At 36.5% G+C, this 288358-nt stretch overlaps 2 protein-coding genes across 12 annotated transcripts; one reads left to right on the forward strand and one right to left on the reverse strand.

The window, feature by feature from the left end:
* Window positions 1-19113: 19113 nt before the first annotated feature.
* Ccdc68 (coiled-coil domain containing 68) lies at window positions 19114-78410 on the forward strand. 8 transcript variants are annotated; one of them, XM_074069786.1, is made up of 12 exons: window positions 19114-19134; window positions 39037-39132; window positions 42070-42194; window positions 43324-43410; window positions 45542-45682; window positions 46593-46718; window positions 47970-48098; window positions 53431-53513; window positions 62133-62238; window positions 63415-63498; window positions 70028-70104; window positions 73769-78410. In XM_074069786.1, exons 3-12 carry the CDS (start codon window positions 42078-42080, stop codon window positions 73833-73835), a joined length of 1017 nt encoding a protein of 338 aa, XP_073925887.1. In that variant the 5' UTR covers window positions 19114-19134; window positions 39037-39132; window positions 42070-42077; the 3' UTR covers window positions 73836-78410. The 8 variants fall into 8 exon arrangements, 7 of the variants coding, with proteins under 7 accessions (XP_073925887.1, XP_073925888.1, XP_073925884.1 ...); XR_012447025.1 differs by lacking the exons at window positions 19114-19134; window positions 73769-78410 and adding exons at window positions 26535-26669; window positions 69042-69141 and having other exon boundaries at window positions 42066-42194; window positions 70028-70042; XM_074069787.1 differs by lacking the exons at window positions 19114-19134; window positions 70028-70104 and adding exons at window positions 26535-26669; window positions 69903-69979 and having other exon boundaries at window positions 42066-42194.
* Window positions 78411-82882: 4472 nt separating this feature from the next.
* Window positions 82883-234912, reverse strand: Rab27b (RAB27B, member RAS oncogene family). 4 transcript variants are annotated; one of them, XM_074069791.1, is made up of 7 exons: window positions 234810-234912; window positions 234605-234679; window positions 99408-99579; window positions 97809-97894; window positions 93611-93714; window positions 90367-90490; window positions 82883-89003 (listed from the first exon to the last, which is right to left on the reverse strand). In XM_074069791.1, the coding sequence occupies exons 3-7, from the start codon at window positions 99558-99560 to the stop codon at window positions 88814-88816; spliced, it is 657 nt and encodes a 218-aa protein (XP_073925892.1). In that variant the 5' UTR covers window positions 99561-99579; window positions 234605-234679; window positions 234810-234912; the 3' UTR covers window positions 82883-88813. The 4 variants fall into 4 exon arrangements, with proteins under 4 accessions (XP_073925892.1, XP_073925891.1, XP_073925893.1 ...); XM_074069790.1 differs by lacking the exons at window positions 234605-234679; window positions 234810-234912 and adding an exon at window positions 152174-152600; XM_074069792.1 differs by lacking the exons at window positions 234605-234679; window positions 234810-234912 and adding an exon at window positions 106419-106581.
* Window positions 234913-288358: the final 53446 nt, after the last annotated feature.

Consider the following 288358-nt stretch of genomic DNA (forward strand, 5'->3'; position numbering starts at 1 on the left):
AAATTAATGCAGAGAGAGAGCTTTGGTATCAATAAAGCTGCATTTTAAGATGAAAATCCAAAGGACTGTAGGTATATAGGCCAAATAGAAAGCAAGTTGCCTACTTGTTAACATTAATTAAAATGAACAATCAGTGTAATTAAGATATTCAAGAACATTTTTTGTCAATTTAGTATTGTTAGTTTTGCTACTTCCTTCTACTTTGAAGTACTCTCACATAATACATATCCAACACACACGCCAAAGGCATTCACACTGGCAAAAATACACTTCTACTCCAAAGTAAGTCAATTCTCCCTTTTGCTACAGAGTTTAATCATGAGATTTAGTGACAGAAATTTTTCATATCTTGTCATATCTAACTTCTAGAATCACGTACATATGGCGAATTTTGGTGCAGAACTGTGACCAGATTTTTTGAAAGCACCAATCAAAACATTTTGATCTTTCACTTAATATAAGCAATAAGGCCCCTCACTTTACCTTTTTTTGTAACTTCTTTAAAAATGTAATTTAGGGGGAGGGAGTCTTTCACCATATCAAACAACATCTTGAATCGCTCTTTCTTTTTTCCTGTCTCCTTGAAGATCCTTCCACTTGAAATTCAGCTTAAATTCTGAGTCTAACTAAATTTCCATTTAGTTGTTAAGCCCATAAGGGGATACAATAGCTGCTACACATTCTGGCAGACTCAAAAAAAAAAAATCTATGAATTTTTACTTTTAATACTGTTTTCCTTGTCTCTAATTTCCTGTGTAAGAAAACATTCTCTTGAACAATTACCCCCGTAATGGCCTTGCCAGGAACAATTTCAACTTTAGCTGTCTTAGAGGGTTCAGTACCAGTCTGCAAATTCTTTTACCCTATAAGTTTTATTTTGCTGCACAAGAAACCCGTTTTTTTTTTTTCATTGTTATACCAAATGTTTTCACATGTTGGTCAATACATATATAGAATGTATATGAGTTTGCATTATGTATCAGTATAATATTCAGACTATTTCCAACTTACAAATAAGCTAAATTCTAAAAATCCTTTAAACAGTTAGTTATTTGAAGCATATTATATGTTTCCCCAGAGAAATAGTAGTAGCAGTAAAGGATAGATTCCAAGAAAAAAAACAACTATATATATATATATATATATATATATATATATATATATATATATATAAACCCTAATCCATCAGTATAAAGCATGTTAAGAATATTTTAATGGCACACAGCTCCCAGTGCTACGGAGAAATTCATGCTGAATTCTAGTAAGAGACTATGAGCTTATCAGCAGCCATTCGGTGGCTTTTCTGCAAGGGGCATAAGGAATAGCAGTGGGATCAGGGGGAAAGGAAGGGTATGGGCACAAATAATTCCTATTGCCAGTATTGTCTTAACACTCTACAACTTCTAAAGGAAACACATTTCTCCACATCAATCATACTTCAGTGATTTAAATTGGAGAGCCAAAAGGATAAATTTATCCAGAAGAAATGAGAGCTGTAATCATCGAGTATTTTATATATCAAATTTTAAATTCTCTTTTTTTTCCTCCACTGAGAAACAGGCAGACTTAAAAAAAAAAACTTACAAAAATGAAATTAAATTCAACATAACACAAGAACTCAGAGCTATACTTGTAATTTTTGTTGTATTTGTGAGAATTTCCTAAGCAGGAATGACTGACTACAGGCTGGCAACAAGGTGGCCAGCAAAAGTATCATTGAGGGACAAGATAATAGCCTCATGGTGTATAAGCAGCCATCTCCCTTCTCATTCCAGGGTCAGGCCCAGTCACCAATTGCCTCACTGCTACCTACTGAGCCTGAATGAGGCTTCAGAACCATTTCCTACAATGGTGCTCATTCTTTTTCTAAAAAATGTTTATCAAAAATCATTGTAATCTACATCATTATCATATTAAATAAGAAAAACTATAGGAGAGCATCAAGAGATGCAGAAAAACAAAACAATCAATAGGCAAAATTTATTCATAATGAGAACACTCAGCAATTTAGGAAAGAAAACTTCCTTAATCTAATAATGAGCTCTAGGTCTTTAAAAGAACATGGCTGTGAGTGCATACAAAGTCAGGAATAGAGTCACAAATTCCCATCAGTCTATTGAAAATGACTTCATGATTCCCAAGACATTGGATAGTGACAAACTTCCTCAAACTGATAAAGGCTGTCTACAGGAAAGCTATTACTAACTTTGTATTAATGTTGCAAAACTAAATATTTTCTCCCTATGACCAAGAAAAAGACAAGGATGTCCACTTGAATTCAATATTATAGTGAACATTCTAGCCAACACAAAAGGAAAGAAAAGGAAATAAAATATATGTTGATTTGAAAGAAAAAAACAAAACTGTCTTTATTTAGAGACAACATGAACATTCGTGTGGAAAATCCTGTGAAATTTACCAAGCAAAAGACACTAGAAGTAGTGTCTTTCATGAACTTTTTAAGGTGGCAAGGTAAGAAGTCAATGCAAAAGTTGGCTACATTTTGATATACTAGCAATGAACAATCAGAACCTGAAATTAAAACAGTACCATTATTATGAGAAATGAAATAAGTTTTTCATTGGTAGGGAGACTCAGGATTTTAAGATGTCAATCTGTTCCAATTTTCTTTATAGTTTTATTTCCATCTCAACCAAAATCCCAACAGGCTTTGTAGCAAGGAACTGACAATTTTATTTTGAAATCCATATAGAAATATAAAAGACCTTGATTTCATAAAATGATTTTAATAAAGAAGAACAAATTTTGAGGATGCCACCCAATTTTAAGACATATTACAAAGGGTCAGTAATCAAAAACAGTGGTATTGGTATAAATGTAGAAAAATTTATCTATTTGATTAAAATAGAGAATATAGATATTGACCTACATGTCTATTAGTAAATAATTTTCAGCAGAGTCAAAACCAATTTGTTGGTGATAATCTGTTCAGTAAATAATGCTAGAAAATTTGCACATGCAACACCATATCTATATCATCTCCAAAAAATTAACTCTAAATATAAAACCTAAAACCATAAAACTTCTAAAAAAGGGAAAAAATATGAGAAAATGTTTGTGACCTTGGGATATGCAAAAATGTTGGAGATAAGAGACCAAAAACATAATCCATAAAAGAAGATTGGATTTCATCAAACTTAAAAACTTCTGAACTTAAAAGAACACTCTTAAAAGAATGAAAACCAAGCTAAAGACTGTGAGAAAATGTTTATATTTGGTAAAGGACTTGTATTCAGTATATGAAAAGAATTTTCAAAACTTAATTATAAGAAAACAAAAAATTTGATTAAAAAATGGCAAAAGATTTGAATAGATATTTCACTGAAAAAGATAGTTGAATGACAAACTCACAAAAAGATGTTTAACATCATTAGTGAAATGCAAATCAGATCTACAATGTGATCCCTGCTACACACCTCACAAAATGGTTAAAATGTGGATAAGGATGGGGAACCACTGGAGTAAACACTGCTGGCTGGATCACAAACTGGTTCAGCCACTCTGCAAGTACTGTGTGGCAGCTTCTTTGCAAGTTGAAACAAACACCTATGGCATGATTCAGCCAATCCACTCTTAAGTAGTTACTTAAGAGAAATCAGAATGAATACCTGTACAAAGATATACATATGAATGTATCTCATTGAAGTTGTAATTGCCATAAACAAGTACTAGAAATACCCCAAACATCCATCAACAGGGGAATGGATAAACATACTGCAGTGTAGACATACGATGAAATACCAATATCTAGTAACAAAAAATAATGGATTACGGATGAAAATGAATCATTTTCATTGTGCTGAGTGAAATAAGATTCCATCTGTATAAAATTTTAATACGTGAAATATTCTACAGTAACAGCAAGCAGACCTATGAATGTCCTGGGATCATGTGGGCAGGAATGGTAGAAAGAGATTGCAAACAAGTATAAGAACAGTGGTGTTTTGCAGGCATATTCATATGTCAAAATTGACAATCAAATTGCATGCATTAAATATTTCCAGTTTATTGAATGTTAGTTGTACTTCCATAAAACTGTTTAAATACTAAAAAATAAAAAATAAAATAATACACATTACAGACTTTGTTCAAAAGAGTAGCTCAAGTGGTAGAACACTTGCCTAGCAACTGTGAGGCCCTGAGTTCAAACTTCAGTACTCCAAAATAAAGAGAAAAAGAAAACAGACTTTCTTCAGTCCTCTGGAGAGGAGGGCAATCAAACAACCAGTTAAATTCCATGCAAGGAAGGATAATTAGTGTTCTAGAAAGGTTTTTCACAGACAGATTAAAGGACTTTTTAAAAATCTTGTCTATTAATTCAGCTACTTTTGTAAAACTATATAGCTCACTTGTCTTAAATTAAAAAAAAAAATCAATTGGTTACTTGATAACCATAAAGGAGGAAAAAGATGCCATGATCTAGCTAGGCTTACCCCAACACACGCATGCACGCGGTTCTGTTATCAGGGATGATGAGCATGAAGGTCCAGGCCTTTCTGGGTCAAGAAAGGATGTGCTGGTATTGGTAAGGCCCCCTGGAACATTCACAGCTCCCGGGTAGGGAGAAAATATCTCTCATGTTGGGCCTCTAGAGAGAAAGCACAGCATTCTCACCTCCAGACCCAGACTCGACCTCTTCCAAGACTCCCACCTCTCTCTGGTCTTTCAAACCCAGATCATATCCTAATTTCTCCCTCTTACTCACAGCCAGACATTATCTCATCAGCTGTTGAGGAGTATCAATTCTTCCTTGCTTCTTCCTGCATTAAGAGAAAGGATTTAATCAGTGTGCAGAGTCCCACTATTACTACATTCCAGCCTTGCTGACTAGCACAGAGTGATAGCTGATCCACATTCTCAAAACCATCTAGACTCAAACTATAGGCTGTGCCTCTTCACCAGTCTTTCCTACAGTGATAAACCTTAAACAATATACTATAAAAAAAAAAAGTCCGTGGAAAAGCTGCACCACTTTCCTTTCCCAACTCCTTAATGGGAGAAGAAAACAAACAGAATTTTAAGGAGCTTTCTAAACCCAAAGTGGCTATAAAAACTTGGACATGTCACAACTTGTCAGTCTTTGGCTTCCCTAGCTGTAGAAATGAAAAGATTATACAGAATGATCTCAAAGGTCTCATTCAATTCTATGCAGAGGCATATGCTCCCAGGCCTTAGTGGGTTTACAATCTGGTAGAAGTAAAAGATCAACCATCCTGAGAAAACAGCAAGAATTACTAGGAAAAATACAATTAGGTGTTCAGTTATGTGGTACAGATTCTGAATGTCCTAAGAGTTCAGCACACAGTAGTTTCTGAGGTTGGAGAAACATGTCAAGGCTTTCTGGAGAAGTGGTGTTTCAGTTTGGTCTTAAACATGATTTATCAGCACTATAATTCCAAAATCCATTGGGGCAGTGGCTAATTTTCAGGGCAAGAACTGTGTCTTCTTTATTGTTGTATTTTTCTCCCTGGAGCTTCTCGTCTACACCATTGGATTTAACTCCAATTCCATTCTATCTTATCCTACTTACTGCGGGCTCATGCGTGCTAGTTCCAACTTCATTGGAAGTTCTTTGGGAATCAAACCTCTAATTTGTCTGTGTCCAGACTCATTGATTCTGTGGTTCAGTATAGGACTCAGTCATACTTCTTTATGACCCAGCCCTCTCCAAATTCCCTTCATGGAATGGTATTAAATTTATAGCATGTAATAAAAGCAGGTTATAAAGGAAAGGAAGATATTTAAAGAGAAATCTGGGAAGACTGGAGTAGCGGGGTGGTGATGGTGGGTACTTGGGTAGTACATCCATACCACAAAGGGACATGCATGTAGGTTTTGGGCTGACTGGAAGAGGATGGGTTTCAGTGGTTTAAGGTGGCTTTATTTTATCTTGCCTATGTTCAGCCAAATGTTCTACTGCCTTCTTCGTTGTCTTTTAAAATCCTTCTTCAAGGAGGGTGAATATGGTGCAAGTACTGTGTACACATGTATATAAATGGAAAAATGGTATCTGTTGAAACTATTCCAAGAATGGGGGAGGGAGGGAGGAGGATGGTGGAGGAGGTGAATTCAAGTATGATATATTTGATATATTGTAAGAGTTTTCATAAATGCCCCAATGTACCCCCCTCCCAGCACAACAATAAAAAATGGAAATAAAGTAAAATAAAACCCTTCTTCAACTTTGCAATTTGGGAACCTCCTGATCAGGTCCTCAGCAATTTATAGCTCAGTGATAACTGTACCTGTATCCTGTCTCCAGCCTGCAGCATGAAGCTGGGAATCCAGTGCTGTTTTATACAGTATTCATTTCTTCATCTACTTATTTAGCACTTAAATTTCTTTTTTACTTAAGTAACTAAAATGTTATTGAATCTTACCCAAAGACAAACTAAACATAAGGCCCCAAATGTGTGAACAAACCCAGTCAAGATCAGTTGAGCTCAGCCCATGTTGACTGACTTCTGAAAACATATGACCCAAGAAATGCTTATTGTTTTGTACCACCAAGGAATGGTACCCAGCATTATTGGATGATAAAGAATATAAAGGGCTTTGCTGCAGCTGTGAAAATGGGAACAGCTTCCATCTGTAACACTTGTGGTCTACAAGGACATACCAGTGCCGGGGGATTTGTCAGACTTTGTACGCCTCAGAGTTCTTGTTTCCCTTTCCCTGTTATTTGGAAGCACAACTGGCCTCTTATGGACTGATGAAGTTCAAGAGATTCTTAAGCAAATGGGGGATACAAAAATCCTCAGATGAAGACACTGCACTTCCTATGAAAAGGGAAGGGAGTATCTTTACAAGACTCAAACGACTAATTGGAAACAAAATAACAGGGGTGTGAGTGGAGACAAACCCCTGAAAGCCTTCAACACTACTGTGAGAACTTTGCTTTAGGCTTGGGGAGAAAATGGGAGCCCTTGAAGGGTTGTGAGCAAGAATGTGTTCATAATTTGACCTGCAGTCTGTTGTGTGAAGAAGGGGTACAATGGGGAACAGTCAGGAGACAACTATAGAAACACAGGCCACAGTGGTGGATCAGCTACCGTGCTGTGAAAAAGGGGTTGATTTTTGGTATGTGTGGAAAGAAGGATCAAAAGGTTTTGCTTTTGAGTGGGATTGGGACGTAAGAAAAAGAGAAGTTAAAGTTGATTACAAGCCTTCTGAGAACTTGAAGAACAGAGCTCAGAAAACTGGTAGGTTTAGAAGAAAGACTGGGAGTTCTGTTTTGGACAGGGTAAGGTTGAGATGTCTGCTAGACATTCCAGTAGAAATATCTTATAGTAAATAATACTAAAATCTAGATCTAAATAATACTAAAATCTAAATCTAATAATACTAGAATCATTCTAGTTCAGTGGTAAAACTAGATTCCTTTTCAAAGCAGACAACCATATCCAGAAGTGCATCAATTTCTGGTTTTCTAGAAAGGTAATTATGACTAATGTCTATTTGCTTTCATTTGGTGAAAGAGGGAATGAATATGGTCAAAGTTCATTATATTATGTATGGAGGTGTTATGATGTACATCTTACTATGTGAAATTCAATATATGACAATAAAAATAAATAAATGCAAATAAGGGAAATATCACATCTTCCCTTCATTGACATATACTTTTGTATACATAGTGTAATGACTCCTCATTTGGATAGATCTAGTTATCATTTCTAAATGATGCATTTTGTTTGGTTATGTCAATTACCTTTAAGATCAGGAAGGTTCTCAAAGCACTCCTTACCTCATTTCAAGTGCTAAGTTGAGGGGACAAACATACCATCAAATTGTATATTTAGGTGCATTGCATATTAGGGTTTGAATTTTATATAATCTTGTTTATCTTTATACAGAATATCAGATTTTTTTAATCATCAGGTAGGATTTCAACTTTAGACATATCTAAATTTATTTTAATTACCCAAATAATATCTATGGAATAAACACCATGAACCTGGCACTGTGCTAATCTCAAAAGGCCTGGGACACTTTTTTAAATGCTCTTTTGTATTTCATAGAAGCCTGTCTGGAGGCAGTAGTTAGGGATGCAGAAGGGGATAAGGAGAGAGTCTATTGACTGAAATATTCATTATTATATAGCCATAAATACTGCAGATATAACTGTCAATACCATGCTTCCTGTCAAGTACAATCTCTCTCTTTCATTCCAAGTACAAATTCCATCTCCAATTCTGTGGGCACTTGCCTTGATTCATGACTTCTCAGAGTCAACTTTCCTTTCTGCTACCCTATCAAGAAATGCTGGGTCTTCTCCAGACAACAGGTGGAAATGCATGATCAAATATCCATAGCTCCTCTGTTTCCCTCCCAGATAACAATATTTTAGTCTTTAAATGGTGATCACTAAAGTTTGAATTCTGGCAATGGGTGATGCCTCCTCAGGCAGGTGTGTGTGTGTGTGTGTGTGTGTGTGTGTGTGTGTGTGTGTGTGTGTGTGTGTAGGGAGTGGGCTTCCCAAAGCTACAGTGGCTTTCTTCTTCATTCCAGCAGAGGGGCCACAATCCTGTCACTTGCTTTCTTGGACTCCTAGGACCACTTGCAATATTGTAAACATTCAATAAAGAGCATGAAATCATGCCATCCCAACACTACTTTTTGATAAAATCAGGTCCAGTGCCAATGGTTTGCTCATGGCAAAATGAGGGATGAGGACCTGAAATCTGAAGACAGGCAGCTCACATTCAAACCCTAACCCACAGCTTGGAGGCTGGAGGCCTGTGGGTGAGTGGCTTAATTGTCCTATGCCCTTGTTTCTTTATCCATGAGAAGGGAAGGTGCGAATAATAGTCAGAGGGTTGCCACAAGGAACATATAAGAGATTAATTCAGGTAAAGCATTTAGCCCAGAGCTTGGTACAATAAACACTAGGAGTTTTATCTTCTGATTTTGAGCCTTGGTTTTACAACTCAAATTTTGACAATTCTAGAGCCTAGGTTGATCATATGAAACAAGAGAGCTGTACAGGCCTACACCTGAGGGTCTGTCAGTCCCTATGGTTTATGAACTAAGTACGTAAACCATCAGAAAACTGAATGTGTGGACATTTTATGAAGTGTCCACCAGGTGGCATCATACTGTCGTATTTACTGTCGTCAATCTCCAAATTTGTAACCAGCATCCCAGATCACGTTCTTCTCCTCTGATACAAAACAAAATGGGTTGGTTACAGTAATTATTTGAAAAAAATCTCCAATTTGTCGGTCCTTATTCAAAAAATAATGTACTTGTTATTCACATGTCGGAATTACTTTAGAACTATTTAAAATATGGTTGCTAAAAGCTGGAAACTGAGGACTTTGCAAGGACAAAGTCTATCATTGTTCATTAAACAAATATTTAGTGAATTCCTGGTATAGGCCTTAGGAATTCAGTAGTGATACAAACAGACAGTCTGCTCACAACTACTCATAGACTCCAATAGGAAAACAGACTGTAGCAGTTATAACACATGTAGTAATGACAGAAAGCAGGCTTGTGGAAATTTGCAATAAAAGAGGAGTTTGCCCAGATTACATACTGGAATTTAAGTTTATTTAATCAATAACACATAGTTGTAAAACAGAACATACAAACAAAAAATCCCATATGATTTAGCATAACTAATTAATTATCTTTCAAATAATCAACAAACATCACACTGCCAATTTGTTGATATCTTGCAATCCTTCAAGCCAGCACAGACTCTGCAAAGGAAATTCATTATCTGATCTCCATTTAGCTGACTCACTGAACATAGCTTCCAGCATCCATTCCACTGACAGCACGTGTGAGCTGCTGCGCCCTGCTTCGGGATGCTGGCAACTAGCAAGAGAACTCTCTAGAAGCCCTGGCCCTTCTGCTCACATTAGAGGGTTCCGTGCTTATTAGCTATCAATCACATTTTGCCTCAAACTCATTTATGCCAGGTCTACTCTATGTTTTAGTTTTGTAATTTACTTAAATATTATGTAAACGAATGAAGTATGGCAAAAAGAGTAATTAGTTGCTTTTATGAAAAATAAGTTGAGTACCTTGAAATACTCAAAGAGAAATTACTAAAAACTTCTGCTCTCTACCAAATACCACATGTTTTCACTCATATGGGGTTGCTTAATTAATCTCATAGATGAAGAGAGTAGAATAGTGATTACTAGAGTCCAGAAAGGGTGGGGAGAGGGGGAATAAAGGGTACTAAGATGCAGTAGATAGGAGAAATAAGTTCTGGTGTTATATTGTATAGTAAAGGGAGTCTAGATTACAATAATTTATTATATATTTTATAAAGAAGTAGAAGAGAGGATTTTGTTAGTTCAGAGAAATAATAACTGTTTAAGGGGATGGAAATGCTAATTACCCTGATTTGACCATTAAATGTTGTATACATGTATTAAATTATTAAATGTGTGCAATTGTTATGTGCTAATTGAAATATATTTAAAAGTATGTAAGAAGAAAAGAATAGGTTAAAAAGTGAATTAAAAACATTAATAAAAATCAAGGAGGTCCTGTATTTATGTTGCTTTACAAATGTGTTTGAATCTTCATTCTATAAAAGAACTAAAACTGGTCATTCTAGGCTGTGCCCTCTTGGGTGTGCTTATTTAGAATCAAGATGCTAGAAGCTGAATATGATTCAGGAGTGCTTAGTTACTTACCCAAAGATTTGGGTCCTCCTCAAAATACTAAAGGATAAATGCACGGTTATGCCTTTAGTTAATGTAGCATATTTAAGTTGTTTATATGGCTAACTTTTTGGATTCCTCTGCAATTTCTTTTAACAAAATAAAATTTTAAAAGTAGTCAAATACTTTCTGTTTTCATTTCTTTACCTTTATTTTTCCTCCAGCAATCTCAAACGCTTCCTGTTCTTTCATTTTCTTACCTTCTTCTTCATTGCCTGTTGAGTACAAGTTCAGACACAATCTTCCAGCTAACCTACTGCCCCCAGTCTGCCCTGTTTATGTCTGCTAGATTAATCTTCCTAATGTACAGTTCTGTTTAGGCTGTCTAAGTCTGTCTGAAAGGTCTATGGGGTCTGGACAAGTGGTCTTGGTGAAGAGGGGTTCTCAAGAGAAAAGGATGGGATTCGGGATGCATAGAAAGGTTCCAGAGGCAAGTTGAATGAGCCATGTAGACCAGATCAAATACTGTTGAGGGGGAGCTGAGAAAACTGTACCATATGTGAAGAGTAAAGGGTGGGATCAATGGGGGAAAACATGATGGAGAGTGGGACTGGAAGATGGAAATACACTATTGGATGTAGTTTGAGTATCAAGGTGGTTCTGAATAGCAAGAAGGAGAGTTAGAACTGGCTTCTCTGAGCTACCCATGTTTGGTTTGGGATTGAGGCTGAGTTTAAGAGTTGATAAGCCTTCCTCATTTACAAGTATTTTTGGGGATACCTTGGTAAACTACATGTCCCTACTGCATGCACTTTCATTGGAACTGTTGACCAATGTTCCTTACATTGGTCAAGTGATGAACAACTGACACACAGAGGCCAATAATATGCTCTGTCTTGGACATCTGAATCATGGATGGAGAGAACAGAAAGAGCTGATTGTCTCTAATGTCAGTGTCTTGGAATGACTTCAAGTCCTGCTCATTGATCTCTAGTTCAGTGGAACCATCTGGGTTACTCTTCTTCCTGAGACCTGGCTGTTCAGCTTTCTTCTGATTCGCTGAACCCCTTCCTATTAACTAATTCAGTTAATTCTTTTTGGGGAAGAGTTTCTGTTGCTTGCTGTGAAGGAGCACTGACTGACTCTCCAATTTACAGAAATGTGTACTGGACTATACCTCCCATAGTCTGCACCTGAAATTTCAGGTCTTCCAAAATATAATGGCAATCTACTGAAGTTTTATTTCTGTTTCTCTATGTACATCTGCTGTCCAGCCAATAATTTTCTTGACATTACCCATCTGCGGTAAATATATACTATAAGTAAGGCCTGACTGTGAACCATAGCTCCTGGTATCCACCCTGTGTGTCATCTTTCACTCTGGCCTTGGCCAGGTGATTTACTTTGGCCAATGAAATTTTAGTAAAGATGAGAAAAGCAGAGACTTGAAAAGGGTGTATAATTGCAGTTAGAAATAAGTTCAATAGATCTATAGCCCAGCATGGTGGCTACAGTTAGTAATAATGAACGGTAGACCACTGGTATCTGAGGGCATATGTTTCCAAAGAGACTACTGTTGAGGAAGAGCCATCAATGCTCAGACTGCACAGACCTCAGTACTGTTTTTTGGCTGCTTGATTCATTTTTCCCATAGTATCACCCAACTTCAACTAAAGATATGAGAGATAGATACTGGAATACCACAGACAAAGAAAGATGGCTGACTCCATGTGGCTGACATGGCACCGGTGATGCAAGGGCTCCTTCTTCCAAGCAGGCCCTGGGGCTGGGAGGACCCCTGCACTTCTGTGCATGCTCACAGGCAGGGCATCCAATCAGGGACAGGAAAAGAGCACAAGGACAGAGGGTGACCCAAGCCCAGGCAAATTGAAATGGAGAGTATATTCCTTATCACCTGGGGGAGGAGAGAAAGTCTTTAAAGAGGGAAATCCCTGTGGAGGTCAGTGCACTGTGATTACGGGTTCTCCTGATGTTTGGAAGAAATACTCACTTTCACTATCTGTTTCCTCAATAAAAACCTTTCACTTTCTGTTCCGCAATAAAATTTTGCTAAACTCTCACTTTTCCTGCTTCTTAATTCTTTATCTGGCAGAGGAAAAGAACCTGCACCTCTAAGCAGTAACAGATATGCTATTGCCTTTCAACAAATCTCAAATTTTCACTTTATGGCTTAAATAAGCACATTATGCACCCTTTTGGCTTGGGAAGACTACCGTAATTTTTACCTTTCTTTTGGGCACTGTTTGCTTTTGGGAGGCAGTTTTTCACAAAACTAAGCACAGGGAAACACTCAGCAGACCACACAACAATTTAATAACAACTGATGATAATGGGCGATTGATTGAGAACTTCTCCCCATCAACTGAGCTGCAAAATGCAGGAATTAAAGTTTTTTGTTTTTGAATTTTTTTAATTTTGTTAATAATTAGTTTTTTTTCTTACCACACTTGGTCAAAACCACATGAATAAGATGGTATTTACTGTATTGTATTCTTGGAAATTGCCAAGAGAGTAGATTTTAAGTGTCCTCACCACAAAAAAGAAGTATGTAAAGCAATAACATGTTAATCGACGCAATTGAGTAATTATACAATGTATCCAAAATATGTTATGCATAATAGATACATATGACTTTAATTTTTCAATTAAAAAATAAGACAAAACAAAAAATACACACAAAAAAGTTCTTACTCATTGAGGCTGTGCTTTTGGAACATGGCTGCCATCATGTGCCTTTTTGAGGTGAGTGAGGTTCGGCTGTCTCTGCCCCCAGCAGACCTGACCCTCCATTTGAAGCCTCATGTGTGGTCAGCCAATCCACAGACTCAAATCATGAGATTGATAAATCATCTTTATTCTAAGTTACTGAATGTTGGAGTAGTTTGTTACACAGCAATAGATAACTGTGACATGTTTTCATCTCAGTCAGAGGCATAAGTTTGTAATACACTTTTTAAACATCTTGCGAAGTATTTGCAGGCAGTAAATTGGGCAACCGTTGCAATGCCACAAAATGTGGATCTGGGAGCCATCCTTCCAGCCTATGATTGCAGTTTCCTTGCAGTTCTTCCAGATTCTAAGTCTCCTTGATGCATCTTTAGCCTGTGCCTGCTGTCTGGTCACAAAGTTAATGTCACTTGTCTTAATTTTCTGTTATGCTTCCATTTGCATTTCTAGGTACGAAGTTCTGTCTTTGTTGCAAAACATTGCTGCCAGGTTTTTAAAAAATATAACACTTGTAAAAGTACCTTTTCCATGAGGCCAACTGTTGATATGAAATTCAAATGTAATTGAACATTCTAGATTTTATCTGATAACTTTCATGTTTAGGGTAGTGAGAGGTTGTCAAACCTTGGAGTACATCAGAGTGTAAGCTGGAGGAGTGTTATTGTAGGCCCCAACCCTCAGAGTTTCTGATTCAGCAGAGCTGGGGTGAAGCACAAGAATTTACATTTCTAACAAGTTTTCCGGGTGCCACTCTTGGTCTGGAACCACATTTGAGAACCATTGTTTTATCATCAGATTTATCTGAACAGTTGCTTTTAATTTCAGTAATTAGAAGAGAATAGACACCATGACTACTTTTGTCAGCAATACTAAACATGGAAAAACTTTGCCATGGAAATGAGGATTATCTAGACTGTTGGTAAGGAAGAAAATTAGCTTCCTACTGGGCACACTAGCTTCAGTTATCTATAGGGCCTGTATGTGAATCCCTCTTTCTAGGGGCAGTTCAAGCTTGATCTATCTCTATGTAATACAATGGATCTACATAATGTGAGCCACATATACAATTTTAAAATTTTTCAGTAGGAACTTAATTAAAGAAAAAGATGAAATTATATTTTATTTAAGTCAATATACCCAAGATATCATCAGTTTTTCTGTAATAATTATAAAATTATTGATGAGATTGCTTATATTCTTTTTCTCATACTAAGTCTTTGAAACCGGATACCTATTTTACTCTTGCATCATATTTTAATTTAGACTAACTACTTTCCAAATGCTTAATAGCCACATGTAATTTCTGGCTGTCTTATTGGGTAGTGCTGCTTGAAACCACTGTCTGACCTTCAATTTGAAGGCACAGCCTCATGTGGTAGAAGCCCCTTGGTCCTCTTTGACCACAGACTTGGACTTGTCCCAAGGTTAGTTGTACCCTGTTATTTTTTCCTTTTCCCATATTTCTAGCCCCATCCTTCCCCCTTCTTACTCCTGTATCATTGCTCCATGGGAAACCACAAGAAACCTCATGCCAGCAAAAACAGCCACTTAAAGAGACCTTGCTTGTTCAGTGTAGTGTTAAGTGGCCGAGGTGGGCAAGTCCATAAATCCTAGCCTTGGACAGGTTTATCCAGAAGCTCCTTTGAGGTATTGTTCAATTTGAGTCTGAAATCTTTAGTGCCAAAGAGACTGTTTCTCTAGGATGGTTTTCTTTTCTTTTTTGGTGGTACTAGGACTTGAATTCAGGGCCTAGTGTTTGCAAGCAGGTGGTCTACTACTTGAGTCACTCTGCCAGCCCATAGGATACTTTTCTTGAATCCCAAGTTTTTGTTTTAGAGGAAATCAGCTCTGTAACACAAGTAAAAGAGAAGAAAAATTATCAAAAAATAAATTGCCCAAAGTCTTCAATTCTTGGGTAAAAAATTAAACATGATGCTGTAATTGAAGCCATCATTCATATTCTATCACAAGTTTGTGGCAAAGTCTTCCCAATTCTGAAACATTGTAAAGGTAGCAAATTGTTCTATAATTTCATGTTTGATAGTAGAAATGATATTCTTTATCAAACACATTACTCTGTAAGACAGAAAGGAAATATGCACAAATCGTCTACATTTTAGCTCTATTTTCATAGATTAAGAAGGTTCACTGAAGTTTCACAGGACCAGCAAGATCTTGGGGCTTGGCTGAGAAGCAAAGAGACATATTCAGGACTCTAAAACTGTGAGCACTGTTGTGATCAGGAATTATGTTTGAGGTCCTGAGACATGGGTTAAATTTAACCTAGATCATTAACCAGATGAAATTTAGGCTAGGATTTTAGCTGTAAACAATCTGACAGGGTGATTGGCAGCCTCTCATTATAGAGGCGTAGTGATTAATTAACACAGAGCTTAATTAATTTTGTAAGGCAAGGAACAGTATTTCTTTGCAATGAAATTCAATATTTGAATACTTGGAGCCCTTGGTTGGATGGAGTTGATTTCACCCAGCTACGTAGCTCACTTTAAATTCTCAGTTCTTGGGAAATGTTATATGCTTCCATCAGTAAGGCAGTTGGGAATATTTATGACATTGTACTTCAAGTTATTTTTGGAAGAACGTTAAATATAAATGAATATATTCCTTTATTCTTGCTTCAGTTTCAAAGGCATGTTTATAATATTGTGTGGGTCAGGATGTTAAATGACATCATTATAGGAAAAGATGTATATAGAGACTGCAGAAGTACAACTCCTTCCCTGCTTTTCATAGGACTTCTATCACTGTAGTCCTCAATGCCATTGTCAACTGGAGAATTATTTCCTTAAATATTTGAGTGAGTCTTAGGGACTCTGCACAAAGTTCATTCCCTTGGCATTTGACTTAGCAGTAATCTCCACATTGCAAATGAAACAAGAATGCTAGGTTTTCTTCTGCCTTGAAAAGCAACTGACATTGGGGATCCAAGGAGAGTTCAGCGGTTGGAAATAGGGCTGGGACTCTCTCTGACCTGCTAAGGAGATTGAGACAAAGACTTAGCCACATGGCCCTCACTTGAACCATGTACATCCTAAGTTCACAACAACAAATGAAAATGCTGGCTTCCTGAGGAAGACAGCTATGAATGTGACAAGACCATCTGCACATCCTAGAGACAGAGAGAGATGGGGCAAGGTTGGGGGGGGAGTGTCTCATGAGAGTAGTATCCTAAGACTGGAAGTCCAGGGAGGATATGGGCAGGGAAGATATTCCTTTCTCTCTCTTTCCCTTCTGGTGAACTAAGAGGTAGAACAGATATTAAGAGGCTCTAGAAATGAAGAGATCAGAAAGCAGAAAAGAATTGTGCCCTGCTAAAAAAAGATCAGGAAGGATCTTGGGAAATAAGAAATAGCTTCCCAAACTAATTGAGCCTGTTGCTGTGTCTAACACTCATGGCATTCTAACTTTCCTCTATTAGAATTCTATTTTACTTAAGCTTTTGAACAACTCTCTCCAAAGTAATTTAGTAGTTATTTAGTTTTTAAGTAAATACTATGACTTTACTTTTGAAAGTAAAAACCACTCTTTTTCAAGTCTCTTTAAGGTTGTAGGAAGGGAGTAGTGTCTCTTTAATATTCAAGAATCAAGGTATCACAAAGTCTAAAGACCAAGGAGAATCAGTGATGGAGGAAGGAGAAAGGTGAGGTATAGAGAGAAACTGTCAGGGTCAGATGTGGACACTGGTGCCCTGATGTCTACCTCTGCCACCAAAGCCACTTGAAATTCTACTCCTCAGGTATCTATGACAGCTTGATACCATAATACACATCATGTACACACAAAGGGGACATTTACTTGCTAGTAAAGTGTGACCTTTGATCACTATCTGTTTATAGGAAAAGGATGCAAACTAGGTTTCTTTCCAGATTTTAATCTGACCTGTCCTAAAATTATCCCTTTTTAGTTTTAAAAAATTGTTATTTCATAGTTCATCATCCAGAGAATATATATTTACAAGCTTTAAATGGTTGTCTATTATTTATATTAACTACTTATGTTGTTGGGCTTCTGATTGAATCCTTCTCTATTCCTGGCATCATGATATTTACAAAGAAATAGCTTTATAAATTTAGATTTTGGCTGTTTTTCTCAGACTTTGCCATGTCCTCCTTTAAATACTTCCTATATATACTCATTTTCTAAGTTATTTTATCCATTCTATATTTTTATACTCCCCAAAATTCACATACACATAATTTTTGAGCTCTAGACTCATACATTCAACTATTTCTCTCCAATTGGATAGCTAATAGACTTTACATGTAAAAGTTTCAAAATAAAGCACTCAATTTTCCTTTAAATTCTGCTCTTCCTTCTTTTATTCTAATCTTACAAATTAGTAACTCAACATCAGTGAACATGAAGTGGGGTAGGCAGAAAATAAGTAGTAAGTAACAGAAACTAAGGAAATTGCCTAGTGTATTGGAGGGTAAAAGTGCTTTGATCCAGAGTACAGTGGAGAGGACTGCAGCTTGAAATAAGGTGACCAGGAAGATGTCACTAAGAAGGTGACTTTGAATTGGTGAGAGTTTGGCCTGCAGATAGCTGAAGGAAGACAATCCCAGGCAGAGGAAACAACCAATGTGAAGGGTGGGAGACAGGATAATGTCTGACAACCTCAGTGAATAGCCAGAGGGTTAGATTGGTGGAGGGAGTGGGTGAGAAGAAGCATGGGAGGTGAGATCAGAGAGGTAGCAGGAGCAAGACTTTGTACACCATTGCAAGATCTTTGGCTTTTATTGGAGAGAAATGGGAAACCAGTGCAGAAAGATATTCGTGCTCTTCAGTATCCATTGAGCTCTGATCCATAACAGGTTTTAAGGAGGCAAGAATATAAATAACAGTATTAGGGGATCATTTTTGTTTTTAGGGCAAGAAATAATGATTTATTCCAGGAGAATAGTAGAAGCATGGTTGTGTGTTCAGAGTACAGCCTGTAGTATTTTCTAGTAGATTGGATATAGGATAAGAAATATATGGAAAATACAACAGCACAAAAGAATTTAAGAATGATGTCATCAAGATTTGGGGCCCAAACATCTGGAATTATAAAGCTGCCATCTACCAAGCATTGTCAGTGGATCAGGTTTATGTGGTGATCTTTTCTAATTTGTTGCTTTTATTCAGAAACTGAATTGACAATATTTTTGTATTATCCATGAGTCCAGCAATATAGATGAATTTACTTCTTAATTCTAATAGTTTACAGATTGATGGTGGACAATCCACATACATAATTTTGTTATTTGTGCAGTTTTGGATGTGTAGCGTAGAGATACCTGTTAGATATTCAACTGGTGATACTGAGCAGGCAATTAGAAACATGAGTCCTAATTCAGAGAAGAGACTGAGGGTGGGAGATTCTATTTCAGCATCATTAGAACATGGCTGGCATTAATCATGGAAGTGAGCTTAGACAGCAGAGAAAGTAGAACAAGTACTGAGTGGCTGGGACATTTCAAAATTAAAACTTTGGATTTAGAAGTTTTGCTATATAGTAGTACAAAGAAATGGAGAGAGGAGAAAGTGGAATCAAAAGGTTGTCTTTGTTTTTATTAAACACTTTAATTGACATAACAAACATGCAGAATGTGCAAGAATCCTAAGTAAACTGGGAAGTGTTTTCACAAAGTGAACACTACCCACATTAGGAAATAGAACAGTACCAGCACCCTTTGAGGATCTGCTGGTGCTCCATCCCAGCACAGTGCACTCCACAGTAAGTAATTTGTTGATCTGTGATTTCACATATTTGTGCTCCAGTGTTTGAACTTTACGTAAGTGAAATAATTTAGTGTGTATACTTTTCTTGTCTAGTTTCTTCCTCTAACATTATTTTGTGAGATTCATTCATGCTATTGCATGCAGAAGAGCTCACTTGCTCTCATTTCTGTACAGCATTTAATTGTATATTGCATCACTCTATGACTAAATTTTTATTCTCTTCATAATGTAATTTAATGAACAGAACTCATTAGATTTAATGTAGCAAGATTTATTAATCTTGTCCTTGATACTGTGTGATTTTGATATCCTGCTTAAGAAAGTGTCATATGCCAAAGTTATAAAGATATTCTCCTGTGTTTCCTTTGAGCAGCTTTGTTGCTTTCTCTTTCAAATGTAGATCTACAATCCACCTGGAATTATCTTATGTGGATGATGTGAGATAAAGTGCAAAGTTAAATTTCTGTCCTATTCAAATATTGGTAGTGTCATGGAAAAGAATGTCATTTCCAAATATGATGTAATTATGTTCATCTTATAAATTATGTGACTGGGTGTAGGCAGATAACATCTCTGGACTTTTTCTTTTATTGTTTGTATTATTGTTTACCTTGGAGCTACTTACAAAACTTATTACTGTAACTTTTTATTAAGTTTTGGGATCTAATTGTGTAAGTCTTCCAACTTGGTTTATTTTTGCTCATTTGTGTTGATGATTTTTGGAAGCTTGAATTTTCATATAAATTTTATAAATAACTTATCAACTTAAATTTGAAAGTATAATTTTGATTGTGATTTCTTTAAATATAGAGAGCTCAATAAGAACAACTGATACTTTTTTTTTTTATTCATATGTGCATACAAGGCTTGGGTCATTTCTCCCCCCTGCCCCTACCCCCTCCCTTACCACCTATTCCGCCCCCTCCCTCTCCCCCCCACCCCCTCAATACCCAGCAGAAACTATTTTGCCCTTATTTCTAATTTTGTTGTAGAGAGAGTATAAGCCATAATAGGAAGGAACAAGGGTTTTTGCTGGTTGAGATAAGGATAGCTATACAGGGAGTTGACTCACATTAATTTCCTGTGCATGTGTGTTACCTTCTAGGTTAATTCTTTTTGATCTCACCTTTTCTCTAGTTCCTGGTCTCCTTTTCCTATTGGCCTCAGTTGCTAGAACAACTGATATTTTGACTGTACGTCTTCTGTGTCATAAATTCATCCTCCAATCTATGAATATAGCAATCCTTTCATTTTCTTTAGTTTGGCACAGTCTAGAGATCTTACATTATTTTGTTTTTATTTATTCCAAGCATTTTATGTTTGCTAGTGCTACTGTAAATGGTATCATTCTATAAATCATCATTTTTAATTTGTTGCTTTTATATGGACACCGAATTGATAATTTTTTTTGTATTATTCATGAATCTGGCAATTTGGATGAACTTACTTCTTAATTCTAATAGTTTATAGATTTATGTGGACATTCTGTGGATATAATTATGCTATCTGTGAATAATGAAACAGAATTTTTCCTTTTCCATCTTTGTATATTTTATTTTCCTTTCTTGACTTATTTCACTTACTTCTTGACTTATTTATTGAAGAAAGAATCTTCAACATGACATTTCCTAAGAACTGTGATGGAGTCATGATTAACTCATGTAACTCACATCGGAGGCCTTCAATGTTTCACCATTTACTGTGATGTTTTCTATATAGTTTTGTGGATATTATTTGTCAAATTCAGAAGGTTCCCTTCTTTTTTTTTTTCCTCTTTTCTAATTTGCTAAAAGATTTGCTCATTTTTTGAAATAAAAAGTCATTTTAACAAATGCTTTGATTCCAGTTTTGAAATGATCAATTTTGTTCTTTAGTTTCTTAATATGGGGAATTGAGTTATTGATTTTTTATAATTGTACCAATCTCTCAACCCTGAAACAAATCTAACTTGATTGGATATACTCTTCTTCTTGTACTTTGATGGATCCAGTTTAACAATGTTCTGCTTGAGGACATTGCATACATAATCATGGAAGGTGTTGCTCTGCCATTTTTCTTTCCTATTGTGTTCTAGTTATATTGTTCACGGTCCAGCTATGAGTGCCAGGTCAGCTCCTGACAATGGTAAGGCTGGCTGATAGTACTGTGCTGTCTCCGGGTGGTCAGGGCTACTTTTCTCTTTCATAGTCTCTCTTTTGGTCTGCTAAAGACAATATCAGGTCACAGGACATTAATCTAAGATATATAGCACTCTTCCATTGTTATGACTTTGTTGGTCAGGAGGTTGTCCTGAAGATGTTATCTGTAATTGGGAGAAGGTTGGTGTTTCCTACTCATTTTGTTGTGGACTGAGTTATTCAAATTTCTGATGTAACAGTGGCTGCTGAATATTATTTAAGAATCTGGGAAAGATATGTGCCCTAACTTCAATCCAGGTGATTGCCAAAACAAAGTGGCTGTTCATTCTTGTATGAGACTTTGTAGCAGAGGCCTGTGCTGTCATCAAAGGACATGAAAAGATGTCTCCAAATTCAACTGGTCTTTTCTAAAGAACTGAGTGATTCTCTCCTTTAGCCTGGTCCTAGACTATTCAGCTTGACCTCTGGAGTTTATATGGGCACAGCATTTATGTAGGCAAAGCGTAAGCTCTTCATTGGCAATGAATGTAAATTTAAACTGGCTTAATGGGCATCTTGGTGCACACCTATAATCCAAGCCATGTGGGAGGCAGAAGTAGAAGGATTGAGATCTGAGGCCAGCCCCAGGCCAAAGTGAGACCCTATCTGAAAAACAACCAAAGCAAGAAGGGTTAGGGTTATGGCTCAAGTGGTAGAGCATCTGCCTAGCAAGCGCAAGGCCCTGAGTTCAAAGTCCAGTTTCTTCAAAATTAACAATCCCCTCCCCCACCAAACTTGGCTTAAAGCCGCAGTCTTACTTTCTTAAGAAGTGATAACAGAGGGACACAGATTCTGTTAGGAACAACAAGAGCAAGACATTGACCCCTTAAATAGGCAGACTTATTAAATAGAATTATATAGTTTCTGCAAAACAGACTGGAGTGTCTCTTACAAAATGACTGTTGAAGTGAGAATAGCCCCAGGACATTCCTTTATTTCTAAACTAAAAGTCACGCCAACCTCAAATCATACCTACTATTAGTATAAATACTTGCTGTTTTATCTTCTGTCAATTAGCATGTCTAGGCAAGGCAATTAATTTGAACTATTAGAACTAATTTAATTTCTGGGAGAAGCTATTATTTAAAGGATAAAGGCATATCTGTGATAACATCACCTGCTTGGCAATTTACAATTTTTTTTTGAGTATGAACACTCATTGAACAAAATTTGATCAAGGTTATGCAGAGGAGTTTTGAGTGTAGGGCATGGGTAGTTCCCTTCAGGAGGTAAAGCAATCAGATTCTACATTTGGTAAAGGAAGGAGTAGCTGGGTGTGGAGTCTGCCACCTGCCTCCACCCAAACCTAAGTTGAATTCTTCAGTATCACTCCTTGTTTATCTTCTTTATGCTGGAATCATTAGTCATGGTGCCCTCCAGTCTGAGTTTCCATTACAAAAGCCTGTTATGGCATTGCCCTGATTGACGGAAGTGCCCTAGGCAGACTTGTTCTTCATTAAGGTTGATCACTGAATAGTTTTTAAGTCCTAGAAGATGGAGAGAGTGACATATCCATCCCAATGACAGCCAACTTATAACATGATCAGTGACTGTTAAGCGGATTTGGAGCAAAGAACCCATTCTAAAGAGGAAATAGTGGATTTCTTCAGAGCCTCACGCTCAAGATCAGAATTGAGAAGAACAAAAATAATCCACTAGAGAGTAGCCAAAGCATATTGCAGCCTTTCATGAAAACAAGAACCTATTACACAGAAACTGAAGCCAGAGAGGTAATGACCCTTGCTAAGGTCAGTCAGCTAACCTGAATGCTGCCTTGCACTATGCTTCACTGCCACTGGAGATTTCCAGAGCAAGAGGTAAGGAAGCCATGTGGTAGTGGGGAGATGTCATCCTCAGAGAGCAGAAGAGAGAAAGGACACACTGACACTGTGTGGTCCTCCAGACTTCTCAGTCTTACTCCATACTCTTGCTCAAATCCCAAGGCTCTCCTATCCTGGCCTGGTGTCCTGGGGTTCCAGCCATTGCAGAATTCCTGCTTTCAGATCCCAGTAACCTTTCCATTTTCCTATTGCCCCTGCACTAACCTAAGGATATTTGTTTTCTTTTCAAGTTCTGCTTTGATAACAAATGCTCACCAAACTGTAAAGAAATACAATATTTCAGCCAGGTACCAGTGCCTCAAGCTTGTAATCCTTGCTACTTGGGAGGCTGAGATTGGGAGGATCATGTTTCTGGGCCAGCCTGGGAGAAAATAGTTCACAAGATCCCATTTCCAAAATAACCAGAGGAAAATGGACTGGAGATATAGCTCAAGTGATAGAGTGCCTGCTTTGCAAGTGCAAAGCCCTGAGTTCAAACCCCGGTTTCACCAAAAATTAAAAAAAAAAGATAATTTTTTTAAAAAATGGGAGCCTAGGTATCAAGCCACAATTACTCCCTCAAAATACTGCAGTTGCAGAAAGGCTAAGAAGCCAAATTCCCATAGCCCATTGGAGGATAACAAAAAATGAAAAGAATCCAAGAAGCTAAAATTTTAACTATGGTGATGTGAACAGTTTCAAAAGGGACCTAAATGAAAGTTTAATTTATTGAGCTTTAGAATCTATGAGACTTCCTCATATTTCACCAGAGGAAATGAAAAAATGAGTTTCTGGAGCTAGTATTAAAACTGCCCATACCAACTGAAAGTGCAGAGAAGATAAAGGAAGAGAATGTGAACAAACGGTAGCAAAGGTAAGAAATTTAGGTTCATCTATAACCAAAAGACTTTCAACACTTTCCTATAACTTTATTCTGTGTTTTCCATCCTTCCTCCAAAGTTAGAAATACCTGGATAAAGTATGTAACATTGACATCCCAGGTTTCATGCCTTTTTCCACCTTTATCCATGCTTCCTTCCTTTGACAAGAGGGGTACACATTGCAGAGAAAAGCAGCATGACATGACAACTCCAGCTACTTTCAGCTGATGATATAAATTTCTCCATACCAGTGATTTATTATGGATGACAGCTTTTGTGATTGGTCTGTGCTACTGCTCAACCAACAAGTACATATTTTGAATATCACCCTTGGCTAAGTCGTGGTTTCTGTATCTATTATGTGAATAGACAGACTTGTATATACATGCAGATGCTCATACTGTTCCTAATATCTTGCTGTTTTATTAATGAATAACATAACAATAACATAACAACAATCAGAGTTTCAGTTCCTACCATGGTTCTTTCCTTCCTTTATTAGCAGAGATGGACAAGAACAGAACTTTTGTCTGTTATTCAAGGTTTATTCCCACTTCTCTGCTTTTTCTACATTAGTAGGTCCAGTTGGACTATTTTTCTTGGTAGTTCCTCAGTCTGCCTGGTAGATTGTGTACCTAAGAAAGTACTCAAAATCTCATCTTTACCTCTGACCTTTTCTATTTCTTTTGGGATACTTTAGATTGGTATTAAATTATTCTCACAGTTCTGGAGGCTATCAAGGTCAAAGTGTCTTGAAGGCATTCTTCCTGGTTTGCAAATGGCTGCTTTCTTGCTGTTGCTCAAATGATAGAGGTGTTCTTTCTGTCTTGCTTCTTTTTGTAAGGACACTAAACCCATTCTTGAAGGTTTAATGACTTACTTACCTCCTGAAGTTCACATTTTCAAATACTGTCACATTGGTGATTAGGGTGTCAAGGTAGAAATTTGGAGGGAGGGGGTAAACAAACATTCCATAGCAGATCTGGTAGCACTTAAACACAAAATATATTTCTTTAACTTTTATTTTTTTGATAACTGCAAAATAAAAAAAAACAGCTGAAAACTAAAAAGACATTCAGTTCTGCGGCTTTAGTCATTGTTCCATCCATTCCATGTCTGTGTGGACATAACTTGGGCTAATGGGAAAGTAGCTTTCCTGCTCCAAGAAGGATTTTAGGCAGAAATAGAGGTGCAAAGGTCTCAGGAAGCAGGGCATCACCAAATTCTGAACAAGACTAAAGCTCAAAGGGAGGAAATGTAGTGTTTAAGGAACCAACTTGCAAATACAAACATGAGTAAATGAAAGCAAAACAAAGAATGATCCTTACGGCTGGATTTCTTTGCTAGTAATAAACATCCACCACTATTCTGGGAACATAATTTGTCTATAAATATACACTTCCTATTTAATAGAACCATAAGGACTAGTTAACAAAAAAATTACCTAAGAACCATCAACTTTCACTTCTCCAACTGGGTTGTAATCCACAAGCTAATGTTGGTTGAAGAATGGACATTTCCCTCTGGCTGATGGGAACCAACAATTGTAAGGTTCCCAGGAACATTCTGAAATACCCTTGGATTTTGAGGGATTTGGGCTGCAATTTCCCATATCTGTGAGATGTGAGAGGATTAGTGGAAATAGTTTCTTGGTAATTAAAAAAAAATCCCAAGTCCTAAGAGTTTATGAACTCTTACAGGAACATAGAAACCAGCCTGAAATTGTTTCCAGTGAAATGATTCGACCAACAAAATTGAATGGTATAGTATTGAATTATGTAGAGAATTTAATTTGTAGTACGGAAATCTGGCAAAATCAGCTATAACCAAGGGATCAACGTCAACATCGCCAAGGATGTCATGTTGCTCTGAGCACCCGCAGAGGATGAGATGAGTAGCAGTTTCTGTGGCTCTCTCTCCTGCCTCCCCCACCCCATAAGCACTCGAGAAGAACACCAGACAAGGCCAAATGAGGATTATCCACAGAATTTTGCTAGAATACTTAGCTGTAACTCTCCAAATTTGTTGAAGTCAAGAAAGGACTATAAAAAACTGTCACAGACCAAAGGAGATAATGCTGTGAAGTGTCCTCAGTGGGATCCTGCAATTAAAACATATTAGCTGAAAAATAGGTGAAATCTGTATAAAGTCTGGAGTTTAGTTAGGAGTAATAGACAATGTTAATTTCATAGTTTGGACTAGCTTACCTATGTAAGGCTATGTAAGGTGTGGACGGAAGAGAGCTGGGGGAACATAGACAACTCTTACTATTTTCTACAACTTTTTAATTTTTTTGGTCTCAAATTATTGCAAAATAAAGTTTTATTAAAAACAAGAAAAGGAAAACAGAAGCTTATGAATTTAGGGTGCAAACAGAGCCTCTTCGAAACGCATCAGTAAAAATCCCTCCTTAATCCGTAGCTCTACAGAGAAGCGTCAGGGCGGCGTCTGGTCCTAGCGCAGAGGGCGCGGGCGTCCCGGGCGCGGCTGGTGCGCAGGCTCCCGGGAGCCGCGGGGCCCTGGACTCTGCCCTGGCCGCGCCCCGCTGGGCGGAGCCCAATCGGCGGACCGCGAAGCCCCGGGACTGGACCCTGGCCTCGCCGCCCAGCGCCCTGAGGAGATCAGGCCGGGACCCCGCGAGAGCCCTGTAAGGTAGGCGACCTGCGGACCCCGCCTCTGCTGCGCGCGCCAGGTGTGTGTGTGTGTGTTCCGATGTCCCTGGAGCGGGTGTCCCCAGCGGAATTCAGTGTCCCAAGGACATTTCCAGAAAGGGGTCTTTGGTGAAGAAGGTTGGCTCCCTTGTTACGCTGTTCTGGGCTCGGATTCTCTGGGCCAGAAGTTTCTTTTCCTCCAGGGAGAGTTGCCTTTCCCCAACAAAGGAACCAAGTCCTCCTCATCCCGGCGCACACCTGACTCCTGATTACTTATGTAGGCTGTGGTTATACAAGCCCTTCGTCAGAGGTCGCGCAGTTTCTGTCTGCTAATTTCAGGGGCGGTGGAAAAAGGCCTCTGGAGAACGCTGTCACCTGTTCACTCCGGAGTGGCAGTCACTGCGTCCGCACTTTTTAACAGTAAAGAAGAGTGGAGGTGTCGCCTTGCCCTTCATTCAGTCGCGCTGACGTCTGTAGCTGCAGGTGCAGCGCAAGGACCGCTTAGCAGTTTCCTGCTATTCTGTTGGCATCGTGGGAATTTAGAACTGAAAGTTACAGAGCCCTAGGCAGCTTTGCAAAAGAGCAGTATTCCTTTAGGAAGTTCAGCGCAAGTTTTTAGGCTGGATGATCCCATAGTTGTGAATTTTCATCCTTTTTCAGAAGGGAAGAAGAATAAAAATAACTTAATACAAATATCAGAACATGCAGTCAGCCCTGAATATAACTGAAGTCCTGTCTGTTCACCATTATGTCATGTTGTTCTATTTGAAGATTCAACCTCTCTTTTCCTTTTTCTGGTGTGTAAAGACCAGATGAAGTGTCAAAATACAAAAGGGAATTACTTTGCATTTGCAACAGGGAAAAGATCTGTCCTTCAAAGCGAGAGGCTAGGGGGAGAGGGAGGGGGCGGGGGAAAGGGAGAGAGCGGGGGGAAGGGGGGGAGAAATGACCCCCCCCAAAAAAAAAGATCTGTCCTTCTGAGTTTACAGAATGTAATACAATATTCGGCCCTACTGGAAGACTGGTTTTCCAGAAATTTGAGCTGGACTGGTATCAGGTGCTTCAGCACACACAATTGGTGCTGTTGTTAGGCTGTTGCTGGGCTGCCCTACTGCCGCCCACCCCCTTTCACTGAATGAAGGTCCCAGACGTAGAGGAATTTGTGCCTCAGGTAGGGAAAATTCCTTATGGCTTTCTCAAGTACTTACAGAAAGAATGAAAAAAGGTTAGATACTTCCTGGCAAAGTTCATAGCATTCTTATTTTTTGTTATTTACAAAATGAATGGATCCTCTGTCCTAACTAAGAAGGAACTTTTGAAGTAAATACAGATGTTATTTATAGGCATGTTATTTGTTAGTTTAGTTATTTAGAATGTGTTCAACATTACACTTGAATTGCAATCCAAATTTTGGCTAAAGCTTAGAAAACGTCAGCTAGATTTGGCTAAAGCTGAAAAACAAGGTGCATATTTACTTGGGATAATGCTGAATAAAGAAAGAACTGAAGATTGAAGAGAATTGGAAAGTCTTCTAAAGTTATAGTTTCAAATCTTTTGAGCTGAGACACTTCCATCTAAATTATATGACCATTTCTTGATTAAATATTTTTAGTACACATTTAATAGCAGGTTTAAATGGGTTTACATTTTAGTAAGCACAAAAACAGCTATTGACACAGGTTTGGAAAACACGTGTGTGGGGGGTATGGCTGTATATATTTGATTTTAGAAAATGTTTGGTGCATCTCTGGCTTTGTGGGTTTATTCAGCCATTATTTGGGCCAGTATTTATGGAGTACCTATTGTATAGCGCACTGTGCTCTCTGTTGGAAACGCAGGAGGACATATTCTGGTCTTGTTAGAGCATCCCAATACCACAGATTAGAACTGTATCCGGGACCCCCCTTTAATTTTGTGAGTGATACAAAAGTAAGTGATACTCCCTTACACAGATTTAAATAGTCACATCTAAAAATTGTAAAGGAATTTCCATGTTATTCTGGTCAGTGGTTTTCTTTTTTGTATAGGTTGAGGAAAAATTTAGAAATCATGTATTCTAGGTTTAATATTATTAAATAGTGAAATAACTAGCTAAATATCAATTGCATGCAAATTAAATGAGAATGAAACAGTTATGGATGACAGTAATTTGGGGGAGGAAAAAAAGGATGAACAAAAGGCTTAAAATTGAGAAAGTTCTATCCTTTAAATTATAAAATGACAACTTTATTCAAGCTATTTTTACCTTTACTCTGTTTTATTTTTTTCAAAACAGCTTCCTGCAGGTGTAATTTACATACCATTAAATACATCCAAGTGTATAATTCAATGACTTTTAGCAAATTTACAGAATTGTACAACCTTCACTGCATTTACTTTTATTATTTTTTTTGATGATTGAATAAGAGAGTTTATTACTTCATTTTTTTTTTAAATTTTTTCTATTGTTGTACTAGGGGTACATTGTGACATTTGCAAATGTTCTTACAATATATCATAGCTGAATTCACTCCTCCATCATTCTCCTTTATCCCTCATCTGCCCCATTCCTGGAATAGTTTCAACAGGTCTCATTTTTCCATTTTCATATATGAGTACATATTTCCACCATATTCACCCTCCTACCCCCTTTCCTTATATCCTACCCCTCCTACTGGTACCAACACCCTCAGACAGGACCTGTTTTGCCTTCCTGTTTTGCTTTAAAATTTTTTTTTAAACAAAGGACATTTTGTTTGTTTAAGATTATCTATACAGGGGGTTTCATTGTAAGGTTTCCATGTATATATGTATTATAACCTAAATTGGTTCATATCCTCTATTTTTCTCCTTTCTACCTTAGTCCCCTTCTTATGGTGATTTCAATAGGTTTAAACATTCTGTATTCATTCTTGTGTAGAGAGTACATCCACCATGTTCACCATAACTTCCTTCTTTTACCCTTGTTCTCCTGTTAGTGTCTTCCTCTTAGTGTGACCTGTTTATCATAATATTGCTTATATTTGTATTAAGTGTATAATTCACATATGAGAGAAAACATATGGCCTTTGGCTTTCTGAACCTGGCTAACTTCACTTAAAATGATGTTCTCCAGTTCTATCCATTTACCTGCAAATGACAAAATTTCATTCTTTATGGCTGAATAAAATTCCATTGTATATAAATAACATATTTTCTTAATCCATTCATCAGTAGTGGGGCATCTTGGCTATTTCCATAGCTTAACTATTATGGATATGATTCCAGCTTTAGGTCATGTGAGCACTCCCCCAAGTCTCTGCTGTCTGTTTGCAGTCAGTCACCATTCCACCTAAGCCCTAGGCAATTACCAATCTACTTTCTCTCCCCCTGGATTTGCCTTTCTGGATTATTCCCTAAAAAAGTAGAATCATACAATATGTCTGGCCTTTAGCATCTGGCTTCTTTCACATAGAATAAAGATTTTGAGATTCATTCAGGTTGCAGCATGAATCCATAGGTGGTTCCTTTTTATTGATAATCAGTATTCATTCTACTTGGTGGCTACACCACACTTTGCTCCCCAGTTGATGGATTTTTCTGCAATGCACTTAGTTATATATGTTGGTCTGGCTTCCCTGATAGGAAAATTTGAAATAACAAGTCAAGTTTACTTGATTGTTTGGTTCTCCTCTTTGACAATTTTTAATATTAATGTCAAGAGTTGAATATTCAACTCTTATTAAGCCATGAAGTTTTGTATTTGGAACCAAATAAGAACTTCCTAGTTACATGATGTTGACCTTTGGTGTACCCCTATTAGGAATCAGGAAACTTGAACAGTAATACCTAGCCAGAATTATTTTCCTATGCACCCCCATTTATCCTGCCTTGTGCATGATGGCAGGTGCATTTGTGGGGCGGGTCAAGCTGGACAATTAATGCTTGAGAGAATTCTCTATTTGAGGAGAGACCCTTTTATTCTTATCTGGCAGATTCTCTGGCTCTAAAAAGAAGACAGTATCTCTACCAATGCCTTTCAGTTTCTACTCAAATTTAAGTTCCTATTGGAGAAAAGAGAACATTGAAATAGCTTGAAGTCTACTTTATTGATAACTTAGAATGCAAAAGATGTTTTTAAACATCTAAAATTTGAAAACAAGATAGCCTAAGTCAAATAATACAGTTTTCCCAAAGCTGAATGTGTTCATTTGCGCCTCAGCTTTTCTGCGTGAAATGTCAAAACAGCTTCTTAAAAACTCCTAGGTGAGAGCACTGCTGTTTAGATGACCTGTGATTAGATGAAGCAATCAGTCTCAGAGGGTAACATCTGTTTTTCTCCTTACTAAGGATTTAAAAAATTATTAAAAACATGCATTTTTCTAATCTTACAGTGATATTCCAAATGTTTCCTTAGGGGTGCAGTCTATATTCGGGAATCCACCTTCATCCTTCTGACATTTATATACTTCAGGAAGGGGGTGAAAACATTTACCATGCTGTGTGGGTCCACCAACAGGAAGAAAGCTTGATTAGGCACTGAGCCATGGGCACCTTCTAATTATTTTGATGAACTGCATCTATGTTGTCATGATCTGGTATGAAGAAATTGCTATTACCCAGAACAAGCAGCTTCTGCCTTTCATCCAGTATCTTCCTATAAGCACCTGGATTTTGGTAGAATGCTCCTCTTGGAGAAGTCTGACATGTTCATGGCACATAAAGGTGAGCACAGGTGGTGACAAAAAGGAGAGTCCCAACTGCTTTAGGTCCTGATACACTTTATAGTTTTTGACCCAATAGTCTACCTGCAAATGAGCGAAATATGAAGACTTCTAGACAGCTATTAGGAAAGGTATGGGGAAATGAGAGAAAAAGTTCAAGGTTCATAAGTGAGATTTAAATATTGTTGCAGATATTATATGTATTATGTTTCCTCTGACCTTTTCACCTTAGTAAATAGTGTTCATGATTAACTGTTTTAGAATATTTAAAAGACCTTCCTTGATTCTGTCATCACTCTGAATGTCTTTATTAACTATTCTTGTAGCACTGGCTTTTCTACTTAACCAATCTACCTATGAATAGCCACTTGCCTGCTCTTAACAGTTCTGATTCCATTGCTAATATTTACATGCTTTCCATTTACACTTTTTTGTGGTCAGTGATTTGGATGGAGGAAAATTAATCCAGTTAATTGTGGGTTCCAGTTAGTTCTCATAAAATAACTAAGGGTCCTGGGATCTCAAAATCTCATTTGTACTTTATTTTTTGCATACTATAATAATAAATTATTATAATAATAATCTGTGAATATTTATGTTTGAAATAAAAGTACTATATACCAATTTGCTCTGTGTGTGTTACTGGGGTTTGAATTCAAGCTTCGTGCTTGTGAGGCAGGCACTGTACCACTTGAGCCGTGACTTCAGCTTGTTTTGCTCTAATTATTTTGAAGACAGGGTATTGCTTTTTTCCCAGAGTGGCCTGGACTCTGCGACTCCTATTTTAAGCTTTCTACTGTCAATGGGATAACAGGTGCGCACCACCACACCCAGCTTTTTCCCACTGAGATGGGGGTCTCACAAACGTTTTTTGACCAGGCTGGCCAAGTAGCTAGGATTAAAACCTAGTAACCTCCCAAGTAGCTAGGATTAAAGGAGTGAGTCACCAGACATCTGCCCAATTCACTTTTTTTTTTTAAACTGTAGAGTATTGTATATTTTGGCAAATGCTTGTAGTGAGAGAACCACCATCAACCATCAAAATATGGACTAGTTAAGCTGCCTCACCCCAGACAGGCCCAAGTCTCTTTTGTAGTCAGCCTTTCCCCCACTTCCAGTCCCAGACAACCATGGCTCTGTCTCCAGTCATAAAAATGGAATCACACAGATGTATCTCTTTGAATTTGGGCTATATTCAGTCAGCATGATATATTTGAGATTTAACCATGTGGTTGTATGTTTTAGTAGTTCATTTCTGTTTTAGTCAGCTTTTTATCACTATCACAAATATTTGAGATTGTTTGACTCACAGGTTTGGAGCTTTCAGTTCATGATCAAATGGCCTGTTGTTTTTGAGTCTGTGGCAACACATCATGGTGAAAATGTATGGCAGAGCAAAAACTACTTACCTCATGGGCAGGGAGTGAAAGAGAGGGACAGGAAGCAGGTGGGAGTCCCACGATTCCCTTCAAGAGCACACTCCAATAATCTGAAGACTTCCTACTAGGCCTCACCTTTTAAATGTTCCTCTATTTCCTAATAATGTTTTACTAAAGACCAAGTCTTTACCACATGGACCTTTCAGGACTTTGCATATCCAAACCATAGCAATTTCTTTTTATTGCTGAGTAGCATTTGCCTGTTGTTCACCATTTGACTTGTTGCCAGCATTTGGCAATTATGAATATTCGTATTCAGTTTTCATAGAATTTAAATTTCATTTAACTTGGGTAAATACCTAGGAGTGGTATTTCTGGGTTGTACAGTTTGAGTTAACTATATAGAAAACTGTCAAACTGTTGTCAAAAGTAGCAAATTTTGTATTCCTCTCAGCAATAGAATGAGTTCCAGTTGTTCTGTGTCCTCACATCCCACCTCCCCATGGCTAACTTTTAAAATGAAATGAATTATGTTGTGTCTGAAATACTCTGGATGAGTAGAAAGCTATAGATACTTTATTAATTCTTGAGCTATTTGCTCTTAAAATATTTTATAAAACCACAAGAGAGCTCTTCCAAAAAGACACTGTGTAAATGTTACAAGCAACTGTGTTATATGTCATTGACATCTGCTGCTTCTGTATTTTCTTCATTGACAAATCATAACTGACTTTTGGGTTGATTTTTTAGTTGAGAACTTTAAAGCAAGAAAAATAATTGGCTGAATGAGTGAGAGAGGAATATTGAGGGAAAAACTGAGTTGTAGATATTGCAACTTTCAAACTATGGCCTATAAGTGGATGTCCACAAGTGGTGAATGTAAATATAACTTTTGGATGTTTAATGTATATTTTGTCAGATACTCCATGAGTACTTTTAATGAATTGTCTCATTTAATCCTCACATAACTCTATGAGGAAGGACACATTTTCTTCTGAGTTTTTCAGATGAGGGCTAAGGCCTCAGGCTTGTAAATCATTTCCTAAGACTTCTCAATCAGTAATGAAGTAGAACAGAGTCTTATAGAGAGCACTGACTGAATCCAAATCCCTCATTCTTAAGTCATGAAGCCATATTGTCTCTGTTCATGGAATAGTGTTTTGAGGCAACAACATCTGGTAGGACTCCTAGAGGAACATCTGGGATCTCACATCAGGAGACCCTTGATTATTACTTAGTGATTTACTTTGGAATACCTGATTTCTAAACTACCCTGGGCTCAAAATGTGAGGCTTAGAAATTCTTTTGGATTGCAGCAGGAGGCCAACTGGTAAGCTGGAAAGAACCTGCAGACTCATGGGAAAAGCAAGCAGTCTCTTGGGAAATAGCCAACTGAGTCATGAATTGAAATCCCATGACCATAATTAATTGGCTGTCTTTGCTTAATGTTTTTGAGTGCCCAATTTTCGCATCTGTAAAAAGGGGATTATAACACTGGCCTCTCAGGTCATATATGGGGATCAGCATAGACACCGAACTCTAACTGACTTATGGGCGTTCAACAGATCCTGACCCCTCCTTCCCTCTGCTTCCTAATTGGTAAGGATTCTTGTGATTTGTACTCCTTTGCAGTCGTGTTGCTAAACAGGACATTGGCAGAAATCTTCAGTCAAATTAGACTGTACAGACTATTTCATCTCAAAGACATCGGGATTTGTGGTCAATCTAGCTGGATACAGGTGATAAGGCCAATTTAGAACCTTGAAACACATCATTTTCTGTGCCCTAGTTGTGTGTGTGTGTGTGTGTGTGTGTGTAGTACTGAAGATAATAATTATACCACAGTGTTGTAATGGTTAATTTTGACAGTATATGGAAAGTAATTTTTTTGAAAATGATGAAGTGTTATCATAGTATCATTTATATTATTTGTACATTGCATTTGCACCAATATTTCATTTTCATTTTTCCCCCCAATAAGCACCTTTTATATAATACCTAAAATTTTTATATAAGACTAGTTATAATATAAGTTTATGTGTACATAAAAAGGAGTAATACATAATTGGATAAAATTAATCCTACTTAAGAATATCTTAGACAAACTTGAAGCTAGAAGTTGAGTTCTGTGTCTTTGGTGTGCCGTGCATTGCTTTAAGGTAAACTGCAGTCACCTGAGATTTAGCCAGCTGACACTGGATGTCACCATTGTACTATGCAATGTAGCTGCAGAAGAGGTGTGTTACTTAATATTCAGATGTAGCCATTCTCTTCCAAGGCTTGGAGATGTGTTAGCTTTCCCCTTTCTTTACCTAATTATCCTGTGATACTTTTTTTTTATAACTTACTTTTATAGTTTCTGATACCTAAGCTCTTTATATAATAGTGGTCAAGAACAAAGAAACTATATTGTTAGCTTGGGGCTGAGAAACTAAAATCTGAAAACTCAGGAACTATGCCCAAACCAGGAGCAATTCTTTGCTCCTGGTTGCAAAGAATTAACTAGAAGGATGTGGAGTTGCTCCTGAAATGGGTGGAAAAGTTGGAAAACTAGGTATGAGGAGTGTGTTAATACTTCAGCAAGATCAGCCTGCAGGAAAAGCAGATTAAGGTCCTTTTGGCATTGCCACGGGCTGGCCATTGGCCTTCCTGCTACTGAATGTGTGTCACTTTCTGTGAATGCTAACTGTGTTTTCACTGCCTCCAGCTTTACTAAGCCTGACAGCTAGTCTCCATGGACATTTCCATGGGGCGTACTCAGCTGGCTGCACCTAGGTGTTGTAGTGTGTGTGTGCCTCAGTTCCAGGGAATGAGGAGGAATGAGTGAGAGTTCTTTCCTGCATGACTCATGCAGATGGTCATTCCTCAGATCCAGGAAGGAGAGCCAGGCACTGGATAGGTAAACATGCCAAACCATAGTGTTCTTTAGCCAGCTGTGGCTGTCTCTGAAGCATCCCCCAGGCTGTATGACCGACTTTCTGAACTGAGCATGCAGCATCTATCTGACAGCTCCACAGATTTTGCTAGACACTGCCTAAAGTTCAACCCTTAGGGGGCCATTCCAGCCAGGCCTAGATCTGTTTTAATGTAGTGAATTAGAAGTCTCTATAGGTTTCAGACTACTTTTAGGAAAAAAAAAAAAGAAAGTGCCCTGCTACATTAAAAGAAAAAGAAAAGGCAATGGTAGGCTACGCAGAGTCTCATGGCATTCTTAAGCACTACTTGGAGTAAATTCCAGTGTCTGTTTTGTTTTCCCTTTTGCCTGGAGCCCCCTTCTTCAGATAGTGACTGGCCTGCATCTCCCTTCATTCCAGCCTTTTCTTCCAGTGCTACCTCCCAGCTGGCCTCCCTCGCCACTCCTCCCAAATAGCACCACCTCCCATTACCCTGATGTGCTTTGTTCTTACCTCTGCTACCACCTCCCATATTTACTTAAACATTTCATATCTGTCTTCCCTGCTGTACTGAAAGTCCCATGGAAACACTGTCTTTAGAGGCTCACCCTGTAGCCACAGCTCCTAACACAGTTTTGTTCAGTAAACATTTACTATAGGAAAGGATGAACAAGGGTTAAGTAAAGAAGGGAAACGCCTTTGTTATAGTTTCTAGACTATCAACAGTCCTTTCTTAGTTTCAGAGGGCTGCTCTAACCAAGTACCACAATCCCACTGGCTTAAAATAGACATTTATTATCTACTGGTTTTGGAGGTTGGAATTTTGAGGTCAAGGCCTCTGAAAGTTTGGTTCCCTTGAGGGAAAGAAGCTGTTTTATGCTTGTCCCATTGGTCCTGATGGTCTGCTGGCAATCTTTGGCAATCCTTGGCTTGGAGAAGCATCACCTCTGACTTCCTCTTCACATAGTGTTCTCTCGGTGAACTCATCTCTCTCCAGACTTCCCCTTGTTAGGAAGATATCAGTCATCTTGGAGAAAGGTCCACATTCCTACAGGATGCCTTCATATTTACCTTGCTAATTGCATCCACAATGATCCTGTTTCCAAATACAGTTACATTCTGAGATATTGGGGGTTAGACTTCAACCTGTGAATTTGGAGTGGGGCACAAGACAACCTCTAACTAAGCCTTACACATGTTTAATGTGCAATACTTCAGCTATTCTCTTGTCATTAAACACTTTAGTGGGGTTTAGTTGCATTATCCTGGGTGTCTAGTGATGTGTTGGTTTATCACATAGATTGCTTTGTAGATTGTGAGCTATTCATCAGCTGTGAGCATCATCGGTTGGGAATGTTTCAGTAATAAAGAATCACTACCCTGGATAGTCTTAAAAGCCCCAAAGAAAATTTGCCTTTATAGCCCAGCTCAGACTGCAGACTATTTAAAAAATATTACCTGGTACTTCCCTAAAACCACTCAGATTGCTTGTCAACCTTAATTATGGATGATGGACTCATATTTTATTTACTCACTTGATAATCATCTATTATATATTATATGTGCCAAATGCTTGACAAATATTAACTCACTAACAACCCCATGTTGATGACTATTGTTAATAATTAATCTTATCTAATTTTTTCCTTAATGTAACTGAGGCCCAGAGAGGTTAAGGAACTTACCCAACGTAGCAATTACTGGGTGGTAGAACAAAGCCATGAAACTAAGCAAGTTCTCTAAATCCTTTAGCTGTAAAAAGATCCAGTGTGTGACAGAACAAAGCAGAGCTGCTTTGGCTGAAGTTAAGGGGACAGAGCCCTGCTTGAAAAACCCCAGCCTAGGAAATACCTTCTCTTGGCACGGTACCACCTATAAGCTGTCTTCAATCCATTCTAGCATAAAACAAATAAAGTCTGTCCTCACTTTAATTAACTGATTGTGTTTTATTTTGAAAATTTTGTCTGCCTAATCTACCTCTGGCTGAAATAAAATGCTAACGTGGATTTTCCCCAGGATGGTAACGCCATATGGCAATTTGGACTTTGCAGGATTATGTTCCCCTTGGGTTTCTTCCTACAAATCAGGAACTGTGGGCACAAAAGTTTTCTGAACCAAAGAGAGAAATTGAGTTTCACAGGGATACAGCTGGATGTTATACTTTGCAACCAGATAGTCCTGACCTACCTCTTCCGTTGTGGGCTGCTTGATTTTTATGGTTATTAAGAATATAAAATAAGAGGAGCAATAATACTGATATTTATGGTGCTTCTGCAGCCAGGCATTTTCACAACTCTAGTGTTTTCACCCTTGTCTCAACAAATATGTAAGTCAAGGCTTAGATTCTGTGTAACTTATTTATCTGGAGAGGGGAAAGGGCCAGGTTTTTGAGAAAAAAATTGAGAATCCCTTATCAGAGATTAAAGATCAGAACTTTTTATATTAAGAATAAAAAATACACATGCACAAAAAAACAGAGAGGAAGGTCTATTTTAGAATGTCTGACATGAGGCTCAATGTTATTGTTTGTGAATGTGAGAGTAGAGTGGGTCTTTTCTGAAGATTCATTCATTTCTGTCACAAATGCCTCTTCTCATTTGCAAATGTACACAATGCATAACATGCAAAAAAAAAAAAAACCCAAACAAACGAGGAAATCCTTTATATGGGATTGTAGATAAAACAGGATTGAACTGGAGAAAAAACTCAACCCAAGCCAGATCGATTGCTTTACTTGCCTCTAATTTCAGACTACCTCTCCTCCCACTTCCTGCCATTCCCCAACCCAGGTGTGCTTTCCTGGAAAGCACCAGATAGTAAAAATTTCAGACTTTGCTTGCCATATTCTCTTTGTATTACAGCTCGACTGTGTGGTGTAGAGCCAAAGAAGCAGAGAGCATATGCAAACCAATGACCATGGTTGTGCTACAGTAAAACTTAATAGATGGACTCTAAATTTGAACTTTATATCTGCTTTTCACTTGTCATGGTTTGTTATTATTTTGATTTTCCTGAAACATTCAAAAATGTAAGAAGGGGTGTTTCTTTTGCTTTGAACATTTAAATGTTTTGGTCCAAGTTCTCAATCCTGGCAGAGATTTCAGAAAACTGAGGGAGAGCAGTATTTCCACTTTCGTTCTACACAAGCAGATTTTGAGAGTCATTGCTGCCAAGTCAATGTTAGCTGAAACAAATAGAAGCCGTAACTTCTGTGGGAGAGGATTTATAATAGAATGGAAAATTCTTGGCATGCTCTGTCAATTTCATTGAAGATTAAAAGATAAGTGCAGGACTTTGTGGAAACCCTGGAGGCTGATTTCAAAGTGATGCCGGCCAATGTAAAAATTCGCTGTGCCTTAAGCTGCATATGTCATTGCTAGATTTTAAATGTTGTTGTTGTTGGTTCTCTCTAGGAAAATTGGCCTTAGTGGGATGGAAATGCTGTTGAACTTGGTGTTAAAAGGATGAAGGTTTGAGTCTGGGCTCTGTTAATTTTACTCTGATCTTGGGTAAGTTAACATCACTATGGTAGTCTTAGCTTCCTTTTCAGTAAAATGGCTTTAATAATCTTTGTTTACATGTTTTTTAAATTATGGTTTATTTATCTATTATAAAAATTTCAAATAGAACAAAATGAACAGTATGTGCTTCCTGTCCAGCTTCAACAATTACCTATATTTTGCTAAACTTTTTATCTTTATCTCAACTCTAGTTTTTCCACCTTAGTATTTTGAAGTAACTCCAAATGTTATTAATAGATAAGATTTTCTAAAAGAATGTCATAATTCTATTATTGCAGAGAAATTACAAGGATGCTTTTTTTTTTTTTTTTTTTGGTGGTGGTGATACTGGGTTTGAACTTATTGGGTAAGCATGCCTACCACCACTTGATCCACATCTGTAGCCCACAAGAATTCTTTACTATCAACTTTTCCCAGCAGTCTAATAAAAGTCTTTTTATAACTGTTTTGTTTAAGGCAAGATCCAAACAAGATTTATATCTTGCATTTAGTCTTGTGTCGCTTAAGACTCTGAGTTCATGGCAGTTTTTAGTTACATTAAGATTGATTAATGAGGTCTTAGGTTAGTGCATCACTTATTAAACTTTCACATTTTTAGCTTTGGTTGATTATTGTTGCTTGGATCCATTACTTCATAAGGGATTGCAAATGGTAGATTTTCTAAGTGGATCAATCCTTTTGAATCATTAGCTGGAATTCTATAGAAAACTTTCCCTTATCAACTGTTTGGTTACTATGAAATACAGTTCATAAGTAAAGACAAGACTGAGTGAGGTTAGCCTGACCCAAAAGACCAAAAATCGTATGTTCTCCCTCATATGCAGACATTAGATCAAGGGCAAACACAACAAGGGGATTGGACTTTGACCACAAGATAAAAGCGAGAGCACACAAGGGAGGGGTGAGGATAGGTAAGACACCTAAAAAATTAGCTAGCATTTGTTGCTCTTAACGCAGAGAAACTAAAGCAGATACCTTAAAAGCAACTGAGGCCAATAGGAAAAGGGGACCAGGAACTAGAGAAAAGGTTAGAACAAAAAGAATTAACCTAGAAGGTAACACACACACACACAGGAAATTAATGTGAGTCAACTCCCTGTATAGCTATTCTTATCTCAACCAGCAAAAACCCTTGTTCCTTCCTATTATTGCTTATACTCTCTCTACAACAAAATTAGAGATTAGGGCAAAATAGTTTCGGCTGGGGTATTGAGGGGGTGGGGGGGAGAGGGAGGGGGCGGAGTGGGTGGTAAGTTCGGGGGTAGGGGCAGGGGGGAGAAATGACCCAAGCCTTGTATGCACATATGAATAAAAAAAAAGACAAATGCTCATTGTTTCTTTTCATTCTTTCTATATCTTCTTGTCTTCTTCCCTCCTTTCCTTCTCTTTTTGCTACTTTTTATTATAATTGCGGTCTGTCTCCTTTGAGTTGTTGCCTGATAATTTCTATAGGTGAATGATGAGGGCTGTTGGTGGTGGTGGGTTTTTACCTGTCATCATAAATTCAGGGATTTAAAATTTTTGATAGTTTTCAATCCATCATGGTCATTCCTGTTCAGGATGGCTTTCGTGTCTAATTTAAGTAGTATTTGATCAGTGTTTTTGATTGCTGGTGTGATTCAAGAGCTCACATGTACTTTGTAGATTTCTTACCTGTGACCAGAATCAATGAAAAAGTCCTAGTTTCTTTTTAGCAGCATATGATATAAAAAGAGAGCAGTCTAATCACAAGAAGTGCCAATTGGTACTATTTCTATATTTCTAGACTTTCAGTGGATAGAGGCAATATAGGTTATACATAGTATATAATGTATATAATATGTACATATAAGAAACCATTATTGTACACTCATAAATCCCAATCAGAGTGTATGTTTTTTACCCAACAGTTTGGTTTTATATTTTTTATTTTTTCCCTTGTGCTAAAAATGAATCTTAATAATGTTAAATCAATTATTTATTGGCTTTATTCTACAGTATACACCTAAGTATACACAAACACAAAGATGCATACACACAAATAGTTTCAAAACAACATCAATGTTTCCATTAACAATATTATTAGATAATATATTTTAAGATTGTTTTGCCATTCATTTTGTTTTCAGAATAAATATAGCCTAATATATAAGTAGTCACTGGTATACATTTTAAATCACTTGAAAAAAAATGTGATTATGCTACCAACTTGATATGCCCCTAAATTGATTTATTTTTGTTTGCTTCACTTTTTATTTTGTATGATTTATTTTAATTTTAAATTTTGTTTTATAACCATCTAGAATATTTAAATAACTCTGAGTCAGAACTGTAACAGATGGATTTTCCTCTGTTCATATTCCAACCTTTCTTATAGAAAATATAATATGTTTTGGATGAGGCCATTTAATTGCACAATACATCCTAAAGATGACTCCATAGCAGCAGTTTAATCAATCAGCCCTTTTTGTGTGGGCATTTGAGTTTTCCCCCCACCTTATGCTATTACAAATAGTTCTTTCTTAAAAAGCCTTTATAGACTGTAATTAAAATCACATACAGCAGTGTCATCACTGTATTTTTAGTTCCACAGACATTTATTGAGCTCTTACAATGTGCTAGAACATCCAGATGAATAAGACATGGACCCTACACTTAATGTTTTCAGTCGAAGATGATGCTGAATAAAAGAAAATATTCACATTTTTTCCCTCTGGGGTTATTCAGTTTTCAAATTTTTAATTATGATAGTTTCAGATAATATTGCTTTCATATTAAATTGATTTATTTATTAATTTAATAAATATTATTATTATTTATTTATTTACCAATGACTTATAATTTTTTGTCCTATATTTGATTACAGTGATAACTCCTTTAAGTTTATGAACTATATAATCAAACAAGTATGTTTTGCTTAGCTGATTTATTTTTTCTAAAAGCCAGAATTCACAATGGCAACAGTAACAGTGACCACGGAGTTTCCCCCAATGGGTAAGACAGAAGATAATTCTGCCTTGTATGAGTCTACATCCGCTCACATTATTGAAGAAACTGAATATGTAAGAAAGGTATGTGGGTACTGGAAGTCATTTCCATCGTATGATTTTTTTGAAGATAAATTCTGATATGGATTGGTGAGCTTTGTTTATCTCTCCATGGAATGTATGGAAAGGAACAAATCTAGTTTGGTAAATGACAGCCATAAATTTAAACACCTGGTCAGGATATGAACCTGATCTTACAATTGAAGTAAAATGATTTTAGTATAACTGAATAATGGGACGGGAGGGTTCAGAACACCTATAAATACTTAATTTGTCCCACCCTATTCGTGGCTGGATTTCCCACTGTTTTATAACCTATCCTAGTGGTTTCATGAGTGCTGATACTATGTTCCCAAGTAGATGTTTATGCTTCCTGATAAGTAGTCTCCCTCCTTACCTCATTCCTTTTCACAGTTCAGGGTAACTATTGCCAATGAATACATGTTGGTGTGTTACTTCATTAAAAATGTGAAATCTTTGGAGAACCCAGGATGGTAAGGGCTTATAAAAGGAGACATTGATATAAACTGTTTCTTAGAACAGATGGACAAATTCTGATTTCTATAGCTCATAACTTGTTCAGATCATCTAATTAAATTATCATTGAGTGTCTTGAAATTCCATGGATCATGACGACATGGGGCTTATATTTCATGCATAAATTTGTATGATCTCCTCTTAGTGATTATTCTGTAGTAATTACTTAATAGTAATTATTTTGTAGTAATTACTAGATAGCAATTATTTTGTAGTAATTACTAGATAGCAATTATTTTGTAGTGATTACCAAATAGTAATTGTTTTATAGTAATTACTAAATAGTAAATTAGCACTAAATTGCAATACAGAAATGAACTAAATGCATAGTATTAAATACTAATTACTAAATAATAATTATTTTGTAGTATAATATTTATTTAGGTTCTCATATTTTAAGTTTGTCTAAAAGAGATTCAAAGACTAAATGTTTACTTTCAGCAACCTAAACAGTGTCACCTGAAACACAATCAGGTTGGTGGCATCAAGATTAAATCTGACATTAGTATGTATGCACTACTTTCTAGACATAGCATATACCCTGTAGTTGGTAGAGAGAGAAAAAGCCATTTTTACATTAAATGACTTACCAAAAATAAAATATTTCCCCCTCTAGATTCGAACTACTCTGGAAAAGATCCGAAAACAAATGTTTAAGAATGAAATAGGACACAATAGTAGAAATCACAAACTGGAGGCGAAGGTAATGAATTCAGGAGAACTTACTTCTTATATTCCTTCAGAAAGATAGAGTAAAGCTCTATAGACTTTATTTAAGTAACTGTTCAGGTAGTAATTATTCTTTGAAGCTTTGAATGATGGGTGTCTTTTTGAAGATGTTAATTGCCCTGTGTGTGAAATGTTTAACCACAGATGTCATTAATAGGATCAGATTGAAATGGTCAGACCTTGCCTGAATATTTCTAAACAGGGCTTAATTTTCAAGGTACATAGGAAGATGTCAGACCAGCTAGGAGACATGGCAGCAACACTCCCTAATGACAGAAAAAGCTCTAAACTTGTCGCTTACCTAGGCCACACCATTGGACACATAGTTAAAGCTGTTTGACCTGAACAGGATGAGGATTTTGTTAGGCAGTCAATAATCTTAAATACAAGCCATCAAACTACTTTTAATATCAGCTTTATATACCTACAGTTGAGAAAACTGCACTTGTCTTGTCTGGATTGTTACAGGTTAAATCTCATCTGAGCCAAGAGCACCTTATCAATGTAACTGTATAGTATGCCTCAGAGAACACTAGAACACTGTGCAAAACACATGCAGAAGCATAGTCCCCTTTTGCATTCTTAGCTTCCAATCTAACACAGCTTGCCTCAATTATTTCTGAAAGTAAGTGCTCTGAAACTGGGAAGAAATAAGATTATGTTGGGGAGTGACATAAAAGATAAAAAACTCAGTTTGGGCCAAGCTGAGTTCTCTTAGATCTCCAGGGAATAGATGACTAGACACCTGATCCTGGAGTTGAGAGAGGATGGTTAAATGTGCAGCCTCAGGGCTCCCACCCAGAGTTCCTGATTCAGAATCTTCATCTTTAACCAGATCCATCACTAAGTGATTCTTATGCAGATTAAAGTTTGAGAAGCGCTGATCTATGACTTTTGTAGCCAGCAAACATTGCCAATTATGTACCTTCCACAGGTATCATTCTGCCAAATATTCTTTAGCAAACTAAAACAGAAAATAATTCCCTATGCATATACGGGAAGAATATAAACAAGTGTGTGCACCATGAAATCAAAACTGTGGCAGTGATGTTGAGGGAGGGTATTACCATTCTGTATTATATTCTTTATTTTTATTTCTGTAAATGCAGCAAGTATGTTGTAGTGGAAAGAAAATAGGCCTGTTTTTAAGCAGATTTGTACTCTAATTTTGGTTGTAGCCATAATTATAGGTATAACCATGCACAGGTTAAACTCTTATCTTTGATTTCATCACATGTATAATGGACATAGTGTCTTGTAGTGTTCTGAGTACTCAAAGGAATGTATATAAAGTATTGAAAAGATTACCTGGCATATTATAGGTGCTTAAAAGTAGAAGTTGTTATCATAATTGTTACATATATGTCATATAATAGTTTTTCCATCTGACTTGAGCTAAGTTGAAAGAATAGGTAAAGCACAGGATGGACGATCGAGAGGCTGTTCCATGAACCCTTGCACTTACTTGCTGTATAAACTCGGGTCTGATCCTCAGTTTCTGTACCTGTAAAATTGACAGGTTAAGTTGAATGTTTTCTAACTTCCTTTCTACCTTCATATGTCCATGATTCCAGGTATACTTTTAGTGAGCATGAGTTTACACAGAGTTACAATGCCAGTAACCCTGTTCTGATGTCTCTGGTTAAATCTTTAATAGGAAGTGATTGGAATGAAGCATCATTGAATATTATGCATTATAGCTATTAGGTCTCATTGTATTACCCTGTAATGCAATGTAGTAAAAATGAATTTATGTCTATGACTTTAGATAAAAAAAATATCTGATCTCATGGCTATTATGTCTCTTAAGATAAAGTTAGCAGTATATTTAAAACTGTAGGAGACATAAAAGATAGTAGTTCTATCTCTTTAAATATAAGACATAGTTCTACCTCTTTTAATATAAGAATCTGTTCAGATTTGATCAAATGCAGAGTCCAACTGCTTCATCTAGAATTCTCATTGATATTTGAGATTCAGAAGATATTGTTGTGCTAATCTGAATCCTCTTGGATATATGTAATACTGAGAGATATTTATTGTTGTCAAATTGCGTAGGGGAAAAGTGTAGTTAGTGCTATGATTTTCATGTTTGTCCATTTCAGCACTGTGGAAACATTCAAAATGGCTCTGATTCTGAAATGGACCCCTCTTGTTGCAGTTTGGAAGTACTCATGGAAAAAATGAGAGGAAAAGACCTGCAGCTATTACAGATGAACAAAGAGAATGAAGTATTGAAAATCAAGGTATGACTAGTAAGAGAGAGTTCAGATTTCATATTTTAACTACTGGAGCTAACTGATAGATTGTCAGCATTCATGTATCTACACCAGCAGAGACACCCACATACATCCACAGGTCCACACTTATGTCACAAATTCACAGAAGCATTTTTATACTTCACAAATTAAGTCTCACTGTTCTACTTTGGAGACTACTTTTATTACTGAATAAATCTTTACCAAAAGTTCAATGGCTATAAAGTTTCAGTTATGCAAGATGAGTAAGCTCAGAGGCCTGCTGTTCCATACCATGCTTCTATTTGACAGGGCTGTACTGTACACCTACAAATTTGTTTGTAAGAGGGAAGATCTTGTGCTGTGTGTTTTACAACAATAAATTTTAAAAAGCATTTGCATATTTAAAAATATTAATTATAGTCTTCCTAGTCAAATATCTCATAGTTTGTTTAATTAACTTCTTGTTGAGTGTTTTGTATTTTCCTTTTGAGGGAATTATTTTATATGCAGCTGTGCTATGAATCTCTTGGTAGGTAAATCTTTGAAGTCATCCTTGATTATTTCCTTAGGTTAAGTCCTTGAATGATTCATGACACTTGACCTTTACTACCGTACTACTCCAAACTTGTTCGTTTCCATTCAGGGTGATACTCCTGTTGGTATTCTTATGGACATCAATGATAAAAGGTTTGCACATACATGTATAAGCTGATGGGTGAGGTGGAGTTCTTTGAAGGGTGTATTGAGGCTTGGCCATGGCAAATACATCTGTATTCATGGCCCCACTCAATAGAGGGCTTCTCATTTTACATTTTCAGAGTTACAGACTGTGTTGTTAATTGGCTATCCAATTGTTCTGCCTTGAACTCTTCGTATTGGAAATGTCAGACATGCAGAGTAACTTTTTTCTCCTTAGCTGGAAGCCTCCAGAGAAGCAGGAGCAGCAGCTCTGAGAAATGTGGCCCAGAAATTATTTGAGAACTATCAAATGCAATCTGAAGATGTGAGAAAAAAGCATGAGGACAGTAAACTTTTACTCCAGGTATCAACTGGCAGCTTGTCTACTGGAGGACTGGCCCCACCTGAGCTAGTCTGGTCCCTCTTTCTGAAGGATTTAGATGTGAAACAAGCAATGGCCAAGTGGATTTGAAGTTTAGGGAGAAGGCAGGGCACCACTATTTTGTGCTGATTCCCCTCAACCCACTTGACTGGCACCAAATGTCACTGTGCTGCTGCAATGTCATTCTTGCCTCGAGCCCTGAGCAGCATAGGGTGTGGGAGGCAGGGCCTTCCTGTTTGGAGTTTGGAGTTGGCTGTACTGAGACTGGTTAGAGGCTCTACTCCTGACTCTGCCTTTGAAAAACAAGATACCCAGTTAGTGCTGATTCTCTGGACCTGGGTCTCTGGACAGATGGGTTCAAAATTATTTGGGTCTGAGAATACATTATTCTGATTAAAAAAAACAACAAAATTTCTGTATACACACATATTTTAAAATATATACTTGCAAACTCATACTTTTTTTTTCTATACTGTTAAATCTGAAGTATTGTATGCTAGTATCAATCAACAAAACTGTCTGAAAAATGTATTCTAGTGAGTGTAGGGAACTGGCTGGCATTTGTGCCTGGAGGTACACTGAACAAGTAATCGACCCTGCTAAAATGGGGCTCAGTCCCAGCCCAAGTAGCCTGGCAGGTAGGCCCACTTGGTGTTTTTAAGGATAGGCACTTTACTTTTTACCAGGAAATCTCAGGTTCTGTTAAATATAGACACAGATATTTGTGTACATATCAGATGGTCGTCAGCTGAAACACTCCCAACTGTGGCCTTTGGACACTTCTTTCCTGTGGCCTTTCAACTCCTACTATCTGCCTCATGAGTAAATCTTTAAGCACATGGGGATAATTATTTTGCTTTTATATCACCTTCTGATCAAAAAGAACACATTATAATTGTACAGATGAGATTTTTTTTTTGGTTCTAGATAATTTTAGTTGAGCAAAAGTCAAATATTTTGCTCTCCTTACATTAGTACCTCTCTTTTCATACCAGTTCAGAAGCTATGGTAATAAATGTAAACATTCTAGGAATAATATTTATACACTATTAATTCTCTGTTAATTTAGTGACTTTATCAGGTTTATTTTGAAGAAAACACTAAAGTCAAAAGAGTAATTTTAAACAACCATAAACCATTCATTCTTTTCATTAATTAGAAAATTCTATAGAGAAATAATCTGTGTATAGACTGATAAAAACAAAAGTCCAGCAACTGTTTTTCTGACCAAAGGTTAACAAGCTTGATAAAGAAGAAAAATTGAAACAGCATGTTGAAAATCTAAATCAAGTTGCTGAAAAACTTGAAGAAAAGCACAGACAAATCACAGAATTGGAGAACTTTGTCCAAAGGATGGAAAAGGTAAACCCCTCAAGAATTAAAGAGATTTCTTCCTGACAGGATAAGGTCAAAATGAAAGAAAACAACAGTCAAATAAATAGGATGTTAAGTCAAATAAGATAACATGAAGTGAAAGTGCTCTTTTACAAAACTTGGTCTTAGGAAGTACTCCATCATGCTAGTTTCTTCCCTTAAACATTTAATATGACCTGTACTACAGTTATTGATTTACCTCTACAAATACTGTGGTCATATCGTCATGTGTTACTTTCTCTTTGTGGTAAATGTGTGCCTTAGTTGAGACTGTCAAGAGGCATAATGGAAAAGATTACAAAGCCCATGTGTTTGGAGAAATAGTAGAGGAGACTCTAGTAATCTAGTAATGTAGTAGAGTTAGTGCCAACTGCATTTTGGCCACCCAAGACTACTTGGGGTTTATAAAAATGGATGGCAATGTGAGATAGTTCACATTGAGAAAAGCCATTCTAGATGCAACTGGAGGACATAATGTTAAGTGAAGTAAGCCAGGCTCAGAAAGACAAAAGCCACATGTTTTCTCTCATATGTGGGAGATAGACACAATAGAAATACAGGTTACACTAAGAGGAGGTCACTAACAGGAGAAGGAGGGTAAAAGAAGGAAGTTAAGAAGGTGAATATGGGTGATGCACTTTCTATTCAAGAATGAGTATAGAATATTTAAACTTGTTGAAATCTCCATAAGAAGGTAGAAAGGTGAAAATGAATTATAATACACATAAATTATAATACATGGAATCATCACAAGAAAACTCCCTGTAGAGCTATCTTAAACAAACAAAAATGCCTTTTTTCAAAAATGGAGAACAGGCAGGTAAAAAGGTCCTCTTTGGGGGTTGGTACCAGTGGGAGGGGGAGGATATACAGAAAGGGTGGAGAAGCCTGAATGTAGTAGAAATTATTATGTGTTCACGTATGAAAATGAAAAAATGAGACATGTTGAATCTATTTCAGGAAAGGAGAATAGTGTAGGGCGTGAATCCAACTATGATATATTGTAAGAGCTTCTGTAAACGTCACAATGTGCCCAAAGCACAATAATATAATAAAAAAAAGAAAAAGAAAAAAGGAAAGCCACTCTGTATGTGGAATTTTTGAAAGATATATTTATGGTATATTTATAGAAGAGTAATAATAGAAGAAAAATTATAAAAAACCTCATGCAGTACTCTTTTAAATTGCTGGCACTCCAAATACACACAAATGGTGAACACATAAATTTAATATGCCCACCTTTGAATTTAGAATTCAGACAAAGTTAGGAATATTATGCCTTTGTAGCAAGACAAATAGAAAATGGATGTCTTTGAAACTGAGTTGAAAGTAGATAAGAATATACACTTTGGCTTCTGGTAAATTTTACCTGATACATTTTTATATTTATTGTATTAATTTTCCAATTTGCCCCTGCTCTTCTCAGGCTTAATTTGTTCTTTAAGTCTACTTTGTGTTCATGCCATTTGAGAAATGTCACTTCAAAAGTATCACATTTTAATAGCATCAGGTTTAATAACAAAGGACCTTTAATTAGTTTAAAGATATTTCCAGAATATAAATGTGTTTGTGTGTGTATGTATGTGTGTGTGTGTGTGTGTGTAGCAGAGGATTAGACCCAGGGACTTTTCACATACTAGTCAAGCACTGTTCCACTGAGTTATATCCCCAGTCAAAATCCTAAAGTTTTATAACTAAATTCAATTCAATTTGTAATCTTAATGAAGATTCTATGAGAAATTTAAAAAAATTAAAGCCCCAACTTGACAGGATCTAATAGTGATAACATGCAACCCCAACTCTGATGTGCCATGGGTCACTGAGTGTTACTCTTTAGCAGAATCACTGGACTAGAATGTCCTTAAGCAGTTGGCTCATCCAGGCATGCCAGGTTGTAATTACGCTGTTTTAGGTAAACTTAAGTATTTGGTAGGGTGCTTGCTAGTGTTCATCCTATAATAGTTTAAGTAACCAAGACAGCATGAAGTATGTTGGCACTTAGGAAAGGTAGACAAATTCCATAACGCAAACACTTTGTCTAACCTAACAACTTGCTTAACTATTTTGTAATTTAAACTTAGACTTACAATCACCCTATCTCAAAACTAGAAACAATGGGTCAGGTTAGTGCCAGTTATTGCCCTGAACATTAATTTTAAAAAATGGGGGAAAATAATTTTTATCTACTAGCAATGCCAGAAAATTCTCTACAAGATGTGAGTTCCTCTGAAAGCTCTGTGGTGTATTTATTCCACTGTTCATTTGATATATTTGAGCACCTGCTATGTACTGCCCGGCACCGGGGACTGGAGATGTATTTGTAAATGAACTGGACATAGTCACCATTTGTGGAGATTATAATGTGCATAATTGAACAGTGTGGGGCTTAAACACCTTCCCAGATCTCTTGTTTTTAATTCTCATAGGAGATCCTTTGGGGAGGCTGAAAGCCCTGCTAAAGGTAAGGGAATGTACCCTAGAATAGGGTTTAGGGCTCAGATACTGGCAAGACATTTTTGGGAAGTGATAGCCTAGCTCCTGCCTTGATATTGACCCATAACTGGGCTGTCTCCAGGAACTCTGTGACACAGTAAGTGCCATTGCTCAGCAAGGCTGTGTGGTAACCTTCAAGAAGGCTCTAGTTCAGTGACTTCTAGGGTAGAGCTTATTAGGATGTCTCTGGACAATGGAAGTGAATTGACCTGGGGTGGAGGGGCAATCTGCCATTTTTTAAAAACACATTAATGTTTAAACATATTAGTATTTTTAAAATTAAAAATAGTTCATATTTGGAAAACAAGTAAAACCACAAAAGGTAAGGCTTCGCAATAGTCTTTGAAAAAGTTTCTCAGGTGGAGAGTACAGATCAGAACAGGGGTGCTGAATATTCTGTATTAACAGCAAAAAGACACAAGTTCAAAAATGAAGCAAAACTGAAAAATGTGCATCCTCAGAAAGGTTGATAAATATTGCCCTGGTGGTGGGTGCCCCCTGGAGAAGGGCTCATTTGCTACTCACTTGAACAAGGCCCTGCTCCAGTAAATAGCCATTAGTGGTATGAGGTCTGGTAATGAACACATTACTTAAAACCTCCACCATCTGTCCCACGTTAATCAGGAATGCAGTGAGAATGAATTCCGTACACACAGCGATAAGCTAGCAAAAAAGCCCAATAAGAGCATTTTAATATGGCATATGTTCTTTTTGCTAGCAGTGCAATTCTGTTGCATCATATTTATTTTCTAATCTCATTGATTTAGCTCCATTAGCATTTTAGAGTTCAAAGGCACTTTGGAGACAGACACCATCCCATAATCTTCCAGTTTCTAGTTTACAGCACTTTTCATTACTCCCCTTTCTTTTCTAAGGCTGGATAAAATGATATTCTGGGTTCCGAAGTCATTTGGATGTTAACATTTAGTAATGATTGAAATAGATGTCTCAGTGAGATCCTGAGCTCCACAGTGGTGTGGCATTGGAAACAGTGGGCTGCTGGCTGCTTAGGGCTGTGTGTGTTCAGAAGACTCTGCCTGAAAAGTGTCTTCTTTACCAAGTGTGAATTCTGTGCTGTCAAAGAGGAGCTGTAAGAGCCCACGCCAGATGCTGGAGGCCTGCCAGAGTAGAACATTTTCTTGTTTAGTTGTCTGTTCTCTTTGAACCCTGGCTATGCTATCCCATTAATCAAGAGTACATCAATTACAAAGAATGTTTGTTAAACACCATTTCTCCCACCATACAAATTCAAAATATATTATTTGTGATGTGTTTGTTTGATAATCCAAACATCATCATAAACCTGAAAGGTATATCCGTGACCCTTCAGAAATAATTTTCTCACTGTAACCTTTCAGAAATAAATTTCCCAGAGATAGTTTTCTCCAATTATCTCAACATTTAAACATAGGTAATACCTTCATTTTATGGATGTTCATAAAACTAAAAATAGGACTCATAAAAATATAGAATGACTATGCATCACATTCTTTATTCAGTTCACTAACTAATGGGTGAACCAGTAAGATGGCAAAACTGGTTTAAATAAAATATTGTGAAAACTGGCTACTTAGAGTCATTTTGGGGGAAAGGAGAATAGAAAAGGATTACTGTGTCAAATAAAAAAGAAGTGTTAATATTCTTTAAGGCAATTAAACCATAACCTTTGGGATTATCTTTTCTACCAGACAGAAATCTACAAATTAACATATGACTTCAGAGAGTCAGGTTTCTAATCAAGTAATAATAAAGTCAGACACAGGAGAATTTTCTGAAAGAACTAAATAATTATTGGGACAGATTCTTAAACAGTTACCCAATGTGATGATAAAACCACATGTTTTCTATTGCATTCATTTCCAAGTTTTGGTTAAATTTTCTTAATGATAAAGCTCAAAGATGTTAAAACCTTGGCCAAAATTTCAAAACCAGATTTGTCAAAAATATTTCTCATGTTTCTGCTACATGGCACTGTGTAATATCCACAATAATATTGCAAAAGGGTATGATTTAAAACAGCAGTGTAGATATCAGTCACTTCTATCTACATTGCCAATACCAATTTCTGCCTTTTTACAGTCTCTTGTGGTTCTTCTCCCTAGCTTCTCACTGAACCAGCCAACCCAAACTCCAAAATTCCTTTTCTCAGCGTGTTGCCTTTGAATACACAATAAATGTAATTATCCCAGCTTGGTTTTCCATGGACTTGTCTGTTTTCCTTTGGGATGAAGAGTTTGGTTTAATAATTAAATTATGCCATTTTAAAAGATATTCTTTATCAGTGTCATAGTTCCTCTGGGATCCTAATTAGGGAGTAATTTTTAGCGTTTATGACCTTTATCCCTCATTAAAAATACATTTACTACTCCACCACTTTCTGACAGATGCCAGAACAGGTAGAAGTACTGAGTGATATCCCTGGATACCAGCAATTCTCCTACTGTATAAGAGGCAGGTGCAGTCATGGGAGAGTCTGAGCGGGGGTGGATGGAGGAAGTGGACGGAGAGGTTGAGCCACACTGTGGCGTCATTTCAGCCGTGGGCTAAAGGAAGAGCAAGCTGTGCGTGTAGGTGATGTATGAAAGATCTACTCTTGACCCACCATTTTGTTATTTGTAAAGCACAGAAGACAGGGTCTGACCAGGCTTCCTTGGGATGTATTGTAACAGCTAGCATAAAATGAGCTCTTAGCTCAATCTGTATTTCTAATATTGCAGGAGTCATCTTTTGTGAACAGTTTTGCAAGAATGCCTTACCAAACACATGTGTACACAGACATACACACATGAAAACACAAAAACAAAAATTGTATCTTATTTTCTCCTAGGAAAAGAAAGCATTACTAGAAAGAAAATTGTCTTTGGAAAGCAAGCTGCTGCAACTCAAATCCAACGCTTCATATACTAAAAGGTTTGCAAACTTATTTCCTAAGTCAAAGCAGTTCCTGTTGTCTTTCCTTTCCTCTGGCACCAGTGTTCAGATGTGCTTTCCACTCCCCAGGGAAGTAGGACAACTATTAAGTGTAGGAGGGAGGAGGAGAATTTTTAAGATTAATAGCTCCCCTTTCACATGTACTGAGGAAGCAGGGCTTAGAGTTCACTGGGGATCCCAGTGATCCAGTGGGAGCATTAATTCTTCTGAACAGTGAGTAAACCTGACACTTCCCCATTTATCTTTGTTGCTACAGATAGTGGGGATGCCTTCATCCCCCACGCTTCTGTGTTGGTTAGTAGGTCTCTTTTACCACCTGCATTAAACTGGTGAGCCCACAAGTGAAATTCTGAGTCTGTGGGTCTCTTCAACTCTGTGAAGGAAATACTATGAAAAAATCTTTAATTGTTTGCACTCACTCATACTCATAATTATCAATCAGTCACATTACTTAGTATGCAAGGGTGGGGGTGGCTTTATGGTTATCACAACCCCTGTCCTACTCAACTGCCATTAGGAAATCCTCTGGACTATTAGGTTATAACTCATATCACAGACATTTTCTGAGATTTTTCTCTCTTTTTTTCTTTCACAGTCATCATGGTATGTTCTGATGTAAAGATATTGCATTCAATGTCAACTCTGTTTTAACATCTTAGTTCATCCATCTAGAACTTTCACTCCCTAGGTTATATACTAGGGTATGAGACTCACTCATAAGAGCCTCATGAGGGGCAAGTTCATATTGTCATTTATGCAATAATATATGTGCTGGGGACCAGTGGCTCACACTTGTAATCCTAGATACTCAGGAGGTAGAGATCAGAAGGATTTCAGTTTGAAGCCAGCTTGGGCAAATAGTTTGTGAGACCCTATCTTGAAAAAACCCATCACAAAAACGGGCTGGTAGAGTAGCTTAAGGTGAAGGCCTTGAGTTCAAACCTCAGTACAGTAAATATATATATATATATATATATATATAGTATTTATATATATATATGCAAATATCCTTCTTTCTTGATCATGTGACCTCTCTGTTTCCCTGTCCTTTCATCTCACCTCTCTGCCTCTTTGTATCTCTCCTTATATGTTGTGCTTTCTGTCTGATTCACAATCATGCATTTTTGACCACATATGCCAAAAACCAGAAATGGGCTGAGCTTGACAGTTGGACACACATATTTGAAACATGCTGGCATACTAATAAGTTATTAATTTTTTTATTTCCTTCTCTGTGAACAAGCATAGAACCCGACAAGGTGGATTCTATGACAGTTGTGTGGCACTGTGTGCTTCTTGGTAAAGAATGAAAGGACTGCCAAGGGCATCCTTAAATTATGGAATTTCAGATATTTGTTATTTATTCTAAGTGCATTATTGGCTTCTCTCTCTCTCTCTCTCTTTTAATATAGAGAGCATTTCCATGTAGTAGAACTACAGGCTTATACAATGTGTCTTCCATTAAGGGTCCAGACAGTCTGAGTTTGATGTTTTTGTTTGATTGTTTTACTGATAATAGGATTTTTGTGAGTCTTTGAGCCAACAGTGTAATCATTTAAAATGACCAAGCTAATCTATTCTTTCAGTTCTGTTTGTTATATGTGAGCAGTTGTCATAAGGAATTCTCAAAAAGCTCTTAAGGAGGTTTTAGAAATTTCTTGAGGCATATGGGTGGTTTGTGTTTGAACATACAAGCTTATACAATTTTCATAGATTGTAAGCATCACAAATATTTATCTTACTTATTTCCTTTTCTGAGCTGTATGTAGGGATATTCATTTTACTAGGTGACAACAAAGTGAAATTAGTATGAATCAGACTCTTTAGTTTAGAGCAACAGAGGTTTGGTTAAACTACTACAGATAATGGGATTTCTCTTAGGCTGAGATTGGAGAGCTACAGCCAAAAAAAGAGGTGGAAAGTTGAAAGATTTGTTTTCTTTTAAACAGGGTAAATTCTGTATTTCTATTACCATTGCTTCTATCTAATATGTATAGTGCTTTGCAGCTTACAGAGTAATCCTGTGTACCTTATTAAACTTAATCCCTCCCTTGACCTTCCAAAAAGGGAACTGAGCTTGTAACTGGTTAAGTGACTTGTCGAGATACTTGGCCTTTCAGAAGTTGTAGGGTTGGGAGTTTGGATCGAGTATTCTCATATTTAGCAAGGCCTTTTCATCCTGCTATGGAGGCTTTTTGCCTCCTGTGGTTCATTTCTGGAGACCTCTGAAGTCCACTTGTCCCTCTGCTTTGCTACCTCACGTACTACACAGGCTCTTTTTATCTTTGGGGAAAGCACATTGGAACTGGTAAAATTAAGCAGTGTTGACTCCTCCATTTAATTAAGGGTTGCTCAGCATAACAAGGTCCTCTGGGGAGGAATGACTGTCTCAGAGCTGAGGTTGGAGGTCAAAGCTACTCACGTTATTCATTTCTCTTTGGTCGTCTAGAGACTCTCTCAAGCCATCCCTTTTGTCCCACCACTGGAAATAACAACGAAAGGATTTTGATAAGCAATAAAAAAATCATTCTTGAGTTTTGTTGCAATGTGAACAGAGCCTATATCTGTGCTAATTTTTCACTTTGATCTGGCTAGGAGATGGTAAAAACCTGACCTCTTCTATTCTCATGGTTGTGATTCTCAGTTACCCACTTTTTCTTTTGGGATCCACACTCAGTGATGTCTACAGCCATGGAGGTCTAAAGAAGCATTAGATCCTTGAGAGGCAATCTTTGAGTCCCTGTAACTAGAGTAGAAGTCTTTCATAGCTTCCGTGAAGTTCTAGGATGCTACCAATCTCACCATCTTCTCTCTCAAGTGGGAATTCTAACTAGGGTTATACATATTTCCAATACCTGGGTAATGTATGGTGTACCCAGAAGTAGACTATTTGGAGCATGCAACATAGTTTCAGTTGCCCCTTTTACTTTCCTTTTATCACAGTATTTATTCTTTTATTTCTTTTGGAATTTTTCCTTCCCGTGACATCAGAATGCATTAATCCCCGGTAATAAGTGTAATTTTTACCTGAAAGGTTATTTCTTGGGATTGATTTATAATCATGGCAAGGCTTATATTATTTATAAATTTATAACTGTTTATTTATGTACCCTGGGTTCTAAGAAAATTAAAAATTGTTCATAAAAACTATATTAAATATATCACAATTACTTAAATTGGAAATAAAATAGAGGGTGACGTCAAGAAAGTACAAGAATTTCATGTGGTCAATCTATAAAATAAAGCATATATATTAAATAGACTTACAGTAGAACACTGGCTCAATTTAAAATTTTCTAGCAGCCAACACAAAAAGGAAATTATGATTAGTTTTATGATTTATAATATTCATATGACTAAAACTAACCAGTTCTTAGGAGGAGTTCAATTTATTCTAATATATCCCTACAGCCAGAAATTGTTCAGAGAAGGTTCATGAAGAATAACCTAAATAATGTCTTCATTTAAATCATAATAAACACGGAAATGATGTCTCAAAACATCTTCTTAAGAAGGATAGCATTATGCCAACCAGCAATTCAGTCAAAACCATTATAACAGTGAGGAGCAGAGGGCAATGTGGCAACATCCAATGAAGGTGGCATCTAATTGTATAAGTTAACTCAAAGGGCCCTGTGAGGAATAGATGAAAAAACAGCCCTCCATGAACTCAGGTTCCCCCCACCAAGCTTTGACAGACATTGGACAGTACGGAAGTTGAGGATGGATCTCCTGTCAAGTACTTACTCTAAGATCATTTAGTATTGCTAGATAAGGGTAAAGGCATTTGTTCTCTTATTTCTGCAAGTTAAAGATAGGATTCACTTCCTTTCTTAAATGCTGCAGAATATAATAGGAAGAGAATGGTCCTCTCTTAACTATCCCTCAGTGATGAGTTGAGGGAGAATCCTCAATATCCTGCCTAAAAGGCAAAGGCTGAATTTCTGCTCTCTTTGTGTAGGGACTCCTTTTTTCTCCTCTTTTTGTTGTCTGCTCCTGTTGACATTCTGACTGCCAGCTTTTTTATCTTCAAGTCTGGGTGGGATATGAGGCAAAAGGAAAATGCAGAGAGCTTGCCACTATTTTTCCTTGAATCTTTGAGTGCCAAGCCAGTCTGCATTCTTCCCTTCACTGTTGAGAGTCTTCATATGCTTGCTATATACAATACCCAGGATGTTTATTTGTGTCTTCAGGGAAGAGTAGGGAAAACTATGTCTTCTACTTCTTCTCCAAAGCCTAAACTTTTTGGTTCTCTTAATGTCAACTTTTATTTTTATTCTATTGCACTGTAGAGGGAAAGCATTGATCAAAAATTGTATTGAGATGCTGAGAGACAGAGCATGAATCCTAGATACAGGCGTTTGTTAGAAATATTTTGCCTCGATTTCTGGGATTGCCTTTTCTTATGTTTTCTTCATGTATTGCTTGCAAGCCTCTTTTGTAAGACTGAATGATTTAGTGGAAAAATAAGTAATAAAGCTTAAAGGATAAGGAGTGTTCGACTTGTAAGGATTACCTGCAATGTCCTTTAGTCACTCTTCTAGTGTATGAATGGAGACAAGGTAAGCCTCAAAGTCCTGAGTTCTCAAGAGAACTTCTTGAAATACTTTTCTTCATCCTTAGATTGCTTTCACATTTTTATTTATTTACTATGAACTTTATTATAATACCTTTGAGAAACTCGTGGGAAAATGTTCTGAGCTTGGTATTTTTGGTAACATAATATCCACCTCTTTCCAACCCATCTTTTTTCCTGCCTTTGACTCTAGTGTTTTTGGGTCATGGGACACAATGAGGACTATTTTGAATAGTCATTAACATCACAATATTTTTTAATTGTAGGCATATTCAAAGTGAATTTGCTTCTGTAAAGTATCTAGAGCTCTTTTACATTACTTCTTAGGGACGTCCTGAGTCTGACCACTAAGTGGGCCATTGCTGCTCTTTCTTTCTTTTTCCTTCCTCACTAGAGTAATTTTGAATTTTAGTACCAGCTATGAACCAGCTTCCTACTATCCCTCTGTGCCATTTTGATCCCTCATGTCCTTAACTTGACTTTTCCTAGTTCTTGAAGATTTTACATCTGAGATTTCTGGTCTTCCCTATCCTCTGAATGTCCTCAGCAACTTCACTCTTCGAGGGTGAGCATCACCCACAGATTTCTCAGAAACTCCCCTCATGTGCTCCCAGTCTTCCCCAACACCTAAGGATTCTTAAGGTTCCTCTGGGCTGTGAGCCCCTCTCACTGTCACATTGGAATGTGTGCAGACCTCCAAAGTCTGCTGTTTAAGACAGGCTCTGAGTTTCCTACCTCAGAGACATGAATCTCAGCCTCTGGGGTCCTATAATCTCAAACTCCTGTGCCCTTGGTAAGGAAGCCACTGACACTCAAACCCAGAGACAATTGAAATCTGATGTTAATACATACTGGTCTTGTAGAGGCCAATCCTGAACTTGCACTGTAGAAATGCTGAGTTACCAATCATATGGGAATAAAGCATTTTTCTCCGAATCCGGCATCCAGCTTATTTCTTTTCAAACACTTCTTCCCAAATTCAAACAATGAATTGCACATTGACATGATTCCATTTTGCCATTGTCTTTCTCTAAGATAAAGAGTGGGATAAATTTTCTGTTGGGGTCAGGGTCCTTTAAAATGATCATATTATAAAAAACATGGAAAATTGAGGCACTATTAAACTGGAAGTCTTTCTTCAGTCTAAGTTGACAATCTGTATTTTTTTCCATACCTTTTCTTAATATGATAGTTGCTTAGCAATCTGGTAGTTACATAACATGCTAGTTGAGTTGGGGACAGTGGGGTTTAGCTGTGAAATTTAGTTTGATAGGCATGATAATCAGGCCTGTTTTTAGGACATGAATACTTGGTACATATACTTGTTTCTTCATTGTTTTGTACCTTCTTTTCCTTTACCCTTACCCCTATAAAATACCTCATTTGATTTTTCTCCCTTTTCTAAGGCCCTAGGCATGCTGTCTATCTTTCTGGAGAATCTTTCTACCTCTTTTTGTCTCCCCATAGTTTTCTAAAACTGTATTGAAGCAGTTGAAATATGTTAATGGTATGTTATGGCCTCTATTACCCTTAGTCTATTTTTTCTCTGACAATTTTTAACATCGTGTGGTTTTGGATCATTATTGCTTTTCTATTACAAAAATATGAGCCTGTTGTATAAAAATATAAAAACAGCAATGTTCAAAGATAAAATGGAATTCTCCCAAATTCACACAAAGATAACTACCTTTAACTGGTTAGTCTATATTCCCTCCAGGTCTTTTCTGTTTAAAAAATATTGGAAAACACACACATGCATGTGAAGCATGACACACATATGGAAACATGTGCAGAACATTGACACTACATAGGGTTTAGTGGAGTCTTTGAAAGCAAATACTGGTGTAACTAAAACAGAGGTCAAAAGCCAGCACATGACCGCTTCCTAAATCAGCCCTGCTTCCTGCTTCCTGTATTGCCATGTCTCTTTCAAACACAGCTCTTTTTCTCCAAAAGTAACCACTATCCAGACCTTTATTGTAACATTTCTCTGTTTTTCTTTATATGTACTCCTTAAAATAATAGTTGATTTTACCTAGCTTTCATTTTTAACTTTTTATATAAATATATATTATCTATATAATAAAAGTGACATAGACATTGTATACTTTGTTTTTGCAGTCTTCTATTGATCAGCCTTAGAACATTCCCCCCTACCTTTTTTTGTGGCACTGGAGTTTGAACTCAGGGCCTCACTCTCGCTAGGCAGGTACTCTACTGCTGGAGTCACTCCGCCAGCCTGCTTTTGTGTTGGATATTTTTGTGATAGGGTATGAGGAATTTTTGCCCAGGCTGGCATGAAACTACTATCCTCCTGATCTCTGTTTCCCAAATAGCTAGGATTATAGATATGAGCCACCAACTCCTGGTTCATTCCCATTTTTAATGCTATGAACAGTAATGAACCTCATTTTGTGTAAGTTTTGTGGCATATGTTGGATACTGTAGGGTACTAAATTATTTAATTCCAAAGGATAAATAGATAGTAATGAGTATCATTTTATGTTATTTTTACTTGTACAAGAATAATTATAGTTTTATGGAAGTTAATTTTTTTTTTCTACAGTCAAACATTTTTAAAGCTCTCTCATGTAAAACAAAATTAGGAGAAAGTTAAAAATATGTCCAGGACTGGGGCATTGTTGAAGGGGTAGAGTGCTTTCGTAGCAAGTGTGAGGTCCTGAGTTCAAACCCCAGGACCACACACACTAAAATGAATGTCTCAAAGTTTGTAAGTTGCCTGAAAATCACATTTGTGTCTTTCAGAGACTATATTACATTCTAAAAGTTACCACAACAGTCTTAGTGGTTCAATGCTGTACTATTCAAAGCATAATCCATGAACCAAAAACGTCATGGTAACACCCAGAGCTTTCTTTATTTTACATGCAGAGTCTCTGCCCTTCACCAGTCTACTAGAACAGAATCAAGATTTAACAGGATCCCCGATGCATATCAAATTTGAGAAGCAATGTCGTAGTATATGAAATGAAACAAATGGAGACTACTAACTTTTTTTTTCAAATGAGAACATGTTCTATAGTGTCACTAATTTCCATAATCTTTATAATATGTGTGGAGGCTATTCAATACATAATTGTAATGAAATTGGATGAAGGCTTCTAATTATAAAAACTTGGTAGACTAAAATAATATTGATATGCTACTTTGTAAAAGGTTATTACTTTCCAAAAGCATATTCACTTTGTTTCCTCAGGTCTACAGATTAATTTTGTAAAGTAGCAAAGGCAGAAATTATTATATCTGTTATTCTGAAGCTTAGAAAGATTGAATGACTTCTTAAGATCACAAGCTTAGGGGTCTTGCCACAATGAATATGGCTTCATAACTAATATTGGCAAAAAGATAAGTAGCCAAAAACTATATGATCAATTCTAGTCACCCAAATGGAGCTTTGGGAAAACATGAACAACCTACATATAAACTTGACTCATCTTTTTCCACAGTGGTTTATGTGACTCAGAATTACTAGCTTAAATTTAATTTCCTTCTTTTTTTCCTCTTTCTCTACTTATAATTAGTAGAATTATCAACTGTTGGAAGCTTTAAAAAGCTTATACTAAGCGTGTATCATTGGAAATTGTTTTCTGATTACATGTAAAACGTCTATTTTTGCTCCCATGCTCTGACCCTCTACTCTATGTGATTAGCTGTGACTTTTGATGGGTGACAGGTCTATGTTGCTCATAGGTCAGACACTTTAGATATACAAATGCTTCCCCTGGCTCAATACAACTTGACTCAGTCCCTGCAGGAGGAAGTCACAGATGACCAGAAAGCAACTTTTCACATGAATTGACATTCTCACGCAAATTCATGTCTGTGCAGATCACAGGCTGTCTGTCATCCGGGTGTCTTGTGCGGTATGTGGGGCTTTGAGGTCTTACTGTAAATGCCGTAGAGTGGTGTGTGTGTGAGGAAGGGCTGGCAGCACAGGCAGGAAAAGGAGCTGCAGAGTGTGTTAGTAACCTGTCTCTCTTTTTCTTCCTTTGCATTCCCAGTTGCCAGGATCTTCAAATGGAGATTTCCATCCTTCAGGAGCAGATTTCTCACTTGCAGTTTGTGATTCATTCCCAACATCAGCAGCTGCGTAGCATCATCCAGGAGGTCAGACTAACCAAGTGCATTTCTCGGGTAGATGGTATGTTTATGGTATGAACACCAAGTACAAGTGGCTTGTCTCTACTTTAGAAGCAAAGAGTCTTTCCTTCCCACGGACATAGACTTTTGCTTCTCATGCAATGTGACTCACTTTTCAGTGTCTTCTCTGGACTATAATGCAAACACCTGTCAGGTTCTCAATGAGATATTTTAGAAAATTGTATTTAACTGGTTTTTAGATGTGTCATTGATTTTTATGTAAGTGTTCTGAGTTAGATACTGTTTGCTGATATTTAGATTTTGTAGATCAGGAGATTCAGACCTTTCCTATGGCAGAAGTTAATCTGTTTCTATATCCTCATAACTAGTAAGCCATTTTCTAGGTACATCCCAGCGGTGAAAAGGAAGAGGTAATGGGGGTAGTAGCCAGCTAGATTGTGGACTATTTGAGATTATAAAATCTTCCTCAAGATATGTGCTTAAAACTAGATCTCCAAATCAGTGTTTTTACTACCTAATATTTGTTTCCAAAATCTTCCACGTTATTCTAGAGCCTTCCTGATGTAAAAGTAGCATTTGTACTCTATTGACCATGACCTCATCAAAGGTCCAGAAAGCTTAGTAGTGGGATTTGAGAGCCAGAAGGGACCCGGGGCTCATCACACAGCTTTTTACACATGAGAAAAGTGAGACTCAGAGTGGTTCTGTCAGAGCTGGTTGTGATAGAGTTGGCTTTAGAACTCATGGGTGCCCTCTCTTTGGGCACCCTTCAGCACCTCATCATCCCACCTCCCAGTTTCATGTGGCATCTTGGTAGCACAGGCTGCTGCTGATAAGGACCCCACTTCAGGGAGTCTCTGCATGCAGGGCAAAGCTTTGGCTATGTCCTCCAGCAGGTATCTCTGCAGGACAGACACACAGAAGGCCATGTGCTCCTGCTGAATTGGTGTAAACAGGTTCTTCAAAGATTAAAAAGTATAACAGCACTGTCTGAGTGCTTTCCTCCCCAGGTGCCAATTTGGCCTGCAATTTTCTGAAGCCTGCTGAGTTGGCTAATGCTGTGAGAATTCATGTTTTTATTAGATGGACACCATTTCACCTCAAAAAGCTGTACGATTTTTGACTAAATTAACCATTCCCTGTGGTTTGGGAAGAGTTTCCAATTGTGTTTCTAATTCTTAGATGGAAGGATTAAAAAATAACTTAAAGGAACAAGATAAAAGAATTGAAAATCTGAAAGAAAAAGTCAACATACTTGAAACCCAGGTAAGAAGGGGAAATCTATGGTACATTTCTGTGTGTTGGCGGGGAGGCAGAGGGGTATATCAGTGAGCCTGTATATGAACATGTATGTATGATTGTGTGCATGTGTGACACCATATCTAAGTGTGTCTGTGTGATTGTATGACTGTATCTGAGTGTAAGTATATGTGTATCTGTGCATATACAGGTGTTCTTGTGAACATGTGTATGTAAGAAATTGTAGCTTTGAGGGAAGTACTTCCAATAATTGTTAAATTCATATTAAATCACTATTATTTAACATCTTTTATTGTATTGTTAAATTATTAATATTAACATTACATATTAAATGAATGTTAAATAGTTGTCAAAAGTTTATCTACATTTTCCAAAATACTATATTGGTGAGACAGATAAGGACCTCTTTCAATACAGACTTGAATTAGAAGTTTGGTCAAGGCCACTCTTATGTAAGTTCCACTCAAGCCAGATGGTCAGGCTTCTGGTCTCCTATCTTAGTTCTCTTTTCACCTCTTTCTTTATCCACATCCATCCTGGCTCCAAGTTTTGCCTCAGGACTCGCCTATTTCCAAAAGCCTGTTATAATTATCTTGCTTTTCAGTGTTTTATAATTTAGCATAATACTTTCTAATTTCCTGTGATAAAAATGGTAAGACACATTTTTCTTCTGACTTACTCATGTGCCCCTTTTTCTCATAATCCCCTTTCTGGCTTTCAGTGACAGTCATCTCCTGTCTCATAGCAAGTGTAGTGCAGCCCCAGCCAAGGTTGAAGTTCCTCAGAGCACCCACAGGTGTCCCCACCCCAACTTTGCTTCTTGCTTTGTCACCCTTTTGTGTCAAATGACTCATCTCCAATTGCCTGGACCCTGTTGCCTTTCCTACTTTATTCCTCAGTATTTTCACTTCCTCCTTAGTGTTCATCTACCAGTGTTGTCCTGTCCCATGGAAGACAGAAGTGTTCAACTTCCATTGGAAACCTGCTCATTTTTTGGAACTTTTCTCCTTCGCAGAGCAGACCACAGAGGAGCATCACAATCTGTCCCTCAGCACACAGTCACACCATGCCTTCCACTACCATGTTCTTTCTGCTTTCCCAATCAGAGGATAAAAACTCATAATAACAAAACAATTGTGAACACTTTTACATACTAAGTTTTGAAACTGTTTCCCATTTGTCCTTTCCTGGGGACAACTACTCCCTTTCCTTCAGGAAGAAAGAGTTCTCTAAACCTTCTGCCTCCTCTAGGTTCCAGATCCTTAGGGCATGTGGAACTGTTTGATTGATTAAGAAGTGTTCATGGCTCCGTACAGACAAAAATGTAGGGATTATGGAATTATTGGCTTAAAATCCATGGGCAATCAGCAAGATTGTATATATTCATATTTCTACTGGAAATTATGTGCCTGTTTCATATCTGTGTGTATGTTAAAGTTATAGAACATATACTTGGTATATTATGCCCACTGTATTATAATGTTAAGGTCTTATTCATTTTGTTCACTGTTCATATCATTAATCAAGCAATTAGTTATACAAGGGCTTACTTAGTGACTACTATGATAGAAGCACTGAATTTGGAAAAATAACACTGAAACAACATAGACATGATCCCTACTTTCTAGAATTTTCTGGTTAGTAAATGAATTTGAAACACTCGTGTATTTTAGACTAAATTCTTACATTGGAAATTGTTCTTACAGCATTTCAGCCTATTTGGCTTGAATTACCGTGCATCTATAATACATTTTAATTGGAGGGGTTTTTTTTGAGTTGGTGTCTTTCTATGATAGTCCACTTCATTAATGCCAGCTCTCACCATGTCAATGATACTACTGCCCCTAGTTCAACTTTATTTATTTTTTTGGTTGTATCAGTGTATATCATCCCCAAAGCAGATTTTATTGTCCTAAGGAAAATGACAACTTATCCTAGATACTATACATTAATCCAATTGGCTTTTTAGCTTTAATTGTGAGGCCAGGACAATATGCCTGTTTCTATCCTACTCTCTCTTTGTATTACACCTTCAGCAAATGATTTTTGACTTGCCACTCAATGGTGACAGCAACAGACCTGGGTTGCCCTCATGGAAACTTTTTGGTTCACTATAGACTCTCCATGTAGTGTGATAGCACCTATCTATGGTGTCTTGGATTCTCTGAATGTAGCTCAATCCTGCCCAGTGTTTTCTAGTATTCTCTTTTATAAATAAAACTTCAAATAATAGCAGTATCTGATTAGTGTCTTTAGTTCTAAGAATTCATTTTCTTCTGCAGAGAAGCATTTTCCTTCTCAGTGGTGAATGTTACACAGTCCCTTTGAACTTTAAAATGTTCAATCCACATTAACTGACTTATTCAGCAACTATTTTTGTGTATTTGTAATATGCCCAGAAATGTTTTAAGTGTTGGGTTTGATTGTCTCCTCTGACCACATCTTGCTTACATTTTAATTGAGGATACAGGTGATAGACAAATAAGAAAGTAGATATGCAGCTTCATTAGGGAGTGCAAAGTACCTCAAGGACAAATACAACAGTATAAAGGGTTGGGGAATAATGACGACCTCTGAAGCATCTCTAAGGAAGTGATATTTGACCAGGTAGTTAAGCATAGTGAGTGAGCCATGGTGAGTCAATCCCAGTCTATCCCTAGTACGTGCTTTAGTGTAAAGACCTTAAGGTGAGATGGTATAGGCAGGGGTGTACTAGCTTGTACTGAAAGTGTAAGACCACCACCCATTTTGGAATTCATCAGATAACAGGATAGACTGGTTCAGCTGTGGTCCCCAGAGCTTGAAAAACTACTCTGTGACATCCAGCTTTCTAGTCCATGCAGAGAGCATCGTTTTCTCATCTGTACTAAAACCATTTATCTGTTTCCCAGGCATCCTACATCATTTTGTTTAATCCTCACATCCTTAAATATAACAAGAAAATTTCTGCTTAACTTTACCTATATTATTTACTTTCTTTCTACTTTTCCATATCTTTCACCATCTTAATTTATAGCTTTGACATTCATCTGATAGTTCATGCCTTTCTAAACTTTTCCCTAATAATGTACTCATATGAAAATGCATCTTCAGAAAGAACTCCATTTTCTAAACATTAAAGCCTACATTATATAATCACCATCACCCTTAAAATTTAATTTAATTCTTAGAATGTGCTGATGAAAGATTAAATGTGCAAAAATTATGTTCTTTTGGAATAGCGTGCCAATAAACTATTTTAGGATAGAATCATAATGATGGAAGATGTGGTTTGGCTAGTTCTGTTTTGCAAACCAATGATGTAATTGGCATGCATATGGCTATTCTACTTAGAGAAAAAATTGTAGAATAGGCTATGAATCAAGGCCTTAATCTAATGGGTGAAACAAATCATGGAAGTTGAAATAAAGACAGCCAAGCATAATAACTCTCATGCTTTTGTATTGTTTGGAACTCAACTACTTGAGAAAGTAGGAGTTTATTTTGGAAAATACTCAAATAGCTTCTACATAATTCTCCAGTTACAGAATATTTTTCTTCCAATCATGGTTGTCATCATGCCTTTGTATTTTCAATTGTTTCATTAATTGTAAAGTACTGAATAGAGGGGAATTTTTCTCAGCCACATATTTGGCCTCTGATATGTGCCTGCACTTGTTCAGAGTATATATTAGATTTGTTTCCATTATAGGAGAAACATATTTATCAGCAATTCATCCAATCTGCAGTACATTTTCTGGTTGCCACTTATATGATGAGCTATTGAATTATCACAGTGAAATGATTTATGTGTCTGCTGATGTTGGCTCCATCTTTTGGTTCTTTCTCAATGTAGATTCCAGGAGCCAAGGTGGGGAAAAAATCCATATATTGACACTATTCTTCCTTCACTGGTTCTCATCTTAGCTGCATATTAAAATCACCTGTGGAGTGTAAAATCTTCCTGAACCCATATTACAACCAAGTGAAACAGAATCTCAGGATGAGACTCAGGCATCTGTTGATAATCAGCATTCTGAGCAATGCCAATACATGCCAAATCTGAAAATCACTCTCTGGTCCACCGGTTCTCAAACTCGAGCAGCCTTCAGAAGCACCTGCTGAGCTGTATAATCACATCAGCAGGCTCCAGCTTGCCGACTCAGTGGGTCTGCTTGGGATGGTGGTTTTGCATGTGTAACTAGTTCCCAGGTGATGCTGGTGCTGCTGATTCCAGGATCACATCTTTGTCTTTTTTCTCTCATTTTCCACCTCACCCATTTCACACCATCTTTAAGGTCCAGGTTTAATCTCTGTGTGTATGAAAAGTCCTAAATTATTCTAGTCATGCTGATTTCTATTGACACCTTTTCTATAATCATTAATTAGCTACCATTTGAACAATTCACATCTGTTGAATTGTTGTTATTTTATTTACTTTTTGCTATTCACATCTTTTTGGTATTCCCTCAATGACAATGCATCTCTGATATACTGGAAGAGAAGATCCCATGCCTTCTTGTGCTGCTTCTCATCTTCTCTGGTCTGGGCTCAGTGCTATACATGTGGCAGGGACTGAATAACTGGGCTGCATGTGTGTGAAGCTGGATGGTTGAAACTGATTGTTGATTAATTTCCTGACAGTTTGCTTTTTTTTTTTTTTCTGTTTCGTATTTATGCTACCTTGAATTCTTTCAGAAATTCTTGATTCTCTGCTCTACTGGGGTCACTGTTTTCATATTTATACTATAAGGAGGCTAGGTAATGCCTGTGGTCATGTAGGAAACTAATCTCCTGGAGGGAAAAGAGTGTGGACTTTGGAGTCAGACAGCCTTCACAGAGCTTGAACCTAGGTCCCTGCTGCACACACTACCTGTGGTTTACCAGGTAAACCACATAAACATATAATATATAAGTATAATATGTATCTATCAATGTATAATATCTGTATAATAATAATAATATGCACATTATGCAGAGCTGAGTCATATCAAAGGAAATAATACATGCCAGGCATGGTTGTATACACCTGTAATCCCAATACTTGGAAGACGAGGCAAGAGGAACCCAAGTTCAAGACCATTCTGGGCTACATAGTGAGATGCTGTCTCAAAAAAATAAAAAGAACAAAAACAGTAAATAATGTACATAATAAATATAAAAAAACTGTATCAATGTTAACATTTGCTAGGCAATTATACTTATTAATTCTCTTCCTTCTGTCAAAATTCTAATGTCTATTTCCTAAAACTATGCATTTGGAGTGTCTTACTCTAAATCAAAAGATGGAATCCTAGAAAATGCTTTTAAAACTTCAATTGGGTAACTGTTTAAGTCTTTAATCTCCTAGCAGGGAATGAAGCTGATGTATTGCTATTCTTTTAAAGTTACAATCTCACCTGCCACCATTCCACCTAGCTGCTTGTGGGTCTCAGACACTTCTATACAAGTGTGTCCTTTAAAGCTGTCTAAATTAGAATGAAACAACTCTGGCCTGTCGAAGCTCAACCAGGGTCAGGAGCTCAACCAGGGTCAAAATCTTTTCCTGTTTTTGTTCTCACTATCCATAGCTGTGAAATGAAATTTCTGGGCTTGGCTGTATTGTAGAGAAAACACTGGCTCTGAACTGGGGAGATACAACTTGACACTATGCTCTCCATGAACAAGATGGTGGGTACTTAAAGTCTTTGGATTTCAAGTTTTAGTTGTAAAAATGGTAGTTAGACTAGAAACTGTCACCAACTGCTTTTAATTCTTAAAATCTGTACTAATCACCCAGCTGAGTATTTTGCACAGTTTATCTCATGTCAAACCTGTGAAGAAGGTGTTATCATTGTGTTCGTTATACAGATAAGCAAATTAGGCCCAAAGAGGTTAAGAAATCTAAACGAAGTCATGTAACTAGTTAGTGGCTGTGCTAAGATTTGTACCTAAGAATTTATTCTCATCTGCTTTTATCCATCATTCCATTTTCTCCTACAATTATAGATTGCTTCTAGATTAAAAATACTATGATCATATGGTACTTGTTTCTTCCAACAATTTCTACAAGAAGGATCTGTTTCATTTTTCTCTAGTCACAGATGAAGAATATAAAGCTTTAAGAAGATTGAGGCTAGAGATACCATGAACTATAAAGAAGAAATGGTGCCTATTTTTGTGAAATAAAACCAAGAGAATATATAAGAAAGATAATTGTGTAATTTGTGTAATCAATAATGTGGGTTTCTCTGATAAGATTCTTTCATAAAGTTATCTTCATTTATCTATATAAATTTTCTGTGAAATCAAACATAGATAGCTCAGCTGTTGAATTTCAGAGGTTGCATTTTAATTCCTTGGTATATTATGCTTTTTTTCAAGGTGTATTTGTATCTTTAGAGATAATATTTAATGACTTTTAACTGACTTTATTTTCTGTGGTCTAATAGAATGACTCAACAAATTTACCATATTGGAGTGAGGCAGAAGTTAGCTTGAGCAGAAGCATCAAGGATATAGTTAATAGGTGGGTTAGATAATTGATCTCTGCATTGTTGATTTTTTTAAATTTTAGAATAAAGAACTAAAAACCAAGGTGGCCCTTTGGTCTGAAACTCCTAGGACAAAAGTATCTAAGGCTGTGTCTACAAGGTAAGGTCTTTTTACACCCCCCACCCCCACTTCCAGTCCCACCTTCACGACTTCTGGTGAACATGGTGGCAATTCAATCCACTTGAGGAAAATTCTGATCAATTAATGTGTAATTTTTTATTTTTTGTCTTCCAGTTACAGTTCAGAACTGTGTCAATCTTCTTCACATTGAATCCTTAAGCCATAAGATATAAATGCTTACTGAATAAAATGAATGAATAAATTTAGATAACTTCCCTCCTTCTTTCCCCTAAAACAACTTCAACATTACTCCAAATCACTACATTGTTATTTCTCTCTTGCTTTATTTTTATGCCATTATTGAATATGTTAATCATGAATTGTTAGTACTTATGGAAATTCCATATCATCTCTCAAATCTAAAAGATTGTAAATTTCATGAGGGTAGGACAAGTTCCTTGTATTTCTATTTTCTTCATTGATAAGAAAAAGTATCTTCAACAACTACCTAATAATGATTAATTTCAAGCAGTGATTATGACTCACAAAAGCAATCAAAATGATGGTTAAAACCATCTAAGCCATTTTTAGTAATATTTGTTGTTGGCCTAATCTGAATCTGAATCTGTGCTCAAATCTCATTTCCATAAACGATAGGAAATTACAGCCTAAAAGAAAACATAGCCTGTAATTACATGTATCATTTGAAAAGTGATTAAAAACTTCCTGTTCTAGCAGCTTTTGAGTTTCCCTGTCTGGTCCCTGTAGGGGAGAATTTCATTTTCTGAAACTCTTCTGCACAGTTCCTGAGGTAGGAAATCAGACTCACTGTGATTAGTATCTGTCTAGAAATTCAGGCAGATTCAGATCTTTCTAAAACTCCCTGCAACAATGTTTCACTTTGCTAATGATGTATATAATTACAGACTAGGGATGAAACCATTTTGAATTAAGTTCTCTAAATGTTTGGGCCTCCAGGTGCTGAGTTTTCAACTTTTTGGCCACTAGGAACACAACTCTTAAAAAAGAAAAGAAATATCTAAGGAGGAAGTGAGATGCCCACATTTCAGAAGCAGAGAGAAGTAGTAATTCAGTTGGGGAAGAGGTAAAGGCTTTGGAATAGGAGGGCAAGCATGATTTTCCAGGCGAAGGGAGGGATGGCAATGTTTTGCTACCTTCCTTGTAGACACTGTTTCCCAGGGCATGGTGAAGTGTACTGGCTAGACTCAGTGACTTTGACCCAGAAGGGAATGGAGTCAGAGTGGAGCAGAGAAGCAACTGGTTGCCTCTCTATTGTAACCACTCCAGTGTTGGATGTTGGGACTCTGGTCCATACAGCAGAGAGGATGTGTTAAGATTTCTTTGACCTGTTTTTTTTTTTTTTTTTTTTAGCTATGCTTAATCAACATTTATCTACCTACTGTTTTAAAGACTTTTCTTGTCCCTATGACTTGGGTAAAGTCAAGTGAGGGAAATTTCCTATTGAAATGGTGAGAATGGACCGAATATCCTTTTTTGTCTGATTTTTGATAGAATTTGCAGTGTTAAAGACATAAAAATAGGTCTCTCATTTGAAAAATGAATCAAAAAGCAGCCCACTGGCTGCTTTAAGAGTATAATTTGTAACAGGGTTTGGTAAGCCTGGATTCACCAGTATGCAATGGAACTTTAACTGTAGGGAGAGACTGGAGTATAAAAGTAGTGATTAAACCAGACATGATGATGCATGTCTATAAACCAAGATACTCACAAGGCAGATGCAAGAGGATTTCAAGTTGAGGCCAGCCCAGGCAAAGTTAGTGAGACCCTCTCAAAAACAAAATTCTGATTGGAGGTGTAGCTCAAGTGGTAGAGTGCCTGCTTTGCAAGCTGGGAGCCCTAAAACCCTAGTCACACCCAAACAAACAAACAAAACCTGATCAAAAACAAATACAAACAAAAGGGTCAGGTGTGTGGCTTGGGACTGGTACAGAATTTGACTAGCGTGTGCAAGGCCCTGGGTTCAATTTCCAGTAACACACACACACAAACACACAACACATACAAACGCACACAACACACAAACACAAACACATCATACACACACACACCATACACACACTCACACACACCACACACACACCATACACACAGACACACATATAAACACACATCATACACACACACACCATACACACACTCACACACACCACACACACACCATATACACAGACACTCACACATATAAACACACATCACAACACACACACACTCACTCACACACCACACACACACCATACACACTCACACACACTTGACATTCAGACACACACACAACACTCTCACAAACTCAGACACAAATATATACTCACACCACACACACACACTCACACACACACCATACACACATAACACACAGTCACACACATACACAAACACACACACCATACACAACACACACTCACATACACCATACGCAACACACACACTCACACACACAAACACACTCAAACACACACACAACACACAGATACACAAACACACACACCACATACACACACTCACAGATTCACACACAACACACACATACACTCCCCATGCACACACAACCCCCACCCAAACACACACACTCACACACACACAACACTCACACTCACACACTATACACAACACACACTATACACATCACACACTCACTCACACACACCATACACAACACATGTGCACACACCATACACAACACATGCACACACACACCATACAGAACACACTCACACACACCATGCACAATACACACACACTCCCACACAACACACATACACACACACACCCCATACACACACACAACACACACCATGAACAACACATACTTGCATGCACACTCACACATACACAAAAACTCTCACACACACACACCATACACACAACACACACCATACACACAACACACACTCACACTCCCAACACACACCATACACACAACACACACTCATACTCACAACACACACCATACACACACATGCACCACACACACAAAACACACACCACACACACACAAACACACACACATACACAAACACACAGACACAAACACAAACAGAGCAATTAAGAAAAAAAATCATATACACTTAAAATCTCTTGGCAAATCTATCAAAACTATCCCCAGAGTATAGCTACATGCTGTATCTTGTTAAATACAAATAAGAAAGGGTTTTTTTCTTAAGCATTAAAACATACAGATTTTTATTGCATTGAATACCAGCAGAGGTGATTTGCTTGAGATTAAGAGCCCATGTTTTTATATGTACATATTTGATGTATAGGTGAGGGTATGTATACATGTATAGTTTAAATGCTAAAATCAGTGGAAGTAAAAGTTCAGGCTGTGAGAAACCCACACAACTAAGACATCCTGAGGGAGCAGGTGCTTCGTGCTTTCTCATTTCCTACTCACCTTGGTATGTATCTCCTCTGAATAGAAAGGCAGCAATGGGCTCTGACTTTCTGGCTTCTCACTCTTATCCTTTTAAACCTAGCTGAATTTGCACATTAAATGCTTTCACATGTGATCAGAATAGATCCATGAATGGTCATCTCTTAGATGAAAGCAGTTGGTACAGACTTGGCCATACAGTGGTAGTCGAGCTGGTAGAGGTGGAGGTAGAGCCATTGTGTCTCCACAGTTGAACATGCTCCGTTTTGATGACTGTGTTCTTTCCTACAGTGAATTGAAGGCCGAAGCTACTTCTCCTTACCTGATGTTGATTCAGCTACGGAAACGAACTGGCTAAAGATCTGATGGAGAAATACTACACGTATCTTATTTATTCTAGGAAACAGTCTAAACTTTGTGTTTAAAATTACAAAAATGACAGTATTTAAGTGGAATTTATTATACATCAATAAATATTTTAGCAGTAAGACAACATTCCAGAAAATCAAGCAAAAATATGTTTTAGGGAAGGAAAACTTTCTTCAAACATACTAAATAGGCAAAGAAACCAGATGCTTTCCTAAGATGGAAGGTAAATTCCACTTTAAATTTAAAAAAAAGAAAATCTGTATCTCATTTTCAGGTTTTTTGATCAAAGAATTCTTTCAACATTATCAGTGTTGACTTTTTGACACTGGTTTTTATGTGTATAAATAAAATGAAGAATACATGTATTATGAATAAATGACATAGTTTAAAGTTGACTTTTAGATAATAAGAAATGTCTTACCATGATGTAATTTCATCTTCTGATGTGTTGTTATTGGGAAAATTGTTCTCTACTGAATTATGGGCAAGGGAAGCAGCAGGTTCTGTTAAGTTCATTCTGCAACCCATTGGCCCTCCCTATTTGAGAATAATAACTGCCTAGCCAGGCCCTAGAAAGTCACTGTTTTTCTGGGATAAAAATGGAGGCAAACAATAGACACAAACACACAGGGAGGCAAATGGTACCCTCTGCCTTTGTGACTAATTTTCTTGATATTCAGTAATATTATCTAAATAAAATAATTAGGGGGAAGTATAGAACATAATTCTGTTAGCACATACCTCCATAAAAAAGCATACTGTGTTGGCTAAACAAGATGACTAGCTACCTGGGAGGTAGAGAGATTGTGGTTCCCAGACAGCCCTAGCAAAATGTTCATGAGACCCCCATCACAACCAACAGCTGAGTGCTGTTATGTGCCTGTCATTCCATCTATGCAAGAAAGCATAAGTAGGAGGATGACAGTTCAGGCTAGCCTGGGCATAAAGTGAGACCCCATCTCAAAAATGAGCAACACACACACAAACACACGGAGTTGGTGGACTGGCTCAAGTGGTAGAGTGCCTGCTTAGCAAACATGAGGCCCTGGATCAACCCATCAGTGCTGCTAAAAAAATGTATATAGTGTGATTCAAAGAATGGTGGCTGCTGTTTGCAGCCAGGAAGAATCTGAAATCAAGAGTTGGAAAGATATGTCCAGTGTTTTGTGAAAGTGTGCTTAGACTTTGATGCATGTCTTCACTACAGGTGGAGTTTATGATTGCTGTGAGTAAAACCAAGCCCTGATTTATAGAAATGCATATATACTGACAGGAAAACAGAACACACTTCAATTAAATGAATAAGGAGAGATCTTATTCTCCTTAGGCCTTTGCTCATCCTCTCTGGTGTATAACTAAGCATTTTCTCAGGAAAGGTGCTTCCAGCCTTTCAATGTGGCATACAAAATATCAGTATTATCTATTTAAGTATTTAAGGGTATGTACAAGTAAGGTAAGGTAGTGTATTCATACACCCGTACAAGGACTGTAATCCTGAAATGTTGCATGATTTTCCGTTTGAGTTTCATGCTTCATGGTATCTTCACCAGCATTTTACTGCTTGCTAGCTTTTGAGGTATAGCTATCTAACAATTCTTATGGCGTAGTCACCCTAAATGGAACAATTCTAAGCACTTTACTGTATTAATTCCTTTCATGTTCCCCTAAAACTTCAGAAATAGGTCATGTTGCCATTCCTGTTTTATAGAAGAAGAGATTCTGATGGCTAAATAATTTGCCCAACTACTCAGTGTGGTAAGGCTTTGAACCTTTTGACTTGGCTATCAGTATTCATTTCACTTGTACACTTAGTGTTTTGGGGTATTTCCCAGCAATAGAAATTACTGTCTTTCTACTTTAGCAATTATACAGCTTCCTTCATGGCTCTTTGCATTATCTTGTGGATGATAGTCAAAAACAACACTTATTATAAAACAGGTATTTCCTGAAATGAATTTGTTTTTTCACCTGTTGGTCTGCCACCATGGAGACTCTAAAGACAAAATTCTCTGTTAAGAATCTGCTTATTTTACAATTGTTACTCATGACCTTATACCACATAGAGAACTTTCTTTATAACATATTTTGGGGCACATTCATGGTATCATGAATTTTGCTTCAAGCATTTATAGTATAGTAAGAATCCATCTACCTCTTGGAGATTATCTAGGTCCTCTTATACCTAGGATATCAAACTGGATTGTAATGAATTTGAAATTTTGGAATGGTATTACTAAATTGGCCTGATACTCTTGATAATTTGATTTAGGATAATTTATTCTAAGGTCAAAAGTACAAAAACACTGCTGAGATTTTATTGTTTTCAATACAGAAGCAGAATTGGGCCTAATATAAATGAGAACTGTTCATGAGACCTCCAGGTTTACTCTGGAATGGGCTTTGGACTTCCTGAAAATAACTATGAACAATGTCTGATCCTAAAACTATCCAACTCCTCAAATACAAATATATGTTTATCATCAGCCATAATCATTCATGCGTGTTATATGATTTCCTACATCTTTATTGCTTTAGCATTTACCATTTGAAATGTTTGTGTAAGTAAACATTTCTGAATGATTAAATGAAAGTTTATAATAGGAATGAAATTTATTAGTCTAAAAGTAGTACTGCGGTCAGCAGACAGTAAGCCTATCTTATATGTGGATTTATTACAAGTGGTTTGCCCAAGCACAGTCAAAACTAATAAACAAAATCAAATGCAAAATGAAAATTTGAAATTCCAGCACACACGTCATGCAGCTCTGTTGATGCATAAAAGCTCTCAGTAGTCCCACACTGTCAGTTATGTTTAAATTATTGTGTGATCTGCGAAGTGTTTCCTTGCCCTTAATTTTGTGAAAGTCTGCCTCCCAAAAAGCAAGGGAAAAGTTATGGTAATCCTCCCAGGCCAAAAAGGGCACATAATGTACTTAATTCAAGTGATAGAGTGAAAATTTTAGATTTGTTGGAAGGTGGCGTGTCTTTGGCAGAAATTGGATGGCATTATGGGGAAAATGAATCAAGCATCTTCCGTACAGCACTAAACTTTATGCATCCTGAGCCTTTATGGTTTTTCCTAGTAGCAGCTTCCTTGGATACGAATGGTCTTTTGTATATGAAATCAGGGAACGAAAAGGAACTTAGTTCTACTTTGATATATTGTTACAAAGTATCAAGTAATGTTTATACAGAAATATTGATATAGTCTATCTTTTGAATAATTGATTATATGTTTTATGATAAAGAAAACTGATGCTATATTGTGATTTTTGCTTATTTCTTTTTACATTGAAATTATTATGGATAAATGAATTATTGTTCATGACATATAATTCATAATATATGGATTGTTTTTGTCAATGAACAAATATTTAAATAGCCTCCTGAATTTCTTTTGCTAATTTTCCCTGGTTCTAAGTTATTAGCAAAAGAAATCAAGTCCTTATTCTAAATTAAAAAATAGTTCTAAAATGGGAAGGAATATGTGCTCACACACACACACACACACACACACACACACACTTTTCAAATTCTCTCATATTTTACCTATTGAAATCTTCCCTCTGACAGACTCCTCATCAATATCCAAGCAGTTGCCTATCCACCTATAACTGAAAAGTAACTGAATATCATACCCATTATAATTCCCTTCCTCCCCTCCTCCTTTCATCCCTATCTTCCTTTCTCCCTCCCTCCTTCCCTCCTTTGTTCCTCCTTCCTTCTTTCCTGCCCTCCGGTTCCCCTTATTTTTGTATAAAACAATAAAATTTACATAGTCATATTCAACTGCTGAGGGTACATCATGCATTTACAAAAGTTCTTACAATATATCAAGTACATCATACTTGAATTCACCCCCTCCATCATTCTTCTTTATCCCCCTCTCTCCATTCCTAGAATAGTTTCAGTGTGTCTCTTTTGTCCATTTATATACATGTGTACACAGTATTTGCACCATATTCACACCCAACACCCTTTATATTCACCCTCCTACACCTTTTCCCCACATCCTCCCCCCTCCCAGTGGTACCAAACCCCCAGACAGGACCTGTCTTGCCTTCCTGTTCTTTGATTTTGTTTTAAAAATGACATTTTTGTTTTCAACTGCTTATTATTAAGGTGTATACTTACGATGGAATTTAAGACTCACTACCTCCAAGTATGGTACTTTGGCATTTGAAAAATAGCAGAAACAGGAATGTCCTGCTTACCCTTCTCTGAAACAGGTCATAAAACATAGCAAGGATTTTTTCTGGCCTTTCCCTATAATACCTTCATTTTAGAGGTTCCCTCCCTATAAACAGAGGAAAGTAATGCCCTTATTTCTGAAGATACAGGGACAGAGGGAAAAATCTGGATAAACAGGCTTTGCTCAGTTCTTCCCACTTACTACTATTAGCTCATACTGTCTTTGTCTAATTGTATATCTTCACTGCTATCTACTTGTTCATTCTACCTAGCAAAAAGTTATAAAGCTTTATGCATTTCTTCAGGGTGTCATTTCCTTATGAAGGTGCTTATGTTATGTAAAACTTAAATAAATTTGTATCCTTTTTCCTTATTAGTTTGCCTTGTATTATATGAGCCTTAGCAATCAACCTATACTTATTGAAGTTGTGGCAGAATCGTGGAAACTGGGGAGTATCCTAGGCATGTAAGTTGGTTTTTCATTAGAAAATCAATCAGTATGATACACCACATACACACATTAAGGGAGAAAGATTTCGTGATTATTTTCATCAATGAAGAATAGTATTTAGGGAAGTTCACACATTCATGATAGAACTCTAGGCAAAGTGGCAGTCATAAGAGACTTCACTGGTCTGATAAACAGCGTTTATAATTAATAAGGACAGACTAGTGTTTTTCAGTTAATATAATTAATAAGAACAGACTAGTGTTTTTCCCACTAATACTGGGAAAAGGCAAAGATGACTTGCTTTCACCAGTGGTCCTAGCCATTGGAATATGACAAGAAAAGGAAACAGAAATAGCTTCTTTTTTTGCATTTCATACAATCAACATAGAGAACGTTAATGAATCAAAACTACTAGATGTTGTATATCTTGAAATTTTCTGAGAGTAGTTCTTAAGTATTCAACACACAAATAACTGTGAGGTGACATAGTTTAATGAGCTTGATTATGATAATCAATTTACAGTTGATGTATATCAAAATGTTATGATATATACCTTAAGTATATATAATTTTTATTTTAAAATTATACCTAAATAAAGCTGGAAAACAGGAAAAAAACTACTAGAGTAAATGAAGTTAACAAGATCACAATTAAGGTTAATAAGCAAAAATCACTATACCAACAGTTGGTGAAAAGATAGACAAATATGTCAAGAGATGGGAAAGAGAATCCATTAAAGACACATATATGTAATTGATTGATTCTTAGCAAAAGTGTTTAGGATATCCAGTGGGGGAAGGAAAGTCTTCTCAATGATATTGGAAGAAAATACTAGAATTATCTGTATGGAGGGAGAAAACATTTCTCCTTTCCTCAGAACATATGCAATGATTAAACACAAATGAAAAAATGCTTAATTATAAAACAAAGTATAGCTTCTAGGAGAAAACCTAGGAGATTATCTTTGCAATATTAAGGTAGGCAACATTGTAAAATATGGAAGAGCATGAGTTATAAAACAATTTTTAAAAATGGGCCTGATTAAAATTCAAATCTTTTCCACAGTTACTCCTGCCAGCCCAGAGGCAGGCATTTACCTCCTGATGACACCTGCAACCCTCCTCCTCCTCAGCCTTCCCTCTGCCCTCCCTCTGACTCCCACAAACGCCTCACCAAGCCATCCCCCTACCCCTGGCTCTCACTCAGCTCCAGCCCAAGCCCACACCCTGCCCCAGAACTAGCACTCCTTCTCAGAAAAATTTAAAACTTGGTTTTTTGCTCTTTGAAAGGCAAAGTTATACAAAAAAAAATCAAGTTGCAGAATTAGAGAAACTATTCACAACATGTATAGAATTTGTTTCTAGGATATATAAAGAATTCTAAAATATGATGAGATGAATAATCCAATAAAATAAACAAAGTGATTGAACAGTTACTTTACAAGATAAAGCATACTTAAAGCAAAAGAACACAGAAAAAGGTGCTTAAAATGTTAGGGAAATGCAAATTAAAACCACTAAGAGATACCACCAAACACCCATTAGAACAGCTAAAATTAAATAGGTTGGCTGTTACTGAGTATTATTGTAGACTGCTAGTAGGAACAAAACAGTATAGAACCACTTTGGAAGACAGACTATTTTTTAAAACATTTGAATATATATTCACTATATGATCTGGCCATTCAACTCCGTGGTTTATACAAATGAGAAACAAAAGTTTTTTTGACAGAAGACAGAAATATTTGTTCATTGATTTTCATAGCATCTTTATTTGCTAGCACCAAAAAACTAAAAATAAAACAAAACAAATGTCCATTAATAGATGAATAAAGAAGATGCAGGCATGTCCATGCATTGGAATATAACTCAACAATAAGAAGAACCAAACTACCAGGAAACGAATACATAAAACTGATAAATCTCAAATCATTATGCCAAGTAAAAGAATCTAGACTTAAAAAGAGAACATATCATGTGATTCCATGGTGACAAATCAGTACCTGCCTAGGGACAGGAACAGAGGAAGGGAGAGACTGAAAGGGGAAACAGCAAAACACCAGGAGGTCACAAGTATTATGCCTGATGGTGATGTGGTTGGTCACGGGCCCTTTCCATAGCAAAAGCTGTTAAATTGTGCAACTTAAATCTGTGTAATGTATTTTACGTAATATTTACTTCAATAAAGTAGTAAAAAGGAAAAGAAAAAAGAAAGACTAGCACTAGGCTATCATATAATCTACCCACTCAGTTTCTTAGTGCCTCTTAGTCACCAGGTCCAGTTTTAGATAGATGCCAGGGTTACAGCAGGGGATGGGTAGAGGAGGGTAGAGAAGAGAGGAAGAGGCAGAGAAGAAAGAAAAAATGTCTTTACCTTTATAAAAATACATTTTAGTAGAGCTGGAGGTGCGGCTTGCTGGTTAGAGTACTTATCTAACTTACATGAGGCACTGGATTCGATCCCTAGCACCAAAAACAAAACAAAACAAAAACATGCATTCTGATGATGTGGGGCAGATGCCACAGTCAGAGACTTCTAAAGGACTGAAAAAATAAAATAAAATAAAATATAGCTGGCTATACGGAAAAGAAGTTGCCAGGGATGAGAGTAGGTGGCTGCCATTATAAATGGGAGATAACTCAACCAATGGTAACTATAGATTGGTAATTTAAATAGGATAGTAATTTTATGTAAGACGTGTCTCTCTTCAAAAGTAGCATTTAAGGCAAAAAAGGAAGGAGAGGAGGGAAGTTACCCGAAGGAAAGAGGCACTGTTTCTGGGCAGAAGAGCAGGTCAGGCATGCAAACTGAGGGAGGGTCAGAATAAATGTGTCCCCCAGAGTGCCCAAGGCCTCGAGGGATCAAAGATTAAGCTCCAGTATCATCAAAATCCTCTTCCACACAATATGTTCTTTCATGGTTCCTTAGTATAAATCATTACTGTTATTTGATATGCAAGTTTTCTTTCAAGGTCTTTGAATTCTGGGCAGTGGACTGCTCAGGGTGTTTAGGAAGCTGTTTGCCATCTCCTTTGTAAGTTTCCCTAGGAGGCTGAAAGCCAGTGTTCTCTGGAAAGGAAGGGCAGGGAAAATTTCCCTTGGATGGGAAGTTCCCCTAACTGGTCGTGTTTTGACCTACCTGGCTGGACAGTGGGCCCATAATGAACAGTTCTTGGAAGTCAGGAGAGAGAAAGAACTGGAGCTCCTGCATGGGAGCAGGGCAATATGCATCCATACCCAATGTGTTAACTTGCAAGACTCCCAGTAGCTCCTCCTGGGTCATGTTCTCACCAGATGAGTTAGTTCCTGGTAGAGTTTCTCTGGGAAATCAAACTCACTGCTTCTTCCACTGTAAACTTGTAGCTGCCACTGCTTTTTTTTTTTTTTTTCTAGCCATTTGGTAAAGAAGTCTCATCTATCAGAGATTTATGCAATTGGATTGGATTACTACCACAAAACCCTCCTAGGACCTATAAAGCTTCAGTCAAATCATAGTAGTGTGTTGGCTTCCTAAACTATAATGCAAGCCACTTAAATGAGTTTCTAGAAGAACAGCCATGCTCATTTTAGAAGTGATAGCGAGAAACGGGAATAATTTAACAAAACTTATATACTGAAATCCTATAGTTACAGAAAAATAGAAATCCTGTAATTATAGACAGTGAAATTCAGGATTCTATTTTTTTTCTCATTGTGGGTATTCTCTGACTTTACAAAATAATATAAAACCATTAGGGAGAGAGAGCCCCTAGTGATTTATCTTGAATTATTTAGGATGGATCCAGTGGCAAAAGAATCTGCCTTTGTAGACCAGCGTTATGGCTGTTGGGGAGTAAAAGGAATGGTGCCAAGGATTTATGTGCTTGCACTGGGAGAATTGTTTACCTTTAAATTAAAAACTCATTATTATTTTGGCAAAACCCATCTAAGTAACACATGGAGGAAGATCCACTCTGGGAACAAGGCAACCCTTGCAAATGAGCATTTTAAAGGAAGCTATATGGCTTTGGTTTTGAACTGGCCTCAAACACCAGGCATTTACCAGTCTGCGACCAAGGAAGATCCCACCACCTGCACAGCATTTTGTTGAGGAGAAGAAATGTGTTGTAATAAAATGTGATAGTGCTGTGTAACACAGAATATTTTGACACGTTAATTGCTAATTTTAATAAAGACATCATTCAAATTTATTAAAGAACTTCACTTGTGAAGTTCAGTCTTTAAATAATTAATGAGAAAGTTTAGAGAGAAAGGCCAGGTTCACATCACTTACTTCCTGTGAATGGATTTCACTTGCAATGTGATACAAGTTTCATGCTGAAACCGACTTAACGTTCATCACCAAGCACACATCCAACTTCAGCACAGACATAAAGTTGCTTTGAGTACACAGAGTAATTGATAAAAATGCATTTTTATTTGAAAAGTATGCAGAAATGATCACTGATGACAGTTCTCAACCATACTATTCAAACCCAGACACCACAAATCATTGGATGCTATGATTTCTGAAGTCACTAGAACTTTGGTACAACAAAATAATGACCTAAGTGTTTGTCAGGAACCACAGCCTATTCAGGGAATTATAGAATAAAAACTCCACGTTTGAAGTTTTAACTTATATTCCAAGCATTAGACAAAACATAGTTCTGTGTAGAAGATAGACAAAACGAACATGCTTAGCTTAAAAATGAGGTGATGTTACTAAAGGTAAACTGTTGGAATACAGTGAAGCACTTCAGTGTTTATCATTGGAACATTGTCTACTTTTAACACATTAACTAAAGCAGGATAATTTATTTTTCTTTATTTCAAATACAATCAGAATCTTTTACAAGGCTTTGGTTACAAAAACCCTATTTGTACACAGAGGAATTTGACCACGCTGTAATATACTATCTAGAATATAATTGGTTTCTTTGAAAGAAATACAAGATGACATACAGACTGAAATAGAGTTTATAATTTTTAATAGTGAGATAAACATTTTCAATCAAATACAGTGATCTTAAATTGACTGACTGCCCACTTGTACTTTTAAATACCGCTACTAAAATTACTGTGTTGTTCTTGTTATACTTCCTGTTAAAACAAGTGGTTCAAATTATGATTGTGTTTTTTTTTATTCATTCTTAGTTTGTGATAATAATACCTGTTCATGATAGGGAATGTACCTTGCAAGTCACTTTTGTGATGTATTCCCTCCTTGAGTCTCACACAAACCCTACGAGACACTCCAGATTCATAAGCCATATAAGGAGAAGCCACTAAGATATCTAATGACATACCTGCAGTTCCCAGATTGTTTTTGTGGACACTTTTCCTTTCTATAACCCTAAGTTTTCTCTCAAAGGAGCATTTGGGGACAAAAATCACCTGGCAAAATAAAGATAAGTACATATGATGTTTTATTTATTTCATTTATGATCTTCTCTTCATATGTGAAGTTAGAAAATATCTCAACCATAGATGATTGTTACAAAGAACTCAGCAGAAAAGCATCTTTAGACTGCTACTCTTTAAAAAATTAGTCAAGTTAAATTTATGAGAATACTGGAGTCAAAATATAGGAAATAAATGTTTCTAAGTATCCCAAATTTTCATGACAATAATGAAATATTTGGTATTTAAATATTTTTATTAGCTTAGTTGTAAGGGAATAAACTCTAGTTGGTAGACAAAATAATAAAAAATTATTTTTCATGGATGTAGTTATAAAAACTTTAAGTCTTTTTTTCCTACCTAAAAATCAACTGATGGCCTTATCTATGTTCTGTTGCATTGTTTAGTCAACTTTTAATTCTTCTCTTTATAGTTCTTGTTCAACATTATTATTGTGGTTTGAAGGCAGTAATTTTATAAAATCTATATATCCAACAACAATTAGTTGTATACCATGAAAAAAAGCAGCTTCATGAATTTATAAAGTGTTGAGAGAATACTTATTTCAGATGAGCTATATCCCTTTTCATGTGTAATAGTTCAATACTCTCCCCAGAAATAAGCTGATATCAACTTGGTGAAAGATTAAGAGGAAAATAAAGCTCATGGTGAATTCTTAGGTAACCTTTTCAAATATAGACAGCATCTTTAAAAATGATAAACTTTTTCTAAAATAGACAAACACACTAGACTTCTTTAAATGTTATAAAGCTTGGTCATAGACAGTACAAGACAACTCTATCATTTTAGCTAATATCAGCTCTCAAATCATGTTTTTAAAGAATTATTACATATCTTTACATACCAGAGGCTTAGAACACTATTTCTTTATAGTTCAATTTTAAGAATGTAACTCTATAATCTTTTATGGATGACAAGTTTTGTTCAAATAATTGGTGTAATACACAATAAGGAAAGCACGTGCATCCTTCAAGTGAACATAGATGCCACAGAACCCTGAATGATATTCTTTTATGCACAAGAGCTTCCAAGTTACCTACTGTGCCTAGTTATACATGGCATTCAGCCATGGTACTGCTTCCGGCTCCTGCACTCACACCATTGGTGAGAAAAATACATGGACCTCATCAAATTTGTTGATGAATTCTGTAAGGTGATTGCTATTAAATTATTTTTAATATACTCATGTTTTTTCCTATGGTCAAACTTGTCTTATAAGGGGGACAAAAAAGTGCCAATTAAAGCCTTTGCCCAGTTCATCCTATTTGTACAGGTTGGCAAATAATAACTTAAAGTAAAACTATGACAGAGATGGGACTAGCCCATCTTGTTAAAAAGAACAGATAAAATACTTTAGAAAATGCTGGCTTTGACTTTTTTGCAGTATAATAGCTGATGCTATGGAAATGATAGCAAATTGATTAGATGAGTGGTAACTGACAAGAATTTTAAAACTTATGGAGAGACACACAAATTCAACTCCCAACACCCAGCCATTTCTCAGCTAATCACTGAGACCAAGACATCATGAAACCTTGACTATGTTTTGATATTTTTCAAACAACCATTTTTGTCTTATAAAAAGATAGCCTTATACCTAATTAATGGTTTTCTCTGTCTCTCTCTCTCTCTCTCTCTCTCTCACACACACACACACACACACACACACACACACACACACACACACACACTTAAGTCTACTCTATAAGAAGTATGCTAAGAGACCAGGAAAAGGTGCTAATAATCTCCAAATCCCAGTAAAATTCTCTCATCCTTTCTGAAGGTATCAGAAGACCTTTGGCTGTGTTAGTGTACCTATGAGGACTTCTTAAATGTAATATTAGAGGAAGTGAGCTTTGTGGCTAGAGACAAATTTGGTCATAGGGGTGTCTGAGGCACTGAGTTAGGGCAATGTAAACATCAAGCCTGTGTAAACACTTCACAAATGGGTCCTACATCAGAAAGGAGTTTAATTTGCATGTGAAATAGTTCTCCAAAATGCAATATGGTTTACTGAAACACTTGGGAGACAATCAGTACTAGGGCATGTCTTGAATGAACATACATGCTGTGGTGACATAAAAGGAATAAGAAATTCTTGAAAGGAGTCTGAATACTCATCGCACGAGCTCAACTTGAAACATTGAGTTTCCAATGTTTGTAACTTAATAAAAATACAAGGTAGAGAAAAGTTATGTATAACTGAAATATTTTATAGGAAGAGGAAACATTCTGTCAAAAAATTAAATGTTTTTTGATGACAAAAGAGAAAATTTGAAGTACATTGCCTTTGTTTTTATGAAATGAATTATATACAGCTATGAGTCCTGAAATAATGAGAGAATTAGTTTTAATAATGGTTACACAGAGTTGGGGTTGGATGTCAAATTTTACAGCCAAACTATTTTTAGATTAAACATTTATTTATAAGTAGAATAATATTTTAATTTTCCTGCCAGTTTTAAATTCCATTTCTCTTGAGATTATTACCCAATAATTGTTATTTTTACAGGCATAATTCCATAATTATGGGTGCCATGACCCTCTGCTTCATGCTATAGCTATCAAATAATGATCTTAAAACAGACCCTGAGAAATACTTATTAGATAACTGACAATGACAGAATTTTGGCATAAGTAAATCAATCATATAACTGGAAAATTAATAGAAACTAAATAGCCAAACTGAATACCTATCATTAGCATTTAATAAAACCAATCATTTTCCTATTATGGAAATGCAAGGGGCATCACAATTGGAATTCAGAAAAGAAATTGATTCAATGGCCACAAAATTTCACCCAGTTTTGCCACAGCAATGGTGTTATTGTTTCTCCCCAGTTTCCTTGTAGAAGAGATATCAGTGTTAACTATAGCTTTCTATCTTCATAGCACAGGCATTGAGGTCTTGGAAAGCATCCAGAGAAAACACTATTGGAAGGATTGCCCAACTATGACCAATCTTAGAAGCTGGCACAGCACTGCAGAAATTGGAGGTGCTGGGCACTTAACACTAAGAATTGCAGTTGGGGCTAATCCTAGAGATGCTTCCAAATTATTTTGATTCATGGCACATTGCTGGGTCTAGCCCATCCTAAGAATGTTATAAATAGACATAGACATTCCCTTGGATCTATGTGTGTTTATGAAGCAGATTCAATACCAGATGGAGGTTGGAAAGGAGAGGTTGAAGAGGTCACTGGGATTTTAGAGTTTTCAATGTTTACAGGCTTAAAAAATACACAATATGGGAAAGTTAGGAATAATTGAATTTTTTAAGGAAAAGGAGCCATCCCTTCAAAAAATTAAATGCTTCTTGGTGGCAAAAGAGAAAATGAAGTACATTGCCTTTGTTATTGATAAACTTGGTTGACACATTTAAATACTATTTTGTTAGGAATGGCTTGTGTGTATCAAAAACTGAAATAAAAAAACCTAATGTAATACTAGCTTCACAATGATAACAACAGGCTAATGAAATACTTTTGTGATCATTAGAAAGAAAAGGAAGGCAGGTTTATGGGAAAAACTAAAGCAACTGACCCCATTTTCTGATACGATAAAACAGCTCCATCCCCAATCAACCCTCAAATATAGGTCAACTAGAGGTATTTTACCTTTGGCAAAACAAAACATGGTTGTAATAAAGAATGAGGTATCACCAATTTTTATGTCACTAATGACATGAAGATTCACAGTGACCACACAATTGATCCATCATTATTCTGAAGTTGTTGAGCTATGAAGTGACACGCCTGCATTTCTGCAATTGGTCCAAGCCAAGGGTGGGTATGGATTGAAGTAAAAAATATGATTCAGAATTTCTAGTGCTTCTGTAAAATAGATGGACTATCTCCACAATTGATAGTCACTTTTTGTTCCATATCACTAACAAATTTTGCCTTTAAAAAATGTAAGGCTACATAGATTTTCTTGATTACATTTTCAAAAGAGAGATTTAATAAACAGCACTATTTATTTCTCCTTATGACTATAAACATTTGTGAGAAAAATGAAATAGGAAGCTGAGCACTATCCAAATCTATTCCTAAAATTTTGTTTGAAATGGAAAACCTCTGGAGACTCTTGTAATATCAACTGATAATGTCAGTTTCTAATTGGCTTGAATAAAGTTTGGCTAAGTAACTCCTCCAGACATCTGTACCAGATACATTTAATTTCAGCTGTCCAATTCCCCTATTTCATTTTTCCTCCAGGGCATTTCTCTTACACTTTGTCATTCACAGTCCTGTTCTTTTGTACCTACCATTTATTAGGAACACAAAAATGAAATTATTTCACAATCTCTCACATTTTTTAACAGAAGTCTGACATTCACCCACTCATAACCTCATCAGTAAATTACTTATTCTAGTATACAGTTTATTGGGTGTACATAGTAATGCTATTCTTAATGAACCACATAGAATTCTGTACTTTGTATATATTTTTAGCTAATATGTTCTCCCTAATGCAAATGTAGAAGTATGAATCATGTTTTATATAAGTAAATCTAAATTTTAAGAAATGATCTTTCCATGTTTTCCTATTAGTAACCTACCCCTTTCTCTAATGTTTCAAAGTAATTTTCACTCACATTTAAAACTCATTGGTATCTCTTCTTATTCTTATTTCTCTTTTATATATTCAACTTCTTTGAACATCTGACCCTCCTTGATAGTGAGATCACCTCAGGAAATCTTTGAATGTTTTTTTGGTGGGGAGGGAAGAAACTTAAGAATAACTTGTTAATTCTTTTGAATACTTTTGACTGGTTTCTTAAAATAGATTTTTTTTTTTTTGGCAGAAAAAGAAACACATGCCATTGTGCGTGGTCTATTCAACTATAATTTTGTGGGTTGTCATTGTTTTTGGATGCAATATTTGGGTGGGGTTCTTGATTATCAGTTCCTAAGTAGAGTCTAGCAAGCACATTTCTTCTCTGCTAGCTTTTCTCCATCTAGCTTTCCAGAATTTCCACCATTGACAGTGTCGGGGACTTGTGTCTTCTCCACACACTGTTCCATTCGCTTCATTATTAAGTCCAGAAGAGTTTCCACAGATTTCTCTACATTCTGTCCAGTTGCTGCACTTGTTTCAAAATATGGTATGCTAGCATAGAAAAAATAAGTAAATATACACATTTGAAAATGACAGGTAAAATTGTGTATATGTATCAGATATAACATGGTGTTTTAAAATACACATACATTGTAGAATGGTTAAATCTAGCTAATTAACAAATATATTACCTCAGAAGGTTATCATTTTTGTTATTCCACTCTGCATTTTTTCAAGGATATATTTTGTCATCATTAAATATAGTTGCCATATTGCACAATCGATCTTTTGAATATACTGTATTTTTGAAAAACACTGAGTGGAGGTTAAGAGTTCCCCCACAAAATTTTAATGACAATTATTTCTGGGAGGAAGAAATCTGAAATGATAAGCAAGATGTGTAGATTGCTGACATGTAAAACCCACAACTGGCAGAGACATGGTAAAATTATGCTTGTACTGGGTAAGCTGGAAACATTCTTGCTTTTTTCTCAGTGAGTGAAAACAAGTGGGCTGCTCTTTAGTATGGAATAAGCAATTTTATGGGCAAGGAAAGCACTATAGGAGGTAGTCAAAAAGTTGAAACCAAGGCATTACCATGTTTTAAAACAAATAGGAGGCGCAAAAAACAGTGATCAACAGTGTCATTAAAATTTTATGTCCCTTCTAATCAATCACCTAAAAATGTTATTTAAAATTAAACATACATCAAATTAAATGTTCATGTGAATGCAGCTATACATATTTGAAGTTAAAAGTTCCAAGAAGACTGAACTTTTAAAGTTCTGAATGAGAATTCTTCAGTAAAAACTTGGCAAGTATTATTAAACTGCTTTAAGTTTTAAAAATCAGGACAGACTGTGCCGTGGTGACCAATTTGCAAATACATGGGTTTGGTTTTGCTTGTTTTCAGCTGCCAGTAAGGCTCAACTGGGGTGAGTGTTACATTATCCTGCTTGTGTCTGGTACCTTTCACTAAACTCATAGCTATGGCTGAGAGGCAGAAGAGCATAGAGTTTAAGAACACGAGCCCTGATTTTAGACTCTGAGGACTGAATTTTAACTCTGACCCTTACTAGGTAGGTGGCTATCCATCAGGCATTTCATCTCTGGGTGGCTCAATCCTTCATGTACAAAAATGGGGGAACTCTGGTGTCTCTGACACATAGCTCCGAGAAGTTAAGTGAGATAAAGTCTAGGAACAATTGCTAGCATATGAAAAGAATTCAGCAGATGTTAGGTGCTATTATTATTAAATAATTCATTAAAACATCACATATTCTTCTGGAAAGTCTTTTAAATCTGTCTCCTGTTTTTGATCCAAGGCGATTCCTTCTGTTATCAATCTGAGGTCTCCTTTATCTGTTAGGGAGTAGTGCACAAGGTCAGATGGTTCTCAGTGGTACTCACTTACCCATATTTTTCAGCCAGGTCCCGAGCTTGTCGTTCATTGACTTCCCTCTGGTCTGGCAGGTCTGCCTTGTTGCCAATTAATACTATGTCTGGATTTTCACAGTAAGCATTTGCTTGCAGTTGGCCTTGGAAAGCAAGCAGATGGAGCCGCAAGTTGGTTACAAACAAGTGATGTCAAGTGACTGTTCATACTGCAGATTCCTAAGTGAATTGTTCATCTGCAGTTTGGTGGCTTACTAGTAACAATTAGCCAGGTCACTCACTCTTGCCTGCTGCAGTTTCCTCATCGATAAAATGGAGATAATGCCTTGGGAACCACAGACCATGAAGATGATGAATTATAACATATGGGAAGCACCTGAATCGATACCTGTCCATGCTCACCTACGTCTGGAAAATGCCCCCTGAGCTCCACATTCTGATTTATATCATTCATTTTTTCAGATACAAGTTGAGATAACAGCAACTTTATTTTAAAGTATGTAAATTTGCTTGTTCTAGTAGGAGGCGCTATATTTCTCTATCTATTTATTTTTGAGACAGGGTCTTATTATATCACTCATGCTTGGCTGAAACTCTCAGCATATTGATCCCTAATGCTGTGATTACAAACATGCACAGATTTCCCTCTTCTGATATCCAAAGTGATGATCTATAGAATGAAACATTTTTTGAGCAACCACAAATTCATATAGAAACAGTTTTAAGACAGCATCTTAGTTTTTCTCTTTTCTCTAGGAAAACATTATGTGTATGTGTGAGTCAGAGAGACAGGGAAGAAAGGAAGGGAAGGACATGGGAGAAAGGAAAGAAGGGAGGTAGGGATGGAGGGAAGCAGTAAGGAAAGAAAAGAACAGATGGAAAATTCATCGACCTGTGCTTTTGAAGTCCCAGAGGCTATTTTCATGTGTACCTTAAGACATGCCTTCTGCCCCCTTCCCAACACTAGAGGAAGAACACAAAACACTTACCCTGTAACATCACTGATTTGAGTGTTAATAATTCCAGTGTTTAAGATTCCACCTCACCCCTGTTAGAATAGCCATCATTAGCAACACCACTAACAACAGGTGTTGGCGAGGATGCAGGGGAAAAAGGAATCCTCTTACACTGCTGGTGGGAATGTAAACTAGTACAACCACTCTGGAAAAAAATTTGGAGGCTACTTAAAAATCTAAACATTGATCTACCATTTGATCCAGCAACACCACTCTTGGGGATATACCCAAAAGACTGTGACACAGGTTACTCCAGAGGCACCTGCACACCCATGTTTATTGCAGCGCTATTCACAATAGCCAAGTTATGGAAACAGCCAAGATGCCCCACTACTGACGAATGGATCAAGAAAATGTGGTATCTATACACAATGGAATTTTATGCAGCCATGAAGAAGAATGAAATGTTATCATCCGCTGGATGGAATTGGAGAACATCATTCTGAGTGAGGTTAGCCTGGCCCAAAAGACCAAAAATCGTATGTTCTCCCTCATGTGCAGACATTAGACCAAGGGCAAACACAAGGGGATTGGACTTTGAGCACACGATAAAAGCGAGAGCACACAAGGGAGGGGTGAGGATAGGTAAGACACCCAAAAAACTAGATAGCATTTGTTGCCCTCGATGCAGAGAAACTAAAGCAGATACCTTAAAGCAACTGAGGCCAACTAGGAGAAGGGGATCAGGAACTAGAGAAAAGGTTAGTTCGAGAAGAATTAACCTAGAAGGTAACACACATGCACAGGAAATCAATGCAAGTCAACTCCCTGTATAGCTATCCTTATCTCAACTAGCAAAAACACTTGTTCCTATTATTGCTTATACTCTGTCTTCAACAAAATTAGAGATAAGGGCAGAATAGTGTCTGCTGGGTAGTGAGAGGTAAGGGGGGTTAAGGGAGGGAGTGGGGGGGTAAGAGGGGGGAAGGGGGGAGAAGTGACCCAAACATTGTATGCACATATGAATAAAAAAAATAATAATTCCAGTGTTGTTAGGCTTGGAAATTAATTACCTTAAATTCCAACAATAAGAGAAGTAAAATCAAGGGAGCATCTCATGTGCCTTGAAAAAAAGATAATAAACTATTCTCTGAAAGAATATAATAATCTTATTATCTCCTTGTCTCCTCAGAATCTAGTAATACCATCAAAATTTGAATAAGGCCATACAATATTAAAAGGAAATAAAGACAGGATAAACACTCTTTTAGAGAAGTAATTAAGAGAGTCAGACTAAGCCGATGTCGGTGGTTTATGCCTGTAATCCTAGCTAATTGGGAGGCAGAGATCTGCAGGGACGCTGTTTGAGGCCAGAACAGGAAAATAGTCCACAAAACCCCATCTCCAAAATGACCAGAGCAAAACCAAAGGGCAATGCTAATAATTTTGTCCTGTGTTGATATCTCTCAATCAATGTGAATTCAATAATCAATTAGGCAGCATTTGAATTTTATGTTATTTTTAAATTGCCATGGAGGCTAGACATTTTTCCATACAGGACATCATTTGATAATTTCTTTTTTTTGGTGGGACTGGGGTTTGAACTCAGGGATTCATGCTTGCAAAGCAGGTGCTCTACCACTTGAGCCATGTCTCCAGTCCATTTTGCTGTAGTTATTTTGGGAATAAGGTCTTTTAAACAATTTTCCCTGGCTGGCTTTGAACCATGATCCTCCTGATCTCAGCTTCCCACGTAGCTAGGATTAGAAGCATGAGCCACTGGCACCCAGCTGAACAATTCTTGATTAAAGTAAAATCCAGTGTGAACTGACTGCCTAACATGCTGTGTGTTCACATATGGCTGCTGGATTCTGGAGTCCTTTTTGGTCTAGTTAGCCCATTCATCCTCAAACACATCTTAGTGTCTGGGGTCCCCTCTCAGAAAACACTGCTGTTTCTCTCTGTACCCTATCCAGGTTTCATGTCACAGAAGTCATAGCTCACTTAGGTGTAAGAAGTCCTTCAAAACTCATTGGACACATAGACATAACGACCTTTTAATTATAATAATAAAGACCTTAAATATAGGTGGTGAGAAAGCTACATAGCCTTCTTCAAAGAAGAATGTCAAAGGAATATACAATTCCAAGGCACCTTGGGTGATCCACACTTTGAAGGAGACACAGTGACACTAAACTCATGACTTTCCAAAGTTAGTCTGTGGTGGTAGCCTTTCTGGCTGCATCTCATAAGGCAAACAACCATGGGCTCCCCAAGCTGCCAATACACATTACTCAGCCCACTTACTCATCCAGTTTCTGACATTTAAGAAGCTCTGTTGATTGGTGAGGTCAAACATTAATAAGAAACCCATGGCGTCTCGGAAGAACGCAGTGGTGAGGCTCCGGAACCTGCAGAGGAAGCATAGTGGGCGGCTCTGAGTTAGTCCACAGACTCAATCGTAATACAGACAGAACTGCTTCCCTTTCAGATCCAAGGTGGGGATGACTGGCCGTTAGGGTTAATCCCACAGACATGGGACAGTGGGCAGGAAGGTAGCTAATGGGCCAGGGGAGATTTGGTTTTAGATATTTTCAAAGAGCATTTCCTAGCTGTATGGTCCCATGGCACAGTATCACACAGTTTGTAATACTGAATCACACACTTGCTTACACAGCATCTTGAAATCTTTTTCTTTTTGACTCATGAGCATCCCGTGGTCCACAATTAAAATGTAAGCCACTTTTATAGTGGAGATTTTAACTCATGCTCTTCAATCTTTCTTGTCTGTGCCCAGAAGAAAACTTGGTACACAGTAGCCTGAAAGTGAATGTCTGGGGTCATATGAAGAAAACCACAACTTGTTGGCAGCTGGAGTTAAAATTTGTTTGTGAGGAAAGACACTGATGAACAAATTCTTCTAAAAGCTCTCTTTGGGGTTAAAACTGAGCTTCATACTGGTGTGCAGTTCTCATGAGGAAAAAGGTGTGAGGCAATGTGAGGACAAAAGAGCAACTTGGTTGGAGAAAGAAGTGAGAATAATAATTTCTAACGGACAAGTTAAAGAATATGGTGTGTTGTATGCAATGTAGAACCATCTCTCCTGGACTCCTCCTCCAGACCTCTTTAGTGAAGTTTGAAGACATGCTGAGATCCACTTAGACATTAGCAATTGGCAAAACTGGGACCACACCCAAGGACCAGAAGAGGCTTTGAATTTGACTATGGCTTTTCTGAAAGGCATGTAGCTTTGAAATAGAGAAGTATATCCTGAATGTCCTAATTTTCGAACTACTATTTTATCCTATTTTGTAGATCCTCTTGTTGGTCTTCTCTACTCCTGACCTCTCATTTTATGTGCATTCATTGGATGAGTTCATTTACTTCCTGAGCTCAATTATAGTCTCTATGTTGAGGAACCCAAAATTTGCAGATCTAGGTGTTTCCTATCCTTCATACCATGTGCCTAATTCCTTGGACGTTTCCTCCTAGAGGATAAATGCAAGATGGCCCCTCCCCAATTGCTTTATCCATCAGTACATCTTCATCCTCCTGATGGCACATGTCCTTTCCCTTCATCTGCTGCACATGATCAACGCGTACTTCTTGACTTGCTCATTTCTGTCCATCTACCCTGTCACTGTGATAGTTTCAGAGCCATTATCTCTCAGCTGCATGACTTCAACAGCCTTCTTATTAGGTTTCCTGTATCCAGTTCTTCCTATGGATTATATCAGTCCCCTACTAACAACATTTTAATGATTAGCCATGCCTCTTAAGAGACTCTCTGAACTCCTTATTAAGCTCTGTAGGATCCTTGTTTCCCTTGACTACCCGTAGCCAGGCTGATCTTCTCTTAGTTCTAAGAAAGTTTACTCTCCTCTGTGGGTTCTCATATTAATGATTCTTCTTCTTCCTATTCATCTTTTAGCCTGGCTAACACATGAATACATTGTGTGTGGGTATAAACAAAATGGCAGCAGGGGAAATACCTCTTCCCCCAGTGGCCTTCTGGGTGATGACTTCCTCTTGGTGGGCTCGCTTACTGTTTTGTTTCCCCATTACTAGGGCTATCTTGCAATTAATTATTGTTCAACTTCCACCCTACTCTGTAAACTCCAAGGAGAAAAGGAGCTGTGTTTCTAGTTTGCTACCTATTATATTTTCATAGTCCAGAACATGTTGTTTTTACTTACAACATATTTTTAAATTAAAATAAGAGAAAGATAGTGACTAGTAAAAGATACAAAATTATTAAAGATTTAAAGTGACTTTAATAGAGAATGATACTTTGAATTCTTAAGCAGAGGGAAAGAAATAATTTAACTACAATTTATTCCCAAAGTAGGATTTCTTTTGTAGGGCATTCTCAAGATCTAAAACTATAGAATATAGTTTCCTCCTTTTTTTTTTCTTGTGGATCTGTTTCTGCCATTGTCTAAGAGCTCACATTGATTATAGTGCTCTTATTGGACAGTTCTCTCTTTGGAAATTAGCTCTAACCACAAAATTGTCTCTTCTTTAAGTACAATAGTGATGTGACTAAGAAAACTGCTCTGTGTTTTCTCTCTCTCTCTCTGTGTGTGTGTGTTATTTGAGGACAACCCTATGTTGTCCCCAATGCCTCTCACTGCCCACAACTCATAACAAAGTCACTCCAAAACATGCTGTTGTAGTAATCTGATTAAGGCAAACACATCTTCATTTTTAATGACATAGATAAAAACACTTGCTCAGGAGCAGGCTTATACCCTATAATGATTTACCCAGTATCCTTGTTACTTTCCAGTCTTCCCAATGGCAAAAGTAATTGATTTTCATTTTCATACATCCTTCCCTATGTCATTTTTATCTATTGATTCAACAGGGGTGAGAAAAGCTAAGACCACATAAAGAAACCAGTCCCAAAGTCAGGCACCTTATTGTTCTTTCTCACTTACTGGGCACTAAAGGCTGTGTTCTGAATCCTTTAGGTTTACATAAGGATCATGTGTTCTTCATTTTTCCCATGATGTGACTTTTATCAATAACCATTACCTTACATGGATTGTATTGCCAGATGTCCTGAGACATAGGGCTGAGGTGTGAAGCACTGTTTATCATGTTGCTTAGCTACACCTTATAAATACAGAATACAAAATTCTCAAGGGATGAATAACCCACTTGTTACAAAGATGCCCCTAGTGTTCTCCATTTCCCCAGTAGCACAGCTGTCTTAAGGGGACAGATGAGAGAAGTCTGCCATCACGCTAGGCTGACATATCATGTGTGAGAACATATGGGAACCACATTTTCTCCTATTACTTCTTCAAAAATGTATTAAATTGGTCTATAAAACATACATCTTTGTGACAACAAAACTGACACATGAACAGAAACTCTTGTGAAGAATGACTTTAGAAGAACCGACAGTGTTGATGGGTGTGTGTGAATGGAATTCATAGTCAAAAAAGCTAACAGAGAAGGCCCAGCACCTCCCCTGGCATTTACACTCACTGAACGCGAGAACATTTTGGATGCAGTTCAAAAATGGAAGTATTTACAAGCATAAGCATTCTAAGACATATGATGCAGAATTTGGAGGTATGTGCCTTCTAAATATCTTTGCTGCCAAACAATTGCTACTTTTATATAATCTAATATTAAAAAGCTTTATTAGTTTTGGGTCTTTAGCATTGAAATCTTAGATCCCAAAGAAATATATTTTCTTTGAATAATGTGATAATAACCCTGGCTCTAAGCAACCAACACTACTGTGTACTATCTATTTCCTTAGACATTGCACCAGGGATGATGTTGAAAAACTGGGCAAGGTCTCTGCCCTTATCCAGCTCATAATTTTCTTAGGAGGAGAAGATTACAATTGAATCAATGAAGAGCAGTTAGAGTTAAAAATAGAAGATGTGTGTTATTACAAGGTAGTAATAATAATTTAGTGACTTTAGGGTGGTAGATTAGGTGTCAGAAGGCACAAAAGAAAGGGAGTGTTCAGACAGCCTTCATGCAGGAGATGGAATTTGAGACAGGTCTGTGTTAGGAGAGGATCAGGAAAGGTGGGAAGGAAGTTGAAGATTCTAGATGAAGGGCAATGATGTGATCAGATTGTGAGTGAGCAAAGCCAATCACCCAGCATGGGACAGAGATTGTGTGAAAGAACAGAAATAGACAAGAAAGGTCTGAACACTCTTTCTTCAACTCCCTCTTCAAGTAGCAGTTACAACAGTGTTAATTTTCCGTCTTCATTCAAGTAAATCTGGAGAAGTTTCTTCCTACTAGGAAGTACAAAGACTTAGTTAAATCTAATTTTTGTAATTTGCATGAACTATACCAGACTAATTATGGTTAACTAACCAGAAACCATTTACTTTTATCTCTTGATACAAATGTTTATTTTAAAACCAGAAGAGTTGCTTATCATTTGTTTTTGGTAGTTCACATGCAGAATTCATTTAAAATAAGTTTTTATAAGGTAGATATAGCTAGAAACAAAATGATTTCCTATTACCTTTCTTGTCCTGCGGTGTCCCAAAGCTGCAGATGTACCTTAAATGCTTTCCCTGAAGATCCATTTGGTCCTTGTGTATTGTAAACCTGAAAAACACAATTCCCTTCAGTTAATATTGGTTTGCATTTTGTTAACATTCTAATTCTCGGGTTTCATTCAGCATGTTTTTTCTTGATTACTATAATCAAAGTTCATAGTGCAGAATAAATATTTGCTCTATTTTATCCCAGAAGTTATCACATATATCTCACTTTTAAATGTCAAATACAAGTATGGTTTTCAACACAATTTAGGCATACTGTAAAATTAAATTAGACACATTCTGTCATTTCTTCACGGAGGCAGCAAACATCAGACTTAGGATGAAAGTTCTAGGTTCAAATACTAACTCCTCATTTAATTTCTTTGAGCTTAATTTTCTTATCTGTAAATTGAGACCCATAATCCTTTCCTACTTTACAGAGTTGCTACAAACTGCAAGAAAATAATAGATGTGAATGCATTTTTTTAAACAAAAATTTACTTTACAAATACCTGAATATCTTTAATGCAAAATGGACTTTCAAAACAACCAAGCTATAACATGTACACAGAATTTCTCCAAGTTGATTCAGGACATTTCAAGTCTTCCTTTACTAGCTGCTTCTTTGATGTCTTTTTATATAAGTTTAATGATTTAGCAAAAATTTCTAAAGGGAAAAATTTACAAGGATATGTGGCCAGATTAGCGGGAGTACTAGAGAGGGAATAAGTCAGGATAATCCTGGAATGTGGTAAAACTATTCTACAATGAATGAATATCTGATAAGCTACAGAATACAATTCAATTGCTCAAGCAATGGCCTTTCACAAAACATTTCCATTATTGGGGGTTTTTTTCCTCCAAATTTTCAAGGAATGAGTAGATTTGTGACATCAATTGGAAGCCACAGCCATCTCGGCAGTCAAGAATACCTTGGGTGGCAGTAAATCTGGCCAAGTTTATGTGCCTATGGTACACGTCTCACATGTCACAATATCCTCCTTCCTGTCATTAGCGTCTAGCATAGGAGAAGGAAGTGGTTGTGAATCTCACTTAAACTCCCTTATCTTGGAAAATAGCGTGGATTGGTCTCACATTCTGTTCATAATAAGCCAGTGATTGATGGCTGAGGCTACACATAAATAACAATGCAGCAAGAAATCTTCAAGCTTAGTTCCAGCTATCTGCCAATCATACTTTTAACCTTTGTTAGGAGTAAGGATATGAACACTAGCTTTACTGAGGAAAATAACTCAAAGAGTTAATGTTTCTAGATTCTGAAAAAACTCCAGTTTTAAAAGATTCCTTAAGAATTCATAGAAAAACACTATACAAATCTCCCAAATCAATTATTTTACTTGCCCTTGTATACTTTTGAAGACAAGAAAGTGTCACTTAATATTTTTATCCAAATATTATTTATAGTTGAAATACTAGTAGGTGATATTCCAAAGTTAAGTTATAAGCTTCATGTGATAAAAGGCAAGACACTTTAAAGTACAATAAACACAACTTCCTAATTCTTATTTTATACAGGGGGATACTTAGCAAAGTTAGCAGTATGGTTAAAAACTCACCACACGTTTTTCCCGAAAATCTATTCCTACTGTAGTGATGAATTTGGGATTGAATTTATTATCTGTGTATCTATAAAGAAATGTTGTCTTTCCCACCCCTGAGTCTCCAAGAGCCAGGAGTTTAATCAGATAATCATAGTCCCCATCGGTCATAGTGATGGTCTTGGTGGGCCTGTGTAAGAAAGGAAGGAAAAGTATGTTATGAGTGTAGTTGTTTTCCTTTGCTTCTTATCAAAGTACAGCATATATTTTATTGACAGGATTAAAAACATCAGATGTCTCTGTTGTGCCAAATTCTAAATTAACCTGATCAAAGTAGCTTCAGGGGTGTGGGCTTATCTATCATTTCACTCAGTAAAACTCTTTTTACTACTTAATATGGAACAATATGCAAAATAGCCATTGCCACAACAATGGAGACACTTAAATTAAAAGGTCACTTTTGTTTTAAAATCAATACCCTTTTTGGGATTAGGAGGATGACACTAGGAAGAAGAGAGAATCACAGGAATAAAAATTCCAGTGCAAGATGAAGCAGAAATGCCAGGGAGAGGCTGAAATTATATGGCTAGTAGAAGAGAAAAGCTTAGGGGTATATTTTGCATTTAACCATGCAAGAGGAGCTTTCTTTTCTGTATAGATAAAACATTCCTTTTTAGTTTTAAAAATTTAACAACTAGTATGACAACCTTAAGAAACATTGACTTGAAATCATTTCAAAAGCAGCGTTTAGAAATCTTCTGTTTTGAAACACCAAAGCCTCTGTTCTTCATTGGCAAATCTGTATTTGGCTACATAGTTGTATATTTTCCAGGCTTTGGAAAAGAAGAGTCATTGCAAGGTACAGTTACAGTCATTCTGCTAGTATTTCTCCTGTCCAGAGAAACGACATCACTTGTCTCCTCTTCCAGTGCACTGACCTCTACTGCCTCAGCTTTATTAACTCTGTGGTTACAGTGACTATGACAAGTGAGGACAAACTTAAAATTCTTGGCACTGGTTATGCCAGGAATACCAGGACACACATTTGAATGACACCTCTGTCACCTATCGTGGGTGACATTTTCACTGTTCAGTTTAGGAAAGCCATCTTATATTTACAATTTTCTGATTCACAGGTTATAGAAATGAGAGTTTGTCATATCCTATGTAGAGGAAGGCCCATGAAGAATTTTCTAAAATTGAAAAAGTTGTTCTCATTATTATATAAAAAAATATTTTCTCACCTAAGAAGATCCTGGAAACACATTATTCTTCAAGAGTTCTGCAGTGATTAAAATTAAATTTCGTACACAGGAGACAGAGATTGGAAAGATCATAGTTTGAGATCAGCCCACCATCTCAACCAATAAAAACCTGGGCATGGTCATGGGCTGTTGTCATTCCAGGGATGCGAGAATCATAAACAGGAGGATTGTAGTCCAGGCTGACCCTGGCATAAACATAGACCCTACCTGAAAAATAAAGCAAAAAGGGGCTGGGAGCATGGCTCAAGTGGTAGAGCACCTCCCTAGTGAGTATAAGGCCCTGAATTCAAATCTCTGTATTAATTAAAGGATACAGATAACTATTTGTGTGGAATTCTTGGAAAATGTCTGTGTTAGAAGTGGCTAGTTCCAAGTTTGGCTGGTTCTAAATGTCTCACCGAGACTTTATAGTTGAAGATGTTGCTTCTCCCAGTCTGGGCCAAATGGATTGCTAGAAGAGATGGCTGCCAAAGTATACTATGCTGGTAGTCACCCCACTGGAAACCTATCATCGCCATCACTCTGCTTTCTCTCTCCCTACCAAAACTCACTCATGTGAAACTGTTTTTGAGGATGACAACACCTATCATCTCACTAGTAGAATTGGATCAAATTACTAATTCTCTCAGGGAAAGAAAGAGCTTAAATTTATTCTAACAAAAAAGTAACTAAAGTCAAATTCTTCCCCAGGTACAAGTCTTACTGATGGGTGTGGGGAGCTAAAATTGAAGCCACTGGCTGCTTAAGTAGAATATAAAGTTGGAGAATACTGTGGTTCTCTGGGACAATGAAAAGAATGTTGTCAAAAGGATGCATCAGCAAACTATATGAATTTTGCAGCGTTAACTATGTTGTTTTGTATTTTTTTGTGTGTGACAGTATCAAGAAGGGCTAACTCTTGAACAAGACCGGTGAAATACTTTCAATACATAATGGTAGGCCCAAAGATAAAAAAATGAAAAGACAAAATTCCTAATGAAGCTTCTGACAAGGCATGGATACACTTATGAGTTAAGCATGGGTGTAAGAAAATACAATGTAATTTTGCAAGACAGAACATGACTGACAAATAAGTTAAATTGTTACTGTGCTTTTATTTCAAATAAAGCAGTGACCTTCATGAACTGCAGTAATCAAGAGACTTAGTAAAGTCTCTTATAGCATAGGGAGGAGTCAGGAGAAGAGCATTCAGGAGCATTGCATGGAGCATTTCTTCATACTAGAAGAAAAGGACTATTAACCACTTGCCAACTACATGACCTACCATGTATTCCTGACTGGCCGCCAGTTTGCCCTCTGTTATGTGTGTACAAACCTGCCCGGGGCAATACTGGGGTTGCCTCTTAGTCAAGATCTAATCTAGAGTAAGCAATGAGGGTGAACATGAGTCAGTTTCCCTCTGGCCCACACTGCCTGTTTTCTGTAAATAAAGGGATGTGAATAGTCTGTGGTATTTAATTCAAACACCACACAAAAGGAATGCAAAGTTTGATACTGTGGAAGACTTACATTTGATATCTGTAATATTCTATTTGACATATTAAGCTAAGTTTGATAAAGTTCACCTTCAATTTTCTTTTGAAAACTTAGTACTTCTCTCTCTCTCTCTCTCTCTCTCTCTCTCTCTCTGTATATATTTTTGGTATTTGGTTTAGTTCCTCTTTTATTACTATGTGATTTTTCTGAGCCCTAAAATCATGTGATATTCCACCCTTGGCATGGTAAACACAACCCCCAAAGAAAAATAAAAGTGTTAACAAGGGTTTCTGAACTAATAATTGATTTGGGAAGGATCAAAAGCAGACATGTTTAACAGCATTGTGTATTCCTGCCCAAAGATTGATGGTTTTGTCAGTTCTTTGTTCTGTGCATGTGAAAGAAAGAAAATTCCAGAAGATCACAGCATTTCAGGGAATACATCTGACTCAGTCCATATCACAGTGTCACAGCCATGACACAGAGCCAAGACGACTAAGGGATACTGAAGGCATCCCCAGAGACTTTCCTGGAATGGCAAAGGGCTGGGGAGAGAAGAGGCATTGAAATACATCACACTCATGAGACTCTCTTGAATGACAAGTCTTAAAGGTTCAAGGAAACTCAAGTAATCACATGTCTAGCCCTTCAGTATTCTGATAAAAAGTCATACGCAGAGACTATATATGACTTCCATCAGTATGAAGGAAATATTCTTTCAGAAAAAAATCTTGTTTAGTATATTCTATAGCATTATTTTTTCTGTTAGAAAGTTGTATTACAATTTATTTATTTGGCAATATCAGGGTTTGAACTCAGGGCCTCACTCTTTCTAGGCAGGTGCTCTACCACTAGAGCCAATCCACCAGCCCTGTTTTATGTTGGGTATTTTCAAGATAGGATCTCACGAACTACTTTTCTGGGTTGGCTTCAAACTGTAATCCTTTGGATCTCTGCCTCCTGAGTAACTAGGATTACAGGTGTGAGCCACCAATACCCAGCCAATTTTTTAATCTCAGTTCTTATTCAACTTTCTAACTAAGGAAAATCTATGACTCTTGTTTATTATAACTAAAAATGAAAAATGTGTTAGATACAAAATAGAAATGTTTTGTTCAATAGAGGAAGAGAATTTTCTCCTCCATTTGGGGAGAAACATTATTTTCACTGCTAGAATATTCAACTGAGCTGCCTGTGAATCCTTCTTCCCCTACCCAGTTCCACCTACTCTTGTGCTATAAAGTCCTTTCCTGCAGAGACAATCTCCTTTCCCCATTGCTGGATTCCCACAACCCAGCAAAGTCGCTGGCATATGAAAAAGCTCAATACATATTTGTTGAGTATACAAATATGTATAAGCTCCTCTAAGTCAATGTAAAATGTTATGAGACTGAAATTAATCTTGTGAGCAATTGACAGAAATGGTGTCGGTCCAAATTCAGGACTTGGATCTTTCTTTGTTCTCTATGAGGTGAGGGTTTAGAAAAAAATGATCATTATGTTTCTTTCCAGGTCTGGGTCCCTGATCACACTTTTCTATTTTTAGTTGCACAAGAGAACAAAAATCTTCTCAAAATAGAATGCTTCTATCTTTAGAGAAACAGTTTCAAATAATCTTGGGGGAAAAAAAAAGCACTCATGGACTGTCCTTTCTGAATATGAGATTTGTGCTGATAGCACATAAAGTTGTCAGTTGAATAGGTCAGGACTCAGAACAGGGCTCCTGCAAGAAAGCATCCATTTGCCCATCTAACACACATTACTAGCACCTCTTATCTGCATGACTTTGCATACACATTCCTTACAGTCTAGCAGGGACCTTAACAAGAGCTAAGATGATATATAAATGACCTTGTCTGTGTAGATCCTGTTGTTCTTTGCTGGTCCACAGGATAATAATCTCAACAATGCCATGACAAGGTGTGACTTTGTGACTTTACCTTATTAAATTAATAAAAAAACTTACTATGCTTAGGGCACCTTGGACTGCTTAAAGTAATAGGCAAATAAATATGAGTGATATTTCTTTACATTCAGTGTAGATCATTTCAACAAAATAAAGCTGTCAAGTACAAGATAGACAGATGTTTAGTATTTCCTCATTAGTCTTTACTTGATTGGCTGTCAGGCTCCACTAGGTACATTTTGACTTGTGAAACTCATAGCAGGTGTTTCATTGACTTAATGGTAGCCTAAGGGTGGTCCCCACTTACTGACCTTAAAATATTGCTTCCCATAACCACATTTGATGTACACAAGGCTGGAATTAAATTATGGATAGCTGAACTAGGATCTACAGCCTATGCATCAATGGAACAAAAGGCATGTTTCTGAGTAAAGGGAATTTAAAAAATTTATTTAGTGTATTCTACAGCATTTTTTCTCTGTTAGAAAGTTTTATTACAGTTAATTGTTATTTTATTTTTATTCGAGGCTGCTTAAAATTAATAGATGAGATTTTATAGAGAGGGTTTAAACTAAATTGCAAATATAAATCAATGTCAACTTAACTGAACAACTTTTACTTAATCTGACATTGGTCAATGTGTCTATTAGAACAACCAAATCTATTTTAAAAATGAAGGGATCTCTTTCATTTCATCTATGATTAAGGTCTGTAATATAATAGAGATAAACCAAGAATTTATCATGCTCTGAAGTTCAGCTTACCCTGGAAGTAAAGGGTAGAAATTCCAACAGAGTGGCTTTACATTGAAATGTCAGCCCTGACATGTTTTTGTTATTCACAGGTATTAAACTCATATCTAAGCCAATGAATAATTATTTCTCTAAAATTATCTTTTGTACTTGGTTTATTTTACTGTATCTTTTATATACACATAAATATTAGTTTTGACTTTTCAATATGGAAAATTTCAAAAGTACACTAAATTTGAGGCAGTATGAAGGTATAACCCAATACCTATCCCCAGCTTCTAAGTTACCAATGCATCGCCAATCTTTTTCCATCAACCTTAAAACTCTCCCTCTATCAGATTATCTTAAAGAAAATACCAGACAGCATAAAATTTTTCATAGATATTTCAATATATCTGTAAAACAAGAAGTTCTACATTTTATCACCACTGGTATTAATTATGACTATAAATAAGGTTGTCAAACAAAGAGAAACAGGGATACTGGGCTTCCTTATTCCCAAATTTAGTTGGAAATTATCTAGTGTTCCCCCATTTAGCCAGATGCTGGCTGACTTAGTATCAGTAGATTTATTTTTTGCTCTTTCTTCTATTGAGGCAATCTTCTGATTTTTTTAAATCCATAGCTCAATTTTAATAGCTTATCTTATATAAAACTATTTTCACATTTCTGAAATAAATTTCACTTGTTCATTATGCATCATTTTCTATGTGTTCTTAGGTCTGTTTCTTATATTTTATCTTATTGCTTCATTGACATGCATGAGTGAGCTTTGTCTTAATTTTTGAAACAAGCTTTGATTCTGTATTGTATTCACTCACATAATGTAAAATGTCTCCTTCTGTGTCCTGGAATTATTTAAATATTACTGAGATTGTCTGGTTTGTAAATGTTTGAAAGAATTTCTATATGACAACATCTATTCCTGGTGATTTTCTGGGGAGGCTTTTTCTGGTCAAATTATCTTCTCTATTTCTTCTTTGGCAATTGATCTATCTAATCATATTTTATTTAAAATTTCAAAGTTGTAATTTGCTAGAATATTAAGCACATCATCTAGGAATTCAAAGGTATAAGTTACACCCATATGAATTTTAAAGTTCCCCCTGTTTCAATACTTAGTTCTTATTTGAGATTTCTAATTCTGTATATTTTTACTTATTTGTGGAAGGGTTCAGAAATCAACCAAAAGCACTGGTTTTCTAGCCCTCAAGATTTTGTTTCCATTTTCAAAATATATTCCACTCCATTAAACCTGCTATTTTCTCTATCATTCATTTTTCCTTTAGAATTTTCTTTCTAGTCCTACTTCTCTCTTCTAAATTCAATCGCGTCCACAATGTCAGAGTCCATGGGTTCCTGTGCTTCTCCAGTTTCAGTCCCGTTCCCCGTTCCTCTCTCCCAAGCAACATAGTGCTGCAGAGCCATTTGCAGTGGACTTGGAATTCTGAATCTAATTGTTTAGAACCCAAACTTGCTCAGGGAACCCCACAGTGTGCCAAGCACACTTGTAATCACAATTGGAAAATAGTTGATCTCTGACATTTTGACTGAACTGACAAGTTTTAAATCACTCGGTCACTAGTATCAATCCATTCACATCAATGATTTTCATATGTTTTCCTCCTACTTGATGATTACGATTCAGCAGGAGTCAGCCTGGCACACAACTATTTTGTCTTCAGTTGCAGTACAATATCGACAGGTGTTCTAGGTAGAACTTTTCTAAGGAGAAAAAGAAAATAAAAACAAAACTATGAGCATAGAGGCCTAGGATTTCCTCTGAAGTGCACAAGCAAACCCCTAGTAGATGTTTGCTAAAGAACACTTGTTTACTTGACAAAACCCAAATCTCAGCGTTAGTTAAAATAATTCAGGCTTTTGGTTTCAGACAAGCAAATGGTCAGGAAGAAAAATACAGTACTACATCAAGCTTTTTTCTTGGAGAGCTTGTATTTATGGATAATGTAATTGAGGTAACTGTAATTTGAAATGCTGATAGCATAAAACACAGGGAGGGAGGGGGCAAGGGAGGGAGAGAGGAGAGAGAGAGAGAGAGAAAGAAAGAGAGAGCAAGAGCATTGAGAACTTTGCAGCCTTCCTGGGAACCTAAATGTGTGCAACCCCACTGTATGTTCTGGGTCAGGCTGTGGCTAAGGTGACCATAGGTCCATGGGAAGCCACCACCTTCTCTGACAGAGTTGTCTATTCCATTAAGGACTGAAGTCATAAAAGACATAAGCAAGTCCAGTTGTCCTCCTGGATCCTAGTGTGTCCTCATAGACTTTGGCACGACTTTGCTCCCCTCCCCTTAATGTCTTTTTTTGTTTTCCTGACCTTGGTTGTGCTGACTTCAGCTGTGACACAAGACTTAAAAGTCATAGGTATGCATAGACTGCCTTGTTAGCTCCTGCAATTGTATACGGTCTAATTTAATGAATAAATCTCTGATTCCCTATCACTCACAGTGATTCTACTTTTTCAATAAAATCTTCATTGACGCAAATTTTCTATAATGTTGATAATCCAACTTCTGGTGTCTTTATTTTTTAATGTTTAGAGAATTGAATAGCAGGTGTTGTTGTAGCTAAGATAGGGCCATGGGGACAGGACACCTATTTCAAATAGGATGCCTTGCATACTTACTTGTGTGTGTGTCCAATGAAAAATGATTATGAACATTTAACACTAACTTACTTATAACTCTAAAGTGTAGTTTTGTATTTTACTCAAAATTCTCCAAAAGTAGTCCTGTGAATGCTAACATTTATCTACCCAATGAACAAATGAATCAAAGAAGAACTTACCCCCCACCCCCCCACTTCCAGGCAGAACCTGTTCTGCCCTTTTCTCTAATTTTGTTGAAGAGAAGACATAAGCAATAATAAGACAGAAAAAGCGTTTTTGCTAGTTGAGATAAGGATAGCTATACAGAGAGATTCCTAGCATTGCTTCCATGTACACATGTGTTACATCCCAAGTTGATCAATCTCTAGCCGACCTTTTCACTACTTCCTAGTCACCTTCTCATATTGACCTCTATGACTTTAAGGTTTCTGTATTAGTTCCTCTGCAGTGGGGATATCAAATACTTTCATGTTTTGGGTTTCTTACCTATCCTCATCCCTCCTGTATGTGCTTGCCCCTTATCACATGACCCAAGTCCAACCACAATGCTGTATTTGCCCTAGATCTCCACATATGAGGGAGAACATACAATTTTTGGTCTTCTGAGCCTGGCTAATCTACCTCAGAATAGTGTTCTCCAGTTCCATCCATTTACTTGTGAATGATAAGATTTCATTCTTCTTCATAGATGAGTAAAATTCCATTGTGTACAAATACTAGATTTTCTTGATCCATTCATCAGTAATGGAGCATCTTGGCTGTTTCCATAACTTGGCTATTGTGAATAGTGCTGCAATAAACATGGGTGTGCAGGTGCCTCTGGAGTAACCTGGGTTACATTCCTATGGGTATATCCCCAGGAGTGGGATTGCTGGATCATATGGTAGATCAATGTTTAGCTTTTTAAGAAGTCTCCAAATTTTTTTCCAGAGTGGTTGCACTAGCTTGCATTCCCACCAGCAGTTTACGAGGGTTCCTTTCCCCCCACATCCTCACCAACACCTGTTGTTAGTGGTGTTTTTGATGATGGCTATTCTCACAGGGGTGAGGTGGAATCTCAAAGAAGAACTTTTGCTTTAAATGTATATACTCATATTCAGCTCACACTGATGACATCATGTTGTCTTCTTGTCTAATTCACAATGCCTTACACCAAAAGAATGATTTTTTATGGTTTTGAATAATAGAATCTTCAGATACTCTTCTTAAGTTAAAGAGCTCACAATATCTGGACATAGCAACTCTAAACCTTACCTGTGCCTCTATACATTATGATGTGGAATTTTAAGGTTGTTTCTCGAGATAGGTAAGATTTACACTCTGCAATTTGTATAAAATGTACCACCTAACATAATTTTCACATAAATTAATAATTTTTATCAAAGGAAAATGACTGACCATGAAGAAACAAATGCCACACACACAAAACACCATTGCAGCAAAAATAGCAAATGTACCAAATTATAGGAAAGAGATATTTGAAACAACTCACATGATAATAAAATGATGATATCTAACAACCATCATATTGTCTTTTTATGTATTAGGTATTATTCTAAGTACTAATGATTAAAACATTTTCTTTTTTTTTTTTGTAGTACTGGGGACCAAACTCAGGGCCTCATGCATTCCAGGCAAGTGCTGTCATACTGAGATACATCACCAGCCTAACGCATTTAATCTTAAAGCAACTCAACAACACTACAAAGTGGAGCAAATGCAAGCCTACAGTCCCAGAAGTTGAGGTAGTAAGCCAGCAGGATCATGCATTCAAAGCCAGCCTAGGTTACATAGTGAGTTTGAGGTCAGGCTGGGTTATATAGCAAGACTCTGTCTTAAGACAAAACCAAAAAACTAACAAACAAACAACAAAAAAACCACTATAGAGTCAATTCTATCCCTATCAGAATTCAGCTGCCTTTTTTGTAGACATGACAAGCTAATCTTAAAATTTATATGCAAATGCAGGGAACACAGAATAATTAAAACTTAATTCAAAATCTTAACTAAAAAAAAGAACAAAGTTGGAGGCTCATACTTTCCAGTTTCAAAACTTACCACAGATATAGTCATTGTGACAGTATGGCACACTCCTAAGGATAGACACATACATCAATGGAACAGAATTTATTTTTAAACTCTTAATTCTAATATTTATAACCAACTGTGACAAGGGTGTTAAGACACTTCAATGGGGAAAGAAGAGTCTTTTTAACAAAGCTGGTAGGCCACCACATAGAAAAAGTAGCTCAAAATGGAGTATAGACCTAAATGTAAGAGTTAAATCTATGAAGCTCTTAGAAGAAAACATACAAGTAAACTTCCTAATTTTGGATTAGGTGATGGTTTCACAGATCCAACACCAAAAGTACAAGTGACAAAAAATAAACACATAGAAACTTTAGAGTTTGAAAATATACCATAAAAATATAAGCCCAAGACTGGGTGAAAATATTTGCAATTCATATATCTGATAAAGGATTTGTATCCAGACAATATAAAGAACTCTTACCACTTGATTTTTTTCTTTTTTGGTGATACCAGAGTTTGAACTCAGGGCCTCAAGCTTGCTAGGCTTTTACCATTTGAGCCACTCTGCCAGTCCCTACCACTTGATAATAAAAAGATAAATAACCTATTTTTAAAATGGGCAATGATTTTGGACAGATATTTCTTCAAAGACTAAAACAAGTGGCCGGTCAGCCCATGGAAAGATACTAAGAGAGCCATAGCTATTAGAAAAGTACAAATCCAAACCACAGTGATAGACAACTTCCCATCCCCTAGGATGGTTATAATACAAGCATTGTCAATAACAAAAGTTGATGAAGATGTGGCAAAACGGAATCTTCCTATGATATTGGTGCAAGTAAAAAATGGTATGTTCACTTTGAAAAATACTTGGTAATTCCTCAAGAATTTAAACCTAGATGTAGTATATGACCCAATAATTCCACTTCTATGTTTATACCTAAGCAAAATAAAACATATCCATACAAAATATTTATATGAATGCTCATAGCAGAATCATTTATAATAACACCAAACTAGAAACAATCCAAATGTCCATTTACTGAATGTGGTTTGTCCATACATGGAATGTTGTTCAACTAGAGAAGGAAGTACTTGTACATGCTATATCATATTTAAGTGAAAAAAAAAAAGCCAGAGGTGAAAGGCCATAGATTTTATGGTTCCAATTACATGAAATGTTCGGAATGTATAAATCCATAGAGACAGAATATAAATTAGTGTTTTCCAGGAGCTGGGGAGAGGGAGAATGATGACTGACCACTGGTGGTACCAACATGGGGTACAGGTTATTGAAGATGTTCAGGATGTAGACGATGATGGTAGTACAACCTTGTGAATGCATGAAAACCACAGAATTACAGTACATATTTTGAAAGAATGGATTTCATGGCATATGAATTACATCTTAATAAAACTTAAGTTCCAGGGGATTCCAAGATGGCAGCTAGAGGGAGGAAGCAGAAAGCGAGCCTCCTATAGTGAAATCTTGGAGAGATGCCGGAGACACACTTTGCAGGCATAATCACTGAGAAAAGGCATAACTTTGACCCCTCCACACCTCCAGCTGGTGCAGAGAATCTCCACTTCACGTTAAACGGAGAAACCAGGAGGGCCCCCAGGCCACCAGTCGCCCTCGCCCAGCCGGCTTGGGAAGAAGCTGACAAGGTGAGCTTCACGGTACCACGGTACTCCCACAGACAAGCCTGAGCCAGAGCAGCATAGCCCCCTGGACAGACTGACCTCCACCCGGGAAAAAAAGAGAAACTGAGTAATAAGCAATAAGAGCAATAAAGACACGCTGGAAAGAGGGTGGGGCACCCTGAGCACTGAAGATTGGGGGAAGGGAATCCTTCCCGGGAGTGTAAATAAACAAGCCGGGCAGGCCGGAGAGGCTCTGGCGGGAGCGGGGGCGGGGCGCATGCCCAGCAACCAGGAGCGGGGAAGCTTGTGAGAGTGGCGGAAGGAGGAAAACTCCACAGGAGAGGAGGGAAGACCCACTTCTCACATGAACTGTAAACAAACATGGTGGCTGGCAGGAGCAGCAGCACTGCCCAGTAATCAGGAGCAGGAAAGCTTGTGAAAGTGGCAGTGGGAGGAAAACTTCACAGGAGAGGGGGGAAGACCCACTTCCCACATGAACTGTAAATAAATATGCAGGCCTGACAATGCAGGTGCAGTGTCACCCTTCCCAGTACTTGGAAAGGGGAAAGCTTGTAGCAGAGGCTCCCACACAGGAGAACTCTGAACAAACAAAGCCTGCGGGACCAGGTGAGTGCTAAGCTCACCCCAGAGATCTGCATAAACAATGCCTCCAGCAATAGCAGGCTGACAGCAGTGGGCAGGCAAGCCACAGATGCAGATACCATTCTCAGAACTGTCTCCAGACTCTTTTTTTTCTTTTTCTCTCTACCTTTGATGAGAGAACAACCAAATTACACCTGCAAGTAGAAAACTTACTGAAACTGTATTGCACTTGAACTTGGGACACTAGGTGGGGTTTTTTGGTTTTTTTGTATGTGTGTGTGTGTGTGTGTGTGTGTGTGTAGTTTTGTTCTACTTTATGCGTCCCCTTTGATGAGACAACTACAGAACAACATCTGAGGCACCATCTCCAGGATTGGAGACTGAGACAGACACCCAAATTATTAAGATGGAAACTTCATTGCATTTGAACTTGGAGGGCTTTTTGGTTTTTTTTTTTTAACTTTCTATTTTCCATTTTATTTTAATTCATTTTTAATATATAGATATTTCTTCCATTTACGTATTTTTATTCCTATCTTAATTTTTTTTTATTTTTGATTTTCAATCCTATCTCTGTCCCTCTAATGTCTGTCCAGCTTACTGTCAATTAGTACACTAATGCTCCCTGTTTATACCTTTGAAACTTTCTTGTCTGAAACCTTGTTCTGCTTTCTCCCTCTTGTCTGTGTATTTGTTTTCCCCTTTTCTTTAACTTCTTGCTTTCCATCTCAGCTCACTCTTCCATTCTCAATATTACCATTGTTATTATTACAAGCTAGAAAATACTTAATTGCACACAGTACAGGGACAGTAACAACACCAAAGACAAAGACAGGAAGACAGAAAAATCAGGGAAACCAGTTTCCCCACAGCAAAAAATTAGTACAGGAACCAGAGGGGAATGAAGAAAACAGAAACTCAGATCCAGACTCCAACAAAATGAAGATAAACTATGCCAAAGGACCCAATGAAGCCCACAAGAATAATTTAAAAGAAGACATACTACAAGTACTCAATGAGAATTTTATAGAGATGATACCGGATAGGGCCAACCAAAATGTACAGGAGACACTCAAGAAATTCCAAGACAACAAAAATAGAGAATTTGAAAAAGCAAAAGAAGAAATAAAGGAAACCATAGAAGCACTGTATAAACACCAAAGTGAAAGAGAGAACACGATGAATAAATGGATAAATGAACTCAGGACAAAAATAGACAACATTAAAAAGGAAAACAGCCAGGATATGGAAAACCTCAGAAAAAACAATGAAACAGAACTGCAAAACAAAATGGAAGGCCAATCCAGCAGAACAGAACAAACAGAAGACAGAATCTCAGAACCTGAAGGTGAAATGGTAATTAAAGGAAAAACTGAAGAACTATTAATTAAACAACTCAGGACCTGTGAAAAGAAAATGCAAGAACTCACTGACTCCATCAAAAGACCAAACATGAGAATCATGGGCATTGAAGAAGGAGAAGCGGTGCAAGCGACGGGAATGCGTAATCTATTCAACAAAATAATAATGGAAAATTTCCCAAATCTAGAGAAAGATATTCCCATACAGATGCAAGAGGCCTCCAGGACACCAAACAGACCAGATCAAAATAGAACTACTCCACGACATATCATCATTAAAACAACAAGTTCAGAAACTAAGGAAAGAATATTGAAGGCTGTAAGAGAGAAAAAACAAATAACCTACAATGGTAAACCCATCAAAATCACAGCAGACTTCTCAACAGAAACATTAAAAGCAAGAAGAGCGTGGGGTGAGATCTTCCGGGCACTGAATGAAAATAACTTCAACCCCAGGATACTCTACCCAGCAAAACTATCATTCAAAATAGATGGAGCTATAAAAGTCTTCCATGATAAGCAGAATCTAAAACAATATGTGACCACAAAGCCACCACTACAAAAGATTCTGCAAGGGATTCTGCACACAGAAAGTGAAATTCAACTTAACCATGAAATGACAGGCAGCACCAAACCATAGGAAAAGAAAAAGCAAGACAGTAGAGAGTAACCTCAACTTAGGTACACACAATCAAACCTTCAAACAACTAAGACAACTAAATGACAGGAATCACCACATACCTATTAGTAATAACACTTAATGTTAACGGACTTAATTCACCCATCAAAAGGCACCGCTTGACGAAATGGATTAAAAAGGAAGATCCAACAATTTGTTGCTTACAGAAGACCCATCTCACCGACAGAAATAAGCATAGGCTTAGGATGAAAGGCTGGAAGAAGATTTACCAAGCCAATGGCCCCCGAAAACAGGCAGGAGTACCAATACTTATCTCTGACAAAGTAGACTTCAAACCTAAATGATCAAACGGATAAAGAAGGACATTCCATACTAATAAAAGTGGAAATAGCCAAAAGGAAATAATAATCATCAATCTGTATGCACCCAATCTCAACACACCCAATTTCATCAAACATACCCTGAAAGACCTAAAATCATATATAAATGCCAACACAGTGGTTGTGGGAGACTGTAACACCCCATTATCATCAATAGATAGGTCATCCAAACAAAAACTCAATAAAGAAATCCAAGATCTAAAATATGCAATAGATCAAATGGACCTAGTAGATGTCTACAGAACATTTTATCCAACCTCTACACAATATACATTCTTCTCAGCAGCCCATGGAACCTTCTCCAAAATAGATCATATCCTAGGGCACAAAGCAAGTCTCAGCAAATATAAGAAAATAGAAATTATACCATGCATACTATCTGATCACAATGCAGTAAAAGTAGAACTCAACAACAAAAGTAAAGACAAAAAACATGCAAACAGCTGGGAACTAAATAACTCATTACTTAATGAAGAATGGATCATCGATGCAATAAAAGAGGAAATTAAAAAGTTCCTGGAAGTCAATGAAAATGAAAACACAACCTACTGGAACCTATGGGACACAGCTAAGGCAGTCCTGAGAGGAAAGTTTATAGCCCTGAGTGCATATATTAAAAAGACTGAAAGATCCCAAATCAATGACCTAATGATACATCTCAAACTCCTAGAAAAACAAGAACAAGCAAATCCCAAAACAAATAGAAGGAGAGAAATAATAAAAATAAGAGCTGAAATCAACGAAATAGAAACCAAAAAAACCATACAAAGAATTAATGAAACAAAAAGTTGGTTCTTTGAAAAAACAAACAAGATCGATAGACCCCTGGCAAACCTGACTAAAATGAGGAGAGAAAAAACGCAAATTAGTAGAATCAGGAATGCAAAAGGGGAGATAACAAGAAACACCATGGAAGTCCAGGAAATCATCAGAGACTACTTTGAGAACCTGTATTCAAATAAATTTGAAAATTTTAAAGAAATGGACAGATTTCTAGATACATATGATCATCCAAAACTGAACCAAGAGGAAATTAATCACTTGAATAGACCTTAACACAAAATGAAATTGAAGCAGCAATCAAGAGTCTCCCCAAAAAGAAAAGTCCAGGACCTGATGGATTCTCTGCTGAATTCTATCAGACCTTTAATGAACTGATACCAACTCTCCTTAAACTGTTCCATGAAATAGAAAGGGAAGGAAAACTGCCTAACACATTTTATGAAGCCAGTATTACACTTATCCCAAAACCAGGCAAAGACACCTCCAAAAAGGAGAACTATAGGTCAATCTCCTTAATGAACATTGATGCAAAAATCCTCAACAAAATAATGGCAAACCAAATTCAATAACACATCAAAAAGATCATTCACCACGACCAAGTAGGCTTCATCCCAGGGATGCAGGGGTGGTTCAACATACGAAAATCAATAAACGTAATAAACCACATTAACAGAAGCAAAGAAAAAAACTACTTGATCATCTCAATAGATGCAGAAAAAGCCTTTGATAAGATCCAACACCATTTCATGATAAAAGCTCTAAGAACACTAGGAATAGAAGGAAAGCACGTCAACATTATAAAAGCTATATATGACAAACCTACAGCCAGCATTATACTTAATGGAGAAAAACTGAAACCATTCCCTCTAAAATCAGGAACCAGACAAGGATGCCCACTACCTCCACTCCTATTCAACATAGTACTGGAATTCCTAGCCAGAGCAATTAGGCAAGAAGAAGGAATAAAATGAATACAAATAAGTAAAGAAACTGTCAAAATATCCCTATTTGCAGATGATATGATCCTATACCTTAAAAACCCAAAAAACTCTACTCAGAAGCTTCTAGACATCATCAATAGCTATAGCAAGGTAGCAGGATATAAAATCAACATAGAAAAATCATTAGCATTTCTATACACTAACAATGAGCAAACTGAAAAAGAATGTATGAAAACAATTCCATTTACAATAGCCTCAAAAAAAATCAAATACCTAGGTGTAAACCTAACAAAAGATGTGAAAGACCTCTACAAGGAAAACTATACACTTCTGAAGAAAGAGATTGAGGAAGACTATAGAAAGTGGAGAGATCTCCCATGCTCATGGATTGGTAGAATCAACATAGTAAAAATGTCAATACTCCCCAAAGTAATCTACATGTTTAATGCAATTCCCATCAAAATTCCAATGACATTCATTAAAGAGATTGAAAAATCTACCGTGAAATTTATATGGAAACACAAGAGGCCACGAATAGCCAAGGCAATACTCAGTCAAAAGAACAATGCAGGAGGTATCACAATACCTGACTTCAAACTATATTACAAAGCAATAACAATAAAAACAGCATGGTACTGGCACAGAAACAGACATGAAGACCAGTGGAACAGAATAGAGGATCCAGATATGAAGCCACACAACTATAACCAACTTGTCTTTGACAAAGGAGCTAAAAATATACGATGGAGAAGTAGCAGCCTCTTCAACAAAAACTGCTGGGAAAACTGCTTAGCAGTCTGCAAAAAACTGAAACTAGATCAATGTATATCTCCATATACCAAGATTAACTCAAAATGGATCAAGTATCTTAATATCAGACCACAAACTCTAAAGTTGATACAGGAAAGAGTAGGGAATACTCTGGAGTTAGTAGGTATAGGTAAGAACTTTCTCAACGAAACCCCAGCAGCACAGCAACTAAGAGATAGCATAGATAAATGGGACCTCATAAAGATAAAAAGCTTCTGTTCATCAAAAGAAATGGTCTCTAAACTGAAGAGAACACCCACAGAGTGGGAGAAAATATTTGCCAACTATACATCAGACAAAGGACTGATAACCAGAATATATAGGGAACTTAAACTAAAACTAATGAACCAATAAAGAAATGGGCAAGTGAACTAAACAGAACTTTCTCAAAAGAAGAAATTCAAATGGCCAAAAAACACATGAAAAAATGCTCACCATCCCTAGCAATAAAGGAAATGCAAATTAAAACCACACTAAGATTCCACCTCACCCCTGTTAGAATAGCCATCATCAGCAACACCACCAACAACAGGTGTTAGCGAGGATGTGGGGAAAAAGGAACCCTCTTACACTGCTGGTGGGAATGTAAACTAGTACAACCACTCTGGAAAAAAATTTGGAGGCTACTTAAAAATCTAGACATCGATCTACCATTTGATCCAGCAATACCACTCTTGGGGATATACCCAAAAGACTGTGTCACAGGTTACTCCAGAGGCACCTGCACACCCATGTTTATTGCGGCACTATTCACAATAGCCAAGTTATGGAAACAGCCAAGATGCCCCACCCCTGACGAGTGGATTAAGAAAATGTGGTATCTATACACAATGGAATTTTATGCAGCCATGAAGAAGAATGAAATGTTATTATTCGCTGGTAAATGGATGGAATTGGAGAACATCATTCTGAGTGAGGTTAGCCTGGCCCAAAAGACCAAAACTTGTATGTTCTCCCTCATATGTGGACATTAGATCAAGGGCAAACACAACAATGGGATTGGACTTTGAGCACATGATAAAAGCGAGAGCACACAAAGGAGGGGTGAGGATAGGTAAGACACCTAAAAAATTAGCTAGCATTTGTTGCCCTTAATGCAGAGAAACTAAAGCAGATACCTTAAAAGCAACTGAGGCCAATAGGAAAAGGGGACCAGGAACTAGAGAAAATGTTAGATCAAAAAGAATTAACCTAGAAGGTAATACACACGCACAGGAAATCAATGTGAGTCAATGCCCTGTATAGCTATCCTTATCTCAACCAGCAAAAACCCTTGTTCCTTCCTATTATAGCTTATACTCTCTCTACAACAAAATTAGAAATAAGGCAAAATAGTTTCTGCTGGGTATTGAGGGGGTGGGGGGAAGAGGGAGGGGGCGGAGTGGGTGGTAAGGGAGGGGGTGGAGGCAGGGGGAGAAATGACCCAAGCCTTGTATGCACATATGAATAATAAAAGAAAAAAGAACTTAAGTTCCAACAAACTTAGAATATCATATATATTTTAAAATTTTTATTAGGATATATTTGTTGTAAGGAGGGGATTCCAGTACAATTCCAAATAGGCTTATATTGTACATTGGTTAGATGGCCCTTATCATCTCTCTCTCTAGCCCCCTTTCTCACTCCCCTTCAAGCAATTGCAGGATGTTTCACTGTTCTATTTCATATAGATATATGAAGTCCATCAACCATGTTCCTTCATCTTAATCTCCTTTGTTCACCTTTCCCCCTCCCATAAATGCTCCACACACATTGCACATTGTACTAATTTTATAGTCCTGTCTTTCGTTATTTGTGAGTCAATATTCAGATGGGTTTTTTGATGTATCCCCACTGTGATTATAATTTACTTTGGTTCATTCAACCTTTTCCATTACTCTCCCTTTCCCTCACATTCCCTTCTTTTTCAAGAGCTTTTAATACATATTGTTATGTATTAAAATTTCACAGATATTATATTTTATGATATTGTTGATGCTCTATCTTTCTCTTTTCCTTTCCCTCCTTCCCCAAGTTCCATACAGTAGTTCCACTATTACAAACATGTTCTACTTCTGAGTTTGTAAATGATCATGTTTGTTTTGTCTGTATGTTTATCTTTTGGATTTATCTTCCACATATGAGAGAAGACATGTGGACTTTGTCTATTTGAACCTGGCTTACTTCACTTAACATGATGTCCTCCAGTCCTCCAATAGCATCCATTTACCTTCAAATCACATGGTGTCAATCTTCCTTATAGCTGAGTAAAACTCCATTATATATGTATATATACAATGTATATATACATTACATATGTGTGTATATATATATATATATATATATACATATATGTATATATATATATATACAATGACCCATTCATCAGTTGTAGGGCATCTGGGTTCTTATAGCTTGGCTGTGATAAACATCGGTGTGCAAGTGTTTCTATTGTATCTTGACTTACGTTCCTTTGGATATACAGCCAGAAGTGGTATCACTGAATCATATGGAAGTTCTATCTAGCTTTTTGAGGAATCTCCATACTGCTTTCCATAGTGATTGTACTAATTCGCATTCCCACCAACAGTGTATAAGTGTTCCTGTTTTACCACATCCTCGCCAGTATTTGTTATTGTTGTTACCCTTGATTATGGACATTCTAACCGGGGTGAGATGAAATCTTAGTGTAGCTTTGATTTACATCTCTTTTATAGCCAGAGAAGTTGAACATTTCTTCATGTATTTATTGGTCATTTGTACCTCTTCCTTTGAGAATTCCCTATTTAATTCATGTGTCCATTTCTTCATTGGGATGTTGATTTTTTGGGGGTCGACTATAGATTCTGGATAGTATTCCCTTATCAGATGAATAACTGGCAAAGATTTTTTTCCCATTCTGTGGGCTTTTAAGCCCAGTGACTCTTTTTTTGCTGTGCAGAAGCTCTTTAATTTGATGCAGTCCCATTTGCTCCTCTTTCTCTTAGATGCTGAGTCATTGAGTTCTATTTAGAAGTTGTTCCCCATGCTTATATGTTCCAGTGTATTTCCTAGTACTTGCTGAAGGTGTTTCAAAGTTTTAGGGCTTATATTAAGGTCTTTGATCCATTTTGAGTTGATATTCGTGCAGAGGGAGAGACAGGGATCCAGTTTCAGTCTTCTACATGCAGATACTAGTTTTACAAAAAACAAATTTGAACTGTGTTCACTACATAGTTTATTTATTAATAATTGTTTATAATGAATAAACATAATATCCATCTGAAGCTTAATTGAAATGGACTGTGGAATATACACTATATATACCCTAGTTATTATGAATACAGTAATTTCTTATTTATAAAATATAAATAAGAACGGTGGTAATCAACATACTGCAAAACTATGTACAGAGATCAGGGGAGTAATTGAAAATCACTGAGAAATAGTAGGGCTTGTTTGTTATCTGGGCATGATCAAATAACCCTGGAAATGAACTTGAGTGCAAACATAATCCAGTAGATCCCACACTTGGGTGATCATCAATATTTCCTGGGGAGTTAACAAATACAAACACTAGAGTGTCTCTAGATTGGCTGAATCAGAATCTCGGCAGGTAGACCCTGGAATTTAAGTTTTAAGTATTCCACTGAGGTAGAACAAAATAGCAGCCAGGATGGAACTATTTTTCTCAATCATCATTTGTCACCTTGAGTGATGTCTGTAAGAAACTGTCTCTAAAGGTTGGGATTCTATAACTCCTTTTAGCACCCCATGTCAATGTAGGAAAATCTATTGGTCATAAAAGGAGTCATTGTATCTAATTCGATCCTGCTACAATTTAGAGCAACTTCCTCTAGTTGACTGTGACCAGCAAACCTTAGCACACAGCTAATGACGAATTCCTGATACGGAAGATGATTACGTATCAGCCAACTACATATAATTTTACTCCATTGTACATTCAAGTTTTATTTCCCTCAAAGTTAGGAGTAGCCCCTGAAACATTATAACTTTACTCACTCAAAACACATGTACTAACGATGTTATATAAATATTTTAGTTTAATAAACAAAGTTTCAAGAATTTTTTGAAACACTTAGTATTTGATTTGAACTGCTTTCCTGCTTGTCTTCACAAGTGAGCTGCATGACTCATAGTTTCTGAGGAACTCAGAGTTTGTAAATGCTCTCCTAGATTCTTTTAGGCATGAGTTCAGCTAGAGAGCAAGAAAGAAAAAGAAATGTGAAAAAAAAAAAAAGAGTAAACTCCTTGAAATTTGGCAAAACCATGTATTGAAAGGATCTTCCCTATGTATTTCTTGCAAGACTGAAAAGAACAATGCATGAAGCAGAACCAATCCTTGCTGAACAGATTAGGAAGACTACACAGAGGCCAATGGCTCTGTGAGATCAATCACTGAGACTAGAAAATGGGTTTTCCCAACTCAGTGGTTCTCCAATTTGGCTGAGTTTAATATTTCCCCAGGCCATAGCCCCCAAATTAAGTAAATCCAAATTCTGATGGTGTGTCACAAACATCTGTAGTTTTTAATGCTCCCCAGATAATTCCAACATTTAGCCACAGTTGGGAACCACTGCCCTAACTCTAACTTTTAGTTTCATTCTACAGCTACTGGGAGAGAAGTGTGGCTCACACTCCAAGATGCATCTTTTCTTAAGACAATGCCCAGCAGGAAGATGGTTCCTTACCCACCCTACGTGAACCTGCTTCACTGGGCTAACTAGCATCAGTCAAGGGTTAATTCTTTGCCTTTTTCATGATAAGGAAATGCCATCTTCCAGGAAGCAGACAACCCATTCTTCTTTGTGTAGAGATACATGATAGATGAAAGGGTATTAAATTTATATTTGCAACTTTAACCTCCTATTCTTAAGCAATGTCTTTATATAGAAAAAAGATAAGGTTTTAAAGACATGCTTATGGGTTTTTTTTTTTTTAATATTCAGTTAAGTTAAGTTAAATTATCTATTTTTGTGGTTCTGGGTCTTGAATTCAGATCTTACACATGTTTAACATTTTCTCTACCACTGAGTCACATCCCCAGCCCTAAAGATTTTACTCTTAAATTGATAAATAAAATTTGTATATTTTTATTGTGTGCAACGTGTTATTTTGAAACATACATACATGGTGGAATGGCAAAATCAAGCGAATTAACATATTCATTATCTTACAGAATTATCATTTTCTGATGGCGGTATTTAAAATCTACTCTCTTAGCAATTGTCAGGAATGTAAAACATTATTATTATTAGCCACAGTTGCCATGCTGCACAGTAGTTTTCTTAAAGTATTCCTTCTAAATAATAGTCTGTGATCAATATCTCCCCAGCCCCTCCCCGCCATGCTTGTTTAACAAGATGTTTTACTAGGTTTTTAGATGTTGGTCTAATAACCTTGCAAATTGGGTCCATTCTCTAGCTGGCTGCTGCTTAAGGAAGTCACGCATAAGTTCATTGCTTTGCTTCATTATCTGAGGAAGACATGCTAATCAAAATATCTGCCCACAAATTCTGCCTCTGAGATGTGAGGAAGCCAAATTAGATAGCATGTATGGACTCATAGGCAGATACCTATGGAAATGATGGCCGCATTACTAAAATGTTCTCATTTAAACACGATTTTTGATAACACAGAGTTACAGGATTCTAAGAACAAGAGAAATTAAAAAAAAATACCCATCCTCTTTAGGAACAGAATATGCACTGGTCACTGTTTTGCTGATTTTACAAGTACTTTATGAGTAATAAACACTGGAAAATGAGATTATATCTATAGAGAATGCAGCTAACACAAACAAAATGTACATTTGTCTCATAAAGGTCTTCATAATTATGCAAATTTTTATGTTCATGGAAATTTCTGAATTTGAATTTTGTTTCTGCAATATATATGACTTGAAGATGAATAGAAACTAAGGGGGCCATTCAATGTATTTCTTAACCCTTAGTTTTGTCAGGAGAAAGTCCTTTTATCTGATATGATAATGGAATGAGGTCTACATTAGAACATTTGAGGGTCTAAGCCTGAAAGAAGTTCAGAAGAGGGAGAAAAACTATAAAGGGAAGAGAAGACTTCACAGAGGCGATGAAATAAGAGCTGGAGCTTGGTGGGGAAACGGGGGCTGGAACGAGGAGGCGTGTGTACAGTATCACTTTGTACAGCAGACTTGGCTTAGATGGAAGGAGTGTTCTGGGGCCTTGGCTGAGGAGGTTGGACATGCAGAGTTAAGTGTTGACTGTGGTGAAATGGTAAGAGACAGGCATTAGAGTCCATGTCCCCTGGATTCAGAATGTAATTACAGCCATTTACTACCCGCATGGCAAATTACTCACCCCTTGATTCTTAGGGGTTTTATCTGTAGTTGTGAATGTTTAAAATGGCTCAGTGCATTCAAGCACCATGAATTCCTCTCTACTCTTATTTTGCCAAGAAATAGGGAACCAGAAAAAAAAATCCTTTGAGCATAACCCCAATATAACAAAACCACAAAATCATTAATCAATCAACATTGGCTGCTCACCAAATTTCTCAGAACAAAGGAGATATAGAAATCCCCAGGAAATGGCATTACTAAAATTTTAAAAAGCTGCTTTTGCTTCTACTTAACAAAGCTCTAGATTATTTTAGCCACTTTAGGTCCTTCTGGAGCTCTAAAAATACAACAGTCCACAATGACTAATTACAGAGTTAATGAGACTGTTGTCGACTTCTTGGCAATAACCTAATCAATTGACCATGTCTTCAACTCACCTAACATTTTCCAATATAAAACATTTATAATATGATCTTTGCCAACTTATATCCCCAGCTGTTCCTGGTGGGAAAAGTCATCATTAGCACAAAGACATTTACAGGTCTAACCACAGTTTCCTGCTGTTGGATATATTTTAAAGTTTAATGAGAGCAGAGCAGAAGGCAGCTTCTTGGTGCCTCACTCAGAGCCTGCTAGGGTTCTGACAAAGGAGAGTTCTAGCAAAGCAAGCAAAGTAGCATGGTGCTCAGCTCTACCACATTCTTTAACTTTAGAGTTAGTGAATGTTTTTTGGCTAAGGATTTTTGACTGATGTAAATTATGAGAAATTTAAAAGTGTGAATAGTGTCATAGCAATAATGATGATGCCAGTGTGTCTTTAGATTAGTTCTGCTCTGCAAATTATCCTTTACAAAGTTATTCTGCCTTTCCCCTTTGCCTAGTGTTGTAAACTGAAGAAAACTGGCTGGGCGCTGGTGGTTTGGCGCTGGACTCCTACCTAACCCAGGAAGCAGAGATCAGAAGGATAGTGGTTCAAAGCCTGCCAGGGCAAATAGCTTGTGAGACCCTATCTTGAAAAAAACCATCACAAAAAAAAAATAGGACTGGTGGAGTAGCTCAAGGTGAAGGCCCTGAATTCAAACCCCAGGATGACAAAAAAAAGAAAGAAAATTGGCTTTTTAAATGACTGACACACTAACTACTGGAATCAACTACTGTAGGAAAAGGAACTAGATAAATATTGGTCCCAAGACCAGCTAATCAGTCATCATCCTTTAGTTTTTCAGAGCCCAGAATAGCTGATGGTAAATGTCACAATGTGCCCACAATATAATAATAATAATAAGAAGAAGAAGAAGAAGAAGAAGAAGAAAGAAAGAAAGAATATCTTATGGTTTTCAGATACTATCAAAGTGTGGTGAAAGGAATTGCTAATTTTGTTTTTAATTGCAAATGGAATAATGTTTAACTTTCAGAGAAATAATGTGTTTGTCTAAAGAATTATAGGGGCTGGTGCAGCAGATGAAGATAGGTTTTTTTTATCTCAAGGATATTACTGCAGAAGATAAAGGAAAACAAAGCCCTACATGTCAAAGATCCCACTTAGCAAACACACCTCCTATTCACAGTCCTCTGCACCTTTTTGAGTCTCATAAAGACCATTTCATGTAACTTTTCCCTCAGATGGACTTTGTTTTGTGATCCTTAGTTCAACCACCAACTGTCATCTCTTGAGAATTACTGGGTTTTGAATGGCAAGTACAAGGACTCGGCTCTGACAATAGTAGTGTGTAGAAATTACACTTATAAAATTTTTTCTACTTAGAATTTTGAAGTTATGCATTTGCCCTACTTTTCCTTAAATTGAGAAAGGGTTCTTCAAGTGGAAACACATTCTCTTGACTGCTCATGTGTGTTGTGACTGTCCTCCTTTTTTCAAGAGAAGTCTCATTATAACCAAGCTCACCCTTTACAAATAATACCTATGTAACTCAGTCTTTTCAGTCTGCTGACAAAGAATCACAAAAACCAATAAAACAAAACAAATGAAACAAAACAAAAAATAACCAAAAACTCAAACCAAATTATACAAACATAATCCCTGCAAGAACGTCAGTTCTTGTAAATAAAGATTTGTTGTAAGACAATTCTTAAAGAAATGACCTTTGCCTGTATGTTCTGGAGTTGATCAAACAAGAGAGGACAGTTTGTGGTTGTGAAGAAAGATACCACAGACTGGTGAATTATAGCTCACTGCCACAAAGCCACCTCCCTGCAGCTTACTGTTCATCAAGAAAGAACATGACCACAATTTCCATGACGATTGACATGTTAGTTCCTAATATTTAGTTACAAATGCTAAGAGGTAACTGTAAACATTATAGTGAAAATAGGTCATATAAGAAAAAAGGTTACCAAGAATACGTTTGTTCGATCTGACACATTTCAGTTTACTGAAGGTCTATGTCTCAGACAAACTCTTGGAAATGCATCTATCATCCAGTACCAAAAATGGCTCTTCCTATGTCACTTTCATCAATTTTTTTAAAAGGGGAATGCAAATCTTTCTTTTACTACCTTATTTCTTAAGATTCCAGTTACCTTGACTATATATGAGAGGTTCCTTCTAGACTCAAGATTTCCTGTTGAAATCTGAGTCCATGTTAGTAGATATTATTACAAAAGAGGCATTAATTATGAAAATTAAATGCTTACATATTAAATTTCAGGAGTACACATTCTAAGTACACAGAATAGCAAAGTAGAAATGTTCTACATTTACATCGTACATTTCTGCTGAACACATTGAGTTGTGTAAGACTGAGAGGATCCACATTTTAAGAGACAGTGGGCACTGCTCTTCTCTGAAAATGTTGCCACAGTTAATTATCTGGTTCATAAAATGACAAACACAGGCTAATATTAAGTCCATTGTCTTTTCCCTAATCAAGTAAAATCTGGACGATAGTATTACACACCTTAAATTCTTCCATCATCATCTGAAAGACATGACTTTCTCTAGGACTGAAAACACAAACTAGCTTGACAAATCCAAACAAAATTAAGGAATCCTTGTGGAATAATCACAAATGTTAGCAAATGAAGTATTTTATCTCATGGTAGTTAGGCTTGCATTTTCTTAAGAAACATAAATGATGATAAAATAAAAGGAATGAGTGAGAACACAAGCTAAAATACTTTTATTCTACAGCAAACAGCATTTCTTGGGTTGCACAGGTATTGGTTGCAAAGGATGAGCCTGGACATAATGAGTGCAGAGGTGTGCACACCTGCAGAACCATGTGCACACACACACACACAGAGGATTGCACACATGCATTAACGAATGCACACATGAACCATGAACACATACATTCACACAGGTATACCAAACATTGGAACAACTGATGCACTTCCTAAAAGACATGCTCTATTTACTTGATCTTGTCAGAAGATGCAACTTTTTGAATGTTTATTGAGTGTACCAGAAATATATTCAATTTATAACACAAATTTTATAAAATGCACACTTTGGAAATTTTTAGCAAGCCCTCGGTGGAAACTAGGGGAATGATTCCTAGGTCTCTTTACCTGGTAGAAAATTGGTATTATTTCCCATGCAGAAAAGGACAAAGGAGAGAGCTCTTTGCATAAGGTGTCTGTGGAAAGACAGGTGCCACACACCATTGGTCTTGTCAAATGAACTTTGACAGACTGCCCAAGTGGAGACCTTCTGAGGTTGGGTGTGAAATGTACTGGGGGGTTTCAAGGGAAAGATCAAAAAGTTGCCTGAGGACTCTACAATGTCAATGGCCTCTCTAACCTCTGCCTTTGATAAAAACTGGTGCAGCAAACACACTTATGGAATCTCTATATGAAGAATGCTAAACTCAGGAAGAGGAGAAAATAAAGGGAGAAGGTGAAAAAATAGTTTAAAACATTTAAAAAGCAACTATTATGAGGTATTAGGTAAGAAACTGAAGACAGAATGTGGGTTTTATCATCAAAATGAGACTTTACAATATACTTATAGCACAGCTCCATTTATAAAGCAAGAGTACTAAACTCCCTTCACATTCACCCACCCAACAAATATTCATTGGCCACTTGCTATGCCCTGGGTATATAGAGTTTCTTTGGGGACTAAATGAAACGGCATAGAAGGTGCCATTTCATTTCTCTATCTGCTGTTCTCTCCCTACCAAGACAATTATAGTTACTAAACCACCACAAAAACAGGTGCTCACCAAAGGCCCAGTTTACACACATGGTCTGTTAATCATACCCACTGTCACTCTCAAAAGGGCCCCCATTTGGGAAAATTGCAGGGTCCCTGTAACTGATAAGAGCCTCCTAACTTCTCCTTATGACTCCCCACTCCACATCCATTCTCCCCATAACAAGCAGAGTTATTTTTTGTTTGGTTGGTTGCTTTTTGATTTTGTGAGAAAGGGTCTTACTATGTGGCCCATGGTGGCCTCAAATTCACTGTACAGCTCTGACTAATCTTGAACTTGTGATCCTTCTGCCTTCCCAAGTGTTTGAATTATAGGCATGTACTAGCATGCATTGCTTTCAGAGTTATCTCTCTCTGTCTATCTCTTTTGCTATTTTCTTTTTTTCTTTTTGGCAGTACTGGGATATGAATTCTGGACTTTGTGCTTGGTAGGCAGATGTTCTACCTCTTGAACCATGCCTCCAATTCTTTTTACTGTGGTTATTTTGTAGCTAGGGTCTTGTTTTTTGCCCAGGTTGTCCAGGATCTCAATCCTCCTATTTTATGCTTCCCACATTTGCCATCATGCCAAGCATTTTTCTGTTGAGATGGAGTCTCACAAACTTTTTTGCTCAGGTTAGCCTGGAACCATGATCCTCCAAATCTCAACCTCCCTTGTAGCTTGGGATGACAGGTAAACACCACTGTGTCCAGCTATTGCTTGAGATATGGTTTCCTGAACTCCCTGCCTGGTCTGGCCTTACACTACAATCTTCTCCATCTCAGCCTCCCATGTAGCTTTGATTATAGGTGTGAGCCACCGGTGCCCAGTTCAGAGTTATCTTCAAAAGTATAAGTCACACTAAATTACTTTGCTGCTTAATATTTTCAATGGTATCCCATCAAATGGAAAACAGGACCCAAAGTCCTTTGTTTGGTTTATAAAGAGCTATATGATCTGGCTCTGACATGTTCTCTACTGTCAGTTTTGTCCTTATATTCCTTCAAGGAGCCAAGTTTCATCCTGTCTTGGTCCCTTATACTTGCTAATCCCTCTACCTAAAACTTTTCCTTCTCCCCCATTTTCGAAAGCTGTTTCTAATTATCATTCAGTTCTCAAAGTGTTTCTTCCTCAGAGAAAACCTGAAGAGACCTATATCCAAAAAAAGCCTCCCATTTACCTTATTTTTTTTAACCCTGTTCCCTAGCTGATCTCTGTCTTCTTCATTATTATCACTCCCTTTCTCCTGTAGAATGCAAGCTCTGGCAAGGCAGAATCCTTGCATCTGTTGCTCAGGTGGGTGACTTGATCAAAACAGGTGCTCAACAAATGTTTGGTGAATACATTTAGTGTGTGTTCTGTTAGTTCTAATTTGGAGTGGTTGTAAAATAAAGAATGCTGTTCTTGGAGAATTTATATATTAAAAAAAACTTGAAAACTTTATATGAGGAAAAGTATCTTTATCCTCAGAAATACTTCACATATTGAATCCAAAGAAGAAACCAATGTAAAAGTGCCAAGCATACATTCCAATGTATTAAAATGCCACATATAAAGGACACTGGTAAGTGAGAACACAGTGTCAAACCCTATCAATAGCCATTTTTAGTATAATCAGTGCTTCATATGCTTGTGTGAAAATAGAATAAGAACTCTCCCCCAAATAAAATAAAACAAGATATATTTATAAGGTTGAAAAAAAGAAGACAGTATTCAATACCTACTTTGCTTCCTTGGTTTTGGAACATTGTCCAGTAAAAGTATGTAATGGGGATTATGAGATGTTGGAAAGAGTCTTAAGTGCTTCAGAGTAAGGTTATTTAAAAGAGAACCATGGGCTCCAACACTCACTTCTACCCATAGGCAACGGTGTTAATGGAGAAACCCATTATGTGGGATATCAACTTCTGATGATATATAATTTAAATAACCTCTACTTAAAATAAAAACAAGTGTGTTTTAAATGCATAAAAATGACTGGTATTTCAGAAAATTCAAGGAAACATTATTACTATAAGATATAAACCACTCACATTACTTGTACTATAAAGGAAGAACTTTGACTATGCTATTATTTATACTTTGGACTTGATCCTTCTACAGCTGATTAATTAATTGCTCAGTAAGGGGCTGAACTCACATCAGATCTACCCATGGATAAATTTCAGCTACGTTGAATTCTTAGAACCTTTATAATGAATATCATTATATTTTGAGTGGATTTGACACTCAATTCCTCATCTGATTTATTTTTCAATTTCCACCCTTCTAAATTAATGGTTATATTGACCTCCCTGTGTGATATAAAGGCAAATGATGGAAATCACTCTCATTTTCTCCTATATTTTCCTCCATATTTGTTCTATATCCATTTTTTGAGGTGTATTGGAGAAACACCCCTGGTGCTTAGGCATTCTGCCTGAAATACTCATGAAATAGACATTCCTAGTGGACAGAAGCAATGTCAACTGTCACCAAGGAGGGAACATATTAACTAGTTCTCCTTTATGTTGATTAAGTAGACACATTAAACTCATTACCACGCACAATCACCTAAAATAAGTATCCCACAAAAAATTTTGCAGACCAAAGTTCCTGGTAAACAGGGGCACAACACATGTTAAATTGATAATGAAAAAAAAAAAAGACAAAGAAAGAGTTGAATAAGGGCATTTTCTGTCAAGGAAATCCCTGTATAGGAAAGTAAAGAAGAAACTAGAAGTAATAGAATAAGGTCAGTGAGCACATGGAGGGATACAGAAAATGTGTGTAGGGGTGGAGGAGAGGGTTCCAAAGTCAAGCCTTTATCTCCCTCCTCACAATTTTATTCTAAGTTGATCCTAAAGTTTAAGTTATAACAATTTCTGAATATTTGTATTGTAACTGGTCTCACCTCACCTTTGCTAAAGTCTTCAGATTTTAAAACCTACTGTAAATAATTAACCTGGGAAAACAGCTCTGCCCTTTACCAGTGGCATTTAATTCAATCTATAACAATTTGCACTTTCACTAATACGTCTTGTATTGAAACAAGATTAACAAAATGGTGGGGAGTAAAGGGAGACTGTCAAAATGTTCAGCCATAATTTATAAAGGCATATGAGCATTACTGGGTTTTATATGTGAAAGAAGCCATGGGCAAACAGCTATAAAAAATACAAATGAAAACAGTCTGAAGAAAGTGAATAAAGTGAGGTACAAATATTAGACACAAGATACTCAAAGTTCTGATCTGGATAAAGGTGGAGTTTTTAAAACTCCTGACAAAAATTGTATGTCATCTTAAGCTTATAACAGTTAATCTTTGAAACAAAAGAAGGTGAACTAACACCACACACAAGGAAACACCACTGAGTGGTGAACTTGGGATACTTCTGAAAAGGACAGCCTGAGGAGTCTCAAACCACTTAACAGAACTAACAAAACATCAAGAAGTTAGCCTACTTTCCATTTCTCTTCTTCCACAGTCCTTAGAAAGAACCATACTTATAATTTATTTGTTGCTGTCACAGCATTAGCTTTAGAATTCTGGGCTTAGATCCAATTCCAAACTGCTGGAATCACTCAAATTATGGTTTCATGGATTTTTTTAAAGCAAGTCCACAACTTGCTGTAGACTGCCAGGCATCAAACTGTCTCTTTTCTCTGAAATTCCTGGAACTTAGGATGGCTTTCTTATCTACTTTTTGCTGAACATTGAGATGTTGAGTTTAGTTGATCTTCTAAGGATGCTTCTAGGCAAATTGAGATTGTTAAAAGACAAGAACTTAAGGCTCCATGGCAGCTGTATGGTTACTGAACTTATGTGCCCTCATTCACATCCTAACTTCCCAGAACAGAGCACATGCTCAGTTTTCAAAGAGATCATCAAAACAGTTCAATAAACATTCACTCAACAACTATATGCAAGAGATTTTCAAAATTGCTGTAAATATGGATACAGAATGAACTCAGTTAAGCCAGTTCCTCATCTCCTCCCTGAATCTATGCCTCAAGTTTACTGGAAGACATCATTATGAGGAAATGACCTTGAAACAGATATTCACATTGTGTTTTCTGCCACAGAAACCCCAGTGGTTTTGTGGTCTGTCTCTACATCATGCATGACCGTCAAGGACATGTGCAGGAACAAGATATACACCCCTTTATTTTAGTCCTGTGTTGTGACAAGGGTGGTACATATACACCTAATTTGAGGAGAAGGATAGGGTTCATTAGTAAGGGACCCAATTTCCTTTCTTACACTCACAACTTTTAATTAACGTCCTTTCTACTCTTTTTCATTAGCCCTTCACGCTCAGGTGATCCAGAGCAAGTGAACCAACAAACATAAAATCCAGAACCACCTTGTGAAGGTCTTACTAGTGATCAAAAAAACTTGAGTCCAGAGGAATTTTATCCATTGTGTTTTGATTGGCTGCTTCTCTCTGCAAGGTATTTGGCTGAAATAGTCATCCGCTTAGAAACAGAAACACCTGTTCTGAATCACTCTTCAAATTAAAAATAGGAGTCTCTGAATTGTGTTCAGAAAGGTGGAATCTCAAATTAGACAATACTGCGATATGACCCTATGAAGACTTTGGGGTCAGACATGTGGTTCAAACCCTGGCTCCTCTAGTTTCTAGCTACGTAAGCAATTTGCTAAATCTGTGTCTAGATCCCTGCTATGTAAATGGAGACAAATGGCTCACTAAATACCCGTGAAGCACCTGGCATGTCATTCAGACAGTGGGGAGATCCTGAGTAGGTGAAGATGGTCTCCTGGTATAAAGTAATTCTGCAACCTTTGTATGTTTTGGTAACTAGTAGTTACAAATGCTCATTTTATGTATTAAACCTAAATAGTGAATACAATAAAGTACTCTGTTGTTAGTCAACTTTTATTTTTTCTAAGATACTTACAGTATGTTTAAATCCCATGAAGAACAGAAGCAGCATAAAATATGCTTGCTCTAAATGATTTACATTTACATTTTAGAGCTGATTTTTGAGTGATTGCCAAAATATATTGAGTAAAAGTATATATTTGTTAAAATGCATTGAACTGTATACTTGAAATGGATGCATGTATGTGTGTGTGTGTGTGTGTGTGTAAATTATTTCTCAATTAAAGACAATCACTGGGAAAAAAACACTGTTGCCCAATTCAAGCCCTCAGAGATTCTGATGAAACAGACCTGGAGTACCTGGCTTGGACATGAGAAGTTTTAAAATTATCTCAGGTGACCCTAATGTAGTAATTTAAGGATGACAGAATGAGCAAATAAATTCAGAACAAGGGAAAGAAGAATATACTTATCTAATTGTTTAATTATATATGCATAACATAGATTTTGAAGTTTCATTCCTGGGCAAGGGGTATATGGTAGGAGGCAAGGAAAGAAGGAAAACATTTTATTATTACCTCTGTTTTTGTTTTGCAGTAGTGGGGTTTGATCTCAGTGCTCTTACCTGCTAGACAGGTGCTCTACTTCTTGAGTCATGGCTCCAGCCCTTTACTGTTGCTTTTTTGTGCATTTTGAACTCTGAACCACATGACTATGCTATACTCTAAATAAATAATATTATAAAATTTTATCTTCCCCTTCTTCTCTCCCTCCTATCTTCTTTCTTTCTGTCTTTGTGACAAGGTCTTGTCTATGTAGCCCAGGCTGGCCTTGAACTTGTGATACTCCTGCCTCAGTCATGTGCCATACCTGACTCAAAAATAAATAATTTATAACAGAAACTAAAAAAATCAATATAGGAAGACAAAAGTAGTACATGTGATATACTTAGAAAATAAAACCTATAGCAATTTGCTCACTTTATTTTATTATACCCTAATTTTTAAAAATATATTGATAATCACTTGTTGAGTTGCAGACTAAAATTCAAGTTACTATTAGTATAATATTGGGATATTATGCTATGCACTTTATATGTATAAGTTAATTTAATCTTCACAAGAATCCTTGGGGGTTTTACAGAATGAGTAAGTTGCTTGCACAAGACCACACAGCTAAAGCCAGGTCTGGGGTTTAAACCCAGGTCGGTCAGAATCCACAGCCTGTTCCTTTACAATACAACATTCCACTGTCTTGTAGAACATGTGTTTCTAAAAAGTCAGGAAATTTGTCTTAGGTAGGAAAATCAATGCAAAAAGGAAAAGAAATGCATAAGCACTTTCATATACCAGCATCAGTCATGGAGCTATGAAACACGTACACCAGTAAGTCCTTCTTCCTTTCTCCCCCCTTCCCTCCCCTTTATCCTTCTTTCTCTCCATTCCTTCTTCCTGTTTCACTTCTCTCCCTCCTCCCTTCCTTCCTTCTTACCTTCCAAAGTAAATAAACAGTACACTTTTTGCAATGCTTGTGTTCCATGAAAGCTATTTAAAAACAACATTTGTACAAATGCAGTTATATTTAGAATAACACTGGGAGTCTGTTTTTTAGACAAATTCTCTGTCAAATGCTTTTTCAGATGGGGAAATATTTTTGTAACATGACTGGCCCCAATTCATTATTTTTAAAAAGGATACAAAATGAAATAATCTAGGTGTTTGCTAAGCATTCTTCAGAGCTGAAGGTCTTCATACAAAACATGACTGGTGTTTTTTGTGTATAGAGACAGTTTTTCTAAATTACAGAGGATTTAACAAGCTACATTTGGTTTCTAACTTGAGTCTACCTTTAGCTAATTATTGTTCTAAGAGTATGAGCAAATATTTGCCAGGGAGAAGCAGAATGTCACTTAACTTATCAAACCAGTACTATTTTCATAGCTTATCAGAGGAAGGAACATGCTAGAGGAGTACTTAACTTTCTGTTGTGAATGGTTTTAAAAGATTTACCTAAAATCTACTTTGGTCTGTACATTCTCAAATGTTCTCTCTTCTTTATAGTGCAGGTATAGTGTAGGCAATGGAAAGAAAGAGGATTATTTTATTTTCTGGACATGACTATTGAAAACTAATACTGAAGGATCTTCAAAGTTAATAATTTTAATAAGTTGACCAATAGTTGTTATTCCACTGAGAAGAGATCTGCAGGCTCCGTGAGTAGTTGTTAGGATTTTTGACCAATGTGGGTTGGGGGTGGTCCTCAAACACATAGCCAGCCTGTGACAGTTCTCTCTGACTGCAAAGCAGGGCACTGAGAGGTGAAGGCAAACCTTGACTTCTTCATGTTTAAACTATGGTTTCTCTCCCATTACACACTAACACTTCTGAACAGGGAGTCCCATGACTCCTAATTCAAGCTTTTTAAAAACCAGATCAGGAATAAACATTTAAAACCATGCCCAGAGCTTCTGCATTGCCTGTGATGGCTTTGCTTGTCAGGCCATTTTGGCATGGCCGTATTTATACTTTTTTTTTTCTTTACTTTTATCAAAATGAGCATTTCTTTGAAAACACAAAACACATATGTATAACATCCTAGATCCACATTGTCAAAGACTCTAAAAAGCAGCAAGTAATTGAGATTTTTACATTTCTTCTAACTTCTTCCCAACCCATACCATGAAATTATTTCATAGCTTCATGTACTTGATTCAGCGGATATTTTCCATAATGTATTATACGGTGGTAAGGTACAGCCTGCAGCTAATTTGGATTAAACTCATCTTATTTCCAATAGATCACCTTGTATCTCCATTTAATTGTATTTGTTATGTCTAATTGGATCAAGTCTCCTTAATTTTAAAAAATAGGTATTGGGTTTTTAATATGTTTTATAAACTATGATGATTTTAAATTTGTTTCCTTCAGTGTTCTAAAGCCCTCATTTTTTCCCCTTGTAGGTCAGTATCCTAGTTTTACTTAAATAGCTCCTTTCCTAGAGATTAGGTAAACATATGTGTATGTATTTATGAATAAAATTCCCTACTTAATATTTTAATGATACGAAGACAAGATTTTAAAAAAAACCTTAAAAAAACACTAATAATACAGGGTTGTGAGAAAGCCATAAATGCTTAATTTATAAACTTTCATAAGAGATTAATAATCACACTTGGAAAATCAGGACAAATTAAGCTTAAGAATTTTGGTGATCAATGTATGAAATACACATGGGGAAGGTTAAATGAGTTTACAGGCCTTTGCTCAATCTTGTTTTTTCTTAACATTTCTTTTCTGATTATTTAAGTCTGTATTTTGTTCCTTTCTACACATCCTATTAGAAAATTCTTAGCATCAGTGCTAGAATCAATTAATAAATAAAAATGGGTGTGGACAGTTGAAAGAGTCAAGAACATGGAAGGCAAGTTTCAGGCATACCTCATCTTGTAATTAACAAGATATTTCTAATTAAAATCATGGTCCTCATTGGAATAGTCTTTGATGGGTTAGAGATGATAGCCTTCCTCAATTTTGTTTTTTGGCGGTACTAGAGTTTGAACTCAGGGCCTTGTGCTTGCTAGGTAAGTGATCCTTTTTGTTTTAGTTTGCTTTTGATAAGTCTAGTGCTTTTGCCTAGGGTCACCCTTAGACTGTGATCCTCCTACTTCCAATAGCTGAGATTATAGGAGTATACCACTACACCTAGCTTGTTTTTAAGACAGGGTCTCACAGCTTTTTGCCCAGCTGGACATGAGACGCGATCTGCCTCTCTCTGCCTCCTGAGTAACTGGGTCCCTAGTCGTCCTCATTTTTCAGGGCTTCCCCATGGTGAGTCTCCAACCCATAGGGTAATGCAAAGATCCTTTCTTTGCAATGGCATCAGAGGTTCCAAACAGCAGCCTGCTCAACACAACTTTCCTCCAACTTAACTGAGAACTGAGTATTTCTACCATAAGGAAAACTCTACCTGGAGCTCTTTTGAATATAAATATTGGCATGGCATGTGTGACAGAACTGCATTTTATGTCAGAGCCCAAGAAATAGGCAGAATTTTAGGCCCTGTAGAAATGCCTTTGCAGAATACCATAGTGTCAGTGCTTTGAGCTTTGTTGTTGCCAATAAAAACGCAGTTACATGAAGTCCATTTCTACATGGTTTACAAAAGTATATTTAGAAACACTGTCCATTCTGTGCTATAAAGTTACTCTTAGGATGTAATAATAGAAAGAAAATGCGTCTCTCAAAAAACTAGAAAACTTTCTTTAATCTGATAAGAGAAATTTGGGTACAGTACTTATCCATCTTTCTTTTCTTTCCCTCTATTGCCTGAAAGCTCAGAATTCAGGTTTTTGCCCAAATGTAGTAGGCATCAAAGATTCTGTGGTTAGAGTACTATTTAATCTCTGCTTCGGTACTATGTGGCTCAGCTCTTCCTCGTTTTTATTCTTCCTCTTGGTACTTGACTGCATTTTTATCTCTAGCTCTAAACTGTGGCAAATCTTCTCATGGGAGGAAGTAAATACAGTTGAGTCTTATTACTAAGTGTCGTTATGCTGTATAAAGTTGCTCCAAACATGAAATTACCAAATACTGAGCTACTTACTGCTCTGGAGGAAATACAAGTTTAGGTTCATACTGAGCTACTTAATGCTCTGTGACCCACGCAGCTCTGATCACAACATTTTTACTAAGTGACCACTATGCAAGCCCGTGTAATGTGTTTCTGTTAAATACACCTGAACTTTACATTCTTTAACGTTGAACTCAGAGCCAACGGCACTGTAACTCATCCTGAATGAAGTTTATCTAACACATCTATTTTCTCTGTTAGGTACTCACACCCCTCTTGAACAATTTAGCACTGAAATCAGGTGCATTTTAAACAGTGGATGGAAAGATATCACCCAAACCCCCAAAATGCGAAAATTATGGCATTTAGTAGACCTTGAAAAGAGAGAGCTAAAACAAGAATGTAGAGTATCAACTGGTTTGAACTAGTTGAGAACTTTCAAGTCTAAACACAAGAATTTTACCTCTTTAGGTACCATGAATATTGATGTGGGGATTACAAATAAATTTTATTGAGGAGTCAGATTTGTAAATACGCAATCAGCAATCCTTGTACGTTATGCCAAAATTAACGTGATCAAATTTTGCCCAATTAACCATTAACAATTAGAATATCAGATTAGCTAATAGAAAGAAAGGGCCTGTGGGAATGGAAATGAAGGGAGACACAACTTGTTAAACTTGTAGGAATTTGGGAACATCCAGAGCAAAGACAGGATGCACGCCTCAGGAGTCCCACAGGGGCTCAGGTCTTGGGAAAAGAAAACAAAGCGAGACTAAAAAGGAGATGATATTAATCCATTTCACAATTTCACTTCTTTCCTATTGCAGCAATCCAATTATTATAACAATTCTCGCTTAGCTAGGAGAATTCAAGAGGAATTTTATCTATCCTAAACTAAGACAAATTCATCAGGCAACATGGCCAAGCATTGTGGTACTAATGTGCCTGAGGGAAAGTGAACTAACACACAATGAGTTTGGGTCAAATTGTTAGTAGGAGTGACAGCAGATTCTAAGGGGCGACACATCTTCCTAGCATCACTGATGAAAAGGATTATCGAACCTAGAATAATCACTGGCCCCGCTACCCCTTCATTTTCACACTGACACCAACATAAAGACTCATGAGTAAAAATCGGGAAGAAAGGCAAAGGGAAGAATACATGAGCAGATCAGCCTACATAATTAGTGTTTCAACATAGTAGGTTCTCCTGTGTAAGAAGTAGTTCTGAATTGAAACTAATTTTCTGAGCTGGTAGCATGACTCAAGTGGTCGAGTGCCTGCCAAGAAAGCACAAGGCCCTGAGTTCAAACCCTAGTATCACTAAAAAAGAAAAAAACAAAAAAACCACTAATTGCTTACAAAATGAACATTCAATTGGTTTTCTGTCTGTCCTTGACTTGTCTTTTGAACCAGTGCAACTTCCTGGATCTTTCATTCCGTGAAGTTTTGGAATTACTGGCTCTCTTGAGTTCTGCAGGTATTTTAACTCACGGCCATTTGTCATGATGGTTGGCTAACTCAACACCTTTTCCTACAAAGACATGTCCTACAGAGGGGATGGATGCAGACAAACCACTACGTGTACCCTGTGCTGTATTCATGGACTTGACTCAATACTTGAAGCTCCGCCCACTCTTATTAGCTCAGGCCCCCCGCCTTGATTAATGGCCTGCTCCTTCTCTTGGCCACACCATTGCAAGGTTTTGCAATGAGTTTACTTTTTATTCTGTAGCTCTTGTCCTTCCTGCCCTTCGTCTGGATTATTGTCCTAAGCCTATTTGGATAAGCAATCAACATAGAAATGACAACGTATGAAGAGTGATTGTTCCAATACTCATGTTTCTAAAAACATTAAATGTTTTAATCTTGATATACAAAAAGAAAGAAAAACATAGAGCTCCAGTTTCGTCAAACGTTACAGACTTTGAATATTTAAAACAGACTTTGCGTGACATTTTACATTTTAGAAGAATAGAAATAATCCCCGTTTGCTTGATGATAGTTTAAAGTGTTAGAATCAAGTAGACTGAGCTGAAGGTTAGGTTGTATCGGGTTTCCAAATAAGCCAGTTTGCTCTGCTTTCTGTAAGTTTGACATTGATCTCTTGACCCTGCTGCTATGCAGCAGGTACACGCTAGTGTGGTTTAAATGTTCCTGTAATTTTGAATGATCGGCAGGTGCCATGCCAGTTGTTCAATGTATTTAATACCACACCAGTCACTGGAGAGTTGGGAGAGTAAACAGAAAACTGCAAATTCATCCCGACACTATTTTACAATTGACTTCAAGTGTAAGTTCTTTTCACAGTGGGTTAGAATCATCTTCATTGGTAGTTTTCCACTGCTAAAAAATAAAGAATAAGTTTTCTTGAAAATCTGGAGTTTTACATATGTTATTGCCATCAGTCCTTAACAAATATCAACTCTACAGAGCACTATTTTATTTTTGTGCTTTCCTGAATTTCAACTACCAGAAATATTTTTACTATGAACTGTCATCAGGTTATGTCACTGTTGACACAACACCCAGGAACAACCTTACGAATGAATTTGAAGGACAGTTCTCCTTTTTTAGAAGTTCACAAATGTCTGTTCATTAAAAAAAATCATGAGTACATGAATTCAAGACACTTGCAGGCACTTACGAGCACTTGAAGATCAAAGGTTTTGTCAGAGACTAGCAAATCTAAGGCAAAACTATTAGTGACAGCAGCCCTGCAAGCTAAGGATATTTTTAAATATAATAAGTATTTTGCTCTTGAGAGTGAACACAGACATAACCTAATAGCAATCGGTATCTGAAAAAAAATTTTGGTGAATTTTTTAATTTCTGCTTTGACCCACAGGAAAAAAGATTTCTGCCTATCCCACTGATAGGTATGTTATATTATTTGTTTTTCTTGACGTTGTCATCTAAATTCTGATGGTCTTGAGAATGTTCTGACAAACTGGGTTATGCTTAAGAAATTAGTTGAAAATTTCTTTCATACATACAGCTTTACAGAAATCTTTTCTGAAAAACCAATTAAAAAACCTCATGACCTTGAAATGAAGCTGGAAAACTTGCTAGTAAATTTGATTAAGTGGCCTATTATTTCTGCAAAGAAGAACCCATAAAATCTCTCTAAGAATTTCAATACTTACCTGGCCTGGGTTTCATTATGGTGGAATAAGGATGGAACTGCATCTGGTTTTCTAAACCTTTCTGTCATGAAATTAATTATTATTTTAAAATAAGTCAAATATACATAGAAGACCAGGACCAGATAAAATTTTAAGAAAAGAAGAAAAGACCAGGACCAACTTTTCTCCTGATGCACTGATTAGCTTTGTTTTAGTACTATTGATTAAACAGCAGACTTCTGACATGAGACCTTTGACCTAAGTTGATACTTCACAGTATGTTCAGACATGTTAGTGGAGAAAATGTCAGATTATTTTGCTCACTACAATCAATAAAGTATATTTTGTCCTTAAGAAAAGTCAAGCTATTGTTTTATAATTTCTCAATTTTGAATCATTTTATTCTATGTAATAAGTCTATTTTTCTGGACTACTATCTGAGAAAATTTGACTGAATAGTGTACTGGTGATATTCCAAAATGACCAAGACACAATTGACCAAGAACTCTTCTGCTTTTGTGAGTCTGTGATGTTGGCTATTTAATTTGCATCTGTGGCTGTATTCGGAGAGCCTACAGTTATTTATGACTCCACTTCTTATTCTAACTGCTGACTCAGATTGGATCAGAGAATAAAAATGTGACCATTCTTGATAGAAAAATAAACAGGTTGGTTGATGTGATACTATTCCTTCAGTCTCCAGCATTATTACAGTGTCCACCAGCCCACAGACTGAATCTCTCATAATATTCACCCACTAGATGAAAAACAGAACTGACTGTCAGATATCCAGTTATGTGTTGTGAACAGTAATGGTGAACAAGCCTCAAATTCTATATAAGGGCAAATTCCCTTCCTAAGGATAGAGTTAAGAGTTGACGGGGAGAAGACTAAAGACCCATTCTACAAGAGTCATCATATGTTCAGAACCAGGAATCTAATTGTCTGCCCTTAGCTCTGCTGATGTAATGAATGGAGACTGCTCCAGAAATTCCAAGCCAGGGAGGTATCATTTGCATAAGTCATACTAGCTCTGACTGATAAATTTTTTTAGCCCAAATGATTCCCTTATGACTTTGTTTTCAAGCCTGGTACTTCTAAGACTAGGCATGCCTTTGGATTTTTCTACATGCAAACAAGAAAATGTGCTTACTGGGAAGAGTACTTTATGAACTGTTTTCAGCCATAGCTACTTCAACATAATTAATCAGAAAGATCTATCAATACACAATTGATTTCCCAGCCTGGAAGCCATAAAATGACACTAAGCAATTCAGAAAAATATCAAAAGAAAGAAGATGGACTCTGAGATGAAGCTCCAAGATAGATGAATTTACCCATGATTTGTCCTGAAAAGAAAGGTCTTTGCTCCACCTTCCATGATGGTAAAGAGAAAAGGCTCAAGGAGACAATCTTACTTCCATGACAAAATAGACATGTAATAAGATTATTTGTCCAGACAGGCATTTAGGGCCTTTAGGGAATGCCTAACCGTATAAGATGCTTCATTATTTCCAATTGAATAGGAGAAGATTTTTGTTCATGATGTTGGCTTACCTATACTCAAAACCTAAACAAGAAAAAAAATTATGCTTTCCTAAGAGGATACAAACTATTGACGAATTTACAGGTGGGAAAAATTTAGATTTACACTTGGATAATATTTTAGTAAAAAATGTAAGTAACCAAATGCTTGAAAGAAAAAGTATAGAAGGATTAAAATTAAAATGGTTCTAATAAAAAATATTGGCTGTGATGTTGTAGCTATGGATTGTGTGTCTAACTCATACATGAGTCATTCAAATTTTTTTAGGATTTTGTCTTTCTGTTTATAATAATCAGAATGCAAATAACTGGGGCTGTTGGCAAGTTACAAGGAGGTTTTATAAAAAACACAGTTGTTCAGAATTAGATGTCTCAAATGATACTTCCATAACAAAGAAAGCTTTGTATACCTGAAATTCAGAAGGAACACAGAGAGCATATAAATTGGACAAGAAAGCATGCAAGATGTTCTCATATTGATCACTTAACAACCAAAAATACTTATGATAGAGAGTGAAAAGATGCCATATAGTTACATAAAGAATTAATGTAAACAAAATAGAATGTTTTTCCAAACTTTTTCAAACATTGAAAAGAGTATTAACACTAACATGGAGATGAAGATGGGGTGGGGAAGGAAGATAGGTGAGAAATCCATTGCCAAATATGAATCATTTGACATGCTTATATGAGTCAATCACTTGACAATATTTTACATGCTATTGGAACCTATAAGATAATCATTATTAGAGAATTATTTTTAATTCTTTTACAATATTGAGATATTTTGCTGTGCTTTGGTAAGTAGGTCTTGAGGTTAAAAGTGTCAGAAATGTACATCATTGCAGAGCTAGAACAAAGCTATTGAGTGAAATGAAGAGGGAGAGTTAACTTGCTCTTAAATTAATGTCTGAGTATCAGTTATTAGAGCATGGTATTAATTAGCCTGGATCAATAGATTCAATTACCTTAGGAATCTGTTAGCTTCCTATGTAGTACAAGGACATACTCTAGTTAAACAAGATATGACTTGTCATTTTTCACTGGGTGGGCTGGCAGATTACAGGAATGAACAGAATCACAGGGAATGGAAATGTTCCTTAAAGCAATTGCCCCACAGAAAGACATAAATGGTGTCTTATTCATAAGAGCTACAGGCATATTTAATATGTCCTTCCATTTTAAGAACAGCAATGATAATAATGATGAGTACATATAATTAGATATATTACCTTACATTTCCTTAAGTCTTTCCAGAACCTAAATGTTATTACTACTCAAAACAGAGTAGTGCTTACATAAATATTTTTAAAAATCAATAGTTCTGTCTTATGGATATGTCTTCTCCCTCTTTCCAGGTTCATCTGAGAGATGGCATTTTGGTGTCATGATTTTACTGGTCACCTGCACACCACTACCCCCAATTCCTATTCCCAGCCTGATCTCCCCACTCAAGATCTAGATTTCGGAAGCCCTTTTTCTGAGTGTCCCCAGTTGAATGACCATGGGTACCAAATGTAGTAGGCCTTCTTTCCTCAACTTGCTTCACCTTCTCTATGCCTGATTTTAACTTTGGAGACCACTATTCATCCATCAATTTCATTATTAAATAAAGCTAGCAGGTTAGCCTCTATAAAAAATTTTCCTTTAACTCCAATATCTGGTCAATGCCCACTCATGCTAATTAATTCTCCAGTCTGACTTGTCTTCTGCAACTCAACTCACTGAGCTAATTTCAGACCTTTTTATTTCCCACTTCTAACTAATCTCTCTACAATATTGATGAGCTTAAATTTATCTTCCTCTTTAACCTTATCAGGTAACAAAATACTACCTGCTCATGTATCTCTCTACATGACCAGATTATAAGTTCTTTAAAAAGAAGAACTACGTCCTGTTCATCATTGCAAACCAAGTACAAAATATGATGCTGACCCACAACAGGCATTTAACCAATTCTTTTAAGTAAAAAATTCAGACAGACAAGAATTACATCAGAGATTAAACTAGTATTATCAGGTTTAATGTGCTAAGTGTGTCTTTTATTGTTATATGTAACATTGTCAACTTTGACATTTTCCTTAAAGTTTATAACATTCTAAAACAGAATTTGTGCCCCCCCCAAAAAATGTCAATAGTTCTTGGATTTTTCATTTTTTAATCTTTAGCATCTAGTTGACCATGTGGACACAATATATGTTTACTGTCGAAGGAAACCAATTAGAAAACAATTTTGAGCTATTTTTAAACCTTTCTATTCCAATTTCTACACACTTTTAAAACAACATGATTCCTGAAAAATAAGACAAATAAAAATGTCTTTAAGCCAGACATGGTATCACACTGTAATTCTAGCACTGGGAGACCAAAGCTGGAGGAGTTCAAGTTTAAGGCCAGCCTCAGTTACACAGAGAGACCATGTTTCAAAAAAGAAAAAAAAAAGCTCAAGGTTTTACTGGTTATAAAACATACTGGTGCAAACAATACAGCTTTCTTTAAATGTATAGTAAACATGTAAGAATTTAAAATGTTGCTTTTTCTGTTTTTAGGGTTTTTTCTTAAGGCACTATCCTTTTACTCAAATTTGCTTTGATGTTTTCTGTTTTCAAGAATCAACCTCACTGTTCTAGACTATGTAGGCAACACCTTGACTTCATTTCATTAAAATGATTCTACTCTCCCACCTTCCAGGAGCTGAACAATAAGGAAATGGTTTCTGGTTCCCTGGCCTCACACAGGACTCTACCTTATTAGTCAAAGTAGACTTTAAGCGGATGAACATTGTAAGGATTCAGAATTGTGAGGTAGTTGATTAGAAAAAAACATTTGAAAGCAGAGAGAATATTAAAATGAGGGAATTTCACCCTTGTAGCAGCTCAGTTATTACCCTAAAGTCGTTTTACAGAGAAAAACCACAGCAGAATTAAATGACTTCCTCATAGTTTGCACAGGAAACAGATGCACCCCAGGCCTTCTCCAAGTCTACAGAGGAGATGACATCTGCAGGCTGGTGCGACTTTACCCACTGTAGGACAAAATGTCCTGGGCAAGAATCCTCACCCTCTGTCTTTGATCTTGCCCTCACCTTTACCTAGACACACTTCATATAATCTTGGAATGAATTCTCATCAAACCAGGAAATTCCTGGGGCAGGGAGAAGGCTCCCAAATTAAGAATATCAAAAGTGTTATGAATGTGCTACATGGTCTACTTTTATTTGTTTGGTTTTCCTAGTGGCTAAGTGAAAAACTAAAAAAAAAAAAAAAAAAGAGATTTGGGGACAGTATATAGAATAGTTTCAAAATTAGAAGCAAATTGATGATGGCCTAGTGAAGTCCAAGGAGAAATGCAAAGTTGCTCACTCATTTTATTACTACTATGTGGTCTTCACTAACTAGCATCCAGTTTCCTTCTCAAGTGGGGCCTTATCTATGTAAGCTTGTTTCATTATATTTTTACCCCTAGCTATAAATGTGAGAATATTTTCATTTTAGTGACTTTCCCCTAAAATATGTTTTGCAGGGCTGTTTTTGGTTCCTTTTCTTTTTATTTTCAGTACTGGGGACTGAACCCAGGGCCTGTGCATGCTTGAACCACACACCAGCTGCAGTGTTGTTTTCTGCATTGTTTCTAACAGAATCCTTTTCCTCCAATCCCTGATTGACAGCAATGGAGAGTAAAGTAGTAATTAATAATCTTAGGAAGATTCAGATCAAAGACAGATGGGAGACAGACGGACACTGGAAGTGGGAATATTAGTTTCCACACAGTGAGTTTAGAAACAATCTTTAGTATACTGAAGGAATTAAAAACTTAAGTAAACTGGGTTGTTGCTCCTGAATTTTGTGGAGTTTGGGGAAAAGCTTCAGAAAATCAGAGGCTTGATTCAGGCTGAGGAGGCACCTGAATCCATAGGTAGCAAGTCTCCATATTAGAAGTACACTACGTGATGCCCGCTACTGGCACACACCTATAATCCCAGCACTCTAGGGATCCAGAGTTCAAGGTCAGACTGCACTACTTATTGAGACCCTGTCTCAAAAAACAACACAGCACACACACACACACACAGAGACAGAGAGACAGAGAGACAGAGAGAGAAAGAGAAAGACAGAGGGAAGTTCTCCCTAGTTCATATTATATTTGGTTTTGCTAGATTGTTTTTGGGTGATGGTGTAATAGTTATTCTACTCAAAAAACGTTTCAAAATTATTTTTCCTGTATATATTACAAGTATACCTTGCTTTTCTTATAAGAGAGACCCATATATTTTCATGCCCTCCTTGAAAAATCTAATTTCATTCTATACTTTTCATATGTTGACACACCCAGAAATATTTTCAACAGTACTTTTTTTTGGCAGTACTGGGGTTTGAGTTCAGGAACTTACACTTGCTACCACTTGAGAAATGCCCCCAGCCCTAAACGGTACCTTTAGTTATAAAAGTAATATGTTACAAATAATAAATATAAGTACGGAGTGATTCTCTTAATAAGCTTTCAGACTCTGATTGCTTTTTCTAAATTAGATGGACAACTGTAATACAAATCAACTTTGCTATTTCTAATTATTTTGTTTTGTCCCTCAGGTCAGACATAATACAGTTTTATTTTTCTGAGAAAGTTAAGGAAGCAACAAGAAAACAGATTGTGTTGACCCTGAGTTCACCATAATTGGCAACAAATTTATGTGCTACAGAAAGAAGGCTGAAATAAAGTCTTAGAGTTTTCCCCTGAACTTTTTAAAGAGCTTTTTTCCTTTTTTATAGAGTCTATCTTTCTATCTCCCTTTTTCTTTCCTCATATATAAACACATATATCTATTCATACATATAGAACTATACATCTCTATCTATGGATATCTCTCTACTTATTTCTATTTAAATGGATAAATACACAAAGGGAAGGAGAAAGGAAAGAAAGAAGAAAACAAACATGAAGCAAGATGTTCTAGACAGGAGGAATGTTAAAATAATCAATAACACCATTCATTTTACACAGGAGAAAAAAGATCTTAGGGAAACTGAATGTCAAATCCGTAGCTACATACCATGCAACACTGGCAATATTTCATTAATAACAGAGTAAACATAATTGACTCACCAATTTATGAACCCCTGTATATGCCTTCTCTGAAATTGCTCCCAAAATTATGTGGATGCAAGTTAGTATCCTCAAACATAAGATTACCTACCTAGTATTGTTATTCTTTTTCAATACATTCCACAAGGGGATTTCATTGTGATAATTCAATACATGCCTACAGTGTACCTTGAACAAGTTCACCCCCTCCACTATAGTTTCATTCCTCTTTCTTTCATTTCTGGATAGCAAATAATTGGTTTTGAAGGCAGTTGACACTTAATTTACTTTGATTTTTTTTTCCTTATAACTACGTGTTCACTATCAATTCTTAAGTTTTGATCTAGACTATCTAGCAAACACTATACAAATTGTAGTTATATATTTATAGGATCATAGCTTTGAAAGAGTGTTTGAAGTTCATTTAGTTGAATTTCCCAGAAGAAGACATCTCTACATCACCTGTGACAAGTAAGTCTTGGGTCACTGCCATTCTTGTCATTCTTTGGTCTTACCCAGTCCCTGCAATGACTTCATAAGTGGTGTCTCCATTCTCACCTTTTATCTCTTTCTGCCACCTGCTTTTGATTTTGCACCCTCTTCTCTCAGGTCCTTGGATGGACCAAGCTTCTTCCCAAGGTAGAAACCCTGCAGTATTATTGCTCTGTCTGGTTTGTTCTTTCCTAGTTCTTTCCCAGACATTCTTTGGGTCTCAACTAAAATTCAGTGTCCCCACAGAAGTCTGCTTGACCACTTCACCATCATCCTTTCCTATTTAAAGAAGTCATCTGCAGTTACAAGAACTTTTCACCATTCTTTGGTTTTAATTTTTTTAGTGTTGTCTAATCCTTCCATTTTGAACACTATTTTCTTTTACACTGAAAGAGGTAATGAAACAGAAATGGGTCAGCCTAAGCTACACAGTGAGTTCAAGGCCAGCTTGGGCAACATAGAGAGACCCTATCTCAAACAACAAAAAACCCCCTTAAAAAGCACTGGGCGCTATAGTGCTTGCCTAGCGTGTTTGAGGCCCTGGATTCAATCCCCAGAATACACACAGATACACACACACAGACCCCCCCCACCACCCCTGGAAGGAAGGAAGGAAGTAAAGAAGGGAGGAAGGAAGGAAAGAAGGGAGGAAGGAAGGAAAGAAGGGAGGGAGGGAGAGAAGAAGGAAAGAGAAAGAGGTTGAGAAAGAGACAGAGAGAGAGAGAGAGAGACAGAGAGAGAGAGCCATAGAAGTTAAATAATTTCACTTTCTCTCACATTCAGTAGTGGGACTTCTTTGTTCTGAACAATGCTCAAAGAATCTTTGGCTCTCCTTAGCACTTTTCCAAGCTTCAGCCATGCTGGGTTTTAGTTTTCCTTGAACTGCCAACAGTTCACACCTTTGTGAGTATTTCTAATTCAATGTTCCTTTGTTCATCTGTCCAATAAAACAATTTTAGAAACTGGTTATTTTAGATCCTGAATGTAGTCTCATGAGTCTTTTTAGTGGTCTCGTTCATTTCCATTTCTCTTAGGATCAGATGAAATGCTACTTCCAGAAGTTTTAAGTTAGTTTTCTGAATATCTTATTTTGAGAAGTCCATCTTCTATCATAGTTGCCAGTGATTCCGTTTGGTAACATGCATCCTTGTCCCCATTTCAGTCTTTATCTTAGCAACATCTGGCAGCTTTGACCATTCTTGAAAAGCTTCCTGGCTTGCACTCATCATGATACTGACTTCTGGTAATTTACTTCCCATCTGACTGGCTTTTAACTGGCTCTTCCTAATCATGATCCCTAAGCCTTAAAATAAGCCAGTGCTCAGTCTTCAGGCCTCTCATAAAAGCATCCATGGCTATTTTCAGCTATGACTTCCTTCAGATTCATATATGCAAAAGCCCAATTAGATATTTTCACTTAGATACTAAAAAATACTGAAAATGGATTCTTCACTTCCCTTCCAAATGGTTTTCTTCCCTGGCTTGACCTACCTGAAGAAATGTGTTCACTACCTACCCAGTATCTTCAGTGTGTGTCCTAGTGATCATTCTGGCTCTTCATTTCCATCATCCTTACCCTTCATCCAACTTATTAGCAAATCCTGTCAGCTCTGCCTTCAAATTTTTTCTCAACAAAACTGCTTTTCTAGGATCACAATTGTAACTCTAACCTATGTCACTGGTCTATTGGATTAACCTCCTATCTGGTCTCACTTCTACTCTAGTCATTCTAAAACCTAGAAAGCCAGAGAGACCATTTTTTAAAGGTCACTTTTTTAGATATAAAGTGCTTTTTTTACAAAGAAAGAGAAGTCTGCTGTTCTGAAGTGCTGGGACTCCAACCCAGGCCTTGTGCATACTAGGCAAGCACTGCGCTACATCTTCAGACCTCATCACGAAGAAATAACAACTGTTCGAGGTAGAAGATATGCTAAACATCCCAATTTGATCATTACAAAATGTATAGTTGTCCCTCAGGACAACACATCCCATGCAGGTGATTCTACAGGTGATTTCTCCAGGACCTCCAAGAATACAAAAATCTGTAAATGGTTAAGTATGTCATATAAAATGTCACTGTATGTGCATATAACATGCACACATTGTCCTGCATACCTTAAATCATCTCCAGATTGCTTATAATACCTTATACAATGCAAACCCTATGTAAATATCTGTTGTACTAGATTAGTTGGGGAATCATGACAAGAAAAAAGTCTATACATGTTCAGGATAGATGAAATTGTGTTTCAAATATTTTAATTTACAGTTATAGGATACACAGATACAGAACCCACTGATACAGAGGGCTCACTGTATACACGTACATGTTTGAATCATGTTGCAATTCATAAATATGTATAATTATTATGTTTCAATAAAAATAAAACTTAAGATCCCTTCCCCCAGACTTTATCTGACCACTGAACCACAGTCTCTTCTAGACCACTTTTGTTATTTTACTCTTTAACATATTTTTCTGATAACACTAAAACCCTATGTAGAACTATTAACTTGTTTATTGACTTCTGTGTCTATCTCCCCACACTAAAATATAATTTCCACAAGATCAGAAACTGTATGCAATTTTAACTTCTCTTACCCACGGCACTTAGTACATTAAAGTTCCCAACGTGCTCAATAAGCATTCGCCTAAAACTGTTTAATAAGCTATATCTAAATCATAGCCTTTTCTCATTTCTCCAGAATAAAACCCAAAAGCCAACACTTTGATTAGGGCCTTCGAAGCCCTCCATGACCTGACTCATCACCACCCCTCTCCTAGTCATCGTACCCTTTCCCGTACTCCTCCGATCTGTCACAGGCCTCTGCTGTTTCTGAAGATGCCTGGCAGATCACCGCTTGCTGTTCATTCAGTTCAGAGTTCTCTTCTTCCTCCTATCCACAGGACCACTCCCTCACTTGGCTTCAGATCCACACTGAAATACCATCTAGTAAGGCTTGACCTGGCACTGGATCTACAATTTCCACACCCCTGCCCCATGCTACTGGCACTTAAGGAAGCTTTATCCTCTCTCCTTATTCTCTATTCTGCCATATATATATATATATATATATATATATATATATATATATATATACTTTATATTCAGTACTGGGGTTTGAACCCAGGGCCTCACATTTGCTAGGCTCTAACCCTTGAGCCATGCATAAGCCCCCTTAGCACTATTCTGTAAGGTGCCACAGTTTTCACTTGCTCATCTCGTCAATAGTAAGCTTCTTAGGATTAGAAATTTTTGTCTGTTTGTTCACTTCTCTCCATGCAGAGCCCAGAACAGTGCTCAACACTATTAATAAATATTTGTTGAATAAATGAACAAGCAACTTACTATATTATTTTTCTTAATATAGTGAACACTTATTGAAGATTTCTTTTGGCCTTTTATTAAGTGAGAGTGTTCTCATTTTTGGTCATCTTAACAAGTGTCCCTCTCTTTAAGAGGGCTGATAAGAGAAGTTCAGTGTTTGGAGAAATGAATAATGATTGTGGAAGGCTTGAAATAAATTAGTTAATGCCCTCCACTCCGTGTGCAGGGTTTAGAATAGGCTTGTTGTCATGCTTAGCGATGTTGCTGCTTCCTTACTTGATAGCATGAACTTAAGCTCCATATGCACCTAATAAAGAATTAAAACATCATTCTGCTTTGGCTGCCATCTTGAGAAAGTGACACACTCTTCTTGGGAGACAGCTGGTTTGTCCTGCCTGTTTTGATTGTAATTGTTTTCCTGCATCTCAGCATAACAACTAATTGCTTCAGAACTGAATTATTGGTTAACCAGCTTTCACAAATCAACACGAGAAACTGGAATAACTGTGAGGCCTACTTTATGTGACTAGTTAGTCTACACTTCATGCCTTATTGATCACAGAGACCAAAAACCTAACCAGAAATTTCTCAGGATGAGGATGGACAGAGAGCAGACTTCTATTCCAAACCACCTGAGACTTTGGATGATACACATGTTTTCAGAAGGACGATTAAGTAAATGAGCAGCAGTTCTGCAACCAGAAGATAGTTTTGGTATAAGGTGGTGTGCCAAGGAGCAGACAAAAATCACTTTTATTTGACTCTATCAGGTCAAATGTGCCTGTTGCAGAAATGACCTATGAGAAGGGAGAGCTGTGGTTTGCTTACATTTGATAGATTCTCTTTATTCCTTCTTGGCAACTATGAGAACAGGCTCATCCAGTTTCATTTGAAATGTTTTTCCTTTCAGAAGCAATGGTGGTAACTTCCTATGGCAGTCCAGTGACAGTTCTTAAGCAGAAAACCCTTGTAATATTAAACTATTCACCAAACTCACTCTTTCTGGTTACTCGTGGGAGTACCCTATTGCCTTCAAGGATGGCTGATCTCAGCTGGATAGAGGATTCTATTAAAAAAGCATGAAAAATATCCATTTTGGAGGTGGGGTAACACAAGACAAGCATGGCTCTCATTTTATAAGTATAATTTAGACATTATAGTAGCTTCAAAAATTCAATAAAGTTTGTAATAATAATCTGAACTTCATCTTTTCTGACTTCAAAATTTATAGCTCTAAACCACATACATTCTATATATAATGTTACTGAATAAGGGTGAATATAATTCAATAGTGAGAATTGTAGAAATTTCTCTTTTAAACAGCAATAAATCAAAATTCATAGCTTTATTATATTAAATTAAAATTTTGTTGTTAATAACTCTGAAACTACATGTTCTTCATTGACTCAGTTTAATGATGTACCAAGTACACAAATGGCACCTCCCATCCTTAGTTTTAGAACTTGACATACAAAAGGGGTAAAACATGGTACAGGTGTGCCTGCTTTAACCACACACAGATTTTTCCTGGGAAACCACACTCTCTGCTTACACTTCACCTGCTTCAACAGTTTCTGGAGGTTTAATTAAATAATGCTGCCTTGAGTGGGAAAATCTTGCAAGCTAGTTTATTGTGACTACTTCCAGGAGCATTAAATACACACACACACACACACACACACACACACACACACACAAGCAGAGGAGTAACACAGATCAGAATTGATAAGTAACAAAGCAAAACATTGCAAAACCGAAATTCATCTTGATGCTCTCTGCCTGATTCACCTGGAGGAAGTGCATGAAATGTCCTGTCAATTGCCTGGCCGGCCACTCTAAGTCACCTCTCCCTGAATGAAACTCTAAACACATCAGCATCATTCTTTTCTTGAGATACAGATGGGAGGAAATAGGAACGACTGTGCCCAGTTTTATTTTGCTTTGCTTTTGTCCTGACCAGCTGTTGGATAGGACAGCACTGTAATAAAGAGAGCTGATGGAGTTTGGGGGTTTCCCGGCCAGGGTTTCTGCAAGGCACCGCGATCCAAGGCTGCTGGCTTGCCCCAGGCCCAGCTCGCCCCATGTCCCGAATGGCTGGGGTGACATTGCTGTCACCCCACCCGCCTTCCCCAGCTCACCAGCCTGCAGAGTTCCGGTGCCTGCCTCTCGGCTGGTGTCGGATTTCAGCGACGTCGCCTTCCCTTTCTAAGCTCTGGGACTCCGGGCTCCACCGCCAGCCACAGCGCGCCTTGAATCAGCTTCACAGGGCGACAGTCATGGGGACGGCAGCTGGCTTTTCCAACCTGTAGCTCCAGATCGGTCCAGCGCCGGGCAGTCCCCAGCCCCAGCTCGTCAGGAAGGCAAGTGGCAGGGCTGGTGGCACCACCCCAGGAGTCCGCCCGCCGAGGCGACTCGGATCAGGAAGGTTTGTGTGAGAAGAAGGCGTGTCTCCGGGTCCCAACGCGGATGTGCCAAGCTCACCTCAGGCCAGTCTTGGTGACTCACCCGCTGCAATAAGAAGCACGCTTGGCTCCCGGTGAAATTCTCCACGCTGCGAGGCGTCAAGCCCAGCAGCCAGCTCATCTTTATTCACTTATTTTTCTGTTTTCTCTGACATCTCATTCAAAGAGCCCAGGGCACAGTGAGGAGGCCAGCTCCATGCATCACTGGTCTCTTCTCAGGTGTGTGTGTGCGAGGGAAGGGGGCGGGCAGGGGGAGTGTCTCTAATTACAGACTGCAGGGCAGCGCAGGTGGAGGGCAGAGAAAGGCCACCGGGAAGAAAAGGGCAATTGGAAAGAAATTGCGTTTTAAAAGTTAGAAATGTGTTCATATGAATACATTGATGGGATGCACCATCCGAATCCTCTCTGTAAAGCTCGTTCAGACATCAGTAAGTTACTATTAGTAATGAGCACGCACACAGTCATTGGACAAATATTATGTACCTACTATGTGGCAGGCCTTGTAAGCACTTCAGATCCCGACTGGCCCTCCCGGAGTGACATTTTAGGCATACTCTGACATCCCGCATTTACAGACTCATGGTAAAAGTAAAAACACAGGTTGAATGCATATTATTGCAATTGATTTATTGCTTTGGAAAGAAAATAAAGCTCCAAACTTATTGTTTGCATTCATGTTAGTGAACAATGAGGTTATGGCTTAAAATTTGTTCAATTCAATTCAGGTACCTCTAGGGAGTATTTTCCTGAGAATTTCTTGTGGAAGTGACAAAGGAACAGCCAAAAACCAAAACCCACACAGACAAAAGCAAATAGCGATGAGGAGTATTGGTGAAAACACATACTCACAGAGGGTGGTCAACTCTACTAGGAAGCTATGAAAGAAATTCCATTTTATATGTCTCAGTGTTCTTATTTTGAGGATGGGGGTATTAATAATTCCTTCATAATGTTATAGTGAATAATTAAGTTCATATCAGTAAAGTGCCTAAAACAGTGGCAAACATAGTGAGTTCTATAGATGTATTGGCTATACTTATTATTTTAGTATCACTTAATCTACTCCATTCTCCCAAAGTATTGTGCAATTGATAAGAATTGTTTTGGATCCACTAAGAGAATGTATATGAAGTTCAGTTTGCAGATTTTCAAAATGTGTGTCCTTGGCATCTATAGTTATGATATACCTATTTTGCATCCATCAACAATGTCTATGTACACAAGAAGTATGGATCCATGGATCCAAATAGAGATAAAAGAATATCCAATCTTGATTTTATTCCACTGTGAACTCATCTAAAATGACTCTCTGTGTTCAACGACAATGGTTGATGTCCTTTATGTAGTTAATATGCTCACTACTCATTAAACCTTAATAGCTATTATTTCCTATGTACAATAGAGCTTATAAAGCCCTTGCTCATATCTCAGCTCCATGTGACATTCATGACACTGCTTTGAAATAGGTAAGGTCAGTCAAGGTAGATCTCATGCCTACTGATCTTGAATATGATCTCATGATGGCCACTACGCTTCACTGCCTCCAGTATTTCTGGGAAAAAAAGGTGCTGCTATGGGAAACTTTAACTCACAGATTTATTACTTGCTCTCTTTGTCCTTCCTAAGATATGTGTGTCACCTGCCTAGTAGGGCCAACCCTCATGGGGACAGCTTTGCTGGAGTGTCTTGCCATATTCAGTCCTGTCTTTCTGGTTCTGAGGTTCAGAGCCTTTAGTGTCTATAGTGATACTACCGGGAGTGGTGGGAACAGGGGTTCCCAGGAGGAGAGGAAGTTGGTGAGCAAAAGAGACATGTTGCTTTGCCATTTGATGAAGACCACTTTGACCAGAGGTAGAACAGAATCAAAGAAAATTTAGTGGAGCAAGGTGACAGCATCATGAGTCATAATAATGATAAAAAAAAGCTTTCCTGGAGTGTACATAACCCAAATTAAATAGTTGCAATTTCTGTCTAATTCAATAAAACAGTTCTGAGGTAAACAGATATATAAATGTATTTGGGGGACTTCTAGTTAAGATAAAAGCAAATTGATCACATGAATTTCATCTCCTTTTCCTCAATTTTCTTTAACATAAGAATAAATGAATTTTTTAAATATTTGAAGCCACAAAGAAAAATAAAAGGGAGAAGAGACATCAACAGATAAATATATCACGATGAATTTTTTAAAGAACTTAATTCAGCTGGAAAACTTGGTGCCTGATTTGGAGGAGCAGAGTTTACACAGCGCGTGTCTACAGAAGAGGTTATCAACAATAAGCAAGGCAGTTCTCCCTGCAAAACCCAGCAGGCTCAGGCCCAAGAGGCAAAAATACCACCTGGAGTATGGCCAGGTGGTGGGGTGAACACAAGGATTCAGTTAGATGCCTGTATGTAGATTGCTTGAATCCAAAGCTCCCTTCCCTTCTGCCACGTAATCAACCAACCCTAAGTTCTTCCATCTGTTCCACCCAGCCTTCAGGAGACTGGAGCTTTGTTTTCTGGAGAAAGTAAACTAGAGTGATTTGTGGCTCAAAAACATGAACTGAACACATTCCTTTTCACTCTGCACTTACAGAAAATGAACAAAAAAAGAAATTTATATGCAAGACCAGAAAAAAAAAAATCTCTTCAGATTGAAAACGTACTCAAAAATTTAAAAATCTGACAGGTGGGTTAGAAGATTAAGTTGAAAAAAATCTTCAGAACAAAAAGCTACATTAAAAAATTAGAGAAAAAAGTTCTAACAGCAATCCCAGAAAGTTCTAGAAAGAAGTCTTTCTATTTGGAAAGGGATGAAAAATTAATTTAAAAAATAATACTTTAAAAATTCCAGATGTGAAGACCATGAATTTGTGAGATAAAAATTTTCTCTAAATATCCAGGAGTCCAAATATCTAAATTTTAATCTCTAAAATGAACGATTCTGAGATAATAGGAACCCAGAAATTAAGAGAAGAGTCTACACCTTCCAGAATCATAAAGAAAATCACATACAAAGAAAAAGAACATAAACTTCAGTGGATCTCTCAAGAGCAATAACAGATATATATGTTTGTTTGAATGTCTTTATGTCTTTAAAATGAAGTTATTTTGAATCTAGAATTATATACTTAGATTGTCAGCTGTGTGAATATAGACATTTTTGTACTTTCAAGGCCTCAAAAAATATTCTTCCTACATATAATTTTTTGGAGGAACAACCAGCCAAATAAGCTTATAAATCAAGAAAGAGGAAGAGATGAAACCCAGAAAACTCAAGGCCAACATGAGAAACAGAAAAGAGAGTTCTCCAGAGCACTGTGAAGCAGGCTGTAGAGAAGCAGAACAATGGCTTGCAGTAGGAGTATCTCCAAGAACAAGGAAAGAAAGAAAATGATAGATTACTTGGGGTACCTGTACATTTGTCAATTATCAATAAAGTTTTTTTTTAAGTTGAGACAGGCAGATTCCATGTTCTTCCCTTTTTTCCTGGACCCCCTACTAGATTTCTGGGCCCTTCACAGATGGAGAGGCACAGAATTCAGTTCTAGCCAATGGAATGTGGGCAGAAGCGATAGACATCACTTTCAGCCCATGCCCAAGACATGGTTCATGAGTTCCTCTGTGCATTTCCTCTTTCCTTGTTAGTATTCAGATGAAAAGAAACAAGGAACAGCTCTGAGACCCTAGAAGACATGAAAACTCTGGGTGAAAGAAATTTGTGACCATGAAGGATTGCATCCATAGAAGCCCCAGCTGCTACCTGTGGAACCGTGGAATGAGCAAGGATCAAACTTGTATAAAACCACTGATAACTGGTGTTGTTATAGTTTTGATGGTTACAGTTTGAATGATCATTTGAAGGTAATTTTAAGTAATTTAATATAAGTACAAAGTACACTAAACACAATTCAAAAGGACATTACAAACTCCAGGAAAAAAAAATCATGAAAGAAAAGAAATATATAATTGAGCAACTTTCCATTCAGATGTGAATATAATCAGAATAATGGGAAGAATCTCAGAAGAATTAACTCTAAACTGCAATAACATGTAGAGAAGGAAAGACCACCTGTATACATGCGTGTATAAGTCAACTAACTCCTCAACTATGCTAATATAAAGTCAATAAACAACATGTCAAGTTGCTAAGTAAAGAAAACATCAGAGCCAGGTGCACTGGTACATGCCTTTGATCCCAGCTACTCAAGAGGTGGAGATCGGAGGATCTTGAGCCAAAGCTGGCCAGGCAAAAGCAAGAGGCCCAGTCTGAAAACCAAAGTAAAAGCAAAAGGAATGAGACAAGGCTCACGTAGGACAGTGCTGATTTCAGTCCTGGTATGGCCAAAAGAAAACAGACAAAAAGACACCAGGATAATCAGACCATTTAGAAATATGGAGGAACAACAGGAAACTACTAAATGAGCCAGACATTTGCCTGTGGGATTTGAGACCGAGACCTAAGAGAAGTTCTGTAGCTACTTTAACACTACTTTACTTTGTTTTTAACTATGAAATGTATTACTTTAATAAAAATAAATTGAAGTAGCCTTAAAGTGAACATAAAAAACAAAAGTTATTTGTTCAGCAGAGAAAACATTACTCTTTATTATTGCAAGCATTTGCATATAATAACCAATAAGCAGCAGAAAATGTGAATTTAGGGTACAGAATGAAGACAGATATGATTGTTTTGCACATTGATTTATTCATTCAAAAAACATTCAATAAGCAGCTATGCCTGTTAGTCTGCTAGGCATGGATGACAGAATGAAGAACACGAAGAGAGACTATAGGTGCTCTATGAGAAAATGAGTATTTTGAAGTTTTAAACAACAAATGTATTTGATTTCTTCTCTCCTGTCCTTGCTGGCATGAACTACTGATATGTGGTCATAATACTGCCTTTCTCCTTCACAATCTCTTAAAAAGTCCTCTTGACTTGAACACCACACTTTAGAAGTCAGCAGTTTCCAAATAACCCATCCAGCAATGGCAGGGAAGGCTGGCTTTGCCTAGCAGGCACACATGGGTGTGCCTCCCCCACCTACTGATTGTCAGTCAGTTCATGTGGAGTCTGTCTAATCACAAATAAAAATCAACCCCTCCCATTGGAGGAAACCCCACAACATGACTAACAAGTCATAGGACCAGACTCCCAGGCTGCACTAGTTCTCCTACTTCAGAGGACATAATTTGAAGAAATAGAAATGCTTAGGAGGCTTTCTACTAACACACTGCTTTAAATGCACAGTACCTGCAGATGTAGTGTAGGTATATTTGGTAAGCTGGACAGATTTTCACAATTGTATCTAGGGCATCTACTCAACTATGAGGTCATAACCCTCCCACTTCTAATCTCATTCTGCCGCCTTCAGTTTCTTAGAGTGAGAAATGAAGATACACTTGGACCTTATATGGAAATTATTGTAATTTAGCAGAATTCTTTCTTCCTATGTTAGAGACACATGACGAGAAAGGTCCAAACAGTTTTATGAATAATTTTTGCACATAGTTTTTACACAAGCTCTGCCTTCCAAGGTGCCACAGGTATGCCATTATTTTGTCCATAAATTACATTAGCTCCCCCTTTAAAGACAAATGCTATAATGGTGGCCATAATTAAAATCACAACACTGTTTGATTTCAAAGGCAATGTCAAATAAACTGTGAGATAAAAGGAAAATTGTACTAATGAAGACTAAGCACAGAAGAAAGAATGTAATTCATTTCACAAGTCTAGTGTCAGCATTATACAAGTAAATAAATGTGGTCATGTATCAGCATATGTAACACCTAGCAGAGAACCAGGCACAAAAGTACATCTGGTTTCTCATACATTATGTTTTTATATATCAGGAAATCTGTTTTTTTTCATAACTGAGATATTAAAGGTTGGAAATAAATGTTTGTGAAAATGATTCAAAGCGTTATCAGTCAGACTCTCAAAAAAGTGTGATTTGCGATACAAATGTCCACAGTAAACAAAGGGAATTCTTCGAGGCACAGTGATAGAAATATATGCATTTTTCTCAATGAAAATTAGAAGAAGGAACTTCAGCACTCTCACAGTAGTTGCCATGAACTTGTTATAATTAAAGATAAACACATCAACAACATCCTCTCCTACTAGTTAAGAGAAATTAACTACATAAATGTTTTGGCCATTGCTGGACACTTGTAATTCTGCCTCAAGTAATTAGTGGCAAACTGTATTGTAACAATGAGAAAACACACAGCCCAAACTTGCACCTAATGATTCTGCCTCCTAGACGTTTTAGCACTGGCCATCACCATGTGGAATCCACTTTCTCCACCTGTTGCAAAAGGTTTTTAAAGTTTCCTGGCCTTTTCTTCCTCCTTGAGTCTATTATTGTCAAGGTAAAATTATCTGTAAAACTTTCCTGCTTTAAAGTTAGAAATTAATAAAATGAAATATTTGCTTACATCCATTGTTATTAATGACCATCCAATAGGTTTTTTACACATTTTACTTACACTCCATATATGTTAATCCCTCAGTCATGCTGGTACAGACATACTACATGACCAATGTGATTTGATATTGGCTTGTTACTTTCAATTTGGGCCTTGGGGACCAGAAAGCATTTCTAGCCCCTTAATGATTTCCTACTGCTTTTTCAGGCACAAATGATATTGTTTGACTATCACAAGGAACAACCAACTCTCCTTCTTAAAAAGGTTTACCACCCTAACTATACAAAAATAGTGTTTATAGGATGAATTTGTGCCATCACATAAACAAGTAAACTATATTCAGTAAACCAATTGAAGATACTCAAATTTAATAAATACAGCATGAAAACAAAAATGTTTTGATAATGATAGAGAGCTTTATGCAGCTAGTAAATTATATTATTAAGTGGAAAACCAAACACCCTCACAATGTCACAGAAACCAGGCACCATGCATTTTAGTCTTGAAATTTTCAATCTACATTTTTGGATTTCATTGGCTAAAATAGTGATTTTACCATTTTATTTACTCATCCCTCAAATAAAGGAGTGTCTCTATTATCCTTTTGGGTATCTTAGTATCACTTTCCTCATTCAATTACTACCTATAATTTTTTTAATTGAGTAGAATTTGAGTGAATATATCCCATGAGTATCATGTTTCTGGTAACAAGAGACAGATTTTTTTTACAAACATTACTGTTCTAATAGTTCTTGCTGATTTCTCTTTTTTGAAATGCTATATAATTATTACTATTTTCTTGAGTTCTCAATATTGTTTTTGAGCATTTTTCTTACATTTTCCCTGCAAATATGATGCATTCTAACCTGTAACTTGGTTACATTGATTTATCCATTAAAGTAACATTAAGGTATATCCTTTGAAAGCAAAGAGTTCTAGTTCAAGACAGATTAATTTTACTGAAGCCATAGTTTCAAATAACTATTGTAATTTGTGACTAATCTAATATAGAAAATGTAGACTACATTTTAAACAAGTTACCAAGTTAACCCAAAAAACAGTTAACTGCTACTGGTTTATCCTTTAGCACAAAAATACTTTAAAAAGAACACTGGAGTTGGGCTTCTGTAGAGTACCGGGTATAAACATGCCATTGGTTGTATCTCTCACATGATGCCGCCCACTTGCAGCAGTTCTGAAGTTATTCAGTACACTTCATTCTTAGCTAAAGCTAAGAATTTAGATTGCCTACATCCTGTCTGCATGAAAATACTGCTATTAATAATGCACTTTCAACCTCCAAGTCTCAACTATGGTTTGTTACTACTAAACAGTCAAGCGTTACGTCAGAAGACTGCCTTATAGTGAGATTTGGGCTTGGCACCTATTTCTTCATTTGTTTGTGTCTACTTAGACTTGAATTTGTTACAGAAAACCATTATTTTTTCTACAATAGAAAAATATAGAAAGAAAAATAAAATGGAAATTAATAGTATAACAGAAAAGTTGAATAGGTCCTTTACAAAAGGACTTTTACAAATATCCAGCAAGCATGAAAAAGTGCTCACTAGTACTAGTCATTGGAGAAATGAAAATTAAATCAAAGTTAGAAATAATTATGTACTTATTAGAATGGCTACACTAGTAGCAGTGTAAATTGGTTTGACTATTTTAGAAAACTGAACTCAAGCAAAGATATGGCTCATCATGGTGGATGAAATTTTGCAATAAGTTTACCAAAGTCCTTTATAAGGGTTACTTGTAACAGATACAAATTGAAAACAGTATACATTAACAATAAAGTAAAAAGTTAATTATTTCGTAAAAAGGAATATTACACAGCAACAAGAATAAACTCTTTCTGTGTGCAATAACATTAGTGAATTTAGACACAAAATAATCTATTCTGTAGGATTTTGTATATATAATTTTTTCATATATACAAAGCTAATCTAGAATATTAGAAGTGAAGACAGTGGTTATTTTGGAGGTCAGGAAGTAGTAGCTTACAAGAGACACAAGGGAGGCCTCTGATGATGTTCTATTTCTTCTCTTCTATGCTGGTTCCATGGGTTTTTTGTTTGTTTGTTTTTGGAAAGTTCATGCAATCTTATGACTTATACACAATTTTTAATGAAATAATCTTCAAATATATGTTAACAATAAAAAGAAATTGAAATCAGATTGAGATGGAAAAGAATTCAAAGAACAAGAGAAAATCAGGAGTTAGACTGGTAGAGAAAAACACATTCTACAACACTAGTTACATTTGTTACCAGTAGGCCATGAAATAGATATGACTCACTGTACCCATGATAAGAAAAACAAATTCATCACTCAAGAGAAACCTACCCAATAATAGGATTAAAAGCAAAGAGAAAAATTCCCCATGCTCATAAAAAGGATTTGTCCTAGGCAATAAGAACATCCTTATAACAAATACCATAACAAACTATGTGGATTGCTACTTAAAATGTCTGTCAGTGTAGCAAGATGGCATTCATAGAAAATTATAGTTCAGAAAAGTATGTGAGTGGTTCTACAAGGAAGTGAGGGACTGGCAGAATGATACCCTTGGAAGATTTAACTTCAAGGAATTAACTTCAGAGCAATGAATTTATAGGTTCTATTGTCAGGTGTACAGATATTGGCAATCCTAAGACAAGGGGAGTTGAGGCTATTTCCCCAGGACTTCTGGAAGAACAGCCAGTGCATGTAGCTAGTTAAATAAGAATCCATTTGCTTTAGCCAGTGGAGGTTAGAAGCCATCTGTGTGACATGTATATTTGTCTTCACAGAAGAGCTCCATATTTCTGCTCAAGTTTAAACCAAGAGAAGATGCTATGCTCCTCAAGCTATTTTGTCTCCTCTCCTACAGAGTGATCACATTTCTGAAGTTTTACTTCATGGAATATTATTACAACCCCTGGAAAAAAGGTGAAGTAGACATAATCTAGACATTTTTAATGGGATTAGTGTTGCCCCTCAAAAGCAAATTTTTTTCTTGGGGGGGGTGAAATAATCATCTTCTCTTTATGTACAAGCACAGATACACATAGAGAACATAAACAGGGATATAGTATTTCTGTGGGAATACTGGGGAAACATGTCAGAAAAGGCTTCTTGGTGTGTGTATGGGAGGGATAGAGATGAGATAAAGATGGTGAAATAAAAGTTGAGAAAAAACTGATTTAACCAAATTCTAACCACAAAATAATAACAGCCCCTTTCCTTCAGCTCTGTCAGAGAAACATTCACAGACATTTAAACATTTAAAACTTTATCACCTACATTCTCTATGCAAGAATGAATATAGAATTCTTAAACCAGCTGAAACGACCATAAGAAAGGAACTAAGGTAGACAAAATAAAATAAACCAAATTTTACTACTATCCTCTCATTCCATATCACCCAGTATAAACTATGTGCAACGTATATTCGTAAGTAACTAAAAAGATGAGTTCAGTTGAATGCTGGAAAAAGTCTACTAAAAAGATGAATTTTATTTCAGAACACATTTTTTTCTTTGTGGTGGTTGTATTTATACCACACTACTGTGTTGGGAAAATAAAAAAGTGTACCTTACGCTTAACAATTCTTGTTTTTTTATGTCTTCAGTAGGAGCCATGGATATAGCTCACCAAAGAAGTGTATCCTGTCAGTTGTTAAATTTAAAGAAAAATCTAAGAGTAATCTGCTCTGTAATCTTGTGTTGGTCATATGAAGTAGAGCCACTGGAATTCAGTTTTTTAAAATGGGTTTCCTAGTTGGCAAAACAATGCAACAACACATAAAGAAAAGCCATAAATTCCCCTACTCTATTCCATTTTGTTCTCTTGACTTAAAAATATTTCTCCAATATTCTTAATGTCCAAACATACTAATGTAGGGTTTTTAATAAAGAATGGTTTTATCAAATAAATCTGCATTGTAAATCTGGATCTTTGACTGTTCTCTTATTGCAATAGAAAATTTGAGTAGGTGATATGAAAAAATAGTTGCCATACATCCCTAAATAAAATGCCTAAAATATTGACTATCTGGCCCTTTTCAGAAAAAGTTTGCTAACCCTAACAATAGAGCATTTAGTTCAATAAATCATTGTTTATTTATTTCTACAGACCAAGTCCATTAAAATGTTATGGTGAAAGAAAGTTTAACTACATGAAAATATATTCACAGTGCATATGAAATAGGCAGTTTAAAACAACATACATGGTAGAAGTACATTTTTGACAAATACACTCATATGCACACAGCACTACATTGGTTGTTTACAGTTGAAGGAACTCAGCTCTCAGAGTTTGATAGGCCTAAGCTCCATTTCTGACCTTAGCAATGATCCTCTTTGTGGAAACATGAGTTACTCTACCTTTTTCTTTCCATAACCTGGGGTTTTTAAAATGTAGGTATCTCTCATTTCCTATTCCCATATTTGATTTGAGGTAAATTGATCTCCAAGTAATAGCCATCCTAGATGGAGATTAAATTATTAAATAAGGCACATACAGGTTTTAATAGGATGTCTAGTACTTAGCAAGCCATACTATTCTTGCTATTGTATTCTTTTCTTTTACCTCTGCTTCAAATAGGCAATAGGAGAAGGTAAGAACTCCTATGTTAGTATTTTTTAGTAAAAAAATGTATTATAGAAATGAGTAAAGAAAACCCTTTTAGTGCCAGGGCATTCTCTAGCCACAGTGATAGACAAGAACCATCAAGCCCCGGAGAAAGAAGTCATAACCAAGAGGTATTAGCATATTTCCATAACATGACATCTGGTTTCTTCTCTGAATTATGTCAATTAAGGAGCATAATTGCAGAGGATGACAGAAGAGCTATGCTTCCTGTATTCACTCTATTTCCCATGCTGAGATTTCAGACTATCATGGGCATCAAGAAGACAGCAAATAAATGTTTCTTAAACCACTAGCTTTATTTCTGTTACTTTGTATGGATATTATGTACATATTAATGTATATACATACATGTGTAATATACATACATATATGTGTATTTATTTTGTTTTCCTTTTACTAAAGGTTAAATTCTTCTTCACTTTACCTTTAAATCATTAGAAGTAAGAAAGTTATTAATGAAATTAATTCCTAAAATGCCCTTGTTAGTTAATTGTAGTCACAGAAACTCAAAATTTGAATGTAATCATTTAGGTTAAGATTTCCCAAACTTTCTTCCAAGGAACACTATATTTGAGAGGTCTTAATGATTGTCTGTTCATAAAAAGGTTCCATGGTGAGACTACTTTGTGGACCACTGCTTCTGCTACGGCCTCTTAAAATTCACACTGAACATTAAGACACTGAAATCTCTGGAGTAGTGAAAACTGTTTAGTCTTAATTACTCTGTCTCATCCACAGTAATGTGGCAATAAATTTTCCTAGAACTCCAATTTAACATCTTCTAAAATTACTTTTTCTCAGAATTTCTGTAACTTTTCATGTACTTGAATTCGCTCACTCTATAGGTGAGGAAACACAATTGCATAGGGAAAGAAGTGAATTTGGTTGCTCATATCCTCAACTCATTTCTGTGTGTCAACCATTGAAGCTTTGAGAACAACCTGACTTAAAATATTATTGAAAATATACCATGTGAGGTTCTGGAATCCTGTTGAAGACGTGTTTATCTTGTCTCTATCCCTAAACCTCGAAAGTGACAATGAAAGAATTATAAAGGCACTCACCCATAATGACAATAGCAATAGACAAAGCTGCAAAAGATAAGATGTTAGCAAACAGTTGAAAGAGTGCTTATTTCCTTAGCAGAGGAAGCATCTCCTAAGTTCCTGCATGAGGTGACATGGAAGAAAGAAAGTAGCTGATGCACTTAAGACCCTGAGAGAGGCTCAGCATTCAGAAACACCAGGTACTGCCAAGAATACTGGGCAGATGAGAAACCGCAATATAGGGATTCAGTGAATGACCAGGTAGAGGGCCTCCTCTTTCCCCTAAAAGTTTAGGAAACTTGTTTCATAGGAGTGACTCTGGAGGGTGATGCTGCAAAGGAAGACCAAGTGAAAATTAAGAGAACAATCCAGATTCTAATAGCTATATATTTTCATTACCTAAGAAATGCATTAGTTTCAGGCAACATTTATTCAGCATCAACTACATAAAAATAATGGAAAATACATGCTGGAGATACAAAGATAATTTAACAGCAAAATTCATACGAAAATCATGATTTCTGGTCATAAGAAGTTTACAACTGCAGGAAGAGAGTCTGTAGACTTTTCCTGTTTTCTTTTGTAGCCACTCACTCAACAAATTTAATTAGGTCCTGAGTTTTAATTTCAGAGCCATATTAGCCCAGACAAGTTTTGTAAACTCTTTAATCACTTGTTTTCCATTCATTTAAAGGTATAATAATAATAATAATAACTACTTTACAGGGTTGTATGCCTGAACCATTCTTTTAGAGATATTTTTGATAAATATTTAAGAAAGCACAGTATCCCCTTGAATATTAAATAGCAGGTTCAGAGTGGAGCCTGAAAATGTAATTTTACCAACAGTGAACAGCGAGTGCAAGAGGGATTCCTGATGAATAAGAGGCGACTTCAGGGACGACAGATACATTCACTATCTTGATGGTTGTGATGGCTTCATGGAATATTCATGTGTCAAAACCTATCAAATTGCACACTTTAATTATGTGTAGCTTATTATATGTCATTTATACTTCAATAAAACTGTCAGAAAAGGGAACATAGACATAAAACTAGGCTAACATAGCATCCCCTTAAAAGAAAGACACCATCATCTTTTAGTTCAACCCCTCTCTCCTTCAACTTAAACTCACTCAGTGTGAGGTACACTGTGGGCACTTGTATTCCTATTTGTAGGTGAAGATGTTTACTTGTTCTCACATGGTATATACTATTAGATCAATTGTTCTCAAAGCTTCAACTTACGAAATGCTGATAAGCTGGACAGTGAGAAGAATAAAATTATGATTATTTAAATTATTAATAATGAAGCATAACTTTCTTAAGCTTTTCAAAATCAACATAATCTAGAATATTATCTATTCTTAACTGAGCATGTTCTCTCCACAGCAATTAAGATTAACTCAATTTTCCAGGAAATTAATCTTAATGGATGATCTATTTAATATGTTACTTAATTTTTAAATGGGGTCTTATATTGTAGATGTTCACTAAATATGGAATTATAATGACATGAATAATTAATTAATGTATAATCCATTGCTTCTAGTGAGCTAACTTATTTCCAAGCAGGTTTCTCCCCCAAACACTTGATTTTTGACTTATGTGTTACCTTAGCCTTTCCTGTAATAGTAACAAATCACTTCTAAACTCAGCGGCTTAACCCAATGTCTCCTCTTGCTCACCAGTCTAGATTGGCTGCAACTTGGCTGCCTTGGACTATGGTCTGGGCTCTGGGCTCCAGATTTCAGTGTAAGTTCAAGTCTGTTGCACACGATTTTCATTCTTCTGGAATCAGCTGTTCCTTCTGGCATCTCATTCTGGAACCCAGGCTGAAGGGACAGCAGTTCTTCAGTACATGTGGACTTGAGAAGCTACCATCTGGGCAAACTGAACAATGTAGATAAGGCTAACACTCAGTAACGTTATGGTTTCTTGTAGCCATATACTTGCCAAAGCAAGTCATGGGAATCATCAAAACAGTAACAGCACAGAAAGTATAATTCTCCCCTGGAGGCAAGATGAGTGAAAGTTAAATGTTTCCTAAATGATCATATAAGCTATTACAACTTGATACAGAAATTGGAAAACACATAGCGCACAATAAGTTCAATAACACTAATTCTAGGAAGCTGCTTTATAATTGGGAAAACTTTACCCCATCGTGTACTAATTATAGTAATATTATAATTACTATAATCATATAATAATTACTATATTATTATAATATAGTAATATTAACTATCTTCTGTTAAAGGCTCTCTCTCTCTCTTTTGGGGTAGTGGGGTTTGAACTCAGGACCTTGCACTTGCTAGACAGGTGCTTTACTACTTAAGACCCATCCCAAGCCTCAAGGCTTTCTCACTATTTAATACAACCAGATAGTTATTGAACATGATTAACTTTCCAATTTTTTTCCGTTATTTCAATTATTATTCCATATTAATTCTGTTATTTTAGTGAGGCATATTTAACTGTGTGTATCATCTTGAAAATTAGAAGCTTTATAAGGTGTATCTGTGAACATCTGTACACAACAGTCATTTTACATTTTAGACTCTAAGTTGGAAGGAATAGATTGATTTCGTGGAGTCAATAAAAAACTGCATGATCCATCATAGATGGACTTTTCTAACAAATTCACTAACACAGGTTTGTGCATGCAACTTTATTGGTAGATAGTTGACAGAGATTTCTAATATTCTCCAGTGTCTAGTACTTCTTCACTCTTATATGAATGAAAATTTACACCATCTTGCCAGCCAAGTCTGGCTTGGCTGTATGATTGGTTTTGGCCAATGAAACATGAACAGAAGCAATGAATGTCACTTTCAGGAGGAAACATTTATGAGCTAGTGCACTTTGCATCTCAGTGGTCATGGGAGTGTGGGCTGAACTGAACCATGGTAGGTTGGAATGCTGCTGGGGAAGGTTGGCTGAATTTTCCCTGGATAAGCAAGAAGCTACTCAAATACAAGGACTGTTTCTTACCACAGCATTACTAAGCCTCCCTAGAGGATTACAAACAATACACCAAATGGTAAGAAGTAAATAGTGAATAAAATTTACATATTTTAAATTACACGATGCATAACTAATTTTGTTTGTTTTTGTAGGATATCTTCTTTCTCCTGGCTATGTTCTTCTGGCTTTTGGTTGGGTTTTAATCAATGCTTAGCACATAATTGGTATAGAATTAACTCCTATTTTGAAAAATAAAAAGAGATTGGGGACAAGATAAAGATCTAAAATACCAAGAATAAGTATTATTCATTCTTGTCTTCAGAGATAGATGATATCCCATGAGTTGATAAAGAAATAAGGCAAATTCGTTCTCTGGATTCTTCTTTCTCCTCTTTCAAAAACATGATGGTTTTCAGTTTGTTCTCTGCCAGCACAGAAATACCCCCTGGTAGTGCCAGCCCATCAAGGGCAGATGTAATGTGGTCCATGCCCCAAAGAGTGTTTGAGAATATAGCCACAAGAACAGCACTAACCAGAAATTACGGGTGACACAAATGTATCATTACTTATACACATTTAATATTAATAAGGCAGGCTTGTTTCCAGAACTGACAGTCAAGTGATATGCATACTGATAGAGTTAAGATATTAGCTGATTTTATCAAAGGCTGGGGACTGGGGGGTATGAGCCTAGCTACTGTGGCCAATCCTATAAATCTCCAGGTTCCTGAGAAAGTTTCATGCTCATGGTAAAATGGTAAGAATTTATACAAAACTTGCCTGACTCTGCTGCCCATTCCTCACAAACAAGCTTATCCCTCCAAGAAAGTCTTATCCTCAAAGTCAGTACCCATAAAAACATGCAGAGACTTTTTATCTGAAAACTGATGCTGTACATGATAGGTGACATCTCAGAGCAGGAAAAGAAAATTTAAACTAAAACAAAAAGCTGGCTGATTTCACTAAACCACAAAACATGGTCCAACATTTCAGAGTAAGTTTAATATCTGGCCAATTATTCTTGTTCAAATGCACTCGGGATTTGCTTTTAGTAACTTAGAATGTTCGTTTTTGATACTGTGTATTTTGGTACTGATATGCCTTGATAATTTTTAATGCTATTTTTATTACTTGTCAACATCTTAAACATGCTATTAATGAGTCATTCCCGCCAACCTATGCAACCATCTCAGCTTGATAGTAACTACCAAAACATCCTGAAAGTTAATCTAAGTATGCAGTTTTACATCTGCAAGATGTTATGATATAAAATTACACGTACATAGTCCCGAGTCTTGTAATTATATTCTATTCATGACATCTTTCTTAATGGGCTTAAAAATTGCAAATAATTTGTACTCAGACATTGAGGCATTGCATTTTTAATAATCCTCCCTTTTGGAATGATTATTAATTGCATTATTAAATGAATGAATTATAGCATTCATTCCCATCTTCACTCCAAATATGTTCTTAAATACATTTTTTTCTCCTTTTTAAAAATGGATTTGAGCTCATTTATCAAAAATCAAATGGCTGTAGCTATGTGAGTTTGTGTCTGGATCATTTATTCTATTACATTGGTCTTCATGCCTAGTATTGTGCAAGTACCATGCTGTTTTTATTACTATGACTCCATAGTAAAGTTTTAAATCATCCTTTTTAATGCATAGTTCTGCAAGTTTGGGTAAATGTATATAGTCATTTAGATACCACTACAATCAAAATGCAGAATAGTTCTATTAACTCCCAAAATTCTTCCATGGTCCTTCACGTCAGTCCCACAGTAATGACAAATCTATTTCCTACTCTTGCAATATTGCTTTTTCAAGAAAGACAAATGAATAGAATCATGCAGTATGTGTTTTTTCATTATGCTTTCTTCAATTTTCTTAGTATACAAATGAAAATGTTTTAATAGTTTACCTCATTTTACTTACTATTCCATGGTAGGTGGTACCACAGTTTATCTTTTTTCTTTTATTCTGAATGTATGTTAATTGTACAAGGGGGTTTTGTTGTGAAATTGACAACATACATATAATGGACTTTGATCAAATTCACCCCATTTGTCCTGCCATTTCTCAAAATTTGGTTTCTTACTTCCTAAACATGAAATATACATATGCACTTGACTTTCCAAAGTTGCTGATGTTTCTTACACTGGAATTCTTCTTCTTCTTTTTTTTTTTAGCAGCAATGGGTTTTGAACTCAGGGCCTCATACTTGCAAGGCAGGTACTCTTACTGCTTGAGCCATTCTGCCCTCTTTCACTGTAATTCTTAATGCAAATGTTCCACAACAACCAATTTCCTCAAAGCCTGTTAGAGTAAATTCCTTTCCACTTTGATGTGTTTGTTCAGGTCACTTTCCCCTCCTGTAACATCAACTTTACCACCTTGACTACATCCTCCTTGTGTTCCCAGTTTCAGATCAAGTCATTCCTTCTTGTTTTCTCTAAAAATTACAGCCCACAGCAAACTCTATGTTGAATTGATCCTGCAGTATCTAAATTGTTTCAGATTTATTTGTGCTTTCTCTCTTACCAGTGTACAGTCCCTGTGAGCAAGGCAAGTTCTCAGAAGAAAAGCTACACAGATGCTTAAAGTGAAATGTGAGGATTCCTATCTCAGAAGAAAAGCTACTCAGGTACTCAAAGTGAAACTTGAAGATTCCTATACAGAGATGTTGGAAAAAGAATAGGAAACCTATATTGCACACTCCAGTCAACTTGATCAATTGGCATTCTGCATGAGTGAGAAATTATGCTCAGTTATGAGGATGCAAACTGAGATGACAGTTTTACTGCACATAGTGTGTTTAATTGGTATGGATTTGAGGACCAGATAGGGATTGGTATTACTAGTGTCTATTGATTTAATGATTGTAAGAGCCACTTCTGATGACTTATTGCTTTCCCTGGATTTAGTAATAGAGAAAGAATGCCAAGTTGGAAAACAGCTGTTAGATTAAGGTTATTTCTTGATGTAAAGATTGCAAAACAAAACAAAACACAACAAAAAAACCTTGAAACTTCTTTTGAGATCCATGAGAGGCAACAGAACTAGTTAACCCAAACAAATGACATAGGTCACTATTAACTATCAAGTTGTTCCCTCAGACTCCAAGGAAACTCATACCCACTCCACAATGGCTAAGAGGCAAGGGTCCAAAGGGAAGCAAGTAGACACAGCTATGCACAAGTGACAAATTTTTTATTGTGAGAATTTCTATCTGCAGATACTTTGCATTAGTACCTTTATTTCAGTAGAAAGTTTATTTCCTAAAAATAAAAACCAGCAGTGGCTCTTTATACTATTTAATTAAGAAAGTTTTGAAACATTTATGGAGAACGAACATTAAATACCTTTAGTAACACATAGAATAGGCAGAAACAGCCTTGTTTATGATAAAAGTAGGCGTCATCAGCCTCTGATCAGTCTTTATAACTTCTTCCTTCTTTGACAGAAGTCTTAGAAGTGTGTCATTTTTCTTCAGGTTCATAAAGGCAAAGGTAACATTATTCTTTATATATTCTTCTTGTCCAGGTCACATTGGAACTGAGAAACATTTTAAGTGACTGATAATAGAAAAGAAAGAACCTGAACTACAAACTCATTATTATGGTCATTTTCATTCTATTAATTCCTATATTAACTATTATGTATCATAAATTTAAGCTTTTAAAAATATGAACAAAAAAGAAAAACAGTGTTCAAAAATGTTAAAAATGTATTTTTAAATTTTTTATTTAGGTAGTCAATATCTATATATACTTGAAATCAAAGGGAAGAACAAAAGAAGGAGATAAAAAGAGACTGGTCCTCTAATCAAAGACCTTTGTGCCCCACAAGGCAGTGCACCAATAGCGCTCCATGTTCCTCCAGGCTTCACCTCCCTATGCAGACAGGAGCTCCATGTTAAGCAGATTCAAATACCAGACAGAGTTTTTAGTACTTGGCGTAAGGCTGAGTATATTGCTTATCTGTGCCAGCTTCAACATATTTCAAAACTGTGAATCTTCACAGAGCGCAGGATGTGGTCATCAGAACAACAACAAAAAAAGAAGTAGCAGCAAAGTGTCTATGTCTCTGAAGAAATCTACAACCTGCAAGCAAACCAAGTGGTCTGAATATATCATTCACTTTGATCACAATGGATCATGATGAAGAAGTTAAATCAGACATTCGACAATACTTGGGAAAGATGAGCACCCAGTTTCATATGTACATTTGTGCCCATTATCTGCAAGGGATGCTTTACAACGCTCCTCATGGAAGCCTGAAACTGCAGATAGCACTGAGTCATATACAGACTATGTTTTTTCCTATGCATACAAACCCATCTAAAGATATCTTTTAATCAAAATAATTAAAATTTTAGTTCATTACTCCTGCAAAAAAGAACAATCTTTAAGAAAAATTACTTTATGAATATCTCAAATCAAAATATGATCCTCTTCTGTTTTTATTCTAAATTATATCATATCTGTCTGAAACCAATCCGGATTTAGTCAAAATTATTAATATTGACATAGTAATCTTACTTTTTTCTGGACTCGAACCTGTATGTAACTCTTTGAGGGAGGAAAACAAAACTTTAAAATTTTAAGTAACTTAAAAGTTCAACTTTAAACTTTTGTATTCTGAGGTAAATAGTACTCTTTAATAAAAAATCGCTTGCTCAGAGATTTTCAATTGAATGCTAATTCTTCTTTTTATTTATTTGTTAGCATATTACAGTTTTACCAGGGATACACTGTGACATTTATAAAAATGCTTACAATATTTCTCAATAAGATCCACCCCTTCCATCATTCTCCTTTACTCCCCTCCCTGCCTTAGAAGCGTTTCAACAGGTCTCATTGCTCCTTTTTCATCCTTGAATACACAGTACTTCCACCATATTCTCCCTCCTTCACCTTTTCCTTATGCTCTCCCTTATCCCACTGGTACCAACCTCTGAACATGACTTATTTTACCTTTCTGTCCTTTATTTTTTTAAAAAGACATTTTTGTTTGTTTATGATTTTTATACAGGAGTTTCGCTGTGACATTTCCATGTATAGATGTATGCATTATACCCCAATTGGCTTATCCCCTCCAGTGTTCTCCTTTCTACCATAGTCCCCTTCTTACAGGGACTTCAACAGGTCTGCGTGTTCATATACACACTTGTATAGCAGGCGCATCAATCATATTTACCTTCTTTTTTCTTCACTTACTCTCCCCCTCCCACTAGTATGACCTGCTTTACATACTTGCCCTTCATTATTTAGGTGTCTTCTTCTACTATTTCTAGCCACAAGAAAAAAGCTTTCAGATTTTGTGTTTGCCATTTGTGTTTATAAAATTAAACTGGAGATTTTCACTTTGAACCATTTAAACTAAAAATTGTATGAAGAAATACAAAAAAAACCCCTTCAAACATGTATAAAAAAGGTGGCTACACTAGAAAGACAGTCCCATATACCCTTCACCCAGAGACCCCATTCAAATTTGGCCAATTGTCTTATGAATATCTTTTAGAGAGAAAGGATCTGATTCCAATTCAGATCATGAGTTGCACTTAGGTAGCATGTCTGTTTATCTTACTTTAATCATTCTGCAGTCTTCCTGTGACCTTCCTAACCTTAACATTTTTGGAGACTTTCTCTTCTACCTATTTTATAGAATGTCCCTTGGTTTGAATTTCTGATTCATCCTCATGATTACATTCAGTTACTCCTTCCTCACAGTCAGACTTTAATGTGACAGGAATCTCTGGAAAGAGCTTGTTAAAATGCACATTCTGATTCAATAAGACTGGTGAGATCCATGATTCTGCATTTCTAACAAGCCCCCCAGCCATTCACAGTACAAGCACATGTTTTATTAGCCTATATTAATTGTACAAATTGTGATGTATCCATACATGCATATAATGTACTGTGATCAAATTCTCCTATTACTTTTTCTTATCTCCCCCACCCCATTTTATTTTACAATTTTAGTCAATGTCATTATTCTATTTTCATACATGCATATAGAGTACTTCAACCATATTCACCCCCCATTATCCTCTCCTTTCACCCTCCTCTCCCTTATTGGTCCCCACTCCCAAATGGTTCTCTGAGTAAATTCATGTTATTTTTTGGGAGGGGCCATATGAGAGAAAACATCTGAGCACATTTTAAATATGAGGAGCCCGTAAGACACCAACTAAGAAAAGGATATAATTAGACTGATTACCTGGCTTGCCCTTCATCTTCACTAGCCCCACAGTCTTTCATGGCTATTTAATAGTCACTTCTAGCATTCCAAACCTCCCCCAAATGATTGATTTTTACCACCAGAAAGCTCAAAGTCAAAGAACTATAGATTCCTCAGTAATTCAGTGAACGCCTAAACCTGTCATGATCAAATATAATCGTCTCAGTGAATGGTTCTATTGTCCATCCAGTGACTAAATCCAAAACCAAGAAATTCCCCTCAATTTGCTTCTTTTGCTTAGCTCCCATGACCAGGTCAGCAGCACGGCCAACTCTAATATCCCAGATGCTTTCACTTCTACTTGTCTCTACTACTCACAATGTTTACTACATCTCCATCATTTCTTGCTTGTTCTTCTACAGTCATGTCCTAAACAGTCTAACTACTTCTGTTCTTGTCCTGTACACAGTAGACACACACCCACAAATGGCTGCTGATTACATTTAGAAGAAAAGAAAAATCCAAGCTACTTACATTGTTTTCAAGGACCTTTGAGACTTCTCTGCTGCCCACTTGCTCTCTCTAGTCTGACTATGACGGCCTGTTTTTTCACTGATCAGTGAAGCTTCCTGCGTCTTCTGCTTGGTTAAACTTTTCTCCTGAACTTTACATAGTTCACTCCTTCCCTGTCATTCAGACTTCTGCTTCAAAAGCATCCTGTAGGAGAACCTCCTGATTGCCTTACCTGAAATAGCACCTTCCTAAGTTTCTACATTTCTCCATGCCCTTCCTTTCTTTCTCATTTTCATCATAAGCATTGACGTTATGTGAAACTATGTTATTTACTTTCTTACTTACTTGACACTAAGCAAGTTCCCTTATGAATATATATGTTCATAAAAGAAGGAATATTGTTATTTTTCTTTTTATTCAGATATTTTAGCTCCAGTGCCAAGAACAACATAAGCACTCAATAATTATTAACTGAATAAATGAAAAAACAAATAAGCACTGTTCTAAATCCAAATGTTTAAGTGGGGGCTGTCAATGAGAAATTGGTAAAACTACCATTCCTTACCACTATCCACATATTTTCACTTTCCAAATCAGCATGTTTCATCAACATAGTTTATGGGCTGGAATGACATTGACTAACACACAGTGGGTGGTCCATGTGGTCCACTCTCTTGCTATGCTGGGAGCCTACTTAAAATTTCAGAAAACAACCCTAGTCCATCTACACTTTATAATCCTCAGAGAAGGCATCCCAGTGTCCCTTATTCTAGGCAGGGAATTCTTGCTGACTTCTCCTGGTTTCTAGATGGCAAATTGAGCCTACACATTTAAACTCTCCTTTGCTTTGTAGTTCATTGAAAGAACTAAAGAATTTAGAAACAAGAAAATATTTAGCAGTTCAGGAAAACAGGGAAGGGTAAAACTGCACAGCAAGAATTTTTTTTTTAATTCCAAGAGGATATAGAAATGGTAAGTCTTTGAAAGCAGGGTGCCCAGTTTCTGAGCAGTTTCCTTTGTTATGAAAGCAACAACAACAACAAAAAAAAGAGCAAATTAAAAATGGGTGATATTGAGAAAGGCCAGAAGATTTTTGTTCAAAAGTATGCTCAGTACCACACCATAGAAGAGGAGGGAAATCACAGATTGAGCTAAATCTCCATGGTCTGTTTGGGCAGAAGATGGGTCAGACTAGCAGATTCACTTACACAGGTGCCAACAAGAACAAAAGTGTCACCTGCAGAGAATACACTGATGGAGTATTTGGGGACTCTCAAAAAGTACATCCCTGGAACAAAAATGATCTTTGCTAACATTAAGAAAAAGGAAGAAAGGGCAGACTTGATTGCTTATCTTAAAACAGCTATTAATGAGTAATAGCTGCTACCTTATTTGTTACAAAACAGAAATGTCTCATTGATTTTTCATGTGTACCAAAATGTAATTGATCTCATTAACACCAGGATTCAGATCATGAAAGGCTGGCAGAATATTTTTATTGGAAGTCCTGTTTAAGTAAAATTGAAGTTAAGTGAATACGGTCTTTAAAAAATAATTCCAGCTAAGTAAATTTTGTCATTTTTTCCCTTTCTAAAGATATGATTGACTTAATTAGCAATGTTCAACTTTTCACAAAGATGGGGAATTCCATCTTAACACCCAGTGAAGATTGCCTTTATATATTTGGATTTACATAACTGGTTTTGTGAATATGTTTACATACAGGGAAAATCCTTTGCTGTCTCAAAACCAAGCAAGACTCGCCTGTTGTGTTTCAGTTTGCGACCATTAGACTATTAAAGGCAATGGTTGAAGATAAGGAAGCAATGTCTATATTTTTAGTCTTGACCACAGCAATTTAAATAGAATTCCCTGTTTTTAAAATGCTACCTCTTACTTATTGAAAGACATTTTAGTGTGGTTTATGTATAATATCAAATGCAGAATATTTAACACTTCTCAAAAAATAATCAATTTTATCAGAGAAAAAACCTTACAGGTGCTGAACAGTGTAGACATCCAATCAAAACAAAAAGTTCCTACCTTGAACATAAGTGGAAAGAATTCTTAAACAAGTCCCAGGAAAAAATGTTGAATCTTGAATCACCAAGTAACAGATATAAGAGCAAGCACTGAGCCAGCAGGCAAGGGCCAACAGAAGGATGGAGGGAACAATGACAGTACCCCAAATGTCAGTGAGCTTCAGTCTTCAACCAAAGGAAGAAACAGAGCTGAGCCCAGGGTTCTCACTCTCTGAGAATCTCTTCTCTTCCTCCACTAGCAACTACTGCTGGAAAGGAAAATACATTCCCCGTGATATTGTTAAAAAGGACCAGAGCTATTTTGCAGAAACAGTAAAGAGGATTCCAGGAGCTTCACTAGCACTGGGCCTCCTTGTTCTTTAAATAACCATCCCTGTGGTTACCCTGCTAATGGAAATGGAGTTTTGTTGCTTAGAGAATTATATCATCACTTGTCTTTCTCAAAGGAATGGTCAGCATGTCTCACTGTTGCTCACCCCTGGCCTGTGTATTCTGAGGAATGGCCATTAGCTGTTGCCCCTTCTTTTACTCCTGGGCTCCAAATCAGACTCATCCTCACTTCTCTGCAGCACTACTTCCCACATAAAACAATTGGGAGAGGTGTTTGAAAAGGAGTAAAACGCGACACCCCCACCATTGTGGACTGAGCAATACTTTGACAGATTTTTGACCAATTTAAAATTAGAGATCACAACTTCTAAGGCAGTGGACTCATAGAGGAGCCCAAGGTCTTCTCCAGAGGATGTTGCAGTGGCTACAGACATGTTTGGTTTTCACAGCAAGGAGTTGGAGGATGTGCAACAACGATCGAGTGGGTAAAATTTGGAAAGATCGCTACTATCTAAAAATGCACTTACAGTCTCCCAACCCCCAAACAAAAAGACTTGTCTGCCTCTAAGTGTCAGTAGTTTGGGTGATGAGAAAGCCTGCTTAAAGGTCAACAGGCCCAGATGTGCGATAGTCAATGTGAAGCTGGTTGTAATGCTAGTGAACCAGGTTACCTTGATGACAGGTTTCCCAATTTCTGAAAAGAAGGAAGGACTCTGGGTTTTAATAGTAATTTATTTTGCCATCAGCCATCTTTACCATGGCTTTGTTAAGTGCTGAAAATCAATTTTATAAGGTCAAAAACCAAGCCAAATTAAAATACAAAACAAATTAAAACCACTTCATGCACCAAGAATAAAATGTAAAATGTCAGTGATTTGGATGTGGCGCATGGAGTGCTGACTTGCCATGGCAGATTTTTTTATTTATTACATGTGAGCTGGCGACAATAGTATAATAAAGTCTGAGCATCTATGAGAATAGGCAATAGTCAAGAAGTGGATGTGGAGCTGAGTAATAACCAGAGAAAATCACTACAACTGAAAAATGCCGGTACAAGCGACAGCTGGATTTAAACATCATCACAGTGCTGATGAAATGAGAGATGACTCCGAGTTATGAAGAGGGGCTAAAGTCTTAATATTCTCTAATCTACAACAGTACTTGAAATCGTTAATGCACAGAATACGCCAACAGGACAGTGGACAGAAAAATTCAAGTAGGTAAATCTCCAAAGAAGTCTTCAAAACAATTGTAAAAAAAGAAGCAGTTGCAGTGACCTTCAAGTAGAAACAAATTAAAATAAGACAGTCTTCATTCATGAGATGAGAAAGGAAGTAGTGCCCAGTGCTGGCCAGTCATGGGGGTAAGAGAGCGCATATGAAGGCAAAACACAAACTTTCTTCGTAATCTACAATATGCACCAAATTTAAAATATGGTGCACCTTCTTTCATGCACAAATCTGCATCTAGAGAATTACCTTAAGGAAATAGGTAGATGCAGATAAACATGTGGTTCTATTCCTTATAACATGGTTTACATTGGCAAATCACTGGAATAACCCAAATGTCCATTCACAAAAGTTTGGTTAAATAAATTGTATTAACAACCACACAGTGTATTGTTATATGGCTGCCAAAGAAAATGAGGGAAAATATGTATGGAAGGATAGATTATAATCTTTTAAGTAAGAGAAAAACCCAAGGGCTGGGGATGTAGCTTAGTGGTAGATTGTGTGTTTAGCACGTATAAAAGCTGGGTTTGATTCCCAACACAAAAGGAAGGAAGGAGGGAAAGAAGGAAGGAAGGAAGGAAGGACTCAAAATATTATAAAACAACAACAAAATATTATGAGAGAAAGTAAACAAAAGACACCTTGAAAGAGAAGTTCTGGCATACCCCTGTGATCCTAACAGTCAGGAAGCTAAGGCATGAGTTTGAGGTCTGTCTAGACAACAGATCAAGACCTTGCCTTAAACAATGAGAAGAGGGGGGGAGGGAGAGTTCCTACTAGTTCATATTTTAATTGGTTGTCAATTTGTTAATATTCTCCAAGGTTGTCTTTGGGTGGAGGGATAATTTTATTCCAGTCAAAAAAGTAATTTTTATTATTTCCTATACATATCACAAGTATACCTTGCTTTTCTTATAAGAAAAAAGTAGTAACAATTGGTTCTAAAGTAACACATAATAAAACATATCTTTTGAATTGGTCTTGGTGGCACACACCTGTAGTCCCAGCACTCCTGAGGCTGAGGTAGAAGAAAGATCATGAGTTCAAGGACAGCCTGGGTTGCTTAGTGAATTCAAGTGCAATCTGAGCTATACAGTAAGATCCTGTCTCAAAAAAAAGTTACTTGCATAAATCCAATCTGAAACATAATATATAATCAATGGTTAAATATCCACATATTATGCCCTAGGTGAAAAATGTATGTAGTACTTTTTATATGAAGTTGTATTTTGTACTCTATAAAACTAATAACACTAGATTGCAATTGATATTTTAAGAATCCAGAAAATTCCAGATGATTTATTTGCATTTCTTTGTTTATAATCAATAACATTAGATTAGATAGATTAGATTAGATTAGATACTACCTTACAAATATGGTAGATAAAATGTCTATATACCTGTTTTTAAGTGCTGTAAGTAAAAAAGTAGTTAACAGCAGCAAAAGTGCCATTAAGTATTAAAAGGAGACATTTTCTGTCCTTGGTGATAAATTAAGTGTAGCAAATAAAACAAAAATATTTCTCCCAAGGTTCTCACATCATCAATTAACACTAAATCCAAACTGAATGAGCCACAATGTTTCTTTAAAAAGTATTAGTCAAATAGCACAGAAGTTTAATTTTTGTAACTAGTGCTGGGGATAGCCTAAAATAAGAAATTGCCTCTAAATAGAAACCAACTGGTTTGTTGTGATTTGTTGTAATTGCCAGAAAAATCTATATAACAATAAATACTCCTTTCACAAATGATCTTAGTGTGACTAACTGTAACTTTGACAACATGTTCAACTTGATCTTTGTCTTCCTCTCTACTCTCTTGATGATTTCAAGGTCTTTATAATACTGAAATTTCAACAATATACTAAAAATGGCTTTTTTTGAAATTTATACTTGGAGATATACTACATTATATCTAATAACATGAGTTAAAACAATAGAGTTGTATATAAAACTAGTGTTCCATACAATTGTGTTTAATGTTCGTATCTACTCCTTGATGTTAACCTCATAGAGTAATATGACTGAATGTTAGTAACTTGGATGATGTAAAACTTACAAGGCCTACCTCCTCATAGTAAATATCACTCTGAAATTTTGCCACTGTTGACAATACTTTTCCTATATTGTTTGAAGGCAACACACAGAGGGAGCTCCACAGTGTAACTCGATACTGTGTGAGGTTCTTTTCTCTGCTGTTCACGTTTCTGAAGAGACTCATATGTTCACTCCTGGGTGACCACAAGAGTGAAGACAGAGAAAGTCTGGTGTCCAGTGACCTGGTTCTCATGTGGACTCTGCATCACTAGCTCTCTGATGATGTTTCATCATCAGGAAAATAGAAGCGTTGTACAACACAATAGCTGAGATTCTACTAAGTCCCAACCCTCTATGATTTCACAGCCAGATGCAGGAATACACTTTAATCCTGGATTTTTCAAGGTCTTGTGTTAGCATCTCTCAGCATTTGAAAAGAGTGCCCCTATGTTCATCCTCTCTGAGATAGGAAATTGTCTCCTAGGTTTCTGAAGTCCTCAAGAAGCAGGAAATGAATTGCTGAACAATGGAGAGGGAAAATGAGCTCTTAAGAGGGACCCTAATGGGAAAGAGAAGTACGAAGAACAGAGAGGAGAAAAGAAGTCAGTTGACAAAACACACCAGCAGTTCTCACATCAGAACCACCTAAACAGTCGTGAAAAAAGTTCTCAGCTTCATCCCAATCAATTAATTTAGAATCTTATCTGTATTATACAAGAATAAAGATTTTAAATCCCCATCCAGTATACCAAGTATTGGAAATACAAGACAAGATGATGGGGAAAGAATCATTTGAGGAAGAGAAGGAAATAAATTATTCAGAAATATCATTACATGAATAAAGATTATTTTCAAAAATCTATAAAAATTAGGAATGTTACCTATTCTTGGCTTACAGAGAAATGACAAAACATTCCTTAGCTGAGTCTCTTGGGCCGCCAGGGCTGAGAATCACTAGACTATAAGGCACTGTGCAATACTTTAATATTTGCTTATTATTAGGTTCCAGACTTGGGTCATTAGAAAATAAAGACAGATAGTTGTTTACTCTGTCGCCATGAATGAGAAAAGGCTGGAATTAAGAATTAACTGTTCTGAAGAAAGGAATAAATAGAATGTTCTCTTATTTTAAAAGTCTCTGGATCTGCAGAATAAATTCCAAATCCTTTAAAGCCTTCACACGCACAGTCAAAAAAGCAACATACATCGTAGCCAGTCATGTAATTTAGAAATCAGCATTCTAAATTGCTTTTCATTTGTCTCTATTTATATTTCTTATTATTTCATACCAAAACAGAAACCATAGAAACACATTTGGGAGGACAGTCCAGACACTGGATGTAAGACAACAGGGAATGCTGGGGACTGTGGCATTCTGGACACTGTTCTCTGTTTGCTAAAAGGGGCTACCACTGTCTAATGCTGGCTCATCCTTGGCACGAGGAACATTTTCAGACCTTTCCTTCTTTCAAAAAAAATTAGGAATCAGGATTTTTATGTGAACTCTCATTAAAAAATAATAGTTATTCCAATAATTTTTCTGTCAATCAAATACACATGTGGTTACCTGACCTCTGTCCAAAGCACTTTAATAACTTCGAACTAACAATTACCCTACACATAAGGTTCAAATCTCATTTTTTGGAAGAGTCTAAAAAATTATTTTACTCTGAAAGAACTCATACCAGAGTTGGATGGCATTTCACTATTCCTACTTAATTATGTGCAAAAGTCATGCCTTTTAATGCACTTTTTGAACTCTTTTCAGTTATTCTCAACTTTTTATTTAATAAAAGCAGAATCTTACTGAAATGTCAGTGATAATGGCACTGAGAAAAAATATGCAAATGTGTTCATTTAGCACTAAAAGTTATAGACATTCTAAGAAGGTTAGAACGTGCAACAATAGCTAACATTTATATAATGTTTTCTGGATCCCAAGAACCGTAATAACTACTTTGTATATGTTAATTAATTAAATTTTTATTACTACCCATAGTAAATATTAGTTTTATCAATTCTGTACAGATAGAAATACTGCAGCCTAGAAATTTTAGTATTTAGTGCAATTTCTCACACAGGTAGTAAGAGACAGAGCCAGGGTTCAAACCCAAGCAAGTTGATGCCAGAGTCTAATCTCAATTTCTCAGCCTACCTAACTTCCAAACTGAAATGTTGATTCATATCTAAATGATTGCACATTTTTATGTGAACCACGGTGTTTATAGTAGAATTTAAGACTGCATGCATTCCTGTTATACTGTAAAGAGAATAATCTGTAACAAGTTTTTTAATTTGGGTCATTACAGTGCACTGTTTCAGAATCCATCACTTATCACTGGTGGTATATTCAGCCCAAAATGCAACAAAAGGAAGACTTTGTTTCTACATTGTAATACTTCTTTGGTTCACCTGCTGATGTCATTTCAAATATTCCACAAAATCCCAAGACATGAAATTTTGAAGCTATCTGGTCCAAACTCTCCTTAAGTGAGAATTAGAGAAGAAAAACAAGTGAAAAATGGAACATCTATCTCTCTGTTGGACTCCAAAATTGAGTCAGTGAATGTGGGATTTTTTTTCCCTTTACAACTTGCCTGCCTTCCTCTCTCATATTGCAATATCTCACTGAGTTCAAATGTAAAACATTAATTTTTTGCTGGAAATTAGAAAAAGAATTTGAACATAAGACATCTGATACTTGTGTTTGGGTAATAACGTATACAAATGAATATACAAAGAATTTTTATTACTTTTCTATCATTTAGAAATTATTGGGGTGATAATATAAAAATAGTTTTCTAATGTCTTATCTACCTATAATTTAAAATGAATTCATCATTGCTTAAACAGTATTCCATACCAATTTAGATAATATTGATCACTTTCACTGAAAGCATATCATGCTTTGCCTAATTTAATGGTTTTGATTGATAAAAAATAAACATAGTATAAATTAAAGCCACTGGTAGGAACATAAAAATAAAATGTTTCAATGTTGATATGTCTTTTAAGTTCATAAGAATTAAAAAAAATTATATCCTTGAACCAGTGAATCTTCAACTGCAAAGTAGTTAAAATATCTCTTATTGCCAAGATCATAAGGCCCAATATCAAGAATAAATATTGCTCAAGAAAAAAAGTGGTAGTTAATAGGACCATGAATTACACAGAATTTGTGAGCCTCATAGTCACAGTTTCAGGGACACATCTTATAGACTGTGGAAATCAGCACAAACTATTTACCCAGGGGACCCTTCCTATATTACCCAGGTTCTTGGGATATAAGCCTGGATCCAAGATAGATAATGGTCAACTCTGTGTGTCTTACTGAGTGACAGAGAGTTGGTGGATGGGAACAAAGGCCTGACCTCAAAGCTAGCTCCTTCCCAGACACCACCACCGGGAGAAGTCACTGAGTTACTGAACTCATAACTGCAAATTCCCTTGTGAAATCTATTCCTTCCACTTCTTTCACATTTAATGTTCATTCTGAGTAAATAAAACATTAGTTGGGATAGAATTTTGTGTTTATTAAAGAAGATTCTTCAATAACTCAGGGAAGAAGAAACTGTGGAGAGCCCCAGAGTTGTAAGAAACATTTGAGAGTTACAGTAGGAGGTCAGGGAAAATAAAAAAAGCTATTCTTTCTTTTCTTTCCTAATTTTATCCTAAGTTTGAGGGAGCATGTCAAAGGTAAAAATAGATTTCCAAGGGTCCTTATGTCTCAGTACTCTTAAATATCAGCTGAATCACCATTGTTCATAATTATATTAAAATCCAGGGAGATTTTAGATATTTCTAGGCCTATACTTCCTCCAGTGAAATTCCTCTAGTTCAGTTTGACTTTTTAAATTCCATCTGGGCTAATTCTTGCTATTGGATTATTTTCTGACCTCCCTGATAAAAGAGAACCAGGAAGAACACTGGAAAAGACATACCAAAAATATGGTTGTACATACACTCTAGCAATACTAGCAATACACTCAAAAGCTGGTCTTTCCTTGGATTCCAGAAGAGCAACTTCTAGGCAACCCCAGGGACCATATAGAGTCAACTATCACTGGATCAACATTGCTTGAATGGGAAATTTTACTGAAACTTTGAACCAATTTAATTGGTTTGAAAAGATCAACATGCGTAACCTACGCGGCATGAGTTACAAGCACTTAATTTAGGAATCATATGTAAAACTAAAGTCATCAGTTACAAACAAACTTCATTTGACCATTCACCAGGGATCGGCAAGTTTTGGGGGTGAGGGGGATAATTAGCCAGTTAATATTTTTTTCAAAAATCTTAAACAGATTTTTCCAGACTTTGTCTGCCTTTTATTATATTTCCTGAGGTTTGATGCTTTAATTGCTATTGCTTAGATTTTATCTTCTTTTTATTCTATTTTTGCTCCTATATTTCTGTGTGACTCACATATTGACTGATAAGTCAAAATTTCCATCTGTTAATCAAGAAATAAGACTTTCTCTCTGAATAGGCAGCAATGTGATCCTCTCCATCTCTTCTTGTCATGGAGTTCTTAGATGCTCTTAGATGCTCCTATGAGGCATAAGGTTTGCTTACCTACAGTTTCTTCCCTTTTGAATATAAAAATACAGCAGTCATACTCAGGGAGTCACTCTTTCATTACACTTGAGCCTGTGGGAAAGGCTGAAGGGCAATGAGACACAATTCCAGAATATTGATGCATTAGCAGGAAATAAACCTGGAGGAGTTGGCATTTATCTTATGCCAGATAAAAAGCTGTCTATCAGTGAATCCAACTCAGGAAAACTCAACTAAGATGTGGAAAGAGGTAAGTTCTTACAACCAGTGCAGCTTTAGTTGCAGGAAACTCTGCTCCTAAACCTACCCACTATCCTGCTTTTGTGGGAAACACACAACTTTCAAAGCAACAAGTTGATGTCATCTACAGAAGACAATTCTTGTTTTCATCTCCCCAGGGTAAAATTAAAAGGAAAAGTTTTCTGAGCTGGTTGAGCACATGAGACTAGAAGAAAGCTTTTTAACTCATTTTTGCTCACTTATTTTTCTTCTTTATCTACTTTCATTATTGGGACCAATTCTTGGGCTCCACTGTTCAGCCAACCACTGTGTCTTGAAGTGTTAAATTACCTTGGGCATGATGAATTAAGCGAAGCAAGTAAACTCAAGCCAACTTCTTATTAATGGATGTCTATGAGCACAAGAGGACTTCATTAACCTCTGTTGATGCAGAGATGTGCTTAATAGTGTCATTCAGGTTACAAGTACTTTGTGATAAATCATAAGGCCACTTTATTATAGTTCAATCGTTTCTTTAATTTACTTATGAACACACTACCTCGGGTTGTGGTTAATAAACCTTAAATTCTTGACTTCTAGATAAATATGTTTCAGAAATTAGTAAAAATAATTCATTGAAGAATTAAGTCTCACAGCATTTTTCATCTCTCAAATATTTGTCACAGTAACATTTCATATGGCATTAATTCATACAGTAAATTAAAGACTATTCTTACTTCCACATGTAGCATAGGTGTAAAGCTGCATGTACAGAGTTAAACTTTATCTAAGTAAGTACTGAGAGATATTTTCTAGTCTTACTTGGTAGTTCCATAGAGTTTCACATTGTATACTCTTCAGAGTTGGGCAGAAATGGAGGCTGGATCTCAGTTGCTCTCAGTGAACTTAATTCCAACTAGACTGAGATTTACACTTGTAGACAAGTGAGAATAGGCCTGAGAGAAGCAAATTGAATCAAAGCTCGCTGCTGTCGATGTCACTTCTCTTAGAAATTTTGAATTCTAAGAATAATTCTGGAAAGTCTCGTGGAAAGGAACTTTTTGAGGGGAGAGGGTAAAGTTGAAAGACAAAAATCAGATTGTGTGAGGAAGGAGGAAATAGCTTTACATTTTGCAGAGGGTTAAAAAAAGTGAAAAGAACAAAAGCGAAGTAGTAGAAAATCTACAAGAGGAAGAAGAGGAGGAAGAGGAAGTGGAGAAGAGGCAGTTTGGCACTGAGACTGTGAAGTAAGAACATTTGAAGCCTGAACTACAGGAGTTGGCATCACTGCATAAACATGCATTCCATGTTTCTCATTTAATTAGGCAGCATGTACATGATATACGTCCATACATTTAAAAAACACATGTTTGTTGAATACCTTGTGTGTTCCAGGAACTGTTTTTGGCCCTGAGCATACAGCAGAGAACAAAATATATAAAACCCAAAATTTGCACAAAACTATATTCTGGTAGCAAAATATATTTATATAAAAATATATTAATATGTTTAATATAATTTGATATATAAAATTTTACTTTTAATACATACAATTTTAATATATAAAATATATTCGTATGTATACAGACTGGTATGTAAGGTAGTGTTATCAAGAGAAATAAAAACGGGAGGAGGGTAGTCATTTGGGAGAATCTTTACTTATTATTTATTTTGTGACAAAAAAATTAAAACTTGGAAATTATCTAATACCTTGGTCCAATTTACATATCTGAGACAGAGAAGGCCTCTCTGACTCATTCTCGATCACTCTAACTTCTACCTTGTTTGCCTCAATCACAAGTCCCCAGCCATAAATTAGCATTTGTTCTGTGAAATGCAACCAAGGTGGCATGCCTTGGTAGATTTATTATGGACACTTCTCTCAGTACTCTTGTCTCTAGGGACTGCCCCTTCTCCTTGCTTTCCCACATTTTCATATGGAGCAAACATACCTGAGTGAGGTTAACTCTGTCACTGATCACAATCAATTGTTCACGGCTAGGCATAAACCAAGGAGGTCCAATGGGCTCCCTCCCAAGGGTCTCTATAGCTGTGAGAATCCACACAGTCTGTCTGTTCTCTTGAAGAGGGGGGATGTCAACTTGGGACATGCTTTGACATGCATTCTCCAGCATGGAGACTAAAGTAGAAGAATGAGGGGGAAGCAAGATTGAGAGAGGGAGAGAGAAGATGGGCATGAGTCCAGTGAGTTCAGACCATTTCTTTGGTCTGGCTTCCTTGGTTTTAACTAAACACCCTGTATCCTCACAAGAAAACACATTTTTGCTTACTGTGAACTAGAGTTAGAATTATGCAATCAAAACACTTTAATATAAGCGCTTGGCATGACAACCAAAGAACTAAAAGTAGAATAATCACTGTGCACGATACTACATACAGATATACATAAACCCACAGGCTTCATGATTAACATTTTGAAGCTGAAAGCAAAATATTTACTAATTCACTCACCACATTCAAAATGCTTTTTAGAAATGGCTACCAGAGCTGCAAAAATCACAGTAGGGGAGGTGATAAAACACATTCTTTAAACTCCAAAAGAATTGAGATAATGATAATCATCAGCTCGCTGTGTTCCCAAAAGCACTTAAAAAGTTATCATAAGGATCTATCAGTGTTATCCTGCAAATCCATAGTGACTCTGCCATTGTGTCATCTCTACATTCTGGTCTCATACAGGGTTCCGATGTTTTATGTTCACTTCATTAGTGGAACCAAGTTCAATGCTGCATACTCTTTCCACTTTAAAATTTTGCTTTAGCTATTATTTACTGGTTTGTGACTGTGATTTTCTGAAACCATGCAAGAGTCAACACTACTCCTACTCAGAAAATGAGGCATAGATGCACAGCCAGTGTTTCACAATCGTATTTAAGGAGTGATTTCAGTTTAAACAACAACCTTAAAAACCACCATAGAGATTTTCTTGGAATTTCTGTTATATTTTATGACAATCAATAATAAAAAAACATCAGAATGACATAAGGTTGTACCTTAGTGTTGTTTTATATCAGAAGAGAAATAGGAAGGGACGGGGAGAAACAGAAGTTTCCTAGTGTTTACAAACATTAAATGTAAAAATAGCTTCTTTTAATAGCAGCCCATTCAAACTGTCTTCTCATTCAAGTTTCTTTTAGCAGCTAATTAACTCCCTTTGCCAGTTCATTTTACAGCCAGGCTATTTAACTACGCTAATAAACTTTCCAATCATGCATTATATCATGCTCATATCTTCTCAAAGTCAAATTTTAATACCCTTTGTTAAACAAAACATGAAAATGGCATGCCAGGTTGACGGTGTAATTACTGTATTCTCATAAACCTTGTGCATACCAAAGTAACAGCCACACCCAATGCCTGACATTTTTTAGAACAATGAACTCCAGCAGTAACTAATTTACCTCTTTACTTTGAGCACAATGAAATGTTATGGGTGCAAGAGTCAAAAGAACATTTTTTTTTCTCATTAGCTTTAAAAAACCTTACCCTTTGTATTTGATAGTAAAATTTCACTATAATTAATATAATCAGAACATCTCACCTTTTCCACTCATTAAAATATTCTTTAAAATCTTAGTGGTCACACTATTCTAAAGAATTTCATGAGTGTAATGAATGTCTAACATTTAATTTTTTTCTGTTAAAAGGTATTTCCCTAGAAAGATGCAACATTTCAGAGAAGTCTTATCAGTTGCTTCTTTTTGTTCCTAAACAAATAAGTATATATCTTACAGACCTGATTGCAATGTTTGCCCATTGGCTATATAGCTACTGCTTAACCAATAAGGAAGTTTACCAGCTACTGTTGGGGTACTTTAACTTGCAGCCCACCTAGCCTAAAAATCAGCTATAACTGGCATGACCCTTGGGTAACCTTGTGAAGAGGAAGACAGCCTTGAAACAGGGTTGTAAAACATGGTAAACTGTCAATTAAAAGCTGTAACCTTGGACAGAGCTGTGAGGAATTGCCCATTAGAGCCATGCAAAAGTTTGGGACCAAGATGAAAGGCACCATGCAGAGATAAGCACCCATTCCTGCCTTTCTTTGTCTCCACTTGTAAATAAACTTTCCAAAACCGGACTCCCCTGCTGTTCTTATCTAAACCTTAGGTTTCTATTCCAGTACTAGCCCCTAATTTATGGGATAACACATTCCTTATAACCTGATAAGTAAACCTCTGGTGTTTCTCCCGTTCCCAATAAATAATATTACCCCACCACCAGGATGTGGGCAAGATCAGGAAAATGTGACCCCAGGGGCATGAGGAATTCCTATGTGACATGTGACAATAATTGATGCTTTAAAGAGTATAGGACCTCCTTAAACTTTGCTTTCAGGGTCCTTGTTGAAACCTGCTGCGGCAGGTGGATGCTCGGACTCTAGCTAGCTAGAAAATAAACCTCGCCTTGTGACTTCCTTTGTCTTGCGTGTCCTTCGTCCTCTTGGAAGGTGGCCGGCCTCATACCCTAACACTACTATGTGTTGTGTGCAGTGCTGTAAATAGCAAGGGTCTGTGGATCACATACTGGGATCACCTGCAGGGAAAGGTAAGTGGGATGGAGCCAGAATTCAAGTGGATCAAAACCGCAAAAGGGGAAAGGCCAAATCTAGTTTCACAAATTCAGGGCTTATACAGCAAATTCAAGTCCAGTTGTGTGAGTATCAAACCATTAGGGGTCTGGTTGGTGGGACAAGATTGGGTACTGCGTGAAGACTTCTGGGAAGGAAGAGTATAGAGTGTTAGGTAAGATGTATGGACCTTAGATCATGAGTAACAAAAAAATAATAGAAGATGGCTCCATTCTTCTCTCCCTCTGCTTTCGGTCCTCTTCCAGTTGTCAGGCAAAACTGACACTGAGAAGCCAAGCAGAAAGGCTAGTGGGCAGGTAGAATGACCTTAGACACTAATGTTAGACACAAAGGCTGCATTGTAGTACTTTCAGCCAGGCTGGGAGAAGTTGTGTTTCCACTTCCTGTTTGATGAATAGGCGGTAACCACACATCCCTGGCCAGATGGGCTCTCCTTGGACCTTAAAGGTCAGAGGTAGTGCTAGGCAGCCCTCCTTTTTTCCCCCATCCCTTCAGGCCATGCAATATAGCCATAGTGTAAACATTAAGCTATGCAGGACACTGGTAACAAGCTGTTAACATATATGCTATCCAAAGACAGAACTCAGTCTTCTCCAGCCTCAGTGAGGTTCTCAAACCTCAATGCTGAACAGAACCACTGGGAAGATTTGATAAGATATTGTTCACTGGACCTCACCCATAGTTTCTGATTCAGTAGGTGTTATGGGATTATTACCACCTTCTGCCCTCCCATTCATTTATTGAAGTCCTAACTACCAAATATCTTACAATACAAGTAAATTTGGATATAGAGCCTTTAAAGGGGTAATTCAAGTGAAATGAACTTCTGTAGATGTCTCTAATTCAACATGAATAGCTTCATTATAAAAACAACAGATTAGGACCCAGACCTGTGAGGACACAGTGAGAAGATGGCATCTGCATGACACAGAGTCCTCAGAAGACACCAGACCTGGTGACACATTGATCTTAGGCTTCCAGCCTCAGAACTGTGAGCAAATAATTTCTGTTACTTTGTTGTGGCAGACCCTAATAGGTCTGAGCTGAGACTCAAGAATGTGCATTTCTAACAAATTCCCAGTGAGGCTGGTGCTGCTGCTTTGAAGAACCACAATTGAGGGCCACTGATGCAGTTTCCAGCTGATGAAACGGCATCAATCCTAGTAAGGTAAGGCGTTAATCCTGGGGTTTAGTCTGTGTTGTGCCACACTAAGCAGTCCAGGTGTACGTGAACAACCCTTATCAAATATCTGGACCTGGAACCCTCAGTAGGATCACAGAAATTGTGTTCTCACATGCGTATTACTTTCTATTTTTCCATACTCTATACTCATACTCTTTTGATCTCAATTCTATGCAGCCTGGATTATAACTTAGTATGTGGGAATGAGGCCTGCCTGTCAACAAAATTTCTAGGTGATTTTTATCTTGCTTAATGGTAAAACCACTACCACAAAATTTCAAAGAAGGAAGAAAGAACTGCTATCTAAAATAATCTAGAATGACTTCAAAGGAGTCAGCTAATTCTTAAAGGGAACGACTGAAATACACAGAAAGTAAAGAGAAAGATCTTCTATGTTAGCGGAAGTCACAGTGAAGAAAGCAGAAATGCAAGAATGTACAGAATGCATCTAGGGACTCTATGTAGACCATTTTTCCTGGACAGAACGTGGATGAGGGGGGAAGTAAGGACCTGAAGCTGAGCAAAGCCAGAATGAGATAGCCTTGGATAAATGGTAGTAATCATTTATGGCTAATAGCTTCAAATTTTTGGACATTTACTACATGCTATAGTAGAAACTCCAGGACAGTGTCTTATTCCAGAACCCAATATGCTTACTGGCACAAAAAGTGCTTAATAAAAATGGGCAGAGTGAGGGAATGCAAAGTCCCATACTACCCAGTTGGGTTTTTTCTTAATCAGTGCTATGAGTAGTGTTACCTTCTTTATAGGTTCACAGAGTTAATTAACTTGCCTGAATGCTGGAGACAGATTTTAATCCAGAACCATCAAAAGACAGTTGCCTTCATCCATGCCATGCTCTTTGGGCTAAGGATTCAGGTCAATATCCTGCAGAATGTGGAGGAACACTGGGGGATATGGGCAGGAGAAATTGGGGGTCAGACAAGATGGTCATTTTAGGATAAAGAATGTAGTTTTAAGGGTGTTCAGAAGGAGATGATGTCAGGAAGCATGTTACAGAAAGGAATGCAACCATGATACTTATGTGGCATAAGTGGGAAGGCACTTGACTTTTTGGCCAGATGGAGGTTACCAGGCCCAGCAATACCAGGCTGAAGACTTTCAGAGAAAACTTACACATAAATCTGTAGTTCTAAAAAGTCATAAAATGTTATAGTACACTGGTAGCTCTGGGGACTTCTTATATTAAGTTCTATAGGAAGTTGACTTTGTAAACATTTTCCTTGTCTGCAGTATTATTATTTTGTATTTTTATTATAATTAATAATAAAAGTAAGAGACAGAGAAAAAGAAGAGAGAGAGAATATGCTACTTCTTATGTCTAAAGAAGTACCCAAATAGTTCTTAATTAAATTTATGAAGCTTGGTTTTTATTATATCATGAAGGAATTAAGGAAATACATTTTGCAATTTAAATCTATGTTTAAGAAGGTAAAGTGGAAAATGAAAACAAATAGCAAACAAATAAAAGTTAATATTTAATGTTAAATGTAGTCACCCTTAAGAGCTGCAGTCAAGGGCACAGAAAAGAGACTTCTTGACTCCAGGAGTTCCCAGTTTCTTAAAAGATAACATCTCTATGTTGCTCTGTTCATCTCTCTCAAATCCTTCCAGTTTTTATTTGAAACCAGTCCATTACAATCGAGTGCAAGTAGCACACACAGGTAAGGCATGCCTGTCATCATTTCTTATCCCACAAGAGCCAGTTTTCCTTTTAATGTATTTCTGGTAACATGGTCTCTCATTCACTGCATGTCCCATCCCAGTACCTAGTGATGTGTGTACTTCTAGTTCTGTGTTTTGCATAGATGTTCTCTCTTCTCTTTTCTTACCGTTCACAGTTTACAATTCTTGGCCCCCTTCCCTTGCACAAACCAAAGTACAAATTTTTCAATGCTGTGACAGTTTAACTGCCTTTATAGTAGTCATTGGGTATTGGAGGACTTCTCTCATTTTCCCCCAGATGCATAGAAATAAAGGGTGCTTTTTTTTAAGCACCATATTTTTGTATATGACCTATGTTATGGTGATCAGATTTGTTATTTCTCAAACCACCTCCCTATGAATGAGTTGAAGCTGAAGACAGTCTGGTTCGGTGGATACACAGGTTAATAAGACTCTAAAGGATTTCATAGTCCAAGGGACAGACACATACACTGATAACTACAGAACAATGAAGAAGTGGCCCGTGGAGAAATCTGCACACAAATTATCCACCATGACAGTCAGGAATTCATCTGTTCTGTTCACTGCTGGTTTTGAAATCTCCCCAAAGAAGCTATGACACCTCTTTTCTGGATTGTCCCACTATGACATTATTCTGTCAATGCAAGGAGTGGAGTCTTAGGAAACAAGGGACAGAGACCAGGTGAGCTTTCCAAGCTCAAGGCCCAGTGACAGACGCATGATCCAGGACTTTCCTGCTCTGTCTGAAGGTAGTGACAGGCTTGGTTTACGAATTATTGAAACCGCAGTGCAGGTTCAACTCGTGGTCTTTGGGTGGGATATAAAAGTGTGTGAGGAAGGACAAGGCCCCTGCCTGTCTGAGAGGAGACCATTCTAAGAAAGGGGGTCTTTACATCTTCTTTCCTGGTGACTGAAATTATGAGCAAGTTTCTTTCCTCACCAGAAGCATGAAAAGGCCAGTTTTCTTTGTTTCTCTCTGTTTTCTAAAAACACTAGAGTCAAGCAAATTCAATCTGCCAATAAATAGGATTTATATAAAAGAATTTATAAATATTGTGTATTCTTTTTTGTGCTATATATGGCTATTTTCTAATTAAGCAAAATAAAAATCTTGGAGCAACTTCCTTAAGAAATGTAAACACAGAATATTAACTCCAGTGTCTTTCCTATGAAAGATAATATGTAGCGATATCAAAGCATTCTTAATCAAATAACTACTCTCAATCTGACTCCCTGCAAGGCCTCTTGGTACTCAAAAGGTTTGTGATGTGGAATGACTGTCCCAAGCAGATCAGGCACCAATAGGGGTCATGGGCACTTTAAGAAAGAGAACAAGAAAGACTAGAAACTAGCTAGGTGATGATGAGGGTGTTTCATGAACCATCTAGAAAAAAAAAAAAAAAAAACAGTATGAACAAGAGTTGGGGCAGTGTAAGTAGTGTGGAAGAAATTACAAGAAGCCCTATTGAGGATGAGAGAGATGAAAATGAAGCATAGACAAAGGTTAGATTATAGATTCAATTTACTACAACATATATTTATTCTAGGGTCAGACTCCACATGGTATCCATAGATAAGGAGCATCTCAAAGTCCAGGATGCCAAACTTGGCAACTGATAGAAACAGGAAGAGTTTGTGGATGATGAAAGGACCAGTCTGTTTTTGGAGTGAGCTTTTGGAAACAAACCCCTGGACACTTTTGCCTTGGCAATAGGATGCCAAGAGGATGGAAATTAGGTCAAGAAATTCAACCTGTGTTGTGGAAGGGAAATGGATGAAATATTGTTAATTTGGCATCAATTCCAGATCCAAGAAAAAGTTCTCAAAGGCATGTGCTCCATTCTGCCTTCAGGTAATGAAAGCTGGAGGACTTCCCAGGCATGATTTCCGAGCTATCTTATTTTGACACTGTGATCACTGCCTCTTCTAGGCAGAGGCTGTGCAAAAAGAATAGCAGAAATACTCCCAAATTGTGCCTGGGTGCAAAGCTGAATGCCTGGCTCCAAGTTTAGGTTCTCTGGAGAAGCAGTGGAAAGGACAAAAATCTAGCTCCTCTGAGAATGTGAAAACCCTGGCTGACAACTGGTGAAAGCCACAGGCCGCTCTTGTAAATTTATTCATTTAAACACTGAGCAGGTATTTTTTTCGCACAAAGCTTTTCTAAGGCACAGTTCTGGACTCAGGATGCAGCACTGAACAAAACACAAAAAGACCGATCAAGTGAGGGGAGGCTGACAATATACAAATCAATATCAGCTATTTCAGATACAGCAAAGTTCTATGAAGAGAAATAAAGGAGGATGAAGGGGTAGAGAGTGACAAGGAAAAAAAAGGATGCTATTTTAGTGACTTGAGCAATTATACAATGTTTCTTCCTCATAGAAGAGAAATGAAAATAGGAATTAATTTTCTTGCCCTCTCTAGGTTGCAACTATGAAAGACTTAGCTTTCTCTCTGAAATATAGTAAATATCAATAGTCAGTAGCTTGCATTTTTACTGATAGCTTTCAATGAGGGTGAGCGCATTCTAGTAGTTGACTTCTCTTAATAGGATTTAAGAGAATTCCCTTGGAAGTCTGTTAAACTCCAGTTTTAGGTCCATTCTGAAAGTCTCTGGGATCCCTGTCCTCCTCTGTAAAATGGAATACTGAAATCAACTTCTTTAGTTTTAGAAGAATGAGTGACATCATATGTGCAATTTACAATGTGCTTAATTCAGTGCCTAATACAAAAGCATACCCCTAACAGTATACGTATTATTATGTTAATCTCTTTGGAAAAGTTTTTGCCAGTTGTTTCTGAATTATAGAACATGACTTGTAGCATCACTGGTAGAAGGAGATAGTAGAATGTTGGTTGAGATTACAAATTGCCACCATGTTTATTTTAGCTATTCATTCACATCCAGTTACTTAAAAGTATCTTTGGATGATATAATAGGAAAATGGAATTTGTATTTTACTACTATTTATAAGCTAAATTAGTGGAAACTCTGGCCTTGGGAAGTAGAATATATCTTGCTTTATCAATCCCCTGCTAGAGTACGAATTTTTATGGCAAAGAATCTTCCTTATTAATGCAGTTGTTAGACATATTTATAACACTTAATAGAATGCCAGAAAGAGAAAAGCGCTTGGAAAAATAAGGTTACATTGACCTGAGTAGCTTGTATGAAAAGGTATACATAATAAATAGCCACAACAGAAGAGATCATCGTATGTCATCACAGAATGGAAATGGGACTTACCACCATGGCAAAACCTCTTCCCTTCCCTTTGCTAAGCCTCTGTGGGCTGGTTTGTTTTGGGAAAATTAAACCGAAGTCATCTCTACTCTTGATCAAGCCACCTGCTCTGCCTCTACGGCCACTTCACTAGTTCAGTATGCTGTGGTGACTGAACTGCAATTTAGCAGGTCCATTCAAGAGCATCGATGAGGAGAATGGATGTTAGTAACAGGAAAATTTTGATCCTTGTTTACATGTGTTATGAAAACATTTATTTTCTCTGGTGTTTCAGAAAATGAAATTTTAAAGCCAATATCTGCTCGGTTCAATTAAATTCAAACAGGAATATGATGGTCTTTGCCAAATGAACAAAAAAATGATTGGTAAAGATATAAAGGAAATGCAGAGCCAGGTGTGGTGGTACGCACCTGTAATTCCAGCATTTGGGAGCAGAGGCAGGAGCATCACAAGTTAGAGGGTAACCTGAGATACATAGCAAGACCCTGTGTCAGAAAAAACAAAAACAAACAAAAAGAAAATGCAGGAATAGTAATAGGTCTATAGCTCTTTTTTTATTTTTTTTTATTTTATTATTCATATGTATATACAAGGCTTGGGTCATTTCTCCCCCCTGCCCCCACCCCCTCCCTTACCACCCACTCCGCCCCCTCCCTCTCCCCCCCACCCCCTCACTACCCAGCAGAAACTATTTTGCCCTTATCTCTAATTTTGTTGTACAGAGAGTATAAGCAATAATAGGAAGGAACAAGGGTTTTTGCTGGTTGAGATAAAGATAGCTATACAGGGAGTTGACTCACATTAATTTCCTGTGCATGTGTGGGTCTATAGCTCTTCAGAAAAATCTAAAAATATATTGGACTTGAAATTGTATGCAAATAAAGTAATTAAGTAAAAAATGCATAAAAAGAGTACTGAATTAAATTCTAAAGAAAATTGATATCATTCTTCCAGACAGCAAGGGAAAAGTTTTATAAAGAGAGAAGGGAACACATGAAATCATAATGAAGAATAAAACAGATAGGGTGGGCAACACTTCCTCTTGCTGATGTATATAATACATCCTTAAGAAAGACTTAATAAGTAAAGGAATAAGAAATATGACAGAATTAAATATGCATTAGGTTGAGTCTAAAATATAATATTGCATTATTTTATAATAATAAAGGGTTTGGAGTAAGGATTTTAATTTTCTCAATTCAATGTAATTGGTTCAATGCAAAACATCACTTGTTCTCATACTGGATGTTTATTTGAAGTTTGGGTGAATATAACTGTTAAAATGAAAGATCTCACATTTTGATTCAAATAGCTGTATGGAAATGTGGAAACAATCAATACGGATAAGCTAGAGGCCAATGTGGAATTAAGAATGAGCCACCAAAACATTCCTTTTTTTTCCAGCAGAGGAGGAGAGCTCGAATTCCCAGGCTTCATTGCATATGCTGTTATTCACAGATGAATAAAGTGTGCCTCTGTGTTAGTCACCCCCTGGGGTCCACAGCACGTAAGCACAGAGGGGAAATGGTCCAAGAACCATTGGCATCTAACCCATGATACATTATGTTACTAAATATCTGGCATGGCAGTTGGCTAGACCTCATCAGCCAGTTGCCAAATGTCATTTAACAAAGCAGTCCCCGTCCAGGACCTCTATGTGACTATACTGATAATATTATCACTGGAGGTGAAGAGACACATTCCCCGAAGAAACGCACCATTAGAAATAAACATGGCAACTCACCAGAAAGCATAAGCAACATGAAGAAATCGAAGGGGAGCATTTAAATAATCCAGTGTGTTTGTGTGGGTTTGTATGCATGTAAATGAGAACAAAAGTGAAAGTCTTTACTCCATCAAGTAATGGAGATGATATGTTTTTTTCTCTTAACTGCCAAAATTAGTGACTAGGCTTGCCCAACACTGTAAACAAAATGAGTATTTATTCTCATCAGCAGTGTTCAAGGTTAGTGGGGTTCAGCCCTTCCTTCTATTCTGGGAAAACTGAGTGAAGATTCATCCTCAGCCTGGCTTCTTAACAAGTAGAAATATCCTTTGTTATTTTGCCAAGCATGAAGGCAAATGGGATGTTTTAAAATGAAAGTGAAAGAGTTGTTTTGGTGAACTTTATCTTCCTACTGTATAAGGTCTTTTTGGAGCAATCTCAAACATACCACACAGAGAGAGACACAACCACTCACATACACACCATCACCTCTACCACCATGGTACTCTCTTTATACTTCTAACTGAGATCCCTCGCTTTAGCTCTAATTCATATGCATTACTAGGTTATTAAAATGAAATGTGGCCAATATTGTGTCCATTGTTTCTCTTCTCATGGAAACGCTTCTAACTTCTTTATGAATGGGGTAGACATGAATCCAGTTTCTATCCAGTCAAGATCGTGAGTCATTAAAGATGCCTCTCTCTCCCCCAACATCCAGATGCACTCCAGTAAAACTCATATTGTTCCAAGTTTATCAAACTGTTTACTTTAAACATGGGAAGGATTTTTGGTTATAGCAATTAAATCTATTAAAAATAGGTTTCATATGCAAAATAACACTTTTTTCTGGTTCCCTTTTAGCCCCTCTAATTGCCTTAGATTGGACTCAGCACTTTCTGGAGGGTGCAATAACTACATACTGGCCTTTCTCACTGTGTCTCACCATAATCTAATCCATCCTCCATCCTAAAGCTCCACTGGATCTTCAACACACATCTGATCCTGTCTAACCACATCACTCAAGATCCTTTAGTTTAATAGGAAAAGGAACCTAAGTTAGGAAAGCTATGGTGTCATTGCTCCCAGAATTCATATGTAAATTAATGCAATTGTATTTAGAACTCGGTGCTAAGAATCTCTCTGTCTAGCTATCTTTATCTCCAGCTAGCAAAAATGCTATGTCTTTCTTGTTATCTCTTGTGTTTTCTCTTCTCCTCCAAGTATATGGAGGAGAGAGCAGAACACGATCTGCCTGGAAGCAAGAAGGGTGGCAGGGAAGGGGGAGGGGAGGCTGTGGGCAGAGGGGAGAAATGGCCTAAACAATGTATACACATATAAATAAATGAATAAACAATAAAAAATTAAAACATAAATAAATAAAGAATATTTTGAATTGGATCAAATGATGCTGATATTTATATGGACAAATAAGAGCTGGAGAAATGTTTATAAGAAGAGTGTTGAGAGAGATGACTTATCTGATAGTAAAAAGAACTGCAAGGCTAAAACATCCCGACACAGGAAAGAAAAATGAGATTAAAGAAATATAATTGAGAATCCACAAATAGATGCTGGAACACAGAACTTAGCATATGATAAAGATCATCTTTCAACTCAGTGGGGGAAAGCTTGTTTATTTAATAAATAGTGTTGCCCAATGGACTTCTTAACTAGAAAGAAATGAAACTGGATCTCTGATTTACATTATACACAAAACTAAATATCATTACATGGATTAGAGACTTAATAGTAACATCTGAAACCAGAAAATTCTTACACAAATATCTAGATCATCACATATGCAATACAAAAAGAAAGGAAAGCCTTTTTAGCCACAACCAGAAAACAAAATTCTTTAAGCAAAAATACATCACATAAAAGTTAAATCTTTTGTACTATAGGCCTTCCTAATCAACAGATAAGGAGACTTTTCTAGGCCAGGCATCTTCCAGGAATTTCAGTCTTAAGGAGAAGCTCATTAGACCCAAAGGCAGCTGAACTAAGATATGTGACAGTGACATTCACTTAAGGAAGTCCAAGGAACTCTTGACTCTGAGATTTCCAGGGCTATTGTGTCTCTGGCCTTCCCTAGACCTGCTCACTCAGCAGATCCTTTGGTTCTGTCAGATATCCAGGTTCTTTCTTATGTATTGTTCACTACTTGCTTGACTATGTGAGATAAAGTCTGTTATTATTATTTTTCAATATCCCATGATGTGAAAATGATGAACAAATTATGACTATCTGAATACCCATATATTAAATGTTAGAAACCCATTAGAATCACATTTTTGAAAGTTTTGGGTAAATGGAGATCTGCTTATGATACAATGTTAAATAATATAGAAAAGTTGGAGGTGGGGAGGAGAAAATTTTATAAGCTCTCAATGGCTCTTTCTTACCTTCAGGCAATGATTTTTTTTTTTAATTACCATTCAAAGCTCCCCAGTACGTGGCCATTGCTTGTTATTCCAGCCTCACATTTCTACATTTTAACAAATACCACGTTTAACCTGTAGGGACCATTTTTCTCTTCTTATAACACATTCCATTCTCTAATTCTATACTTTTCTTGGATTTACTATTAAATGAAGGGTTTACTTTTTAACTATCTAATCAATTTCTATTCTTCCTCCAAGCATGAGCACTTGTTTGCCATCCTCCAACACCTTCCTTGTATCTACTCTGCCATGGCCCCTACCAGAAGAAGGTACTGTGATTATTGCTTTGTCTGTCTTTCTTCTCCAAGTCTCTATTACCCTGAGTCTTGGAAGAAGAGTCTATCTCTTATTTTTGATTTTATGCCTAATTATTGTTCACTCTTCTCACTCACTCCCCCAACACCTAGGAATGATTCTAGGTAGCTTTTATAGAGAAAACATTCCTCTACAGATTACTTCTTGGAGACAAAACTGATCCCAATGCATCCGCACAACAGGCAAAGCTCAGCCATATAATCATACCAATACTTCATAAGCAGCGTGGCACCTTGTATATTTTTTGATGAATTAAGGGATACAGGAAATAGAATTAAAGGATACATGGTCTGACTTTACCATGGCATAAAATGAGTGTGTATTAAGTAAGATAAAAATTGAAGATAAAAAAAACCTGCATTGACTTTGTATTATCTAGTCATAGCCTAAACTATAAAACATAAATTGTGTTTATGAATGCCTTAATACAAGGAGTTCCTTCTTATATTATTTTAGTCATATTTTATAAAGGGGCATTAATCAGTCACCATTGATTGGTGGTTCTCTCAGAAGTACACAGAGTTGAGTAACTATGACAATTAAAATGCTGTTATAGCCATTCTCTTACAGAGTACTACTGTGACTTCTAACCATTTTAATTAGAACAGCTGGTTAATTCATGAAAAATCAATACTGTCCATCACACCTGAGCATGAGTCACTGAGTAAACCTTGGTTGTGTGGAGTTATTTGCTCTTCAAGGTTATTTACCCAAGCAAAAACCTGCTTGGGGAGTATTAGTGCAAACATTTCAGAGGAGAATTGGAGAAAGTGGTTCAGTGTTTCATTTCCTTTAAGCAATATGTTAAAAGTGCAGGCAAAAAGAAAAGAAAATTATTGGTTCCCTGGGTGGGAAAAAACTTTTTAATAGATGAAAAATTTCCTACCATTGTTGGTTAGGGAGTTTGAGTTTGTGTTAATTCACAAATTAAGTGAATTAGATAGTCTTCAAAATTTCCTTGTAAGCTGTGGCCAGATGCCTACATTCTTGTCATTTGGTATAAGTAAAGGAAGGGCCAAAAATGAACCAGTAATATCCTTCTAAAGAAGCCATTAGGAAAGTCATATTACAATGCATTAGTGATGATTTAGTTTTATGCTTCACATTAAAAATTCCCTTAGCAGTCCTTGCTTCTTCATTTCAGAGTGAGTAAGTGAAATTACATTTCTAACAGTCTGAGCTTATTATGTCTGGGGAATCAGCACGCAAACTTCCAGAGGAGATATGAAACATGAACTAGTCATCTACACACACCTTGTCATAGACTTCTAATACTCCATGCACTCTGCCTACATCTTCAAGTGTATTTCATGCATTTATATACAGAAGTGAAGTGCAACTAAAATGAAAATTATCTACATTACAGAAATAAAGACATGAGACTTGAGAGAATGTTCAGCATTTATTTAATCTAACTCCTTTATTTCACATATGGGAGGGAGAAGAATATTTCTGGAATCTGGACACATTAAGTTGCCTGTTCAAATCTTAGTACAATTGAGGGAAGAAACTAGGAATGGAGCCAGGGTCTCTTAAATTCTTGTCTGGTGCCCTTTGCTTTTCTGCCTACCAAGAAACTTCCCTAATTTAAATTTATAGGGCTATCAGTCCTTTTAAAAATCAAAAGTGATCCAATTCACGATGTGCATATTTATTTTTATGTTTGTTTCTATTATTTCTTGGCTTTGAAACTACCTGAAGGGTCTACCATGAAGACAATGAAAGAGTGAGATGGAACAACACCATATGTTACTCTACATAACTACTACAAATCTGGAACTGAACTCCATGAATTCTCAGGCTTACTAAATTGGGCAGTTCTGGAGATTTACTATTGAGGGCCTATTCTAAACACACGCCACAACCAATATGTTTGTGTTTTAGGTAAGTTTGGGATGCTAGAATTTCCTTCAGAAGAAACTCACATTCATTATCATGTAAAATACTAAAGATGTAAGATGTCCTGCTGTAAATAAATTGATTTAACTTAATTCATTATTTCCCAAATACACATGAGAATAGACGCTCTCTTTATGTGTGTCTAACACAAGTTTCTGACAGAACTAATTGTCCCTAGAATGAAATGAGGCATTTGCCTTATCCTGCTGAACTAAGAGATATGGGCCAGTATCTTGCCTTTGATACTTCATCTTATCATACAATAGCTACGGAATGTTTCTTGGCATCAGCTGAATGCATGGTCGGAGAGGGAAAGAAGAAGACAGAAAAAGTTAGCAATGACTCTTTATTCTTGGGTTTACAATCGTCGTATGTATAGGCAAAATACCCAATAAGTAAGTAAAAACACAAGTCAGTGTCGAGTATTTCCAAAAGGAACAGCTTATGGTATTAGGATTTTTTTTTTTTTAATTTTAGCTCAATTGGGAGAAAGTATGTTTTAAATTAGACCTTAAAAGATATATTGAGGGAAAGTGTCTTACACAGGTGATCAATACACATTTGTTTAATAAATGAAAGGTGTTCTGGTCTAGGCACCAGCATGAGTATTACCTTGAAGTCAAATTGAGTACAATGTGTTATTCACAGAAGACAGAAGTCAGGATACCTGGAGCAAGGCCAAGAATGACCACAGTGCTGCAGGTGGCAGGGAATAAGGCTAGACAAGCAGACTCTATGCAGAACTTAAAAATTTGTTCTGACAACAATCTCAGAGTCTTCCTAAAGTCCTAAGTCTTTCCATATTCATTCCCATCCTTAGAATTTTGCACACAACTTGAGTATGAAACAGGCACTTAAAAAAGTGATGGTTAATTACAAGAACAAATGATTGTGCATACATACAAGAATCACAATGTGGAGAACAACTGGAGGATTTCTGTTTGGAAAGTGAGCAAGCAATCTTTTTCCAAAATAAATCAGATGCCTGAGGAATTTGGGGTTGTGAGCAGACATCACTTAGAAGATAAAAGCCAAGTGTAGATAAGCCCCCATTCTGGCATCAACAAACATAAGATGCATCTTGAGGGAAGAGTCAAAAAGACTAAAGACATCTTAAAAAAAAAACCCACAATAAAAAGGAACAGTAAAAAAAAAATTAGTAAACAGCTTAAATCTAAGAAAGTGCCATTAATAGAAAAAAGGAAAATTCCAAGAGGGAATTGTGTGGCATTATAGAAGGATAGAGTGTTGGATTGTAATAACAAATACCTGTGGGAGATGTTCTATCCCAAGAGTGGTGGCACAGGGCAGGTGAGAGTGTTTGCAAAGCATACTTAGCCATCTCAGCTCATTTTCCAAATGTGATATGGATATGGTAATTATCACTCCAATTTTGCAGATGAGAGAAGTGAGAGCAGAAATGTCAGGTCTTTGCTTTAAATCATACACTCAGCAGGAGCCTTGCAAAGACTTAAATCCTTATCATTTGATTGTACATTCAATGTTTTACTACAATGTTATATTTCAGGAGACACAGGAATGAATAAGCAAGTCTGATCAAAAATGGAGATCTGAGGTTTACCTGAAAGAATATGAGAAGTGAGGGTAGTAAAATTGTACTTATTCCAGGAAAATCGAGTTCAGTGTGATGAGTGCTGACTGGCTGCCTTTGCTCAACTCTGACTCTGTGACCCTGTGAGACAGTGGGGAGACAAGCACAAGGTCAAGAACTGACATCTAGAGGAAGCTGAGAGAAAGAACAAGGATTCATTAAACAAGCTATGTGAAACAAAAATTGGGAACCACTTCTTGTGAGTACCTACTATGTGCAAGAGACAGAAGGGTTGGTGGAAAAGAATTCTTCATGTCACTAAAGTGTGGCACTTTAGATGTCAGAGCTGGCAAAGAAAGATGGTGTGATGAGAGATGACAAATGCCCCAGACAACGAGAGAATGAGAATATAGAAAGTTTTCCCTTCTTAGTACACAGCTCCCTAAGTATCATGATGAATTAGTTCCACAGAACTCCCTCAGAAACCAGACCCCTGAGTTGCTCAGGTCCCGAATGCAAAATGGTGTCATATTTGCATATAACCTACATGCCTCCTCCTGTGTCCCTTAAATCATCCCTAGATTACTTATATCTACTGACATGTATATGCTATTTCAGTAATTGTTATACTATATTGTTTAGGGACTAAAAACAAGGAAAAAATGCCTATACCTGTTCAGTACAAGTGCAGTTGTTTTTCAGATATTTTCAAACCACCATTGTCGGAATTCATGCAAGCAGAGCCCAAGAGGACAGCTGACTGTACTTCGTCCTTTAGTGCAAACCCAGAGAGAAAACCAGGCTCAATTATTTCTCTCATGCATCCAACTTATCAACTTCCCCTAGGACCAGACCCTTGCCGGAGTCCTGGGTTGAGTGTAGTGCTTTAGCTGAAAATGATGTGCTCACAGGGAGAAGAAAGAAATGATGCATGGATTTAAGGAGAAAATCCTGAGTTGTAAAGTCTTTCAAATATAATTGAATGACATAAGCCTCCTTCCCATTTCTCTCTCTCTAGAGGAGGCTGAAAATAGCGCCACGGTGGGATGTTTCAGTCTCATGCCCTCCTTACTTGGCTTCTCTTCCACTAATGCTGGACACATTGCATTTGTGCTTTGTCAAGGGTACCATTTGCAATCCTTAGAAAATGTTCCTATATTCTCCACCCACCAAAATCCTACCTTCTCTCAGAGTGTGGCTCAATTACTACCCTTCCAAAAAGCCTTCCCTTAACACCTTTGCCCTTGAATGACCTCTCCTTTCCTGGGCTCTATAACACTTTGGATTTGGAAGGAACCTATAACTATTGGACCTTCTCAAAAACTCATCACAAAACATGACTATATTAAGATACATTAACATATTTTAAACAACGTAAATACTGGCAGACCTAGCATGTAAATAGTCGTTCTCTCCTTTCTGATTCCTTTCCATTACCCTCACTCACTCTTTTTTGTCTATGTTATTTAGCCTTTTTAAGTTTTGAGTTTCCTGAAGGCAAGGATCAACTTTTCTACAACATAATACTGATCAAAGCACCAAGCTTAAAGACTTGATAAATATTTGAGGAGTGAATGAATGTATTAATTAGAAAACATACATTTGAAGTAAAAGAAACTTCTTTAATTCACCCATTTATTCATCTGTGCCTATTTTCATTCTGACACAATGTCCCAGGTGTTGGGGATACTGGTATAAGCAAAACAGTGAAAACCGCCACCTTAGACAGACTGCAAAGGAGAGGACAGAGCCATAAAACATTCAAATAAAGAAATAAAATATTTGTCAGAGTGGTAAGTACTAAAAAAAAAAAACCCAGTATATCAGGGAAGAGGATAATGAATGTGCTGGGGTAAAGAGGAGGAAGGTGTGTAGTTTAAGAGAAAATCACTAGGAAGAAGTCAAGAATGCACTAACCTTTGAGCAAAGCTTTAAAGAACTGACTCAGCAAGCCCCTGACACCTCTGAGGGAAGAGATGGTGCTGCTCAGCTGTGGATGCATCACTCCAATCTCTACCTCCATCTTCACATCTCCCTCTCTGTCTTTTATAAGGATCTCATTTCCATTCCTACCCTAACTACATCTGCAAAGGCCTTCTTCCAAATAAGTTCACAATCTCAGATTCTGAGTGGACTTCAATTTTGGAGGGAAACTATTTCAAGGGAACAAAGGTGAAACAGCCAGAGCAGTTAGGGAGTGTTCAGATGTTAAGGATCCATCAAAAGTATCATGTGGCTTGAGCTGGGGAGAATGTGGGATGATGAGGAGTCATCATCCTTTTTTCAGATCTATTTTTAAATGCAGTCAATGGGATCTGTTGACACAATGGATTATTTGATTCATAAGGTCTTCTTCTTCCCTGCTTTGAAAATGAGGGAAGCATTAGTTTTTGGAAGAGAAAGACCTATGTGGCAGCCCAGTAGTTGTCGTTGCCTGCTTGAGTCTGCTGTGAACAGAGGATAATCCTGAAAGAGGGCCATTGTCAGATTTATTATTACTGCTTCTTATTAGGAATATGTGTGGCCTAATATTTTGTTGCAATTCAAATAGAGTAAAGATAAAGTGTTCTGAAGATAGGAAATGCATCCTTAAGATAAGGATAGTAAATGTGTTGAATTTCTCATGCAAAACATAGGACCAAAACAACTCTGTGTTCTGATTCACTGTATCTATTGAATGAAAATATTTCTCTTTAGGGAATGAAAATGATCTCAACTATCTAAGAGAAAAGCAAAGACCTGCATCTTAAAGAGCTTTTGGTGTCAAACTCAGCTGGAAAAAAAAAATAATGAAGCTCAAAATGAACTTCTGAGTGCTGTGGTAACAGTTGAAGATAAAATCTTTCTTTACTTTCCAAGTTATAACCTCTAGGAGATAAGATGTGTAGGGAGAATGGAGAAAGTGAAATATTATAAATTATTTCCATTACAATGTCAGAATCACAAGCAAATTTCTTGGTATTCAGTACAAAATAAAAAGAATTCCTCTCATTTTAAATAGCCTCTCCCTAGATCTCCCATACTCATAGATTGGTAGAATCAACATAGTAAAAATGTCTATACTCCCAAAAGTAATCTACATGTTTAATGCAATTCCCATAAAAATCCCAATGACATTCATCAAAGAGATTGAAAAATCTACCGTTAAGTTTATATGGAAACACAAGAGGCCACGAATAGCCAAGGCAATACTCAGTCAAAAGAACAACACTGGAGGTATCACAATACCTGACTTCAAACTATATTACAAAGCAATAACAATAAAAACAGCAAAACAGCATGGTACTTGCACAAAAACAGACACGAACACCACTGGAACAGAATAGAGGACCCAGATATGAAGCCACACAACTATAACCAACTTATCTTTGACAAAGGAGCTAAAAATATACGATGGAGAAATAGCAGCCTCTTCAACAAAAACTGCTGGGAAAACTGCTTAGCAGTCTGCAAAAAACTGAAGCTAGATCCATGTTTATCACCCTATACCAGTATTAACTCAAAATGGATCAAGGATCTTAATATCAGACCCCAAACTCTAAAGTTGATACAGGAAAGAGTAGGAAATACTCTGGAATGAATAGGTATAGGTAAGAACTTTCTCAGTGGAACCCCAGCAGCTCAGCAACTAAGATAAATGGGACTTCATAAAACTAAAAAGCTTCTGCTCAACAAAAGAAATGGCTTCCAAACTGAAGAGAACACCCACAGAGTAGGAGAAAATATTTGCCAGCTACACATCAGACAAAGGACTGATAACCAGAATATATAGGGAACTTAAAAAACTAAATTCTCCCAAAACTAATGAACCAATAAAGAAATGGGCAAGTGAACTAAACAGAACTTTCTCAAAAGAAGAAATTCAAATGGTCAAAAAACACATGAAAAAATGCTCACCATCTCTAGCAATAAAGGAAATGCAAATTAAAACTACACTAAGATTCCACCTCACCCCTGTTAGAATAGCCATCATCAGCAACACCACCAAAAACAGGTGTTGGCGAGGATGCAGGGAAAAAGGAACCCTCTTACACTGTTGGTGGGAATGTAGACTAGTACAACCACTCTGGAAAAAAATTTGGAGGCTACTTAAAAAGCTAGACATCGATCTACCATTTGATCCAGCAATACCACTCTTGGGGATATACCCAAAAGACTGTGACACAGGTTATCCCAGAGGCACCTGCACACCCATGTTTATTGTGGCACTATTCACAATAGCCAAGTTATGGAAACAGCCAAGATGCCCCACCACTGATGGGGCATCAGTGGTAAGAAAATGTGATATTTATACACAATGGAATTTTATGTAGCCATGAAGAAGAATGAAATATTATCATTTGCTGGTAAATGGATGGAATTGGAGAACATCATTCTGAGTGAGGTTAGCCTGGTCCAAAAGACCAAAAATCATATGTTCTCCCTCATATGTGGACATTAGATCAAGGGCAAACACAACAATGGGATTGGACTATGAGCACATGATAAAAGCAAGAGCACACAAGGGACGGGTGAGGATAGGTAAGACACCTAAAAAATTAGCTAGCATTTGTTGCCCTTAATGCAGAGAAACTAAAGCAGATACCTTAAAAGCAACTGAGGCCAATAGGAAAAGGGGACCAGGAACTAGAGAAAAGGTTAGATCAAAAAGAATTAACCTAGAAGGTAACACCCATGCATAGGAAATCAATGTGAGTCAATGCCCTATGTAACTATCTTTATCTCAACCAGCAAAAACCCTTGTTCCTTCCTATTATTGCTTATACTCTCTCTACAACAAAATTAGAAATAAGGGCAAAATAGTTTCTGCTGGGTATTGAGGGGGTGGGGGGGAGAAGGAGGGGGCAGAGTGGGTGGTAAGGGAGGGGGTGGGGGCAGGGGGGAGAAATGACCCAAGCCTTGTATGCACATATGAATAATAAAAGAAAAAAAAAAAGAATAGCCATCATTAGAAACACCACTAACAACAGGTGATGGCGAGGATTCGGGGAAAAAGGAACCCTCTTACGCTGCTGGTGGGAATGTAAACTAGTACAACCACTCTGGAAAAAAATTTGGAGGCTACTTAAAAAGCTAGACATTGATCTACCATTTGATCCAGCAACACCACTCTTGGGGATATACCCAAAAGACTGTGACACAGGTTATTCCAGAGGCACCTGCACACCCATGTTTATTGCAGCACTATTCACAATAGCCAAGTTATGGAAATAGCCAAGGTGCCCCACTACTGACAAATGGATTAAGAAAATGTGGTATTTATACACATGGAATTTTATGCAGCCATGAAGAAGAACGAAATGTTATCATTCGCTGGTAAATGGATAGAACTGGAGAACATCATTCTGAGTGAGGTTACTCTGGCCCAAAAGACCAAAAATCGTATGTTCTCCCTCATAGGCGGACATTAGATCAAAGGCAAACACAACAAGGAAATTGGACTTGATCACATAATAAAGCGAGAACACAAAAGGAAGGTATGAGGATAGGTAAGACACCCAAAAACCTAGATAGCATTTGTTGCCCTCAACGCAGAGAAACTAAAGCAGATACTTTAAAGCAACTGAGGCCAATAGGAGAAGGGGACCAGGAACTAGAGAAAAGGTTAGTTCGAGAATAATTAACTTAGAAGGTAACACACACGCACAGGAAATTAATGTGAGTCAACTCCCTGTATAGCTATCCTTATCTCAACCAGCAAAAACCCTTGGTCCTTCCTGTTATTGCTTATACTCTCTCTACAACAAAATTAGAAATAAGGGCAAAATAGTTTCTGCTGGGTAGCGAGGGGTAAGGGGGGGTAAGAGAGGGAGTGGGGGAGTAAGGGAGGGGGTGGGGGAAGGGGGGAAAAGTGACCCAAACAATGTATGCGCATATGAATAAAATAAAAATTAAAAATAAATAAATAAATAAATAGCTTCTCCTGGACCTTTCACACTGATTCAACAATGGATCTTGTATTATCTAAGTAAATTCTCCCATTTCTTAAGATTGGTATTCAAATTTCTTTCATCCAACTCTCATGCTTTCCCTTCCTTCTAGATAAATCCAGCACTTCAGTTAGAATGTCTCACTATCCCTTCAAACCTGGTGCATCCCTGCAGCTCCTCATGCCCTGCCTCCACTGCCCAAAGAGAATGCAGCCACTCACAGTTCTGCCGCTATGCTCTGGTGTAAACCTCCTCTCCTACCCGTGACATGTACTCACATATCTCATGCCGCACTTGTCACTAAATTGTTTATAGCCCTGCCGTGTCCAAGTTCAAGTCACTGCCTCTTGCCTGGACTAATGCAGTAGCCTCTTGGTTGGCTTCCCTGCTTCTGTCCTTGAACTCTGTGGTCTTCTCCATAAAGCGGTCAAATGCTATTCTCAAAATATTAGGTAAATTATGTTATTAATTGCTCAAACTCTTCCAGTGACTTTCTATCTCATAGTGAAATTCCAAGTTATGTCTGTAAACTACAACCGCACCTCCATCTGTAACACAAAGCCATTCACTCTCAGCCTACTCTTCAGGGCCTATGCTCCCCCCTACCTCATTTGACCTGAAATAATTTCCCAATTTTATTCTCCTTGTCCTTTAGATCTGGGTTCAAAGTTTACATTCTCAGAAATGCTTTTCGGGCATACCCTGGTTTTGGTCTTCATAGCACTGTATTATATTTTTCCATAGCACTTATTGCATTCCAATATTTGCTCGAGTAGGCAATTCAGTTCTGTGCAGATAACGGGCCATAATGAGTTAGCCAGGACTACCTCCAAGTGTGTGGGAGGCCACCCTACATACAGTAATGCCTAACGACATGTTTGTTTAACGAATACATAGCACTTATTTTCTCCACCACTACCTCAATCTGTATTATATTTCTACCCAGGATTTCTCATTATCTTTCTGTTTACATCCCTCTGAATATACAAATTGCAAAGTGCCATATTTAACCTTCTTAGTATCAGCTAGAGACTTGTACTTTGTAGGTGAATCATTCCTAGTGTGATTTAACATATGCTTATTGAGCAATTGGTGTGTGCAATGATCAGTGATTTTCACTGGTAGAAGGCAACATTTAAAAAATTAAAAGGAAATGTTTCTTTACCTCTTGTAAAACTATGATAATAGAACTTGTTTTGGGCTTGTGTTTAATTATATGATTTCAGAGCTACATGAAGACGGCCAAAGTCTTAGGATCCCTCAGCCTCATTTTAAATGAGGCCCCAAGGCCTGAGCAGGTAAGACACATAAAGCCCATTAGTGGCTACTCATGGATAAGACATTCAATTCCTGTTTGCTGCTCTGGCAGTTCTTCTCACTTCAGAACTTCTACACATTGGACCATCATTCAGTCTCTATTTTAGGAAGGAGATTTTTCCAAGAGGAGGTTGTTAGTCCAGACTGACAATGAATTCAGAGCAACAATTCCTATTAGAATCTAGTGGGGCCTCCTGGCTCCATCTTTGTTCCTCCTTTAAGTTTTTCTTTTGGTGACAAGTAGAGAGAGGCATCTGTCTGCTGCCTCCTGGCCTCTGAGACCAATGGAGCATTGATGACTGAGCCAACAAGGGCATTCACTGTCACTGATTTTTTTTTTTTATCCCAAGAAGATACACTGAAAGTTAGATGGACCTGGTGTCAGATGATGTATTTGCATAATAAAAGCACCACCTAGTGAAAATCCAACACTACTCCATACTGTTGGTCTGTTAATTTGCCTCTCCATAGCTGGGAAGAAGGTTAAATGTCAAAGAGCCCAAATGGGGAAATTGCCTATTTGCCATTAAACAGGCTTTGCAACCCTGTGAGCTCCATGGGCACTCAGGGAAAGAATTCTAAAGACTTACAAACCAGTCATATCCTGGTGCCCTAGAGAAACTACTTCTGAAGGCAAATGCCCTCCTGCAGGTTAAAGTTAAAGCTTGCCTAAGCAAGCACTTCCAAAAGGCCAGCAGAGCAGGATGTTCTGTCCAGAGGTTGTCCTATTCTCAACCTTTTCTTTTACAGTAAAATCAATGCTTTACAATAATAGTAACAATAATGATACCTTATATTTATATAGCTAATGCAGTTTACAAAGCAGCTTAAAACACAAAAACAAGAGTACACATCCAAAGAGCATCACTGTGTAAGTGGCACCATCTCCTTGGTCTAATCCCTCAGGTGACAGTAGAAAAAAATCCATAGAAGTCATTAGGTCTGCTTGTATAAAGATTAATTCCAAACACCAACTATGTGACTATGTTTGGATTTGGTAGATTTGGGAATTAATTTAGTACTTTACAAAGTAGCAAAACTGTGTGACATGAATTAACTGAAATAAATTTGCATTAAAATAAATTATGTAGAAGTTATCAATTAATTAGTTTACACAGGTAATATTATCCTTATTTCTTTTGTTGATCATTACATCAAATATATTGTAAAAGCTTATAGACATATATTTGTTAAGGGAAAATCTGAGGAAAAGCTAAGTAAATCACGAAATGAATTATAAATAATGCATAGGACTGCAGTGCTATTTGGTTTACTGAAGGGCTGGCTGCCCCACTGCAGCTGTCATTAAAAAAAAAAAAATCACTATTTTTTCAACAGCACTGGGATAAGTACTTGTAAATATATTACCTAATTTAACTTCCACAATAAACTTATTTACAGATGAAGAAATGGAGAGTAGATGAATTTTAATAACTTGCCCAAAGTGAAATCGTTACTATGTAGTCAAGCCTGCAAGTCACAATAGGTGTTGGAAATATGTACAGAAACATAGTCGTCGACGGGATGCTTAGAAAACAGGATAAAGAGGCAGAAACTGCAAAGTAATAACTATGAGCACATAGCTGGCCCAGCTATTTCATGGTGGGACTGGGGTGCTGTAGAACACCTGCTACAGGAAGCCTCTGCTCTGCTCTGACCCAGGACTTTCACAGGGAGCACAGAAACTTCAAGGACCCGCTACCACCTGACACAGGTAACTTTTAAGTTTTTTTTTAAAGCAAGGCCAAAAACCTCTTTTTTTTGCTGTTTTTAGGACTTTTGCTATTTCATTCCTCAGCGCTCTCACCATGCTGTTAGACTTTCACTCACATTGTTTGTTTAATTTTATTTCTTCTCTGCTACCCTGATTTGGCAAAGCAGGCATTTCCTTACTTCACAGCAGTGATTCTCAATCTTTTTTTTATTATTGTTTATTAATTGTACAATTTAATTGTGATCATATTAGTTGCAATATTTTTACATATGCACATATTAAACTTTGATCAAATTCATCCCCTCTATTTATCTTTCTTATCTGCTCCACTCATTTCCTTAACAGTTTTATTGAATTTCATACATGCATATAAATTACTTTAATTATTTTCACCTCCTTCACCTACTTCTGCTCTCTCTTTTCCCTCAGGTCCCCATCCCCCACCCCCGCCAAACAGTCCCGCTCTTGAATTCATGTCACTTTTTAAAAAATTTTTAGGTATCGATTCTGCATATAAGAGAAAACATGCAATATTTGTCTTTCTGAGTCTGGCTTAGTTTTCTTAGCATGATAGTCTCAATCTTGTCTGTAAAGTAGAGTCACAGGGGGAGGGGGCATTTTTAAAAATCTATACAAGCCTGGGCCCAAAGCCACAGCAATTAAATTGTAATCCCTGGGAGGTGGATTGTCCTATGGTCTTTTATAAAATCTCCAAGGTGATTCTAGCGAATAACCAGGGATCAGAGCAAAACCATGAAACCTAAATGAACTGAGGTTCATGACGTAAAGTAAAAGAGTTAGTATTAGATATCCAGCCAGTGGCTGTGTTCCCACTGCCTCAATTTACACCTGAAATGAGCGCCCACAAGTACAAGGGTACATTGAGAAGTGCCCAATAGAACAGCTGCAAGCAACATCACCTCCATGACTGGAAGAACCAGCTGGGACCATTGAGTACCCCGACCTATGCATACTGTTCCTTTTCGTCCCCAGAAAAGTGATAACTTGAAAAGTTTTCATTTCAGGAACCATATTCCCAGATCAGCATTTTCTCTGTGTCTTTTCCTCAACTATTTTCTCATACACACATAATTGTGATGCTCAGTTTTTTGTGGATCATCTTTGTTCAGTGCCTTATGAATTTCCCTCCATCTTTCATATCTTCCTGTGGAGATGTAAGCACCTAGTCAATCAAATCATATCTTGTATAATCTAAGAGAAATACAGTCTCTCTCTCTCTCTCTCTCTTTCTATATATATATATATATATATATATGGACTGGTCTCAAATATATATATATATATATATATATATATATATATATATATATATATATGGACTGGTCTCAAATATATATATATATATATATATATATATATATATATATATATATAGCTGGTCTCAAAACATCTTATTCAGCCTCACTTCTGTGTTTTGGAAAGGTATCACATTCTAATAGCCTCTTGAGTTCTTCATGCCCCAACTGAACTCAGATTTTTTTTCACTGATCCTTGTAGTCTTGTGATCTCCAAATATCTATTACATTCAAGTATTTCACAAAAAACTAATTTACTGTGATGATTCACCCAAGGGTGACAAAGGCATCTCAAACTCAGTAAATCTATACTTTTTTCTCATTCGAGATTCTCAGTCATAGGCATCACCCTTCACATCTCGTCATCCAAGCTAGAACTCTTGGTTTTTCTTCATTTTTCTCCCTTCATTCCTTCCCATTTCCATTGGTCACTGTGTTGCCCATCTCACCTCTTTTATATTTCAATGCTGCCATCACTGTCAACATTCCTACCCCTTCCCTCTCACAACCATTACTATAAGCAACCTTCTTGAATGGTCTTTCACCAAATGCATATACACAAACCAGAGCAAGAAAGTAAACATGACTCTTCCTGACTGCTCTCTTCACCAATGAGACAAGTTAAAGTCCTATCTCTATAGCTGGCCACAGTCCTTCTGTGGACTGGCACCTGCCTTCCTCTTTACTCACAACTGTCTGCAGTCTGTCTAGGACTCAATTCTCCAGAAATTGTTGTTTGCTATCCCTCTACAACCTGTCTCATTACTTGTGCCTTTGGCCCACTACCTCCATCTCCTGCCCATCACTTAAGACTCATTTTTGTTACATCTTCTTCCAGAAGATTGTTTCTTGTCTCTATTCACTCCCAGGATCTTCTTGCTTTCAGAATAGCCTGTGGAATTCTATCATTATGCTTATAATCTTGTATTATAATTAATCATCATCTTTCTTTATAATGTGAGTTCCCTGAATTTAATGAACTTGCTTTGTATCCTTAGTAGCTAGACAGATCCTGGCACTCAATGAAACATTGTTGAATTATGAATGATCTCCTCCATGGTACCCAGTATATACTGCTTCCACCATAGTATTACTTGCTATCACGTCTCTGTGTCCTTCCTCTGTCTCTTCAACTACATAATTAAGCCTAGAGAGCTGTCAAAGACTAGGTTATACGTGTCGTTATTTCTTCTGTGTTAACCACACTTCCCCACCATGAACAAGTGCTCTATTAGTGAAAACAAAAACAAAGGGGGAAAATGGAAAGAAGGTCCAATTCCTATATACTAAAACATTCCTATATCACACTAAAACATTCAGTACAATTTGAAAACTTTACACATGACAAATTCAAAGAAAAAAATACATTTGTATCCTTGACTTCTCTACTCAAATAAACAAAACAATGAAAGATTTCTAAAGTTTTAAGAGGGAGTTATAACGTCACATAGTTCACTGTAAATAGGATATTTGTCTTGTAATATTCCAGTGAGATCACTATAAGATTCTGAAAGAGATCATCATTTCATTGACTCATAATTGAAGGAAATAGTTCTCTTTCAATGTGTAAATGGACAGAGAGAGTGACTAGTGAAGCTGGAACTTCATGAATCATTTCTGTTTCTGGCTTAATCACAATTATGTTGAAAGAATGACATTTTATCATGCAAAATCTCAAACATCAATGAGAAGAGATTCAAGAACACTATGTAATTTAAAAAACTTATAGACATGTATTTTACAACAGTAATTTTTCAAAGCCTAAAGCAAATAGCATAATTAATAAATATTAATTGGTAGTGAAAGTCTAACTAACAATGTTGCAGCCTGAAGTGAAAAAAAAAGAAAATTTATATTTTTTGTGCTGTTACTGTGGAATGCTGAATATTGAGAAAAATTCTGCTCATTTCTTCCTTCTGTATTGCCTCTCCTCACATCCAGATAAATCACTAATAATTTTAGCTGTCGTTGCACTCTCTCATCTCACCCACTTAGTAGATTTTTTTCATAGAACATGTTCTTTTTAAAAATTAAAAATCCTTTTTCAGTTTTCTTTGCTGTTTTTTTGTAGGTGAAGGAGAAATATAATCTGGAGGAGCCCACCTTCTATAATCTCTGAGCACACAGCTGAGGACGAGGGTTACTCACATTAACAACTGGCAGCTGTTGGCACCTGTCATACAGAGTTAGGGTCTGGAAGCCAAAACTCCTTTGGCTGAGAACAAACCCCAGCAAGCCTTAGAGACAGCCAGCTAGAATAAGAATCCAGAGTGGAAGGAAGTCATGAGGTCTGTTTTAGACTGGCTGCCAATGGCAAAGTAAAACTTTACCATTGAAATCATGATCTCTACCCACCTGTGTCAGAATCCCCAAGGAGGCTGGTGAAAGACCCACATCTGTGCTTCAACCCAAGCTACAAGCTCAGATTCCCTGGAGGCTGGGTCCACAAGTCTGCATTTTGCCCATCTCCCCAGAGGATTCATAGCCACACTATAATCTAAGGCCAAAATATCTCTACTGCCCTTTCCCACAGTTTCAAGAGGATCACACTGTTTTAGAAAGAACTTCGAATCCACTTAAATTTAGGTACTCATCTGCAAACACTTGCAGTTTTTCAATTAGAAATTCCTTGTGAAACCTGGAGATGATAACTGATGTAATATTCCTGGAAAATCTAGCTCACTGAATTCACTCGGTGATCACTCTGACTCCTAACAGAGCACCCTAACCACTGGAGTTTATGTCTATGCTGTAATCCTGACAGGAAATATGTTTATCTTTATGATGACTGAGGTGATTTTATAGATGCCATATTATAATTTTAAATAGGATTGGATAAATCACTGAGAAAGTCATAACAAAGACAATATAAAATGCTCAAGCTGGAAATTTTAATTTTACAATCTAATAACCAACATTGGCTCTGATATTCATGCATATTTTGGAATATGGTAATTATTTGGCAGTCAGGTGTGAGAAGCAAAAGTGGGATGTGAATGAATCATGACAGCTTGGGACTGCAGCACCACAATGATGGATCACACAGTAGTGTGGACTCACTGGCACAAACAATGAGCTTGGTGTCCTGGCCTGTTTGAGATTGTTATACAAGAGCAGGAAGGAAAGTTATTTTCTCTGTTTCTGTCCCATCCAGAATTGTAAGACACATTTTTGAGGACAGACAGCTCCTGCAGTCTTCTGAAAGCAGGACATAGTCTGATCATCCTGTCTAAAGCTATCTCCATTGTAGGAGTCGATCTGGATGCAAAATTTACAAGTCTGTCCCCCACACTTTTGAGGACCTGAGACTATCGTTGATGTCCTGGGACATGGACAACACCCTCAGAGGAAACCACAGTGCTACCAACTGAAAGCCTTTGATCTTGGTATTCAAGTTGGAAGCCTTTCCCTTGTGGTTTTGACTCTGGGATTTGCTATATTCTCTGTCACCCTTTAGCAACACAGAAAATGTGGAAGCCAGACTGCCTTACACCTACCACTCAGCTGTTGTCAGAGCACCTGGGCATAGGATACTGCTTTGTATTCAGGAAATATAAATACATTTAATAGCAGAAGAAAAAACACACAAATGAAGGTAAATCTATTGCACAAATAGCAAATGTCTTTTTAATAAAACATGAGTGATGTGATAGACCTTATGCTGTTTAATACTTGTATCACTGACTCCACCTTCCTCCTGCCTTCCATTCTTATAAATTTAAATAATTGTATATGCATGCACTTTGGAGTTCTTAAAAGTAAGCTAGAATACTTATAAAGTCAGAAAGATGAAACTACTTCCAAATATTTTAGCAAAGAGATGAACTGCATTTATAATAGTTACTTCAACACTGTATTCTATCTACCATTATGACTCCCAGAAAGGTGTCTCATATAAACAGGAGACAATGTTTCAAGAGGAGCTCAACTTCCTCCAAGGTTGCAATTAGTTCACCTTTACAAACAATCTCCTTAGAAGGATTCTTCCCAGTCATTTTTCTGAATCATAGAACTAAAAACTACTTTAGATTCTTTTCTCCTTTCAAGCTTTGCATGTGAAAGCATTCACCTTTTAATGAAAAGCTGCCATAACTTTTATGCTGAAATATACTTTCATTTGTAACAAAAGCCTTCAGGCTAACACCAACTCCTCAAGACTGATTTTGCCAGAAGGAAGAATGTCAGAATTCCCAGAACTTGTTTCTGCGAGTAAATTCTAGAATATGTCTTCAAAAATTGTAGGGGCCTTGAGTTCTCACCTGCTGGTACCTGCCATTAGGTGAGAAAAAACCAAGCAATCAAGCCAGGGAGGGAGGTGACTTATTTACAGAAGAGTTTGCTTCCAGAGCACATCATATAAGGTTGAAGAAATACTTGAAGCTTATTGAGGGCACCTTATAGTGTTTACATGCTAATTCGTACATATGTTTTTAAAATGCTAGATATACATACTATGCACAAAAAGGGGGGAACAAGTGTGTATTTTCATCTTTGCCTGCAGTGGCACAAAGAAACCCTGGGTGGGTAATAGACCCATTGGACTGTAGGAAGCAGTGCTGGGAGGGGAGTTGGTGTTGAGCAGAGGCATGGAAGTGACTCTTCTTGGTAGCCTTTTTGCATTGCTTGAATTTTGAATTACTTACTCAAAAATTTAAAAAGTTCCATAAGAAGATATGGTCTCCCTTGGTAATATTTACCTGTGTGTCTTACCTTTGAAAGTATTTGTGATACCACTTGGTTCTTAAGTTCCGTATGCCAGGGATATTATTCCAGTATTTTATTCTTCTTTTTCCATCAATTTCTCGGCCTCCTTTCTCTTGTTAATAAAAAAGCAGCAGGGGAAAAAAGTCTCCCCTTCCACTTCATCTTGTATACCACCAACCATTAAGAAAAAGATAACTGCCATTTAGTGATAGCTTACTACATCCAGGCAGGTATCCAAAGCTCTATGTTTCACAAATGAGGAAGCTATGGCTGACAGTTAAACGATCTGCCCAAATTGCTAATGCCTAATGTCTCCTGATTAGAAAGCTCTTATTCTCTCCCACAGGACCACTTTTGCCACTCCAGAGGCCTGACTCCACTTGAGAGAAAGTGATACACCAGAGAGGTTTTCTCCATCAAGCTATAGAAACACAGGCAGGTAACCTATAAATGAAATATCAGAGAGAAGTTTCTCATTTCCTTACCTGTTCTAACATTCAGATAAATGATGCTACATTGCTGCCTATAATGAAAATAGGTCAGGAAGTGTGCAACAGAGAAATGAGCTGACTGCTAAAGTGTTTACCCAATGTAAGGATGGAAAGAACATCTTATCATTTCCTTACTAATGCTGAGGTTGTGTCATTCTTTCTATTCAGACATCTAAGGGGTTAGGAGGACAATGTCTGAGAATTGTTTCATTATCCAGAGGACTTGGTAATAAGAGCATAAGATGTAGTCAATGTTGAAAGAAGATCCTTACTATCACCGCATTATGTATCATTCAAGTAACTCAACATTAATAGCAGTAGTCAGGGGATAAATCAATCCTCTAGTCTTTTACACATGTCACTAGACCATGTACAAACCATACAAGACACAAATAGGTAAATGGAACTATATCAAATTAAAACATTTTACTCTTAGAAAGAAACTTTTAAACATGGAAAGGCAAACCACAGAAAGAATATCTACATTTGTCTTATGAAGGATCCATGTCTAGAATAGACAGAGAACTCATAACAATACATGTGGGAAAATCTGAACACATATTTCTCAAACAATAATATAAACATGTCCAATAAAGCCATATAAATAAGATCAAGCATTAGTTTATCAGAGAAATGCAAATTAAAGTCACCATGAAGTCACTAGCAGGGCTCAACTTAAAAGCATCAGTGATACCAAGCATGAAGAACGGATCTATGGTGCTCATGAGTTTCCACTAGGGAAAGCAAAATGCACAGAGCACTTTGGAAAACCACTTGACAGCATCTTACAGAGTTAAATGTACATATACCATTCTTATCGCTTCACCAAGAGAAATAAAAATATGTCTACCTGAAAGCTGGAAAATCAAGGGTCAAAGAAGTTTGATCACACCAGCCAAAGAAAAAGGAGACTATATGAACATCAACAGGAGAATGGATAAACAAATGTTGGTTTATCTATATGGTGGAATAGGACTTAGACACTGAAATAAACCAAAATAAAATTTGAACTGTTACTACAAGCAAGGATTTGAGTGGACCGCACAAACATTACACTGAATGAAAGCAGCCTTACATAGAAAAATACGCACTGCCTGATTTCATTTATATGTAATCCCAGAAAAGACAAATAAACATATATTGACCAAAAACATAGTAAAGGAAACCTAAAGTCAGGGCTGACTGCAAAGGAACACTAAGCAATTTTGGCTGTGCTTGCACAGAGGTACACTTGAAACAGGTGAAGTTTATTTCATACGAGGTATACCATAACAAAATTATCTTTCAGAAGTATTCTCATGCAGGCCAAACTCTGCTCTAGAACTAGCAAAAGATGCAGATTAAGTGAAAAAGCTTATGAATGTGGTTATGTTCTAAACAGAGGTCTAAAGTAGAGATAGATTATGTAAAAATCTGCCTGCAGTCCCTGGATATGATAGGTGATCAATGACTACTCACAGGTTCTTCTCCTTTCCAGTTATTCTTATGTATGTGGAAAACATAAGTAATGTCTTCAGAGAGAATCAGCTATAAAATAAATACTGATAAATGTATGTAGGACAAGATTGACATCTAAACACAGCCACAGGAGTCCAGTACTGTTACCTAACTTTCTTCTTCTTCTGTGATTCATAAGATGTTACTTGCTATTTTTTTTTCAAACTCTGGTATATCTCACTTTTTATGGTATTCATTTGGCATTTGGTATAAATTTTGGCTATTGGCCATTACACTTTTAAGCACACATTTTCATCTTTCAACTTTGTCACAAATTTCTAGAAGGCTAAAGCTGTGTCTGACACCTTTTGTGGAAGGCTGATTTGTATATAGTAATGTTCAATAAAAGTCAAACATATTGTTCATGATTATTTTGATAGTCTCATCTTCAAAAAATCCTCTCTTCTATATTAGTCAAATAACTTAGATGTATTCACATTGTTTCAAAATGAAAATTTCATTAATGTAAGAGAATCAATCAAATAATTTAAAGTATTTTTCTCTCCTAGTCTGCTTATAAATCTAGGATCATTCATTTATTCACTTGGTTAGTCTCTCATTAAACATGCACTGAGTATCTCTTATTACAAGGCACTGTGGTGAGTGCTAGAAATAAAGAGATTATTACATGATCTCATTTATAGCAAAAAATATTTACGGTGAGGGGATACAGAGTGTGTGGAAAGGAAGAAAGATGATGCCAAGATAATGTACCAAATAAAGTTCAAAAATACAATTAGGATTGAACTACTCATTAGCTAATATAATGTTCTGCAATCAAATTTAACATCATCCAGATATATGGTCATAGATGGAGTATAACTAATCACATAAATAAAGGTTGAATTATTTGGTTAATTAAGTTGTGGCTATTTTCCCAGACAAGGAGAATAACCCTCATTCTCTGCTTATTTGCTTAGGAACCCACAGCTATGGCTAAAGTCAATAACCCCATCCAAGGCATGGCCCTTATTTGCAGGAGAGAACCTTGTTTGTGTAAAACATCCCAGGTAGCTCACTGTTGGTGAACAAGTAAATTATGATCTGGTTGGAAGTTGATCTTAGTAGAAGGTCAAGGGGGCTTTCAGGGTAGATTTTCCCCATACGTGGAAATATTTTTGGCAATTTTTCAATGAGAAGCTGATCACTAGTTTTCTGTGTTTTTATATATTTTCTGGACAGCAAGCTGGTATAAGAACAATAATTTAAGGCAATCTGCAGTTTCTTTTTCTTTTTGTCAAAAAATACCAATAATAACATTTTAAAACCCAGTGTTTTCAAATCAATAGTTTTCCATTACTGATGATTAAATTTCGATGAGTGAATGTACAGTTACTTCTGACAAAGCAAAGCCTATTTGTTTACATGCTGTTGTTATATATAACCATCCAATGGTGTCGTCCAATAAAGACTCAGTATTCATGCCACCTCCTTTGCCAGGGCTCTACATGAGGTTTTCTTCCTCAAATTTCCTGTCCCAGTTCCTCTATCACCTGCTGCTGAGCCTACAAAATCCCTACTTATCCCCCAATCCTAAATTAAATGTCACTTTCTTAGAGATGACTCTCTGAACTTCATCCCTCTACACACCCAACTGTTACTCAACAGGTTGATGGGGTCTCATTGTACTTCTTCATTAAATTCATAACATTAACAATTAATTAATTATTTGGACTTTTTCTATCTTCTTTACCAGTGTGTATGGATAGACTAATGGGCCCATAATATCTATTAATGGTTGTGTGTTTATTAAATGATGAAATTTACAACAATAATGAAATTCATGAAAACTGCTTTAATGTTGCTAAGGAGATGGTAAAGTATTTCTATATTACACAGTTAACTCTCTCAGTTTTCACAGCATCATACTGTTATGTTTCTTTACTGAATTATTGAGTGTTATTACAAAACCTTGGCTCTACTTTAGCAAACAAGTTGCTTTCACAGCAATACGTGCAATTCCATTTCATCATAATTAAACACAGGAAGATAAAAATCTATGTGAAGCACAAAGCAGCACAGGTTTCCTTAGTATTGTGGTTGCCTTGCCTCACATCCTTCTGTTTTGACTCTATTCTGTTTTATCACACCACTCACAACATCTCAATATTCATGGTTTTATAATGGTTGGTTGAATCACCTTGAGTAAATCAAGTGACATATAGAGTATATTTTCATAGCATTATACTTTTGAACGTGTGCATTGCTCTAAAAACCACTTCTTTAAAATAAAACACTACCAAAATATACCATGTATCACTTGGTTTACTCATAAAATTAACAAGTTTGGAATCATCATATGTGTAAAGTCTTTTAAGTATTTTCATACAATAGATATTTTCTGTCTAATTTTACTTTTAAATGGTGTAAATTCCACCACAATTAAAACTATCAGAAAGTTATCTGAAACCCGGAAATAAAGCAAAAAGGCAGGTACTTCATCACTTCCATAATACACAAAGTTCATACCCTCTCAAGAATTGTCTAAATAGGCACAGAACTCTCTGTGATAATATAAATGCTACTTAATATGGCAGCCACTCAGCAAGTATAGGTACTGAGCACAGGAACAGCAGAGAGAATACCAGGCATGTGAGTACACATCTGTAATCACAGTATTCTGGAGGTTGACACAGGAAGTTTGAGGCCAGTCTGGGCAACATAGCAAGACCCTATCTTAAAAATACAAACAGAAAAAAGAAAGAGCAAAAAGAAAAGAAAATCAGAGTATGGTATGACTGAGGGTCAAATATTTATTGAACTCAATTTTAATTTGTTTATATTTAAATAGTTATCTATACATAGCTAGTGGCTCTAAATTAATCATGACATCTTACTTATGTCCTTCGTTAATTAATTAGTTGAAGAGACTCTTCTATGCATGTCCATTTTATATTTATCTGAGAGCTTGATTTTTCTTTTTGAAATTATATTTCCATGAAAGTATATGCTGATAAAAATAACACCTGGTTGAGAGTCATAAAACATAGCTTGTCTTTTCAGATCTAGTATATTGTGACAAAAGAGAACTTCAGTAACTTCTTATAATTTTGAATCCTCATCTGTAAACTGCGAGTGCTGGCAAAGATTTCAAAATTATCTTTCAAACATCATCTTTAAATACTTTAAAAATGAAAAGTTAGATAACGTTAATGGAAGTAGAATATTACTGAAAGCAAGAAACTTGAACATTCTGAGAAAAACTAGAAGAGACCAGGAATATACTAAATCTTTTCATTGTAATATCGTGATGCATTCTAAATTATGAAGTACCATTTAAATCATTACTCTGACAAAAATGATTGCTCTTTAATTGAGCCATTTGTACTTCAGATTGATAATTCCTGACATCCACAAAGAAGGATACAAGATGCATGTCTCTTCTAATGTTTTCTTCTTGCCAAGAAATAAAAAAGGGTCATTCTTTACTAAACAGCATATGCAATTCTCAGATAGTAAGTGTCCCCACCCTTCTTAGTGTCTTAGACTGACAGCAAAATCGCTACAGATTTAAAAATGAATTTTGGTCTAGTTTGAATTTAGACAAATGGAAAATTCTAAATAACTAAAAATTTCAAAAAGAGCATTCAAATTTTCCTAATGGGATCTTAAAAAGTCCTATATTTTAAGATTATTTTTAACATAGTTTAAACAAGAAGTAAAAAGCAAGATAATAATTAAAATAGATACAAGTATAACTCTACAATATTCATGATGTCAAATAAATCTTCTGGGATTCCACCAATAATGGATTTGATTGGTATTAACTTTACACAGTGATTGAAAGATTTTCTGTATTAAGAAAATAAAGATAGGAGAACTTAAGTTCTAGTGTTCTGTTAAATCCACTTGAAATTCAAGGTCAATTCTGACCTTGAAAATAAGGATTTACCTACAGATCATGATAGTCACCAAACTGAACCTAATAGATATTTGCCATTAGAACCAGAATTTGTACCACAACTTCTCTAAATCAGTTATTTACTTTGTTTACAATCTCATGTGGTTGAGTAGGGAAATTTTAAGTGTTTTCAGTGCAGAATCTGGTTGTTTTTATCTAAATCTCTACACAGTGCATTGGACTTAAAGAGAAAAATGTGCCTGATTGGAAATAACTCCAATGAGCTGCATGGATAAAACTAGTGTTTTTAACGTGATCAGATGAGATTGAATTACCATGTATAGGTTTGGATTCTATTTTAACTATTGTTAGGTCTGATTTATATTACATTGTATTATATATGGCTAATTTGAATTATCTGTTTATGACACAAATAAACTTTTTAAATATTGGGACTAACTTCTTGAACCGTTTAGCAAAAAAAAAGAATGTTTTAATTTTTCCCCAGTCTGGAAGAATTTTGATACAATCTGACACTATGTGGACTTGTCTTTCTCCTTGCTTTTTATATTTTTATACATTTTAGGGTGTATTATTCAGTGTTTACGGATTCAGAATGGATATATCTTACTGGTGAATGTAGATTTTATCATTATTTTACAAACCCTTTAAATTTGAATTATGCTTTCTGTGTTAAATTTTTCCTACTACAATTATTCCTAGTCCAGCTTTCATTTACTATGCCAGACATTTATGTATTATACTTATCCTTCGTTTAATTATTGTTAATTTGTTACTAAAATCCTAATTGTCAAATTAAATAACTTTAAATCAAAAATAAATGTTATTTTAATAGCAAAAATTATAATGTGTTTTATTCCAAAACCCAACATTTTTAGACAGTTCTTACAAATAGAAAATAAATTGATTTAATAAAAATGAAGTTAACATAGGTGATAAAAATTAAAAGAAAATAAATACAGTGAGAACACAAAATACAACATAATGGAGACTGGTTGTAGGCACCAAATGAGGAAGACTGGATAATGGCGGGTTGGCTGGCGGGATGGCTGGTGGAGGACGGCAGAAGTTCTTTTAACTGAGAGAAGAAAGGGCAGAGGGTGACAAGAATTCACCCCACTTGGGACACCACTGTATCCCTGAAAGGGAAAGCAGGGCTGCTGTATCTTTGCGGGAACTTAGCTATAGAAGAGTCCGGGGACAGTTCTGGCCACCTCCTCCTTGCTCCTGTCCTCTAGACAGAGGAAGTGGACTTTCGTGGAGATTTCTGGAGTGTGCTCCTACTCAAAGCTGTGGGGTTTCAGCTGTTTTGGGGCCCAAGTTGGGAAGTACAGAAAGCAATGAAAACCCTAGGGAAGTCCTTAATCTTTCCTCCCTCTGCTCTGGCTTTCTAACTCAGTTACCTTCTTTCTTATGCATCTGGCAGAGCTCTAGAGTCCCTCTACGTTGCGTGTGTACTTCCATTTTAGCTATAGGTCAGGGAGCTGTAGTGTGGACTGTGATTGCTTCAGCTAGCCAACTATTCAGATGATTTTAATATCCCACAAGTGAGAAAATAAAACATGGTGTGAAATAAAGGCACAGCAGTGTTTTAGACTGTACATAGTAGTGTATATTTTCTCACTTTAGCTGCAACAAGACATGAAACTACAATTTCACCCAAAGGTCTTTTACAGGTCATACTGCTGATAACTGCAATGGATTATTCCTGACTGTATCAGAAGGAAAAAATTCTAATTTAAAATAATATACTTGATTATATCTAAAGGACAAATGTAAATTAGTTTAAAACAATATGGAAATATATTTAATATTAAGGACTTACACAAATACTTAGTTTTATGTCTTACAAATTCTTTGTTCAAAACTTGTTTTAAAAATGCATACTTCTTTCACTGTCTCCTTTCAAAGCATCCCACTACTGAACTAAAGCTATTGAAATAGCAAATAGACCTTATTTACCTCTCCTTATTCATCTATAAAGAAAATCTCAACTACATATTGGTGAACTTGAACTTGACATCCAAGTTAGCTTTATATAACATTGTGTCTTACAAACTTACATTTTGCTTTTCCAATTTATGCAGTCTCCCCATCCCCCTAGTTTTGTCAATTGGTATTCAACGAATTTAGTTATTTTTTAGATAAAAACTGTTTTTTAATGCAATATTTTTTAATGTGACTATGAAGATAACAAGATTTTTAACTATTCTTTATTCTACTGTGACCTTGCCACCACAGGAAATTCAGTAGCAGTTTGGAGATTCTCTAGAAAATATATGTATCTTAAAACTGGCAAAAAAAGAATGTTTGAAAGGTGAAAATGCCTTTACTGAATAAGTGCTATTTCTGTAAAATGAATAATGCTGATTCATATGTGACAGAAGAATTTGTATGAAGAAAACCATAAATATTACACAGAAACTTATAAGTGTATTCTCAAGTGTTATTCCTATGGAATATAATCTATAGGCCACCCCTCAAAAAGGTAAAAATTACCTCTTTGTACATTTACTTTTAATCATCTGCACAACAACAACAAAAAATAAATAAATAAATGCAGCTTTCTAACAGGGAGTGTGTGTGTGTGTGTGTACAACCATGTATAGTCGAAGTGATGTACACATTCAATAATCATTGGCTAGATTCAAACTGCAAACCATGTGAAGTCTAACTGCTAAACCCAATAACTTTTTTTAATTTGACAAAAAGGCAGAGATGTTATCACACTTGAGTGTGAGATGTAATTAAGATTTGCGTGTGTGAACCACCTTTTCTCAACGTTGCAGCCATTAAGTGTAATGAGAGGCCTCTGAATAATTTATACAGGAAGACCCATGTGCTTTATAGTACTAAGATGCAAGATATTTGAGTTTTTATTTACAATAGAGTAGGCAACCAAGTGACTCAGGCAAAAAGTGGCCTTTGAGTGCTTACGACTTGATTATTATTCCACTTAACATAAAAAATGGTAAACCTCCAATATGTTAGGCCTTGCTTATGAAAACAGATGCTGTTTGAGGTAAAGTCAGTGTTTCAAAATCTTTTTCAACATGACACTGAGGTATCATGAAGTCTCAGAACTGGGGTCATTTTCCATTATTTCATTATGCAGCAAGTGAACCAATTATCTCCATGAAGTAGATTCACAAGAGTTTTTAAATTTCCTAAATCCAGTATTTTATGAACATATTACATAGACTAAACATTACATATTTAATAGACATATACAGGAAGAAACCCAGCATTGTGTTTCTGTAAGTTCAGCTACCTTTTGGAAACTTGAGTTCACTGTCCCTAAAATGTAAACACTCACCCAAAAGTTACTCACTGCCTAAGACAAAAATGAGAAAAGAGGAATAACATTTTTGGATACTTATTTTATTTTAACTGTATTACACATATTACCTTAGCTAACCATGTGATATCCCTCTAAATTGCTTTTCTCATTTCTCACATAAGGAAGTAGTGGTGAGTGGAAGGTTTAGGGGTTGATATAGATAATCCATGTTTATCTTTCCATACCACATTGCCTCAAACAAACCATTCTGTCAGACACCTTGTCATTACTAATGAAGCCCACTGAGCTCTGTCTCCCCAAAATTCCACCATTGTTCTAGAAAGGGTCTCTTTGGTCGTGCCCTAAAGTACTAACTTCATTCCTCTTTCACTCTGCAACCATTCAAGTTGTTGAAGACAAGTGAAAAGTAAGAGTAAATGTCATTCTTAACTATTCTCTCTCTACCCCCAAAATCCTCTGTTCATCCTTTTAAACTTGGAAGCTTCTCTATCTTTCTAACCTTGATATAATTTCTAGTGACTCTAGAGCCCTTGTAATGCACAGAGCTCAGAACTAAACACAGAATCACAGAGCTTTCTATACTAAGTGAGTATATTCACCCTCGTATTCTAGACCACTCTCTCTCTTTAATGTTAGCCTAAGCACAGACCAGCATTGTCTACTCTTGGCAAGTTTACTGAGCATTCAAACTATTAGGTGTTTCCCACATATGCTGTTGCTAAATCATGTCTTTTCCGTGCTTATCTAGAGGTATCCAAAATCGTTCTGTTCTCTTTAATCAGTAATATTTTATCACTTTTACTGATTTTGACACCCAATTCTTGACTTAAAATGAATCCCCCACATTTTCACACATCTCACTACTAAAATCCTATTTTGAAAGAAAAATTAGAATTATTTTTAAAGTATATCTCCTAAAAAGTAAATTTTTTGACGGATGCACTGAAGTTCTGCTGTTAGCCCACTGTTGCATTTAGTACAGAGATGTTTATATGGACAAATATGTGAATATTTTCTAACATTTTTCACTTATTGTTTTATGATGTTTAATGATAAATGAAAAATCAAAAGTGCAAGTGACACTAAATGAATCCTAGTTGTTACAGCAACTTTGTATAGAACAAAGTTGTATATTTTTTGGTATTTCAACAGGCTCTCAATTGACTATGAATTAAAATGTGGGGAAAAGAGATGATCAGGGCAGTCAAACCTTTGTACAGTATAAGCCTACTTGAGTTGTCACAACAAATTCCCTCTGAACAACAAATATATCCTAATAAAAAAAAAGAATTATGTAAACTGCTAGAAGCATGCCATTGAAGATTAGCTTTAAAAGTTGATGTGTAATTAGGCATTTCATATCTCTGTTTATCTATCTACCTCTTTTTCATCTGTCTAATATTCATCAAAGAATTTTACCCTCTTCATATAATGTTAATTATCCAACATTTTTAAACTCAAAGTAGTTCCCATTGTCACAGTTGTATTATATGTGAATAATGGACTTCCTGAGTTCACTATTCCTTCCAGATTTCAAATGTTGTATTTAAAATAAACATAAATTCCAGAGTTATTTCAAGCACAAGAGTTGAATAATAGATAGATATTCAAAAAATGGCAAAATAACTACCTGATATTGTTGATTGTCATAAAATTCAACCCCATAGTCTGGATTTACTAATTTATCTGTAGCTGCTGCACTGAAGAATTCCATAGTTAAGTCCAGGACAATCAGGGAACAACTCCTCCCCCCAACACTGTCACTACTCCTTTCTATGTCAGCCTTTTTCAACATTAAAATGTTTGGTATACTTCTGTATTTGGGATTATGTCTGATACAATAGCTTTAAATGCATCTAGCTGATAGCATCTATGATTGTTTTCTGATGTGATGACATTATTGCACAATTTTACCACTAGATCTAACTGTATTGTTGAGTGATAGGAAAACAGTTAAAAAATCATGCCATAGTAAGTTTTCATTTAAAAAAGTAACTAATGCAGTTGGTTAGGGAAATTAATGTGATTATTTGTGAATGTGGGTATTTTATGGCTGCATGCTAACAGTACACAGTTGCAACAGTGTTTACATGTGCGTTGCTCCAACTTCCAATGAACTACCTTCTTCATAAATGAACTTGTTTCATCAACTTCAACCTGAACTCTGTGCTGTGTACTGTGAAGTATAATGTTTATTTCTCTTGAATTTAATTTGTATTTGACAAGCAGAACTCAGTAAGCCCAGTCTCACCAAGCGACATGTGTCTAACCTGTGGGTTTGCCCCTGTCTGTCCAGCATTCCCTAAAGGAACAGCACCATAATTAATCCTTGTCAACCACGTTGTTGGTGGCTTTGGAGGAGATGAGCAAAATCAATTGTGTCTGCATGTAACAAAGCTCCCACTGGAGGCTTGGTCTTTAGAAGATTCAGGAACAATGCTGTCTCTTTCTGATGTCTGGAATATTTGTCTTTTCTCTCTCAACTGCATGACAGAATCACCAAAAGAATTTAAAGACAGGCACAAAAGTGATACTCAAATATTTGTGAATTCATAAAGTCGAAACATTTCATAAGTCATATGGAAATTAAGTTTTCCCATATATTGTCACAGAAATTCAATGGATATTATCTCATTTTTTTTCTCTTGTCAAACTATAAACTTTTACTGAAAGACTCAAAGAGTAAATTGCTAAGATTCCAAAGTGTAAAAATTTCATAACTGAAAGTTGGGGTGTGGCTCAATTGGTAGAGTGCTTGCTAGCAAGTACAAGACCTTGTGTTCAAACCTCAGTACCACCCCCCTTCCCTAAAAAAGAATGACAGAGTGGATTTGAACTGTGGTAGGTTTAGCTTCCAGGTTGGTATTCTTTTTACTGTAGCATACTATCTTTCTTTATCGTAGTACTCTTTTCCAATTTTCAACTTAACATGTCAGTTATATTGTGGTTCATTTAATTCATATGTTAAATATTTGTATGTTATGATAAAAAATAAAGCAATATTAATAATAATGCATTTTGCTAATAATATTTAGTTATTTCTTTATTGCCTATATTCCTCCAAAAAATGTTGGAGACCTTGAAAGGTAAATCATGTTTACTGTTCTCACTCCAGTACCTAGAACAGTGAGGAATCAAAGAATATCTAATAAACTAAGTAATCCAAAGATATTAAATACTGTGTTTATAAAATTTTACACTAATTCCAAAGTGCAAGCTATAATCATCACATTATAGTTTTTGGAATAGCAAAGTTTGTTTGCAACTTACATATCTGTGAATCATGGTTAATATTTACCCATGTTTCCTTAGAGGTTTTTTTTTAACTTCCTCCTTATGAAAGATTTAAGAGGAAGAAAATGAGTGTATATTAGTGGAATCCCATGCCTATATCAGATAGAGTTGTATGAACCAGGAAGAACAAGTTAAAACAATATTTCTGGATAAACCTGATTTTGCATGGCACACATTTTACACTGTTAAGTGGCTTTTACACTCAAAGACTGAATCTTGAATATTTAAAAGTTTTGTTTTCTGTCTACACTTTTTAAATTCTTTCTTTCCTTGGTTCTGTTTGTTTTTTTTAAGTAGATAGACCAGGTAGTCCAGGCTGGTCTTGATCTTGTGATTTTCCTGCTTCAGCCTCCCAAGTGCTGGGATTTCAGAAATGAATCACCAGGCCTGGCTTAAATCTTTTTATTTATAAGTAATGTTCAAACTCTGGAAGTGACAAGAAAGAAGACTTTTGCTGTCAAGAAAAATTTATTCCCAAAGCTGTGTGGATAATGGCTTTCTCCTTTTGCTAAACTGCCACAAAACACATAACTTTATCTTTCCTGGATTACAAAAATTATAACCAATGCAGACGTGGCATGCCACTAGTATGCTCTCACTCCCTTCCCTTAAAGCCTTTTATAAGGGAAATCATAATGTGATTTTTTTGATTCTTTTGAAATGTGATTTCAAAAGAAAATCTCAGGTTACATGGAATTCTTGTTTATTGTGGCTTGTGTATGTGACCAACCACTTCTTAAAAATTCATGTTGAATTGTAATTATCTTTCAAGACGAATCCAGAGGACTGTTGCCACTTCTTTACAATTTCTCTCTTTCCATTCAACAAACTGTCTCCCCCAGGCTGCTTACTGCAAGTTGGTCCCAACTGACTTGTTGCATTTTTCTGTGGCCAATACTAGAAGACATTGTTTCTTATACAAAGCACGGATGCTTAGAAGACAAAATTAAGAGCAAACTGCAATGTCAGAACAATTTAGCTCATGCTTCTTTTCTCCCTTTACTATGGATAGTTTACTAACGCACAAGCTGCCTTTTAAAAATGTTTTACCAAGTACCTTATTCATATGAGAATCTCTATTGGGAAAAACGTTCTGTATTAGATAATTAAAAAAAAAACATTGTTATTGCTGAAATTGATGGAACTAGATTTGCTATTTGCCGAGCCTCTTTTAAATAAAAAAAATTTGTATGTTAAAATTTACCTCTCAGCGAGAAGTTGCTCTTTGCCAACTGAGTTTTTCTTTGGTTAAGACATGACTCTTATGACATCTCATATCAGTCAGCATATGTAAATGTGTAACATAAATAAATAATACATAAATCCAAAAAAAAAAAAATTACCTCTCAGAAATGTCTACCTTACCATTATCCAGTAAATCAAGATAAAAATATCCACCTGAATCTTAGGCAACAAGACATTTCAAGGTCTCATGGGATTTTGCTCAAGTATCAAAATCACTAGAAAATCATTGCTTTAATTTAACAAATTAATTAACATTAATTTAACAAATTAATCTTAGATCAGGTATTTTGTTCTTTAGTCTAAGCCCCACTTTTTGTCAACAATTCCAGAATATTCTTCTGAGCTCTGGACAGATTGCCTTCAGTCACTCAGGTCTGCCCAGTTGGCTTCATTTTAGGTAGGTCTTAAATTCAGGGAGAGTGTTCATGTTCTGAGAAGAGTAGCAAATTCCAAATAAAATTCTGGTGTTGGTGTTATTTTTCATATCACTATTGAATCCAATGAGTCTTTCAGCTCAACATATAGTGAAGCTATTTTAAATTATTTATAAGGTACCTAGGATGATAAGTATGGAATCAAACTAAGTTTAAAGCTGAAAGTCATTATGTTAGAAAAGAATTTTCAGAACTAAGTTTAAATTTGAAGAACTAAGTCATCTTTCCAGACTTGACCTATAGAGAACTTTTTAAAAGAGAGGGTGAAAGTATTCACAAAAAGTTTATAAAGTTATGTAGTATATTATTATACCAACTCAAAAACTGAGTTTAGTTTGTGGGGTTTTTGTTTGTTTTGTTTTGTGATGGTGGCACTAAAGGCCTGTACTTAGCAGGCAAGCACTCTTGCACTTGAGCCACATTCCATCCCTTTTTGCTCTAGTTTATTTTTCAGCTAGGGTCTCATGCTTTCTGCCCAGGACCAGCCCTGGACTATGATCCTCCTCCCCCTGCCTCCCAAGTAGCTGGGACCATAGGCATGAACCACCCTGCCTGGCTTGTGAGATAGGGTTTTGCTAACTTATTTCCTAGGCTGGCCTTGAACCATGATCCTCCCGTCTCTGCCTCTGAAGCAGTTGGGATTATAGATGTGTACTACCATGTGCAGCCGTCAAAAATAAGTTTAAAAATTATTCTTGCTGCAAAAAATAAAAAAGTTGATTACCATCTCCAATCTGATTTCCCTAACTTCCCCTAGAAAGTAGGGGTTAGTTTTGAAAAAGGTTTTCCTTGCCTTAGGCATCCTGTACAGCAATATGTTACCTTTTACATATATCCCATTTGCATCTTAAAAATGCTGCAAATGATTGAAACCATTTGCAATTTTTATTACATTTAAAACAGCATAGGTTTATTTTATTTATTTAGTAAATATTACAGCAGAATATTTACAACCTAAAAAGTATTGAACCATAAAATAAAACTTAATCTTTCCTTCTCTCATAGCTTTGTCCCTTTTTCTTCCATCAAAAAAAGAGTTTTAGAATAATCGATATATTTTCAAAAGTTTGATACCAAAACAATTTGAACTCTCATTTAGGTTATTTCAATATATCAAATATAAGGCACTTAAATATATAAATTTTGGAACCATTAAAAGTATTTTAAAAGCTCTTTAATAAATGTTTTTCATTAAAGTCATTTTCAATATTGATGTCTTGTATGGTGTCTTGGTTATTTTCTTTCCTCAGATACATCTGAATGACAATATTTGTTCTAAAATATCCCATGAATTGACTATTAACAAGACTTAGTATTTTATTCATGTAGGAATACATTTACCTATTTCATCTGATACAAGATACATAAATTTAAGCTAATTACTGAGGTAATAATCTTATCTAACAATCTGACAAGATCTTAAAGTTTTCCAAGATCTTTTAATGCCTAAAGCTTAACCCCAAGTCCTTGCAAAAAGCTTCTTCCACTGATTTGTGAAGTATTTAAAGAAATTTTCCACTTTTATCCATAGCAGCATATTCTCAGGTTTTTCTAATAACAAGCTATTCCTTTATTACAGATAACAGATTTACTGTTAAACAGGAGAAGGGAATTTTAGATAGCTAGTTTTTTCATATGTTTCTGCGTGCAGTTTACTAATGTGGTATTGAGTATAGTGCGGTAAGAGAAATCAAACTAGATCCTTCTTCAGTGGCTTTATGCTGGGAGGCACAGAATGGCTTAGCAGCTTTCTGGCAGTTCACGTTTAGAATGAGTATCTGGGCTGCAGACGTTGAAAAAACATAAAAAGACACTGCACCACATCAATGGGTAGAAAGGACTGTCTTTGGAAAGAGAAAGCAGAAACCAAGCAAGCTGTCTGCAGCCCTGAGCAAAAGCTCTTTTCCACCCAAAGTCTGCAAAAACCCAGCTTCTCTTGCAAACCCGAAGGCTGGAAGAGGAAACACAGCCACTCCAAAGTGGAGTTTCAGGCCCATCCTTAGTGGTTTCTGTCACCATCTACTTGCTCATCCTTCATGAATGAAACGTACAGAGTATATTTCAGTTAGGTCAAGGGACACAATAAACAGCCAGCGCATTGGAGATCTAGACCAGGTACTTACACCTCCAAATGCCTCCAGATCGCAGCCCCAGGAAATAGCTAGCCCATTTCTTTATGGCACTGTTGCATCCATCAACTGTGGAAATTAACATAAAATAACAGAGTAACCGGTAAGTACTGGACAGCATGGCAAAGCATCAGATCAACTGAGCACTGAGGCACACGGATAGTTTACAAAACCCGAGTGATGCACGGCTGGTAAATACCTTCTCCGCTGCCCGAAGGGGGACGGAGCTGCGCCGGCCCCTCGCCCTCTTCTTGTGTAACAGCCAAGGCGGCTCAGTGCCTCTGACGGCTGCGAGCCCGGCCGCCCATGGCGTCTGGGCGGTCCTAGCGCCGGCCCAGGTTAGCATCCTAGGTAATTCCAAGGCCTCCCTGCTTTTGGAGATTCTTCTAGTGACTGTCACCAGAGGTTTACAGGGCTGCCACCTGGTGAAGCACCAGGGCAGTGGGGTTTGTTTATGGAAAAAATGGTAAGTAGTTTGCTAACATCATCCATACTCTGCTGTTGAAAACAAAAAGGATGCCAAATGATCTTGTCTGGTAAATAAGGTGTGCTGGTGACAAGGTTAAAGGCAGGGAGCTGTCAGAAAGGAAGCTAACTTGTACATTAGCTCTGTTTTTTGAAATCCATCTATTTTGTTTCATTTTTTTCCCCCCACATGTAAAAGGAAAACAAGGATAAAGCAGTAGGGAGTTTCTAAAAACTGATACATTATTCTTAACCATTTGCCAACAGTTTATGAAGGATCTTAAAAGTCCATGTGTATCCTATTCTGTTAAAAATATTAAGTGAAAATAAATGCAAAACAAAAATGGAGACCTTCTGAAGCTTATTCAATAAAAGAAGCAAAATGTACAAGTGCCAGTTCACAAAAAAAGCATCCTTCATCTTTCTCTATTCTTTTCCCCCACTTTTTAATTTGTGGTACCTTTATACGCATGACATTTCTATTATATACAATATATAAATATTTATATTATTTCTATAACTACAATATAATACCTGTGAATGTCTTCTATTTACTTTGGTAGAGTAACTCTTCGAAGCTTATAAAGCACAAGTTATCCCAGGTTCATTGTGAAAACAATGGAACTGGGCAGTAAGCTGTGAAATTACTGTATACATTGCAAGAACCTGTGTAAATGCCATAATGTATCCCCACCCATCACAACAATAGAGAATATATATATATATATTTATATATATATACATACATATATAAATAGAATACAAATACAGAAACCAATCTCTTAGCTGATTAAATTTAATTTAGTGTAACTCACTAAGTGACTACCTTCATTAAGAGACTATGCTAAGGACACAGTTACTTCTAAGGAACTTATGATTTATTTATTTATTTTTATTCATTTATTCACATGTGCATACATTGTTTGGGTCATTTCTCCCTCCTGCCCTTGCCCCACCCTCTCCCCATCCCCCCTTCCTTCCAGGCAGAACCTGTTCTGCGCTTTTCTCCAAGGAACTTATGATTTAAATATGGAGAAAATATATTAATATACATGTAAATATTATTTATATGTAAAATATTCACTATGTGAGTATAGCTAATATAAGCTAAGATGTGCTCTGTTTCCTAGGAGAATCTAAGGCATGCATTGAGCTGGAAGGTTAGGTTTCCTTTTCTCCAGAAACTATGGTTAAGAATTTGGGTAGTAGGGGGCAGGTTAGTATAGAAGCAGCCAGAATCTGGATGGTCAGCATCAGTAAGGTTTGTTAGCAGAATACATACAGGTAGTAAGATGGGTAAGGGAGAGGCAGCTACGAGCTACATGTGTGCTTCAAAACCTGGCTCAAAGCCTGGCATTGGCATGTAGACAGCACGAGAGTATCCACACCCACCAAGAGATGGTTGCCTTCAAACAGGAAGGGCAGCTCTTACCTAGTTTCTAGGCTGCCAGACTGTCAACGGCATGTGACAGTAGGTAACAGGGTGTATCGGAGTAGCTGAGGCTCAGGGGCCCAGCAAGAAAAGATCAAGGTAAGACTCACCATGGAGAACTCAAGGTGAGTTTGCTCATAGGAAGACTAAAGACCCAAGGGGCCCAGGGTCAGACTGAGCCCAACAAGGAGGGAGGTTGATGTTTTTAATGACCCAAGGATCTAGAAATCAATCAGCTAGATTGATCTCAAGTCACATGCAGGGCAAGAGCTGTGATTGTTTGTTGGGAAGAACTACAAGGCAGGGAGCCATCTTAGTCATTAGGGAGACAGGTTAGGCCAACATCATCGGCCCCAATGAAAGTTTGCTTGGCTGAGCTGGAAGACTGAGATTTAATTATCTATTATAGTTCTTTCCACTTCTTCCTAATTCTGCACATTTTCTGAAATGAGATTCTGTTTTAAAGAAAGAAAGAAAAAAATTGAACAGCAGTAAAAGGTGTCAAGAGACGCTTTTAAATACAAAGTGGTATGTGACTTGACTGTAGCAGTGCAGTGACTGTGGCTGGCATGTGAGGGGGGCAGTGCCCTTCCATCACATATGTCCCTATAGCCAGTAACTCATGAGTGCTGGAGAGTCTCACTGGGAATAATGTTCTATGTCTATACTTGGGCATTGACGTACACTGACATGGTATTCCAGCAATGAGACCAAGAGGAGGGAAGAAAGATAGGGTTGCTGAAAGATCACTCTGGTGAGGACCCCATCCGGGTTTCAGACTGTGATCAAAAGGATCTCGGTGCTATCACAAATGGAATCAGTCCTCTCCTGAAAGAGGACTCAGAGAGCTCTCACACTCTTTTTGCCATGTGAGGACACATCCAGAAGGGGCTTTCTTCAAAACCAGCTGGTATTGGCACCTGATCTTAGTCTTCCAGTGGTCAAAACTGTTTCTAAGGCACCCAGTGTGTGGGACTTTGTTATATCAGCCAGGACTGACTAAAACAGATACTTCATAAACTCTATAATATTTTGGGGCTCAAGAAAACTTAAAATTTATAGAGACTGCTCCCTTCTTCCCTTGCAATCGGTTGGTTCACACATGTGTGTGAGCCTTAGTGTCTGGAAGGATCACTGGGGGCTCCACCAGGCCATGGACTGTAGAACATCTATTTTGCAGTGCCCACATTGGCAAAGGAAGGTGCTGGCATCTCACATGTTGGGTTTAACTAGCCAGAAACCAATGGTGACTATAAGAGCAGTGTGGTCTGGACCAATCTATCGCTTTTCTTTAAATGACTGTGAAGTAAAGGACTTTGCAAGAAACTAGAATGCCTGGATGAGCAGGGGAGGGCTCAACCAGATCCTGTGGAACTGGTTGTCAATGACATCAGGGCTTATTTGTTCATACACGCTAGTTAATCTTAGGCTCTCAGGTACCATTCCCAAGCAAAGTGGACCAATCACTGGCTTTGGTGTTACAGACCTGTATTTAAATGGGGTCTCTTTGTGTCTCCATAGAGTTGAATAAATATGAATATAGGCTTCATGTGATGATCAAATGTGAACTATGGTTAAATACCTAGCACAGAAACTTGTGCTAGGTAGTTAAGTATAAGAAAATGAAACTGTACTAGAAAATTAAGACACCTTTATTTTATAAAATGAAAGTACTGCATTGAGTTATTACTACTCTGGAGATGTACTGGATAGACAGCAGTGACTTTCGAACTTCTTTCACTTTGAAACTCTTGCAATCTGAACCTCAGTTTCCTCATAAGTACATTCTAATAATAAGAACTCTGCAGAGAGTTGATTAAAGATTAAATGGGATCATGCACACCCAGCACATAGCACGAATATTCCATAAGTGGATCAAGAAATGGTTCAATAAATTGTAATTGTTATTAAAATAAAGCAGAACTTATACCACTTGAAGACATGCGAAATGTAAAGCATGTGCTTTCTGCATTTGTGGGATACGAGAAATTCTATTTCGAAGCAAATAAACAGGTATGCCATGTTCTTCACGGTCTGAAGAATGTGATTACGTACTTAGAATAATAAAATCAACTAATATGACTCACCTGAGAATAAGGCATGAGATAAATTTATATTATATTGAAAATGCACTTCTTACCAGACCTGCCAGTCTTCATAGAGCTTGGAATTGTACAATATAGTCAATGGCTCATTAGGAATTCAAGTGCTAATATTGTAAGACTGTGTCATTTGTATCAACAATAAAAATAATTTGTCTTTTAGATAGAGCTTTCCCTTTAAAAGAAATTCCATTGAATTAGTATTGCCGTCCCCTGTACTGTCCCTTACTTCCTAAATTCCTTTCTAACTGACTCAGCCTCTGTAGAATGTACTTACTGCTGTCCATGTACACTGAAGGTTGGTCTCTAACCCCCAACCTTCACGCATTCTTCTGTGAGCACTAGCTGACATGGATGCAAACCAAGGTTCAGCTGTGTAGATACCCAAGCCTGCTTTTGTCAGCTGTACTTTCTCTGTGATTACATAATTTATTGAAGTGGTGTTTATGCTGATGAAATACGAGTGCAAAAGAGATTATTTCTAGGGAAGATTAACAAAATAATTTGTAAAAACAAGTAAAGGTGAGTTCTATAAGAAATTACTGCCCAATCAAGTATAGGCAAAAAAAAAAAATCTAGAGGATTAAAGGCTAACTTCATTAACAATATAGGATTCTGTATTCAGATGACTCTGCAAGGGTTTGTGTGCTCTTGTTCCATTTAAAATAACTAAAACTAGATGTCATAGACACTCATTGAAATTTATACATACTCTACGGAAAAGACAGCCTCACTTTAAAAGAGTTTCAAATAAATTAACATTTAAATATTTTAAGTTACTAGAAAGTATTAAGGAAGTATTACTAACATTGGAAATATAAGAAATACTGAACAAATCTTATGGTTTCCTCATTAACAGCATTTTTTATTAAATGACAATGCTTGCATCCAGATCATATCCCACCTTGCTTGTGACATGTTGTAAGCTTTGTTTACATACAACTTTAATATCTTTCTTGGCCTGAACCAAATTAAACATTTGTAATGACAAATGACCAAGGACTTTCCTTCATTACATATAACATATATTAAAGCAGTGACACATGATATAAGTACTTTTCATCTTGTAGCACAGGGAGACCTAGCCAACAGGCTGAATGAAACCCAAGAAAAGTGCAGACAGGATGGTTCCTCATCTAAACTCCTAATCACAGAGGGACTCACATCGAGCTTGGTGGCATACTGCAGAGCAAAGGCCACCTTGAGAGTATCTTGAAAATACATTCCTTAAAATCTATGAAAATGAAAATAAGAACAAAGTCAAGGGTAATCTGATTATCTTCTCTCAATCAATGGATTGATTATTCATATGATAGCAAAGCCCTAAAGTTCAATCTGATTCAGAAGGATCAGGGTCGTGATCTCTCTCTCTCTCTCTCTCTCCCCCTGTGTGTGTGTGTGTGTGTGTGTGTGTGTGTGTGTGTGTGTGTGTGTAATATACATAAGCTACATAAGCACATAATGGAAAATGAACTTGGTTATGGTTATATAGGAATAATTAGTTAAGCTACTTTCTGAAACAATTCCTCATCCCCCTTCTTTGTTAAAAATATTGATATTTTGAATTCTTCAAAGTTTTTATGATTATAGAGTTTTGCTAAACACTGTATAGAAACTATACCTTATTGTTTCCTTATAGTGAATCCCTATTTTGCCTTCACAAGAAATTGGAGCAAAAGTTTAAAGATTTGGGGGAAGATTCTGATGTATATTTCTACTGTATAGTGTACATGGCATTCACACAATTAGAAAAGCTGAACTACACTAGGCATGCTGGTGCACACCTGTAATCCCCACACTAAGGAGACAGAGGCAGGAGGATCACATGTTTGAGGCTGTCTAGGCTATATAGTGAATTGGAGGCTAGCCTGGGCTACATAGGGAGACCCTGTGGAAAGAAAGGTACAGAGGAGGGAGGGAGGGAGGGAGAGAGGGAAGAGGAGGAAGAAAAGCTAAACTGCAGATAATTATTAAGATAATTCTCAAGTTTTACCTGGGGCTGGTGGGAGTTTCAATGGGTGAAGGATTTTTATTCTGTCTGTATTCAATCATTTCCCCAGTACTTATGTACTTTTGTGTCTTAAAGAGTTAACTAACAAGAGCAGGATATCTAGTGAGACAGGAAGTCCTCATTTTTCCACGCCATACCTATCAGGGGTCTCCAATATTACAGATACTGATAAAATGTGAAAATAAGGAAGAATTCATAGGAACACACATTTATTTATTGAACACACACTTATGAAGTGCTTACTTTGCTTGAAGCATTGTTTTAAGGATACAATGATGGATAAAGTTGTAAAAAGCTTACTTTCATAAAACTCCTAGTCTGCTAAGGGAGACAAATATTGATCAAATATTGCTATGAAATTTCAATTATAAACTGAGATAAGGGCTTAAAATGAAGGAAAATGAATCTTGAGAGCAATTAACAGCAGAACCAAATCTATATTGGTTTGACAAAGATGGCTTCTCTCAGGAAATGATATTTGAGCTGACATTTAAAGAATGGGAAGGAGTTAATCAGGTAAAAAGGAGGAAGACCAAAGAATGAGCTTTCTAAAAGAGGAGCTTTCAAACTCTTGCAGACACAAATATATAACTCCCATACAAACATACACACACACACCCCTATATATAATTAAAACAAAAGTTTTAGACAATGACACTAACTCTTATTTATTGCAACTTGCACTAACTTTTTTTATGTTCTTCAGTTTTTAAAACTTTTGTTATACTCGATTAATCTGCAGTTTAGCTTACAAGTGTTAGTCAACTTCCACTTCTACTATCAGGAGCAAAAAACCTTAAAAACATGTGAGTCACAAGCATACACACAAGCACTCTGGTCTAATAGTGTCTTGTAGAAGAATAAGAAGTCCCCAGAGGTATCTTATAGACGGCATATTTGCTGAATATAAAACAAACAAAAAAAGCAAAACAAATAACTTAGGCTTAGCAGGGGTAATGGGAAGCAGTGCCTAGTTAAGTACCCAGGCTGGCTTCAAACCATGATCCTCCTGATCTCTGCCTCCTGAGTAGCTAGGATTACAGGTGTGAGCCACTGATGCCCGGATCAATTTAACAGCAAATTGGACACAGCTGAAGAGAGAATGAACTGCTATACATATATCTTTAAAAATTATCTAGAATGTAATATAGTGATTTGAGGTGGTAGAAAACAAGAAGAGACATTAAGAGTTATGGAAACTAGAAAGCAAAAATGTAAAATGTTTCTAAAGGCCCAAAATGAAAGGTTAAAGAGAGTGAAGGAGATGTGACTTTTTTTATCAGATTCTTATTATTTATTTATTTTTATTGTGCTGGGGTACATTGTGGGATTTACAAAAGTTCTTACAATATATCAAGTATATCATAGTTGAATTCACCCCCTCCATCTTTCTCCTTTATCCCCCCCTCATCCCTGGAATAGTTTCAACAGGTCTCATTTTTCCATTTACATACATGTGTGCACAGTATTTGGACTGTATTCATCCTTATATACTCTTTGCCCACATCCTCCTCCTCCCACTGTACCAACTCCAGACACGATCTTTTCTGCCCTCCTGTTCTCTGATTATGTAAAAGAAAAACATGACATTTTTGTTTGTTTAAAATAGTTATACGAGATGTAACATTTTCAAGCTGATTATGGATTTGAATTTTCATAGCTTAAAAAAGGGAATCTGAAGATACAGAAAATACCCTGTACACTAAGCAAGATAAATGACCACAGTAGCAAAACCCCACAGCTAGATTCATCATAGTGAAACTACTTAACATTCAAGACAAAGACCTTAATGGATAAGGTAAATGGACTGATCACCTTCAAAGAAATTGAAATCAGATTGTAAATTCCTGTATAGCATCTGTGAAAGCCAAATGACAGTAGGGTCAATGTAGAATTGGGCCCTCAGGAAATACGATCTTTTAAGAATGAAAGAGAGCTGGGTATCTGTGGTGCATGCCCGTAATCCTAGCTACTTAGGAGGATGAGATCAGGTTCATGCTTCCAGGTCATCCCAGGCAAATAGTTCTTGATACCCTATCTCCAAAATAACCAGAGCAAAATGGAAAGGAGAACTGGAGGGGTTGCTCAAGCAGTAAAGTGCCTGCTTTGCAAGTGTGAAGCTGAGTTCACACCCTGAGTTCAAACCCTAGGGTCATCAAAACAAAAACAATGAAACTGAAAAGAAGACTTTTATAGACTAAAAAAATGTGGGCATTTACCACAAACAGAACTAGGTAAAACAATTTTTAGAGGCATGTGGATAAGAAAAGAATTGAAGATGAGCATCAAAGATGCACCAAAGATTGATAAACAAGTTGAATTGCAATCACTCAGTCAATCCATAGGGAAAAGCAGACAATAAACTTAATTTGTGCTGCTGAAAAAAAGAAAAGGGAAAGAATTAAATAGCATACAAGTAAGAGGGAAAATTTTTCAAATCAAACTGTCCCATAGATATTTTATCATTTGGAAGAATAAGATATCATTTAACTTTATTCAGATTTTTAAAGATAAATTTGATATAAAAAATTTGAAGGTAATCACTGAAAACACAAAATGTAATTGTATATATTCCAATAAAACAGAGAAGACTAAATGAATTTAGATAAATCTATATAGCTTTAAAATCACTTAATTAGAGAGCATTGGGTGACATGGAAGAATTAAGCAAAAAGATCAATGTATACAATAGTAAATATTTTTAGACTCACCAATTTAAAGGCAGAAATTATCAAAAATGAAAATTTTAAGAAGATTTAACTCCATTGTTCACAAGAGATATACTTACTGCATAAAAATACAGGGAGAAATAAAACCTCTCTATCAAATAACCAAAATAAAGTTGGCACGTCTGTATTAATATCAGTGAAAAGAGGCTTTAAGACAAAAATATTATAAAGATAAAGATGCACACCTTATGCTAATGAAAGGTTTAGTTCACCATTATACTTCAAAAAGACAGATATATCTCAAGACCTATCAAGGAGCTGATAAAACTATATTTAATGAAAATGGCCTGAAAAATTCATAGAGCAAAAATAGATAGGAACACAAAGAGTTTCACTTATTGATAGGTCAATTAGAAGACTTTTAAAAATTATAAAGCCTAAAATAGCATAAGAACAATCTTGAGCTAATGGATATGGAGAACAAGAATATATCTTCTCATTCAACTATCTTATATTTTTCAATATTGATCACATAGTAGGATGCAAAGCTAGTTGCAAAACTTCTGTAGAAAACCTTGCTGTTTTACCAGCATGCAATTTCATGTAAGTCAGTAACAAAATGATAAATAAAACCTTCCTATATAACTAGCAAATAAAATCACACTTTTCAATAATTAACAGGTCAAAGAGACATCATGGAAATTGAAATAAGTAGACATCATAGGACAGTATAGATGGAAAGCTATGAAAACACATTTAGAAATAAAAGCACAGCTTTAAATTTTTGTATTAGCAAGAAAAGAAAATTGGTGAGGGAAATAATAAATCAAATGGACAACAAAATATATTAGAAAGCAGTACAGAATAAGAATCAACACAGACAAAAGTTATTTTTTAAAAAGCTAATGATTTGCATAAATATCTGACTACAGTGGCTAAATATAATAGACAGGAGGTACAGAAACATTTTAAAAAACAATTGGCCAATTTCCTAAAAAGTTAAACCTACATCAAATATATAACCTAGCATTCCATTCTTATTTTTCCAAAAACTATACAAATATTTATGCATGAATTTTCATAACAGTATTGGTTGTAATAGTTAAAACGTAAAATAACCCAACTATCCAGCAAGAGATGAGTGGATACACAAATTGTGGTACATTTATGAAGTATAATAGTACTCAGCAATAAAGAGGAATCAACTATTGGCAGATTCAACAATATAGACAGCTCTCAAGATAATTATGCTGAATTTTGAAAGGCAGATATAAAAGGGTACACAGTACATGATTTCATGTGTATGAACTGCTAGCAGATGCAAATTAATCTATAGTTACAGAAATCAGATCCATGATTGCCTGGGGAAAAGGAGAAAGAAAGGCTGGATGACAAAGGGACAAAAAAAGACTGTTAGGCGTAATGACTGGAGGTTGTGTTTATTGTCTTAGTGGTGGTGAAGGGTTCACAGTGTAGGCACGTGTAGAAACTCATGTGTCAGGCTGAGTCCAAGAAACAGATATCATGACATGATCAGATTGCAAAAGACCTAGTAAGGGGAAAACTGAGAAGGAGTTGGAGAGAGCCAGAGGAGCCTAGGAAAGCCCTCAGACTTGCAATAGAACCAACCCAGGGGCCAGAGTGAAGAAAGTAAGGATAGCAGGCAAACAGGAATGTCCTAGAGTGGGGTTGTAAGAAATTTTGCAAGGCCATTGGGAACTCCTTCAGTTCATTAATGGACTGTTCCCTTTTATGGAAATGTATCTACTTTAGTTCCCTGCCACACTTGGTCTCTGGGTAGAAGTAGCCTGTGGGGACTATGGCCTTTGCACAAGCACCATGATGGATTTCCAAGCCCAGCAGGTGCATTTTCAATCCCTTTCTCTCCTACCTTGAGGAGATCTAAAAAGCATATTCCCATGGCTGTCTCCTTCACCAAATTGGACTCCTTGAACACCTGTGGCTTAATATATGTCATTTAGCCCTCCATTAAATTATGAAAACAAGAGACACAATGGCAGGTAAGGCAGAGGTGAGACACAATAAGAGAACACTATGGACAAACTTGGAAACTTGGACAAATTCCTAAAAAATATAATTTACCAAAACTGAAGCAAAAGAAATAGAAAATCTGATTCATTCTAGAATTATGAAAGAAATTCAAACATTCTATAACCTAGTAATCCTATTCATAGAGCAATAGTCAAGAGACATGTAAAAGAATACTCATGACAGCAATATTTAAGTAACAAAAACACAAAATGTTCAAATAGCCGTGAAAAAGAGACTAAATCAATTATTTACACTCTATCTATATGAAGCCATAGAATGTACTGTCTTAAACTATATACAACCAACTTTTGGAAATATAATGTTAACTTAAAAAGTAACTACTAAAAAGACTAAACATGATATGGTATTTATAGATTTAAGAAATAGCAGAATTAAACAATTTCTTGTTTATGTATATATGCAAATGTGGTAAAACTATAATTTTAAAAGCAAGGTTAGGGATTAATTAGGTAACTGATTAATTCTAAGATGGACAGTCTGACAGGAAATTTATATTAGTTATCTATCTCTTGGGTTTATGAGTGTTCATTGTATTATTATATTTTTAACCTTACAGATATCATATATTAATTCTTTGTATACAACAAATAATAGTTATCTTCTTAAAGGAGAAATAAAAGAAAAAAGCTCTATTCCACACAAATGAAGCAGCAAGTACAGAAGTGTTAGTCAGCAAGAAGATAGAACAAAGGAGAATCAGAAGCTACTAAAGCCACATGAGGGTGGTGGCAGGTGGTGGAGTGTGGTTCACGGGTGCCTAAGCAGTACCGATGCCAGTCTTAAGACAGTCAATATCTTTCCTTGTTAGGAAGATGGGCTTTGCAAACCTGACCTTGCTTCTCTCAGCAAGGGTGATGAGTTGTGCTACAACTGCAGGTTTCCCAGCAGGGAGAGCTTACACAGAAGCCTTTAAGGTTATGCACCATGAATTCAGAATTCATGTGCCAATGGGATTTTCTAAACCTGTGTGAAGACTTGCTGCTGCGTTTGCAGTTTGCAGCCATATTTAACATGTCATTTCAACTTCTAATCTCATTTATCTCTCTATAAAATTCCAAATACAATTCGCACTTTTTCCTGATTCCAAAAGGAAGCATTGTGTATTATTAACAGAAATGTGAAAGGAAAAAATAAAGTTCACTGCCATGCCAGTACTTACTGATGCACTGTGCTTCAGGATTGCTGTACATACATGCACATTCTATTTCATGGGCATGAAATAGAAGGCATGAGATGTATCAGGTTAAAGCCTGACATTCCTCACATTGTTAATTGCAGCTAATAACGTTATTATTAATTGCCCTCATTCATAACACTCTTTAAAGAAAGTGCTAGACAAACCATGACCATGAATTGGTGTGGGGCCTGTCTGCCCTGACATTTCTCAAGACTTTGACTTTTCTCATCCTTTCGTCTTTGGCTTTCTGAGGTTTTCAGTTTTCTGACTTTTCTGTGCTCTGTTTTTTCCTTTGTTCTTTTACTGGCTGTTCCTCTTCCTCCAGTATTTTACTAGATGGAAGTTCCCCAAGAATGGGCTGGTTGGTTCCTGCATTCTCCTCAGAATATCCTGTTTCTAGTCCCAACTTTCGACATATTTTGCCTCTACACTGACCCCGAAGTAGTCTCTTTATGTTGCATAGACATGTCCTCCTCAATGTTTTTCTTTACATACCAGATTGTTTCCTTTGTAAAAAGATCTGATTACATTAATTTTCTGCTCATAAATGTTCAGTGAATTTATACTACTCACAGAATAAAATTAAGATTCCTTTAACTCATATGTAATAGTCTTAAAATTGGCCCCAACGATGCCTTTCTGACCCCAGCTTTTCTTTTTTAGTCTGTTTGCCAAATTCTTAGCTTTAACCAAATTGAATTACTTCCCTAGTCTTCAGTCATGGACTTTCAAATCTTTATATGTTTTTGGTGAGTTCTAAATGCATAACCATGTCTCTGTCATTTAACCTAATGAGCTATGTCTTGTCCATCAAATTATACTCATTCTTCAAGGAGTAAGTTGAAAGTACTTTGGGTTTGTTTTTGGTTTTGATTTTGTTTTGGGGAAGGGAGAATTGTGGCACTGGGGTTTGAACTCAAGGCCTCATGCTTGGTGGGCAGGGGCTCTGCCACATGAGCCACACTGCCAGCCCTTTTTGCTTTAGGTATTTTTAAGATATCGTCTCACTTTTATGCCAGGGTGAGCCTGGACTACGAGCCTCCTATTTTTTACTGCCCACAAAGCTGGAATCATAGGTATGGCCACCATGCCCAGCATTTTATTGGTTAAGATGGAATTTCCCTGTGTGCCTGGTCTGGCCTCCAACCATGATCCTTTGATCACTGCCTCCTGGGTAGCTAGGATTAAAAATGTGAGACACTATGTCCGACTGAAAGTAGCTTTATTTACAAAAATTTCGTTTCGTGTCATTAGCCAGAAAATCTGTCTCCCTCCCATGAGATCTCCATATGCGCTAAGATTCCTGCTTCTGCCTGTCAGGTGTAATACTTTCTGTGCCATGATTTCTGAAGGTATTTTATTTTGCTGTTTGTTTTTCCACTATATTACTTTGTGCTTTGTTTTTCTTTGGTTTCTTATTGTATTGTGAGCTTCCCACAAGATAGAAATAGTATTGCACGAATGAAGAAATGGATGAACTGGTCATTATTCTAAAAGAGAATAGAGACTGAAGGTGTTATTGAGGCGGTGGGAACTTTAAAGACAGGATCCAGCGGAGATCAGTTAGGTCATGTTGTCACCACCCTTGAAACAGATGAATGCAACTGTGCTAGGACTGGGTTGTTACACCAGATCAAACCTGGCTCTTTCCAGACTCTTACTTCCTGCTTGTCATGTGGTCTCTTTTACATGTGCTCCCACCATTGTGATGAAATTGACCTTCACAATCACCAAACAGACACTATCACCATACCCTTGAACACTCAGAACTGTGAACAAATAAACCTCTTTTCTTTGTATTTTTTTTCTGGGTTTTGTTATAGAACACAAAATGGACTAATAAAGGGCTCAATTAAGTACTGTTTATTATAATTTATTATTTATCAATATGGCTTAATTTGGATTTTTAAAAATAATAAAATTGAACACCTTTATGGGATTTAAGGGCCCTTTAAATATCCTCTTTTTTGAAGTGCCTGTTCAAGTCATCCAATTGAAAAATGGGTTTTCTATTGGGTTTCGGGGTCTTCTTATTTCTGTTTGTTTGAGCTTATATGTATTGTGAGTATCTGTTCTCATTCTGTGAGTTGTTTTTGAACTTTCTTCTTACCATTTGGTACCCAATCTGGCTGTACTCACACTTAACTTTAAAGTATATTGTTTGAAGAAAAAAATTTTACTTCACTATAATTTATCTTTTTTTCTTTTACGGTTATTTCTTTTTCTGTGCACAGAAATCCACTTACTCCAAGGTGACAAAGATTCTCTATGCTATTTTATCTTGTCTAATTTTTGAAAAGAAATAGAAACATAAAATAGTAGTGAAAATGTCAAATGTAGGAAGGTACAAAAACACTAGAAAATTAGCACACTGACCAATAGAATTTTACAATGAAAGTCAATGCTTTTTTATGACATGATATTTCTGGGAAGGAGGTGATATTTCAGTCTCACTTGGCATCGTAATGATTAATCCCAAAATATTATAAATGAAATGTATTTTCACTTGACCATAAAACTGATAACTACAGTGAGTAGACAAATGTGTAAAAGCATAGATGAATTCATAAAACAAATAATATCTTAGGGTACCTTCAGATTAAAGTTCATTATCTTGACAACTAAAAAGACATACTCATCCACCCTGTGGAATATAAAAAGAACTTAAAAGATACAATCTGCCTGCAGGGTTAAAATGGAAAGTATTCTACTCTTAGCTGGTATAAACCGGAAAACTCAATATCTCATTTTAAACATTATTTTATTACATCATAAATTTCCTCTTTTCCATTTTCTTGGATTAGAAACAGGAATGTGATAAAAGATGAAATTTACTAAAATGATCGTTTTTTTCCTTGTCCTTTTTTTTAATCCCTTTCTTCCTAAAGCCTGGTGATATTTTTGTTTAGAGTTTCATAGAGTTATAGAGCTCTAATAGATTTTAAATTTTATCCCACCCATCTTTCAAAAGCATCTACATAGTATGAAAGCCAATCCTGTCTAAATGACAATTTCCCAAGCCATCATCTATAGGAAACATAATAATCAGGTTTTATTTTTTATTTTGATTAGTAAAATATGAAGAGAAGAAATAGTTCTTTAAAATTTCTGAAGTAAACTAGGAACATTGTTTCATTCTATGTCAGTTTTATTTTTATAATTCCTTTTATTACTCCAACTTACTGAATGATTGCAAAGTGTTTTAAAATTACATATGTTTAGTGTCTCATGGAAGTAGATGGGTTTCATTATTCTCACAATAATGAGAATTGTTACGAGTTTGTAAAGAAATTATACTGATTTGCTTTATTTCTAATGTATAATATTTCTTATATTTAGTCTCCTTTCAAAATACTGTGCTATACTATTTGAATTTTCATCGTTGAAATAGCTGCTGGCTGCTCTTTATCTCTTTAATGTCCTATACTTCCAATCTCTCCTGTGTATTTTCAATTACTTCTTAATGTACCTACTTTTTATGTTGTGTCCCTTTGCCCATTAACCATCAGTGGATCCCCGTTATTAGAAGATAAAATTTTAAATGTTTCAATCTAACATCTGAAGTCTTTAAAAAACTGGTCTAAGCCTATCTTCCTAACTAATACTTGGTAACATTCCTTACACAAACTTACTTGGTTTTTCTTAATTTTTGGTAGCACTGGGATTTGAACTCAGGGCCTCATACTTACTAGGCAAGAGCTCTTAGTGCTTGAGCCATTCCACCAGCCTTTTTTTGTGTGTGATGGGTTTTTTTGAGATAGAGTCCCATGAAGTATTTGCCCTGTGCTGACTTTGAACTGCCATCCTCCCAATCTCTGCCCCCTAGTAGCTAGGATTACAGGTATGAGCTACCAAGGCCCAGCTCCTTACACAAACCTGATGACAACTACTGGTCATCAAATAACAAATACTCACATATCCCATTTTGAACCTGTATTCCAGTAATTTTCTCTGTCCCAATGCTCTATTTTCCCTTATCCTTGACTATCTGTATTTTTCAAAGCCAACCTCCACTGTCTAATGTACCTTTTTATTAATCACTCTTACCACAGACAAGAACCCCTATGGAATATACTGGTTTTGTTGTGCACTTGACATCTACCAAATACTGTCATCCACCCATCTGGTTGATAGTATTTGAGAACCTGCTATTATTAAACATTAATCCATTAATCTGAGTAATAAATAAACTAAGTTACTGCTCTTATGGAGTTTGCAATCTTCTGTTGCAGAAAGACATAAAATAAGCAAATATATATGAGTATATATTTCAGATGTCAATAAACAATATGGAAAATAAAGCAAAGAGTTGCATAAGAACACAGTGAACATTATTTTATAAATGGTGACTAGGGAAGACTTCCCCATTGAGGTAACATTTAAGAAATGAATATACTGTACAAAGTAGCTTTGACATACCCTGAAAAGTATCTGCATATCTTGACAAAGGAGGAAAAAACCATATGCAAATCTGTAGCAGAATATTCAGTGGTCTAGAAATCCCTGAGTTGTTTCTTTAATATATGTATCTACATGTCAGATTTCTTCAGGGGAGACTTGTCCCAATAGGTCTAAATAAAGTAATAGATTTACTAGAATTGCATAGCCTTGGGCTAAGCCATGACAATGGATCTAAGGGCCTCCTTTGAGGGCTTTAGGTAGGTTGAACCTATAGAGATTTAGCTATAAAGAACTCTGAATTCCATTTATGAGAAATCAGTCCCAGTTCTGCAGCCCACTATTACCTAAATTCAAGATAGTTCCCACTTTCAAATAAAGGCCAAAAAGTCAGTGAAGGAAATATCCAACTATTCTTTGGCCAACATCTTTAAAAGAGAACAAGTAGATGTGGTAAACTTTGAATGTTATTTGTCTACTGTTGCTGAAATTTCCTTCTCACTGTGATGAAAAGAACCAAGGTATTCTCTGTCCAGAAAACAGAAAAGTATCTAATGTTTGCAGAAACCTAATAAATTTAATCCCAATAAATCAATATATAAATGTAGAGTGAACCAATGAAATATTCCACCACTATCACAATGATCAAATATTGGAAAAGAGATAATATATGTAAAGATGTTCAACTCAGCTTATAATTAAAGGAATAAGGAAGCTAAGCTATAGAGATGATCAATGCCAGAGTTTTTAACCTAGCTTCTTAATTTATGCCTGCCCTACATTCAGTACTTTTCATTGGACGATAGCATAAATGTGCCAAAAGGGGAAGTATTTATTTTAATATTTAAAATCAGTCTTTTATTTTTCTAGTATAAAATGTTTCTCTATTAGCAGGTCTGTATCTCAAGTAAATCTAAAATGACTGAATTTAGCCTTCAAAAGGAATTCTCTCTATGAATCTTTATGAAACTTCAGACCATTTTCTATTGGACCAAGATGTTTGAAAGCTAACAGTTTCTGAAATTATATCATTAGAAGTCATTGAAATGAGAGTCTGAAGCAATTTGAGAGAATTTTTAGAAATCAGACAATTAGAGGCATTTTTTAGTATCTCCTATATATCTTCTCATTTCTTTCATTTTGATACTGAGTCACCAGGCTTGCTCACATCCTGAATTAATTTCTTTTCATCACTCTTCTTGTTAGAGCTATCTGTATAATTGTTAGTACGTCATTACTTCATTTTCATTTTTCAGCTGTCTGAACAGAGGGTGAATGATTTAGTTTGGAACCAAGTTTTAACCTGAATATACTTTGAGCTCTCTCTGGAAAGGCACTAACTGATGTATGATATTGAATTACAATTTACAGACCCAGACTCTGCACCATGTTGCTTAGCTACTAAGTTATCTCCTTGTACTGTGATCTATACTTTCCTTTGGGACTATATTTTTGCTTACAAAAGCTATCATTTGGATACCCACCATTGTAACTCTTGTCTTCTCTGTGTGGGACAATGCATAATTTTGTTCACAACTTTATTTCCTAAGAAGATGAAACCAATCCATGAAGAAAACGAATCATTTTAGAATATTTTAACATTATATGCCTGCTACATGTTTAATATTTTTGCAGTACTGCAAGATGTTCCCCATAAAATGATGCATGTACAGGTTTGGGCTCATTCCTGTGAGAAAAATTTTAATAAACACTTTTAGAGTACACTCATAATACATTGACCATCTGTCTTCTAGATTGCCTTTTTCAGAAACTGACTCATAAAAATCAATCCTCACAAATTCAGCAATATATGTAAATAACATTTAATAATATTTTTATTTCTAAAAGTTAAACACTAAAATATTTTTGGAGTCTTTCTGTTTTCTCTTATATGCTGATTGGTTAACATAAAAATAAGAGAATTTTATGTAATGTGTTTTGTGTTGGATAGGAAACAGACTATGTGTCACTAATAAGACTAAACTCTGAATGTGGAAATAAGAAAAAGAAATTATATGAAAATGAATGGCACTACATTAGTAAATGAATGATAGTACAATTCAAATCCTCAACTGTGTGAGGAAATAAAGATAAGGAATGAGAAAGCTGGACACAGTGACACAACCCTATAATCCCAGAACTCAGGAAACCAAGGCAGGAGGATGAAGAGGTTGAGACTAGTCTGACTTGCACAGCAAGTTCTAGGTCTGCCTGAGCTTTATCAACAGACAAACAAACAGGAATGGGTTACATAAGGTCAGGCTCATCTAGAGGACTTTGGAGAATATGGAAATGCAAATTTCCACTTGAATGAAATAAGATGCTTAATGGCAGAAACTGAAGACTGGTAGAAATCATTTGTTTACAAAGTAGAATAGAGAAATAAGTCAACAGTGAACAGCCATGGTAAAGAGATGTGATTTGAAAGTTGTATACTGGGATGATGTGTGAGATGAAGTAAATTGATGAAGTTTAATTACCAGGCAGATCAAAAATTTGAATTTAGGCAAATAAGTAGAGTTCAAAGTAAATTAATAGAAGAAATGAAGAATTATTACATTTTAGCACACTATTCATGCCTGGGCATGAGTACTGAGTACTGGAGCAGGCTTTCCAGTCATCGCACTGAGCTGAAAACACGGAGTGTTTCTATGATAGAATGAACATATAGTACATTTTTTGGCATTTTATAAGCACTAATAAAAATAAACATAGATCATACTACCAAATATTTGAAGAAATGAGAATGAAATTAATTCTATCTTAAAAATTAATAGAATTTAATATATTACATCTTTCTTCTTTTGTTTGTACAGTACTATTATTTAGGGGACAGTTTTCTGAGTTTGCAAGCACTCAGCTATAGAATAAAGTATAAACAAATGGAAATACAAAAATTGAAATATGTTTGGTTGATAGCCATAAAGGTAAATTATTGTCCACGACTTGGTTGATACTGTGCCATATGTGCTGCTGTTCACATCTATTAACGACCCAGCATTCTCCACTTCCCATGTAATTAGATTAGAATCATGTGGCCAGTTCTGGATAATGGATTATGAACAGTAATGTGTGATGAACAGTAATGTTCACAGATGTCCACAGTGAAGAACATTTGTGCTTTTTCCATTCTTTCTCTCCTCTTGCTACGATGAACTTGGGAGCCATAGGCTGAAATGGGAACATTTAAACCAAGAGGAAGAAACTATGGATTGCCAGGTCACTAGATGGAAGCAAAAACTTTATAAAGAAGAAGTAAGCTCTTCTTATGCCAAACCAAGATCTGGCATACTATGACTGGTTGGTTAACTCTAGGGTGCTGCTTGCATCTGTGTGGCTTGCAAGCTAAAACTGATTTTTATATTTTAAAATGGCTGGGAAAGAAAAGCAGATAAAAAACTTAATATGTTGTATACATGAAATTTTATGAAATCCAACTTTGGTGTCACAAAGTTTTACTGAAACAACAAGCTCTCATTCGTTTATGTATTTGGTATGCTGTTTTTGTGTTGTTACACAATGGAGATAATTAGCACTCCATTGTACTATTAATGTATGCCAGGCAAAAGGAATTAAAAAAATAACTGAGCCTTGTGAAAAATACTTCCTGGTGAACAAACCATAAAATATTTACAATCTAGTTCTCTATAGAATCCTTTTGAATCAATACCTCTGTCTCCTAGTCACACATGAGATGGGTCCCTCATGTTCTGTTTTAATGAGCTAATTCTTGGCCTCTCCCAAAAATAGCAGATTAGACAAGAGTTGAAAATTGACCCAGAATGAGCAAATAAAATGATCTTTGCAAGAAAATTTAAAATTCGAGAGATTAAAGACAATATAGGCCAGGTGTGTCTAATTGCTGGAAGTGAGAACAAGATAATTGGTGAGCTAAGTTTGGCCATTGTACAGTATATGCTAAGAGAAGCAAGGGCTGAGCATGCTAGCACCTGCCTGTAATTTCAGCACTGAGGAGGCTGAGGTAGGATGGATCCCAGATTCAAGGCCAGCCTGGACTACAAAATCAACACCACCACATCACAAGGTGCAAAGATAAGAGCTAGGGAATTCCGAGAGGGTGATTGAGAGAGAAGACCTGGTAGTTCCCTCCATATTTCTCCAATTGTGTCACATATTCCTTTTCTCACATATTTCCTTTTCCTCTTTATTGTAAAAATTCTTCCATTAATTGATTGGTCTGCTTGTTTGAGCTAGTGTGAATGGATTTCTTTTACTTGGAATGAAAAAAGGCATCTATAGACACTGACTTCAAGAAACTCTTAATTAAAATGACCAGAAAGCTCTCATCAATATTTAATAGGTGAAAACTCTAGAGAAAAGAGACAACCTATCCTCGAGACAGAAATAATACCACAGAGATATTCCAGAGTCCTCTTGCTAATTCTCTTAATCCATTCTTCAAGGTTTAAGATAATTTCGTGTTATATCTCATATTTCCTTTTATAGCTTAGCATATTAACTAGAGTTCTCATGTAAGTAATGAAGTAGTGTGAGTCTCAAATCCATTACTTACCTGATGTATGACTTTGTAGAGAAATTAAAGGAGATAAATTTCTAATGCTCAGTTTCATCATTAATTAAGCAGATCAATACTTCATAAATCTAACGGCAGAATGACTTAACTTGAGGAAGTCATGACTGAAATTCAGCAAGTCCTCAAAGCTGATTACTGTTAGTAAAATTACATAGATGTACCAGTTTCCATTTTTTTTATATAGATGGGAAAACAAATTACTAAAGGGGTCCATGTTCCAAAACAGGGTTAAAAGCAATAGTATAAAGAATTGTCATCAAGGGCTGGAGGCGTGGCTCAAGCAGTAAAGTGCCAGCTTAGCAAGTGCAAAGCCCTGAGTTCAAACCCCAGTACAGGCAAAACAACAACAAAGAAGAATCATCATCAAGATCAATAAAAAAACAGGAAAAGTTATTAGCACAGGACGCAGACACTAGATAAATGTTCACTTCTCTTTCCCTTTTGTCATTTCTTCAAACTTCCCAATCATGTTACAATTACTCTGAGGGCAGAGACTCATATTTCTGGGTATGCATTCCATTGCACTTAAGTACAGTAAGAAACTTATTAAATATTTATTGAATAGATTGCAAAAAAATAGTGACTGTGTGTGTGCATATGTATAGAATTATTTTCAACATCAACTGGCTCTTTCTTTTAATTTTATTCTTTCAATGTTTCATTTTTAATTATTATTTTTACAGGGCTGGAAATTGAACACAGGGCCTCATTTGTGCTAGGCAAGCACTCTTCTACTCAACTACATCCCTAGTCACCATCTTTCAGTGTTTTTAGACATGGAATACAAGGCTCATTCAAGTTTAGAACCAAAAATTCATCATGGGGTCCATCCATTCTTAATTTGTCCTTATAATGATTCAAAACACACTTGCCTTCTGAAAGTGACAAGCATTTTTTTTGCCCAAAAAATTCCATAAACTACTTTTCACCTAAACTACAAAGCTTCTCTGGAAATGTGGAGCATTTTAGCGGATGAATATCTCTGATTAATTTCTATGGTTGTCACTATGATTTGGGTGTAGTTGAATGTGTCCCCAGAAGGTTCATGTGCTCGAAGCTTGGTCCCCAGTATAGTGGTATGGAGGGTGCAGGGCACTGAAGAGATAATCAGATCATGAAGACAGCACCTTCAGACAAGAGTAATGTAGTTATCACAGTACTGGAATAGTTCCCATAAGAGTGTTGCTATAAAAAAGTGAACCTCAACCTTCTCCAGCCTTTAGCTTTGTGTCTAGTCACTGATCTTCCCTGTCTCCCATGTGCTCTTGCCATGTGATGCCATCTACCATGCTGTGATACAGTCAGGGTTCCTTCACCATTTGCTATGGTGCTTGGCTTTCTAGTTGCCAGAATTTGGAGTTAAATAAACATCTTTTCATTACAAATCACTCAACATCAGTTACTTTGTTATGCAACAAAAAGCAGACTGAAACTACTGTCTTCCCCTTTAAGCCCCAGGGATCTTCCTGTTGAAATTCCTTTGCCACACAGCTCCTCTGACCTGCTTCCTTCCCAGCATGCACCTGTCCTGCTACCACTTCCCTATTCAGTTGCTATGCAACCAGTCCTGGGAGGCAGTTTTACTGTGTGTGTGCTTTCTCTCAGATGGATGATTTATGTGTTTTTATTTAGCCATAATTTGAATGTAATTCTTTTTAATATTTTCAATTATGGCTCAGAATCTTGGATTTTGACAAACTATTGTGGTACCTAAGATCTGAGATTTTGACTTTTGATTTCTGTCTGATCGCTTCTCTAGGAAACATTTTTATTATTAGTGTATATTAATTGTACAGTGTAAGGGCTCTCATTGTGATATTTCCATACACACATGTAAAGTACTTTAATCATATTTATTCCATTACTCTGTCTTATCCTCCCTTCCCCCTCCTTTTTTCCCCTTCCACACCTTCCCAATAGTGACCTTTTACTTTCATGACCTTGTTTCCCCAACCCCATGCCAAACTTCCATAAGTGAGAGAAAACTGCCATATTTGTCTTTGTTGAACTGGCCTATTTCACATAACATAATCTCCAGTTCCATCCATTTTCTGGCAAACAGTGTAATTTCATTATCTTAATGGCTGAATACAATTCCATTGTGTATATACACCCCGTTGTCTTTATCCATTCATCTGTCGATGTACACCTCTGCTGGTTCCATTGTTTGGCTATTGTGAATAGTGGAAACCTTTTTTGATGTCTCCCTGATTTTCCTCCTTTCTCATTAAATGTTGGCACAAGTTTTACTGTCAACCAGCCAAGACTTCTTAAATTTGCATTCTTATGTTGTAGAATAACTGACTTAAACCTGGCTATTTTAATTGTAAATTGCATTATAAACACTGAAATAGTTTCATTTAAGAATCACACATAATCTATTGACCTTTACCTTAAATTTTAAATCATATTCTGAACGTTTTCTAGACTTAGAAAATTTCAAATAATCAGTAATAAAATTTCAATCATGAAATAACTCTTTTTCCTCTGACATTTATAAGCTTGCTGCAAAATATGTGTAGTCACATGAACAACTTCCAATTAAATATATTAAAAACTAAAATTATTTGTATTCTCCCCCAAATAAATTAACATTAAAACATAATTAACAATTATATATTTCTGAGGTGATAGATATGTCAAGTACCGTGATTTAAATCATTATACAATGTATATATATAATGAAACGTCACACTACATCATATAGATGTGTGCAGCTTCTGGGATAATTAAAACTAAAAATATATTTTAAAAAGTTAAAAAAAGAAATTATTTTTAAATGTGGGTACTTTTCTGAATATGCAAAAATAAATCCTCCATTACCTGAAAAAATTTCAAAAAAGCTGGGCATAGTGGCACACACTTATAATCTCAGCTATTAAGGAGGAAGAGATAGAAGGATTGTGGTCCAACCTTTGCTGATCCAAAAGTGTAAGACTTCATCTGAAAATCAAACCAAAAAGCAAAAAGTGCTGGAGGCATAGTTCAAGCAGACCCTGCATTCAGTGCCCAGTGCCACAAAATAAGAACTTAAAAATCTGCAAAAGAATGAAAAAGAAAAGTTTTAACATCTTACATGGGTATCGATCCAAGCCTGACTTCTTGGCATTTCTCTTGCATAATATTTGAACTTTGAAAACAGGCTCAGACCACAGGGATGGATGAGGCCTGAAGTAAGTCTTCTGATGGACCTGGTGTTGGAGAGAAAATTTCCAGGGAGCTCTTTCTACACTGATTCCTACAGCTTCCCTGGTTCTCTTTTTTCCCAAGACTTGAGCTCTTAGTTTTCAGTTCTTTTTACAGTATTCCTGGTGAGCTACTTAGTAATTTTCCTCTTGCTTATTTTGACTTATAGCAAAATTCAACAGAATCAATTACTTTGACTCAAAAAATATCTTCATCAATACAGAAAATAGGACCATAATGTGCACTGTAAGAACAGTCCCTGGAATTATGGAATATTTGGGATGGGTTAGAGAATGACCATGGGGCTACAAGTAGAGAACATCTCACTATATTCTGGGAAAGAAACTTGGTATCTTTAGGTGAGCATCTTTAGGAGAAACAGCCAACCATGTCATCATCTGTAGTCACCTGTGTTTATTTATCACCCCAGAAGGGAGTCATCAACCCATTTCAAAGTGTTTAGGAATACCAAGACTAGAGGAGCAAACAAAACAAGACATTCTTTGAGAACTCAATAAAACTCAAGATTACTGTGTGCTCAAGAATTCCTATTTGTTTGTTGTTCCTTGGTCAAAAACATCAAAAGGCACGTTTATATTTTAGAGGCTGGTGTTCAATTCAAAGGCTATGAAACTGTAGCGTAACTTGAAAGCAAAACCTTGTCAGATTCCTCATATGAGGATACAAGGATGATGCAAGCTATAATTCCAGAAACTGAAATGAGGAAATTCCAGCAAGAGAAATTCGGAGTCTTCAGAGATTCGGGAATGTCAATACTGTCTGTCTCTGTTACTGGAGATTCATAGTAAGTTTTGAAGTGGAGAAGTGTGACTCCCCCAACTTTCTTTTCCTTTTTCAAGATTGCTTTAGATATTATCAGTCCTTTGCCTTTCCACATGAATTTTGTAATCAGCCTTTCCATTTATGAAAAAAGGTCAGTTAAAATTTTTATAGGGATTTTATTGTATAGACAGATTAATTTGGGAACTTAACAATATTTAGTCTTCCAATCCATGATGGAATGTCTTTCTGTTTCTACTTCTTTCAGTAATGCTATGTAGTTTTTAGTATGTTACACTTTTGTTTTAAATTTGTTCCTAAGTATTTTTACTTAATTTTGTTTTGGGGTTAACAGTATGTGTATAGAAATACAACTTATTTTTTATATTGGCATTTGTTGCAAGATCACTGAACTAGTGTGTTAGCTCCCCTAGATGACTCTTGTGAATCCTTTAGGCTTCTCTCTATACACAATCATGTCATATTCTTTCCCAATCTAAATGCCTCTTGTTTCTTTTTCTTATTTAATTACCCTGGATGGAACATCTAGTACAATGTTGAATAGATGAATGAGGAAAGAGGGAACATCTGTGTTTTGGTCCTGTCTTAGGGAAAACTTTCATTCTTTTACTATTTAGTGTGATATTAACTGTGTGTTTTTTGTACATGCCATTTGTCAGCTTGAGGAACTTTTCTTTCTATTCCTACTTCCTTGAATTATGTTCTTTTCCTTTTTTCATGAAAAAGTAGTGAATTTTGTGAAATCCTTTTTCTGCATCTAATAATACGATCCCTTCCTCTTGATATATTAATTTGATGTGTTAAATAAATTGATTTTTATATTAGAACCAATCTTGCATCATTGGGATAAATCTCACTGAGCATAGCATATAATCATTTTTGTATCCTGTGGATTCAGCTGCCTTGTTTTGGCTGTACTGGGGGGTTGAACTCAGGGTCTTCACTTTCTAGGAAGGTGCTCTGCTACTTGAGTCATGCCCTGTGACTTTTTGCTTTAGTTATTTTAAGACAGGGTCTCATGTTTTTGCACAGGCCAGCCTGGACTCCAAGCCTCCTGTTTTTGCTTCATGTAGCTACGATGACAGGCATCTACCACCACACCCTCACTGGGCTAGTTTTTTTTTTTTTTTTTCATGTATATCCAAATGGGATATTGGTCTTCAGGTGTATTTACGTACGTGTCTGTGTGTGGTGTTTGTATTAGGGTAATACATGTTCTCATAGAATGAGTTGGGAAGTGTTCTTCTGTATTTTAGAATAGTTTGTCAAATGTTGTTAATTCTTTTTAGAATGATCATTAAAATTCACAGGGAAGCCTTCTTGTCCTGGGCTTTTCTTTATATGAAAAAAAAAAAAAGGTTTTTGTGATGGTACTGGGGTTTAAACTCAGGGCTTTCCTGCTTCCTAGGCAGGGCCTCTAATGCTCAAGAGTTCCTGCAGCCCCTTATATGTTATTCTTATAAGTTGGCATTAATGTCCTCTTTTCGGTTCTGGTTCTTATCATTAGAATCTCTCTCTCTCTCTCTCTCTCTCTCTCTCTCTCTCTCTCTCTCTCTCTCACAGATATTTTCAAGGAATAAACACCTGAGAGCATTATCATGGGAAGAGTCAGCCTGGTGAACAAGGAGTTAGTGTTGAGTGAAAATAAGAAATCCACAGACAAGACTGTTAGACTCATCTGTTTGGTGCATTTCCTACTTCCCTGTCCACCTTCCTGGGCAGAGTTTTCTTCTTTATCAACAGATAGGGATGCTTTTCTAGGCCAGACATCTCCCAGGAATTTCAGTCTTAAGGAGAGGCTCATTAGACCTAAAGGCAGCTGAACTAAGATGTGTGACAGTGACATTTACTTAAGGAAGTCCAGGTTGCTCTTGACTCTCAGATTTCCAGGGCTACTGTGTCTCTTGTCTCTGGCCTTCCCTAGACCTGCTCACTCGGCAGATCCTTTGGTTCTGTCAGATATCCAGGTCCTTTCTTATGTATTGTTCATTACTTGCTTGACTATGTGAGATAAAGTCTGTTATTATTGTTTTTCAATGAAAGTGTCTAACTCATCAAATGAGAAATTGGAAATTCTTAAATATCCAATGATGTGAAAATGATGAATAAATTATGAATACCTGAATACCCATATTATTAAATGTTAGAAATCCATTATAATGACATTTTGGGGAGTATTGAATAAATAAAGGTATGCTTATGTTACAATGTTAAGTTATTATGTAAGTTATATTATACATTATATGTATATATGCCAGATCTAATTCAAATGTGTATATAAATATATATACATGAATGGAAGAAAAGTATAAAGTAGAATAGTAAGTTATTACTTGGTAATACAATGTTGACATTGTTTTTGCTTTAGACTTAGTAATTTCAAATGTCATAATAATGGAAACATGAATTACAACATCAGAAAATTTAAAATAAAAATCATTCATGAAGTATAATGTGCCCACCTATTGGAATAAATTTTATTCATTTCTCAGCAGCAACCTTCATCTTTGAGCAAGCCATTTTCTTGGCTTCCATTCAGCCATTTGTAAAGTAGTTGACTGGACTAGGTGTCTACAATGTCTTTTCATGTTTGGAATTCTGCAATATTGCTATTTTAATTTTACTTATAGTAGTAAAATCTTAGTCAAAACTAAACCATAATTCTATCAGTGATAAGCAAGTCTCAATGAACTATACTATTTATGAATAAATTATACTATTATATTCATTTTCACATGACACTTAATTTCAAGGTACAAGGACAGACATTTTGCTCATACTTTGCAACTAGAGGAGTTTAGGCTTTTTCCCCTAAGGGATAAAACTGTTGTAGACCTCTGTCTCCTCAGTTCAGGTGTATGGATCATCATTTTTTCATTGGTTCAACATTTATTGAACAGAACACTCCCTTCTATTCTTCCCAGGCAAGGAAAGCACACACAGCTCAGGTGTTGTGGGACCCAGAGTAAGGGAGGAGATTCAGTCTATACTCACAAAGAGCAAACAGTTATATGGAGAAAACAGACACTTAACAGGTGCTCAAATACAAGTTAGAATTCAATGAACACAAAGAGTTATGGGAGCATAGATTAATGATTAACGTAGAAAGAGAATGTGTAATTGGAAGCAGCATAAATTGATTATGAGAAAATAAGAGTGCTAATAAGTGGAGAATGAATTGAAAGACGATATGTATTTAATGTTAAGAAAATCCAAACAATAAAAATTTATACTTCAAGTTGATCATTAGAACAAAATAAAATACCATATAAACTTAGACAAATATACTCAACTTATTTTTTTAACAGAGGTGAAAATAAACTCAACAGTGCTAGAGAAATTTGATATTCATAGACAAAAAATAAGAAGTACTTGGACCTGAATAAACCTAATCAAAATGGATCCTAAAATTCAAAATAAAATATAAAATTATAATTTAAAAAAATATATAATAAAATCTTTGGTATATACGGCTAGGCAGAATTTTTAGACATGACACCAAAAGTATGATTCAGAAAAGGGAAACTGATAAATTGGACTTCATCAATATTAAAATATAATTTTCTTTGCAAAAGGTGAAATGAAGAGAATGAAAAGGTAGAGTGTAGAATGAGAGAAAATATTTGCAAGTCACATGCCTAGCGAGTATCTAGCATATATAAAAAATTCTTAAAACTTACAGTAAAAAAAAACTCAGATAATCCAATTTGAGAAAAAACAAAATACATGAATAAATACTTCATTTAAATAAGCATATGAAAGTATGATAAACACGAACAGCAAATAATGCCACAATAAGGTACTACTCCACATCTATCAGGAGAACTAAAATAGAAAATAGTGACATCAAATGCTAACACAGATACAGAGAGACAGAAGCACTCATGTATGGTAGATGGAATTTAAATGATACAGTCATTCTTGAAAACATCAGAAAATTGTGTAATCCCTAACTATACCCTATTGCAATTATAAGCATTAATCCTAGCAATGAAAATTAGTGTTCACAAACCTGTCTGTGATTGTTCAAAATAGCTTTAGTGGAATACTGGAACTTTTCCAAACGTTGTTCAACAGGTGAGTGGTTAAACAAACTGTGATGCTTTTGTATCATGAAACGCTACTCACTAATAAGAAGGCACAAACCATTGATCTATAACAAGTCGAACGAATCTCCAGAGAATAATGTTAGGGAAAAAATACCAATCCCATAAAGTGACATGTTAAATGGTTTCATTTACATCTAGGAAACGAAAAAAACACACAAATGGAGAACCAGTTAATGGTTGTCAGTGTTTGGTGGGGCGAAAGGTACTGTGAGGAGGTTGGAGGTTGGTGGACATAATTATAAAAGGGAGGTAGAGGAGGGATCCTATGGTTTTGAATCCATCCAGGATCTTGATTGTGATGGTGGATACACAGACCTACACATGTGATAAAATTGTTTGCAACAGATCACACAAGTACACACACACACACAAACACTGGTTCATCCAAGTAAGTCTGGGGAAATGGGAAAATCTGAATAAGGTTGGTGGGTTCTGTATTTTTATACTCCATGACTTCTTTGGTAGTCTGGTTGTTTTAGGTTTCACTACAGAAAATACCAATATCCTGCTCATAATATAATAGTATAGTTTTGTAAAATACTCTCAGTGGGGGGAATCTGGCAAAATTGAACAGGGGATCTCTTTATATTTTTTCTTACAACTGCACAGGAATCTACAATCATCTCAATAAAAATATCAATTTAAAAATGATTTTAAAATTCATTCTTACATAAAAGTCCTATTAGGGCAGTTATTTGCTTGACTACAAAGAAATATTTTTAACCTCACAAGAGGATTGTAAGAATTTGTTAACTAAATTCACGTTTTTTTCTGTATAACTTCACAAAGAGAAAGACATGTATTCAATATTTTACAGAAATATGTTCATTGTTCAAAGTGAATTTTGTATCTAATCTATGGAAACAGCCTCTACTCATAAATGGATTAAGAAAATGTGGTATTTATACACAAAGGAATTTTATTCAGTCACAAAGAAGAATGAAATTTTGTCATTTGCAGGTAAATGGATGGAACTGGAGAACATCACCTTAAGTGAAGTTAGCCAGGTTCAGAAGGCCAAAAACACATGTTTTCTCTCATATATAGAATATAGACTTAATACAAAAACAGCAATATTATGAAAAAATGTCACATTGAGGGGAGGTCACTAATGGGAGAGCGAAGGTAAAAGAAGGAAGTTAAGGTGAATATAGTCGATGTACTTTCTATACAAAAATGAATATAGAATGTTTAAACCCATTGAAACCACCATAAGAAGGGAGCTAAGGTAGAAAGAAAGAAAATAGAGTGATGAACCAATTCGGTCTAAAATACATATATACATGGAACTCTCACAATGAAACACCTTGTATGGTTATCTTAAATGAACAAAACTGGTGATTTGTTTTTTCAAAAATGCAGAACAGGAAGGCAAAACAGGTACTGCCTGGGGGTTGGTACCAGTGGAAGGGAGGGAGGATATAAGGAAAAAGAGTATAGGAGGGTGAATGTGGTAGAAATCTTATGTACTACTCATGTATGGAAAAATGAGACATGTGGAAACTATTCCAGGAATAGGGGGAGGGGAGATAAAGGAGAATGAAGGGATGAATTCAGCTATGATATATTGTAAACGTCACAAAATTTACATTTTGTAAGTGTCAAAATGTACCCCCAACAATAAACAAAAAAAAAACACAAAAGAAAAAAAAACCATAAAGTGAATTGTGCATTTTTCATTTTATTTTCATTATTAGAGAGCAGGAAGGCCCCACTCTGCAATGATTACTTTTCAAATATTTCACTTATGATGTGGATTCTGAGTGACAACTTTAACATTAAAGTCTTAATTCTGAGATGTTAAGGAGGGTTAGAGGGAAGATTTCAGGAGCATGTGATTCTCCCTAGGACAGGTAGGCAGTACCACAGGGAGCTCCAAGCTCCAACCCAGGGCTCACCACTGAGGGCAGTAGAAGGCTTGAAAGGCAAACCAACTGAGAAAGAAGCAAGTGTGAGCTCTCAGTGGTCCCTGGAACCTCTGGCTTGTCTGTACACTCAACAGACATTTTTTAGTCATGTCCTGTTTCCACCCAAAGCCTACTTCCTCTTCTTTTTAGGAGTTGAAATCACATAGCAGAAAATGGTGATGGACTTCTTTTACCTGCACATAGACTTCTGAAAATATGATCATTTTATAAAAATTTGTTAAAGTTTCTTACTTGTTCATCTTTGTAAGTAAAACACACTTGATGAGATCAAGGGCTGGGGACATGACTCAAGTGGTAGAGTGCCTGCCTAGCAAGCACAAGACCCTGAGCTCAAACCGTAGTACCACCAAAAAACAACAAAAAGAAAAAGAAAAAAAAAAAAGATGAGATCAGAAGTACAGGTGCTAATGGCTAGGTTAATTTTCAGAAAGTATTTAAAATGTATTGTTGAGGAGTTTGGGTATATTTCCAAGGCATTTTGGATCTTACCCCAATGCATCTAAAATAAAAAGTTCAAATCTTCCTCTCATTTCATGTCCAGATCTGCAGACACCTAACCAAATGAAAGCACTACAGAGACATCTACTGGTTGGTTTCTTCTCCTCTGGCCTGACTTTTCTAAGATCATTCTGAGTCATGAGGAATCATAACTAAACAGCACCTTTCAGCATTGTGTATAAGCACTGCCCAATTCAGCCGTGTAGACAGTTATATTACCCAATAACCTGGGACCATTAATTGAAATTCTGGAGGGACGGGTGTGTTGACAATCCGACATTCCCGTCTCATGCACCCGACTGGTTTTTATAGCGTTCTGACAGGCAAGATGGCAAAGTGCCAATCCTTTTAAATCCACCATGTGAGGTAGAGGGTGGGCATAAACAAAGAAATTCACAAGTGCGACCCACTTAGAAAAATCTGCAGATGCCATTCTAGCCTTCGTATAAATTATTTTCTATAGTTCACTAGCTGGGCAATAATTATGAAAATAGTTAAGGGTTAGAAATCCTTATTTGGACATTTTCTTAAAATAGTATCCAAACCCAATAGCCTAAAATTTGTGTTTAAGAGGAAAGACCAGGTAACAAAATCTTCAAAGGAGTTGATTGCTTGGTCAGAAAGGGATGATGGCTTTAATCTCACAATGGCTTAATGTTTTCTAAGCCCACTTCTGCTTTTCTAGAGTTTTTCCAACTGTTGTCCTGTATGTTTATGCTTCATGAACATCTTTGAAGCCTGGTTGTTTTAGTTCACTACAGAGAACACTTTACTTCAAATACAATTGTGAAGAGTATTGATAGCACAAGATGAGCTGTATAATACTTGATTGGATTTTGATTTGATTATAGAATGAATTTGGAACGTAAGAGGTGATTCATGGATCTGAAGTCATCAGAGCTCTAGTTGTTTGACACAAAGAGTTATGATCTATCCCTCTGGCTTTCTTCTGTCTCTTTCTCACACAAGCAAAAAGCCTAAGTTCATGGTAGAACCAATGACAAGAATCATTATCTATCTAGGAGAGTTCATCAAAAATATATCTCCATTAGTATAGAACAGAACTCCATTGATATTGATTTGTAAAAGAGAAATGAAGATGCACACAAAAGAAGAGGCACATTTCCTTTGGTTTAATAAAATTAATTTAAAAATTGATTACATTGCTATAAGCATTAGCTATGAGGGAGGATTGCTATTCTTTGCTGATTGTAAAACCAGCACAAGATCATTGTAAAAATCCAAACTCCCTATTATCCTATCATTTTCCAGTAAAAAAAAAAAAACAAAAACACTGCTAAGAGATAGCTGTATGTTCTTTCAGAGTTCATGTGTGTATATAAGTATGTATACATACACACAAACACACATATGAAAGCATAACATAGCACTCATTTGTCACCTGATTGCTGCTTTTTTTCCTGGGCTAATTGTGTTTAAGATCTATTTCCTTTTACTACAGATAATATCACTTAGTCCTTTCCAAATACATTGTATATTTATCTACATATGGCCTCTTCCTTACTCCCCATTTGACATGACGGTGTTCTTTGATGAAAGCAGTAATCAGAGTGCATGACCTTCCTGTTGGGTATTATCCCACTTCTAGCTTTGATGTGATTCCCCCTTCACTTATCTGTTGTCACCTCTATACTTTCCTCTAAATCCAGCAAGCAGATAGACAGTTTCTTTTTTCATAATGCCACAATGCTGTCTCCCCTTTGTCTTATGGGGTCATTCAGTGACTAATACAGAGCGTTACTTTATTTCAAGAACTCTGCTGCACATTTCATAAATGTGAGTCAGAAAAACAGACATGAGCTCTGCCATTTTGAAATTTATATTTAGTGGCATACATATTTCTTGATAAAAGGGATGCATGAGGAAATCAGGAAACTGCCACTTAAAAGGAGTGAAGCCCTTGTTCAGGTTAACTCAGAGCTATTCTGTGACAGATCTGTCGTGGGAACCACTCTCATAATCATCACACTCCACTGATTTAAGTGTCTTTGTTTAAAATACCTATGCATTTCATTTCTTCCTGACTCTCCCCAATGCCCTCAAATGAAAATTTCTTTCTGGAATCCCTGCAGGATTTGGCCTTATGTTTACTGAGCCTGGAGGCCTAGCCCACTGGAACAGCTCGAAGGTGAGGAAGAGAAGGTCTCGTGTCTCGTGTTAAGTGAGTAAGAAAAGTAGCAGAATCCTTTGATGCTTTGTTTTTTCATTTATTTATTTTTGGCTGTACTGGGGTTTGGAACTCAGGGCCTCACATTTGCAAGGCAGGCACTCTGCTGCTTGAGCCATGCCTCATAGAGCCCAAGTATATGTCTTAAAATGTGTTCTTATGGGGATGCTTCTTTACATAGTGGGTCACAAGCATAAATATCTTTTCTAAAAAGGACATTAATTTTCAGGAAATTGGTCAAAATCGAATAATAAAAATGCCACACTTTTACTGTAGCTGCTATCTATTTTTTCAGTAAGGTCAAGTGTCTTACCCTCTGCTTCTATTTACTACTGAATTTTTCTTCTGTGACAAATATTTTCATGCACTTTTGTTCATCTTTATATGTACCATATTGGTTTGTATGCACTTATGAAATATAAAGAATACTTAAATTTTTTCCTACATGTTTAAAATATTTTTCCCAGTTTGTTGTTAATTTTGGTTTATTAAAAAACAAAACTGAAAGGCTATTATGCTTTAATATCTCCTAATATTTATAGCTTCAAGTTTTGGTATGAAATTCATGGTATGTATGTACTATACTTGCTATCATATTTTAACGATAAGTACTCTTATAAAAAATTTCTTATAAAAAACGCTTACTGTAAGACAGAAGCAGCTTCACATAGTTCCTATTTACTGAGTCTCTTGATGCTTTCGGTTTCTCTTTTGTTTGATTTTATCTCATGATCTCTTGTTCACTATGGCCCCAGGAACAATAGGCCCTATCATATAAGTGCATATAAAATACGTGCATATATAGGTCTGTGTAAGCATACTGTCTGGTATTTGCACAATGATGAAATCACCCAATGATACATTTCTTTGACAATATCCAGTTGTAAAGTACTTAGAAACTACTCAGCAGATTTCACTGTAGTTCTTCCCTTAAATTCAGAGGCTAATTCTGGCAGAGATGGACTTGGGGCACAGTCTTAGATTTAAAGAAAATAGAAAGAGAGCCAGATGTGATGGAGTACACCAGCACTCAGGAGGATGAGGAAGGAGGATTTTGACTTCAAGGTAAGCCTGGGCTACAGAGTGAGACCCGGTCTCCAAAAGAAAATACATGCAATGAAATAAAAAAGAACTCCTTATGCTCCAGGAGAAATTTGCAAAGCTAAAAGAAAACAATAAAAGGGATATAGGAACTAAAAATTCAAAGGTGTCATTTTCTTTTGCTTTCTTAGATGGTTTTCTTTTTGTAAGTACAAAAGCAGCTCCTGTGTGTGACCAATGAGTCTTTCAGGCCATTTGGGGGCTATGTTGGCATCCATTTTGATGGCCTATTAAGCACACAATTGATTGGATTAAGCATGCAGCCATCCAAATGAGATTTTAAGTAATCTGACCATGGTAGACTCTATGTGGTGTGTCCTCCAAAGGCTGATGTTAAGGACTTAAGAAAGGTGAGAAAAGATGCTTGTGTTCAGAACTGCAACTCTTTCTAGGGAAAAATACGAAAGCAAAAGTTACTTGGATGGGGAAGCCTTAGAACAGGATTTTTTTTTAATTTTTGGTGATACTGAGGGTTGAATTCATGGCCTCACACTTCCTAGGCAGGTACTGTACCACTTGAACCATACTGCCAGCCCTTTTTATATGTTAGTTGTTTTTGGAGTTAGGAGCCTGGGCTAGCCTGGACCATGACCCACCAATTTGTACTCTCCCATGTCATTAGGATGACGCATGCACCACCACATCCAGCTATTGAGTGAGATAAGATTTCAAAAAACTGATTTGCCCAGGCTAACCTCAAACCACAATCCTCCCAACCTTGGCCTCCTGAGTAGCTAGGATTACTGACTTGAGCCACTGTGCCCAGCCTAAAACAAGGATTTTGTTTGAAGCCCTATTCGAACTGTTAATAACAATGTGACCTCAAACAAGTTATTTAAATCATTAGGCCTTGGTTTTTGTATAAGAGGAAATGGGGAAATTTGACTTTCTCTTTCAGGATAGTTTTGATTAATTTGATAGACTATTTACACCCTTAGAATAAAGCCACCAATGCGAAACAAATACTTGAGGACTTCTCTGTAAGCTTCTCTCTGAGTCTTTCATGATTCATCATATCAAGCCCTCTTCATTCTCTTATCTATTCAAAATTAGTGTTTATTTTGTGTAAAACTCTGTGCAAGAGGCTACTAGATTAGCCCACTGTTGAACAAATAAAAGGCTTAATTAAAAAGAGTGGTAATTAAAGGCCATACTTACTTGAAAATTATTCTTTTTTAGGTAATTAATTCTCATAGCCAGTCCAAGGGCTATATGCCTTAGTCCTACTTAGTAAGTGAGACTGAGTTAGGAAACATGTCGAAAATCACATAATCTATGTGTCCAAGCAATCATTCAAGCCCAAGGTATCTGTGAATTCAAGCCCTAGTTTTTAATCTGGGTTAAAAACTATGCAATGCTTAAAAAAAAATAGTGAGGTATAGTACAACTAGAACGTAATAAATGACATGAGAAGTACAAATACTCATGCATGAAAATGTTCAGGGAAGGATGATCACTTTTGGTTGCAAAAATCAGGAAAGACTCCACATAGGAGATATTGTTGATTTATCTTTAAAAGCAATAATGTATTAGATTATACTTTTCCAGGATGTAATTTTTTCGTTCTACAGAAATGCTTTTCAGTGAAACTGGAGTGTTATCCAATGACAAACCAACATGAGTAAAACACAGCCTTAAATGTTAAGTACCCACTGCCGTGAAATAAATGTACTTGTCTTAGGCCTCCAAATGCCAAGCCTGGGAAGTAGAAATTTTCCACAGAGGAACAAACACTATTTCACCCTTGGCTAGCCATAGGCGGGGGCCAATCTGTGATCTCTTTTAGCATTTTAACTGGGAATATGGACATGCACATGTTTGTGTAACAGCTCAACAACTGTGTGAACAAATACAGCGCTACTCTTGAAATTACCCAAAGTAATCATTCTAAAGCCAGGATTCCCTATAGAGCATGAAATTGTATTGTCTATTCCAAGGGAAGGAGAAAAACAATAATTTGCCTAACCACTCATAGATTACTTTTGTAAAAAATATATATCACAGTTTTTTAAATCGATACCATTAAAAATAAAGCAGAGTGGTGCTAACTTTTAAATGAAATACATTTCAAAGACACGGTCCTATCAAGCTTTGAATGAATGAGTCAGAAGGGAACTCATTCTGGTTATATTCCTGCTCCTCCAAGAGCTGTGGACTTTTAATATAACCCAGGGTTCATGTCAAGGGATTCATTGCTTCTGATTTTCCTCTGCTTCCACCTCTGGTTGTGTTCTGACAGTATCTCAGCTAGAATTGCTAAAGACTGACTTTAATAGCATGCAAGGTGAAAAACAGGTAAAAACTCTTCTCTAATTGCCTGTCCTACCATTCCTGAGGCCCTTAATCATGCTGACTTAAGGCAGGCATTTGTGCCAGACTGGCTCCCTCCTACCTGACCTCTAACCTCCCTGGAGGCTACCCACACCTGCCTTGCTCAGCCCTGCATCATTATCTTCTTTTGTTTGTTGAATGTTTTGTTGTCTTCAACTCTCATGCTACTACAACCCTTCTTCTTAGGAGCACAGATTTCCTGCTTCTCTCCGTGTGCAACCCTCAGCCTGTGTAGGTGGGACAGTTATGAATGGAATGCTCATCTGTCTGATGGTGAAACCAAAGTGAACTTCACTGCAAATAACATTATATTTAATTTAAAAGTTAAATTTCTGTGTTTTGACATACAGTATTCACCTAGTGGTCATCATTTTGCAAATATAAGCAATACATGTTTTATTCTTTTATTTAATTTCTATGAAATCTTACCCTAAGTCCATTTAACACTTGGCTTTTGGAAGATTTGATCATACTGTTGGGGCTTCTTGTCCCCCTCCCCCCTTTATTTCTGTTGTCAAAATCTGAGGGAAATTAGTGAGAAAATTATCATTTGTGGTTTAAATAAAACAACTTAGTTGTAATATGCAAGAAAATATTCAAGACCAGCTTCTTGTCTAAACTGGAAGCAATGGACACATAAGTCAATTGGGAAGTAGAACCCAGAAGACAGGGTGAAAGGTTACAGATATGAAATGTGGTTATTCACATTTCAATTTAGTTTTACTTGTCAGGACCCATGTGCTTTTCTGAATGCTGATCTGCAAGTCCAGTGTCCAAAGATTTTGATTCTGTAGGCTCAGGTTCCACCAAGAAGTAGCATCATTAACATGTATTCTACATGAGTTATGTGCAGTGGTCCATAGGCCACGGAGTAAGAAATGCTGCTCACTCTGGATTGAAATCCTGGAAAGTCAGTCTCCTACAAGAAGGAGCAAAGAGAGACATGGGTAGAGGCAGAGCAGGCCAGTTAACTATAGTTAAAAGAAATATGCTAAAATTATAGGCTGGCAGTAGAGCTTAACATTTTTAATCTAACATGATTCTAGGCAGTTGCTCTTACTACTTGAGCCACTCTGCCAGTCCCCAAACTAACATGATTCTAGATCTTTCTGCTTTACACTATTCTGCCATTGCTAAATTGCCAAATACATATGGTAACTCTTCATTAAGTGTGTATGGGGAGACTAGTTTCAGAGTTTCTCCAGTAAAATTTTTTGAGCCAAATTCCCCTTTTACATAATTTTCTTCCAAGTCATCACTTTTTTTCAACATGTTTCTTTAAAAAGAAAACATTTTTATTTTTCTAAAGTTTTTCATTTTTTGTTTTTTTTTTAATATTTAAAAATGGCTTTTTATTCTTAATTAATTTTTTAGACTTACAGAAAAATTGCAAAAATACTGCAGAGTATTTCTAAATATCCTTGAAATAGAAAAGGGACATCAGTGGAAAAATTCAAGAAGTACAAATAAAGTTTTTAGTTAAGAACATTGCACCAATGTTAACTCGTGGTTTGATACTTGTACACTTTTAGTCTATCCTATACTACTTAATGTAAACAAAAAACTATTGAAAGGCTATAGGACTAACATTGCAAAGATTGTTCTTTCCTTAAGAGAAATAACCATTTCTATATGTTAACTTTATGCCTTTGTTGTAAAGCATTTCTTACCATTTCCCAAGGTGTTAATAGATAATTCTAAGAATTTTGGCTCATTAAGGTACTTAGATGTAAGCTTCTCACTAAACTTTTAAGTTTTTATTAGCATTATTTATTTTTTTAAATTGTGAATTGTAAGAAAAAAATGAAATCTATAATAATAATATTCAGAATGTAGTCAACTATTTTGAGTTGTTAGTATGTTACAGGAACCATTGCAAATTTTTTACATCCAAAATTTGATAAATTCCCATGTTTATACCTTCGATTATTGACATTTAAACTTTAAAGACATGGAAGCAGAGAGAAGATAAGTAGCTTGCCCAAGATTGATATGGAAACTACACCAAAGATTCATTCAAGCCCATGCTGTCATGCTCTAGACCCATGATCTATGCTATTAGACTATCATGCTCTCTGCCTCTCATACCTCTTTAAAAATCCATAAGATGCAGTAATGCATAGTTGCACCATCCTCACTCCACAGTCTAATATCACAAGGAGAAAAATAATATCTTGATCTTTAACTTGAATCATCTGAGTTTTGTATGAGAGGATAGATTGAAAACAGTAACTGTTCTGTAAGTGAAGAAAATATTTGTTCTTAGTTGTAAACTTACAGCATAATTATGTTAAACTCTCTCCTTCTTCAGGTGTGATCCCCACTGTGGTGGCTGTCCCTTCTCCTATTTGTCCATGATTTAAAGTCCCAGGTGGGTCATTTGCCAGCACCAGTCATTGGACAGCAGCTATTTGGGCGATGGCACCCAGACTTACACATGGGGATCCCCAGAATTAGGAAGGGAGTTCAGCTTCCTGGAAACTCAGATGATGATATTGTCAACTCTACATGTTATATATGAGTTTTATAACAATCCTTACCCAGAAGTGTAATTCTATATTGATTCTCAGAGACTAAAAAATGCATAGTCACAACATTTCTTTTATCTTAAATGAAAAAATCCTGTCATGGAAACAGAAAATTTGAGAATTTCAAGAATATTCTGGGGCTTTCTAAATTTAGTCACACACATGGTACCAGTGACTCATTTATATTGAATTAAATGAAATAAATGAATGAAATTAAAATGAATTCATCATTGTTACAACTAACAAAAGAGCAAAGTTAAGAGTGTGGGTTCTGGATGTAGACAGACATGAGTTCAAATCCTTCTAACACCCTTTCCTAATCATGTGTCCTCAAACACTGCATCTTTTTTCTCTATTCTGTAAAGTGGAAAAATACAAATTCATATGTTTGTGGAGCTAATTATATTAATTAATATAAGTCATGAAAAGCAATGATAATGAATCTGGATACATAATAAATATCTAATGATAGTATTCTTGAATCCTTTCTCCCCTTCCTCCTCCTCGTCACCACCATTATCCAACTACTGTTTGAACCTATCTACTGAAAGAGATATCCATACTAGCAAGCAAATCAATTCTGTTGTTCCATAACTTTCATTATTACCAAACTCTTGTTAGTGAAGGTAAAAGAAAGACCAAATTTTCGATACACATAAGCTCTTGTTCTGTATTTTCAATCGTGCTTGCATTCACATGCTTGACAAAAATGTTTTTCTATTTAACACTTCATAGAACCTACCATTCCATAAATTATACTGACCAATAAACACACATATATTCTGTATAGGGTGAGAAAAAGTGATCATTTAAAAAGGAATTTTATTTAATAATGACAGAAGATAAACTGGTGTCTTATTGCTAACACTAACGAAGAGCAAAATTTTATAGAATTAACATAATGAATGTTATGCTAAAATATGCTGGGTTATTTTCTTAAAATATTTATTTGAAGTCAATCATATGCTCTCTAAACTATGTAATTTATTGGAAATTACATTCTTGTTTTTAACACTTATACACTTAATAGCACTATCAACTCACTTCTTCTGAATAGCATAATTTAAAATTTTTGACTAATGAGAAATATGTGTTGTGGATTTTTAAATTAGTTTTGAGAACTTCAATTATTTTAAATAAAAGGAGGTGATTTTAAGCTACTTGGGCAATCTTAGTGTATTTCTTAGCTACTTAAAAATGGGTTATTTTCGAGCTGCAACATCCCATCTCCATAATCAAATAAAAATGGGTTATTTAGTGCAATAGTAAGTAATTCTAAATCTTGATGACTTTATTATATCCTAATTTATAAAAGCTAAAATTAAAATCATATATATTTAGTGGTTTTATAAATAATAAGGTGCAACAAGCCTTTTTGTTAAAGAATATTTTAATTTTGTGCACAACCAGCAACCACTAGATGGCACTATACCACTGCCATATTTCTTCTAACAATGACTTTAGCAGGTCAAAAAAGCAATCCAGGAATCTTTGTGATTGATGGGAAGTTGCCCCACACCGTCACATCGAGTCTCAAAGTCCCTCAACTGCATGTAAAGTGATATGCAAAGCACAAATGGGTAGCTATCTCCTCCATGGACGGTGTACAGGACAAGAAGCTAGATCTTAACACAAATGGGAAAACATAAATGAGTCTTATGATTTAACTGCACTAATTTGAATTCCACTAAGATTCTACTATCGGAATAAGACCTTGATTTTTTCAGTATTTATGAAAAAGAATTCCAGGACTACCAATTTTTATATACTTTGAATGACTAATAATTATAATGATTCTTTTTTTTTTAATTTCTTTTATTTATATGTGCAGTATAATGATTCTTGACCAAGGGTTAGTGAATGAAGATGAATATTATACAATTTTCAGTTCTTTAAGACATTGTCATTTAGGTCAATCTTCTTCCAAGGAATTGAACCTGTAACTCAATTTACACGATTAGAAATATTATAACCAAGCCAAAACTTCAGACAAAACCTCCAAGTGTCAGGTAATAGCTGGGATATTTGTATGTGTTGTCCTGTAGAAATATATTTCATTAACTCATTTGGAGGCCAGTGTACATTCAGTCACGAAATGCATAGTCAGACACTACATAGCTTTGCAAGCAGCACATTTTATTGCCTTGTCCCCATTTGTTGTATCCTGAGGGGGAAACCCTGTGCCCAATTTCACATGCAAAGCTTTAGCTCCCTGACCTGTGCACCCCTCCTGAAAGATTTATTAAGCTCCCCAAACACCAATCCATTGTTCACTGGCCATTCTGCTCTTACTCGTTTGCTTCTCCTTTGAGTTAATCCTAACACTGCCTCCCAGGTGCCTCTGCCACTGTGTACCACGGTGTGTACTGAGTTTATCATCTCAGCTGAGCCACTAAGACCAAAGAGATAGCAAGGTAATATGGTTTCCTGGGCTCCCAGGCCTGGGCTTGCACTAGGTTCTGGAGTGGAAACAAATGGTGAGCAAAACACACTCTGCCCTTATGGAAATTTATGGTAACCATCCTTTCTTTCTCTCTAAATCTTTATCTGATTTACCAATTATAAATAAAATTCTAAGAACATAGTTAACTTCATTAAATTCTATCACTTGAGTTACCAACAGAATAAGCAATTAAGTGGTAAATAAATTATTTTTAATTTAACGTATGACTATGTAAAAAAAATACATGGGAAAGTAATATATATTTATGGCAGAAAATTTGGAGGAAAATACTAAAATATGCAATATAATATAACAGTCAGCCATAATATCCTATCTTCCAATGATAATTTCTGTTGTGTTATATATATGCGCATATATATATATATATATATATATATATATATATATATATATATTTCCTTTTTTTTTCTTTTCAGTGGTGCTGGGGTTTGAACTCAAGGCCTCACATTTGCTAGGCAGCAGTTCTACCACTTGGGCCATGCCTCCAGCTCTTTTTCTTTTGTTATTTTTCAGATAAGTTCCCATGCTTTTGCCTGGGGGCTGGTCTTGACAGAGATCCTCTTACCTTTCACAGAGCTGAGATTACAGATGTGTACCACCATACCCAGACTGTTATCTGGGTGTATTGTTAACTTTTTCCCAGGGCTGGCCTCAAACCACAATCCTCCTACCTCCACAATGAGAGCCACTGTGCTTGGCTACTGTTAACATTTTGGTGAACACGCTCAAATAATACCAATGTGTATATTTGCATATACTGTTATATGCTACATGCAGGCACATTTCTAGTTCAGATCAATCAGAACTTGGGGTACAATCAAATGATCTTAGTTATTTTTCCATTTAGAAGTACTTCAGCAACACTCTCAAATTTCCCTCTCCAGTCTGTAGCATGTAGAAAGGTTGTATCATGGAACGCTTTCATCTCAGACCCAAGAGCTAGTTAGTCTGTAACTTGGCATTGTGTGACCTCAAGAAAGATGGATTAGTTTCTCTGTGTCTCAGTTTTCTCACCTATAAAATAGTGATAAGAACAGGATTTACCTGATAGATCTGGTATGGGTTAAATGAATTAATTTTCATCAGGCCATTTGAATAGAGCCTACTACAAAATGGGCTGGTCTCCTTTGAGTTAGAGGAACTTTTCCTGCCAGGTGAACTCCAGCCTCCTCTTTTCCTTTCGCTCCAGCTTGAAACTGGAGGAAAAGCACTATCATTCACTCTTCCATTTCTCTCTTTCTCCCTTCATGCTAGCTATTCTGCTGCTGGGGGATAGGGAAGGAAGAGAGGCTAAGATTGGAGTGGAAAAGACATAGAAAACAAAGCAAAATGCAAATGCTTGATTAAATGGATGCAATTGGAAGACCATCATGTTAAGTGATGTAAGCCAGATTCAGAAAGACAAAGGCCACATGTTTTCTCTAATATATGGAAGATAGGCATAATACAAATTTAAGCAATATTATGAGGGGAGGTCACTTACAAGAGAGGGAGGGTAAAAGAAAGTGAATATGGGTAATGTATTTTCTGTACAAGAATGAATATAGAATTTTTAAACCTGTTTGGATCACCATAAGGAGAAAAATAGAGGGCATGAGCCAATTTGAGTTATAATACACATATACATGGAAAAGTCACAAGGAAAATCCCTCTAGCTCTATCTCAAATAAATAAAAATACTTTCTTTTTCAAACAGAAAAGTAAAACAGGCCCTGTCTGGAATTCATACTGGGGAGAGGGAGGAAGATATAAGGAAGGGGTGCAGAAGGTGAATATAGTGGAAATATTCTGTACACATGTATGTAAATAGAAAAATTAGACCTGCTGAAACTATTTCAGGAATGGGGGAAGAGAGGGAAAAAAGGAGAATGATGGAGGGGGTGAACTTAACTATGATATATTGTAAGAACTTTTGTAAATATCACAATGTACCCCCAGTACAGTAATAATACTATAAAAAAAAGAAAAATAGCTAATCCACCTCAAATATATTATACTGAACTGGATTGTGCAAAGTCTCTTTGAAGCTTTTAACAATACAATTTAAGTTCTGACTTGAATATATGTCACCATTGTATTTTCTTCTTTTGCCACCTTTACATATTAAAGGAAGTAAAACTGACTTAAAATTAATGACTCATGAAACAACAGTGATAAAGACAAGCAATGAAATTGGTAGAAATTATTTTGAAATTGAGAGGCAAATTTTAATAAGATTAACACAATTTTCAGATTATACTAAAAGGTACTTCAATAAGAGGAATAGATGAATATTGCATAGAATAAGTAGGCATTTGGTAATCCACTTAATGAGGAGAAGAAAATGACACTACCATTTGGGGAGTTTCTTTTTGGCTTATCATAAAATAGTGATATTGATATAGAGAGCATGAAACTCATATTATTACACCAAAAATAGGACCTGTGACAAATTGTTTCAAAGAACATGTAAGATTACTGAACAAGGATTCCATGGGAGGAAGCAGAAAGCATGCTCCCTAAAGTAAAATCTTGGAGAGACGCTGGAGATACACCTTACAGGAAAAGCCACCAAGAAGAGGCAAAACTTTGACTCCTCCACACCCCCAGCCTGTGTGTAGCATTCCCACTCCACATTAAATGAAGAAACCAGGAGGGCTCCCACGCTCCAGAAGCCAGCACCCAGATCTCTTGGGAAGACGCACACCACAAGGTGAGCTAAGTGGCACGTGGTACTCCCACAAACAACCCTGGGCCATACTGCATAGCCCCTGGACAGACCAACCCCCACCCAGGGAAAAAAGAGAAACTGAATAATAAACAACAAAAAAGACACATAGCAAAGAGGGCAAGGTGCCTTGAGTGCCAAAGAGGGGGAGAGGGGAAATCCCCCACGGAACTGTAAATAAACAAGCCAGCTGGAGAAGGCAGGAGCAGTGGCACCTGCTCAGCGGCCAGGAGCAGGAAAGTTTGTAAAAGTGGCGGTGGGAGGAAAACTCCACAGGAGAGGGGAGTAGGCCAGCCTGAGAAAGCGGGTGTAGCACCACCTCCCCCAGTGTGCTTGGAAAGGGGAAAGCTTGTAGCAGTGGCGGTCGCACCCAGGAGAACTCTAAGTAAACAAAGCCTGAGGGGCCGGGTAAGTGCTAAGCTCACTCCTGAGATCTGCATAAATAAAGCCTCCAGCAACAGCAGGCTGACAGCAGCGGGCAGGTGAGCCACAGCCTCAGATAGCCACTCACAGAACTGTCTCCAGACTCTTTTTTTTTTTTTCTCTCTCTCTTCCTTTGATGAGACAACAACTGAACTACACCTGCATGCTGAAAAACTTACTGAAACTGTATTTCATTTGAACTTGGGACACTTTGTGGTTTTGTTTTTTTTTTTCCCCTTTGATGAGACAAAGACAGAACTACTTCTAAGACACCATCTCCAGGATTGGAGGCTGAGGGACTAACACAAAAATTATTAAGACTGAAACTTTATTGCATTTGAACTTGGAGATTTTTTTCTAATTTTAATTTTAATTTATTTTATTTATTTTTTCTCAATCCTCTCTCTATCTCTCTAATGTCTGTTCAGCTTACTGTTGATTAGTACACTATCACTCCCTGTCTATATCTTTGAAACTTTTGTTTGTTTGTTTTGTTTTGTTTACTTGTGTTTGTTTTTCCCTTTTTCTTTACCTTCTTTGCTTTCCTTCTCCTCTCACCCTTCCATTCTAAATATCACCATTGTTATTATTACAAACTAGAAAATACTTAATTGCACACAGTACAGGGACAATAAAAATACCAAGGGGAATGACGGGAAGACAGAAAAAACAGGGAAACCAGTTTCCCCACAGCAAAAAATTTGTACAGGAACCAGAGGGAAATGAAGAAAACAGATACTCACACCCATACTCCAACAGAATGAAAATAAACTATGCCAAAGAACCCAATGAAGCCCACAAGAATAACGTAAAAGAAGAAATCCTACAGATACTCAATGAGAATTTTATAAAGATGATACTGGATAGGGTCAACCAAAATGTACAGGAGACATTCAAGAAATTCCAAGAAAACAAAAATAGAGAATTTGAAAAAGCACAAGAAGAAATAAAGGAAACCATAGAAGCACTGTATAAACACCAAAGTGAAACAGAGAACATGATTAATAAAGGGATAAATGAACTCAGGATGAAAATAGACAACATTAAAGAGGAAACAACCCAAGGTATGTAAAACCTCAGAAAAAAGAATGAAACAGAACTGCAAAACAAAATGGAAGGCCAATCCAGCAGAATAGAACAAACAGAAGACAGAATATCAGAACTTGAAGATGAAATGGTAATTAAAGGAAAAACCAAAGAACTATTAGTTAAACAACTCAAGACCTGTGAAAAGAAAATGCAAGAACTCACTTACTCCATCAAAAGACCAAACCTGAGAATCATGGGCATCGAAGAAGGAGAAGAGGTGCAAGCAAAGGGAATGCATAATATATTCAACAAAATAATAATGGAAAATTTCCCAAATCTAGAGAAAGATATTTCCATACAGATGCAAGAGGCCTCCAAAACACCAAACAGACCAGATCAAAATAGAACTACCCCATGGCATATTATCATTAAAACAACAAGCACAGAAACTAGGGAAAGAATATTGAAGGCTGTAAGAGAGAAAAAACAAATAACAAACAAAGGTAAACCCATCAAAATCACAGCAGTCTTCTCTACAGAAACATTAAAAGCAAGAAGAGCTTGGGATGAGATCTTCCGGACACTGAATGAAAATAACTTCAACCCTAGAATATGTGACCCAGCAAAACTCTCATTCAAAATAGATGGAGCAATAAAACTCTTCCATGATAAGCAGAAACTAAAACAATATGTGACCACAAAAACACCACTACAAAAGGTTCTTCAAGGGATTCTGCACACAGAAAGTGAAACTCAACATAACCATGAAAGGGCAGGCAGTACCAAACTACAGGAAAAGAAAAAGCAAGAAAGTAGAGAGTAACCTCAACGTAGGTACATACAATCAAACCTTCAAACAACTAAGACAACTAAATGACAGGAATCACCACATACCTATCACTACTAACACTTAATGTTAACAGATTTAATTCACCCATCAAAAGGCACCGCTTGACGAAATGGATTAAAAAGGAAGATCCAACAATTTGTTGCTTACAGGAGACCCATCTCTCCGACAGAAATAAGCATAGGCTTAGGATGAAAGGCTGGAAGATGATTTACCAAGCCAACAGCCCCCAAAAACAGGCAGGAGTACCAATACTTATCTCTGACAAAGTAGACATCAAACTTACATTGATCAAATGAGATAAAGAAGGACATTCCATACTAAAAAAATGGGAAATAGACCAGAAGGAAAGAATTATCAACCTATATTCACCCAATGTCAATGCACCCAATTTCATCAAACATACCCTGAAGGACCTAAAAGCATATATTAACTCCAACACAGTGATCACAGTGATCATGGGAGACTTTAACACCCAATTATCATCAATAGATAGGTCATCCAAACAAGAAATCAATAAGAAATCCTAGATCTAAAATATACCATATATCAAATGGACCTAGTTGATGTCTATAGAACATTTCATCCAACTTCTACACAATATACATTCTTCTCAGCAGCCCACTGAACCTTCTCCAAAATAGATCATATTCTAGGGCACAAGGCAAGCCTCAGCAAATATAAGAAAATAGAAATTATACCATGCATTCTATCCGATCACAATGCAACAAAACTAGAACTCAACAACAAAATAAAGACAAAAAACATGCAAACAGCTGGAAACTGAATAACTCATTACTTAATGAACAATGGGTCATTGATGAAATAAAAGAGGAAATTAAAAAGTTCCTGGAAGTCAATGAAAATGAAAACACAACCTACCAGAACCTATAGGACACAGCTAAGGCAGTCCTGAGAGGAAAATTTATAGCCATGAGTTGCATATATTAAAAAGACTGAAAGATCCCAAATCAATGACCTAATGATACATCTCAAACTCCTAGAAAAACAAGAACAAGCAAATCCCAAAACAAATAGAAGGAGAAATATAATAAAAATAAGAGCTGAAATCAATAAAATAGAAACCAAAAAACCATACAAAGAATTAATGAAACAAAAAGTTAGTTCTTTGAAAAAATAAACAAGATTGACAGACCCCTGGCAAACCTGACTAAAATGAGGAGAGTAGAATCAGGTATGCAAAAGGGGAGATAACAAACACCATGGAAGTCCAGGAAATCATCAGAGACTACTTCAAGAACCTATATTCAAAAATCTTAAAGAAATGGACAGATTTCTAGATACATGTGCTCATCCAAAACTGAACCAAGAGGATATTAATCACCTGAATAGATCTATAGCACAAAATGAAATTGAAGCAGCAATCAAGAGTCTCCCCAAAAAGAAAAGTCCAGGACCTGATGGATTCTCTGCTGAATTCTATCAGACCTTTAAAGAAGAACTGATACCAATCCTCCTTAAACTGTTCCACGAAATAGAAAGGGAAGGAAAACTGCTAAACACATTTTATGAAGCCATTATTACACTTATCCCAAAACCAGGCAAAGACACCTCCAAAAAGGAGAACTATAGGCCAATCTCCTTAACAAACATTGATGCAAAAATCCTCAATAAACTAATGGCAAACTGAATTCAATAACACATCAAAAAGATCATTCACCACAACCAAGTAGGCTTCATCCCAGGGATGCAGGGGTGGTTCAACATACAAAAATCAATAAACGTAATAAACCACATTAACAGAAGCAAAGACAAAACCACTTGATCATCTCAATAGATGCAGAAAAAGCCTTTGATAAGATCCAACACCATTTCATGATAAAAGCTCTAAGAAAACTAGGAATAGAAGGAAAGTACCTCAACATTGTAAAAGCTATATATGACAATCCTACAGCCAGCATTATACTTAATGGAGAAAAACTGAAACCATTCCCTCTAAAATCAGGAACCAGACAAGGATGCCCACTATCTCCACTCCTATTCAAAATAGTACTGGAATTCCTAGCCAGAGCAATTAGGCAAGAAGAAGGAATAAAAGGAATACAAGTAGGCAAATAAATGGTCAAAATATCCCTATTTGCAGACAATATGATCCTATACCTTAAAGACCCAAAAAACTCTACTCAAAAGCTCCTAGACACCATCAATAGCTATAGCAAGGTAGCAGGATATAAAATCAACACGGAAAAATCATTAGCATTTCTATACACTAATAATGAACAAATTGAGAAAGAATATATGAAAATAATTCCATTTACAATAGCCTCAAAAAAAAAATCAAATAGTTAGGAGTAAACTTAACAAAGGATGTGAATGACCTCTACAAGGAAAACTATACACTTCTGAAGAAAGAGATTGAGGAAGACTTATAGAAAGTGGAGAGATCACCCATGCTCATGGATTGGTAGAATCAACATAGTAAAAATGTCGATACTCCCAAAAGTAATCTACATGTTTAATGCAATTCCCATAAAAATCCCAATGACATTCATTAAAGAGATTGAAAAATCTACCGTTAAATTTATATGGAAACACAAGAGGCCACGAACAGCCAAGGCAATACTCAGTCAAAAGAACAACACTGGAGGTATCACAATACCTGAATTCAAACTATATTACAAAGAAATAACGATAAAAACAGCACGGTACTGGCACAAAAACAGACATGAAGACCAGTGGAACAGAATAGAGGACCCAGATATGAAGCCACACATCTATAACCAACTTGTCTTTGACAAAGGTGCTAAAAATATGTGATGGAGAAAAGACAGACTCTTCAACAAAAACTGCTGGGAAAACTGGTTAGCAATCTGCAAAAAACTGAAACTAGATCCATGTATATCACCCTATACCAGTATTAACTCAAAATGGATCAAGGATCTTAATATCAGACCACAAACCCTAAAGTTGGTACAGGAAATAGTAGGAAGTACTTTGGAATTAATAGGCATAGGTAAGAACTTTCTCAATGGAACCCCAGCAGCACAGCAACTAAGAGACATCATAGATAAATGGGACTTCATAAAATTAAAAAGCTTCTGCTCAACAAAAGAAATGGTCTCTAAACTGAAGAGACCACCCACAAAGTAGGAGAAAATATTTGCCAGCTACACATCAGACAAAGTACTGATAACCAGATTATATAGGGAACTTAAAAAACTAAATTCTCCCAAAACTAATGAACCAATAAAGAAATGGGCAAGTGAACTAAACAGAACTTTCTCAAAAGAAGAAATTCAAATGGCCAAAAAACACATGAAAAAATGCACACCATCTCTATCCATAAAGGAAATGCAAATTAAAACCACACTAAGATTCCACCTCACCCCTGTTAGAATAGCCATCATTAGCAACTCCACCAACAACTGGTGTTGGTGAGGATGCGGGGAAAAAGGAACCCTCTTACACTGCTGGTGGGAATGCAATCTAGTACAACCACTCTGGAAAAAAATTTGGAGGCTACTTAAAAAGCTAAACATTGATTTACCATTTGATCCAGCAATACCACTCTTGAGGATATACCCAAAAGAATGTGACACAGGTTACTCCAGAGGCACCAGCACACCCATGTTTATTGCAGCACTATTCGCAATAGCCAAGTTATGGAAACAGCCAAGATGCCCCACTACTGACAAATGGATTAAGAAAATGTGGTATTTATACACAATGGAATTTTATGCAGCCATGAAGAAAAACAAAATGTTATCATTCACAGGTAAATGGATGGAATTGGAGAACATCATTCTGAGTGAGGTCAGCCTGGCCCAAAAGACCAAAAATCGTATGTTCTCCCTCATAAGCAGACATTAGATCAAGGGCAAACATGGGACTTTGATCACATGATAAAGCAAGAGCACACAAGGAAGGTATGAGGATAGGTAAGACACCTAAAAAACTAGATAGCATTTGTTGCCCTCAATGCAGAGAAGCTAAAGCAGATACTTTAAAGCAACTGAGGCCAAAAGGAGAAGGGGACCAGGAACTAGAGAAAAGGTTAGTTCAAGAAGAATTAACTTAGAAGATAACACACATGTACAGGAAAGCAATGCGAGTCAACTCCCTGTATAGCTATCTCTACCTCAACTAGTAAAAACCCTTGGTCCTTCCTATTATTGCTTATACTCTCTCTTCAACAAAATTACAGGTAAGGACAAAATAGTTTCTGCTGGGTAGCAATGGGTAAGGGGGGGGTAAGGGGGGTTAGGGAGGGAGTGGGGGGCAAGGGAGGGGGCAGGGGGAAGGGAGGAGAAATGACCCAAACATTGTATGCACATATGAATTAAAAAAAAAGATTACTGAACAATACTCTGAAATCCTACAACTAGTAAGAGGGAAATTGAATATACATTTTTCCCAAATTTGGCAAGAATCTTAAAAATCCCAACCACATGATATGATTTCAGAACTTCTAATCCTATGTAGGAAGGAGGTGAGAGATGGGGTAGACTTCACTCTGCAGCAAAACCTAGAAAGCTGCCTGGTCCTTGGTGTTTCTGTGATATAATTATCTTAGGGTGTATCTCATGCCTACTGAAGTTAGCTTTGAGGTTTTAATAAAAACCCAGGCAGTAGGAAAAATATCATTCAATACCTTAAGTCTGTTTTTTCATTTTTATCAACAGCTCCATCTTTGATCCACCCCTTTCAAAGCTCCAGACCTTCATATCCAATTGTTTATTGGATATCTTTTCTAGAACTTCTCAAGGAAGTCTCAAACTTAATGTCTCCAAGATGGAGTTTTTCCCAAACTAAACATCTACAATCAATTCCTCCCCACCAAAAACCTGAGAATCAACTATCTTCTTTATCTTGTGGGCTTTATCAGAAGATTTCCATACCAGTCCACTTCTCAGTCATTTTATAAGCCATGTGACTTGAAAGCATTATCTTCCTAGAATATATAGCCATACATAAAGGCTCTTTTGCATTACCCTTTTTATAAAAAAAAAGTAAGTTAGAAGTATTATTAAGGAAGTATAAATGAAGCTCCAGTCAATAAGAAGAACTTATGAATAGTAATTACAGCAATTGGTTCAGCAATTGAATTTCCTTTAATACATCATTATTTTATATTTTTATAGCATCAACTACTTTGTATCTTTTATTTTTTAACCCTGAAATATATGTACTGCTCACAACTCTTCCTGAAGATGTAACACTATTGCACAGATTCAGGCATAAGATCACAAAATGCTACCAAGAGAGCCATTGTGGAATTTTGACTAGGATTCTTGAGTGTTTTAGCCTTTTGAAGGATGCTGTTATGGAACAATAAGATTATATCATTTAGTCCTTTTAGAATGGTCTCTAAATTGAAAATCCCATCCACAGATGGGAGAAAATTTTGTCAGCTATACATGAGACAAGGGACTGATAACCAGAATATACAGAGAGTTCAAGAAACTAAACTCCCTAAAAATCAATGACCCCATGAAGAAATGTACAAATGAACTGAACAGAGCCTTTTCAAAGTAAGAAGTCCAAATGGCTAAAAAATGCATGAAAAAATGCCCACCATGCCTGGTCATAAAGGGAATGCAAATCAAAACCACATTAAAAGTCTACCTTACTCCTATTAGAATAGCTGCCATCAGGAACACAAATGACAACAAACATTGGCAAGGATGCGGGGGAAAAAAAGAGCCCTCATACACTATTGGTGGGAAGGTAAGCAACCACTATAGAGAACAGTATGGAGGCTCCTTAAAAAACTAAAAATAGACCTGTCATATGAGCCAGCAATACTGCTCCTAGGGATACAAGCAAAGGATTGTGGGTAAGCTTACGAAAAGGCACTTGTACACCCATGTTTATTGCAGCACTATTCACAATAGCTAAGCTATGAAGACAGCCAAGATGCCCCACTACTGATGAATGGATTAAGAAATTGTGGCATTTTTACACAATAGAATTTTACTCGGCCATGAAGAATGAAATTTTGTCGTTTGTGGGTAACTGGATGGAACTGGAGAACATCATCTTAAGTGAAGTTAGCCAGACTCAGAAGGCCAAAAGCCTCATGTTCTCTCTCACTTATGGAATACAGACCTACAAAAATGTAGCAACACTACGAAACACTGGTCACACTGAGGGAAAGTCATGCATGGAAGGAGCAGGGAAACTAAGAACTTGAATAGGATTGATATACTCTCTATACAAGAATGAATATAAAAATCTTAAACTAAGGTAGAATAAAGAAAATTAGAGGAGATAAACCAATTGCGGTTAGCATACATAAATACATGGAAATATCCAAGGAAACTCCCTGGGTGATCACCTTTATCTCAAACAAGCTAAAATGTCTTATTTTTTATTTTTTCTCTTTTTGCTTCTGCAAAACCGGAGGATAGGAGGGCACAACAAGGCCTTCCCAGGGGGAAAAAGTCCTCCCAGTGGAGGAGGGGGAGGTGTTGGGGAAAGGAGATAGGATGATGAACACATGAGTACATGAGTACTACATGAGTACACATGCATGTAAATGCAAAAATGATACTTGTTGAAACTACTCCAGGAATGGGGGTGGGGGATGGAGGAGAATGGTTGAAGAAGTGAACTGGTGTATGATGTATTTGATACATTGTAAGAACCTGTGTGAATACCACAATGTACCCCAGCCAGCACAACAATAAAGAAAAAAAAAAGAATTGTTCTTTCTGTTCGCAAGAGTGTTTCTCATCCTCTGCTATGAAATCTTAAACATTAATT

The sequence above is a fragment of the Castor canadensis genome, chromosome 4 (genome assembly GCF_047511655.1).
Source record: "Castor canadensis chromosome 4, mCasCan1.hap1v2, whole genome shotgun sequence".
In the NCBI taxonomy this organism is placed as follows: Eukaryota; Metazoa; Chordata; class Mammalia; order Rodentia; family Castoridae; genus Castor; species Castor canadensis.

Bases quoted from the DNA above. Each gene is read 5' to 3' on its own strand.
- Rab27b (XM_074069789.1), bottom strand. From the start codon at position 100,656: ATGTGTTTCCAGGATCTTCTTAG. The intron at 99,580-100,633 runs GTGAGAAAATAT...TTTCTTACACAG, and splicing joins TGTTTCCAGGATCTTCTTAG to GCCCACCAAGACCATCACTA. The intron at 97,895-99,407 runs GTGAGTTTTTAA...TGTGTTTTTCAG, and splicing joins ATTTTCGGGAAAAACGTGTG to GTTTACAATACACAAGGACC.
- Ccdc68 (XM_074069786.1), top strand. From the start codon at position 42,078: ATGGCAACAGTAACAGTGACCACGGAGTTTCCCCCAATGGGTAAGACA. The intron at 48,099-53,430 runs GTAAACCCCTCA...ATTTTCTCCTAG, and splicing joins TTGTCCAAAGGATGGAAAAG to GAAAAGAAAGCATTACTAGA. The intron at 63,499-70,027 runs GTAAGAAGGGGA...TTTAAATTTTAG, and splicing joins TCAACATACTTGAAACCCAG to AATAAAGAACTAAAAACCAA.